The 227,262-nt window shown below is 54.6% G+C and overlaps 3 protein-coding genes and 1 long non-coding RNA gene across 5 annotated transcripts; 2 read left to right on the top strand and 2 right to left on the bottom strand.

Moving 5' to 3' along the window:
• Window positions 1–11,295: 11,295 nt before the first annotated feature.
• Window positions 11,296–18,747, top strand: LOC113881330. Its single transcript, XR_003508001.1, has 2 exons — window positions 11,296–11,878; window positions 18,137–18,747. It is a non-coding gene; the product is annotated as an uncharacterized LOC113881330 (long non-coding RNA).
• Window positions 18,748–31,623: 12,876 nt separating this feature from the next.
• On the bottom strand, window positions 31,624–34,681 carry TUBB2B (tubulin beta 2B class IIb). The gene is made up of 4 exons (XM_027524286.1): window positions 34,508–34,681; window positions 33,652–33,760; window positions 33,271–33,381; window positions 31,624–32,934 (listed from the first exon to the last, which is right to left on the bottom strand). Exons 1-4 carry the CDS (start codon window positions 34,562–34,564, stop codon window positions 31,874–31,876), a joined length of 1,338 nt encoding a protein of 445 aa, XP_027380087.1. The 5' UTR covers window positions 34,565–34,681; the 3' UTR covers window positions 31,624–31,873.
• A 23,057-nt stretch (window positions 34,682–57,738) lies between these two features.
• On the top strand, window positions 57,739–62,023 carry PSMG4 (proteasome assembly chaperone 4). The gene is made up of 3 exons (XM_027525310.1): window positions 57,739–57,988; window positions 59,165–59,240; window positions 61,845–62,023. The coding sequence occupies exons 1-3, from the start codon at window positions 57,815–57,817 to the stop codon at window positions 61,964–61,966; spliced, it is 372 nt and encodes a 123-aa protein (XP_027381111.1). The 5' UTR covers window positions 57,739–57,814; the 3' UTR covers window positions 61,967–62,023.
• Window positions 62,024–62,948: 925 nt separating this feature from the next.
• SLC22A23 (solute carrier family 22 member 23) lies at window positions 62,949–196,449 on the bottom strand. 2 transcript variants are annotated; one of them, XM_027525308.1, is made up of 11 exons: window positions 195,802–196,449; window positions 160,016–160,119; window positions 154,884–155,038; window positions 97,923–98,091; window positions 83,917–84,044; window positions 79,258–79,360; window positions 78,824–79,056; window positions 76,561–76,593; window positions 76,419–76,442; window positions 75,333–75,456; window positions 62,949–66,472 (listed from the first exon to the last, which is right to left on the bottom strand). In XM_027525308.1, exons 1-11 carry the CDS (start codon window positions 196,432–196,434, stop codon window positions 66,115–66,117), a joined length of 2,064 nt encoding a protein of 687 aa, XP_027381109.1. In that variant the 5' UTR covers window positions 196,435–196,449; the 3' UTR covers window positions 62,949–66,114. The 2 variants fall into 2 exon arrangements, with proteins under 2 accessions (XP_027381109.1, XP_027381110.1); XM_027525309.1 differs by lacking the exon at window positions 76,419–76,442.
• Window positions 196,450–227,262: the final 30,813 nt, after the last annotated feature.

Here is a 227,262-nt window from a genome sequence, read left to right as displayed (position 1 = left end):
TGTGTGTGTCTGGGGGGGCGGTGCATGTGCCTCCGGGGTGTTTTGTTGCCTCATCCCCCTGCCCTCCTTATGGAGGTGGGCGTCCTGCTCCAGGTCAGCAGCCACGTGTGGCCTCTGAGCCCAGGGAGTCTGCGTTGAGATGTGCTTTGATGTGAATGCTCATCCGGTTCCATAGACTCAGGAAATTAAAAGAATGGAAAAGATTCCATCACTAATTTTGTATATTGATTACTGATCAATATAATATCTTGGATATATTTTTGAAATTAATTTCACTTGTTTCTGTTTTTTAAATGACTGCTACACTCATAGTGACTACTGGAAAATTTTAAATTACCTACGTGGCTCACAGTGTATTTCTACAATTCTGGAGTAAACATTATTACCATCCCAAGTTAACAGCTTCAGAAAGGAGGCTCATAGCTTAGCAGCCACAAAGCTTGTAAGTGAAGGCATAGAGTTTCATTCTACAAAGAAAAAGGGCAGGGGGGTTTTAAAGGCTTGGCCAGGACGAGGTTAAGACCCAGCCTTCATTGTTCCTCGGGACTGTCCTGACCTGCGGGCCAGGGCAGCAGAGACCAGGGACAGCTGCTTTTCCTCTCCGGGGCCAGTTCCTCCAGCTTTAAAGTGATAATTACAGGTGCCCTGCAGCCAGCTTTGTGAGTAGGAAACGAGAGGCTCCATATGAAAGCGGGTCGAGTTTATGGAGCAAAAAGGCCGCTGTAAAACCCAAGGTGATGCTGTCGTTACAGATCTTAAGCCCATTTGCCGTGTTAATGGCAAAGTCATGGCTCTGTCACCCCTGATCCAGGAAGCCAGTCCTCAGGGTCCCGCCCTGCCCAGGCAGGTGCCTGGTGCCCCTCGGGGAGGGGCGTCTCCGGGGCGCCCACATTCAGCCCCCTGGCTGGCACTGCACCCACATGCTGAGGGCGTGGCCTCCACCTTCTCACGAGCGCTGCCCCAGCTTCCGTGCCCTGGGCTCTTCACAACCAGGGAGACCTTTCCAGAAGCTGTGCAGAGGATGGGCCTGCTCCCCGTAGCTTCTGCGATCGCTCGGTTCACAGAGGGTTTCTGGAGACGGCTGCCTCTCGGCCTTTGTTGTTTCATTCAAGGTGGGGGCTGGGAGCCAAGCAGATGAGACCTAGAAGGGCTGGTGCTGGGTAACAGGTGGGCATCTCCTGCGAGGGGTGGCCCACTCTCCTGCATCGTAGTCAGGCAGTTAAGCAGTCACCTGAGCGCTCAGGCCCCGTACGGAAACCTGGAAACTGGCCTCATTACACTGTGAAGATGAGAGAGGGTGTCTGGGAGCAGTGAGTGAGTGACAGCACTGGTTCCAGCAGGCCCAGGCCATGGGTGTCCCTGGCAGCAAAGGCTGTCTCCCCAGCACCCAGCGTGCCCCCGGCCCGCCTGTCCCAGCCCCACCCGTGTCTGAGCCGGGCAGTCAGAGACGCACCGGTGCAGAAAGGACGCCTGCCCGACCGCAGGTGACTCACCCGGGGACTCCGTGCCAGCTGGAGTCGGCCATGTGGACACGGCACCCAAGAGACTGCAGGAGGAAGTGGGGCCCGCCGAGCCTACCCCCCGCCGGGACGGGCTTTGACGAGGCCTCGGGAGAAAGTGGCTTCTCCCCACGTCTTCCTGTGTTGGAGAAGAAGGGCTCCTCTGGGCCTGGGCAGGGCGACGGGGGCGGGGAGCCAACCTCCTCCAGCCCCAAGTCGGTTCCTGTCTTGGGCTGATGTCACCGGTGTTCGAGCCGCCCTCACCCCTAAGGCCCTTCGGGTGACAAGACAAAACTCAGGCGGGAGAGGGAAGACGCGAATTCCCTGCGCTAGGCTGGGCGTGCGTCTTCCTAAAAGCTCTGCCTTCCCCTGCTGCTCCCGCCTCCCTGTGAGCCTTTCAGCGGACCTGCCCTCGTCCCTGGTCCTGTGAGGGCGGCCACTGCCCTTGGCGGGTGCATCAGTAAGGGACAGACGTGGTCCAGGGGAAATGTATGTCAAGCACCAGCTTCCTCTGTAGAAAAACGAGAACCCGAGAGCCATCAGCAGGAGAATGGTCTCAGTTATTCTGGAACAGTCGCTCTCACCCTCTTTGTGACCTCAGAGGAAGCCCAGGAGACCAGCTCCTCAATAACAGCCCGTCTGCTCCTTTACACACACACGTTCGGGTTTTTAATAAAAGTGTCTCTTCACGTGTACTCCAGTGTTCATCGCAGCACTGTTTATAATAGCCAGGACATGGAAGCAACCTAGATGTCCATCAGCAGATGAATGGATAAGAAAGCTGTGGTACATATACACAATGGAGTATTACTCAGCCATCAAAAAGAATACGTTTGAACCAGTTCTAATGAGATGGATGAAACTGGAACCTATTATACAGAGTGAAGTAAGCCAGAAGGAAAAACACCAATACAGTATACTAACGCATATATATGGAATTTAGAAAGATGGTAACAATAACCCTGTGTACGAGACAGCAAAAGAGACACTGATGTATAGAACAGTCTTATGGACTCTGGAAGAGGGAGAGGGTGGGAAGATTTGGGAGAATGGCATTGAAACATGTAAAATATCATGTATGAAACGAGACGCCAGTCCAGGTTCGATGCACGATACTGGATGCTTGGGGCTGGTGCACTGGGACGACCCAGAGGGATGGTGTGGGGAGGGAGGAGGGAGGAGGGTTCAGGATGGGGAGCACGTGTATACCTGTGGCGGATTCATTTTGATATTTGGCAAAACTAATACAATTATGTAAAGTTTAAAAAAAGAAAAGTGTCTCTTTATGAAGATGGAGGAATTTTGCCTAAAGCATTTGAAGTATGACTACCTGAAACATAAAGAGTCTGAACCCCAGTTTGAAGATAGTCAGCTCAACCGAAGTTTATAAATTTTTGAAGAATAATAATTTGGAGTAAATATATAATAATGTTTTTCAACTACTTTCTGGAATGTTTCATGTCCCAGTATGAATTATTTTTACTAGAATTGTCAATCTGGTCCTTTCTTAACTGAAAAAAATATATAGTATAATGTGTGTGTGTAATATGCATACACATTATATATGTTATTGTGGTAAGGATGTCTTTCATATACACATTTTCTGAGTATAAAATTTTAAAGTTTATAAAATACTAAACAGAAGTATGTCTTCCCACTGTCCTCTAGTTCTATTTTTGATGTTTGATGTTTTCCTTTTTCCCTCCTTTCATGGGTTATTTAGATATTTTTGTTCCTTTTCATCATGGTTTCAATCATTTTTGCCTTGGACATTAAGAATGAAAAATACTGTTATTTTTACACTATGACTTAAATGAGACATAGACCCCCAAATTATCAAATACATGTTATCTTCTCCCAACTGCTACCATCTTCCCTGTAACCTAGCATCCCTGGATCATACTAAGTTCTCTGAACAAACTCTGCTTCCCACGGCCAAGGCTATTCACGTGACCGGGCTGAATGTCCCCCCACTCAGCCCACCCCTACATTCCCTGAGGGGTTAACACCACAGGCCCGCACGGTTGGAGTGGGTGCGGATCCTGACTCCACCGCTTGCCAGCTGTGTGACCTAGGGCAAGGCACTTAACCTGTGTGTGCCTCAGCTGTACCATCTGTAAAGTGGGGTTAAGTGTTCTATCAGCTGCTGACATGTGCATTGCTGTTCGCTCTTCCCTGTAAATCGGGGCTCAGTGCTGGTGCCCCAGGTCCGTGATGCCCCCTCCTTCGTGCCTCGCAGTACACTGTCTCACCTCCATGCTGCCGTCCTGGCCCCTAGTCCACGAAGCTGCCCGCAGCCAGGAAGGGGCCGGTGGGAAGGGGAGTCGCAGAGCTCCTAAGTGAGCTGACGCCCGACTGAGAGTCTGGAGGTCAGCTGGGGTCCCAGCACCGTGCAGGACGGTTCTAAGCCTGAGCACCCTGAGAGCAGGGCACAGACTGGGCTGGAGGCTAGGACCCAAGAGAGCTGTTCCCACCGCTTCCCAGCTTCCTGGCCCCCTCACACCTGTCTTCTGAAGGCAGGATTTCTTGCGCCAAAATCTGAATGGCCAGAGACTTGGGGTGAGGCCAGCCTGCTGATGACCACCGGGCCAAGCAGGGCACGGAAAGGGTGCTGGTCACTTTCCTAGAAACTCCAGGGCTCAAGCTCTGCTGTTTCTCTTTTAGGGCAAGCATGGAAAGATTGCCGTCGATGTTCCCCTCCCCGAGGTGAGGAAGCCAGGAGTTCCTGTGGAGCCTAGGACTGTCTTCCGAGGACTGTCTTCCGAGGACTGTCTTCCGAGGACTGTCTTCCGAGGTCTGTCTTCCGAGGACTGTCTTCCGAGGTCTGTCTTCCGAGGACTGTCTTCCGAGGTCTGTCTTCCGAGGACTGTCTTCCAAGGACTGTCTTCTGAGGACTGTCTTCCGAGGACTGTCTTCTGCTGCAAGTGTGCAGGGCACAGGTGGAGCAAGGGGGCTGGCATCCAGCCAGCTGCCCGGTCCGCTTCCCCACCACCACCCTCTGCCCTCCAGGGGCTCCCTGGCTCGCCAGCGCCCCCTCCCCACTGCCAGGGGTCTCACCTGTGACAGAGGAACCCCCCTGCCATCCCCCCACGTGTGGTCTGCACAGCTTTCTCTAGAAGAGTCTTTGCAGTGGGAGCAACAACAACCTACCACCCAACTTGTAAAATCCACCAAGGAAGATGTGACTAAAACATGAAGCGCCTTTTTAACTATAAAAATCACACCAAGGTACATTTTAAAAGTGTTTACTGGGCCTTTGAGCATTCGAGTTATGGAAGAACACGACCTGGCCTCCTGATGCAGCGGGCAGCATGTCCATCTGTCTCACAACCTGAAGGTCTTAAGTCCTGGAAAAATCCAGGTCCCAGGGCCGCGTCAGCTGTGCAGCCAGGAGTCTGGAGAGAAACCCCAGATCGTCTCCTGTTCACGGTTCCTGTCTTTGCTGACTAAGTCCCAGACATACTTGATCTGATCGTGAAGGAATATTACTTCTTGTTTATAATCAGTTTTTATCTATGCCTGATTGTCATGTGCTAGAAAAACAGTAATGAGGATCATTTCCAACACAGGGTGGATTAATTTTGTTAAATTTATTATTCAATCATGCAAACTTTGCTGCAGACTCTTAGGCTGATGCTCTGTACCTTGCTGCCAGTGTTCTCTTGTTTTTCTTAATTAGAAGAAATATCTGTTAGTTTCACTCTTTCATCAGCAAGGCCACTCTAAGCGTAGCCCTTGCTGGTTTTCAGGACCTAAGAAAATGAGCGGTAGGGCTGACAAGGCCAAAATATGAAGAGAAACCTGCAATAGTGAAATTAACACGTGTAATTAAATTAAACCTACATCGATTAGCCAAACGTGGCTTAGCATTTAAGCATGACACAAATTACAATGAAGTAAACATTTTACAAGATAGAAATTTAAATATTTTTGATATGATGTGAGTGGTGCCTCCAGAAGTAGGAGTATTTTCTATCTACAAAACTCTTAAATTGGCTTCGCCCATCCCTCACAATCAGTATCACTGTCTGGATACAAAGAAATAATTTAAACTTTTTTGGTAAGGAGAAGGGAAAAGGAGGTTAGAGAATATGGAGACGGATAGGAAAGGGGTGGTCCGAGAAGGTTTAACAGAGCCGTGAATTCTGCAAGGGAGGGAGGCACACGTGTGCACTCGGCCACGGAGGAAACCAGAGGTCTTGGGCCAGTCCTTTCCCAGCGCTGGCCAGCAGGGGGCGGCTGGCCGAGGCCCACCTGGTTGCTGAGTGTTCGGACAGGAAGGCAGCCAGACACGTCTGCGTGTGGGGTGTCCACAGTCAGGCTTCTGTTAACTTATGGGAGGCGTGAATACCGTGCAGACTCTCAGGTGACCCTGAAGACTGGGTAGTTTTATAAGTCACGCGGCATTTGGGTCCCCCTGAGATGACGTCAAGGCTGTATATTGTCACCCTGCTTATTTAACTTCTATGCAGAGTACATCATGAGAAACGCTGGACTGGAGGAAGCACAAGCTGGAATCAAGATTGCCGGGAGAAATATCAATAACCTCAGATATGCAGATGACACCACCCTTATGACAGAAAGTGAAGAGGAACTAAAAAGCCTCTTGATGAAAGTGAAAGAGGAGAGTGACAAAGTTGGCTTAAAGCTCAACATTCAGAAAACTAAGATCATGGCATCTGGTCCCATCACTTCATGGGAAATAGATGGGGAAACAGTGGAAACAGTGTCAGACTTTATTTTTCTGGGCTCCAAAATCACTGCAGATGGTGACTGCAGCCATGAAATTAAAAGACGCTTACTCCTTGGAAGGAAAGTGATGACCAACCTAGATAGCATATTGAAAAGCAGAGACATTACTTTGCCAACAAAGTCCACCTAGTCAAGGCTATGGTTTTTCCTGTGGTCATGTATGGATGTGAGAGTTGGACTGTGAAGAAGGCTGAGTGCCGAAGAATTGATGCTTTTGAACTGTGGTGTTGGAGAAGACTCTTGAGCACCCCTTGGACTGCAAGGAGATCCAACCAGTCCATCCTAAAGGAGATCAGCCCTGGGATTTCTTTGGAAGGAATGATGCTAAAGCTGAAACTCCAGTACTTTGGCCACCTGATGCGAAGAGCTGACTCATTGGAAAAGACTCTGATACTGGGAGGGATTGGAGGCAGGAGGAGAAGAGGATGACAGAGGATGAGATGGTTGGATGGCATCACTGACTCGATGGACATGAGTTTGAGTGAGCTCTGGGAGTTGGTGACGAACAGGGAGGCCTGGCATGCTGCGATTCATGGGGTCACAAAGAGTCGGACATACTGAGTGACTGAACTGAACTGAACTGAGATGCCGGGACCAAGGTCAGAGGAATGAAGCGAGGCTGGGGTGCAGGCCGAGGCTGGCCCTGGTTGGGGGCACGGCAGCCCACAAGTCAGCTGCAGGTCCAGCGGAGACAGTGCTCGCTCGGGTCCAGACCTGCTGTCCAGCCTCACTGCCCGGCCAGGAGGACGGGCTGGGAAAGCAGGACCAGGAAGCTCAGCAGTGAGTGTGAGCCGGGCCTCCCCATGCAGGGCTGCTGCTGCTCCCAGCCCAGCCTTTCTTTGGGAGGCAGAAATGTCCATTCCAACTTCCTGCACTTGCAGACTTAAACCGCTGAGTCGGAGCCAGACGAGGGAAGTTGCAAGGGTGACTCAGCTTCCTTCTTCACTTTTCCCACCTGTTGGGACTCTTCCACCGACTTGAGTACACAGTCCCCAGCGCTCACGAAAGTCGGGGCCCAGGAGACATCTTAATACCAGTCAAGGGCGGCCTTACTCTGAGGAGCAAGTGGGTTAACTCCTCCAAGCAGGACCCCAGAGAGGCACCGACCCCTGTGGTCACAGGGGTCTGAAAATCCAACATACACAGTGAAAGGCGCCCATACGCTGGCCTGTCTTGGCCCCGTGCGGGACTCCTGACAGGCCACGGAGACTGTCCTGAACGGACTAAGGCCCAGAGAGACAAAGGCTTGCCCAAAGCCACGCAGCAGGTAAACAGAAAACCACATCCTCGGAGCACAGGTCCGGGTGTTGGAACCAGAGCATCCAGAGGCCACGTGTGCTCACTCCCCAGCTGCCCACTGGAGGCAGGCAGAACTCTAAGGCCCAGGGGTCGCCGGCCTGGACTGCACACACCTGTGCCCAGTTGTTCAATGGAGCACCAATGTCAGCGCAGCGTGAAGGGACTCCGCAGGTGTCGTGAAGGGCCCAGATCAGTTCCCCTTGAAATCAGGAGCTCACCTGACTTGAGGAAGGGCAGGCCTTCCCTAATCACGCGAGCCCCCCCAAGGGGGGAATTTTCTCCAGCTGGTGGCAGAAACCTCCGTGGAGACCTTCTGCAGGCTGCCATGCTGGGGGCCTGTGGCGGGGTCGGCAGGCACCTCGGAGCCCAGAACGGCCTCTGGCCAATAGGGAGCTCAGAGCCAGGACTTCGAGGAACCGCACAGATGACCTCCTGGGGGGCCGAGAGGGCCCTGAGCTGGGGATGGAGCGGCCGGGATGGTCAGCTGTGCACAGCCCTGGGCAGAGGGCCTGCCGTGCCCTGCTCGACGTCGTGAGCGTGTCACAGAGGCCACCTCTCTGGGCCAGGAGCAGCGTGTCACACACTCGGCCTCCCCTTGGGTCTGAGGTCAGTCCCCCGGGCCTGAGGTGAGGATTGTGTTAGTGTTTAATTATAATATGCTCTTTTAAAATATTTAGTTTATTTATTGAAGTGTCAGTGATTTACAGCATCACTTCAGGTGTATAGCGAGCTGTTTTCTGTAGCGGCTGCACCAATTTACATTCCCATCAGCCCGGTACAGGATTTCCCTTTTCTCCACAGCCTCTCCGGCATTTACTATTTGTAGACTTTTTGATGATGCCATTCTGACCGGTGAGAGGTGATACCTCTTGCATTTTTCTAGTAATTAATGATGTTAAGCATCTTTTCCTGTGCCTGTTGGCCATCTGTATACCTTCTTTGGAGAAATGTCTCTTTAGATTTTCTGCCCATTTTTTGATTGAGTTGTATTTTTTGCTGTTTGTTTTTTTGATGTTGAGCTATAAGAGAGATTATATATTTTGGAAATTAACCCCTTGTCAATTATATTATTTGCATATATTTTCTTCCAGTCTGTAGATTGTCTTTTCATTTTGTTTATGGGTTCCTTTGCTGTGAAAAAGCTTTTAAGCTTGATTAGGTCCTATTTGTCTGTTTTTGCTTTCATTTCTATTGCCTTGGGAGACCTAAGAAAATATTTCTACGATTTACATCAGAGAATGTTTTGCCTGTGTTCTCGTCTAGGAGTTTTATGGTGTTGTGTCTCACATTTGAGCCTTTAAGCCGTTTTGAGTTTACCTGGTGAGTGATGTGAGGGCTTGTGCTGACTTCATTGATTTACACAGTTGCCAAGCTTTCCCTGGAGAAGGCAATGGCACCCCACTCCAGTACTCTTGCCTGGAAAATCCCATGGACAGAGGAGCCTGGTGGGCTGCAGTCCATGGGGTCGCTAAGAGTCGGACATGAGTGAGCAACTTCACTTTCAGTTTTCACCTTCATGCATTGGAGAAGGCAATGGCAACCCACTCCAGTGTTCTTGCCTGGAGAATCCCAGGGACGGGGGAGCCTGGTGGGCTGCCGTCTGTGGGGTCGCACACAGTCAGACGTGACTGAAGCAGCTTAGCAGCAGCAGCCAAGCTTTCCCAGAACCACCTGCTGAAGAGACTGTCCTGACTCCGTCGTATATTCTTTCCTCTTTTGTTGGAGACTAACTGACTGTAGGAGACTGGATTTGTTTCTGGGCCTGCAACGAGGATTTGAGTGGAAGTTTGTTGGGGGCTGATCCCAGGCAGTGGGGCCTGAGCGGGGAAGGAAGGAAGCTGAGTTCCGCCCGGGGTCTGAGAGCCCCTCACCGGGGCTTCCCCCGCCCCGAGTCAGGCTAAGTGGCTCAGTCATGTCCAACTTTTGCGACCGCATGGACTATAGAGTCCATGGAATTCTCTAGGCCAGAATACTGGAGTGGGTAGCCTTTGCCTTCTTCAGGGGATCTTCCTGACCCAGGGATCGAACCCAGGTCTCCCACATTGCAGGTGGATTCTTTACCAGCTGAGCCACAAGGGAAGCCCAAGAATAGTGGAATGGGTAGCCCATCCCTTCTGCAGTGGATCTTCCCGGCCCAGAAATGGAACCAGGGACTCCTGCATTGCAGGCAGATTCTTTACCAACTGAGCTATCAGGGAGGCTGAGTCTGGGAAGCTGGGTTCTTAAGTCCCCAGCGTGTCCTTGGCTGGTCATCCTTCCAGAGGGGCGTGTGAGGGGGCCTGAGGGACGGTGTCAGCTGCAGGGATGCTCATTAGGACCCCCCGCCGGATGGCATGAGCGGCGGAGCCCGGGGTCCTGGTTCGGCCCCTGAGCTGGGCCCTGCTCCTCATGCTCGTCGGACCTTGCCATTTTCACGCTGCCCAGGAGTGCGCTTCACTAGACAAACACGTCCACGCTCTCCCTGGACCCAGGGCCCAGGACGCCGGGCCCTTTCCTGTTCGGGTGCGGGGGACCCTGGGCCGATGGCTCTGGTCGGGAGCTGTAACGAGCCTGTGCTCCGGCCGCGTCAGCCTCCTGGCGGCCGCCTCGCTCTGCTGCCTCACGTGAGGCTGTGTCTTTGTGGAGAGGCACCGCGTCCTCCCTGCCTCGCTGCTCCTGGAGCTGGGACTCCAGGGGACGGCGTTACACGACTGCCTGAGCCCGGACCTGCTCCTGCAGGAAGGGCCCCGTGCTCACCGCCAGTGTGCTCAGGCCTTTGTTCAGTACTTAAAACCCTTAAATCAGCTGAAGCAGGTGGAAGGCTAGAGGCGCCCGTGGTCAGAGGGCCGGCTCAGCTTCTGCTCACAACCTGCGCCTTTGGCCTCGCCTTCATGAAGGGCTTGCCTGTTGTCACGGATCCTCCGAAATGACCGGTGGCCTGTGAACTGCTGCTGGAAGCTTTCCTTCACTCTTTGTTCTGCCCTGCAGTGGGAGGGCTGCGGCAGCCTCTGCAGGCTGACCCTGGCCTTTGAGTTGTGTGGACAGGGGCCAGAGGGCTGACAGCCCATGGACCAGGTACAGTGAGGCCGGGACTCGAGGCCTCTGTGGACACACAGCCTCCCCCAGGCACTCAGCAGTGACCCCCATGGGGTCAGGAGGAAGGGGACCCACTGAGCCAGGGCCCACGCATCACCCCTACATACCAAACACGAAGTTGTCGGGCCTGAAGATCTGGCCGAAGGGTTCAGACCTGACGGAGTCCATGGTGCCCGGCTCCAGGTCCACCAGGATGGCCCGAGGCACATACTTGTTACCTGCGGGGACACAGCAGGACTCAGACCTGGCGCTCGCAGAGCAATCAGACAACGCCCTGCTCTCCACGCCTCTCTGGGCAGAGCTCATCCCAGAAAATTCCAGCAAGACGCAAAGAGCAGATTAGAGGAGGTTTCTGCTCTACAAAGGGAGGTGAGGGCCTGCCCGGTCATGACCCGAATGCAGGGAACTTCAGGGACTCTGAGGGTATTTCTGAGCAGCTGACTTTAAACGCATGCAGGGAACATTTCTTTGTCGTGTGTGTGTGTGTTCCTGCTACACTGGGGCTGCCAGAGAACGGAACACAGGAGAGGGGGCCGAGCACGAGGCAGTCCTCACCAGCAGCTTCGTTGTAGTACACGTTGATTCTCTCCAGCTGCAAGTCACTGTCTCCATGGTAACTGCCAGTGGGGTCGATGCCATGCTCATCGCTGATGACTTCCCAAAACTGGAGACAGAGAAAGAAGCACGTGATGGTCTGACATCCTAGGTGTCAGCACGATGGCCCTTCCCTCCTCTCCTGTCCTTGGAACAGTGGCAGTGTGGGCAGACAGGCAGGGAGCCGCAGACAGGCCCGCAGCTGCCACCCTGCTCCTCCAGCAGCGTCTGCGGAGCCATGTCAGGGAGACAGGCTGGGAAGCTGGGAGGGGCCCTGGAGGAAGAGGAGAGGGGCACAGCTGCGGTTGCTCGGGAGGCTGGGCCCCCAGGCAGGGCTGGGCGTCAGCATCTCAGCGGATGGACGGTCACCTCTGGGGGCAGCGGCCAGAGCTGGGACCACTCCAGGGAGCAAGGCAGGGAGAGCAAGCCAGTGTAAAATCAGCTGGCTGCGGCAGGAAAGTGTTCTCTGACGTTAGCAGCCCGGCAGCCTGAACCATCAAGGGTACAGTCTTCACCTGAGCACTTGTTTCAGCCTGCGGCCCGTGCAGGGAGCCGGCCGATGTTTGGTAAGACATGGGCAGCTGTGAAGACCTGGCCGTCACTCCTGCTGTTTCATACGGATCCAGTCTGTGGTCAGACGCTCCGAGGGACGAATTACGGTCAGTGTGAGGTTGACATGGGTTGATTGGTTTTCAGGGCTGGGTGGACTTCCAGTTTCTTGTTGGCCCTGTTGTCATCTGCTGAGCAAGTTCCTAAACCGATGCTGTTAGAGGGTCTTAGAGACTGGGGCTTTCACCAGAGGGGTGCTCAGGAATGTTATTTTAACAAATATTCTAGGTAAATTAGGGAGGAAAACACAGGAAGGGAGCTGTTGAGAAGACTCTGAGATATCGGGCCTGAGGCCTATTTCAAGGGCAGAGTCAGAAGGGCAGTGGCGATGCGATGATCTCTCAGTTTGCAGGAAGTGCTTCCGCGGTGGTGCAGACATGTATGAGAACGCCCACACGCTCGTTACTCCTGACCTCTGCTCCAGGGCCCCTGTGGTCAGCCGGGACCACGCCCAGTGCCGGCCAGCTGTGGAGGGCCGTTTGCTGAGTCCCTGGAGTCTCTGGTGATGACGTGAATGTCTGGTGAGATTGTCCTCTGTGCTGGTCGCGTCCTGAAGCAGAGTGTGTGGAAGGTGTGGGCTTCTGGCCCTCGGCTGAGTGGCTCCAGACACAGGTGTTCACCTGAGAGCCCCCAGAGCCCTTAGTCTCTCCCTTAAAATCATTTTATTTGGTGCTGCACCAGGTCTTAGCTGCAGCATGGGAACTCTTGGTCGTGGCCTGTGGGATTTGCTTCCCTGACTAGGGACCGAACCTGGGCCCCCTGCACTGGGAGCCTGCAGTCTTAGCCGCTGGACCACCAGACAAGTCCGCAGATCCCTTAGTCTCTTGTTCCAAAGCTTCTTAAGAACCTGGCAAAGAAGGAAGGTCGAAGCCTGTTCCTGCGGCCTGATTCTGCACGTCGGCTCGTAGCTGTAGTGTGCTTGAGTTCCATAAAGACGGCCACAGAGAGCTTTCCGGTCGTCTAGTGCCTGGGAACCGAAATCAGAGGTTAACAGTGTCCTGATGATAAAAGAAGGCCGTTTGGTTAAAGATTAGATAAGGGCCAGTAAATAAGACCGGGAGTGACAAGTCTGTTCCACGTGCAGGCCTGGTCTTCCCTGTGTTGGCCACACCCTGCCGAGGGGAACCCTTGTAGAACCAAGAGGTCGTATGGCCCAAACCTGGCCCCACGTCCCAGATCCTAGGCTGTCTGAGTTTCCTGCCCCAGCTGCTCCAGGCCCGCTTCCAGCCTCCCCCCCAGGGTCTCCCTGAGGGCAAGTGATTGAACTTAGTGCGAAAGGAGACCTGCAGCATGTGGTGAGGGTATGACGGGGTCGGGTGTGTGGGCAGGGCCATCCTCAAATGTGCCCAAGAGGCGCTCTGAGCGCAGGACTCTCAGGTGAGCGCCCGGGCCGGCCGTTCTCTGTGCCCGTCGTCACGCGTGGATGCATGTCCCGACCCCATGGGACGACCACAGAGACGGCGCCAGGTCCTTCTCCAGCTCGGCCCTTGGCCCTCTCCCCTTGGCTGATTTCAGTCTGCATCCTTTCCCTGTAAACAAACAGAACTGTGAGTGCAACAGCATTCAGCCAGTCCTGCAAGTCCTCCCAGTGAACCGTCCAGCCTAAGAACCGTCTTAGGGACCTCTGCCCTTGCAGTTGGTATCAGAAGTAAGACTAGTCCTGGAGACCATTGCCTCTGACCTCACGGTTGGCCCAGAGGCTTCACGGTTGGTGCCAGCAGTGGCATTTGCTCGAGTGCCCCGACTCACAGAAATGTAAGAGGAGGTGACCGGGTGCGGGTGATGAACCTGTGGTTCCTAGGGGGCCACAGGTCAGCTAGGGCGTGGAACTGGAGCCATGCTGCTGTTAGCTATTGGAGGTCAAAGTCACCAAGAATTTTGAAATGATGGCCCCAGCTCCCGAGGAGCCCGCTCCCTGGATGCCTAAGAAAATGCAGAGTAACAGGCGACTGTCTGTCCCTGGGCGGTCCCTGGGTGGTGGCTGTCTGTAATGAGTGAAGTGAAGGCAGCATGTTAGGATGGAGCTTGAACTGAGCCAAGCTTGCGTTCAGGCTGCCCTGAGCTGGCACAGGGATGCCACCGAGGGGGATAGTCAAGGCAAAGGCGCAGATAGCCAAGATCCATGAGGCTCCGGGGTAAGTCCAGTGGGGTTCAAATCTGGGAGCAGTTGTTAGTGGATAAATAAAGCAGACACCAATGGGATCAGAATGAAGGTCTTCCTGTGGCGCTCTCTGAAGTCGGGGGTCCTACGGGAGCCCCTGCCGGTCCCCCCACCTTGAGGGCCTTCAGTCTTCTGGAGGTGGACCAGTTCTGGAACATTTGAGGAGCCCCTGGGCCCTGCAGCTGCCTGGGTTTTGCTGCAGAAACTGCTCTATTGACCAGGAGAGCGGCCCGGTTTGCGGCTGGCATACTGCCTGGAGAGCAGCCACCCTTATTGAAGGAGGTAGAAAGCAGTCAGCTCAGTGGACTGGAATGCAAGCTATTTGCTTCTGTGTTTGGGCTTTCAATGACTCATAGGTTGTGGGCAATGGCCTGGCCCTGAGGTCAGGCAGACGGGCAGTGAAGACTGGGCTGTTAAAGGGGTGCCTGTATGGGGCACAGCCTTGTGGAAGCCGGTCTTGGGATCTGAGAGGTGCATTGACACGGGGCCCTTCTCTGCCACAAGAAGAACTCATTTTGGGATTGGGAGGGGCTGGAGTTGGCAAGTGGCCCTCCTTGGGGTGGCCTCCAGGGTCCATGGACTCAGTGGACGTGTGGGCACCACAGCCGCGCAGAGAAGGGCTGGCTCAAGACCTGTTTGTCTTGAGGACGGTGGTACAGTCTGCTCACAGAAGGACCGAGGGAGCAGGTGGCCGGGGTGGTAGCTGCAGGGAGAGCCGGTGTCAGGTGCCGCCAGTCTGACTTGGAGCACCAGCCGTCTCTAGCGGGGTTTGTGGCTGGGGCTCTGGGTCACGAGGCGCCAGGAGTGATCTCCCAGGAACCGGAGGCCCAAGGCCTGGGCGTCCAGAAGGAGCTGGCACTAGAGGCTGTGTGTGGGCGGCGGGTGGCCAGGCCACAGGAAGAACTTGGAGCGTCGTCTCCACTGGCAGCGCTGCGTGCATGCCGTCACACGTCGATGCGGGGGTCAGCGTGACTGTGTCCCCACGGGGAGAGGACGACTCAGTCCTCTATTGGGGCCTCCTGGACGCCTCCCTGAGCTGCTCCTCCCTTGCCTGATTTTAACCCACGCCCTTTCCCTGCAATAGACCATAAGCAGAGTATAACAGCTTGTAGTGAGTTCTCTGAGTCCTTCTGGTGAATTACTGAGACTGAGGGTGGATCAGGGACCCCCTCAAGCTTGTGCCGAATTAAGGCAGTCTTCTGTGTGGATCCAGAACCCCCAAACCTTGTAGTCCGCCCTCTTGAATTCAGGGGTAGGTCGGTAGGTAGGTCGCTCAGTTGTATCTGACTCTTTGCAATGCCATGGACTGTAGCCTACCAGGCTCCTCTGTCCACGGGATTTTCCAGGCAAGAATACTGAAATGGGTCGCCATTTCCTTCGCTAGGGGATCTTCCCGACCCAGGGATTAAACCTGTGTCTCTTGTCAAGAGGCGTCTCCTGCACTGCAGGTGGATTCTTTATCGCTGAGCCATGGGGGAAGCCTTATTCAGGGAACATGTTGAGCATTTACTCTGAAGCTGAAACCACCAGGCTTCTCCTCAGTTCTCGGAGTGGGGAGCAGGATGTGGGTGAGGATATTGTGGGGAATATGGTCATCTTGGGAAGAAAGCCCTAATAGAGTGATTATTTTGCCATCTTGTGCTATGTAAACCCCCAAAATTTGATTAAAACAAAGCATTTATTATTAAGCACAGATGCGAGGGCTGGGTGAGTGCATTTTGTCTAGGACCAGCCTCCCTGGGGCTCCATGTCCCGGGCAGCTTTCCCAGGGCCAGTGAAGGATTCACCATCCGTCTGGCCGCTGGCTTGAAGTCATCCATCAGGTTAGTCACACTCCTGCATGTGGCGGCCCAAGGTCCCCCGCGGTGGAGAGGGCAGGCCCCAGTGCACAGGCCCCTCTTCACGTTCATCACCTAAGCTGCTGCTCTATCAGACCTGCACCCAGTTATTCAGTGATGCCTGCTGAGTGGGCGTAGCAGGAGGATAAAATCCGCACTGAGCCCCCCATGTCCTCCAGCCAGCCAAGGCGCTTACACACACGCATGCACACACATGTGCGGTAGATCAGATCTCCCCTTCGGACACAAGGGAACCACTGCAGAGGGGGCAGGAAGACGGCCGAGAATCACACAGCACCAGCAAAAGAAATCAGCTGCTGCATCTCATGCCGCCTGCCTGCACGTTTCCTGGAGCTCCACATCCATGCTGTTTCCTAGGAAACCATCACACGGCCCACAGGGCTGTCTGCCTTAAAGAGGGGGGTGGTCCGTCCAGGGTCCACTCTTTCCCTCTTTTCCTGCATCAGCGACGCTGCGGCCCTTTGTCAGCGCGTTAATGTAGCGAAAACAGAATGCCCAGAGCTTGCCGCTGGGATTACATTTCCAGCGAGATGTTTGTGCTCACTGAAGGACCAGGTTCACTGAGCCTCTCGCCGGTCAGAGCAGTGAGTCCGTTTCTGTTTGTTCTCCCTTTCCCGCAGGCTCTGTCTTCACGGCAGGCTCCCTTCAAGGTGCTGCAGCCTGAGAACCCCTAATCCAGGAGCCTGTGCCCTTGACCCCAGGCCCTCTTCCCCACGGGCAGAGGCTCTGCAAAGCCCGTCCTACCCTGACCTTCTCGTGACTGCGACAGGGTCTGGGGCCAGCGAGCGCCTGTGCCATGGGGCCCGGCCAACCTGGGGCTCTGTCTTCGTCATCATCTGCCCCATGGTGGTCCCTGCGGGCGGCTGCGGGGACCTCAGGAGTCTGAGCCCTGCCCTGACCCCGAGGCAGGCTTGGGGAGGAGGGCTTGGGCGAGGGGCAGGAGCCAGAGCAGACCCTCCTCCCCACCTGCAGTGGTTTGATCTCGCTGCCTCCAGAGCATCTCCTGCGCTTTTCTGAGAAGCTGAAGTGCATTTGCTGTTACGAGCAGCTCTCTTCTGACATAAATATTAATGAAGGCAAGTTCCCGCACGTTGCTGCTGGGAGCCATTTTTCGTGGCAGCATCTTGTGCAGGAATGAGTCGGAATGCCTGGGTCCAGTCCCATGATGCTCGATTGACATCTTCTCCAGCCGTTGGAAACACCCACAGCTGCAGCTGGGCCCCGGGCGGGATGGGCAGGCGTCAGCCTGGCCCTGGGTGGTCCGCAGGCTCAGGGCCGTGGCCTCTGTGAGAAGGTGCCCGCATCAGGGGTCTGAGCTGCTGGGAGAAGGTGCCTGGCGCTTCTCTTGACGGTGTCCTCCCCAAGTCAGGCTTTTCATCCTGGACAGCAAGGGGCGGAGCAGGGGCAGGGCTCGGTGCCCGACAGCCAAACTGGCACCAGGTCCAGCTGGCGCACAACCCCTGGGTGATGCAGCGGGATGCTAGGGGGTCCTGTGCATTAACGACATGCTTCCTGGGTGTGGGAGCAGCTTTGCGGCCCGGGGAGAGGCTGTCTTTGTCCTCAGAAGCTGTGCTCTGACTCAGCGTTGTGACGTCCGTGGTCTACATTCAAATAATTCACCCAAAGCGCGCGCGCGCACACACACACGCGCGCGCACACACACACACACACACACACACACACAAGCCAAGGCTACACAGTGGGCAAAATGTTAATGGCTGTTGAAATTTGAGGACGACATGTTGGCTGCTATTCTTTCAACTTGTAGGTTTATAAATAAGTTACTTTAAGGACCAATGATTAGTTCTGGGGCTTCCCTGGTGGCTCAGTGATATAGAATCCGCTTGCAATTCGGGAGATGCCTTTTGCACAGGAGGCGTGGGTTCACTCCCTGGGTCGGGAAGATCCCCTGGAGAACAGAATGGCCACCCAGTCCAGTATTCTTGCCTGCAAAATCCCATGGACAGAGGAGCCTGGCGGGCTGCAATCCGTGGGGGAGCAATAGCGTTGGGCACGACAAGCAGCTAAAAAACAGTGAGACATGAAACAGATTCCTCGTAACGGGCCTAGAGTGACACCCTAGGAAGAGGGGTGGTTTCTTACTGTTTTGGTGACTTCCTCCTTATTAAGGAGGAAGAGTCCAGACAGGATGCACTCTGGTGAGAACTCTGCCTTCAAACCCAGCCGTGAGAAATGCAGCTCACAGAGCGGGCTGGGGAGTTCTATTTTTATCGTGGGCTTTCTTGTCCTTGCATTTTCAATGCTTAATTGTTTTCTTCTTTCAAAAGAGCGTTTGTATCCGCTGGCCGTCCTGCAGCAGGCAGAGTGGGGCGTGGTGTCTGGAGACAGCCCGAAAGTGGAGGGCGAGTCTCCCAGTCTTCCTGGAGTTCTGCTTGTATCGCCTCGAGGAAACAACTCCATCAACCGAACACACGCGGAACTGCCGCACAGCTGGCCACGTAACTCATGGAGCATTTTAAAAAGCAAGTATCCTCTGTTTTGATGCTCATGCAGAGATGAGTGCCTGGCTCAGAAGGGTAAATGCACGTGCATCTGCCTCTCCTCCTGGACTGTGAGGTTCGTAAGGGCAGCACCGTGTCTGTCTTATTAATATGTGAACCCCACTGCCCAGCACTGTAAATATTCACCGATAAATACACGAATCAAGAAGTGAAAACAGGAGAAAGAGATGTGATGATATCTGAATCTACAACAGCCAAGGATCATGCAAATCCGCAATGCCTTTGTTTACATGATTTATCATGTTTGTAGCAGACGGATGCCGTGCTCCAGGGCAGGAGCTTAGGGAATGACCCAGCACCATCGTATCTAAGTCTGTGTTATTGAGGAAGGATCAGACTCTCATTAAAAGAAAAAAGAGGAAGATGCTTTTGCTTTAGCATGGTGAGATTTGAGGCAGCCTTCTTTATCCCGTGTTCCATCTGGTTTTTAATATAAGTGACTTATAAACGCTGATGACCCCCGCAGGCGTGCAAACTGAAGCTGTTTAACAGAAAAGAGATAGAACATGGAGAACTACGAGCCTCGGCCTGTGTGGCATCTAGATCCTAAGATGTGCCGGTTGAGCACAGTCAGCCTGACGCCTAGGCCTTGGCTCCAGCAGCCGCTGATGGGATGAGGAGGGTGTGCACGTGAGAGCAGAATGCAGTGTCCATGTGAGCAGCACACACTCGTGGAAAGGCAGGAGGGTGTGCGTGTGAGAGCAGAGTGCAGTGTCCATGTGAGCAGCACACACTCGTGGAAAGGCAGGAGGGTGTGCGCGTGAGAGCAGAGTGCAGTGTCCATGTGAGCAGCACACACTCGTGGAAAGGCAGGAGGGTGTGCGCGTGAGAGCAGAATGCAGTGTCCGTGTGAGCAGCACACACTCATGGAAAGGCAGGAGGGTGTGTGCATGAGAGCAGAGTGCAGTGTCCGTGTGAGCAGCACACACTCTGGAAAGGCAGGAGGGTGTGTGCGTGAGAGCAGAGTGCAGTGTCCGTGTGAGCAGCACACACTCATGGAAAGGCAGGAGGGCCACTTGAACGAGAGGAGTTCCTTCCTCAGGTGGATCTGTTTAGTGCTGGACAAACTGAATCTCAGTTTCAGGGTAAAAACAGCGGCACCCGTGTCTGTGCCGAGGGCTCCTCCTCAGACCCTGCAGTGCTCTATTTTGTGAACGTTAATTGCACATCATTGAAAAGCACTGTGGTGGAGTCGAAAATAATGCTCCCAATAACATACAAATGATACTTATCCTCAGTGATAATTAGGAAATAGAAGTAAAATGATCACGATACATCCTTTTTCTTCAGGGTGGCAAAATTTTTGAATTTGTCCATTGTTAGAGAAGATGAATTTTTAGCACATAAATTTAAAATGTACATTTATTAAAAATTTTTAAATGTCCTAAGTTGTCTAAAAATCAACCTTAAATTCTATGTCAAGCGCCCCCTATTCTGTTGGCTGGAACAACCACCTCAACTTGGTGTGGGTTCATCTCTGTCAATTCAGAAGCCCATCTGTCAACTCGGGGTTTCACCCTCCCCTCTCCTCCCCGAGGCTGGTTCTAAGTTACAGGCGGTGGATGTGATACCAGAGCATCCGAAAGAGGGGCTCTCACCCCCTTTACCGTCATCCACCGGAGCTCACACCTCTCGATACCCGCACCCCCTGTCGTTTCCCAGGAGAGAGTTGGTGCTGACTCACCCTGCCTGGCCCCGTTGAGATGGTTCTCTGGGTGTGTGTGCTGTATGGGTCCCCTTGACTGGACCATGGCGGGCCCAGATGGTTGGTAGCTGTGGTTCCAGGAGGGTCTGTAGTGGTGATCCTGGGTGAGGTTGGCACTTGAATCAGCAAACCCAGTGAAGCAGGTTGCTTTTCCCAGTGTGCTGGGCATCCCCTGATGCATCGAGGCCTGAGTAGAACAGAAAGATGGAGGGAGAACCTGCTGTCTTTGCCCGACTGTTTGAGCTGGAGCCTCAGTCTTCCGCCCTCAGTCTGGGACTCGCACCACCCACTCTCCAGATTCTCAGGCCTCAGGGCTCAGACTGCAGCCACCTCAGCGGCTCCCCTGCTCCTGGAGCTTGCGGAGGAGGGTGGTGGGGCTTCCCCGGCTCCCAGTTCCTGGTGACCAATCTCCTTATTGGTTCTGTTTCTCTAGGATGTTTCTCTAGGATGCCCGCTAGCATACCTGCTGTCTATACAATGTCACTTTGGTTCCCCTGGCCCTCTCCCCGCTGACCGTGCCCCTCCCAGGACAGACACTGACGCTTCCTGAATCTCTCTTACAATGTTCTGGGGCCCAGCGAGGTTGCTGGGGCCTCTCAGGGGCTCTCAGGTCTGGACATGCGTCTGCTGTTTCTCCTCTCCTGCCAGCACATAAACTGGTGGAGGGAATGTGGCCAGTTCGCAACTTCCCAGGGCCCGAGACAGAAGCTGGTGTTGATTTCTGACTTGAGAAACCACCCGGGAGTCCATCAGCTAAGATGCTTTTGGCTGCAAGAAACAGAAGCTCCAGCTGAAGGTAGCTTTCCTATTCAGAGGCTTATTACCTTGTATAACAAGAATATGAGAGCCGCAGTTCTCCAAGTGTGGTCTAGTGAGCCCCGGGAGGTCCCTAAAACCCCTCCAGGGCACTTGCATGGTCAAAATCATTCATTCCAAGTGCAGGACAGACCAGCGGATTTTAATGTAATGGAGGAAAAGTCAGCAGTTACTTACAAGAAGTTTATTACAAAAAAGGTTCTGTAAATTTTTGACACAGTCACACTTGTTTAAGTCTTTTGCTGCTTCTGTGACAGCCTGGCAGAGCTGAGCGGCTGTGACAGAAACTGCACGGCCTGCAAAGGGGAAAACATTTACTGCCTGGCCCTCGGTGCTGTGCTACGTCATTCCAGTCGTGTCCGACTCTGCGACCCTGTGGACTGTAGCCCCCCAGGCTCCTCTGTCCATGGGGTTTCCCAGGCAAGAATACCAGAGTGGGTGGCCATTCCCACCTCAAGGGGATCCTCCCGACCCAAGAATCGAACCTGCATCTGTCGCCTGCATTGGCAGGCAGGTTCTTCCCACCAGTGCCACCTGGGAAGCCCATCTGGCGCTTTAATAGAGCATAAAACACTTTTGCAGATAATCTTAGATTCTACATCTGAAACAACCTTTGAAGAACTACCAATTATTAAGTTTTTGGTGTACTGTCAAAGAAAAATATCCCTAGTTATCTGAGCAGGAGGGTGTGAATGGAGGATTTCAAGAAAAGCGCTAGAAAATAAAATATTTTCCAAAATCCTTTTCCCATGGAAAGAACGGACTTTTCTTTTTTAAAAGCAATTTAATGGCAAAAGTGAAATGGTTACAAAGCTGCCAAATGAGAAAGGATCAGCTGTTCCAGACAGGAGATGAAGCAAGACAGAGCTTGCTTCAGAAGCCGCAGAGCATCTGAACTGCCTTTTCACCTCATCAGCCCGAAGCTGAGGGCTTCCAGGGAGAAGCGGATCTGAGGTCCCGAGCGGGCCCCGCTGTGTGTGGGGCGGGCTGCCTGCCCCATCCCCACCTCTGCCTGCCCGGCGTCCTTGTCCTGACAGCTGGGCTGGACAAGGATGATGCCCGGGCCCCTGGAGCATTTTTAGTCCTCAGCCGTCTCTAACCCGGGCAGGGCAGCCAGGGCGAAGGGCCTGGCAGCAGGGCACCTCCACGGGCATCTCCACAGGCAGGAGTCCCTGCCAACCTGGCTTAGCAAAAAGGCGTTGACGGCCAACGACGTTTTCCCACACTCGGCACCCAGCCTCTTTCCGTGGAGGCACTTAATGAGCATCTGTTCAGTCAGTGAAGAAAGGGAAGAAAAGCATTATTTTAAAAAAATTTTTATATTAAATAGAACTTTAAAAAAAAAAAGGCTGTACCAGGCAGCATGCAGGGTCTTAGTTCCTTGACGAGGGCTTGAACCGGTGTCCCCTGCATTGGGAGCACAGAGTCTTAACCACTGGATAGCCAAGGAAGCCCAGGAAAGCATCATTTCGGACAGGCTTCGTGGGCTGGCAGCGAAAACGGTAGACTACGGACCCTCCAGGCTGGGGGCTGTGGGAACGCCGCTCGGGCATTAGAGGCTCCGCGGCCCCTTGTTTCACCCTGTGTTCACGTCTGATGCCGCAAGGAAAACTTTTACCCCGGTCCCTCTGGAGCTAGACCTCAAGCCCACCGACATCGCCCCACATGCTTGCCCGTCCCAGGCCAGCGGCTCAGCAGCACATCCCTGGGCGCTGGCTAGAAAGGTCTGACTTCCAGCCCCACCTCTGACGGCCTGAGTCAGAGTCGGCCTTTCCCAAGGTCCCCGGGGCGGAGCAGGGTCTGGTCCCTGTGCTGGGTCATCAGGACGACCTGGGAGGGAAGCTAGCAGCCTGAGACCCCACTGCCTGGGGACAGACTTGCAGCCACATTAACCGGAATCTGCGGTTTTCTCTCCAGACCCCAGTCATTTCACAGGGTGCAGGCTCACACTTCGGGAGGGTGTCCAGAGGGTGTCCACAGCCCCCTCCTCAGTCTCCAAGGAGTTGCCAGCTCCTGCTTGCTGCCCTGGGCACCAGCCATGCCTCCTGAGAGGGGGACAGGGCTTCCCTTGAACAGTGCTGAGTTCAGGAGGTGACAGTTCTCACCCACTGGTAATGCTACCGGGTGCTGCAGAGCCCAGGCGTTCTTCCAGAACTGCGTCTGCAGGAGCCCTCGGGGCAGGTGTGAGGCCTGTGCCCACTTCAGGGGCAGCGGTGACAGTCCTGACTCCCAGCCCCTGTCTGCCCCTTCTCTGCTCGGCAGCCTCGCACTGTGCCTGCTGCGGGCGGGCTCCCACGGGGCCGATGTGGGGCTGACGCGGGGTGGGCCTCGCTCACACCATCTTCCTCTGGCCTCAGGGCTCCCTTCCGAGCCCCCGGATCTGCAGGGAGACGTCACAGATGGACCGAGGAGATGCTACTTGTCCCCAGGGATGCCCACACCTCCCACGTCTCTTTACAATCTCTAACGTAAGCTTTGCACAGCTGGATGACGGGTTCTACACAAGGAGACAGAAGTTCACTCTTACGAACAGAAGCGAGGCGCACACGCGGTGCTGCCCATGAGGCGGCTCTGGGTGGGGCCAGGCGGAGGGCAGCCTCTGCCCTCGCCCCGGGCCAGCACACAGCACCCACTGGCCTTTCAGGGGGGACGTCCAGACAAAGGGGCACGAAGCGAACTGCAGGCGGGAGGAGCGTCAGGAATGCAGACCGCACAGTGCAGCTTTTTCTGCAGAAGGACGGAAAACTACAGTGGGGTGTCTCCCCCGAAGAGAAGGAGCTAGAATCTGCAGCAAGCCCAGCTGTCCTGCCTCCTCCCAGAGACCTGTCAGGATTGCCAGCGGGGAGAGGAAAACAGATCAAGACAAAGGAGATCCAGCTGACGGGGATGGTGAGCGGCGCCCAGCTCCATGAAGGGGGCGCGCTAATTACACAGCCGCCTTTTCCTTAATAACAGCGTGCCTGTTTGAAGAGCTGTTGTTCAAACCAGACCATCATCCTCCTACAAGAACCCTGGTTCTCATTAATATGTGAATCACAGCAGACCTTCCGGTCTGAGGGGATGTGCATGTTGCTGTTCTGTGGAAGCTGGCCTGATTTCAAACCAGGGAGGCAGCGTGACTGTCTCCATAGCATCTGCCTTGGCTGTGTTAGCTTCTCTCCGCCCCGACTCCCAGCCCCACCCCGGCTTGGAAACTCCTTGAAGGCTGGGGTGTGTTCGCTCGTTTGCGTTCTCAGCACAGTGTCACGGATGGGGCAGGTGCCTGATGAATACTTTCTGACGTAATCGGAGAGTGAGCTTGAAGCATGAAGATTGAGACTTTAGAAGTGACTGGTTCCAGGACCCTTGGAAGGTAGTGGCGATGGGACCACAGCCCTGAGTCTCTGTCAATCATCTTCCTCTCTAGCCGCTCCCCCCGCCAAAAAACAGGCCAAGAAACTAACCCTGTCAAACTGAAAAGTCAAAACTCCCGCTCACGCACTTCCCTGGGGGTCCGGGGGTCAAGTCTCTGAGCTCCCACTGCAGGGCCATGGGTTCCATCCCTGGTCGGGGACTAAGATCCCACACACTACACCACGTGGCCAAAACAAACAGAGAAACCAAACCAAACTCCGTTTCGGAATCCATAATATGGAATAAGGACTGACAGCAGCAAAGGAACAAGAAGGCCAGGGTGAAAATGGGGTAGGGAGCTGGACTGAAGCAGACCTCAGCAAGTAAGCTGTTAAAAATTCACTTTGGGAGAGCAGCGTGGTGGGGAGCTATAGACGTGCAGCTCTGAGAACTACCCTGGCCTTTCTGTTACTCCTAAGACTACAGGAAAAGGCGTTTTGCTTTAAAAAGAGCAACAGGAGAAGATCATGATCAAATCCCATATAGAATTATCCATAAAAGTAAGAAGAACTACAGTAATGTCTCTGCAGATAATGGAAGTACGGCTAAAAGACAACAGATCCAAATGGGTGAAAACTGCAACCTAAAATTCCAAAATATCTGAAAAAATTAAAAAAAAAAAAACAAGCAAAATATAACAGACCTGAAAGAAAAATACATTAAAATTAGAAAAACTATAAAATGAGATTTTTTTTGAGGGGGGCGGGATTTGTAAATAGGTTGAAGGAGGAAACAGAACAGGCTCTATCTTGAAGCAGGACTCCGTCTTGGGCCGGACTGTGGACTTTGAGCTCTATGTCCAGTATCTATGGAAACGACATACCAACTGGAAAACCAGGCCCCCAGAAGGAAGAGCCCCAGGGCTCTCCATCGCCTAAAGGAACACCCTAATTATCTGTGTAACCGAATAGAATCATACATTCTATTATGCTTATTGGGGTATGACCACAGGCCTATTGATAATTGTCCACTGTTAACCACCTAGGCTTAAGGCACGTGAATCAGGGTTAACTTTGATTGGATCTTTCTTTCCCTTGGTTCAGACTAGTTTCAGGGAATTTGGAGAGGTGGGTTTGGGCACGTACACTTAGGGTATATAAGGTTTTCAAGGAAACTGGCCGGGGTCCTTGGCGAAGAGGAGACGCTGCCTTGGGCCCGCCGCTGTAATAAACTGCACCCTGCTGTCTGCACTGTCCTTCTGAGTGAGTTCGTTTCCCGGAACGCGTGGCTACTACGAGGTGAAAGAGGTAAGAAGAAAGGAAGAGCATAAATGAAGTCCAAACTAAAAGGAATACAAGAGCAAACACACAGGACAGGTACTTCTGAGATAATTAGCAAGTGGAAGGGCAAAAAAACCATTTTAATCGAAAGGAAATGAAGGGAGGAATTCTACTTCCAGCCAAGATGGGCCAATAAGAATTAGATTCACCCTCCTGAGTGAAACAAATAAAAAACTGAGTAAGATGCATGAAACAACGATTCTCAAGGTCCTGGCCACCAGGCGATGAGTGGCCGCCGCTGAGGAAAGGGAAAGGGAGGTAGCGTGTGATGCCCCAGCCAGCAGTTGGGAGGCAGTTTCCAGGCCGCAGTGGCAGCGGGGTGAGGGGGTGGAGCCCACACAGGGTTCGGGGGTCTCTGTGTCGGAGCAAGACATCAGGACTCGGAGGGCCCAAGTCAGGCTGAGGGAGGGACAGGGCAGACAACGGAAGAGGAAGGGGCTTCACAGAGCATCCTCTCGGGTCCTTGGCTGAACTACATGCCCAGACAAGGGCAGAAACTGCTGCTCAGCACAAAGTTATAAATCAACCACCCTGTGGTGAAAGTCGAGGAAAAGGACAGAAGCTACTGCTCGAGAACAGGAGCGGACTTCCCTGCTGGCTGGTGGTTAAAAGCCCGCCGGCCAGTGCAGGGGCCACGGCTTTGACCCCTGGTCTGGGAAGCTCCCACAGGCAGAGGGGCAGCTAAGCCCGTGCCCCACATCTGCTGAGCCTGAGCTCTGGAGCCCACGAGATACAACTGCTGAAGCCCACGTACCCAGAACCTACGCTGCAACAAGAGAAGCCACTGCGATGAGAAGCCCGCGATCCTCAACGGAGAGGAGCCCCACTGGCCACAACTAGAGAAAGCCCGTGCGCAGCGACGAAGACCCGGCACACCCAAAGTAAGCAAGTGGATAAATATTTTTTAAAAGAACGGAGGAAACTACTGGAAAGCAGGCGACCAAACAAGCCCCAGAGCTCACCCGGGCCTGGGGACCACCCGTGTTCCTGTTAGTTAGAACGAAAGCACTCCTCATGCACAGGCATGGCTGTGATGTGGACTCAGTCGTGTCCGACTCTCTGCAACCCCGTGGACTGTAGCCCGCCAGGCTGCTCTGTCCGTGGGATTCTCCAGGCAAGAGTACTGGAGTGGGTTGCCATGCCCTCCTCCAGGGGATCTTCCCAACCCAGGGATGGAACCCAGCTCTCCTGCATTGGCAGGTGGGTTCTTGACCTTACTGGGGTGAGATTATCCCTGGGTCAAAGACTAACTTTGGACTCACCCTAGTAAAGTCGAGAAGCACGTTTCCAAAGGTCCTTCTAGTTCCAAGTAATGTCACTGTGGGCCAGAACGAGGTCCTACGACATTTAAAGGACTGTAACAAAATGGGAAGTCAGCAACATAAAACTTGCAATGTCTGGCCAAAGATACAAAAAAGGGACTGCCCCGGTGGTCCAGTGGTGAGGACCTCATCTTCCAACGCAGGGCGTGCGGGCTCAATCCCTGGTGAGGGAGCTATAAAGATTTTTTTTAATGGTCCACATAAAAAAAAAAAACTTAAGAAAATAAGATACAAAGAAGTAGGAGAATATGATTCACAACCATTGTGATTGTTCAGTTGCTAAGTCATGTCCGACTCTTTGCGGCCCCATGGACTGCAGCACACCAGGCTTCCCTGTCCTTCACTGTCTCCCGGAGTTTGCTCAAATTCATGTCCTTGAAAAAGATCAATTATAGCCATAGACCTGGAAATGACAAAGAGGATGAAATGACAGACAAGGGTTGTCAAGTGGCTAGTACATGATCTATACATTCAAGAAATTAGAGGAAAGCATGACGTGAAAAGGAGAGAAGAGAAAATTTTCAGAAGACACAAACAGAGCTGCTAAAAAGTAAATACATTGCTATAACATCTGAGATGAAAAATACTTGTATGAGAATAACAGCAGCTTAGACACTGCAGAGGACAGTGAACTGAAGTTGGGGCAGTTAAAACCTGAGGCCCAGAGAAAAGACTGAAAAGTCAAGAAGTCTAAAATGCAAATAATGGAATCCCAGAATAAAATGGGGAGGATAGAAAAATAATTGAATAAATTATGGTGGAAATCTTTATGAATTTGATGAAACTATAAGTTCAAGGAACCCCAAGTAGAACAAAAAAAGAGGAAACCACCCCAAGGAACATCGGATTAAAACAGGAAAACAGTGATTATCTTGAGCAGATCATCTTAAAAGTAGTTGGACAGAAAAATAAAACATAGAGGGAGACGAAGCTGATAAGTACTGATGATGTCTCATACAGCATAAGTCAGGGAACCAGAGAATTATGTCTTTAAAGTGCTGACAGAAAACAAGTTGTCCACTGAGAATTCCATATCCAGAGAAAATACCTTTCAAAAATGAGGCAAAATACTTTTTTCAGCCAGACAAAAGCTGAGATATTTATGGCCAGCAGATCTGCGCTATAAGAAATGTTAAAGGAAGTTTTTCAGGCAGAAGGAAAAGTGATCCACCCCAAAAGAGGGAAGTAGCCTGAATTGGTAAACATTGTGCATAAATCTGGTTTTCTTAATCTCTTCAAATTGTAATTGTTTAAAGCCAAGGCTTGACTCTTCCTGTCTTAGCCTCTGAAGGCTGTCCCTTCTCAGCGGTACCCCAGGGTCTCAGCTGCACGTGTAGAGGTGGCCACCCCCCAGCTTCCCCGCCCCGATGGCTCTCCAGCCCACTACTGACTTGCTTCCCTGGCCTCTACCAGTGTCTTCCTGGGCAGGCGAGCAAGCCTTAGGAAAAGCGTGAACGGTAGTGGAGATGGGGAGCAAAAGCCTCTGAGAAATAAAGGAACGAGTGAGTCTGTTTTCCAGTGAACGTCTGAACGTTCAAGTGAATATCAAGCATTCATGTCTGATGAAAGCATGACCTTGTCAGAGAACTTCCCTTACACACTGAAAAGAAACGCAGATAGCAGTTGTCCAGTTCTGTTTTGCAGGACACGAGTCACAGCTAAAATGGGTGAGTGTAAAAGGATACTCGTCAACTTCCCACTCATTTTCACAAGAAGGACCCCCAGTGGAAAACTCTTGCAACCAGAATTGCATTAGGACTCGCATGTGGTGATTTAACCCGGAGATTCCGCACCTCCTGACCACGGCCCCAGCAGACAGAACGCTCCAGGCTGGCAGGCAGGGTGTGGACCCAGGGTAGCTTTGGGTTTTTCCTTGAAACCAGAATGCGTCTCTTTCTGGTCTTCACAATCCTCGTGTGGCCTTCTAACAATGGGACCTGAGAGGTGCCCCTCAGGTGGGGAAAAGATCAGAGTCCAAAATCTGATTTGCACAGAGTGTCCTGTGAATTGAGACAAAGTTCTCTGGCCCTCCATCTCCTTAGTTACAAGATGAGGAGATCTGACTAGCTGACCTCTTCAGGTTACTTTTAGTTCAAGTTCCTATCAGTGACGAAACGGGAGCTCGTCTCTGGTCATCTCTGGGGCCAATGCAGAGATGCAGGATATCTGCAGCATGCTGGGGTTCACGTTCCTTCTCAGACTCCTGGGGTGACTCTAGCCCCCCATCCCTAACCGCAGCTTCTGAATCCACATCATATCTCAGCGGGTCTTGTCATTCAGGTCCCACACCTGCCCAGAAGTGAATGTCCTCCTGGCGGAATCTCGGGGTCGGGGGGAGGGATGGAATAATTCCTTTGTGGAAATGGTGTTGGAAACACATACCATCCCCCCACTAACAAATCCCGTCACACAACGCTAAGGTGACAAAGGAACCAGCGGCTTCGGAAGGTGTCTGGTAACCCAGGCTACCAGGCGTGAGTCCGCGTGTCCCTACTTCCCAAGGCTTCTCCTGAGCAGCGTTTCAAGCCCCTTTATACTGCTGGGCTTTTACAGCTTCGCCCTGGAGCGTCAGCTTGACGCTCAGTCTGGCACCCCCGTTGTAATCATGCTGAAGTGAGCCCTCGCGGTGCCCACGCAGGTTTGCTGACAGGCTAGCAGCCCGCCTGCTGGGCGCCGCCTGTCCACTGCTTTCTCCCGAGTGGAAGGAGAAGCAGGGCTCTTCCAGCGTGCCGAGGGGCACCGGCAGGATCCCCCCCACCTCCGGAGCTCTGCATGCTGTGTCTGACCGGCTGCGGGAAGGCCTGGCCAAGGGCAGGCCTGGGCACCCTGGCAGCTGCCCAAGTGCTCCGGGCGCTTCGGTCCAACGTTCCCCTTCGGTGAGATTGGTAGAAGCTTTCCACCAGCTCAGCAGGAAAGGCACCTGCCAGTTCGCTGTTAAATGTAGAAAATGAAAGCAGAAGCCACCGGTTCCTCACCTGTTTGACAATCCTCAGCACAGGTCTGGGTTTTAGGATGTGTAATATCATAAAGTGAACGGCTGCTCATTTCCACTGGGGGTGCATCTGGTAAACGAACTTATTTCCACACTACTTAGAAAGACACTGCTCACACCTTTTCTTTGAAACTGTCTCCATGCTTCAGCCTCTTTTAATCTGTGAACCCTTTATCCACCCTCATCCTTCTCCTCATCCTCGTGCCCCTCCCCTTCCTCCTTTTTCTTTAAACACACACACACACACACACACACACAGAGGAGTAGAATCAAATAAATACAGGGTCAGATTTAAAGTAATATTTCCTCTAATTTTCAGTTTGTCTAAAAATTAGAAAAAATCATAAATCTAGTTTCCTTGGTGTTTTTTTTTTTCTTCCTGAAGTGGTATGTAAATGTTTTGCACATTCATTTATTACTTATTCTCCACTCCTCTTCCCAAAATATGAAACTATCTAGCCCAGCTTAATTGACTCTGCCTTAAGGCAGAGCACTGGCACCTTTCTGACAAAGTATAATTGATCCCATAGAACCATATAATCTTAACTGAAAAACCACATGTTAAAAACCCACAGCTTCTTTAGTGACGGAGGGAAAGTCTAGAGGCAGGCTTGGGTTCAAATTCCAAACCAGCATGGTAAGACCACAACAGACTGGACATTGCAGTGGCTTACCTATTTAAAGTAAAATTCTCCAATAATCCAGAATTTATAATTTCATATAAACTCAAAGGTAGTTAACATGTATAAACATAACTGCTGAAAGGAAAAGTTGCTTGAGAATTTTAGTGTATTAATGATGTATAAATCTATGGCTATTCCTAAGTACAGGGGATTCCATTAACTTAAAGTGTCACAGTATCATACACCCTTTGACACAAAATTCCACTTAGGGAAATTCACACAAAATTATTCACTAAGGCACTATAAGATAGAAGTATAAATAACCTGCATGTGTGGGAGTTGGTTAAATAAAATACAGCACAGCTATAGAATGGATACTATGCATCCGTTTAAAGGAGGCAGATATCTGTACTTTAAAGATACACTGTTTACTGAAAAAACAGGCAGAGAAGAGTATTAGTATCATAAGGTGTGAAGAAAGAAAACGGGGAATAATCTACATAGGTATGAAGACAGAATACCTCTGCAAGCAAGGACACAAGAAGCAGAACAATAGAATGCCTGCCCTCCGGGGGAGGGAAGCGCGCAAGAGGCAGGACTGAAGACAGGCGGACTTTCCACTCTGTGCTCGGAATGTTGTGCTGTGTGTGTACAGTAACAATTCCAAGTTTTTCTCTTTTTTTTTTTTTTGTAGGAAATAAAAGTAGAGTAGGATTTCTCCAAGAGAAGAGTCAGTGTGCTTTCAAGCAGGCATTTCTCAGCTAATAAACTATTTACTTAAAGGCATCTTAAGGGAATTCCCTGGCTGTCCAGTGGTTAGGACTCTGCACGTCCACTTCCACTTGGACAGGGTTCCACCCCTGCTGGGGGAATTCCCCACTAGCCCCACCTCGCAGCCAATAAAAGAAAAAGGGATCTTAAAAGTTGGATTCATTGCCCTTCCTAAATTGCTTGGTTTGATTTTATGCCTGTGGTTGGTTTGATTTTATCCTTCTGAAGCTGAAGAGTAAATTCATCTGAGCATTTACCCATCCCTTCGCTTGCTGAAGGAAGGACTCAGTAGAATGTGTTCTGAAAGTGACATTTAAATTGATAATAAAGAGGAGGAGACAGGAAAGAGGACACCGTTAGGACACAAACGTTTATGTGATTTTAGCCATTACAACAGTAGTTCAGAAAGATCTCAAACGTTACATGGATGTCATCAATATTACAAAAAGAAAAAAAAAGGGACAGGCAACAGTGAAGAGCACCAGAGAGCCCCAGCGCCCGCCGCCAGTGAGCCCAGGCGTGCTTGTCTCCTTCCGCGAGCCCCCCTCCCCGCGTCTCCTCCCGGCCTCCCTACCCGGCCTCCGCTCCGCCTCCAGCCGGCTCAGGCCTCGTCCTCGCCCTCCTCCTCCTCGAACTCGCCCTGCTCGTCGGCCGTGGCGTCCTGGTACTGCTGGTACTCGGACACCAGGTCGTTCATGTTGCTCTCGGCCTCGGTGAACTCCATCTCGTCCATGCCCTCGCCCGTGTACCAGTGCAGGAAGGCCTTGCGCCGGAACATGGCCGTGAACTGCTCCGAGATGCGCTTGAACAGCTCCTGGATGGCCGTGCTGTTGCCGATGAACGTGGCCGACATCTTCAGGCCGCGGGGCGGGATGTCGCACACGGCCGTCTTCACGTTGTTGGGGATCCACTCCACGAAGTAGCTGCTGTTCTTGTTCTGCACGTTGAGCATCTGCTCGTCCACCTCCTTCATGGACATGCGGCCCCGGAAGATGGCGGCCACGGTCAGGTAGCGGCCGTGGCGCGGGTCGCAGGCGGCCATCATGTTCTTGGAGTCGAACATCTGCTGGGTCAGCTCGGGCACCGTCAGCGCCCGGTACTGCTGGCTGCCCCGGCTGGTGAGCGGCGCGAAGCCGGGCATGAAGAAGTGCAGGCGCGGGAAGGGCACCATGTTCACGGCCAGCTTGCGCAGGTCGGCGTTGAGCTGGCCCGGGAAGCGCAGGCAGGTGGTGACCCCGCTCATGGTGGCCGACACCAGGTGGTTGAGGTCCCCGTAGGTGGGGGTGGTCAGTTTCAGGGTGCGGAAGCAGATGTCATACAGCGCTTCATTGTCGATGCAGTAGGTCTCGTCCGTGTTCTCCACCAGCTGGTGCACGGACAGGGTGGCGTTGTAGGGCTCCACCACCGTGTCGGACACCTTGGGCGAGGGCATGACGCTGAAGGTGTTCATGATGCGGTCGGGGTACTCCTCGCGGATCTTACTAATGAGAAGGGTCCCCATCCCAGACCCCGTGCCGCCCCCCAGCGAGTGGGTCAGCTGGAAGCCCTGCAGACAGTCACAGCTCTCGGACTCCTTCCTGACCACGTCCAGGACCGAGTCCACCAGCTCGGCGCCCTCTGTGTAGTGGCCCTTGGCCCAGTTGTTCCCGGCACCACTCTGGCCTGCCAGAGGGAGAGAGTCTTCATAAGTCACTGATGATTGCATTAAATTCTTTTTCACCTTAAACCCTTTAACAGAGCTCAGTGAGTCAGAGTTCAGATATGATTTCAGGTTATTAAAATGACCAAACATTAAAATATTTGGTCATGGACATAATTATAAATAAGGAAGGTTAGGGACCTGGCTATTAGAGGTTGAAAGACCTTTTGTTTTAGGTTATATATTAAGACAAAATGAGCACACAGCTCCATACTTTATCTAAGGTGGTCACACCCCTCCACCCTGAGCTGTCCACCATAAGTTTAGCTCCCAGGCCATCAGCCATGCCAGTCACTCACCAAACACGAAGTTGTCAGGCCTGAAGATCTGGCCGAAGGGTCCAGACCTGACGGAGTCCATGGTGCCCGGCTCCAGGTCCACCAGGATGGCCCGAGGCACATACTTGTTACCTGCGGGGACAGAGCAGGACTCAGACCTGCCCCTGGTACCAGCTTCCTTCCTTGCAGCGCTGCTTGTATCCCCAACAAAGGACACAAGACGGGATTCTAACAAGATTCTCAAAGGAGCACTCACACCCCCACCACCTCCGTTCCCTCCACCCTCCAAAAAAAAAAACCTCAGGGAAAGATAGGAATCCTACATCCGCTAAACCACCCTGCCCTGGGGCTACACTTCTGGGGTCAGTCCCTTGGGGAGGCGCGCGGGGTAAAGGCGATTACCGGTGGCCTCATTGTAGTACACATTGATTCTCTCCAGCTGCAAGTCACTGTCTCCGTGGTAACTGCCAGTGGGGTCGATGCCATGCTCATCACTGATGACTTCCCAAAACTGAGACACAGAAAAACCTGCGTTAGGCCACGCCCCACCGCCGAGAGGCCCGAGACACACAATGAAAAACTCGGTTCCGACAGCCCAGCGTCTCCGCAGCTTTAGGGCAGTCAGACCCGCACAGCGGCAGGGCTTGAATTTTGCAGGGTCACCGAGTAGAAACTGGGCGTTTCCTGGGCGAACAGCTGCTCGAGGCGGGAGGCGGGGGTCTCGGCGGGGAGGGGAGAGACTAGCAACTGGACGGCGGGCGCGTGGGGCGCCCAGCGGCGCGGGGGGGTGGGAAGGGGTCGAGGACCTGAGGGGCTGGAGGGGGGTGGTTAGATTCAAGGCACGTCCGGGGACCACGAGATGCTGGTCCTCCGCCCCTCCCCCCGCCACTCGACTAGAGTTCGAGCGAGTGAAACCGATTCTCCCGGAGTCCGGGCCCCGCCCGCAAAGTGGCGCACAGCCGCGGACACCCCGAGCGCGCTCCGGACCAGCGTGCGAGGTTTAGAGAAGAGAAGGGAGGGGCGGCCGGGGACCTAGGGGCCAGACGAGTCACAGCCTCAAGCTGCGGGGTTCCCCCCACTCCCGCCGAAAGTCGCCGCGGGCGCACGCCCGGCTCCGCAGTACAGAGCCGCGGGAAGGTCTGCACTTGGGGAGACGCAGGCCCGCTCAGGACGACGTTCGCGCCCGGAACCCCGAGGGGCGTCAGGCTGGGCCCCCGTCCCCACCCGACCCTCCCCCAACCCCGGGCGCCGCGCCCACCTTGGCGCCAATCTGGTTGCCGCACTGGCCCGCCTGGATGTGCACGATCTCGCGCATGGTGCCGGCTCGCTTCTTCTGGCCCGGGTCGGCGTCTGGTCGGTCTGTCGGCCCCCCTGCACACCCACTGCGGGGTCACCGGGAACGCGCTCGGGAACCAGCCGGCTGAGAGCGCCGGCCCCGCGGGTTCGGCCTTTTATAAGAGGAGGGTGGGGCGGCCCGCGCAGGCCGCGCCCCCAGCCCGAGCCCCCCAGTCCCCTTCGCGCTAGCGCTCTCCAGGCCCCGCTGACGTAATGCTCCGGGCCCCAGAGACCGTCCAGGGGGCTGGACCACGGGCCCGCGGCCAATCGGCAGAGGCTTGCGGGCCGGGCGCGGCCTGGGGGCTGCGCGGAGCCGGGTTGGGGGCGTGTGCATTGTCTAGGACCTGGGGCGGGGGGGGAGGGTGTGGAAAAGCTGGGCACCGAGAATTGGGGGTGGGTGAAGGAACCCATGGCGGGAGGGTGGAGACGCGAGGGTGACCAGCATGGCAGGCCGGGTGTGGGGGGAGAGCGGGCACCGGGTGTGTGGGGGTGGAAGGCTGGAACAGGTGGAGGGGGCGCCAGGTGCTCCGGAAAGGAGCGCTCTGTACTGGGGCGCCGGCCGGTGGTAGCGGCGGTGGCCTGGGTTTCGCTACCACCGCGGACTGCGGCTCCTCTCCCACCTTCGGCCAGAGCCCCCTGAGCCACCATCCCCGGGGAGACGGCTGCCCCTTTCCCCAATCCAACAGCGGTGCGGCGGCCGCCGAACCTCGGCCCCGGGAGGACGTCCTTGTGACAGCTTGTTGGGGCCGAAGGGCCGTGATCCTACACACTTAAGGCCCAAGGGCCCCAGGGTGCCCTCCGCCCTGCCCCCAGGATACGTGCGTCCCCTCTTTTGTCTCCGCCAAGGGCCGCTCGCTCCCTTTCTCTGTGGCTGCGGCATCCGGGGACCGGGCCACCTCGGGGCCTCCACCGCCCTGCCCGACCCTGTCCAAGAGTCCACAGCTCTCCGGCTGGTACCCAGGACCCCTCCTCCCGCGGCTTTTGTTCCTTGGGAGCCTGTGGGTTGGGTGTGGCTGGCTGGCCGCGCAGGGTGGACGGTCCAGCGATCAGAAGAGGGTGGGGTTCGGAGGCGGGGCTGCGGCAGAACAAAGACCTGGAAAACGTGTGGGCCACCTCCCACGACCGAGCGTTTGACAGTCACCCTGGGTTCCGTTCATCTTTTGTCCACTAAGGGGACGGGTCCCCAGACGCCCCCTGCCCCACCGCTGACATTCTCATCATCCACCAGGCGCCGGAAGCCGAGGCGGCCACGAGGTCCCCAATCTTGGTGCTGCCCATGCGGGCGAGGGGCCCGCCTGGAGACTGCAGCACGGGCGGGCGGGGGCCGCGCGCGACCCTGACGGTCCATGGCGCGAGTGCGCGGACGCGGCCCCGACACGCCTTCAAACCTACAATTTCTAGGGAGTCCAAGAAGGAGCAGATCTCTTTGTTACTTTTCGTGTGTGTGTGTGTGTGTGTGTGTGTGTGTGTGTAAGTGTAAGAGAGAGCGCGCTGGAACCTGGTCCCCGCAATTCCGTGGGCGAAGCTTCCTGTCCCCCACCCCGACCCTTGACGGGTCGTCTGCAAGGTGACGTGACCCCTTTTCATCCTCAGGCCAGAGGGGTCGAATGACCCAGGTTCCCCCTGCGGAGCGCAGCCCGCAGCTGTCGAGTGAGACCCGCCCCCCCGCCCCCCAAGTATCAGCAAGCTGTCATCGCCTCCCTTCCCGCTGCGGGCGGAAGGGGGGCTTTCAGCCCAATTCCAGCGCACAAAGAGAGACAGAGAGAACAAAAGCTAGGTGCCCCCAGACACCCCCAGCTCGGGATGGCGGTCCCCAGACGCGGCTGCCGGAGTCCGGGTGGGGAGGGGCCGGCCGAGGGGCAGAGCGGCAGAAGGTCGCCCACGTGCCCGCTTGCGGGGCTCCAAGGACCGAGTCCTGACCCCGAGTTAGCGCTAGTCCTCTCCTGCAGATGCAAAAGCGTCCAGGGAAAAGGATGCCCCAGGTCACGCCCCAAGTCAGAGTCGGCTCAGGCCCAGCCCTCAGGAAAGGGATCGTGTCCAGGCAGAAAGGGCTGTGGTGGACCCGGGGTGACGGCTCGGGCGGGACCGAACGGCGCGGGAAGGAGGCAAGCGAGGGCCACACCCGCGCAGCCAGAGCAGAAGCGCCGGCTCGGTTCCAGCCGGCCGGGGCAGAGCGCCCCCGCCCGCCGGGATCCGCCCCTGGCCCCGCGGCTGAGCCCGGTCGGCCCCTGTCTCACGGCCAGGTCTCCGCGGAGGGACCGGGGTGGACTCTCGTGTCCAAGAAGATATGGGGAAAACGCCCTTTCCCCGGGCTTTCTCTCAGGAACGGGGCTTAGGACGGGGTGAGGCTGGAACTCGTCCTTCGGAAAGCCCGATACCCTCGGGGACGCAGCATTTCAGGCCCCAGAACCGCTTTCCTCTCCTTCCGTTTGCCGGGCACCGTCTGGCGCCCCCGCCTCCACTGAGCTGCCAGCCTCGTTGGCCGCTCCACGCCCCCTCCTCAATTTGGAAGCATGATACTGCATATCTTAATTTTCACAAGGAGCTGGTTTTGCGTGGCAAGGGTGAGTCTTGAAGCCAGCCCGCCCTCCCCTGAAGTTTTCAGTTTGTCTGCCAACCCTTGTCACCTTTATTGGGGTAGTTGCCAGAGAAGAGGCTGGCGAGGGGCTTTCAAAGCAAAAAAAAAAAAAAAAAAAAAAATTCATCTCAGTTCCCTCTCCCAACATCACAGCATTTCTTTTTGCCTGTTTATTACACACAATTCCTCTCCATCTGGGTCACTGTGTATCAGACGTGAAGGTGTTAGAGCAATATATTTTACCGTCCTTTACATGCTATTAATTTAAATAATGCATTAACATTTCTAAATTGTCCCCTCCCTCGACCGTTGTAGAAATAACACTGTAAAATAAAATCCAACCTTTATTTTAGGCATAACATTCTGTGGCCGAGGCGAGTAAGATACCCCTTAAACTACTAAAATTCTATTTGCTCTCACACTTTTCAGAGTATTTTCAAGGACAAATTCTCAAGTGATTTTGCATTCATCTGTAACAGAGTCATTGTGTTAATTAACTGAAGAAGTCTGATTGGGAGGGGGCATTGCATAGCCGAATGAGTAGTGAATTGTTACAGCATTATTTTCTTAAACCAAGGTGTGTGCTTTTGCATAGACTGAAATTGCAAGGCTTAGAGCTTTCCGGTTTTCCCACTGCCTGCCTGCATTCACTACTTAACACCCAGCTCGCGGCGCGGGTAGCCTGACAGACGACTCTGCAGTCGAGATGCCCGCGGTTTCCTGGGCAACCGACACTTAGCCAATGAATGAAGAGGAATGGAAAGAAAGAGACTGCAAATCCATCATTATTTCCTTTTTCCACTCGTCTCAATGCGCTCCAGCTAGAAATATTGGAAAGCTACCAGCCCTAACATTTATGTAAAGGAGTCAATGGCCACAGAACCGGGACTAGGAAGGGGTCCAGCCATTCACTGTGACTGGGGGTGGGGGGCTCCTGGGACCCGCCAGGACGGGGCTTTCTCGGCTGTCACTGCCCCTGTGAATGGCCCCCTTTCCTCCCCTCATGGGAAGCCACCGCTCCCGCAGGGCTGCCCCAGGCCCTCTAATCAAAGGGCCGGGTGGGAGGCTCGGAGCCTCGTCTTCCGCGGCCGTGGGGCCCTGAGGGAGCAGTCGGCCCAGGTAACAAAGGATGGGACCGAGCCGGACGCTGCTGAGGCCGGGAGTGCGGGTGGGGGAGGGGCGGCGACCTCTCCTTTTGTTCCTCCGTCAAGCCGGCGGTTTCCCACGACCGGCCTCGGAACTGGGGTGAAAGTGGCCTCAGGCCAGCCTGAGAGCGCTGGGCTCTTCGCGCAGAGCGTTGCCTTCTTTGTCCTGCAGGTCGGCAGAGGGAGTCCACGCACTCCGGACCCCGCGCCCTTTTAGGCACGTCCCCTCCCCCACTCCGTCGGAGCCCCTAAGTAAGATTCGCCGGCTGGGGGAGGGCAGGCCAGAGGATGCGGACTCTGTGAATCCTTGGTGAAGCACAGCTCGTGACCGAGCCAGATTGTGCGGAAAAGGCAAGCAGAGGGTAGAAAAGACCCTTGAATGGGAGCCTTCCGGAATACTAAGACCGGCAGGTGCAATCCATGAAGTCACAAAGGTAGAAATAAATATATGAAATGAATGCTACACTCAGGAATGTATGGGGGTGCATTTTAAGCTTCAGGGCGGTCGCTGTAGTAGTGTGATATTAATGTGATTGCGCGGCTGCCCCCTCCCAGTAGAAACCGGTCCTCCAGCCACTGGGCACATGGAGATCCAGGCAGCTCACCACTTCTCTTCTAGATCTGCCCAGACCTTTGCCTGCCACTTAAATAAAATGAAAACCTGTGTATTCAGATAGACAGAGGCGCACAAGTCCACAGAGTGTCTGTGACTGTCTACCCTTTGCCTCTGGCATTTAGATGTCTGGTCACCATGAACCATTAACCTGGTCACTGATGTCTTCACTGCAGAAGCAGGTCACCCTCTGAGCAGGGACTCTTGGCTTGACCTGCCCAGCCTTCTTGTCACTGGCCACTGCACATTCAAGGTCCATTTTCAAGAAAATAATTCCTTAAGAGAACCTCGGGGAGAATTTCACTCTTCCCAAGTAATCTCTACAGAGACAATTTATCAAGACATTTGGTTTCTCACATATACTCAAAAGAACTGAAAGAATTTTGTAGAGATCTTTGCACACTCAGGTCCATAGCGGCATTATTCACAATAGCCCAACGTGGAAGCAACCTGAGTGTCCAGTGATAGACGGATGTATTAACACATCCATCCACATGTGTGGTCCACACACACGCACGGAGTACTATTCAGCCTTTAAAAGGAAGGATGTTTTGACACCAGCTGGAATGCGGACGAACCTTGAGGATACTGTGCTTGGTGAAATAAGCCCGTGGTGAGAAGACAAAAATTGTATGATCTAACATATACAAGGCACCGAGAGTAGTCAAGTTTGCTGAGGCAGAGAGGGTGAGGGGGCTGCCCAGGGCCTAGGGGAGGGGATGGGGAGCGAGTATTTATTGAGGACAGACTTTCAGTTTTGCAAGATGAAAAGAGGCCTGGAGAGGCCTGCGGTGGCGGCTGTACCACAGTGTGAATGTCTTAATGCCAACGAGATGCGATTGTAAAAACGATCGAGAGCGCAGATGTCATGCTTGTGTGCATTTTACCACAATTAAAAATAGTTTATTACTCTCTGTGAAATATGTAGAGGCATTTTTTTGTCTTGATGCTAATATGGTGCCCCAAGTTTCTCAGTGGTGGACAGATGGATGGATAGGTGACAGGCACAGAGACAGTAGACAGATATTTTAAATACGAATGTCAATTTCATCATCTATTGCGCCTTACTCTGCACCAAAGGTCAGAGGCATCTCAGCACTGATTGGCTGATGGCTCTCCTTGTTCTTACGTCTCCACCGATGCCCTGTGGTTCAGTCTCTGGTCCAAATTCTTAACACAGCACTAAGGCCTCTCCAACCCGGGAGGTCTACCTTCCCAGTGTTACCCGCCCCCTTCTGCCGCCACAGTGCGTCCCAGGAGACTTGAACCTGCCCACCCAGCTCCTTTTCAGGATGTGTTCTCCAGTCTCTGAGTGTCCGTCTGCTCCATTGACTGGATAAGCCTCTCCTCTTCTTTACTGGTGACATTTCCATGGTTCTTCCTGCTGCAATGCAACTGCCTGCGACCCTCCCCACCCCCACCCCAGCAGGTCACCTGGAACAATGAGTTGGTGAGGCTCTGCTCCCAGAGGCTTCTTCTCTGGTTAGCGTCGGGCTCACATTTATTACCTAAAAGCAGTGATCGTCCGGCTCGTTCATCGTACACCTCTACCCATTAAAAAAGAGTTGAGGATACACGCCCAGCATGTACTCAGTCGTTTCAGTCGTGTCCGACTCTTTGTGACGCTATGGACTGTAGCCCATCAGGCTCCTCTGTCTGTTGGGATTTCCCAGGCAAGAATACTGAAGTGGGTAGCCATTCCCTTCTCTAGGAAGTCTTCCTGACCCTTTTACGTCTCCTGCGTTGGCAGGCAGATTCTTTACCGCTAGCACCATCTGGGAAGCCCCACAACCCCAACATATTTATTATTTATTTATGCCCAAGGTATTTATCCATAAATTGTATACATTTATTTTTACAAGCCAGTATCTCGAGGTACCATATTATCCTGAGTGACATCAGAAGGTAGTCAACATTTCAAATACACTATTGTCTAACTTCTAATTTTATTTTGGCCAACATCAGACTTGGGCTACTCATGGTTTTCTTACCTGTCAATGGGCTTGACTAAGAGCCTGGTCCCACCACTTCATGGGAAATAGATGGGGAAACAGCGTCAGACTTTATTTTTCTGGGCTCCAAAATCACTGCAGATGGTGACTGCAGCCATGAAATTAAAAGACACTTACTCCTTGGAAGGAAAGTTATGACCAACCTAGATAGCATGTTCAAAAGCAGAGACATTACTTTGCCAACAAAGGTCCGTCTAGTCAAGGCTATGGTTTTTCCTGTGGTCATGTATGGATGTGAGAGTTAGACTGTGAAGAAGGCTGAGCGCCGAAGAATTGATGCTTTTGAACTGTGGTGTTGGAGAAGACTCTTGAGAGTCCCTTGGACTGCAAGGAGATCCAACCAGTCCATCCTAAAGGAGATCAGCCCTGGGATTTCTTTGGAAGGAATGATGCTGAAGCTGAAACTCCAGTACTTTGGCCACCTCATGTGAAGCGTTGACTCATTGGAAAAGACTCTGATGCTGGGAGGGATTGGGGGCAGGAGGAGAAGGGGACGACAGAGGATGAGATGGCTGGATGGCATCACTGACTCGATGGTCGTGAGTCTGAGCGAACTCCGGAGTTGGTGATGGACAGGGAGGCATGGCGTGCTGCGATTCATGGGGTCGCAAAGAATCAGACACGACTGAGCGACTGATCTGATCTGAAGAGCTTATGGAAGGAGTAGAGTCTAAGCTCTGCCATCTCCTTATTTTTCATGTGTTTGCATCGCTAATATCTTCACTTTGCAGTTTCTTTTCTGTAGTGTTTTAAGCCCAGCTGTGAGGATCAGTGGAGCAAAATCTAGATAACGTGGTGGCCAACCCACCAACCCTTCCTCCTCTCCAGGGAATGATTCACAACAGGTAGCCACAACGCACAGCATCCTGTGAGGCCCCAGCATCACTGGGAATATTAACTGTTTAAAACATCAACTATTATATTAATTTCTTAATTTTTATGGTAGGGCTTCCCCTGTGGCCCAGTGGTAAAGAATCCACCTGCAATGCAGGAGCCACAGGAGATGCAGGTTCGATCCTGGGGAAGGGCATGGCAACCCACTCGAGGATTCTTGTCTGGAGAATCCCATGGATGGAGGAGCTATAGGAAGTAAGTATAAATAGGAATTCTCACAGTTTCTTCCCACACTGCAATGGCTGCTTTGCCGGCCCCACCTCCAGACTAGATTTCTGCGTGAGGATGGGGTTCATTCCATTGAGGCCTCTGTTTCCTGCTGGTTTTTGACCCCTTGATGGCAGGAACCATGTCTTATTAGCCTTTATATCTCCCACATTGCTGGAAATTAAGTGCAGGCAAACAATAAATATTCCTCTAGTAAATAAAATATCTCAAATATACAGCAACCAGAGAACCGAGCTATTTCCAACACACGCAGAAGAAGCAGGTCAGAAACAGAAAGAGACCAGGTCATTTATAAAGGTGGAAAAAATCAGTTATCCAGACGTTTATAAGCAACAGTCAATGCTAGAACATGATAGAACAATTCCTATAAAATTTTTGAGGAAAATATGCCTTAATATTTGCATGCCCAGTTACATTTGCTTTTAATTTTAAAGGTAATAGGTATTATAAAAGAACTGAGGAAATGTAGCTTCTGCGAGTCATTTTGGAAAGAAAAAAAGAAAAAGCATCTCAGAGAATGTACAGCTAGATCTTGGAAAGGTTGGCTGTTTGACAGCACGTGACCTAAAGATAAGGGTCCCTCTGAACACAGCCCAGAGACAGACACAGAGTCCTTCAGCTGGTCCTTCGTGAAGGATGCTGGAAATGCTTTTCTAAGACACTGGCCAAGGACCTGAGGCTGCCAGATCGTCATCAAGTTCCCTGAAATTGGAATTATTACCTCCTTACAGGGAATTGGTTGTTTGCCAGTTTATTCTGGAAGCTTCTCTGCTACAAAGAGTAGAAGATTTCAAATGATGGAACAACAGATGCACAGACGTTTAAAAATGTCCCGTGAAAATATAAAATTCTCAACAAACCGTAAGATTTCAGGCAGAAGTCAAAGCAACAAAGGCAATGTTAGAAGTCAGGATGCAAAGTAAGAGTGCGCCTGAGGAGGTGAGGGGGCTTCAAGACACACTGCGGGGGCTTGAAGAGAGGAACCAGACTGCAGTAGAAAATCCGCTTCTTTCTTTGATGACGAAGGATAAATGCCATGGAAAGAAACAGGACAAGCTTCCGGGAAGCCAAAACTCTATGGAAATATCACGTGTTTTATAAGGAATTCTGTAAAAACCCACAGAGGCAGAAAGAAAAATTTTAAAAAGCTGTAATAAAACTAAATTAGTAAACAAAAGATGAGGTCTAAACTCCATCAGGCTTATGAGGAAGAAGACCAGATTTAAGAGGATCGTGGAGGAGTGATGGAGGAATTAGGAACGCTCTGAGCTCCGTGAACTAACAAAACTATGCAGAAACCCTTAGAAAGATGTTTGAGGTGCCTTGCTCACAGACAGAAGGAAATCGAAGGTTTGAATCACTGCATTTGCAGGTGGCGTGGAGGCCAGGCCCTGCAGCAACAGTATTTTAAAGAAAGCGGAGGAAGATGCAGGGTTCACAGACACAGGGCTGCTAAATCCTTTGTTTCCAACGTAAGCTGAGGGCTGAGAGGTCAGTTGGGCGTGACATTTACCCTAAAATTTCTGCTGGGCTTGCAGCACAAAGCGAGACCTGTGATGACCCCTCTCTTGAGATACAGGGTTCTGGAAAAGCAGCTGATCCACAATGCACATAAATAGGAAAAGAAACCCAGAAGCCTCCAGCTGCAGAGGAAGTGAAAGCTCGGGGGCAGAAGAAGGAAGATACCCTGAGTGCAGGATAGCAGCAGAGACGGCTCACAAAACCCCAGGCTGTCCCCTGGGGGCGCGTGACAGCTGGCCCGCTGTGCTCACCAGGGCAGAGGGTGATATATGCCAGGCTGGGACAGAAACCAAGGCAGCCAAACCCGCGGCTTCTCCATGCTGCTCTGCTCACACCACAGGACGCAGTACCCATGGCTCTGGGTTTCTCTTCTTTAGGGAAGAGATAGGCTCCAGTGATCTGTGGACAGGCCAGGGGGATAAATGAGGTTTCTGGGAAGAAATCTGCCTAGGCCGCAGGCTCCAGGAGCTGTCATCAGTAAATACAGAGACCTCATCCTTCCGGCAATGACGAACGTCCCGGGTGACGCTGGTCTGAGAACTCGGTCTTTAGGGAGGACGACCGAGGGTGCCCACAGGGCCTGCTTCGACACTACCTCGCAGAGGGTGGGCTCTGGGCCTCTTCACTCTCTCCCACCCCTCGCTCCCGCTGGGCTCCCCTCCAGGCCTGGGGGACACTGCCTCCTCCTAGCATGCTCACACGTGGTGGGATGCCCTGCAGAGAGCCCCTCTCCAGACTCCTAGGCCCTCTGCACTCTGCTCTGACCTCAGTGACCTCCCTGCTGTCCTCCGACCCCGGAGCGGGGGACTGTTTGCCGCCACCTTTTGCAAGATTCGGGAAGGTCTTCAGGCTCCAGAGCTGAGCCTTGGCGACCCCCGGGACGGCTCTCAGGCCTCCCCCTGACCCGGCTCCTGACAGTGAACGGGCCATTGGTTGGACTCCACTTCTTGTTCTCTTGTACTGACTCTTGTTTACCCAGGCTGAGCCCCAGACAGAGGAGACCCTACAGATGCAGCTGCCCACAGCATTACCTGCTTTATTTTGTTACTGTAATCTGAGTAAATTATTTTAAACATTAATGAAAATATGATGAAAATGACCTACCCTTAAAAAATATTTGTAAAGTTTAAAAAAGTTGTCAAGGTACTTTAAGATGGAAAAGGAAAAAACCTCGCTGTAATTTGAAGTGCAGGACTTCCCTGATGGCTCAGTGGTAAAGAATTTGCCTGCCAAGCAGGAGCCACGGGAGACTCGAGTTCGATCACTGGGTCAGCAAGATCCCCTGGAGGACGGCATGGCAAACCACTCCAGTATCCTTGCCTGGAGAATCCCATGGACAGAGGAGCCTGGCGGGCTACAGTCCATGGGGTCGCAAAGGGTCGGACATGACTGAGCAACTGAACAACGAATCTGAAGTGCAGCGAGGCGGTGTCCACCACCTGCCTCTGCATGGCAGTGATTCCCTTGGTCAGGAATCAGATGGTCCAGAACGGCCGCAGGGGCCTGACCTTTTGTCCTCGTCCCTGTCTTCATCCTGGACACTGAGGGAAATCGGGCGTGTGCCCGAGCGGGGCAGGCCTGCTGTCCTCATGATCAGAAGGACCCAGAGAGAGGGGGTCCTGTCACAGCGGAGGGCGAGGGTGAGGAAACAGAGCTCGCTTCCCAAAGCTTCCCTGGTGCTGGCCTTTCCCCGGGCCCCAGGCCCTCCCCAGGACAGCAGGTGGGCCCCGCGGGGGCCTCCTCGGGGCCCTTGGAAGTGTGATCTTCCAGCCAGCACAGCTCGCATCATCCTTCAGGGTGGTGTGAGAGCCCACCGAGTTCACCCAGCAAACGTCTGCTGTGTCGGGCGCTGTTCTAGGCCCAGAAAGACAAGTAAACGACCGGGCGGGACCCCCGCCTTCCTGGAGCTGAGCGGCAGCCCAGGCGCTCAGGTTAGTGAAGCCCCGTTCCTAGGGTCTTTGATGTTTTTTTCGTCCTCATCTCCTTCCCCTCATTGCTTTTGTTTAGCCCGTTCTTACGCTTCCCCAAACCTTTCTGTTCTCTGCTAAATCGAGCGTGTGGTCAGACAAGTAATTAAGGGCTGCAGAGGCCGGGGTGACGGTGAGTCTGGGCGGCTTGCGGACGAGGTGCCGTCAAGGTGAGTCACGGAGGTGCTCTCGGTCATGGCAAACCCACCCTCTCATCACTTACCTCCCTCCGTCTCTTCCTCTCACTCTCTCTGAATGTTTGCAGAGTACCTGGTGTGGGAAACAAGTGATTGATTCTGGGATTTCACTTAAAAAAAAAGCAAACCCTAACTTAAATACTGGTGTCTTTAGTAATTACAGGATCATCACAGAGGTGACCCCCCCTGCCCCCCGGCCAAAGGCAGAGAGAGGTGAGCCTATTTTCTGCGGTCTCTGTGAGGTCCTCTTTGCTCCAGACCAGCCACCCAGACTGAACTCTCTCTGGGCCCCCATGCGCCCACCTGGGAAGGGCGTCACGTGACCCTGTGCTCAGTGTCCACGAGGTGGGCGCCTCCAGGAGCCCACGCGGTGATGCGAGGGTCTAGGGAGAGGCCTGTTCGGAAAGCGTGTGCAGAGGGGCCGTGGGGCGGGGTGCTGGGGTACTGGGGTGCTGAGGGAGGGTAGTTGGGCCTGTGCGACCTGGAGGATTTTATTTTAGCCGCGAGAAGACAGTGACCGAACTGCACCGGCTGACCGTGGTCTCCGTACCTCTTTAGCAGCGATGCACGTTTCCAGAACCCACAGTACCCCGTGAGGCCGGGAGGTGAGCCCTGTTCTCTCTGCCCCAAGCCCCATCCGGCCGTGAAGATTCGAGATGAAAGAGGAGGAGCTGAAGGTGCTGTGGTTTTCCTGGTGCGTCTGTGCAGGAGGGCGGAGGCCCGCCGGGCGCTGGTCCCGAAGCCTCAGGTCCACCCTGCGGGACCAGTGGCATCTGGGCGGCTCTGGAGCACTCCCCGCCGCCCCAACGAACCCCAGGCTGGGGTTGCAGTGCTCTCACTGCTGTGGTTGGACTGGAAACCGGGCCCTGTGGCAGGGAAGGGCTGGGGTACAGGAGACGAGATGTGCAAGCCGATGAGTCAGGAACACAGACCGGTGGGGACGTCCTCTGAACCCAGAGTGAGGCCTTAAAGACACTTGCAAGGGGAGCCCAGGTCACCCAGACCAAGTGGGTGAGCAGAGAGCGAAGAACACCCCGTCTGAACTCAAACCGCGACCTAAACGGAGAAACGGAAGCGCAAGGACGCCTCCCTGGGTTGCGGCTGAGAGGACACGAGGACGTGCCAGCGGCTCCCCGCCTGCAGCGGGCACCCCAGTGGGCACCCCGGCAGGCAACCGGCATCCACACTGCTAGCTGAGAGCACACCAGGGTTCAGGGTCTGGTGCCAAGTGGGTGGGAAAAACCCAAGTGGCAGAGCTGGGCCCCAGAGTCTGCACTTCTGTGCTGCAACTGGAAGCAAAGTGCAAGGAGCGAGGAGGTCCAAGTGGGCGATGCACTGACTGCTTGCCTGGAATGCTGGCTCCTCACCTCAGCACAGCGCCCAGGGCCTGTGGGCAAGGAGCTCACCACTGAGCTTCAGCCTCTGCGGCCAGGCGGAGGTCCTGCCGCCTCCCCCGTGGGCCTGCTGCAGAGCCTGGCCGGGTGAGTGGCTGGCAGGGGCTGCACAATGCTTCTTCCAGGCCTGGAAGCCATGGCGGGCTTTTAGCCGCAGCTTCTAGAGAAGAGTGTCCAGAAAGGGGCGACTGACCCAGAGGGGCTCTTGGAAATGAAGTTGACCTGGAAGTTTACAGGAGAACTGTGAACCAGGACCTTTGAAAGATCAGTAACAAACAATTCAGGGTTTGTTCTGGGTTCTTGGAGAGTGTTCCCGCCCGGGTCCTTGGACTCTTGTTCTAGAAGTTGATAGGAGGCCAGACAGAAATCCAGGCATATCTCCACTGCGGGCTCGGCAGCGCAAGGGAGCCAAGACCAGCAGCAGGTGCCCTGGGTGTTCCCTGAGGAGGGTGGGCCGGCCCCTTAAATGGGGTGAGCGTGGGGCAGACTGGAGGGTGGCTTAGGTGGTCTGCCCCCCCACCCCCGGGGCGCTGTGCGCAGAGACCATGCACAGGACCCGCCTTTGCTCCGGCGCCTCGGAAGTGCCCTTTTTGCATCTTGCTGTTCATAACCTTCTCGGCTGGGCGTGCCTGCAGCTATTTTTAGTCCCGGCCCTTCAGTATCTTTGTATTTTGTTGCTCGAGGAGACGTCTGTCAGGTACAAGCACTGCTGCGGCCGGTCCCAGGGCCCAGACTGTCTTCAGGGCCTGACACAGTTTGCACAGCAGAGCGCGTGGAGGCTTCTTAGGGTGACGTGTGTGTGTGTTGGTTGCTGACCCATGTCTGACTCTTTGCGACCCCATGGGGTGCTGCCCGCCAGGCTCCTCCATCCATGTGATCTTCCAGGCAAGAATACTGGAGTGGGTTGCCGTTTCCTTCTCCAGGGGATCTTCCCGACCCAGGGATCAAACTCGGGTCTCCTGCATTGCAGGCAGACTCTTTACTGTCTGAGCTACCAGGGAAGCCTTCTTAGGGGTCTGGTTAAATACATCATATGAATGTAGTTGACTTTCCAAGCTAAGGCCACGTTTCTTTTTCTAAAAAAAAAAAAAAAAGGAAAAAATTATGGTAAAACACATACAGTTTCCCTTTTACCCATTCTGAAGTATAAGGCCTGTGGTATCACGTCCATTCACACTGTTTTGTAGCCATCGCACCATCCATCCATAGGACTCCTCATCTTGCAAATCTGAAACTCTGCCCCATTAGACACTAACTCCCGGTTCCTGTCCCCCGTGCCTGGCTTATCCCACTGAGCACAGTGTCCTCGGGTTCCTCATGTTGCAGCCTGTGGCAGAACTTCCTCCATTTTTAAGGCAGAGTCCCCACGCTGAGCAGGGTCCTAGACATTCAGATGAGGGTTTCTTATGGAGCCAGGTTGGCCGGGAGAATCCTGCGGACTGAGTCCTCCCCTTCCGTCTGCGTCAGTGCCTTCTCAGCTCATCTCTCTCCCCGTCTGTGTACCAGCCTCTGAACCTTCTCTGCCCTGTGTCCCCAGGTGTGTTCTCCAGGTGGACCCCAACTGCTCATCACCCCGCACGTTCCCCCACCCGTGCCCAGGCCTCCCATGGTCCATCTGACTCCTCTCATCCTCCTGCACGGCGCTGCGTCTTCCAGGAACTCCTCCTGAGGGCTCCATCTGTGCGCGACGCACCCACCCAACCCACTTTACTTCTAGCCCAGCCCTCACTGTGCTGCACTGTAGTTATTTGCTTTTCCATTCTTTTCGTTAAAAAGAGCTTTGTTTTAATTTTCTTTTGTTCCCCTGGTGCCTGGTACACAGTCGTCACTCAATAATTTGTAGGATAAACATATGCATGGTTAAGTGAAAAACTGCGAACTCACCTTCCATATAAACCAGGAACCATCATTAGGATCAATGGACTTAATTATTGCATTTTATGGACTGGGATAAAGACCTTTTTGGTGGAGATGTGATAAAGTTTGGGGCAAATAGGGAAGGGGCCGGTTCTGTTTAGATCTGGTTCTGTGCAGAGGCAGTGGAAAAGGTGCCGTGGAAGGCCTCCTGCTCTCTGAGTCTATAAATACCTGTATAGACACATAGACTCTTAGGCTATTCAAGGATCGATTCAGAAAGTGCTCAGATCAGAGGGGACGGCTTCACAACTCTCCTGGTGGGCCTTCCTGGGCCCCATGGTGGTCTCCATCTCCCGCCCCGGCGAGTAACCAGGTATCCGGCAGCACGGATGCACCTGCGCCCCGCACAGTGAGCAGGTCCATTCATCCGGCCGCGCTCCGGAAGCTGAGCCTCGGGTGTGGAGGGGTGCGGCCCTCCCTGCGCGCCGGGCTGGGCAGCCGGGGGCGGGGCGCGCGCTCAAGGGCATCTTTGTGCCCCCAGCACTCGGGGCGGGCCTGGAGCACAGATGGCCTCAGTAAATGTTTGCCGAATGAGCCCATGAAAGGGCGTTTTGTCGCTGGATCTTTTCATTTTTCCCTTGGCTTGCTCCCCGCTCTCCTTGAAATAACAGCTGCTTTCATGGGCCGGTCTTTCGTTCTTGGGCCGCTGGACTCGTCTTCAGGGCCGGCAAGAAAACACCAGGAAGGGACACGGCCAGCAGCCACGGTCTGGGCACAGCAGGTCTACGCTCTGGGAGGGGCTCGGGGGCCGAGCCAGGGAAGGGGCTGTGACGTTGTTGCAGACCCCCAGGGCTCTGAGCCGCCGGCCGCCTCCCCTCCCCTCCCTCCCCTCCCCCTCCCCTCCCCTCCCCTCCCCTCCCCTCCCCTCCCCTCCCCTCCCCCTCCCTCCCCTCCGTCCCCGTCCCCCTCCCCCGCCGGGCCTTGCAGACTGAGCTCTGCGTCACGTGACTCTTCCCCGGGAGCCGCACAGTGTGCGGGAGAAGCAGCTTTTGTTCTTCGTCCTCCTTGTCCGCTCCTGGGGGGTCCTCGGCTCCGAGGGCTGCCAGGATTCTCACGAAGCCTGGGGGGCCGCGCCCGGAGCCGGCCGGGCTTCGTCTCCTCCAGCCTCCACCGGCAGCTGTGTCTCCACTTCCTCCCGCATCTCCTCGTGTCAGCCACCCCACGGGCTCCCCAGCGCCTTCAGGGGGCCCCTCTCAACAGCGACACACCCACGACGGCCACATGTCCCCACCCCAAGGGGTCCACCCCATCCGTGAAGTGGGTGTGAGTTTGCTCATCTGAAAAGTGCTGAGTCACAAAACAATCCCATTGAGAGCAACCTAACTGAAAGGTTAAAAACTGGGATGGTGGGAAATTCTGAGGTCTGGGATGAGAGAAGAATAGAAGTCCCCCTGGCTTTGGTGACCCGGGCCAAGTCCCTGCCCACCTTCAGGGCCGTGGCAGGTGTCCAGCCGTGGAAGCCGACAGGGATGCAGTGTTGAACAGGCTCCCTGCCCCAGCCTATGCACTCCCCGAATTCCCGCTCCCTGGCTGGCATTAGCACCCCCTCCCTGGTGATGGGGGAAGAGGCCCCATTGTGTACGTAGAGGCCCAGCCCTGCCCGCAGTGACCAAGGGTCTTCGGGGTCCCTTGTCCCTCCTTGTTCATTTCCTTGTTTGAAAACTCGAGTCATAACAGCCAACTCATGGGATCCTTGTGAGGGTCTCCCCCAAGTGGCCAGGCACCTGCCCCCGTTGTTAATTATTGGCTGGTCCCTGCCTGGGGTGGAGAAGGCAATGGCATCCCACTCCAGTACTCTTGCCTAGAAAATCCCATGGACAGAGGAGCCTGGTAGGCTGTAGTCCATGGGGGCGCCAAGAGTTGGGCTCGACTGGGGGACTCTACTTTCACTTTTCACTTTCATGCATTGAAGGAAATGGCAACCCACTCCAGTGTTCTTGCCTGGAGAATCCCAGGGACAGGGGAAGCCTGGTGGGAGGCTGTCTGTGGGGTAGCACAGAGTCGGACACGACTGAAGCGACTTAGCAGCAGCAGCAGCGGCCCTGCCTGGGGGGTCAGACGCCATCCTCTAGCCCAGAGCTCAGTGAGTCCTAGAAGCTGCAGGGGTCAGCAGGGTGAGGACACCTGGCCATTGCCCTTGTTGGAACGTCCTTTCCTGCTTTGCTCTCTGAATCCTGGGCTTGTGTCCACCCCGCCCTGGGACTGTGGGAGGGCACCCATGTGGCTGCTCCCCTGGCCAGCCAGACTGGGGGAACCTTTTTATTCATCACTCATGGCTCGTCCCAGAGAAGGCAGTGGCACCCCACTCCAGTACTCTTGCCTGGAAAATCCCATGGACGGAGGAGCCTGGTAGGCTGCAGTCCATGGGGTCTCGAAGACTCGGACACGACTGAGCAACTTCCCTTTCACTTTTCTCTTTCATGCACTGGAGAAGGAAATGGCAACCCACTCCAGTGTTCTTGCCTGGAGAATCCCAGGGACGGGGAGCCTGGTGGGCTTCCATCTATGTCTATGGGGTTGCACAGAGTCAGACATGAATGAAGCGACTTAGCAGCAGCAGCAGCAGCAGCATGGTTCGTCCAGAGCCAGAGGCGAGGCCTGCTCCGTGCACCGGTGGAACTGGGGCTCCTGTTGGGCCCGGGGTGGAGGTGAAGTGAGGGGGACGGCTGGTCCGCAGCAGAGGCTGAGCGGATTAACCTCTGGGTGGGGTGGGGCTGTGTTGAAGTGTAATTGGTAAAGAAACTGAACGAACATTTTAAAAGCAGTTACAGAAAAATCTCACGGTAGATGGTTCTGTCTGTGGTAACAGTGCCGGCTCAGCCTGCTTCTGCCTACCTGAAGGCTGGTCTTCCTCTGGAGCACACCAGCAGGGTCATCTTGTTTTCCTTTCATGCCCGAGCCTGATGACGTCAGAACCTGGGCAGGGCTTTTCTTTTGTGCCAGTGCTAAGAACGCTCTGGGACTGTTGGAGCCAGCAAAAATATTTTGTCTGCATTCGTGGAGAGAGAGTGGGGGAGCTGGCCTGAGGAGGGGAGAGGTGGATGCGCTGGGAACGCTAGCCTTGGGGACTTCAAAGACTGAGGAGGGCTTCCCTGGTAGCTCAGATGGCAAAGAATCTACCTGCAATGCAGGAGACTTGGGTTCAGTCCCTGGGTTGGGAAGATTCCTGGATAAGGAAATAGCAACCCATTCCAGTATTCTTGCCTGGAGAATCCCATGGACAGAGGAGCCTGGAGGGTTACTGTCCATGGGGTTGTTCACAAAGAGTTGGGCACGACTGAGCAACTAACACACACACACACACACACACACACACACACACAAGGACTGATGGGAAATTAAAAAAAAATAGGACTAGTTTTGATAGCCCCAAGGAAGATGGGCATTTTAGTAGTCTTCCCTGAAAACAGACTCCTCACATTAGGTAATTTTGGTCGGAGAATCGAATCCTCTTATTTTAAAAATGAGGGAAGATGAGAGCTGCTTACAGGACTCACTCTGCTATTCTGAGAATAGGTACCGGCCAGGGGCTGAGATGAGGGTGGAGGCGTGCGGTGGGGGAAGTATTTAGGTTAGTATCTGCCTCCAGATGGAGGTGATGGGCGGAGCCAGCAGGGAGAGGCCTGAATGCCTAAGAATCAGGGGCCACCTTCTGAACTGGGAGACTGGAGGGACTGGCTTGCTGAGGGACCCCCGGGAAATGAGAGGTTTCTAGGCACATTCGATGGAAATGCTGGGTGGGCAGCGACCTTATAGGGTTGAAGCTCAGGAAGGAGGCTGCCTCCAGGGACACAAATTCGGGGGAGGTCAGTGTGGGCTGTGGAGTGGGGTCACCTGGCAGGGAGAGTGGCTTGGGGAGCAAGTGGGCCCTGGAGCTGGGGAGACTGGGACCACCATGACCCAGAACCTGGGGGGACCCTGAGAAGGGGCGGCAGGGAGGAGACATGCTGGAAGCCGCAGCAGCCGCGGCAGGGGAGAGGCTGTGTCAGGCTACGGCTCTCACAGCCGAGGTCTTGGGTGGTGTCGGTGGGACCCGCTCAGGCACGGGAAGGCAGCTGGATGGAGTGGGTTCAGGAAGGCAAGGGTGAGGAATGGCAGGCGTGTTGTGGGGCCGCTCAGAGTCAGTGGGGAGACAGGGATCTGTTTAAAGATGCATCTGCACACCAACAGGAGTAGTCTAGTAGGGAGGGGAGGGTCAAAGATGCAGGAGAGAGAGATACGACCTGCTGGGTGCTGCCCTGGCCGTGAGACGGGGCCCGTGTGTGAGGGAGTGGACTTAATCCCAGGATGGAAGTGGATGTAATGGCTCAGTTGGAGAAGGTTTTTCGGGTTGGGGTGGGGGGTGGGACAGATATGGGGCAGGGCGTGCATTATCGAATGCTCTTCGGTTTAGAAAATGACTCAAATGGTTTAACCATTTGGGCCACGCCTCCTGACCTCGGGCCCTGGAAAATCTGGACTGCGCTGGTTGTGGTCACTCTTAGAAAATCGTGCCGTTCTGCTGCGGTGGCAGAAAAGTGGTGCTCACCCAACACTCCACCTGCCCCCCATCCTGGAACCCCTCCACGCCCAGCCACAGGGACTATCTGGGCAAATGCGCTATAAGAGGGTGTGATGCATCACTTCTGGGTCGGAGCACTGAAAGGCTGGACCCAGACTGCAGCTGTGACCCGAGGTGGCACCTGGAGCCCAGTACCCCCACTCCCCCACCTCCTACCCGCCTTGTCCAAGCTAGAAATACATCATGAGCTAAAGACAAGAGTTGGTTCCGTCACAGCACTGCCGTTTCAGGGTTAAAACATTACCATCATGTAACCTGGTCTATTCCTAACCTGATACCACCCGACCAACCAGGGCATGTAGCAGAGCTTAGGTTTGACGTTGGATTAAAGGCCCAGGGATCCCATGAGAGACTCTGGTGGTGCTGCTGACATCCTGGATGTTCTTGTGACTCACTGACTGTGTGTGAACACGCCACACACATGGCTGGGGGCAGCTGCATCTCCAGGTGGGGCCCATCACGAACCTGAGAGGAAGCTGATAGGTGTCCTCCCCATGGGCGGTTCTCTTATCCATCGTCTAAAGCCTGTAGTTCTTGGTTCCTAGTGAAATTCAGACCGAGGCTCACAACCCAAACGGGTGGTAGAGAGAGGAGAGGGATGAGTCAAAACACCGCCCGTCCCCTCTTCAAGCTCACAGCTGGCAGCCGATCTCTCCTGAAGCCTCCTGCTGCTGGCTTTGCATCTGGGGGCCGCAGGCAGCCTGGGAAGCGGGAGCTGCTCTTTCACCTGAGTCTTCTAACATTGCCCAGTTTAGAGAAAAGACTGACCCTGAGTGAGGATAGAATCCAGGCCCTCCCTTCGCTCTGCAAAGCCAAGGCGGCTCTGCATGGGCCTGCCTCCTTCCCACCTGCCACCCCGCGGCCCCCTGTGGAATTACAGGCTCCTGCCTGTCCTGGAGTGGAAGGATCCTGTTACCCGTCTGCATGCTTATCTGATCTTCACAGGGTACTAGCCCTGGAAGGCGCCTTGGAGATGACCTAAGCCAGTCTTCTCATTTCCAGCTAAGGTAACAGAGGCCCAGGGCAGGGACACAGCACTAGTGAGAGCTGGGCCAGGCCAGGAGCCTGCAGCCCCGGGAAGTCCGTCTGTTCCTCTGGCTCCCTCACTCCCCCACTCACTCAGTCCACCTTCCCTGTGCCTCTGACACGCAGGGCCCTGCCGGCTACCTCCCCCAAGGTGAGGGGCCCTGGAGCTGCCCCGAGGAGCTTCCTGAGAAAGAAGGTGGGCAGGAAAAAGGCCATTGCGCCAATGATTGCTCTGTGCAAAGTAAAAAGGCACGCAAGGAGAGGCTCCCCACCGGGCAGAGTCGGGGCGAACCTCCGGACCGGGGGGTTTCTCCTGCAGGGAAGTCAGGGAGGGCAGGGGAGCACAGGGCAGGTGGTGGGGGTGGGGTCGGGCTTCCTTGTGGAGCTCAGTGTCTGCAGAGCATCACTCTGGAATGAAAACGGCCCCCGCAGTTGTTCTGCATTGGGCTGAAATGGCCTGGCCTTTCCGCAGCTGCTTCTGTCAGTCACTGGGTGTGGGCTGCCTGGGGAGGGGGTGCAGACCCTGAAGGAGTCCACAGTGGGAGGCTGTCCATTCTGGGCAGTTCCAGCAGCTGGGACAGCCAGTCCTCTTTTGAAGGGGGTCTGGGCAGCACATCTCAGAGGGCACCACAGTGTTTGCAGAACTGGCATGGTTGATGGGGTGGGTTTCTGAGGACATGCAGGAGGACAGGGTCAGAGCATAGGGGAAGAATCAACCTCGGACGCAGGGAGGGGGCATCTCTGCTTAATGAGGGGGAGAAGGAGGTGAGAATGAGGCCACCTGAAGGTATGGGTTTGAGTGCAGGGACAAGGCCTTGGGAAAATTGAGCCTGACAAGCTCGATTTTCTTTCTAAATGCAGAAGCTGGGTCATCTGCTGAACTTGGGCTTGGTGGGGTTAGGTCTTGAGGAGAAGCGTCCTTGAGGCAAATGAGAGGGTGCGATCCTGGGGGCCCGCAGGGCAGTGTGTTAAGGGGCAGCTGCTGATGGGGTGGCTAGAGGTTGTAAGCCTGCCTGCTGGGTCATGTGACTTCCCTGGTGGTTATCTGAGCCCAGTGGGAGGAACACAGAGGAGCACGATCCCACCTGTGCTGGGGCCAGACTGGGGAGGAGGCAAGGAACAGGGGGTTAGCTAGTTGCCTTAGGTTCACAGACAGCTCTTCAGGATTCTTTAGAGAGAGAAACTCTTGATTTGAAAATGGCGTTTGTCTTCTAAGGGGACAAGGCATTAAGAGGGTATTAGGAGTTAACGTGGGGGTGACGTCACCTGCTGTGGCAGTCCAGTTTATTGATTTATTTTTTCACGGATCACACTTTTGGTATTTTGTTGTGAAATCTTGGTCTGATTAAAGGTCACAGGCTTTCTCCTATGTCTTCTGCAAGTCTGACAGTTTTTGGGTTTCCCATTTATGTCTCTGAACCATTTTGACTTCACTTTGCTGCTGCTGCTGCTAAGTCGCTTCAGTCGTGTCCGACTCTGTGCGACCCGACAGATAGCAACCCACCAGGCTGCCCCGTCCCTGGGATTCTCCAGGCAAGAACACTGGAGTGGGTTGCCATTTCCTTCTCCAATGCATGAAAGTGAAAAGTGAAAGTGAAGTCACTCAGGCGTGTCCGACTTCACTTTGTGTATGATGTAAAGTATAAATTGAAGCTCATTAATAATTAAGGAAATGCAAATTAAAATTACATTGAGATACTCCTTAGGATGGCTAAATGAAACAGACTGGGAACGTACGGTGGTACAGTCACTGTGGAAACAGCCTGTCGGGTTCTTGAGAAGTTACACGTGGTGCAACCATTCTGCTCCAGGTCTTTAACTGCGAGAAATGAAAGCACATGTTCATACAGAGACTGACTTGTTCACATGTGTTTGCAGCAGCTTGACTGCAATATCCCCAAATTGAAAACTGCCCAAGTGGACACCACCGCATGAGGGCTATTTACACAGCGATATGCCCCGCCAGCGAACCCTGATCATCAACACGAAGGAAGGAGCGACTGACTCACGCAACAACCTGCGTGAATCTCAAAACAACTGTGAGGAGAGAAAAGCCAGACAAACAATTGTACACACCGTACGTTCCATTTACATAAAACTCTAGAAAATGCAAACTACTCTGTGACTGAGTGCGGCACAGTGTCTCGGGTGGGGGTCAGGAAGGGCTCCCAGGGCTTGGGGAAGCCTCTGGGGGTGATGGGCATGTATCCTCTTGATTGTGGTGATGATTTTATGAGTTACACGTGTTACAGCTTCAGTTTGTATACTTTGATCAGTGCAGTTACTGTAGTTTATTTAATAAAGCTGTTAATCTATTATAATATTGACCTGAAAATTATAAATTGAATCATTAGCAAACAGAGCAAACTTCTTAACAAAACTTACCTTCTTAACTGTCAGTTTAATTTAGACCTATTAGAGATTTAAAAGGCAGAACTGATAGCTCTGTCCTTAAACCCAAGTTAGTTCCAACAGAATCTGACAAGAATGGGCACTGTGTTCTTTTTACTACAAAGACTCTCTCTCAACACACTGCAGGGTCCCTGTGTCAACTCTGAGGGTCCCAGAGTGACTCAAGTCAAGCTCTCCAGCAGGGCTGACAGTGGCCCCCGTCCCCTTCTCTGAGGCAGACGGGGAGACTGAGTCTCGGGCTGAACCGTTAGCCGAGGCCCATGCTTGTACAGGGATCAGCTCTGGGGTCTCGGACTAAAGGCGCGCCAGCCCACGACCCTAACTCAGTCCACGCAGCTCTCCTTCTGAGAGCTCCTCCAACATCGCTGCCATTTTCATGGGCCTCCTGCAGTTACGGGGCTGCTGGCAGAAGGAGGGTTTTAGAAAGTGTAACCCAGCTCGCGGGACACAGGCGGCTGCGCTGAGCGCTCGTGGCACCTACTAAACAGCGGGGGATCACGCGTCTACACCCGAAAAGATGCTCCTGCGAGCCTACACTGCGCCCAATTGAGACGCCGGCCCGCCCCGCCCACTCCCGGCCCGCCCCGCCCACTCCCGGGCCCGCCCCGCCCACTCTCGGGCCCGCCCCGCCCACTCCCGGGCCCGCCCCTCAACTTCCCATCCAGGCCCCGCCTTCCCGGAAGGCCCCGCCCACTCGGCCTTTCGGCGCTTTCCTGCTCGCGTCTGGTGGCGGCGGGAGGACTGGCGCGGCCGGGCTCCGGGCTGATGGAGCGGCCGGCGGCTGCCGGGGGCGGGGACGTGTCCCTGCACAACTTCAGCGCGCGGCTTTGGGAGCAGCTCGTCCACTTCCACGTGATGCGGCTGACGGACTCGCTCTTCCTCTGGGTGGGGGCCACGCCGCACCTGCGCAACCTCGCCGTGGCCATGTGCACGCGCTACGTGAGTGCGGCGGGGGGCGGGGAGGGGGGGGATGGAGGAACGGGGGGGCCCCGGGGTCCCGGAGGGGGCGGGGCCGGGGTCGGACACGGGCTGCTCAGCCCACCGCGGGGCTCTGTCCCGCCGCACGGCTGGTTCCCGCCCCCCCCCCCCCACGTCTCTGGGTGGAGTGTCGGGGTCCCCGTGGGACCTCTACTGTCCGCTCTCACCCTCCCTGGGCCGGGGGTGGCGTGTCCCCCTGGTTTTCTGCCGGTTCCTCGCTGACCGCGTTTGCTTAGTCTCCCGCACGGATCTCTCTCCCGCCCTTTCCCTCCGCTGTCCCATCGAGGTGTAACTGGTGTCCCACTGGGTGCTCCAGACCCCAGGCCGCTCCTCCAGGGCCGTCCCTGGAGACGCAGGGACGCAGAATCCAGCCACTTCTCACCTCCTTCACCTGTCACCTGGGCCCCGCGCCGTCGCTGCCCTCCGAGGTTCCCTTTGCCTTCCGAGGTCCCGTTTGCCATCGTGTGTCAGAGCTGCTGTAACCCAAGGCCGCAGACCGGGGGGCTGAGAACAGCAGAGAGGGCGGAATTGAGGTGTCAGCGGGCTGCTTCCTCCGGTCTCTGGGCTTGCGGTGCTGCTCACACCTTGGGGCCCCTAGTCTGGCAGCCTCGTCACCCCAGTCCTGCTCCAGTGTCCCAGGCCGCCTCTGTGCATCTTAGTCTCTCCCTTTCTTCCGAAGACACCAGTCCTGTTAGAGGAAGAGTCCGCCTCCCCTTGCTTCCATCTTAACTACATCTGCAGAGACCCTGTTTACAAATAAAGTCACCTTCACAGGTGCTGGGGTCAGAACGCTAGGACCTGGACATTGCTCTTGCAGCACGTGGCTTAGTCTGGCACTGACAGCTTCAGCGTTGTCATCCCTCCACTCAGACCCCCAAGAGTTCAGAGCCTGTATGGACCCCAGGCCCCATCACGGCTGCGGTGTCCCCAGCCCTCTGACTTTGCACCCACTTGCCCCTCTGGGCTGCTCCAGCCCTTCACCGTCAGGCCTGTCTGCTGCTGGGAGAGGCTGCAGAACTGGGGCGACACAGGCCCACCGCAGGGGGAGGCTGGCCTGCGGCAGGAAGGGGGGCCCAGGTGATCCAGGAGGGCTGGACCTCGCAGAGGAACCAGTACCGCTCTCTCTTTTCCTTGCAGGACTCCATCCCCCTGTCCACCGCCCTCCTCGGGGACACGTCTGACACCATGTCCACCGGTCTCGCCCAGCGCTTAGGTAGGTTCCGCAGCTCAGCTGCCGGAGTGCTCAGGTGGGGACCTCGCTGTTCAGTGGAGCGGGGAGGTGAGTCAGCGTAGGAGGAAGGGTCTCCGTCTGGGAGGTGAACCCCCTGGTTGCTGCTGGAAGCCCAGGCCTTGCGCATGGGTCTCAGGAGGTGATACCAGCACCTCCAGGGGCCTGCTCCCCACCGGCTCTGATGCCCTTGGTTGCCTCCAAGCTGATGAGTGACAGGTGATTTTGCTCTTCGTCCTCGTGGGAGGCGAGGGTGAGTGACGCCCACGGTGCCCAGTGGCAGCAGCTCCAGGTAGCGTCCATGGCCTGCCCTTCATTGCACGTGATGCTGCTCAGAGCTCGAGGGGAGAGGGCCTGGTGAGGTTGGGGGCTCCAGCCTCCACTGCACCCTGAGCACACTTCCACAGATAACCTCGCTGGTCCAGGTGAGGATGCCCGTGCCCAGTGGTCCCCGGTGCCTGGGGACCTCGATGGGCAGAGCAGCCTCGCCCCCATCTGCCTGAGTGTCCCGGCCACGTGCGGAGCCTGGTGTCCTGGCCGGGGTGCGGCGATGGGGCCCCTGCCATGGTTTTGAGGCGCTGTGGTTGTGTTCACAGATCTGTCAGTCTGGTCCCTGGGGAGTGGGCATGTCTGTGGTGGTCGCTCTGGGACACCCCATAGTCACACGGAGCTCGGGCATGGCCGGCTTTCTAGGGGCGGGGTTGTCACGGCGCCCACAGGCCGCACCAGGCGGGGTGGAGACCACGGGGCCAGCGGCCGCGTCTCAGGAGCATCCACCACACTTGTGCTTTAGTCTGAAGGTATAGGAACCTGAGTAGTAAGTTATCTTGGTGACCTCTTAACAGGAAGCAATTTTGAGTCAACAGAAAACCAACAGGAGAAATAGGAAGGCTTCCTGTTTAGCCTTCATCTGGGTTCCCAGGTGCTGCCGTTCCTTCTCTGCCTTTGCCAGTTGCTAGTTTTTAGTGAAAATAGGTTGGAAGCCTGACGCCCTTTTGCTTCACTGTGTGTTTGCCTGCGTTTCCGGGTAACACCACCCGCCTCAGCAGGCAGACCCCCGTGTGCCAGGCCTGGGGGAGGAGGGCGGGAGCCTGCTGGTGTGTGGAGCTGGGACTGGGGGGTCCCCGAGTGTGGACAGAGTCCGGGAGAGGAGGCGGCGGGAGCGCGTTTGAGGAGACACAAATGAGCTGGCTCTTCAGTGAAGCGAGGCTGGCTCGCAGTGTCCTCAGGGTGAGGCCTGGAAGCAGTCTGTGAGCAAAACCTGGGGCTCTTTTAATTTTTTTTTTGCATTTTGTGCAAATGTTGGGGCTTTTTTAAATTAGCATTTTTCTTTCACGTGGTTTACATCAGTTTACAAACAGCGTGATCTGAAACTGAATACAGACATTCCCTGTAACTTAAGTCAGATGTGATGGGGGCTCCTACCTACTGATATCCACAAGCCTGGCAGCTGTTGGCCAGTGCCCAGCAGGGACAGGCATGCGTGGTGAGATGCCAGCCCACCGCCCAGCAGGGTCGGGCGCGCGTGGTGAGATGCCAGCGCCCCCCGGGGCGGGTGACGTGCCTGCTGAGGTCGCGGCCGGCCGGCCTGTGACGCCCTGCTCCGTCGTCCTCTGGAGCTGGGGTCAGGACCCCGCAGCGGAAGGTGTTATTAACCGTTGTTGGCCGTCTGGACAGTGCTGAAGAGACCGGTGTCCCGAGACTGTCTCATGTGGGAGAGATGAGTGACCTGGGGGCCCTGGGGGCTTCCCGTGGACGGGGACCCCTTGCTCCATGCAGCCCTGGAGGGCAGAGGGGCTGCTGGACGGACGATGCAGGTGGGCTTGGGTCTTGGCTCGTGAAGGGATGGGAGTCAGCGGCCCCTGGGGACAGGAACTTTCTGCCACTGAACGTGGAGCCGCTGTGATGGAAGGGCCCAGCTTCCCCCTCCGCCCACTGTTTGTCTCTGACGGTGGGACTCACCTGTCTCTGTGGCCTGCAGGGAGGAGCCCTTTGCCCCTGCCCCCTTGGGGTGCAACCGGGTGAGAAGGCTGGTACCGCCTGCTTAGTCCTCAGGACCTGGGGGTACAGCTGAGCTTGGTTTTCACGGTTGGAGCCGCTCCCACCTGCCCTGGGTGGTTCTGTAGAAAGGGGCTCAGACGTGTATTCAGCGTCCAGTTGAAAACCACACCCGTGTGTGTGCGCCTGCACATATGTTCATGTAGGAGTGTCATGGGAGGAGGGTGGTGGGGTTGGGGAGAGGGTGGTACTGGAGGACCTTAATATTTTAAATCTGTGGACATCATCTGTGGTTGAAGAAGCAGACCAACCAGCCAGCCCTATGTGTAGCGCAGGGGGTCGCAGACAGCGGGGTCTGTGAACAGACTTGGGGGTTCTCGGGGTGCACCTCACCGGGTCCTGGTGCCGTGGCTCAGAACTGCTCTTCCGGGTGAGGGGCGGCTCTGGCAACTGGTCTGTTTTGCAGCAGTTGTCTGTGATGTCGTCAGAATCAGAGCTTTCTTTGCTCTCGAAAAGCCTGCCTTTCCCAGTCCTTTCTCCACTGTGGGCAGGCGTGGGGTCACACGTGTCCCTGTGGTCTCTCTCTTCCAGCCAGGAAGACCAGCAAGCAAGTCTTCGTCAGCTATAACCTTCCAAACACCAGCAGCAGCTTCGAGTTGCTGGTAGAAAGCCGGATCAAGGAGGAAATGCAGGCCTTTCCGGAGAAGTTCTAGCCGGAGACTCGGGCACGGGACGCTTGAATAAACGGCCAGATCCGCTGCTGCAGCAGGTCCACGTGTCCTGTCTGTCTGTAAAGGGCCGGTCTCCTCCCTCCTGTCTCCAGGGTGGAGTCCCAGGGCTGCACCTGAGGGTCCTGGGAGGAGGGCTCCCGCAGGACGTGTGAGGATGGGGGGCCGCCGGGTCCCAGAGAGGGCGCGGGCCACGACTGTCAGGCCGTCCTGCCGGCTGCATCCCCAGGGTCTCGCTCCGCTGGGCCCTGTCCCCTCACCTGGTAGGTGGGAACCTTCTCACCGGGCTGGGTTATCACCAGAAATGCTCTGCAAACCCTGGGTGCCAGGGTCCCTAGGACCTGGGTCCCGGTTTACCTGCTTTGCTGAACAGATCCCAGCATCAGTCCCTCCCCGTGCTTCCGCCAGCCCGTCTTTCCTCCTGTCTGCTCTCTCCTCCACGGCCTGGGCCCCTCCTGCCCACGTCCCCTCCGGCCCGCGTCTTAATCCTCGGGCTCTCCTGCCGCTCGCGGTGGCATCTGTCTCTCTGGGACATGTGCTGCTCTCCGGAAGCCAGCGTTCCTGGGTCGGTGGTTCCTCACTTGGCTTCCAGTCGCGTCCCTGGGGAGTTTTTACAGCTTCCTCCCCGGACTCGGGAGGCCCCCGCTTTGTGGGGCTGGAGAGCGCCCCATGTGCTTCTCAGCACAGCCAAGGCCGGCACAGGACTCTGTGACGCTTGGGGTCCACGTGGGCCCCTTTTGTCCCGGGAGGCGGTGGTTCGGGACCCGGAGCACGTTTCACGTGGCAGGTGTCGTGTCGGGCCGTTGCCTGCAGCGGAGCTGGGACAGCCGGGATGAAAGGCCCTTCCAGGGACCGGGTCCTGGGCTAAGCCACTAACCTGCGAGCCCCGGCCGGTCACGGCTTGGAGGTACGGTGGGCACCTCTCTGGGCGGAGTAGGTAACAAAATCAGGGCTATGGAGAGGAGAGTTTGGTATAAATACTTTATTAAAGAAATATTGCTTTCTTGTTAAAAAAAAAACACTACATTAAAGAGAGCTCTGGGTGCTCAGTCTTCCCTGACAGTCACAGTGTGAGAATTGTTCCCTCTTTGGGAGGCTCCAGGCCCCGGGTGAGGTCAGCAGGACGTCCACACGAGAGGGGCGAGCTCGGAAACCTGCCGCCCCCTCCTCGGGGGTTTGAGGGTGGCACTCAGCATGCGGTGGGCGGTCACCCCGCCCCGCCTCCGCCCGCCCAGAGGACGAGGACCTGCCGGCCAGGAGCCCCCGTCCTGGGGCAGGGCGGGGGCTGGGGTCACACGGGCGCTGAGGCGGGGACTCAGGGAGACCTGAACCAACAGAGTTTATTCCCTGTAGCCGGTGGTCGTGAAACGCCCTGCCGGGGATCCCATCTGATGAGGTAGGGAAGACATTCCAGAGGAGGTTTGTTAATGGGGCAACGTCTTTATTTCTGTACATTTACACACATGTCCCCCGGGGTACAACAGCCGTGACGGCATGCAGGCAGCATGGAAGGCTGGGTCAGGGCTGGCGCAGCTCTGTGCTGCCAGCAGGCACTCCAGGGGTCCCGTCCACTCACGGGCCGCATGGGTCCCGCCCAGGAGCCTCTGGGTCGGGGCTGCAGGGCAGGGAGGGCCCCCCAGCAAGGCCGGTGTGCTGCGTCCCCCCGGCCTGGGGCTGCGTCTTGGCCAGGGTCCCCACGGTCTTGTGGCCCCTCGGCCCCCTTGTTTGGCTCTAGGAAGTGGTACCTGGGGCAGTACTTCCGCTGCAAGGCCTCATTCTTGCTGTTCGGTGGTCAAACCAGCTCACCAGCCCCTTCCCCCTAGTCGCAAGCTATTACACTCTTAGAAAATGAGACATTTAAACCCTTTTACTCTTTGTTTTGGGTGCTAAAATGCGGGATATTGGGTGAGTTGTTACTGGTTTCTGGAAAAGAACAGAAAGCAGAAGGGTCGCTTGTATGCCTGACTTGTTGGAAGGGGGGTCCCGGCTTCCTGGGGTCGGGATGGGGGTGTGCAGGGTGGCACTGGAGGCGGCGCTGGTCTCCCGAGCAGTGGGCATTCAGGTGCCTGAGCAGCATCTCCCTACTGAGTGCGGAGGACATGGGCCGGGGGTCCCCACGCGTGACCAGGGCCTGGCCAAGCAGGTAGGGCCCTGCTGCCTTGCCCACGCGGGCGGGGTCTCGGGGGCTCGGCCCGCGGGAGGCTTTTCTGCTTTGGCCCTGCTTCTCAGTTGTCGCTCATGGAGCCCTAGCCTGCGCTGCCACAGGCCTCTGCTGGGTGGTGCCACCCTCATGCCCGCAGAAGCCCAGCCTCAGCCAGCTGCTTCTCCAGTCCAGGAGCCAGGCCTGACCGTGACGGGACAGTGCTGACCCCATAGGACCGGCGTCTACTGCGGTCACCTAAGACAGTCTAGGAGTGGTGTTCGGGGACACCCTGTGGCTTCACGCATTCCCTAGAGCTCTACACCGCCAGCGGGAGGCCACGCAGGGCTTGGGGCCTGGGGTCACAGGTGCTGGGACACTTGGCGGGTGGGGTCCGGGGACCCTGCTTGCTGTCCCGACCCCCGCACTGCAGGCCTGTCCTGGACTGGGGGGCCCTGTGCCCAGCACGTGAGAAGGGCTGAGGCACCTCCCAGTTTGGCACTCGAGCTGCGCAGTAGACAGACAGGCCTGGAGGTGAAGGTGAGTGTGACCCGCCCGTGGAAACAGAGAACAGAAGTGACGAGAGACAGGAGGGCCAGGAGGGGCTGGAACGCAGGCCTGCGAGTTTGCTCGCTTCCCCACAAAGTTCTCCCGAGCCCTTGGCCCCTGCCAGGGTCGGCCAGCCTGTAGGGGCGCAGTGGGGGGCAGGGGGAAGACACAGGCCGGAGCATCAGGCGAGGAGCGTGGGGCTTGTGCCCACCTCTCCCCTGGCTGTGGGGGCTGCGCCACGGGGGGCTGAAAGTTGACTTGCTGCTTCACACAGACCCAGGACTGGAAGAACAGCCCACCGCAAAGATGTGCCCCAGAGCTGGGGGCTCGGCCTTCCAGAGGAGCCCAGGCTTCCCCCAGATGGATGCCAGCGCTGCGGCAAGACAGTGCCCGCCTGGCCTGCGAGGATAGCTGCTTGGCCTCCCCTGCGCCGCTTCTGAAACAGCCGCAGACGGGAGCCGAGGGCCTAATCTGGACGGGCAGGAGGCCGAGGTGAGGAACGCGACGCGCCCTAGCACAGCGGGATGGGGCCAGGGCGAGCTCCGGTGGGTTATTGCTTCTCTCGGTCGGCCTCGATGCCCTCCGAGGCTGTGGTCAGGCCCTGCCCGGGGCCGCTCCTGGCCGGGGGAAGCAGAGGGCACGGCCGGTCCCCCGCAGGCTCCCCGGGGCCTCCAGGCTGGTGATTTCCGTGCGGTGTTAGTTCAGGAAGGAGCGGGTATTCAAGTCGTGTTGCAGAAACGCTGACTTCGAGGCGAGGCGAGGTGGGGCTGGGCGGGGCGGGCGTGCCTTTCCTGCTGGAGCTGCACCGGGAGGAGGGCGATAGCAGTGACTCGTGGAGGTGAGGCGCTGGCTGCTGGGGAGCGGAGCGGGCACACCTGCGCTGGAAGACCTTGGCGACGCCACCACTCATCACGTACGACTTCCGGTGAGATGGTGATGCTTTTCCCCCGAAAGAGCTTCCGGATCAAGTATAAAAGGATGATCTCCAAGTAGAGACGAAGCTGGTTTTAATGATATTGTGAGCTGCTTTTCCTTAACACAGAGCAGAAGCTCTTCCCTTACAGAAAAGACCTTTACAAACCATCACAGAGACTTTAGCAAAACCCTAACCATTCACATCTCAGTCTGAGCAAAGTGCAGCCGTGGGAATGCGCGGGGGCGGGGGGGACCCCCGGGGAGCCGGGCTGCGCGGTCCCGGCGCGCGCGTGTCCTTCCCGAGGAGGGGGCTCCGTTTTGAGATCAGTGAAGGGAAGGGAATAAAGTGCTTCTTGTAAAAATGACCAAAATAAATACAAACATTTCATGGCAGAAAAGAAAGTCTCCGAAGGGTCGTCTGCTAGGTCTGCTCCCTCAGACGCGCACGCTCCTCGAGAGTTTCGCAGGGTTCCCCCCCACCCTAGGGTCCCCAGCCTCGGCGGAGCGCGTCTCCCATGGCCGTGCCCGGCTACATGGGCCGCCCGCCGTTGGCTGTGGCACCGTCGGGCAGCCCGTCGCCCGCGGCAGCTGCGTCGTGCAGCCCCGAGTAGTCCTTGAGCTCGGCGTGGGTGGGCAGCAGCGGCTGTTCCCCGCGCCGGGGCGGCAGGAGGGGCTGGCGCGTGTAGTGCTCGCCGTCCGGGATGCTTTCGGGCAGACTCTGGCCCCGGCTCTCGGGCAGCAGCAGGAGGCAGATGATGCAGATGAGCGTGCAGCAGGCGAAGATGACGTGGTGCAGGAAGTAGCCCTTCTGGTTGTGCAGCTCGATGATGGGTGCCGTCAGCATGCCGAAGCCCGCGCTGGCCAGCACCAGCCCCAGCCCGCCGCACCTGCAGGGCGCACGGGTCAGCGGGGCGGGCCGGGCTCCACCCCTGCCCTGTCCCGTCCCACGTCCACCCCCCGCCCCCCGCCCGCCCCATCAGCCCAGGCGGCTTCTCCGTTCACTTTCAAAGGTGACTCTATAATAAACACCAGCATAAGGGGGAAAACCAGCCTCACTTGCCGTACTTGGTATAGGGTGTCAGGAAGCCAAGTGTTACTATCTTATGCTGTTGTCCCGAGGCTTGCTCTTTGCTTAGAAGAGAGGAGGGTGGCCACGGATTAATGAAGGCATTAAAAACACATCAAGAGGAAAGCTGCCAAGACAGTGGAGCATAAAGACCCCACGCTCACCTCCTCTCACGGGCCCCCCAGAATCACAGCTGTCTGCGGAACCACCACTGATGAAAAGGGCCAGAAACTGCCAAACAGACCCACAGCTAAAGACGTAGAGCAGGAGCCACGACAAGGCGGGTGGGAGGACTGGACGCACAGTATAGTCTCACGACCCCCACTGGACCGCTGACCCACACGCTGGGAATATGTTCCAGAGGGTCTCCCGCAGAAGCGAGTTCTGAGCCCCAAGTCGGGCTCCCCAGCTTGGGCATCCTGCACCAAGAAGAAACACACCTCAACACAATAAAAGCTGCATATGACAAACCCAGGCTGCTGGGCGGTGCAGTGGGGAAGAACCTGCCTGCTACTGCGGGAGATGCAGGTTTGATCCCCTCCAGGGAAGATCCCCTGGAGGAGCAGATGGCAACCCACTCCAGTATTCTTGCCTGGGAAATCCCATGGACAGAGGAGCCTGGGGGACTACAGTCCATGGGGTCACAAAGAGTTGGACACGACTTAGTGACTGAGCAGGAGCATGATCACAGACCACAGCTAACATACTCGATGGGGAAAAGCTAAAAGCGTTTCCTCTGCGGTCAGGAACGAGAACAAGCTGCGCACTCTCGCCATTTTTATTCAGTGTAGTTTTGAATAAAAGTCCTAGCCACAGCAGTCAGAGAAGAATCCAAACTGGAAAGAAGTAAAACTGTCACTTTGCAGATGACATGATACTATATATAGAAAATCCCAAAGATGCCACCAGAAGACGAGCTCATCAGTGAATTCGGTAAAACTGCAAGATAAAAAATTAATAAACAAGTCTGTTGCATTTCTGTATGCTAACAAGAGACTCTCAGTGAGAGAAATTAAGAAAACAATCTCATTTGCCATCACATCAGAGAGAGTAAAATACTTAGAAATCAACCTACCTAAGGAGGTAAAAGACTCGTACTCTGAAAGCTATGATGCTGATGAAAGAAACAGAAGATGACAAAAACAAATGGAAATATACACTGTTTTTGGATTGGGAGAATTAATGTTCTTAAAATCACCACCACACAAGGCAATCTACAGATTCAGTGCAGTCCTTATCAGAATACCCATGACATTTTCCACAGAACTACAACAAATATTTTAGAAACTTACAGAAACACAGAAGACCTCTAATAGCCAAAACAACCTTGAGAAAGAACAGAGCTGGAGGAAGCAAGCTCCCTGACTCCAGACTACACTACAAAGCTACAGTAATCAGAGCAGCATGGTGCTGGCACAGAAACTGACCCATAGACCAACCGAGAACAGAAAGCCCAGAAATAAACCCACACCCTCATGGTCAGTCAGCCTGTGACAGAGGAGGCAAGAACGTGCAGTGGGGAAGAGACAGTCAAGGGTCCTCTTCCGGAAGGTCCGCAGCAGACACTGTGCTTTGTGAACACTGGGACGCTGTGCATCAGATCACCCTGGGCCTCAGCAGGAGGGCCACTGGCCGAGTGAACGCAGCAGAGCGAACATGACGACCCTGCAAAGAGTGGTGTGACTGAGCCACCCGAAGATGCATAGACGAGAACCGGAAATAACTGGTCCTCACGAGTCTGGTCGCTCCCGGAAGCCGCAGGGCGCGGCAGGGGCCGTGTGCGGCGCTGGGGATACAGTGCGCGTTTCTCAGGCTCTTGACACCAGTGAGCCGTCATTTTCTCCAAAACCACCTGGGTGACCTTCCCGTGTCTGAGTGGGTGGTGCTGAGGGAGGTGGGCACACAGCCCCCAAGGGAGTCCTGTCCTGGTCAAGGAGCTGGGCTCCCATCAGAGTCCAGGTGAACTTGTCATGGGAAGGTATTAGGTTACCGTGCATGCATGCTAAGTTGCTTCAGTCGACTCTTTGTGACCCCATGGATGTAGCCCACCAGGCTCCTCTCTCCATGGGATTCTCCAGGCCAGAATACTGGAGTGGGTAGACATTCCCTTCTCCATGGGATCTTCCCAAACCAGGGACTGAACCCAGGTCTCCCACATTGCAGGTGGATTCTCTATCACTTGAGCTACCACTGGCAGGTGGGCTCTTTACGGCTAGCGCCACCTGGGAGGTCTAGCAGATGGCATGTATTTGATTTACGTGGAACTGTGGACTCGTTCTTTAAAAGTGCCTCTGTGTCTACAAATGCATACGTTTAAATGCAACACACATATGCATGCATCTGTACTATGCAGTATGTCTTTACATATTTTTTTCCCACAAAAGCCATTTTCTGTTGATTTCCTATCAAGGATCCCTTGAAATTAGTAAGACTGGGAACAGCTGTGTCAGGATCTGGTATTCCATTTTTGGCTCTTGTGTTTCAGAAATCTCAGTTCAGAGAATGGGATGATTACCGTGGTCGGTTCTGAGGCTCTACCCAGCCCGGCGAATGTTTCTGCTTTTCTCCAGCTTGTCACGAGAGGGCAGCACCTGCCCATGTTTAAGCAGTAGATTTACAGGGACAGGAGGACCCAGGTTCATTATGCACTGGACATCTGTTTTACTAGTGATGATGTGATGGTGATGCGTTAGTCGCTCAGTCGTGTCTGACTCTGCGACCCCAAGGACTGTAGCCCACCAGGCTCCTCTGTCCATGGACGTCTCCAGGCAAGAATACTGGAGTGGGTAGCCTTTCCCTTCTCCAGGGGAATCTTCCCCACCCAGGGATCAAACCCAGGTCTCCTGCGTTGCAGGCAGATTCTTTTTTTTTTTTTAATTGTAATGCTTTATTACTGACGGTTATTTACATAGTGTTTAAGGCACAACAAAAAATAAATTACAATACAAAAGTTCTCTGTAAGTAGAAGACACTGAACAATGGGGCTGTATTAACCCTTGAGCATTTAATCAAGACAAAGAAACTACAAGTTTTGCTGGAAACAGCTTCCTTGAGTTTTTAACTACCTCTTTACTCTTTATCGGAGAAGGCGATGGCACCCCACTCCAGTACTCTTGTGCAGGCAGATTGTTTAGCATCTGAGCCAAAGGGCCCTTATTTTTTTGCTAGTAATAACACCAGATGTTCAAGCTGGTTTTCGAAAAGGCAGAGGAACCAGAAATCAAATTGCCAACATCCGCTGGATCATCGAAAAAGTAAGAGAGTTCCAGAAAAACATCTATTTCTGCTTTCTTGACTACGCCAAAGCCTTTGACTGTGTGGATCACAATAAACTGTGGACAATTCTGAAAGTGATGGGAATACCAGATCACCTGACCTGCCTCTTGAGAAATCTGTATGCAGGTCAGGAAGCAACAGTTAGAACTGGACATGGAACAACAGACTGATTCCAAATAGGAAAAGGAGTACGTCAAGGCTGTATATTGTCACCCTGCTTATTTAACTTCTATGTAGAGTACATCATGAGAAACGCTGGGCTGGAGGAAGCACAATCTGGAATCAAGATTGCCGGGAGAAATATCAATAACCTCAGATATGCAGATGACACCACCCTTATAGCACTGGATATAAGGAACTAAAAAGCCTCTTGGTGAAGGTGAAAGTGGAGAGTGAAAAAGTTGGCTTAAAGCTCAACATTCAGAAAACGAAGGTCATGGCATCTGGTCCCATCACCTCATGGGAAATAGATGGGAAAACAGTGGAAACAGTGTCAGAATTTATTTTCTGGGCTCCAAAATCACTGCAGATGGTGACTATAGCCATGAAATTAAAAGATGCTTACTCCTTGGAAGAAAAGTTATGACCAACCTAGACAGCATATTGAAAAGCAGAGACATTACTTTGCCAACAAAGGTCCATCTAGTCAAGGCTATGGTTTTTCCAGTGGTCATGTATGGATGTGAGAGTTGGACTGTGAAGAAAGCTGAGCGCCGAAGAATTGATGCTTTTGAACTGTGGTGTTGGAGAAGACTCTGGAGAGTCCCTTGGACTGCAAGGAGATCCAACCAGTCCATTCTGAAGGAGATCAGCCCTGGGATTTCTTTGGAAGGAATGATGCTAAAGCTGAAACTCCAGTACTTTGTCCACCTCATGCAAAGAGTTGACTCATTGGAAAAGACTCTGATGCTGGGAGGGATTGGGGGCAGGAGGAGAAGGGGATGACAGAGGATGAGATGGCTGGATGGCATCACTGACTCGATGGACGTGAGTCTGAGTGAACTCCGGGAGTTGGTGATGGACAGGGAGGCCTGGCATGCTGTGACTCATAGGGTTGCAAAGAGTCGGACACGACTGAGCGACTGAACTGAACTGAACTGAATAACCCCTACGTTACTCTAACGATAGAAAGGTAGGTGTGCAGGCAGATTTCTTAGAAGTAGCAAGCTTGAACTAAGTATCCTGGGATCTTTGGGGTGGGGGGGAGAGAATAAAGAAAAAGAAAAAACAAAGAATCTTCAAATTATCCTTTTAAAGCCATGAACCCGGCGTCTTGAACACAGAAAACAAAGCTCCTGTTTTTCGCTTCCTCCATTGTGTTACTTTTCACTGCCTTTCTGTGAAGTCAGAGATGAACAAGTATTTCTTCCAATCTCTGCATAAGTTTCACTGCCAGAAACACTCAGGCAGGAATCACTGATAACACCACGTTCCTGGCACGAGACCCTCCGAGTGCACTCTGTCCCCACCCGTCCCTGCAGATGGGGCCATCAGGAAGAGTCTCCGGGCAGAGGGCAGAGGTGAGCTCCGCCCACTTGCGGCAAAGGGCCCAAGTCTCGGGTCAGCCCCCAGGGGAGCCTGTGCCACACATTCACATATAATGTCAGCGGCCGCTCCGCGCGTCTCGTCCTGTGCAGGCCGTCTTTGCCCCTCCCTGGTGCCCACTCTTGAGGTGTGCCTGGAGCAGGGACGCGGCAGGTTGCATCCATCGGGGGTGCTGGCCCGGGAGGAGCCGGTCCGAGAGGAAGATGCTGGGGGAGGGTGGGGTGAGCTCAGACGGAGGCAGGGCGCAGCCAGGCCCCGGCGCCCCCAGAGCCTGTGAGGGGGTATAGGCAGGTGACGCTGCTCATCTCAGGTGAAGGAAACAAAAGCAAAAATAAACGGGACCTAATTAAACTGCCTGAAATTAAAGGTTTTGCACAGTAAAGGAAACCGTCAACAAAATGAAAAGCCAACCTACTGAATGGGAGACAGTATCTGCGAGTGGTACGACCGATACGGAGTCAACATCCAAAATTTACAATCAGCTGATACAACTGAACGCCAAAAACCAGAAGACCCCGATTGAAACGACGGCAGAAGTGAACATGCGTGTTTCCAAAGAAGTGCAGACGGCGACAGGCACAGGAAAAGGTGCTCCGCATCACCGGCCGTCAGGGAAAAGCAGATCGGAACCGCAGCGAGGCGCCGCTTCACACCCGTCAAAACGGCCACCATCGAAAAGAACACGACCCCCCCGTCGACAAGGACGTGGAGAAGAGAACCTTTGTGCACTGCTGGCGGGAACGTGAAGTGCTGCAGCCAGCACGGAGACCACGATGGAGGTTTCTCAGCAAACTAACCCTGGAACTGCAACATGATCCAGATTCCACTTCTGGGTCCAAGGAAAACCAGAAACACCAAGACCAGACATGCTCCTCAGTGTTCAGAGCCGCATTACTTACAGCAGCCAAAACATGGAAGCGCCCCAAGTGTCCACGGACAGATCAAGAAGACGCAGTACATACATGCGATGGAGTATCAGCCATGAAAAAGAACAACATGGAAGCGCCCCAAGTGTCCACGGACAGATCAAGAAGACACAGTACATACATGCGATGGAGTATCAGCCATGAAAAGTACATACATGCGATGGGATATCAGCCATGAAAAAGAACGAGACTGGCGTTTGCAGTGTGGATAGATTTGGAGGCTGTTGTGCCCAGTGAAACAAGTCAGAGAAAGACAAATACTGTGTGGCATCACTTACAGGTGGAATCTAAAGACAATGAACTGGGGAATATAACAGAAAGGAAACAGACTCACAGATACGGGAAAGACTAGTTAGAGGTTCCCAGTGGGGGAACCCCACTCCAGGACTTGTGCCTGGAGAATCCCATGGACGAAGGAGCCTGGTGGGCTGCGGTCCATGGGGTCGCTCAGAGTCGGACGGGACTGAGCGGCTTCGCTTTTGCTTTTCACTTTCGTGCACTGGAGAAGGCGATGGCAACCCACTCCAGTGTTCTTGCCTGGAGAATCCCAGGGACGGGGAGCCTGGTGGGCTGCCGTCTATGGGGTCGCACAGAGCCAGACACGACTGAGGCGACTTAGCAGCAGCAGTGCGGGGAGAGTGCGGAGGGGCATGATAGGGTGGGGGGTAAGAGGTACAAACCAGCCGGTGTAAAATAAGCACAAGGATGTATTGTATAGCACATGGAACAGAGCCAGTGCTTTATAATTTACTTTTAAATTAATATATATGGTAACCTTCAAACACTGAATGGCTGTGCAGTGCACCTGAAACTCGCGTTGTGTGTCGACTGTCCATAAAGAAAAGCCCCACAGCCAGGCCCTGGTGCGCGGGCAGCCAGGAAATGCTGGGAGCTGAAGCGGCTTGTCCCCGCCGCCGGCGCCTGCCTCCTCCTCGTGCAGTGTCAGGGTGCCTGCCCGCAGCTTGCAGGTGACACGGGGCCTGTCACACCAAAGCCACCGCCGCCTCTTCACCAGCCAGATGCCCTAGTCCTGCCGAAGCCCAAGGGGCGGGGGCCTGCGGCGCCCGAGAAGCCCCTCGAGCACACCTGTCACCCGCGGACGTGGCAGCCGGTGCCCAGGAGCCTTCTGTCTACCGCTCGATAGTCAGCCCCTGACCTTCGCTGCTCTGCTTGTTGAGAGGCTGTGTGTGTAACAGTGGTGAACAAAAGGCTAGTTCTCTACCAGCAAACATGAAGCCCACAGGGCCGAGCGGCCCCTCCCAGCTGCTCCGGGCTTCACCTGTGAGATGGGACTGGAAGCCCATTTCCTCCCAGCGGCTCACGAACTGCCCCCAAGGGGACACGCCAGGAAGGGCCAGGGCGCGAGGTGTCCCGCGGGAAGCGTCCTCACCGGGAGACCCCCCAACCCCACCTCCTTCCTCTGCAACTACAAACGCATCACCCAGGGTCAGGTGTCCTGTCGGGGTAGGCTGACCCCGAGAACGTTCGCTGAATTTCCGTCCCCCTGTTGGGGTAAGCTGACCCCGAGAACATTCGCTGAATTTCTGTCCCCAATAATCTTGCCAGGCCTGCCTCCGAGGAGAAGGATGACTGCGTTTCCTTCAGTTCAGCTTGTTCAGATCAGATCAGTCGCTCAGTCGTGTCCGACTCTTTTCGACCCCATGAATCGCAGCATGCCAGGCCTCCCTGTCCATCACCAACTCCCGCACAGCAGAACCTAACCGTGATGAGTGCGGCCTATCGACTGCCAGGGTGGAGGGTGGCCTGCCCGGGAGGGACAACCACACACGTCTGACCGCGCGTCCTGCCTCTGCAGGAGCCCTCCTACTGGGCACCTTCATGAAGGGGGGACGTTTAACCCGCAGAGAGACACAGAGGGCTGCTGTCTGCCTGGAATAAGCTCCTGGCATCGTATTCCAGGATGGGGCAACCTTCAGGCTTGGTGCGTGTGTGAGAACCCAAAAGGAGGAATCAGAGTGATGCCCACGGACCTGCCTGCCTCCACCCAGAGCCCAGGGGCAAGACAGTCCATCGCGGACAGCCTGCCTTGAATGGGCTTGGCTTCACGTGTCTCCCACGTGGGAGGGAGGCTGGCAGGGTGTCGCGTGCTGGCGGCCTGGGCTCTATCTCACGGCTGAATAACTGCCACGCTCACAATTACATTTAACAAAGTGCTCAGAAGGTTAATGACATTCACACACCAAGTTCAAGAGCTCGACCGAAAGTTACCCCTTCACTGAACCCAAGTGACACCCTTGACAGCAGGGCACCCTTCCGTGTCGCTATAACCTCAGCACCGAAGCCTGTGCACGCGCCCCCCCCCGCCCCCCAAGGAAAGGGCAGGTCTCCCCGCCTTTTCAGAAAACAGGCCGCCACTCGGTCTTTGCGTGCGGCCTCTGTCGGGCAGGCACATGGGGGTGGGGTGGTTCCCAACAAGTATTTGTCAGACAAATCAGTGACGTAACCGGCTGGGCTTTCTCTCTCTGAGGCCTTTCTTTGGACTGGAGACACCAGCTTCTCAGCCCGCAGAAAACCAAGGCCCTTTCTACTCTCCTGAGACCAGCTTTTCACTGAATCCTCCTAGGAGAGTGGGCAGCACTTGGTGGGGCTGAAGCCAGGTATATATCCAGGGACCCCGACACCCCTCCTTTACCAGGTCCTTTTGTGTGGCTTGTACCCCCAAAGCCCCGCTCCCTGTCCCTCCAACCACCTGGACGGGACCCAGGCTTCAGTTCTCCTCTGATTCGGGGATCCCTGGGGGTCAGGGTGGAACAGCAGTCCATCCCAAGTGGACGCCCAGTGCAGGCCGCACCTTGTCCAGAGACCCGGGCTAGAGCTGGTGGGTCATTCACCAGCTTTGCCAGGCAGCGCCCACCGCAACCCCAGTGTCCTTGGAAGACCCCCCTGCCTGCCCCGTGGGCGGCCCACACGCACCTGATGACCGTGGGGGTGATCTCCGCACAGAAGAACACGCTGAGGCTCCCCACTGCGTGGGAGGCGAACATGCCCACGATGGAGAAGGTGATGGAGAACTTGTCCTTGACTTTGTCGCTCATTCCTGGGGGAGAACCGGGGCGGTGAGGGGCTGGAGGGCGCGGGGGAGGGACAGGGGGGCGGGGCCTGATGGCGGTCTCCCCTCCTCCCCTCTGCCCGAGTGAGGTGTAGACCCAGGAGACGAGCAGCGAGTCCAGGCGTGGGAGGTCAGAGCCCTCCTGGCAGGTTCCCCCGAGGCCCCGGGGGTCTGGAGAGCGGGGCCCAGGCTGACTCTGCCGGAAGCTGAGCACCGGAGCGACCGGCATGGACGGAGGCTGGGGGGCTCCCTGGCCGGGGGCTGCACCCTCCTGTCCGGTCTTCAAGGTCAACCCCAGAGAACGGTATCAGCTACGGAGAGCCTGGCCAGCCTGGTCTCAGGCATGATGAAGACGAGAGACAGGAGCCCCAGGCTTGATTTATGGAAACAGAAACTCAGATAACCCTGAGAGAGGAACCGGGGGCCTGGACGGAACGCGCCGGACCGAGTCAGGCATCTTGGCCGTGGCTCGGGGTCTGACCTCACACGCAGGCGGCGTCAGGCGGGGGACGGCAGGCAAGCTGCTGGGGTCGGACGCGGGGTGCACCCCGTTCCCCATGAGGACGGTGAGGAGCCCCTGGGGCTCGGCTCGGTAGGCCGGGCTCGTGCGTGCACGCAGCCGTGTTGCACGCAGCCGTGGCTCATGCGTGCGCGCAGCCGTGCAGGGACAGCGGCCCGGCAGTCCCGCGGCCAGGGCGGCGGGCTCGCGGGGGTCACATGCGGGGTGGGCGGCTTCCCCTGGCGGCAGCCAGCCAGGCCTCCAGCGCTCCGGGGCTGCGTCCCCGAGGCCCTGCATCCCAGCAGGCATGGCTGGGCTGGGCCACGCTGCCGGCTACTGCCAGGGGAAGGGGCGAGGGCAGCGTACAAGCCGGGTGCAAACGGGAGGGGTGCAGCCAGGCTTTCTCGAGGCGGGAGGGACAGAGGACAAGTGTATGTGTGTGGTGTCCAACCTACGGCCAACTTCAGCTGCAACTCTTGGGGCGAAAGGGGAGGGGAGAGAGAGGAAAGGGAAACCACAGGTCCGTGAGTCGCTCTGAAAACGCCCTTCCGGTGCAATAAAAAGCGCAAAAGCCACGCGCGCCCGGGGCTCACCTGAGTCTGGATGCTGGCTGTATTTCCCGATCACTGGGCCGCAGAACCGCAGTGGAGGCGGATGAAGGCGGGCAGAGAGGGGAGAAAGAGAGCAGGTCAGGGCGGCCGTTACGACCTCGTATGTCCAGGGGCAGCGGGGCGGCCTCTCTGCCCGCCTGCCAGGCCCACGTGGGCAGCACGGTTGATACGGCCAGAGAGTGGGAGGGACACGGTGCGGACGTGGGCGAGGGCCCAGGACCTCCGAGTGGGCGTTCCACCAAACGGAGCGCCCCTGCTTAGCAGGGAGGTCTGGGGCCCCTCTGGCCCTGGGGCCTGAGGTGGGTGCGGCTCTGAGAGGAGGGGTCCAGGGGGTGACTCTCACTGTGTCCAAAGCTGCTCAGGTCCCTGCAGTCTGTGTTGGGGTACCAAGCTCAGGTTAGACCAGACGGCATCACTCGAAGCCCGGCTCAGGGACTGAGGGGGCGGCTGTGAGCCTGGGGTGCCCCTTGCCTGCATGCCCACCCAACCCAGGGGCGCCGAGGAAGGCTCTCCCAAGGGCAACTTGGGAGGCCCCAGCAGGGGACGGACCCCATGTGGCCACAGCTGAAAATAAGACCAGTCTCCCGGCAAGATGCTGAACGCACGCAGACTTGCCCAAGTCGGAAGACCGAGTCCAGCACTGCGTTGGACTGAGCCCAGAACTGCCCCGGAGTCCAACACCGGCTGTTCTAGAATCCAGTTTGCACAACAAGGCTGGGGAAGTCCTCAGTCTTTTCCTTCTCTTCCTTCTCTCCTGGACACGCGCTCCCGCCTGGATGTCACACAGCCCTGGGGCACCAGCAGGCGTCTGGCTTTCTCGGCGGCTCTGGCCCAACTCCGTCACCTCGGGAGGGAGGGGCGGCCATCAGAGGCATCTGGTCGCTGTGGTGCCAGAGTCCGTCGGGGGGACCGTCCTGGGTGGAGGGGGCTCGGGTGCCCGACTCTTGCCTCGCTCCGGGTGGTCAGACACCCTGGGCCTCGTCCCCGCGTGGGAGCGGCTTCAGTTCACCGGGAGCTGCACTGAGCTTGACTCTTAGAGCCGAATGGGCTACACAGATGGTCTAGCTTTTCTTTCCATTATTTTTAACATTTACTGAGAAGTTCTCTGGCCCCAAGAGCAGCTAATAAACTCGGGAACACAAACTGGAAAGCAGTATCCCAGGGCAAGGGCGTCCCCAAGTATTTATCTTTCCCTTGATTTCACACGAGAGAAAAGGCCTTTTTCCCTCCCAGGTGATGACGGGTCACAGAGGGACAGTGTGGCCACCAGGGGGTCATGTCCACCAGGACCGCAGAGGCCTGGGGTGCCCGGAGGCTCGGGGTCAGGGCAGGAGGAGGGGAGACCCCGGGAGGCTCGGGGTCAGGGCGGGAGGAGGGGAGGCCCCGGGAGGCTCGGGGTCAGGGCAGGAGGAGGGGAGACCCTGGGAGGCTTGGGGTCAGGGCAGGAGGAGGGGAGGGGAGACCCCGGGAGGCTCGGGGTCAGGGCAGGAGGAGGGGAGGGGAGACCCCGGGAGGCTCGGGGTCAGGGCGGGAGGAGGGGAGACCCCGGGAGGCTCGGGGTCAGGGCGGGAGGAGGGCAGACCCCGGGAAGCTCGGGGTCAGGGCAGGAGGAGGGGAAGGGAGACCCCGGGAGGCTCGGGGTCAGGCTGGGAGGAGGGAAGACCCTGGGAGGCTCGGGGTCAGGGTGGGAGGAGGGGAGACCCCAGGAGGCTCGGGGTCAGGGTGGGAGGAGGGGAGACCCCACACCTTTGGGACAGTGGGGACGTTCGGGATCAGGGCAGGAGGAGAAGAGACCCCATACTCTTGGGGCAGTGAGGAGGCTCGGGGTCAGGCTGGGAGGAGGAGAAACCGCGGGACACTCGGGGTCAGGGCTGGAGGAGGGGAGACCCCAGGAGGCTCGGGGTCAGGGTGGGAGGAGGGGAGACCCCAGGAGGCTCGGGGTCAGGGCGGGAGGAGGGGAGACCCCACACCTTTGGGACAGTGGGGACGTTCGGGGCCAGGGCAGGAGGAGAAGAGACCCCATACCCTTGGGGCAGTGAGGAGATTCGGGGTCAGGGCAGAAGAGACCCCACACCCCTGGGGCAGTGAGGAGGCTCGGAGTCAGGGCTGGAGAAGAGACCCCACACCCCTGGGGCAGTGGCCGCGCGTTCTAAGGGAAGCTCATCCGGCGGCCGCTCAATGCAGGGGTTCAGGGAGGACAGCGGGGCCCCTGGGCGCCCCACTGCCCCCGGCCCCGCCCACTCACGGTTGAGCAGCCCAAGCTGCAGGAGCGAGGCCAGGGCGGTGAGGATCATGAAGAGCAGTAGGCCGCCTCGGCGGCCCAGGACGCGCACGGCCAGGCACATGGCCAGGCAGGACGCCAGGGCGATGCCGGCCGCCGTGTAGTAGTCGGCGTAGAAGTCCTCGAGCAGCGGCACCTTCACCTCGTGGCCCATCATGCTGCGGGCGAAGCAGTGGTGGATCCCGAAGCCGGTCAGCCTGCGGGCACACGGCGCGTGGGCCGGGGGTCCCGGGGGCGGGGCCGCCGCGCAGGGGTGCTCCCGGTGCGCCCGCTTTCCCAGGCTGGGGCTCTGTGCCCACCAGCACTGCTCCCTCCAGACGCCGATTCGGAAGCTCAGCCAGGCTCCTCGGCCGCTCCGGGCGCCCCGCCCACCGCGCGCCCGCCCGGCCCGCACTCACGAGTTCACACACAGCACCACTATGTTCTTCCACAGGTTCCGCGTCCCCACCACCTTCACGATGCAGACCTTCCTGGGCCTCCGAGAGAGCTCCTTCTCCAGCTCTGCGGGGAAAGGCCCGTGAGCCACACTCGCCGAGCTGGCGGGCTCGGGCGGCTGGGGCATCGGGAGCAGAGTGGTTTCCGCGAAGGCGTGGAGGGCCTGGCTCTCGGGGAAGAACACTGACTCTGCAGGTGCAGCTGCACGGGGCTGCAGGGGAGCAGGCCTCTTCCAGAGCTGGCGGGATGCATGAAGCAGCCACCCAAGTGGGCTCTGTCTGCAGGGGCTGCTGGGGTGCTGAGGCTGTGCTTAGGCTCGGCAGGGGTTCTCCTCCTTGCGAAGTCGATTGGTCTGCATCTCCCTCTGCTCAGGGACTGGGAGACGCGCGCACTGCCCTGGTCCCCAGACCACCCCTGTGGGCACAACAAGCTGGGCAGGTACGGTGCCCGCATCTTAGAAAGAAAGTGACCAAATGGACAAGGAGATCCAACCAGTCCATCCTAAAGGAGATCAGTCCTGACTTCATTGGAAGAACTGATGCTGAAGCTGAAGCTCCAATACTTTGGCCACCTGACATGAAGAGCTGACTCACTGGAAAAGACCCTGATGCTGGGAAAGATGGAAGGTGGGAGGAGAAGGGGGATAGAGGACGAGGTGATTGGATGGCATCACTGACTCAATGGACATGAGTTTGAGCAAGCTCCGGGAGAGAGCGATGGACAGGGAGGCCTGGCGTGCTGTAGTCCATGGGGTCGCAAAGAGTCTGACACGACTGAGTGACTGAACAACCACAATGACGCCCTTTTCAGGGGCCAGAAAAGGAAAAGGAGACTTAAGCAAGCAAGACTGTGGAAGCTGGGGAAGTGAGTAAAGACTGAAAGTGCACCGACCAGAGGTGGCTGGGGGCCTGAGGAGTGGGCAGCCCTGGTGGGGTCCTGGGCAGCCCAGGTGGGGATGTCGGATCCAGGCTGTAGCTGGGCTGCCCGCAGCACAGCCGTGCGGTTTCCCAGCCGTGACGCGGTCAGGGGACGTTACAACGGGGAGACTGATGGGGAGGTTTCAGAATTCTGTCTCTGCAACTTTACCATAAACCTGGGGTGAATCCTAAACAACTGTACTAAAAATAAAGCCCGCCGTGGGGTGTGAAGGCCTGGGGAAGTGGGGTCGCCTCCGGAGGGGCCTGGGACTGGCAGCCCGCACAACACAGGGTCTTGGGGGTGTGTTCCCCTCCCGTACGACCCCGGGATGCCCTGCCTCCTCCCTGCCATCCCACGGGAGAGGGTCACCAACTCACTGGCGACAGCTGGGGGGACAAACAGGTTGCTTAACCACAAGGGCTTACGAGGTTTTCTCTTTTAAAAATGTTTGGGGACTTCCCTGGTTGCCCAGTGGTTAGGAATCTGCCTTCCAATGCAGGGGACGTGGGTTCGATCCCTGGTTGGGGAACCAAGAGCCCACAGGCTACAGGGCAATGAAGCCAGCGTCCCACAGCTGCTGAAACCCCCGCACTGCACGGGAAACCCAGAGCAGACAAAAAAGACAAAAGTCCAGATCAGCCTCACCAACTGGGGCCCGGAAGGGAGAAGGGAGACCTCTCCTACATCCGAGGGATACCAGCCCCCCTGTCTCCAGAACCTTCTTCCTTCTCACTGTTCAGGCCCAGAATGGAGGCCTGTACCCCAGCCGCAACAGCGGGCCATCCAGCCGTCCGGCCATAGATGCTCCTGAGGTCCTTCTGACCTTTATCGTCCCCTCTGCAGAAACAGGCTCATTAGGGTTACAGACACACTTTCCCCATGGTCAAAACACTAGAAGACTTTTAAAGAGCATGGAATGTGCTCCTAACACCTAACACTGATCCAACGATACAAGCATCCTGTTGTAAAACTGCTCGTGAACCTGCCGTCACGGCCGCATTTGCTCACCGTGGAAATCTTCCAGGAAGAAAAACTAAACGTCCATTAGTGCAGCGGCACAGATTTAAATTGTTTTGTACTGTGGCCCAAACTGAATTCCTGATTCTTCCTAGTATATGAAATAGAGGTTGCTAAGAAGCTGTAGCAATTGCAATTACAACCCGAGTTTTTTTTTTCCCTAAGCATTAAGCCCTGGAGCCCAAGTTGGCTGTGGTCTGCAGAGGTAGCTGCGTTATTCTGGGTGTAAACACATTGACCCGTCGGGGCTGCTGGTATCTTGCGCGTCCCCGGCCACTCACAGCAACGCAGAACTTCCCAGGTCTCCTCTGGTGAGGCCCTCGGGATGGACAGGGAGGCCATTCGGTCTCTCCAGAACTCTTGGGACTCCCTGAGGTGCTCACGTGGGGACAGGAGGAGTGACAAGGGGCACCGGGAGCAGACTCTGAGCGCCCGCGAGCCAGCGGGGAGACGCCTCCCCTCCCCCTGCGCCTCTTCCAACCTCTTGGAGCCAGAATCAAGGTTCCAAGAAGAAAGCTAAGTCGAGCCTCTGGGGCTCCAGGCCTCCCCTGCTCCGCCCGCGCCCCCCTCTGCCCTGCTCCCCGCGACAGGCCACCGGGGAGCCGGCCCTGGCCAGGCAGATGACAGCTGTCCTCACCTGGGGGCCGAGGGGCCTGACGGAACCCCAGCTCTCACCCTCTGGCTGAGGCTTCCTGCTCTGTGCCTCGGCTTCCCGTCTGATGAAGGGACGGGTTAATGACCAGACCGAAGCCGCCGTGGGGCTGCCTGGCCCCCAGGGTGCAGCGGTCTCCCTGGCCCCGGGCTTGGCTGACCCACACCGTCCCGGCTTCTCCCCGACCAGTGGAGGGACTCCTTCCTGGGCCTGGGGGACCCCCGCTGACCCCTGAGGCTGACCCCTGAGGCTGACCCTTGAGGTGGCCTCTCTGCCCGAGAGGCTCCAGTGGCCTGAGGACCCCGCAGGAGCAGGAAGCTTATGTGCAGGGTCAGAGGCGGGGTGCTGGGGGTAGGGAGTGGGCCTGACACGGGGACCTGCTCCTCATCCGGGGTCCAGGACAGACGGACAAGGCAGAGCGAGGCACATGGGGCCGGGTCTACACTCCATTACCGAGCAGAGCTCAGGCAAAGCCCCCTTGGCCTGATGCAGGGACCCTTGAACCTCAGAGCCTCACCCATCCAACCTGGGCCAGGCGCTTTGCTCGGCGTCAGGCTGCCCAGAGAGGGCCTGCTGCAGGGGGACAGCGGGCCGCCCTGACTGGCTCAGGAGGGAACGCCGGGAGTGGGGAGCCCTGCCCCAGCCCCAGCCTCTTGGGGCCCCTTTCCCAGAGGTAGAGGGGGATGATCTGATTGACAGAACAGGTTCTGAGGAGGGTCAAACGCCCAAAGCGCGGCTCAGCCCCGCCTGGCGGGGGTGGAGTCAGGGCGGGAGAGAGCCGGGAGGGGCCTGGATTAGATGCTGGGGAGGAGCGTCTACGCAGGCAGTGCAGGGGGCGGGCCTGGAGCTCGGACAACGCCGTCCCCTAGCTTTGCCCGGGTGCTGCCTCGGAGGGAGACCCAGGGGCAGGGACAGCCGCGTGCCCCGAGACCCCGGGCTGAACCCAGCACTACCCAAGTCCCCGGCAGGGAAGTGGGAGGAAGGCTGAGCACCGCCTTCCAAAAACAGGAGGGAAATGAATCTGTGCAAAGAGGATGCAGACAACAAGCTCCTCCCAGACGGGTTCTGACCCGGAAGCAGCAGACGAGGCGATGAAAGTGGGGAAACGCCAGAAACAAGGCACTTTGACCTAAGAGCGCTGACGTGCTAATGGACAGGCTTGGGCAAGACTGGGGACGAGGGCCGGACCATCCGCAAGGAGCAGACGCGGCCCGAGAGGTGCACGGTCCACGCGGTCCACCCAGCCCTCCCGCCCCGCCGCCCAGCCGGGCCTGCCCCTTGTCCCCCTCTCCTGCAGCAACACCGAAGCCACTGCCGCTGGGCTTCCAGGGCCCGCGTCCCAGCGCTACTGCTCATTAGCTGTGTGACCTCTTTGTGCCTCAGTCCCCTCACCTGCGAACGGGGACAGTTACAGCGCCCTGTACAGAGCTGCTGTGAAAGACTCGGCAGGCGCCAGTCACTTCTAGTGCTTACTGAACCCACGGTGTTCAGGGTTCCTTCCAAGATCTACTGGATCAGAGCTCGGGGTGCCGGGAGGGGGCCATGGGTCTGGTCCAGCTTGTGCTGACGTTCCTGATAAATTCTATGGATCTGAACTTTCCTGCTTCTTCCGACGCCCAGTCAATAGGTCCTGACTGATACAGACAATGGGGTATCTGCCTGAAGGTCCTTCTTGGGAGAGATGGCTCGAGGGCCAGGGCCACCCCCAGGCCAGCGTCCCTGGTCGTGACTGCTGGCACCACACCCTGTAGGCAGGCAGGGCTGAGTGTCAGGAGCCAGCTAAGCCCTCGAGCTTCCCCTGAGGAGCAGGGGCACGTGAGGTCATGCCTCCCTCCAGACTTGGACCTGATCACGTTCCTAGTCGAGCTGGGGACCGACCATCACAGGAAGTGAGACCCCTGGACGGGGCCACTGCCTGGCAGTGCCCTCACAGGCACCAGGGGCATGTTGTGGGATGACTCCCTGTTCTGGAGGGGTGGCTGGCGGGTCCCCCGTGCCTGGTGGGGCCTTGGGGGTGAAGGGAAGGCGTGCTCACCGGGCATGACGCCTTTGATGTCACTCTCGGGGTTCATGCGGTTCTTCTGCGTGAAGTGCAGGATCAGTTTCTTTGCCGACTCAAACTGGTGGGTGGCCATGAGCCACCTCAGGGACTCGGGGAAGATCCTGCAGAGAGACGGGGCACGAGTGAGGGTCTTTGCATCGCGTGGGGTGAGAAGACGCTCTGTCAGGGGCTGGGAGTGTCCAGGCAGGTCCGTCTGGGTTTCTGTCTGTGACTGTGGAGGCCAGTGGGGGCTCGGGATTCATGTAGTACCACCGGCCGAGAGAAGACTGTGGCCCTGGATGTTCCTAGTTTTCTTTAGAAAGTATAAAGTTGCAGGTTTTAAAAATACGGCAGAAAGGAGCAGTATCCTCCCAGCTGTGTCAAGAAACCCATGTAGACTGTTGAGCACAACCCTGCGTTTCTAAAGCCCGTTCCAGCAACTCACTGAGTGCTTTTGTGACAGTTTGTCTCAAAAGAGGGGCTTCCCTGGTGGCTCAGACGGTAAAGAATGCAGGAGCTTGGGTTCCATCCCTGGTCGGGAAGATCCCCTGGGGGAGGAAATGGCCACCCACTCCAGCATTCTTGCCTGGAAAATCCCATGGACAGATCTGTTTCAAAATACAAATGTTCATAGAATGATTTTAAGTTTTAAAAAATGCCCCCATTCTAGCAACCTGACGCCACTTTCCCGGGCCTCACCTGCAGAGCTATCTTCATCTTGCTGCTAGTGCCTGGGACTCCTCCCTGAGAGGATGGTTTCCAAGGGTTATTGGCAACAGACTCCTTGCTGGTTTGTGTTTAGGATGAAATGTGATGAGGATTCCCAGTGGGAGGAAAAAAAAACCACCCAAAGTCGTGTCTTATTATCAATGCATTTTGTAATTTTACACTTATAACGATATTTGCAAGTCGGCCGAAGAGAACAGCGCGCCTGTTTGGAGCCTGGTCAGCTTGCTTTTTCTGTAAAAGCCCAAAGAGTCAGTATTTTAGACTTTGCCTGCGGGCCCCGAGGTCTCTTCATAAACCACTCACTGCCACATGCCCAGGGGCGGGCTGTTCCCCCAGGACTTGCCTCTGAGGCTGGCGGCGCCCCTGGGTGGGAGACAGGGACGACAGCACAGCCCCTGCGTCCCCCGCTCCAGTGTCACCGTGTCCCCTGTCACTTGCAGGGTGTCCGGGAAGCGTGACGGATGCTGATAAGCAGTTATCTTTGCTGCTGCCCGGCACCTGCCCTGCCAGCTCTGGGGAGCCTCCAATTAAGAGTAAGCCAGAAGCCGGAAAAGCTGTCAGTGTCCAATTTTTATTTCAAAGTCACATCACTCATGATGTAACAGCTGTCACCCCCTTTCCTGTTTGAATAAAAATCAAATTTCTAAATGTTCATGATGTATTCTGCAGAAAGAGCTGACGTCAGCGGTACATTGGGTACACTGGGCTAATCTCTGAGTGTTAATCTGAGCTGGGAGATCTGGGTCGTCAACAGGAATCAGAGCTCCCCTCCCACGGAGCTGCAGGAGGACCCTCCCCAGGGAGGCATGGTCCAAGCCGGAAGCTGGGCTCAGGGAGCCCCATGTCTTTTCCCCTGGGAGCCCCTCAGAAAGCTGATAACACAGGTTTCAAACTGGAGGTACAGATCTTTTTTTTTTTTAAATAATAAAAGTTAATGTTTTACTGGCCTCTACTTTTTACAAATTAACTTTGAATAATGTATGTCAAGCAAAGAGAAACACTCAGAATCATATTATATAGACATTAACATCTTGCCATATTTTATCAGAGCTTTTCTTTGTAATGAAATAACCTAACACAAATGCTCACGCTTATAGTTCTCAACGCCCTCTCCCATCCATCTTTCTGATTTATTTGAGTTTAGTGCCACGTTCTCATTTCTTGAGAGAGACACACAGATCATTAACTTTAATTCTTCTTTTCTAATATGTGCATTTTGGACTTCAAAATTCTACCTACTGTTTTAGCTACACTTTACAGTTTTTGATAAGGAGTTCTTGCTGAGATTTGATTCTAAATATTTTGTGATTCTCTCAGGATTTTTCCTTACCTATAACAAACCTTGTATATATTTTACAAATGTAAATGTTACATATATATGTATATATAAACGTGTACATGTTACGTGTGTGTGTGTGTATATATATATATATATATATATATACATACATTTACAAACGCACAGGGTTTGAGAGGAGGGTAGTGGTAGAGTTGCAATCTTGTTTCATTGATTTTCAATTTTTTAAAATCATGTTGAGAAAACAGTCTGTGTTCCTGCAAGCTGGCACAACCAGAACCCTGGATCCAAGAGGAGAGATGGAGAGGAGAGGCAGGGCCCAGGGAGGGGGGCCCTGAGGTTATGGGGGAGCAGCGGCCCTCGGACCAGAATGAACCCAAGTAAAGAAACTGCTCTCCCAGGAGACCTGGGCACAGGTGACAGGCAGGCTCTGTTAGCCACACGACCCGTCTCCGGTGGCAGACAGAACTGCAAACCACCTCCCCACGACTGGGTCTACACTCACTAGGCACCCTGCCACACGTTTCCCACGAGTTTAAGCCTTTCAAACTCGTCATGTGGAAGTAACATTCTCCCTACTGCACAGACGGGAAGACTCAGGTGAACAAAGTTCAGGGGCATCGTCCAGCTTCCAGGGGGTTAAAGGCAGAGCTGGATCAGAGCCCAGGCACCCCGACCCAGGACCCGCGTCACGGCAAAGAAGCCCAGTCCGAGTGCGGGGACGTGCTCCGATGATGGGGGATGGGAGGCAGACACCGGTCCAGCGACGCCCCCTCGGGCCCTCCAGATGCCGCGGCGCCCCCCAGCCCCGGTGTTTCAATCTGCTGCGGTCATAAAGGACTCGCCGAGCTGTCGGCCTGTGAGAAAGCACAGGACGGCCACTGCAGCCTGGGTGATGTGCGGTGAGGCCACATTATGGGAACTTAATGAAATGTCTCCCAACAAGTACATAATGTAATAACACCATGGAAATTAAAAAGCCGGCCAGCAGCCCAGGGTCTGGCAGGAATGTAGCTGAGCCTCAGGAAAGGAAAGAGCATGGTGGGCGGCTGGAGCCCACGTCTGCTGTGGGACTCACGCGTAACAGCAACCGCCCCGGTATTCCTGCCTGGAGGATCCCACGGGCAGAGGAGCTTGGTGGCTACAGTCCATGGGGTCACAGATGAGTCAGACAGGACTGAGCCGCTGAAGAAGAAGCAAGTCAGACTTGTCCTCATGGTCTGTTCTGCATCCCCGTCACCTGAAATATCCCTCAGAAATTAAAACTTAATTCTGTGATCCTTTCATAATACTATGACGTTGACGCTCTGCAAAACTAACCCTATCCTTGAGTCGTTGTGCCGGTGATCCCGAGCACTCAGGGTGGGTGACGTGCCTGGTGGCAGACGTGCTCGCATGCTGGTGATGCGACGTCACCACACTCGCGGGATAAACGAGACCTGGACACGGTCAATCCGGGGGGAAACACGGAAACCAGTGGCGCCTTGCGGGGAGGGCCTTCGATCAAACCGGTGAGAGGGGAGCACGGGTGAGGACGGAGGAGCAGAGCCGTGAAAGGCTCTGAGGACGGAGTTTCCCTGAACGTGGCTGAGAAAAGGGTCGTAGACGGTTGTTCTAAGGGTGCTCTGATTTAAAGAGGTGATTCTAGCTCTGGAGTATTACCAAGCATCACACGTATAACATTCTGAAAAGGCTCTCAAAATGAAAAGAGAAAAAATCAAAAGACTAGAATTGAATGAAACACCAGTTGGAAGGATATTCTAAGTTTTTGAGTCAAAGCGCTTATAAAAATATACACTTCGCTCCAGTAGATAAGCTTTCACCTGAATTTTTTCTTTTAAACTTTCGTTCTGTTTGGTATTGAAAAAATTAGGTAAGGAGGCTCAGTTCAGGGTAGAGCAAATGGATATGAATTAACTCTCTGAAAAAAAAGTTAAGTTCATGATTTAAATTTAGTAAATTAGGGAGAAGGGACAAGTACAAAATTAAAGAAAATCTGGCTCAGGATGGTTAAACCCCAGTCTTCCTAAGGCAAATGAACCCTTCCTGTAAATTTCTGTGGAACAAGCAATTCTTTCATAATCAAATTGCATCCCACGAGCTGACAGTCACACAAATTTGGAACGCAACACCTTTACTGGTTTTCAACATGACACACACGTAAGCTCCAGAATTCTTCCTCTACAGCAAAACTGTGGGGGAGATTCATCAGCAGGCCCAGGCTCACAGACCAGTTTTGTGACCTTGGGCAAGTCCCCTCACCCCCAGGCCTCTGTTTCCCCATCTGTGGAATGGGGTGACGGTGTGTCGTGACACCAAGGCTTCCCTGGCTCCAACATTCTAATTCATTTCAAGAGGGCTTGTGGTGACTGTTGCCTCTTTCTGGAAGTTAAAAAAGGTGTTGCTCACGCAGTGCATGGAACAGATATTCCAATGCTGCTTTAGGTTCTGCCAGGATGGGTGGAGTCAGTCCCTAAGATGCCTTCGCAGCTGGGCTTTTAAAGGTTCGGCACCTCTGAATGGACCGCAGCGTGGAACAGCTGGGGTACATTTAAAATGTTCCTCAGTTCCCGCTCGAGACAGGGGTTACTTGGAATTCATCTAGACTCATTTCCTCCACTTCCTTGGACTCCCTTCTTTGGGCTCCGTTTACTAATTGATTCATGCGAAAGGTGATCAGGCCGCAGAAAGTGATAGACACGTGGGCATTCAAACGTAATACTGCAGGGGAATTAATTTAGCATTTTTGCCAATGATAAAAATAAAATGTGCTGAGAAATGATGTGAGAAGGTAAGTGGGCAGAAGGAGCAGAGCCTGTGTGTCCTTCTTTTTCTAACTGGAATTCCATCAGCTCCTCTGAACAAGCCGCCTGTTACAGGGAGCCTCGTGGACCCCGTGGGGAGCAGCCCCTCGCCCCCTGGCCTGTGGCTGCAATCTCGATCCCCTCGGGATGATCATCGAGGCCACAAACAGAACCCTGATGGCTCGCCGTGACTGCAGACCCAGCTCCGGGAGGCGGCCTGTTGTGTCACACCTCGGCCGATCCCAAAGGGACAGTCGCAAGGACTGGAGAGGCCTCCCATCTCCTGCCAGGACCCACCCTCATGTGGGGCTGTTGTGGGCTTTGCTGGAGGGCCTTCAGCGACCGAAGGAGGCTTGGACCCGGCCACTCGATCCATCCAGGGATTCTTGCCAGTTGCCAGCCGGGCAGGCACTTAGCAGCTGTCCCTGCACACCTGTCACCAGAAGGCCACTTCCCTAATATCTGCCGGCCGCCAACAGCTCCACCCTGCCACTGCCACAACACACATGCACACGTAACACACCACACAACACACACGTACCTGCACACAACACACACACACATGCAGCACACACATGCACACACACATTCACAGCACACACATGCACGCAGCACACACACACATGCACACACACGCAGCACACACGCATGCGGCACACGCACGCACACACACACTCACACAGCACACACATGCACGCAGCACACACATGCATGCACACACATGCAGCACACGCACGCACACATGCACGCACACACATGCAGCAACACACGCACACGCATGCAGCACACACATGCACGCACACACACGCACGCAGCGCACACACACATTCACGCAGCACACACACATGCACACACATGCAGCACACACACATGCACACACACGCACGCAGCACACACATTCACACAGCACACACATTCACGCAGCACACACACATGCACACACATGCAGCACACACACATGCACACACGCATGCACACACACACGCAGCACACGCATGCACACACACGCATGCACACGCACGCACACACATGCATGCACACACACATGCACACAGCACACGCACACACGCACACACACATGCACACAGCACACACACGCACACACACGCATGCACACACACACGCACGCACACACATGCATGCAGCACACACATGCACGCAGCACACACACGCACGCACACTGCCTGAGCTCGGCCTGGCCCCAGCCTCCGAGATTCCCAAGCTGGTCTTAAGCGACCCCTGGCTTTCCCATGGTGGGCAGGGTATCAGGGCGGAATACTGGAGCACAGGCCAGGCACTGGGCCATGGTGTGGCTCCGGGGTCAGCACCGCTGGCGTTTGGAATCGAGGCCAGACCCTGCGGTGGTGCCTCACTTCAGACTGGCAGCCTCTCTCCACATCTACTTGGAAACGTTTCAGTTGACTGCAGGGCTTCCTATTATTTTACATAATCTCTGCCTACTCAGAAGGCAAAAATGGGGCTGCCTCTAGCCTGAGGGCTCCTGAAAATTCCACCCATCAGCAAATCCCCCAAACCCCAATTTAGAGAGCATCCTGATCTGTTCATCGGGTGCTTATGACTGACACATGGCCACCACTCTCGTGTCCAACTGCCTTTGTCAGTGTTACCTAATCTTCCCCATCCAGATAATTTACAGACAATCGGGATTTCATGGGGCTTCCCTGGTGGCTCAGATGGTAAAGAATCTGCCTGCAATGTGGGAGACCTGGGTTCCATTCCTGGGTTGGGAAGATCCCCTGGAGAAAGGAACGGCTGCCCACTCCGGTATTCTGACCTGGAGAATTCCATGGACTGTATAGTCCACGGGGTCTCAAAGAGTCGGACACAGCTGAGTGACTTTCACATACATACACAGGATTTGATGGGTGTCCCAGGCGACACAGGGGAAAAGAATCCACCTGCTGATAATGCAGGAGATGCACGAGACGCGGTGGGGTCAATCCCTGGGCCAGGATGACTTCCTGGAGAAGGACATGGCAACCCACTCCAGTGTTCCTGCCTGGGAAACCCAATGAACAGAGGAGCCTGGGGGGCTACGGTCCACGGGGTCGAAAGAGTCGGACAGGACTGAGTGACTGAGCACACGCGGGATTTGACTAAAACATTTTTGGCTGTTTTTGTTGCCAGTTTCCTGAAACTCTCTTTAAATTAACTATCTGACAAGCTGTACAAATAATCACTGCAGTCGATCGAGCTCCCAGAGGCAACGTGTCTTTTATGACTCACTTCTTCCACTTTCCTGGGAGGAAAACGTTGTCCCGTGGGGCCCAGCCTCTGGTGAAGGTGTAACTGAGTCGGGTTTCCTTCCTGGGGTGCAGGGCGTCCTGAGGCCTTTGTTTTATGTCTGCATAGTGTTATTTTGACCCCGTTGTAAAAAACCTGCCTGCAGTGCAGCAGACCAGGGTTCCATCCCTGGGATGGGAAGATCCTCTGGAGAAGGGAATGGCAATCCACTCCAGTATTCTTGCCTGGAGAATCCCATGGACAGAGGCGCCTGGCGGGCTACAGTCCGTGGGGTCGTGGAGTCGGACACGGCCGAGAGACCAACACACACATTGAAATAAATTTCCTCTTGATGCAGGAAGGTGTTTTGTTCCCGTGGTGAGAGTGGGCAAGACAAACCAATGCTGGGATGCACATGTTCGGTCCTCATGCTGGCTCAGGAGTCACTGCGGGCCTTGACCTCGGCCGGTAGACCAGAGATGGGCCAATCTCTCTCTGCCTCAGTTTCTCCATCCAATCTCTCTCTGCCTCAGTTTCTCCATCTGCCCTGGAACCTCCTCCAGAGGGTCTGAGTCACAGAAAGTGCTGGGCAGCATCTGACTCCGAGCAGACCCTCAAGAAATGTTAAAAATCAGTATTATTCTGGTCAGAGAAGTTCCGGCGGTATTTAAAAGAGCCAAGTAATATTTAGGAGTGCTTATCTATTGGAATTGTTAATCATTTTTTTTCAGGATATTTATCTAACATGAGACCCTTCAAATGCTTTACAATTGCTTGTTTCTTGAAATTTTTAAAAATTAAGGTTGCTTGTAGCACACACCACGTGCCCGAGGGTTTTAAGTACTTCTCCTCCAGCGAGTGCCCAGGCCAGCCCACTTGGATGGCCGCGGTGTCAGGGTTCACCTTCCCTCTGAGGGATGGACAGACTGCTTGTTCTCCACTGTTCCCAGGGCTGCGAGAGCCTCCTCTCAGGCCTCCGTGTTCCCGCAGGGGTGACTCCCTCCTGCTCTCCTGGACGCGTCCCAGGTCTCCCTGAGTGCCGGCAGTGCTCGGTCGGTAATCCCGTACCTTCACACGTCTTGAACCTTCTCAAGGCAGCTCACGCCATGCGTCCAACAGGCGAGTCTTGGGGAGACCCCGTTCGATGCAGGGACTTGGCTGGGAGCCTGGGGGTCATGAAGGGAGACCACGCCCAGGTTCCCTGCGGGGTGAGGGACACATGGGTGCCAGGGCAGGTGGGCAGGGTGGGCCCTTGCCCTCCCAGCAGATGCCGCCACGGGCCACAGCTGGAGACTCCCAGACATGCCTGCGCCTGGGGATACGTTCTCACAGAGCAGATAAAATCGCTGGATTCGGTACCGAGGCTTCTGTGTCTTCTACCGGTTCCAGGAATGCCTGCAACGTCCGCCGTCTGAGAGGACCCACAGGGACCGCACTGGGCAGCAGGTCCTGCGTGGCATCTCACAGACCCCAAGGCTGGCACCTGCTCACGTCCGGCAGAACCAAGAACCCCTTCCTACAAGAAGGGTGTGCTGTCACAGCCGACACGTGTCTCCTTTCACACCTAGTCAGCATCTTTGTCGGACCAGGCCCCTCGTCCCGTAAGCAGACGGCTGGCTGTTCCTTCTCACGGGGCAGCCTGGCGCACAGCAGCCCCCTGGGACTCGAGCCGACAGCCTTCCTGGCGGGCTTCCTAAACCACCCTTGGACATTCGGACCCAAGCGGTCTGGGGTGGGCCCCGTGGTGGTGACAGTCCAGGCCACACTCTGAGAACCACTGACACTCGCAAACCAGCTTTTAATGGCTCTCCACACTTGTGAGTGTTTTTAGGGCAGCTTTTTGATGTCCTGGTTTCCCTGGCGAAAACCAGGGGTAATCCCACCAACCACCAGCTTGGACCTAATCCGAGAATATCAGGTTAACACAGCCTCGCAGACCGGAGCCTAGGACTGATCTCGGGAAAAGCGCTTCCTGAAAACTTGAAGACACGTTCAAGTCGCCAGACCTGATGGCGTGCCTGCCTCGCAGGAGGTACCCGAGGCTCCCCTCCCTGAAAAGCTGCTTCTCCACGAGGCGGGAGTGTGTGTGTGTGTGTGTGTGTGTGGACAGTGGGCCCAACACCTGGCAGATACTCCCTGAAGAAGCGTGGGTGCGCTGTCTCAGCAGAGGCCTCCCCGGGGACCTCGCTGAATTGCTGCGCTAGTGGTAAAGAATCCACTCGCCAATGCAGGAGATGCAAGAGACTCGGGTTCAATCCCTGGATTGGGAAGATCCCCTGGAGAAGGAAATGGCAGCCCACCCCAGTCTTCTTGCCTGGAGAATGCTGTGGACAGAGAGGCCTGGCGGGCTACAGTCCACGGGGTCGCAGAGAGTGGGACACGACTGAGCGACGGACACAAACAGCGCCCCCGGCGCACGCCGGGCCCGAGGCAGACGGACGTGCCCACGCTCCTGCTCACAAACCATCCCGGGGCTCGGCTCCCGCAGAGATGCTCCTCAGGGGGCGACAGCGAGCAGCGACATTCCGGGAGCGTGACAGAGCATGTGCACCGTCTCTGGGAACCCTTCCTCCTGGGTCTCCCCCGAGCCCTGCAGGCAGAGATGCCGCACAGCCAGCTTTCGCCAGCACCTCCTCGGTCCCGGGTCACTCTCCGCAGGGAAACCCCCCAGGCCAGCCAAGGCCACGTCTTCTGTGCACACCTTCCTGATCGTGTAGCCCGCACTCTCCCCAACGTGCTCAGTGAGCGCACACCTGGACCCCCGAATACAGCCGCTCTCTGGAGCACGCTCAGCCCCCAGACTCTGGTCACACGACCCGCACGCTCAAAGGCTGCAGCCTGGCCAGCCACATGCAGCCAGCTTCTGCCCAGCTCTCATCTGCCGGGACCACGTCTCCACGCAGAACCTGGTCCGATCTCCTCTTTCTGATCACTTAATCTCAGCAAGGCCCATTTCCTCAGACAGGCTACCCCGAGCTCCTCCTTCCCGTGGCTTTGTCCCATTTCTCCTCATGCTGCTTTTTGGAAAGCGCATCACTGGCTCGGGCCATGGCCCTCCTCACCCCCCAACAACCATGAGCACAGGCTGTACTCAGAGGCCCTCGTGCCTGGAACCGCATTCGGTGCAGGGAAGGGCGACCGGTTAGCACAGGAGGTGAATTCACTTCTCGGTCGGTGTGCTCTGTTTCACAGACTTCCCGAGACACAGACTCCCTGATGTGTACTGTCTGGCCTCGGTGATGGGTCCCCTTGGTGAGACTCTCCTTCCACGTGGGTCTTGGATCCAGCGATTCCCCGTGGGACTTTCATGTCTGACCCCGAGAGTCCAGTGAGCGTCCATGGTTTCTCCATCAGCTTCCAGCCATGGACAGCGATAGGAATTTGGAGGAACACTCCGGTCCGTGTATTGCAAATTTCCAGGTGCCAGCGTCTCAAGGGTGAATCCTCCCTGCCCAGGGCCCGGGGCAGTCAGCCAGGTATGGAGCTGAGTGAGGCCCTGCCAGCGTGGAGACCCTCCAGTCCTGTCATCACTGACGCTCCAAGGGCCGGCTTCCTCCTGGGGCCTCAGTTCTAAGTGCAGACAGGGCGTGAGACCTCAGCCCCGGGCGGGGGCTCACCCAGAGCCCTGGGCCCCTTTCTGGCTCAGATGCCCTGCGGCGGCCTCTGTGTCACTCCTGCTTGAATGCTGTCCCGGGCGCGGGCCCCGGTACCCTCTTTCCTGCCCTGGATCAACACTGTGTCCGTCATCAGTTGAAGCAGCCTCTTACCTAGGGTGTGTCTGGAAGCTCCCAGCCTCCATCTGGACCAGACCTTCATCTGCACTCGCCTCCGTGCGCCACACTCACCCCGAGTTCCGGGGACTCTGTATCGTGTGCTCTGCTTTTGTTGTTGTTCAGTCACTCAGTTGTGTCCGACTCTGCGACCCCATGGACTACAGCATGTCAGGCTTTCCTGTCCTTCACCATCTCCCGGAGTTTACTCAAACCCATGTCCACTGAGTCAGTGATGCCATCCAACCATCTCATCCTTTGTCGTCCCCGTCTCCTCCTGCCTTTAATCTGTCCCAGCATCAGGGTCTTTTCCAATGAGTTGGCTCTTCGCATCAGGTGGCCAGAGTTTTGGAGGTTCAGCTTCAGCATCAGTCCTTCCAATGAATATTCAGTGGATTTCCTTTAGGATGGACTCTGGTTTACGGCCTCTGTTCACACACCTGCTCCTCAGAGTTGCTCCAAAGCACCAGGCACGCTGCCAGGCACCCAGACCGCATATAAATACTGGTTCTTAAATTAGAGTGACTTTCAATATTTTTGTCACCAACAGTCGGGCGTGCTGGCTGGCTTCAGCTCCTGCCCTCCCGAGGCCAGTTCATGCTTCGGGAGTGAGGAAGCTCCTCCTGCAGCAGAGGGTGGAAGGGTGCTCATCAGGAGACAAAAAAGAGGGGGCACTTCAGTGGCCTTTAAAAGCCAGTGATGCCCCTGGAGCTTCGGAGGGCTGTGGGCAGGGCGGACCGCGGTTCCCTCGACTGGCCCCCCACGCCTGCAGGCCTGCACCCCTGGAAGGGGGTGTGCCAACAGCAACAGCAGCAGCTGCGATGTGCCAGCGCTGCTCAGGCCAGACGCGCGCCAGGTGCCTCGGGGGTCCCGACGTCGACGAGAGCAGCTGACTGGGGTGGAGCGGGTCCACCTCAAAGCTGGGGCGCCCAGGCGGGAACCACACGGCGTCCGTGTGTCCGGACGCCGCCCATCTGTCTGTCCACACACACTCCTCACTTATCAAAGCACCCTGGGTGCCCTTTTCACCATCAAGTTTTGTTTTTACATTTGTGTGTTTCAAAGAACATCTTTAGGTTTTATAATGTATTCACATAAACGAATTTTTTTTAACCTTGCCTGTCATTAAATCTTGATGTATTTTTAAAATTGAAAATAAAAAATAAGATAAATCCTCTAGCACTTGGCACGGGAGCTGGGCCCCCAGACCTGCTCTAGGAAACCCCTCCGGGCCACTTCTCCCCATCAGGAGCCCTCCTACCTGCGACAGGTGGGAGCAGAGCCTGGGCGGAGCCTCGGAGCCTGGCGCTGATGGAGACGCCGCTGCCTGTCCTCACAGGCGTCTGAGTCTCCGAGAGGCCGGGTGGATGCCCGGGCCTCCAGCCCCCCGGGGTGGCAGATAGCACCACTGCCCCTGGGAGCTGTGGAGGCAGGGAAGATTCCAATGGGGGTGGGGGGCGGGGTGTTCCTGACTGCAGGGTGGACGTGCGGGGCGGCGGGCTCCTCTCAGTGGTGGGGAGGTCAGGGATGAGGCACCGAGGCTGAGGGCAGTAGACAGCACAGCCCTTGGCTCGAGGGCCCGCGGGTGTCCTCAGTTTTGCCTTCTGTACAATGGGGCCATGAAATGCCCAGCCTGACCCACCTACTGTTTGTACAGGGCTTGCCATTTGTGTTGACACAAATGAGATGCGAGCAAGTGTTAAGTAAGGAAATGTCCTGGAATTCCAAGCCAAGTGAAGCCAACCCTGGGCGCAGCAAGAGAGTGACCAGGAAAGGCCTCCTTAGGTGAAAAAAGGAAGGGCTGCCCACTCCATCCTGCCTTGGGGAACGGTTTCTTTCTTCGCCTCTTACAGCCCTGCCGGAAAGAGCAGGACGTCCTGAGACACGCGGGCTCCTGCGGGAGCGGAGCCGTCCAGCCCTGGGCCGGCCGGGGAGGCTGGCCTTGGCCCGAGGGCGGCCTCCTGGAGGGTGGCCCTTACCTCATCTGGCCTCCTCCCCACTGCTGCCCGACTCTGCGGACACCCTGAGCGGGAACCCGGCTCTTGAGGAAGGCCACCTGAGTCCAGGCCACACGACCGCTCTGCCGGGGGCTCCACTGGCAGGTGAAGATGGGCCAGCCTACTGAGCTGAAAGTCGGCCGCTTTCTTCCCCTCTCTGGCGGCTTAGGAAAGGAGGCCCGATTAATACCTGTCTCGGCCACAGTGAACACTTAAAGCAAAGACACAACTGACTTCTGGCCAGAAACCGGTTTTCATTAGTAACTAAGTAACAGGAACACAGCAGAGCTGGTGGTGAAAACCTCTCTGGTGTCTCATACTCGGGGCTGGGGCGGGGGTGGAGTTTGGCACGTAAGTGGGATGGGAGGGAAGGAAAGAGAGAAAAAAGGCTTTTCCGGAACGGGTACAACGCTCATTTTCTGTGTAAACACTTCTATCGAAGGGCGGTGGTTTTTCAACTTTGGCTAAACATTAATCCCCTGAGGAGTTTAAAAGCCTCTAGTTGACAGGTCATACCCCCAGGCCAGTGTGTTCACTTGCTTTTTTCCCCTAAAATCAGCAAGCCAAACACTAAAAGTTACATGCGGTTCTAAAAGCCCTAGTGGACTCCTCCAGGACAAGGGGTGGTCAAACCCCTGCAAGACACCAGAGAGTAAATGTTCCGGACTTTGCCACATCGTCTTGGTCTTACCTGCTCAACTGTGACAGCATGGCATGAGAGCGGTCATGGATGACAGAGGTGGAAACACGTGAACATGGCCGTGTTCCAATAAAACTTTATTTACAGACACGGACAGTGGGCCGGAGTCTGCCCAACCCTCACCCAGAGGAGACGGGGAGGGGCTCTGCCAAACCTCTCCTGAACATCGTCAAACAGGTTTCCTCCTTCCAACATGGGACCCTGCCCTTCGGAAGCCCATTCGGGAAAGCTATGTCAGAATGTCCGGCATTGGGGGAGCCCAGCCAGATGATGGGGACAGAGGGGGCGCCCGGGGCCTGTCCTGCTCCTCCGTCTACATTCGTGTATGTTAGAATGTTTTGCAAGGTGAAACATTTAGAAGAGGAAGTTTTTTAAAAAAAGAGAGAAACTCCCTCATTAGGAGCCACGGGCTGAACCTGGGGGCAGTCTGGGGCCAAGGCGGGCGGGGTGGATACTCACGACCAGTACAGCAGCATGAGCAGGAAGGGGCAGATGATGAACGCCTGCAGCACCTGCCAGTCCCGGCACAGGGCGGCCAGCCCCGGCATGAGGAGCTGCCCCGCCGTGGCCACGAGGCTCGCCACCATCGTGATCATGAATCGCTTCCCCGGGGGGCACAGCTCTATTCCTGCAACACAGAAGGGACGAGAGAGCCGTGAGCGCCCAGCCCGCCTGTCCCCTTTCTGGCCGAGATGCTTGTTTTTCAACAGCTGGATGAGCTTGGGTCCCCAGCGTGAAGGGTCGCAGGGCAAGTCTCGGCAGAAGAACACAGGGACGGAGAGCGGCCAGGATAGGAGACGCTGCTTCGGACAAGACGGAGCGTGACTTCACTCGCAGCCCCCAGGCCCTCTGCTGCCCTTCCTCTGCCTCTGCCCTGCACCCTCCCCACCTCCGCTCAGGGCGCAGGAAGTCCTCCAAGCCCCCCCTTCACTGCCCCCCTGGACCCTGAGTTCCAGGCAACCTGCTCCCAGGTGAGCCCAAGTCAGATCAGCCACACCCAGCCTTTCTTCTGAACCAGACAGGAAGCAGACCATGAAGCAGACTGCATCTCCTAAGGGTAAAACTCACTGAAGCCCCCCGCTCCCCACCGCCCTTGGAACTCCACTGCCCCCCCGCCCCCCGCCCTGGGCTTCCCATGCAGCCCTCTCAGATGCCGGCTCTGCCAGCAGGGGCAGGTCTGATTCACCTTTGAAGCTCCAAAAACACAGTGTCTGCCTTCAATAAATGTCAAGGTCATCATAGTCCCTCCTGTTTACAAGAATCTATGCTCTTAATCTGACCTTGAGTAAAGCAGATGGTCCCCAAACCTTGAACTGTAGCATCCAAGGGACAGCCGGTGCCCACCCACTGCATGAACTCCTGTAATAAAGTCCCCAGTACTAGAACACGCAGCTGGGTTTCATACATGTTGCCCCTATAGAGCATGTAGTCTGTTTGCTATTCTTCGTCAACAATTTGCAGGATTTCCTAAAGTTTGCTTTTATTTTTTTTTTTAAAAAGTGTCGTTAAAATGAATTTTTAAAAAAGCAGAAGAAAGACCCTCAGGAGATACTCCTTCTCATGCCTGTGTCCCCAGATGGTGGGTCAGTGGCTACAGACCCCCCTGCCGGTTGTCCAGAGCTCAGAGCAGAGGTCAGAAGTAAAAACGTAGCAAGAAGGGAAGCAGATGAGGGGGGAACAGGAGAATCACATTCGGTCACAAGGATGGAATCGGCGCTAACAAGGATCAAGTGGTATGCCAGCCAACACCTCCACCAGCTCACACACAGAAGAAACCAGAGTCGTCAGAGTCTCTACCTCCGCCCTGCCACAAACAGGTCACCCTCACAGCTGTCCGTGGGTGAGAGAAACCTGGCCCTGCTGATAAAGATCCTTTGCCATTTAATGAAGAAAACAGGACCAAACAGCCCTCTCCTGACCGTTCACTGTGATGCCGTAACTTTCAGTGCCAGGGTCAGGTTCAGTAAAGGATTACTTCTTAGCATGGCTTGGGTATTCACCCCAGATCTGGCATTTCTGTGCTTAAAAATAAGAAAGAGATCAGGGTCTTTTAGAAAGGACTGACAGTAAGTGGCAAGTTCCAGTTTTCATGTACTAAGCAGGAGCAGAAGATGTGTTGCTATGGGAACCAGAACTCAGCATCAGCCAGGGCAAGTGTGATGCTCTGAGGCTCAGCACTGGCTCAGGCCAGATGAGAAAATTGAGCACCTGGCCACCCGGGGAACCTACAAACAGAGCCAGAGAGGTAACCACGGCTTCACGTCCTGGGGCCCTGCACACAGCTGGCAGTTTTCCCCTTCCCTGCCTGGCTCTTTAATTTCACCATGCAGTAAGCAAACATCTGCAGCTGCCGTGGTTCCCCCGGATCACTTGGGGACGTCTGGTCCCACATACCAATCTGCATCACTCACTGACACACCCAGGGTCACAGGTAACGACCCGAACCTGGGTCGAGGTTTGTGGATCACAAAGGCGCTTTGCCCCTCCACGTGTGTGAGTCCACAATCTGACTCCGCCCTCTCCCCTCGCTGCAGCCGGCTCCTCTATTAGGGTTACATTGCCAGGGTGTGTGCCTTCTAGAGGGTCTCTCTTTGCTCTCAGAGTGGCCCGAGGGTCTCTAACTCCTGGCTACCTGGGCCGGAAGCAGCAGCGCCACCTGGGAGCTCCTTAGAGACACAGAGCCTCGGGCTCCGCCCAGACCCGCAGGAGCACGTCTGCACTTTAACTAGATCCCCAGATGCCTCAGGGAGAGGCGATGGCTCACCGTTTCCCCCAAACCGTTAAGCATCACCCCCAGCGGGAGAAATGTTTTTGCCTCCCAGACACACATCGATGAGAGCTGAATAAGTAACATAATTTCCGGACCTCTCCAGGGCTGCTGTTTGCTACGAACGCTAGCAGAGGTTTTACTTTCTCCCAGGTAGCAAAACGTAGAGCATCCCAGCAGGTCCATGGTATTTTAACCTTCCTGCTGGGGCAGTGGAAAAACACAGCGATCTGATGTAAGGACACGCGGATGACACCTGCAGACAACGACCTTCTGCCTTGACTCACCAGGACTGCTTCCAAACTGCCTGAAAGTAACTCTGCTCTGAAGCGTGGCTGTAAAGATGTTTTTTAAAAAAGCAATTATCAAAGAACCGCAGGCACTTCAGGTTTGCCATTAATCACATGTTCCTTTTGGACGATGAGAAATCAGCTTTTCTGAGGTGAGGAGAGGAAGGCATTCTGCAGAGCGTGAGTCCCCGAGTCCCCGCAGCCAGTGGGGTTCCGGTGGACGGTTCTCCCGAGAGAGGCCGGGCCCAGGGCTGCATACGGGCGCTCCGGACCCTCATTCTCTCTTAAATATATTGTAAATAGACTTCCTGTGCACTTACTGCAGGAAGGCAGGGGGTCGACGTTTTCCTGAGATCACGCAGTGTTCCCGGCTTCTCTGGAATGAATCTTCGGGGTTTTTCCGGGCGGGGGTCGGCAGTAACGCAGGAGCGCGCCTGCGCAGGAGGAGGAGGCCGCGGGCGGGGCGGCAGGGGAGGCGGGGCCCATACAGCCCACGGCGGCGCGAAGTCGCCCGGCCTCTCCGTGCTACCCCCTCCTGGCCCACGAAGTCGGTGACATGTGTCAGCCGCACAGTGACGCACGTCTAGCTGCCGCACCAGGCTGTCGTCCCTGCAGACCGCAGGCTCAGACCGGGCACGGAACGAGAAGTCCGTCAAAGCACAGGGCACTGTGGAGCGCTCGGCCGCACCCACGGAGGGGCGAGCCGGCCAAGGGCCTGGTGCAGACGCGCGTCCTCCACCCTGCGCCCCGTCCTCCAGCCGCCTCTTACCAGCCCAGCAGCTCAGGAGCTGCTGGAGAGAAACCACCCAGAGGAGGAGGACGGCGGCCCAGGGAGCGGCCCCGGCCCCCTGCCTGGCCCCCAGCCTTGGGGTGCTGCTGCCCCTCTGGAGCTGGGCTCCTCCCCGCGCAAGGGGTGTCGCTCTCTGGCCGCTGCCCCCCGACACCTGCGGGCCCCTCTCCTCTCCCTTGCTTCCTGCCGCTCACCGTGCTGGCCCGGAAGGGGACACTCCACTCACTAATTACCATCCCGGCTGAGGACACGGGGCCCCCAGAGCCGCGAAAGACAGACTTGCCACATGTCATTGTGGAATTCCTTATTATAGCAGGAGCGTCCGAAATCGCCAGTCATGGGGACTCAAATAGCACTCGAGGGCGTAAGCGCAGAAGGCTGCGATTATCTTCCCTGTCCCCGGAAAACTTCCTTTTCCTCTCAATTTAGGACCTGCCAACCCAGTGGAATGGTTAAAACTGCCTCCATTTAGAGGAAAAGAAAATAAAAAATATAGAAACATCAATATTTCCTACAAATCGCGTTCCAGTGTCTGCCAGACGCGCTGACGCAGACGTTTAATGCTCAAATGCGGAAGAACCACACAGCTCACCCGCCAGGCCGCAGGATCTTCAGCGCTGGGCTGAGGCAGGCTCCCCGTCCCTGGGGCTGAATGCGTAGGCGGGCATTTTTCAGGTATTAAACTCACTCGATCTGCTCAACTCTCTGATGGAGGTACTGATTTTGTTCAGTTTTTCAGAAGGACATCTGGTTTGTCAATTTTATGGTGTCCAGCACAGTATCTTACAGACACTGTTGTTTAAAAGATAGGAATTAAGTAAATTATTTTTATCAAGCCACAAAATTGTTATAGTCAGTACACAATGATTTGTTCCTTAAATTCAATTAAGTGTTCACTATTTGGACTCTCATCAAATATTCAACGACAGACAATATGAAACTAAGTCATTTATAACATACATTCCTAGTGTAATATTTCAAATGAAGTTTATTTTTTAAAAAACTTTTTACTTTATATTGAGATCTAGTGTAAGTGGGCTTCCCAGCTGGTGCTAGTGGTAAAGAACCCTCCTGCCAACGCAGAAGATGTAAGAGATGTGGGTTTGATCCCCGGGTCAGGAAGATCCCCTGGAGAAGGAAATGGCAACCCTCTCCAGTATTCTTGCCTGGAGAATCCCATGGACAGAGGAGTCTGGAGGGCTACAGTTCATGGGGTCACAAAGAGTCATATTGTGACTCAGCATAAACTAGTGTAAGTGCTGTTTTTAATAATCGTTTTTCTATCCCTGGGTTGGGAAGATCTGCTGGAGAAGGGATAGGCTACCCACTCCAGTATTTTGGCCTGGAGAATTCCATGGACCGTATAGTCCATGGGGTCGCAAAGATAAGGCACGACTGAGTGACTTTCACTTTACACGAGGACCCTAAAGCCCAGGGTGATGAAGCGGCTTGTCCAGGATCACGTGGTAAAGAGGGAACAAAGCAGGAACTGAAGCCGTGTCCCTGCCCCTGTGTGTCCGCCCCTGCTCTGGGCCGCAGGGAGCCTCCAAGCAGAGCCCCTGGTGGCTCTGGCCTCTCAGTGGGACCTCCCAGGATCTCAGCTCCTGGGGCTGGGCCCACCTGAAGATGCCCACGGCCCTGGCCCAGAGCCTGGGAAGGAGCCGCCGGGGCTCGGGCGTCTGTCACGTGAGGACGGCAGGGCGGGCTCTTCCTGGAGGGCCCAGCGGGAATGCCTGCGCTCCCGCGTCTTAGAGTCCCGCGATGGAGCCTGTCAGGGTCACGGGGGCCGAGACGCGCCAGTCAACCCGCAGAAGCCGGTCTCGTGCGGGATCTCACGAGGCTCACAGAGCCACACGCTGATCACGTGCAGGAGACACCGCCGCAAAGCCGGCTGCGAGGCATGAGCCACAGAGCCCAGTGTCCTTCCCAGGTCGCGGGTTCTTTCCACCACCTTATGCTTCTTTGAATGAACATTATAATTACTCCAAAGGAGGGAGAAGGATTTAAGTGTTCTGCTCAGGGAACGCTTCTGTTTAAAACCAGTGGCTGCCGCTCAGCGTACACGCGTAAGCACTTCAGTGAACACCGTGCCACCAGTTCTTTAATAAGAGGAAAATAACCCAAGAAGAGAAGTGACCTGAAACAGCAAAACGGGCTCGAGTGCATTGAAATCCTGGCGTTTCGGGCCTGCTGAGTGTTTTCAAGCTGAGTGAAGAAGCAGAAACGGGATGGGTGATTTTCACATCCAGAACAGAGTTCAGGAACCACCACCCAGGCTTCCAGCTGCCGGTTCCAAAGTGATATCCTCAATGCTCACGCTGTTTCACACCATCCATTCCATGGGTCGAAGCCACACTTGTGGACCAATCGTGTTTCCATAATTAGACGAGACATCCAAGCAAACAGAGGCCCCAGAGGCGTCAGATTTGGCACCTCAGAGGAATGTGGCCGAAGAGAGGAGTCCTAAGTTAATGGGTCCAACCCTGCCCCACATCAGTGGCACACAGCTCCCCGGGAGGATCACCCAGCTTTTATTTCTCTTCATCAGCATTGTTGGCTTTGTTCCTTTATGAGCTTGACAAGCAATCAGGAAATTAGCGGGTTGGGTTTACGGTAAAGATATCTCAACCTGAGGTCAGAGTATCATTGCTGTATAATACCTGGTAACAATGAATGTCCTCTACTCTTTGGCAGATTTTTCCTAAATAGGGAAGAATTCTTAGCAAGGTAGTCTTTCTAAACAAGTTCTTCCTTTTTTATTTTTCTCTTCTTCTTACCTTCCCATTTCTCTTATGTCTACATTTTTAAAACAATTTTTTTATGTAGACCATGTTTAAAGTCTTCATTGAATTTATGTAATATATTTAATATCCAATATTGTGTTTCTAACACGTTCCCAGGTGATGCAGGCGCTGCTGGCTCAGGGACCACACTTGAAAACCCAGCGTTCTGAACACTGGAGGGAGAGGTTTACGCATCTCAACCCTGAGATTAAGTACAGTCTCCTTTGCAGCATTTTGCTGGGACAAATATCAACAACCTCAGATATGCAAATGATACCACTCTAATGGCAGAAAGGAAAGAGGAACTAAGGAGCCTCTGGTTAAGGGTGAAAGAGGAGAGTGAAAAAGCTGGCTTGAAACTCAGGATTCAAAAAACTAAGATCGTGGCATCCAGTCCCATCACTTCATGGCAAATACATGGGGAAAAAGTGAAAACAGATTTTCTTTTCTTGGACTCCAAAATCACTGCAGATGGTGATTGCAGCCACGAAATTAAAAGACACTTGCTTCTTGGAAAGAAAGCTATGACAAACCTGGAGAGCATACTAAAAAGCAGAGACATCACTGTGCTGACAAAAGTCTGTACAGTTATTTAAAGCTATGGTTTTTCTAGTCATCACGTACAGATGTGAGAGTTGGATCATAAAGAAGGCTGAGTGCCGAAGAACTGATGCTTTCAAATTGCGGTGCTAGAGAAGGCTCTTGAGAGTCCCTTGGACGGCAAGGAGATGCAACCAGTCCATCCTAAAGGAAATCAACACTGAATACCCATTGGAAGGACTGATGCTGAAGCTGAAGCTCCAATACTTTGGCCGCCTGTGTGAATAGCTGGCTCATTGGAAAAGGCCGTGATGCTGGGAAGGCGTGAAGGCAGGAGGAAAAGGGGGCAAGAGAGGATGCGATGGTTTGATGGCATCACTGACTCGATGGACATGAGTTTGCGCAAACTCCAGGAGATGGTGAAGGACAGGGAAGCCTGCTGTGCTACAGTCCATGGGGTTGCAAAGAGTTGGACACGACTTAGCGACTGAAGAACAACCAACAGCACCGCAGCCCGGGCGCACGGAAAATAACACAGACCAAGGCTGCACGCGGCTCACAGCACCAGGTGGCCCGCAGGCCTCGGGGAGACTGGGTGCTTCTTGTTCCCCTCGCCATGCATGTCATTTTTTTTTCCCACTGAAGAAAAGAGTTCTCCCAGTATCCCAAGGGCAAGGCAGGCAGAGGCATAAAAGACCTGGGGTTGCAAAGAAGTTCAACCGTCAGCCTATTTCAGATGAAAGGAAACTCAGAGAACACCCACCAGGGCGGGCGGAGCCAAATGCCAGGCAGGTAAGAAACGTGCAAAACTGGCCCGGTGTGAGGGTGGGCCTGTGGCAAATCGCAGCTTGCCCTCTCTGTTCAAAGGCCTTTAAATTCAATTAGGAAATAAATCCCTGTCTGGGTCACTGGCAACGCAGCTGGGCTGGGTCTGCCGCGTGCTGCCAGCCAGCTGGAGTCATTCACAGGGAAAGTCAGGTTGCAGAGACTGGGAGCAACCAGCCCGCTCCCGTCTGGCCCCTCTTCACATCCAGCACTGCATCCGGCACCGAGCAGATGCTCAGCAAACGCGGACATAAAACCACAAAAGGAAGGAGCCGCACGTTTCCACGGGAGCCCAGGACCTGGTACGCCAGGGCCTGCAGCGTCTGCTGAGCCCCTTCCCACGTGGGCAGGAGGGTCCTATAGACGCAAGGACCCCTGACCACAGAGGAGCTGGCAGCCTACTCGTCACGGCTGCCCCCTTGCCACCCCATGGCTCCCAGCGGGCATCGGCTACCCGAGGCAGCGCCTTCAGGAGCTGCAGCCAGGATGTGGAGGGCAGCGTTCACCACCAACCCAGGCCTGCCCTGCCAGCACGCCCACAGAGGGGCCGGAAGGCTCACGGGACAGACTGTCCAGTCACCCCAAGGTGCCAGGACGGCTGTGTGGCCCTCCTTCCCACCACAACTAAAATCCAAGTCAGCCTCCTGCCAACCAGGGTCCTGCCCCAGTTTTATAAAAATGAAGCCAGTGTTCCTTCCCCTGCCCTCCTCTCCCTGACGTGTGACCTGGCACCAGGTCCTGGGGAGATGCTGACCGTCCCTCACCAGGCGCACCGGCTTCCCAAGCCCCAGCCCCAGTCCTCTGGGGCCAAGCCTCAGCTTTTCCAGCTCAGGACCTTGGGGGACACCCGCCCCGAAGCTGGCCTCCGTCTGTAGGCCTGAGATTACACAGGCCTGTATCTGTGAGTCCGCCTGCTGGCCACTCCTTCCCAACGGGAACAGCGTTGTCCAGGACAGGTGGCGGTGGGGGGAACAAGCGAGGACACGGGTGGACTCTCCACCCTCCAGACCAGCCTGGTGGCCTGGAGCTGGGTACCCAACACGCTCATGCTACCGGTGTGAAGGCACAGGATGCGCTGGCCGGCCGGGTGACCGAGGCGGGCTCCCAGCGCCTTCCCCCGCGCCCGGCGCAGCACCTCCGACTAACAGCCACTCTGGGATGTGGCCCAACAGCCCTGGGGCGGCATGGGCCGCTCCCAAACGCCCCCTTAGTTCCAGGTAACCGCGAAACAAACCAACCTCTGGAAAAGCTCCTACCGCTTGTGAAAGTTGGGGACTTTTCAAAGAACGGCAACTTCTCAAGAGCAGAGAATTCTACCTGCAGCACGAGGAAGGGCCTTTCTAAGTGATCCATTGTTTAAAGGTGAGGAAGGTTTCCCAGGGCCCACGTGAAAAGAGAAAAGACGCCTCTCACAGCAGATGCAGGCCTCGTGGACACAGATGGGCCTCGGGGAAAGGACGGCCCCAGGATGGGAGGGTGGGTGAGGTCCCGGAGCCTGTCTGTGGGTTTGATGGGATCCACCTGGAAGGGACACATTTAGTATTTTTAAAGGCAGCGGGGAGGCACTGTAGATTCTTTGTAATTTTTTTAAGTTTAATAAAAGGTTTTGTTTCTCTTTTGGTGGCAGTGGGTCCTCGCTGCAGCCCGTGGGCTTTCTCCAGCGGCGGAGAGTGCGGGTCCCCTCTAGCTGCGGTGCGAGGGTTCTCGTGGAGTGTGAGCTCCAGGGCCCGCGGGCTTCAGCAGCCCCGGGCTAGGTGCTCCGCAGCGGGCGGGGTCTTCCCAGCTCAGAGATCGAACCCATCTCCCCTGCATTGCAAGGCGGATTCTTAACCACTGGACCACCAGGGGAGCCTGATTGTCAGCAATCCTACTTAACAGAGCAGCGTCTTCAGACCATGTTCCTTCTTCAGGGACAACAGTGAATGGCTGGGAGCCCCATCTTTCACGCTTTTTGTGAGCACAGGGCTTCTCATCTCTTTCTCTCTCTCACACACACACACACACACACCCGTTCTGACCATTTCATACCCTTCAAAACAGCCTGCTGTGCAGTCAGGGGTCATATGGTGCCCACGAGTTCCAGCTCTTTGTGAAGAGCGAGCCCCGTGTCCAGGCCCCAGGCAGGCCCACCCGTCCAAGGGCCTCTGTGAGCTGCAGTGGAAGGAGATTCCCAGTGAGCAGCCCTCCTCTCGGGCTGGGAGGACATGCCAGGTATAGGACAGAGACTGAAAGTTTGGGAAAGTTCTGCTATCGAGTTATAGCTTTTCCGTTAAACTTAAGATTTTCTTCCAAAAGCCTACTTTTTATACTGCAAGGAGATCCAGCCAGTCCATCCTAAAGGAAATCAGTTCTGAATATTCATTGGAAGCACTGATGCTGAAGCTCCAATACTTTGGCCACCTGATGTGAAGAACTGACTCACTGGAAAAGACCCTGATGCTGAGAAAGATTGAAGGTGGGAGAAGGGGACGACAGAGGAGAGACGGTTGGATGGCATTACCGACTCGATGGATGTGAGTTTGAGTAAGCTCCAGGAGACAGTGAAGGACAGGGAAGCCTGATGGACTATAGTCCATGGGTTTGCAGAGTCAGACATGCCTTAGTGACTGAACACCAACTGTTTATATGGGGCAAGAGGCTGTTTCAAGGTGAAGCTTTGAGGGCACGCTTGAAGCTCATTTTTAGTTAGACGACTGTCAGACCTCCCAGAAACATCTGCGGTTTATAGAGAATGTGGGGCTTATGCACCATCTTAACGTGAGGAAAGAGTGAGGAGTTCAAGGAATAGTAAGTAGGGAGAAACAAACGCCACAAGCATAGATGAAAGAAGCTACTGGGAAGTAAGGCCAGCTTTAGGAAAGTCTGTCTGTGCGGTTTCCCATCTCGGGCGACAGGAGCTATCCTTCCCGATGTGCCCCCTCCCCCCTCAAAGCTTCCCATAAAGGGGGATTTATGGAAGTTGAATTCTTTTAGAAAAGCCTCCTTTGGGGCAGTAAGGGGGGTGCAGATAACACATCTTCCCGCACCTGTCAACTCGCATGCGTCTTTGTCTCCCAGTAACCCTCTCGCCACCGTGGCAGCTCCTAGACCCTCCTGGGGCAGACGCAGTGGCCTGCATCGCCGCCTCTGTTCCCAACCACACGCCTCTCCTGCAAGTAAGAGCCCTTCCCACTTCACAGGGTGGCAAGAGGCAGGTGGCCAAGCACGCTTCCAGGGTTACAGCACCTAGAACTTGAGCCCAGACCTTTAGATTTTAAACAGCAGATGTGTCCTCTGAGAACAAAGCAAAGAACGCCGCCCTCCAAATGCAAACTCGGATCCCATTTAGACACACTGTCTTCCTGTCAATTGTCTCCTTCCAATAAGACTCACCCAATTTATCACCAGGGCCATTAACAAGACTAGCCCTTAAAAAGCTAAACATATCCACGAGGGCTCCCTCCTGTGTTTGCTGAGACATAATTAAACACTCAGCAACCAGCCAAATGTCTAAGGGCCCATCACTGGCTCCTGAGTTGTCCATCTGCTTCGAAACAGAAAGACACTGATTGATGACCTCAGGGACTGGGTGGAGTCTGGCCTAGAGAAGCGCTAATAATTGTCAAACAGCAGTGCCAGCCAGTGGGCAGCTCTCGCACGCCAGGAGGAAGGGCGCGTCTTATTTGTAAAAGGACAAGTGGAAGCCAGAAGGCTGCAGGAGGAGGAATCTGCATCCTACGCAGACACCGAGGATGTCACTTCCTTCAGGAAATCTTACACTTGGTTCACTAATTCCTAAGACTGTTAGGATTCTTGCTCAGGTATAGAATACAAATCGGGCTTCCCTGGTGGCTCAGATGGTAAAGAATCTGCCTGAAATGTAGGAGATTTAGGTTCGATCCCTGGATTGGGAAAATCCCCTGGAGAAGGCTATGGCAACCCACTCCAGTATTCTTGCCTAGAAAATCCCATGGACAGAGGAGCCTGGTGGGCTACAGTCCATGGGGCTGCAAAGAGTTGGACACGACTGAGCAACAAACTCTGAGGCTCTCTGAGAACACAAATTAGAGTGTTTGGCCCTGTCTCTGACAGCCCTGGAGGAATATTCTGGTTTATACAGCTTTTCCTTCCAGAACTGCACATGTCCAATAAGATGACCAACTAAGACTTTTAAGATTTAAGTAAAGTTAAATAAAATAAAAAACTCAGTTGTCAGAGTTGGGCTAGCCACATTTCACACGTTCTATTGGACAGCGCTGATCTAGAATCTGACGTCAGTGTCGAAATAAGGATATTTCAACATTCTCAAGAATGTGTAAGTAGGAAGGAGGGGAGGACAACTTAAGAGATGGTCATTAAATTGTGAAATATTTCAAGTATACAGTGAAAAGTATAAGAAGTAACAGAGGATACTCGTGTGCCCACACTTGGCTTGGTCAAATCTCTACGTTTACCATACTCCCCCACTTCCCTTCTTTGGTGAAGATAAGAAACTATGAGAGATTCACTGAGAGCCCCAGGGGACCCCGTCAACAAGCCCAGTGAAAGCCTTACTGAAAGTTCAAAGGAGGCCTGTGATGGTGCCTGGCAAGTGGTGAGCACCCTGGGTCCCGGACCAGATGCGTGGGTCCCTCATTCAGCGAGGCCGCCGCCTGGGCCCTGGCTCTGTGCACCTCTGCGTGCACGCGTGGACGTGGGCCCTGGCTCTGTGCACCTCTGCGTGCACGCATGGACGTGGGCCCTGGGGACAGGATGCTACATCCTGCCGTCCTGCCCTGAGTAACCCAGCCATCGCAGGGTGTCCACCCCATTCTGGACACTGAGCTGGGTGCTCCCCACGGCCGCGGTCACTCACTCAGAGCCCCAGAGGACTGCACAGGGACAATTTGGCTGAGACCTCTCATCTGTACACGGCCCAAGGGGAGCTCTGGCCAACCTCCCCAAGCCGTCCCCGGGGGCCAGGCCTGGACCAGGGATGCCTGTGAAATGCAGATTCCGCTCTGGGGAGGACGTGACCGAGCCCCCTTGCCTCCCCACCTCATTTCCGCCGCCAGCACCACCCTGGAAATGGAAGCTAATCTTCCATTATCTCTTCAGCAAAGTAAACATTTCTCCCTCTGGGTAAACAAGTCGGGCACCATATGAGCAGGAGAACAGAGGAGCCTGGAGGCAGGCCTTTCTCCTGGCAGCTCTGAGCAGGAGCGCCCCGCTCATGGGGCCGGGGGTGCCCCAAGGCCTTTGAGTCCGCAGACCCTGGCCCTCCACTGCCAGGAGGCACAGGGCTGCTCGGCAGGAACCTGACCTCTTTCCAGCCCTACGTCCCCTCCCCCGCCCCACCCCAGCGGTCCAGTCCAAGGCAGGAAACTAAGGGGCTGTCTCTCCCTTTGGTGACGGTCATGCCCGTCACCACCAACACCTCCTGGAGACACTTCAGCCCCACTGACTCGACCACCAGTACACACAGCCGAAGGCCCAGAGGAGCCCCGGGGCCCCTGGGGTCTCTGGAACCTTCTCCAGATTGCGGATCACCCCCAGGGCATCCCCGTGGGCCCTGAATCATTACAGCGCCAAAAATTCCTTCCTCCGCCTCCAGTTCCTCATGGCCTGGCAAACAGCCACACTTGGCATGACTTGTTTTTATCAGATTAAACTGTATCATCACTCTTCCCACGCAGGATTGCGTTTCTGTTGGCGAAGGACAGTGAATGCCCGACCAGCGCTTTGAATATCACCCAGTCTGGGGAGACAGCGGAGAGACGAAGACGGCTCCTTGGAGCTACGCAGAAATGAGCACAGCGCGAAGGCAGGATCACGCTCAGCGGGCAGCGCCCCAGACCACCTAGTGTTATAAGGACGAATATGTGCTCGCTACTCCTGTCTCTCAGGCTATGACCCAGGAGACAGATGTATGTATCCTGATTCCTGGGGTGCAGGGAAGAGGGGAACCACGCGCCCTGGTCCCCCTTGCTTCCGACCTCAGAGGTCCACCAATTCAGAGTCTTTGCATCTCCTGGGGTACACAAAGTCTGGGGGTGGGGGTGGGGAGGCCACGCTGATATAAAATTCTGTCCAAGAACTTGACAGCACCGGCCCAGCACACACGAAGTTCACGACATAGTCGTCGTTTAGTCGCTAAGTCGTGTCCGACTCTGTGATCTCACGGACTCTAACCTGCCAGGCTCCTCTCTCCATGGGATTCTCCAGGCAAGAACACTGGAGTGGGTTTCCACTTCCTTCTCCAGGGGTCTTTCTGAACCAGGATCAAACCCAAACCTCCTGCAGTGGCAGGTGGACTCTTTACCACCAAACCGCCTAGGAAGCCCTCATGACATAGTACTTAGGCCACATTACGTGTTTGCACTAAATTCTATGTTTTCCCTTTTAAAATGCCAAGAAGGAGTCCCCCAAATGGACTCAGTAACCCCCTAAAGTATTACAAACTGCAGTTTCAAGGGTAGGGCTCAGGGTAACTGCTTCAGGGAGGGTTCAGATCGCTTTAGAAGCACGTGTCCAGGGGCCTCTGAGAGCTGGGACCCTGGCCTGTCCAGCCCACTGCCTGCTTTTCTACCACCTGCCACCTGCTTGTATTCGGTCCATGAACTACACACGGTTTCTACATTTTCAAAGGGCTCCCAACAGTCACGGGAAGAATAAAGCTTCTCGTGAGAAATGTATGTGGAATTTGAATTTGCGTCAGCCAACAGCGTCCCGCAGGGCCACGCTTGCTCACTCCCAGCCTGGCTGAGTTATTCTCACACCAGGGCACAGACCAACGGCCTGCGGACTGGAAAGACAGAACTTCCGGTCCTTCACAGAAAAGCTTTGCTGAGGGCCGCGGAGCTCTGACAGGCGCAGACTGGACCACCTGGTCAATCAGGCAAGTGGGGTGCCAGAGTTAGGAGACATGTGCCTTTATGGTCCATGCAGCACGCAGGATCTTAGTTCCCCACCAGGGATCACACCCGCCCCCTGCAGTGGGCGCGAGGGGCCCTCACCCGTGGACTGCAGGGAAGTCCCAGAGTTAGGGTACTTCCGTTTCACTTTCGCTTGTAACAGAATGACCAGTAAGAGCACTTGAAGAGCGAGGTGATTTTTATTATGAGAACAGATTCCTTGGAGTTTCTTGGGTGCGGGGTCTGGGGAGGGCCCTCACCGTGGATTCCAAGGGCAGTGAGCTTGTCATCCAAGAGCGGTTTAATTTTTAATGCTCTTCTCTCATTGGGGCATTTAATTTGTGGTGGAAGAAAAGGATAGTGTTAAAAACCATCCCTTTCGGAACTTATAATTACGAGCCTGCGTTTTCTGCACGTGAGGGAACACCAGGCTGATTAGACCAAATTTCTCTTAACATTCAAGCCATTGGAATGGCTGCAAAGGCCCGCTGTGGCTGAGGCCGGGCGTGCAGAGCTGTGCAGAGGCCGGGCGTGCAGAGGCTGGGCGTGCAGAGATGTGCAGAGGCCGGGGGTGCAGAGATGTGCAGAGGCCGGGCGTGCAGAGGCCAGGCGTGCAGAGATGTGCAGAGGCCGGGCGCGCAGAGGCCGGGCGTGCAGGAAAGGGAGAGCGTGGGCTGGGGCGGCGCGGCTTCTGTGCGGCCCGCCCGGGAGAGGAGAGAAGGCGCCCACCGGCCCTGCTGCCTGTGGGCCTTGGTGCAGTGTCCTCTGGGGATGCGGAGACGCCTGGGGTCGGCCTCTGGGGTGGACCAAGGAGGGGGAAGGAACAGTGGGAGGGGAGGAACCCGGCCGTGGCTGAGTCGTCGGGGGGCTGGGGGCGGTGAGCCGCGCGCCGGGCTTTGTCTGAGGGTGTGTCCGCAGGCACACTCAGCCTGTGTGCACCGTCACAGGCCACCCCATAAGGGGCCCTCTGGTGCTCCCCTCCTGCCCCAACCCCCAGCAGCTCCAGCGCCCCCACCTCACCCCTCCTGGCTTTGGCCTCGGGCCGGGCTGGGGCCACTTAGACAGCTCGCAGCCCCTCTTGGCCCCCCAGCCGGCCCCGCCCCACAGTGCCCATGGTACCCGGACCTGGGGAGGCTACCCTTCTGTCATTTGGAACCAAAACGGCGGCCAAAGGACTCAGTGCTTCCTTGCAAAGTGGGCCAGAGACCCAGGCTCGAGGGACCTCGGTGGTCACGTCACACACACACTCCCCACCCCTGCCGGCACGGTCCAGAGCCAAGGGGCCAAGGCCCATCCACGCCCCACAGACGGCAGGGCCAGCAGGAGGGGAGGGAGGACACAGCTCGAGGCTCCGGCGCCCAGTGCCTGGCTGGCAGCACTCGACTCCGAACTCGAGTCACGGCAAAGGACAGCCTCCTGGCACTGGGCAGGGCTGTGGGCCTGTGGGCGACCAGGGGACAGGGCCCCCAGCCAGGTCTCGGGGACCGCGGAGAAGGGGGCTTTGGGATGGGCAGTGCAGAAGTCACACACGCACACCAGGCACACACCACACACACGCACGCACACCAGACACACACACGGGGAGGGAGCACCGGGCCTTGGCTGCAACAACCGTCACAACAGCAGGGCAAGAGAAGCCGCCCTGAGGGGCTGGTTTCCGAGGCGCTGACCTTTGCCTCTGTCTCAGGCTCGTTTTTCCACTTTTAATAAGAAACCTCTATTACACTCCCCCGAGTCCCGGAAAACAGAATTCCCTGGGTCCTTCCATCATATTCTCACATCAGGGGAAAACTTCCGAGGCTAAGCCACACGTTTTTCTGTGTCCTGAGAACGATTACTGTGCTTTGTTGTTCTTGCGTGGTCACTCAGTCGTGTCTGACTCTCAACACCCGCATGGACTGTGGCCCGCCAGGCTCCTCTGTCCATGGGGTTCTCCAGGCAAGAACACTGGAGTGGGTTGCCATTTCCTCCTCCAGGGGATCTTCCCGACCCAGGGATCGAACCCACGAGTCTCCTGAATTGCAGGTGGATTCTTTACCTCTGAGCCAGATTAGGACTTTACGACCCTTTAAAAGATCATAGAGTTAAACATCAGGAAAAAGGTTCAACTGAACACAGAAGACGAGAGTGGTGGGACTTTGGTCCTCAATCACCACAGCGGTCGCGCGCCTCCTTCCCGGGTGGGACGGGGCCGGGGAGGCTGTGCACTGTCTCTGTGACCGACGTCTGACTCGGGTGGGTCTCTGTCCTTCCCTCTCCTCCCCCGGGGACTTTCCCCAGGACCCCAGCCAACCCCGACCATGACACGGGCAGGGGCTCCGAGTCCCGGCCCTGGATTTTCTCCGTCTCTTACAGGCAGGCTGCTTTGCTTTTTTGAGGGAGCCGCTGGGGGAACCCCGTTCCTGGGCCGGGCTGACTAAGTTCTCCCTGTGTTCTCCAGGGTGACCGGTGGCGAAACCACCTTCCCACGAGGTGATCCTCCTGGGCAGCCGGCGTGGCTCGTGGGGTTTCCACGATCTCAGGCGTTTCCCCTTCGAGTCGGCGCGGCCAAGGTGAGCCGCGTGAGAGTCCAGGCCACAGACACACAGAGCGCTCAGCGGGCGGGAAGAACCGGACCCTGCCCTCAGGACCCTCCGTGGGAGGTTCAGCGGGAGATGCACGTTTGCCTGGAAACTGGTAAGTGAGGCCCTGAGCCCCGCGTTCTCCTGCCTTCAGGTGAGGGCGGGTCGGGGAGGGGAGAAGATCCCAGAGAGGCTGGGGGTCCCTCAGTCCTGCACCCCACCGCACCGGCCTGTGCCTCATCACGTGAGTCCCCCGTGTGGCCAGACTCCTCGGTCACCCCAAGACCCTGAACCGCAGTCCTCTCGCCCTCGGAGCCGGCGTCGGGCCGTCCCCCAGGAAGTGACGGATGGGCCGCTCGGCGGTGGAAGAAGGGAAACTCCGTCTCGGTCTCTCAGTAAGGTAAGGTAGGGTGAAGTCGCTCGGCCCTGTCCGACTCTTTGTGACCCCACAGACCGTAGCCCACCAGGCTCCTCCGTCCATGGGATTTTCCAGGCAAGAGTACTGGAGTGGGTTGCCATTTCCTCCTCCAGAGGATCTTCCCGACCCAGGGATCGAACCCAGGTCTCCTGCATTGTAGGCAGACGCCTTACCGTCTGAGCCCCCAGGGAAGTCCTTGGTAGACGACCCCTTACGAGTGTCGGTGGGAGACGAGGAGCGGGGGGGACAGGCCGCCCAGGTCTCAGTCCTCCGCACCGCCGCTGACTTCCCACCAGTCCATCGAGTCATCAGCGGACGTCTGCAGGGAGGGAGCCGCCCTGGCAAGTGGCCGTGCCGCTGAGCATCACGGCTCACCTCCGTTAGCACGCGTCCTCCCGTGGCAGGGAGCTGCGCCAACTCCCAGGAAGAGGGGCCCACGGGAGAGCAGTGATCTGAGGGTCAGAGGTTACAGCTCTAGTTCTGCCCCTAAAAGCGTCGCGTGTCTGGATGCCCCCTTATCCTTTCAAATGGGAAGCGGGAAAGCTTCTGAGTCGGCAAACGTGAGCCGACAAGACAGGAGAACAGCGCCCCCTGTAGGCCGCGCCAGCGTCCGCACCCTTGTCTGCGGTGCCCATCCTCCACCCGCCCTGCGCAGCCGCCGCCTCGCCAGTCAAAGCAAAAGGGGCCTCCCTCCAAACCCGACTAGCATCTCTGCACCTTTGTTGCTAAGTTGCCAAGTCACGTCAGTCGTGTCCGACTCTATGCGACCCCAGAGATGGCAGCCCAACAGGCTCCCCCGTCCCTGGGATTCTCCAGGCAAGAACACTGGAGTGGGTTGCCACTTCCTTCTCCAATGCATGAAAGTGAAAAGTGAAAGGGAAGTCGCTCAGTCATGTCCGACTCTTAGCGACCCCATGGACTGCAGCCTACCAGGCTCCTCCGTCCATGGGAGTTTCCAGGCAAGAGTACTGGAGTGGGTCGCCAGTGCCTTCTCCATCTCTGTACCTTTCCACTGTAGAAATAAAAGAGGATGAGCAGAGGCTCTGCTACCATCACTTTCCCACCTTCAGGCTGAAAATAAGAGTATCAGAGAAAAGAGATGAACTTACTGTGTCTGGTAAGAAGCCTTTGACCTTAAAAAAAAAATAAGAGGAAGCCCAGTTTCCTGCTCACTGATTCCTCGTGACCTATTCTCGGCAACATGACCATCTTTCCTTCTCACTGTTTGTACCTCGGAAAGAAAGGGGGCCAAGGGTAGGAAGAGCCCCAGCGAGGTTACACCTGTGATGTGAAAAACAGGGTGTGATCTGGGCCCTCACACCCCACATCCCTATCACCGCGCTCCCAGGCTGCAGGCTCAGTCTCCAGCTGCCCTGTCCACCATCCCGTGCCTTCCAAAATTCAATTTCAGCATGGAGGAAACAGAAGCAGGTCACTGTCTGTCTCCTCCACCACACCCGTTTGCTATTTCTCAAGTCAAGGCCCAAGTTCAGTCCTGAGCAAATGTAGCCGTCAAAGCTGACTCGGCTCTAGTTTGTCCCTTCCACCCTTGTCTATGTGGCGGCACGTCCCAAACACAGTGCTGAGTTTTCAAAAAGAAAAAAAGGAAGTTCAGGAGAGCAAATATATTTGCTGTTGTTTGGTCACTAAGGTTTGATCCCTGGATCAGGGGGAGGGCACAGCAACCCACTCCAGCGTTCTTGCCCGGAGAATCCCGTGGACAGAGGAGCCTGGTGGGCTACAGTCCAGGGGGGTCACAAAGAGTCGGATGCGACTGAAGCAACTGGGCACACAGCACAGTACCACGTGGTGTCCTAGAGACGGCTTAGGGACAAGGACAGATGGGCTGAGATGAAAGGAAATTCATGGGGTGACAGAGCAACGGGAGGTCCAGACAAGTGGGAAGGACGAAGCCCAGCGGCAGGAGGCCTAGGTGGTTCTTTTTAAAACAATTCTGCTGACGTGCAGTTGATCCTCAGCGTTGTGTTAGTTTCTGCTGTGCCACAGAGTGGCTCAGTTACACACACGTATATACTTTTCCATTCTGAAGGAGGTCAGCCCTGGGCTTTCTTTGGAAGGAATGATGCTAAAGCTGAAACTCCAGTACCTTGGCCACCTCATGCGAAGAGTTGACTCATTGGAAAAGACTCTGATGCTGGGAGGGATTGGGGGCAGGAGGAGAAGGGGACGACAGAGGATGAGATGGCTGGATGGCATCACTGACTCGATGGACGTGAGTCTGAGTGAACTCCGGGAGTTGGTGATGGACAGGGAGGCGTGGCGTGCTGCGATGCATGGGGTCACAGAGAGTCGGACATGGCTGAGCGACTGATTGATCTGATCTGACCTTTTTCCTATCCTGTCCATTCTGCTTTACCACAGGACCTTGCGCATAGTCCCCTGTGCTCTGCAGTGGGGCCTCGCTGTCTGTCCGTCCTGTATATACTACTTTGCACAATAATTCTTTGTCTCTGAGTCTGGGGGGGGGCGGTGCATAGCTGGGTGACGTCAGGAATGTTTTCTAGTGACCATGGATGAAAGAAATCGAAGTCCACATGCTCCTCTGAGCGGCTCCCCTGTGCCTGCCCGTTCTCAGGAGTTGGACCAGAGGCTCCTGGCACGTTTAGAAGGAAACGGTGAGCAAGCCAACAGCTGACGGCACTGAGCCCTAAAGTAGGGCATGAAATCCAGCTGACCCACAGCGGGGTCAAGGGTCATGCCCCTGTCTTGGAGACAGCAGCGGCCATCTCAGGAAGGGACACCTCCAAGGACTGACCTTGGCAACCTCTTACTTCCTCATCTGCTGCTGAAAATACAGCTGACGCTAAACTGAGCCGCCACGCTGCCCTCGGTTAGCATCTCCGTTTCACTGGGCAGATCTTAGCCAAGGGGAAGAGTGTTTATTTTAGAACCGAACCTGCTGGCCAGGACCCCATCCGCACAGGGTGTCTCTCCCTCAGTGTGGAGCTGGGTTGTAGCTGATGACTCTGTCCTCCGCTGGGCAGTGAGGACTGCTGGCCTGGACTGCCGGCTGTTGGAATCGGGCCCGTGATGTCAACAGAGGAGGACACACAGTTACACCCGGGCCCTTTGGAGCGTTTTTAGACTCATGACCTCGTAAGGCCTCAGTAAACCCTATAAATAAGGATATCAGGTGTCATGCCCATCTCTTAGATGAGAAACGACACCTTCAAAGGCTGGTTCATCGACACGGGGATACACCAGAAACCCAAGCTTATAGATCGCCCACTGTGGGCATCCCGGAGGCTCCTCTTTAAGCAGACAAGCCAGCCTGGAGGAGACGGTCACAGCAGCACGAAAAACCAGACACGAGGCAGGTCCGCACGAGATGCTAACACCTTATGCGGGCCCACACCACACTCCCCGGGTCTCAGAACCCCAGCGGCCGCAAAGGCCAAGGCAGTATTTATCATTGTTTTTGCCAAACAAACCCTCCCTTACCTCAAGAGCAAAGGTCGAAAGCACGGACTAACTCCCAGTGCAAACAACTGGTTGGAGAATGTGTCTCGGCCTCCGGAAAGCCTGTGCTAATGATCATCCAGACGACTTTCTCCGGTCAGGCAGGCGGGTGGCGCAGTGATTGCTTGGGGACCAACCCCCTAACCAAGCAGCAGGAGGAGGCCATGCCCACACAGGGGTGTGTGTCCCAGCTCCCCACACTCTGCATCAGCCAGAGCTTAACTGCCTCAAAAACCGAACCCCATGCATCGTGAGGTTTACCTCTCCAAGTATCAAGAAGGTGGAGGTGTTAGTCGCTTAGTTATGTCCGAGTCTTTGCGACCCCATGGCCTGTAGCCTGCCAGGCTCCTCTGTCCATGGGATGCTCCAGGCAAGAATACTGCAATGGGGTGCCACTCACTTCTCCAGGGGACTCTTCCCGACCCAGGGATGGAACCCAGGTCTCCTGCATTACAGGCGGATTCTTTACTGTCTGAGCCACCAGGGAATACCAAAGAGACATCTAAACGTGTATCACAAACAAAAATCCAGACTCGACCTTTCTGGTGGCCAGATTAAAAGCTCCTTGAGTTTAGGGGCTGAGTTCCTGTTCTAAGTCCCACGTCCAGCTTTTGACCCAGAGGAAACCCTGAGTAACGGTGAATCATGGAAAAGAGAAGGCTGGTCATGCGCCATGAACGCGTCCCGTCTGCTTATTCAGCAGGGGCTGTGCAGAGGCGCTCCGCTGGGGCAGGTGCCAGGGTCAGTGAGCGGCCTGCCGGCTTCAGGGGCCCACAGTCTGATGGAGGAGGCACGGGGCTCTGAGGTCAGACCTTTGGGAGGGGGAGGAGGGAGGCGACCCTGGGGAGGACTCTGCAGAGGAAGGGGTGTCTGAAACCATCCTCTGGGGGACAGGGAGGTGGGGCTGAAGGCAGGGCTCAGCTCGCCCAGGAAGAGCGGTCGAGAGCCCCCAGGAGGGTCTGCTTCATCACCACGGACAGCACCAGAAGGGGCCACGGGTCCTGAGGAGGGGCCACAGTGGGGAGGCAGGAGGGTGGGGGACACTGTGGGTTCACAGGCGCTTGGGCCACGTCCTGGGCAGCCTCTGCTTCTGCACCCCAGCGCCTCGGAACCAGGCCTCCACCGCCTGCCTGCATGCCTCCACAGTAGGTCTGCCCTCCCCCAGCCCCCACCCTCGTGGGTCTCAGTGATTTAATACAACGGGAAGACAGGGTGCGCCGAGAGGGAAAGTCTTACTCCTTCAGTGCCACAGAGATGGCAGACCAGACAGACAGCATCCAGAGCCACGATCATCTCAGCGGAGCAAAGCACGGGCGCCGGGAAGGGGAGGCGGGAAGGCGCCAACTGAGGCCCGGCTGACTCGGAGATGGGGCTGGAAGGCCCACCTCCCAGAGGCCTCACCAGCACCCGGCAGACACAGATGGTGCTGAGCCGGTGGGCAGGGGCTGGCCCTCGTCACCAAATGGCCTTCTCAGCCCCCACACAGAGACTTCACTCGAACAAGGACCCTGAGTGTGAGTTTAAAACAAAAGGGAAATCAAGGAAGATTTACAGACACCAATAGGCAGGTGTGTTTGATTCCACTCCTACGAGGCCCCTGGAGCCACCAAATTCACAAAGCCAGAGAGCACACGGGTAGTTCAGAGGCTGGAGACAAGGGGACAGGATGCTGTGCTTAACGGGATAGAGTTTCAATTTTGCAAGATGAAAAAGTTCTGGAAATGGATAGTGCGACAATGCAAACGTACGTAATGCTGCTGAATTACACACTTAAAAATAGTTAAAATGGTAATTTTACATCATGTGTCTTCTCCTACAACAGAAAATCAACAGAAAGTAGGCATAATTGCCTCTGAAGCCCTGACCTGCCCATGCCCACCTGCCCCACCCACCAGGGGCCTTAGGTCCCCTCTCCCGTTGGGAGATCAGATAAACTCGGTCACCATGACATGGAACTGACTCTGGAGCGTGTTGTGTTCCATCCTCAGGGCAAGGATCCTGTGTGGCTTAAAATAGAGACTCCCATCCTGACGGTCAGACGTCATGGACCTGCTCGGCAGCAGGGAGAGGTCACTTCAGGGCCTTCTCACCTCCTGAGGTCACCCCGGCATCTCCGTACGCACACCCATCCCCACGTTTCCACTTATTCCCGCATCCACTGCACCTATGCTCAGATGCCGCCCCAGTTCCCGAGGAGAGAGCTGAGGCCTTTGTGACAACGCCAGACAGAGGGGCAGACAACCCCAGGAGGCGCGTCCACCACAGGCTTCCCGGGGGAGGAGGGAGGGGGTGCCTTGGGCCAGGTGTGGGCGGACACAGCGGGCAGCTCAGAGGGAGCTCAGGTGGACAGCAGAGCAGCCCAGGGCTGGGGGACCCTCCGTCCAGGCCTCAGGAGCATCCTGCGTCCCACATTCCGCACAGTTTGCGGAAGGACGGGGGGCGGGAGGACACAGGAAGGGGCAGGATCTCAGCTGCAGGCTCCGCCCTGTGTGAGGCTGGCCATCCTGGTCTCCTGGCTGAGACGGGACCACCGCCGCTCGCTCCCCTGACCTGGCGCCGCGGGGACCCCCGCTTTACACCTCCCAGAGGACACAGGGGCCTGGGGCAGAGCCAGGGGATGGCTGGCCCCACGAGGCAGTGGCTACCTGCAGGCACAGCCCGAGGACAGGCTCAGACTCTCGGCCACAGGCCTGCTCTCGCTGGTGGCCAGGCGGCGCGGCTCTCCCTGCCCTGGGCTGTCTGGCGTCCCCACGTGCACCGAGGCAGGCGCAAACCCCCGACTCCCCGAGGGCCCCTCCCCAAGCCCCCTCCCCAAGTCCCTCCCCGAATCCCTCCCCCGGGTCCCCTCCCCAAGCTCCGCTGGGAGGGGACACCCGTGTGCACACAGGAGGCTCTCTCCAGCCCACACACAAACTGCAACAGGGGCTCATTGGAAATGAACGCCCGTGCCCTGATGGTGCCACTGACTGCCCGCTCCGGGTTTACGGCTCAGAACCCACCTCCTTTCCTGCACTTGACCTCTGAGTGGAGGGAAAGCAGGACGGGCTAATTCCGTTCATACACCTCGAAGTGCTCACCGGAGGACCAGACTCCAGGCTCCCGGGCTGGGGATGGCGCTCATTCATCCCCTTCTTTACAAGAGTGTGACGGTGCTTGGGACCTGAGCTGGCAAAGCCCTGCGGGGCGAGGTCACACCTGTCCCAGCCCTGCTCACACCTGGGCCGAGGTCACACTGAAGGGCATGGAGACTCGGCACAGGTTAGGGAGGGGTCAGGTGGTGGTCCCACCGCCGCATTTCAAGGTCAGCCTGTGCCGCTCATACGGGAAGGGGTGGCAGGGGAGGGAGTCACTCCAGGCCATGAAGTGCCCCCCACCCGCTGCCCCCGGGAGGAGGAGATGCCCACGCTGCTCCTGGGCCCATCGGGGGTGCCATGCAGGGAGCGGCAGGAGATGTGCGTGGCCAGCCTGCCGTCAGGGACACGTGGGCTGAGTCCGAGGTTGCTGAAGGGATCTGAGGCAGGGGAGTGACGTGATGGGCTTGGGCTGAGAGGGGTCACTGTGGAGTGGAGAGGAGTTGGAGGGGCACACGGGTGCACAGAGCCCCCGGGAGCAGCCAAACCCCTCGAGGGGGGACGAGAGGAAGGAGAGACTGAAGGGCGGGTGCCGCTGCAGCCGTGGAGGTAGGAGATGCCGTGTGCTCGATCCTTAGCGGGTTCGGGAAAACGGGGGACAAGACACGACAAACCCATCTCGGCCAGCGCTCTGAGACAGGGCCAGGGCCTCTGAAGCGCCGGCTTCTCCATCAAACCCATCTCGGCCAGCGCTCTGAGGAAGGGCCAGGGCCTCTGAAGCGCTGGCTGCTCCATCCGCCCAGGGGGCCTCTGCTGGGTGCACACTGGGCACCGGTTCCCCCGCGGAGGGTGCAGGATCAGGAGAAGCCGGCGTCGCGCTGGGGGGATGCTTCCCGCGAGGAATAAACAGGAAAGGACACAGGTGGGACCGACAACCATGGAAATGACCCACCAGGGATTTTACCAGAATAATCCCACTTGGAATACCCTTTTCTGTCACAATCCTGAGACAAGGTTGGGCCCTGTATTCATTTTCTTCCCCCTGAAAATTTTAAAGCATTAAAGCGTTAGCAGTCGGGTCTGTAAGGCCAGTGTCTGTATCCTGATTTCTTCTGGGGACATCAGCTAAGTGGTGGTAAACTTTTAACTCACACTGTCGGCGAGCGGCTGCTGCTGCTAAGTCGCTTTAGTCGTGTCCGACTCTGTGCGATCCCATAGACATGAGCCACCAGGCTCCCCTGTCCCTGGGGTTCTCCAGGCAAGAACACTGGAGTGGGTTGCCATTTCCTTCTCCAATGCATGGAAGTGAAAAGTGAAAGTGAAGTCGCTCAGTCATGTCAGACTCTTCGAGACCCCACGGACTGCAGCCTACCAGGCTCCTCCGCCCATGGGATTTTCCAGGCAAGAGTACTGGAGTGGGGTGCCATTGATGTCGGCGTGCGGGGGCCAGGTTAGTATGTGTAAACTGTCCAGTAGGGTTCCTGCCTCAACAAACAACTTATTTATTACTCTATCATCAGTGCCACCAGGAGGCCTCCCGGGGGAGGGAGTCGGAACCACTTACCCTCCTCCCGTTTGGACAAAAAGCATTAACGTTTTCTGGGAACAGGGCATTTGGGCCCAAACCCTAATCCTTGGTTCTCTCTGATGCAGTGCTTGCTAGACCCACGCCTTGTGAACACACTTCCTGCCCGGCTCCTCCTAGAACGCCTCCCACACAGTCCCATTGCTGACACCACAAGTCAGGCTCCTCTGGGACCCCCGCCCCCCACGCCCACCCAGAGCTGGGGAGTCGTCAGCTGGGACGCACAGGCGTGTCTGGGGGGAGCCGCAAATTTCCTGTAGTTTTACATAGGACTGCATGGGTGTAAAATAGGCATTTTCCAGCAGAAGAACCCGTGCTGCTGCTGCTGCTGCTGCTAAGTCACTTCAGTTGTGTCCAACTCTGTTCGACCCCATAGATGGCAGCCCACCAGGCTCCCCCGTCCCTGGGATTCTCCAGGCAAGAACACTGGAGTGGGTTGCCATTTTCTTCTCCAATGCATGAAAGTGAAAACTGAAAGTGAAGTCGCTCAGTCGTGTCCGACCCTCAGAGTTTTCGTCCAATTCTTGAAGGGGTCTCTGACCCAAAAAAAGACTCAGACGACTCGGAAGCACCAGTTTAAAAGGCGCCTTCATTTCTGTCAAATTGGCCATATTTCAGCATAAAGTGGGTCAGGGCGATCAGAAGCGGGAAGAAGTCAAGGATGGGCAATTCATCTGTAAGGTTTCAAGGAAATTAAAACAGATCCTGAGACGAGATACGACATGCGAAAGGCCTGTGATAGAATGGGGCAGGGGGCGAGTGACGGCCACGGAAGCGGGGTCAGGGTCAGGAAGGAGAAAGGGCCGTCGGAAGCCCCAAGTGCACGCACGGCCCTCCTGTCCGCCCCGAGGTGGGCGCTGCAGGCAGCTGGCTTAGCAGGCACACCGGTTCCTCTTTTTATTTAAACTACTGGAAAGCGTGTGTGCAGCACAGAAGTCCTGGCCACCCCCTACCCCCCGACAGCACCCCGGGCCAACCTGCTGACACGTCAGAACTGCTCGGAGAGACAGGCTGATTAAGATTCTGTGGTCTTTCCCAGAAATGCTCTATTTTTAACCCAATTCCGACTGTCACAAAGGGTGAGGTTTACGTTGCTTTTTGGTAAGAAAATACCTTTTCCTTTTTAATATTCCCATGAATAATTTAGCCTCGCTGACAGTTCTTCCAGTCTCCTTCAAGCGCTTCTTCTGAAGACAGATGGGGACATTCCGGGCAGAAGGGGCTGAAAGACCACGTGAATCTCTGCTTCTCACCCTACAGGGGCCCTAATTAAGAATAAAAGAGCCACCACAACAAAAAGACGAGAAGGACTGTAGTCTGAGAGCTTTGAACATCACCATCACCTCCTGGTAATTCTCCTGCAGCCCCGGGTTCAAAGCGATAGGTCTCCTTTATGAGCGCTTCCCGAAAGTTCACGCATAAATTGCTTATTAGAGATAATGGCGTAAACAAAGGAACCGTCTATGAAACAGAAGGAGACTCACAGACAGGGGACAGACATGTGGTGGCTCAGGGCAGAGGCGTGGGGGAGGGGAGGAGAGGGAGTCTGGGGTTAGCAGGGTTATATGTAATAATATGCAAGGATGGGTGAGCACAGGGTCCTACCGCACAGCACGGGGAGCTCTAGTCAAAATCCCGTGGTAAACCACGACGGAGCAGAACGTGAGAAAAAATGTGTATAACCGAGTCACTGTTCTACAGGAGAAATTAGCACAACGTAACTTCAACTGTACTTCAATTAAAAAAAGAAATAATGGCATGAACGTACGTTTAGGTTCTCGATTCAAGGCCACAATTTTTAGGGGCCCTGGCCCAGTCTACACAGAGCATTTTAACCCAAAGACTGCTGAAAGGCTTCCTATTTAAGATGTCTGTGTGCGGAAACAACACTGCTTTGATATCACACATGGTTTTTTAATATATTTTAAATGCAAATTTTTTCTTGTGAGAATTTCCATTACATACGGATACACCTCCAAATTCAAGAGGAAAAAGAAGAACTCACTCCATGGTAACCACTAATTATTGTTTGTTAACATCATAGCTTTGTTTCAGGAGGAAGAGACAAAGTGTAAGAAAGCAGGTCCAGCTGATGGGAGCGGCGTCTCGGTGTGGGCTCGTGTGCGCCACGGAACGGCACTGTACGGGATCCATGCTTCCACTTCTAAGGATGCCTTGGTTGGAAATTCTTTCCCCTAAACTTTTCCACTGATTTTTTCTACAAAACTAAAGGTGGTTAACCATATCCAGGGATGCAAGAAGTCTTTAAAATTAAGCTTTTGGGGAAGTGACTTACATGGAAATTATTTAGCAAGACGATTTAAATGCTTAAACACATGTGGAAGAATCCCGAGTGGGTCCTCGAGGAGCTCGGAGTCTCAGGCAGAGGCGGTGGGTGTGGATTCCCGTGGGCAGGGGGCCCGCTCTCGATTCTGCCTCCACGAAACTCTCTCTGCACAGGCGTGAAGCGTGGACTCTGCCCGGGACCCCGACTTGGGAGAAAGCCTCATCGGGATGGGCAGGCTGCCCAGGGCGCTGGTCAGCTGTGCTGCTCCAGACCCACGGCCCCTGCGGCCACGGGGTCCGAGGCCGTGGAGCTCCTTGCTCACTGGGCTGGGGGCCCACCTGCCCAAATGCCCACTCAAACTCCAGGTTGAGCAAGTTCCCCGTGACCTTGCTGGTGCCTCCATCTGCCTGCCTTGTACACATTTAATGGGGAGGGAACATCGATCCTGGTCATGTGTCAATAACTCGACTGACCTCTTGAAACCAGCAAGGCCTTCAAAGCAGGGCATCAGGGACCTGCGTCTCCGCACCCCCGGCCGAAGGGTCTCCTGCCTGCCGAGCCCCTGCCCTGCCCTGGGTCCTCCAGCCACATGGCAGGCCTTTCAAGGGCAGGCAGCACAGGTCAAGTGTTCGGCTTCCTTAAAACAGCTCTGATCTCAGGCTTTTTTTTTTTTTTTTTTTTTAATGAATTCCACAGCTCCTAGGAATGTGGTCTTGTTCTAAGGGAACCTGTTTATATTTTATTTACTCTTTAAGAGATGCTGTAACACAAATATGAACTGATTTGGAAAAGCGCCTTGGAGAGGCTCTGCAACTAGGGTCCTCTCCTCGATGAGCATTTTAATTTTGACGTTTGTCTGGCACCTGGGTTACCAGCAGGACTCGAGATCTACTGTTAAGACTCAGGAGTGATTTCAGAAATTTGAAGTAGCCATGCTGGCTGAATGACTGCCAAGCCTGGGAGACAAAAATGAACAAGATTCTCCTTCAGCGGACACAGATGGGTGGGCCAAGACCCAGGCCACGCGTCAGCAGCTTCTCCCATCAAAACCCAAAGGGTGAAGGTGTTGGTGCTTCGGGCTACGGGCTTTCTGTCGGGACCGACTGATGCTGGCCCCGCAGTGCAGAAGCCACCAGCCAGCACAGAACTGCAAGGGCAGGGCCGGCTCTAAAGAACTCTACTGACGGACACGGAAACTCCAATTTCTTACAGTTTTCACACATCACTAAATGCTCATCTTCCTCTGATGTGTCATGAATCGTAAAAGAGCATAAAAACCACTCACAGCTCAGTGACCACACGGCATAGGCAGCCGGCCGAGCGTGGCCGGGGGCCGTGGCCTGCAGACTCCTGAGTCTGCCCCTTCCTTGCTGGGTGCGGGTGAGCTGCCTGGACGGCCCGAGCTCCGCTTTCCTCATCTGTAAAACGAGGAGGCGAATCTTTGTCTCGTGGGTTCAAACAATGAGGCAGCTAAACGTAGAAAGCACTAGACAAACGCCAGCTGGTCTTCCTGGAAGGGTGGCCTCGCTGGTCGCAGCAGTAACAGCTAAGCTTCCCGAACACTTGCCTGCTGCCAGCAGTGTTGAGCGCTGCGTGCTTTTTATAGTATTTTATCTAACCTACGAGGCCATGGATTTTTTAAGATGCATCGTTAATGAATGGACCACCAAGACAGAGAAAGCCGCCAGTTAACCTCTGACATAGCATCGACCGTAAGATGCATCCAGATTTCACAAATGCTAAAATACGTGTTGTGGGGGGTGGTGCGGGGAGGACTGCACTTTAGAACCAATGAAAAACGGCGTCTCCTTGCAGTCCACGAGCATCCTAGGAGGTGGGTGCTCCTATCCCCACTTTACAGAAGGGGAAACTGAGGAGCGGCCCGAGCGTGCTCAGATGGCTGGGGTCGAGCGTGGGCAGCACAGTCCTGCGTCTGAGCTCAGACCCTCAGGCACGAACGCCTGGCGGAAGCTGAGACAGCTGGACCTCTGAGTAGGAAATGGCAAGGCCTGGGAGTCAGGCACAGAGGGGCCCTGTCCTCGGTCAGAGAGGACATACCCAAGCCGGCCAGTCGTGTCCCCCGGGCGCTTCCGGGCAGGGTGTGATTGCAGGAGGAAGTAACAGCAAACGCGAGTCTCAGATGCAGGATAAAAACGGCAGCTGTACCAGCATCTCACCTGCAGGGCCCCCGGATGGCCGCATGGGGAAGCCTGTCCAGCGCAGGGAGGTGAACCGAGATGCTGAGCGGACGTGACGTGACGTCCGGGGCCTGGGACTTCAGGATGCATCCCTTGGTGCCCCAGCCGACCACCACAGGCCTGGGGAACTACACTGTGTGGTCAGGGTGGTTCACGCCAAGCACCAGCCTGGAGTCTGGTCCGAGCCGGGCGGAGGAGGCTGGTATGACCAGCCCTGGTCAAATCCCCAGGTGCTGGGTCTCCGATGAGCTCCTGGTGGCACCCACGTGTGCCACACGCCCTCCCACATGTGGTCACAGCCTGTAGCTGAGGAATGAAGTCCCCCTCCGTGGGACTCCCCGGGGGTGGACGCTGAAGTCAAGCCTGGCCCTCTGCAGACTTTGCCCTGCGCTGAGTTTGCTGTTTCCTCTCCTGTGATAAATCACAGCCAGATTGGACGCCGACATGCTGAGTCCTGAGCACCTCAGTCCCGGGGTGGGCTGGGGGCTCCGACAGCCACGCCCAGCCGTTTTATTTCAGGGCACCGTCCTCAAGAGACAGCGCTGAGCCGGGTGCTGGATGGAGGCCCTGTCTGCGCTGGCCCTGGAGCAGAGGTCGCGAGAAGCCGGGGGAGGATCTCTGTCTCGCTCGGGGGCAGACTGCCCCGTCCACGCTCCGCTGGGAGAGGGGACCTCGTGATTTCTGTGCTTCGAGTGGAAGACAGATGGTGGTGGGAGACGGTGATGGTGGCCATGGAGGTGACAACAGCTCGTGCTTTCTGGGACCTGGTGGGCACTGTGGGCACTTCCTGCGTCAGCTCCCCCTCAGCCACCTTGGGAGGCGGGCGCCGTTGTTGGCTCCATCTTGTGATGAGGACGCGGATCACAAAATGGCTAAGCACTGCCTGCCGTCACACACTGGTTCGGGGACACATCCCTTGGCTTTAGAATCTGAGTTCTCACCACCATGCCCGACTGTCCCTCTCTGGACACAGACAGAAATCTGCACTGGTCTCAGTAGGCCTGATGCCACCCTCCCCTTGAGGAGACACAAGGCGGGTTACATCCCGGCCTCAGCAGGACGCGTGTGTGTGTGTCACCCTCTGGCGGTGTGGCAGTGTGGGCTCTGGATCCCTCTATGGCACCACACTTTGCACTAAACACTTAGAGCAGACAGATGGGAGGGAGTCAGCGTTCGGGACTCGGGAGGTCAGGACAGACAGAACTGTGATCCAGTCTCAGGGAGTGTGTGGACACGGGGGGATCTCAGAGATGAGTTCCCAGCAGTCAGAAGGGAAAGCGAGCAGCCCACGGGGAAGAGGTGGACCCGGCCATGACCGTGAGAAGCGGACAGGCCTGGGAGACAACCGGCTGAATAATGTGTCCACCTGAAAGCTTGAGTGTAACAGTGGAGTGCAGCCAGGGAGGACGTGACGGTTGCTAAGAGTTAGGGGGGCAGAGGGAGGCGTGGGCCAGAGCCTGGGGACAGGAGGCGCTGAGAAGGTGCTGATGGAGTCTCAGCTCCACGTGAACCCGTGCGACACGCAGGCGGAGGCTAGACCGAGGCGGGTTCCACGGCCGGTCTCCTGCTGAGACAAGTGAGACCCCGGCCGCCCTGACCTCTCTGAGCTGATGGTGGTGCTGATGGTCCCGGCCCTTCCCAATCTAACCTTTGAGGATCCTGATAGACTTGGGCTGGAACTGCTGGCAGCCGTGGGCTTAAGAACCACTTCTGAAGCGAGGACTGACGGCCTCCAGCACCTCCCTAGCAGCGGCGGGGTGTCCACGATGGCCCGAGAGCGAGCACGGAGGACTGCGGGAATGCCGGTGATACTGACGGGGTAAGGGAGTCAGGGCAGAAAGTCAAAGACCTTCATCGCTGCACCACAAAAACATGTTTAAAGGAAGAAACAATCTTAGCAGCGGCAAGAAGGGAGGCTCTCAATAACAATAAGCTACATGGAAAAAAGGAGGAAAAAATGAAAAACAAGCCCAAGAGAAGACAGGCTCGCTGGTGGCTGCTTCCTCCAGCCTGGCCACCAGTTTATTCACCAGCTCCGCAGCTTCAGACAAACCACCCCTGTCAAAACGCTGCTTGGACAGCTGCAGTAGAAGCCGATTAAGTCTCAGGATCGTTTCCCAGCACATTCTGGGTTTTGAAGGAGGACCAGCCACTGACCCTCGGGAAGCTAACTGCTTTTCAATTTTTGAGCATAGTCAGGCATCCGACGAAACCATTCATGTCCCAGACGGCTGTGCCCCCTAGTGAGCTTTCTGCCTGGGGACCTACGTGGGCCCATGGCAAGCGCCAAGGCCACGACCCTGGGCGGAGGGAGCGGTTCTGGGCAGAAGCTGCTCAGTCCTGGCGTGGAGGCTGCTTCCTGCTCTGTGCACAGTCCCTGTCTCCAGGGAGGGAGACTTCAGCCCCTGATGTGTGTGCTATATGCGTGCATGCTGAGTATTCAGGCAGTTCTGCAGCTGGCTCCTTCCAATCAATTATAATGCCTTGTACACGTACATGGGGCTTCCTAGGTGGCTCAGTGGTAAAGAACCTGCCAATGCAGGAGACTCAGGAGACTCGGGTTCTATCCCTGGGTCAGGAGGAGCCCCTGGAGGAGGAAATGGCAGCCCACTCCAGTGTTCTTGCTGGAGAATCCCATGGACAGAGGAGCCTGGTGGGCTACAGTCCACGGGGTCACAGAGGCGGACACGACTGAGTGAGTGAGCACGTGCGTATGCACTAGGCCACCACCGGCAAAGGCCGATTTCTGGTTTAATGGGGCAGGAAGAAGGGAGGCAGATGCAAACGTCTAGCAGCTGGCTCTATTCTCATTAAAATATTCCCCTTAGAGAAAACCACACGCCTCCTCTGTTCACTCGGGCTTGCCTTTTAAGTAGCTGATACACTAGGAATTTTAATAGTAGAAATAAATTCGTTTGGTGCCATGTGTATTTCTGTTTCCATTCTAGTGGGCGCTGGGAAGCCTCCTCTACGTTCCACCCCAGAATGTTTTACGGCCACAAACAATGCTCTGGAAAGCATGCTGCACTCGGGGTAATAAACGCCCTGCAGATTTTATTAAACAATCGTGCCAGTGAGCGCGAGCAGTAAACGCTAACGCTGGCTTCAGGGCACAAACGCCCATTGTGCCGTCATCTCGGAGGGAACCGCGAGGGAGAGGCTGGACCAGAGACGGGACTCCGGCCCCTCCTCCCCGTTGTCACTGATTTCACTGTCGGATTTGAGCAAGTCCCTTAACCACGGCTGTCCCAAGACCAAACCAGGCTACAAAGTGAACCCCTCTCTTCTCTCCCCTGAAGCCCATCTTTTAGGCCACGTTAGAGCCTCTCCCTCCGTGGTAAAGAACCCACCTGCCAAGCAGGAGACAAGGGTTCGATCCCTGGGTACTCACTCCAGTATTCTTACCTGGGAAATCCCAAGGACAGAGGAGCCTGGGGGACTACAGTCCACGGGGTTGCAAAGAGTCGGACACGACTCAGCGACTAAACAAGAGCCCCCAGCCCCACCACCTCCGTGCCCCTTCCCGTCTCTTGCAGCCCCATTCGATCACCCCGCGTCCTCTCACTACAGAACGTGCCCTCTTGACTCCTTGTCAGGAAACGTTCCGTTTCAGGCCCCCTCCCACAGGAAGGCCTCCTGTCTTGCTCAACATGCACACTGCTCTCTCGTGGATTGCCGGTGACTTCCAGCCACCCACACCCATCCCTCATTGATTCACGTGCATCACTAACGTCTCAGCGTCTGCTGATACAGCTCAGTGCAGGCAGGTGCGGGTCACCGTACACGCACAGCAAGGGGTCACGTGGACAACACTCGACAGGACACGCGTGCACCGTGGGGGCAGCAGGAGAGAGGACGCTGACCGGAAGGAGGTGGAAGCGAGGCTGGGTGGGGGCTTCAGAACAGATGCGCCCTCCCCACCAGAATTCCGTGGACTGCATGAGGTTGCAAAGAGTCAGACACGACTGAGCGACTTTCACTTCTTTACTTTTCCCCATCAAAAAGTCTCACAACCAAGAAGGTGGGAAGCTCCCGGAGAGAGAGGCCCCCCCAATGATAATCCATAACTTTGGGGCTTCCATGGTGGTTCAGATGGTGAAGAATCCATCTGCAGTGCACAAGACGCGGGTTCGATCCCTGGGTCAAGAAGATCCCCCGGAGAAGGAAATGGCAACCCACTCCACGGTTCCTGCCTGGGGAATCCCACGGACAGAGGAGCCTGGGGGCTACGGTCCACAGGGGTCGCAAAGAGTCAGAGACAACTATAAATATTAGAAGTTACCAGATGTTCCCTGAGAAAGTTCAGTGTCAAAGATGAGATTTATTTCTCACGCTGTGGGACGCTGTGTGAACGGAAGGACACCTCAGAGCAAATCCATGGCATCGCCGCTGCAGGGCCCGGGGGTGGGGGTGCACAGCGTCTCCACTTGGCTGGGAATTTCAGCTTATGTGACGCTAAAAACACACCTGTGGGGCCTGGAGTGCGGCCACCTTTCCTTTCCCTCGGGGCTACATTTCTCCCACTGACTCTACCTGCTGCACGTCACCCTGAACACAAGCTGAAAACCGACACCGCTGGAGCTTAAGGCAGAAACTACACGACTCAGACTGGAGACAGCGGCCGGGTGGGCTCAGGACCCGTGCCCTGCTCGCCCGATCCCCTCGGTGCCCGGCTGGGGGTTTCCTAGGAGTCCCGCAGCTCTGGTCACAAGGGATGATGAAAAAGGAACATTTGCCCAGAATCAGGGATCTCAGAACAGCATCGATTTAAATTTTTGGGGTGTCAGGGGAGAGAGACAGACAGAGAGAAGGGAACACCTACTTGTGAGCAAGAGAAAACATGAAGGACACGATGAGGGAGAAGAGGGAGGGGTGAAGAGAAGAGCAACCCCAAACTGACGACCACTGAGGACACTCAGCAGGAAGCAGGTCCAGGGCCGGAGCAGGGCCTGACGTGTGAACCACACGCAAAGTGAACAGGCCCACAGCTGGACCGGTGGCCCAGGCTCAGCGGGTAAGGCAGGTGCTGGAGACGCTTGGACTAACGTTTCAGGCGGGTGGGCACCTGTGTGCGTGCCTGGGGAGGATGCTGTTGGACACGACGCCCGTCCAGCTTGCCCTCCCAGAACGTCCAACATCCTGGGTGAGACGTGAGGGGAGGCTCTTCCAGTGAGTGAGTCCCAGCCACAGTGACGAGCACTCATGAGGACTCGAGGGAGAGGCCGGTCTGGCTGCATCAGTGGGGGGTGTTTCTGCACATCTGGGCTCCTAACAGCAGCCTGACCCAGGAAGCAACACTTCCTGACATCATCACGACCCCCGAACTCTCAGTAGAGTCATCATCACGTCCAAAGTCCTATGGAAGTGGACCCTACTTTTGCAACTTATTTATTCTTTATAAAACTCTATCCAAAGTCAACGCTAACTTTCTTTCCTGTTCGTCCTAGCTCAGTGACATTAAAAGATGGTGCAAGCAGGGGTCTGCACAGAGAGAAGCCCACACTGGCTTGTGTGTTGGTCGTGGGGCGACGTTATGCTGCGGGAACAAAACTCTGTAATTTCAGATGCTCAGAACACCAGAAGGTCCCTTCTCACTCACACCACAGGCCCCATGCGGGTTGGCTGGGTCTCCAATTATCACTGCCACTTGAGGGTCAGGCGGAGAGAGCGGTTATGTGTTACGGCCCCCCGGTCCCTCGCCAGTAATTCAATGCTCTGGCCCAGGAGGGACGTGTCACTTCTGTTCACAGCTCTTGGGTCAGGGCCAGACATGGGGACGTGCCCAAGGTCGAGGGAAATACTGGCCAAAGGCACCAGTGGCGTTCACACCTTGTTGCAGGGAGTTGATTGTTTCAAACACGCATCACACGTGAAGAGGCAGCCCCGACTTCCTGGAAGCCCTGTGTCCTGAGCGGTCTCTAGGCCCCCAGCCCCACTGCCCCCCGCAGAGCCCAGGCCTGTCCCAGAGACTGACTTGGGGCCCTACCGGGGTCGTCTCCGCCCGCCACGCAGCACAGCATCCCAGGAAGCGGTTTAGCACTGGACTTCGGCCCCCAGACCTCAGTGCAGGCTCAGCCCCTCCCACTTCACACCCTCTTCTTCCTCGGTGACTCTCACGAGGGCGGCTTCTGTCTATTCTGCCAAAGGTTGGGCATCCTTGAGGTGGGAGAGCAGACAGATGGACCGAAGGTTTCAGGACCACTGCCCAGCTCCTCGGCAGAGAGGAGCAGCCAATCCAAGGCACCTGCCCCGTGGCCATGAGCGGCAGCCCCTAGCCAGGCGGCCTGCGTCTCGGCCTCGGTCCCCCCACTCACTGTGGCGTTGGGGTGGCCCTTCCCCCCGGGCACTGTGGCATCAGCAAGAGGTGAGGGCGAGCCCCACAGCACTGCAGCCACTCGTCTTTCTCCTGTCCTCGTCTCCGGGCCTCCCTTTGGCCATACTTGTTTCAAATGACTCGGTTCCACAAAGAGCAAGTCGCCTCCCTCAGGGAACCTGGGAGCTAAGCATCGCCATAAACCAGAGAAAGACCAAGGCCGACCCAGCGTTCGCCTCCATCTACCCGAGTTTGCCCTGATACCGTGAGAAGCACACACAAGGGTCAGGAAAACAGCTCAGAAAGGTCGATTCCCCCACTCGTACCTGGAACTCTTCAAAGAAGCCGCTCTGCCCAATTCCATAAAACATCAGGCCACGTTTCCGCCCGCCCCCTGCCCCTAGCCCTCAAACACACTCTGAGTGCTTGACCCTCCGTTGTCTGCACAAATGGCCAGCCAGGCTCCCATCACCGGGGCTGGCAGGGAATCAGGTGCGCGATCCTGACCTAGATGTTCAAAACATGCGAGCTAGCAGGTATCCTCTACAAATCCTGCAGACACAGCGAAAGTGTAAAGAAGAGCAAGGGAAGGGGAAGGCAAAAGCCAGGCTCGCAGAGACTGAAGGAGGCGAGGGGACAGGAGGGCGGGGTGACACGGTGGCTGGTGTGGGGGGCGCACAGGGATGTCAAAGAACAGTTGGGTTCCTCCACTGTGCGTCGTGTTGGGATCCTTCATGTCTGACTTATTATACCTTTGTATCTATTCACTGTCTAACCAAACTGAAGTCTGAAAGCTGTCACTGTGACGAGTGAGGAGGCCCCCAGCTCAGATGGGCTGGGGGGGCGGTGGGGCCGGGAGAAAAACCACTGCAAGAAACAGCACACCTGTCATTTGAGGACCTGAGCAATTTTCACCCAGAAAAAACGCAGGGGGAGAGTGTTCCAGCAAAGAGCGCCGTGCAGAATCCAGGTGCCACAGAGGCAAAGTTTCCGAGGGCCTGAATGGGCAGGGGAGGGGGCAGTGGGAAAGCGGGGCCGGAAGGTTCCCCGTCCGCCCTGAGAGGCAGCGGGAGTCATTGAAAGACTGAAGCCATTGGGTAAACAGACACGGTCAGTCATTTTCCAAAAAGACTCTTCTGGGCAGCATGAGTTTATTCTGCTGTGCGGACGTGCCCCTCGGGGTCCTGCAGGCTTCAGAGCAATGCTGGTCCCTGTGTCCCTGACACGCATCAGCAGTTCCACCACCAAGGTGTCACGCCACAACCGCAAGGCCCCTTGTTCCCACAGCTGATGCGTTCTGACCATGGACTGTTACGAGCAGGAACACAAACATTTTGTGCAAACCAATTTTTTTTGCACACTGACTTACAGATCAGTGCACTGGGAGAGGTTACACTTACAAAGACATTCCAACGGTGAATCTTTGCAAAGCGGATGCTCCTTCTCTAAAACAATCTCTTACCACAAACCGACTTTACAATGAAAGGCTTTAATCCATCAGACCCATTTTAAACAAGCATTCCATCTAAATGCGCCTTTGTTCTTTGAAAGTATAGACAAGTGAAAACTATGAATGCTGTAAACATTTTAAAATCATATCAGTAGGAAAATCAGTTCAAAAGCACATTTCTCTAGAGGCAGGAAGAAACACGTGTATATGATAATAATTATTATTATTATATAAAAAGGTTAAAAAAAAACAGCACTGCCTCTGGTTTCATCATCACATCACCTAGTTCAAACTTGCAATTTGATTACTAAATAATGACTGTATTTTTTGCCTCCTGTTCATTCCATTTGAAAAAACAGTCAACATTAACTCTTATTCTGCTGTAGAAAGTTAGATCAGATCGTCTCCAAAGAACACAGTGACTTCAAAAGTCCTCAAAACTCTATGACCCAGCAACTCCTCCTCAGAGCATGTGCCTAAAGGAACTAGAAGCAGGGACTTGGACGGGCTGCTGTGCTCACCTGTCTACAGCAGCGCAGCCCACAACCGTCCAGAAGAGGAAGCCTCCCGAGTGACCACACCCACAGGGTGGAACACAACTCAGCCTCAAAAAGGATGGAATTCTGCCCCAGGTCACAGCGTGGATGAACCCTGGTCACAGCGTGGATGAACCCTGACAACGTTCCGCTCAGTGAACAAAGCCCCAAAAGACAAATCCTTGGTGATCCCACTTACATAAGGTCCCCAGAGTCATCGGATTCGTAGAGACAGGAGGGAGAATGTGGGTGTGAGGGTCTGGGAGGAGGGCATGGGCAGCTGTGGTTTACTGGGGACACTTTGAGTTCTGCAAAACGAAAAACATTCCAAGATGGACGGCGGTGATACCAATAACACGAGTAAACTTAACGCCACTGAGTCGCACTTCAACCTGTTTAAAAGGGCTGAAATGCTTTTACGATATGTACATGTGTGCGCTAAGTCGCTTCAGTCGTGTCCAACTGTTCGCAACCCCATGGACTGTAGCCCGCCAGGCTCCTCTGTCAGTAAGTTCTCCAGGCAAAGATATTGGCGTGGGTAGCCATTCCCTTCCCCAGGGATGGAACCCAGGCCTCTTACACCTGCTGTGTCGGCAGGAGCGTTCTTCACCACTAGGCCCACCTGGGAAGCCCTAACATTATGTGTATTTTACCCAATAAAACACAAAGGTCCCAAACCTAGACGTCTTAATCGAGCCGCACAGCTGGTGATTTGTATAGACGGACTCACCTTGTCCCTCCCTGAGGCCCCAGTGGCCCAGGGTCCTTAAAGGTCTCTGGGCTCCTCGGGGATGTCCTCTGAGGGCACAACACCGGCCGGAGATGAGGACATCCGCGTCCTCCCTGCCGGGAGCAAACACACCTACCTGCTGCTGGCCCCCAGACACCACCCCCGTCCTCACAGCAAACCAGCCTCAGAGAGTCCTCTGCCGCCAGGACGGAGAGGCGTCTGTCAGCTGCCTGTCGGCAGGGCAGATGCCGTCCCCGAGTGTCTCTCAGCTCACCTTCTCCAAGAACACCCGCAGAATGATCCACTAGGCTCTAAGATCCCTCGACAAGCGCCTCGGCTCTGAACTCAAGCGGGACGCCACCAAAGCAGACGCACTGCACTCGAAACAATGCGGCCCTCCATCTCCCCATTTAAACCCTCAGTCCCCGCTGGACACGAGAGGCGGTCTCAGAGGCTTCAAACTGCATCTTTACACACTCCTCCCAGGTCTTTAATTACCTGCAAATGCATTTATTACACGACCTGGCTCGCCATTAGCTAGAAACACACCAGTGATGCCGCCCCGGCTCGGAAAGCTCCCCCGGAGTTTAGAAACGGACCAGAGGGAAGACGAGAAGGGGGCAGGAAGGGATGCTTGGGGACGCTGCCCCGAGGGAGCCCTGCAGGAAGGCAGACAGGCCTCAGCGCTGGACAGGGAGGAAGAAGGGAAACTCGCTTGCTGTACAGAGATCACAGACGAAGCCCCAGCCGTGCGCTTGGGAAGGGGCACCGTCGTCCTTAACGAGTCCGCTGGTTTGTCAAGTCAGGGGACGGGCTCTGAATACAGCGGCCGCGAGAGGTTCCCGGTTCTTCTGAGACAGCCTTGTTCTTGGTGCCCGGAGGAGACTGGCACCACTGGCCACAGCCACTCTGCGGGCCCTGCTTCCTGGGGGCCAGGCCACGCCACGCTGGAGACAGCCTGGGGCCCACGGCCAACACTTTCATCTTGCAGATGGAAAAAGTGAGTCCTTACAATCCAGCAATCCCACATCTGAGTACACACCCCGAAGAACTGGAAGCAAGGTCTCACCCCTGCTCCCTTCATCAGCCAGGAGGTGGGTGCAACCCAAGTGTCCAGGGGCGGAAGGACAGATAAACTACACACGGCCTAGAAGCCACTGGAATACTACTCGGGCTTAAAACAGAAATCTGGACACATTTTACAACATGGGTGAACCTTGAAGACATGATACGTTAAATAAACCAGCACGAAAGGATAAATACGGCGTGATGCCACTGGCGTGAGGTCCCCAGAGGACTCAGATGCAGAACGTGGCTGTGGGGGCTGGCGAAGGGCAGGGGAGGCCAGTGTGTCATGGGGCACAGTTTCAGCGGGAGACGGATGGTGGTGACGGCTGCACAGCAAAGTGAATGCACTTAACACAGCACAGCCACTTAGAAAGCGTGACGACGGAAACTTCCTATCCGAGCTTTATGCCGCAGTTAAACAATGTTTCAAAGTGCACGCAGAGAATCCGTGCAGTAAGAGAAATAAGCTGGTGACTTCTGTGTGAGCAGCCAGGGAAGCCTCTCTGAGGAGGGACAGAAGGTGGAGGGTAAGATAAAGCCGAGACCGAGCTCTTGGGCATCTTTCATCCACTGCCCCAGATCGTCGGTCAGTTGTGGCAGCAGAGGGGTGGGCGATCGGTTCTGAATCTAGCCAATTCTCTCGGCATCCAGTCCGAATCTGTCTAATCCACGAGGCTTTCATGAGAAACCTCAGCTAACTGCCGCTACCATTCATGACCAGGTACGTGACACCATCACGTGCCCCTCCCCTCATCCTGCACGGATGAGAAATGGGCCAAGAGAGCTCCAGCCCTTCCGCTCCACACACACACTTCTACTCTGACAGTGCCGTGAATTCCTTCAGCCACTCAACTCATATTCAGACACCCTTCCTGTGCCAGGTACAGCCCTGGGTATCAGAGATACAGGGGGAAAGAAGGATGAGAGGTCCTGCTCCGTGGAGTTTACTCCAGAGCAGGGGGTGGTACTGATGGAGACGCAGATAAATCAGTATATCTCCAGGGAGTGGTGGATGCTGGGAAACAGGCAGACAGTCCTAAAGGAATAATTTGGGTGGTGGCCACCGATGTGATGTGAGCAGAATCACGGTGACAAGACGTGGCCCAGCCTGCAGAGGTCCAGGACGCAGCACTTCAGGCAGAGGGCAAGGCCAGTATGGATGACCTAAGGAAGCAGGAAGAGCCCAGCACACAGCGAATGGAAAGGTCGGTTTGGCTGGAAAACTGAGGTCAGCGGGAGGCAGGCCTCACAGGACCGCACAGGCCGTGATGAGGAACTCGGGCTGCGCCATGAAGCCACTGGAGGGCGAGGCAAAGACCGCGGGCCACTGCCCACACCCTCTGCCCCGGCTCCTGCGGGCCTGTGGACGTTCACGATGGAGCACTATTGCTCAGCACCACCCCCTCGCCCCCAGCAACCGGCTGGGGCCAGGACACTAAGGGGAGGCAAGATGAGGTGCCCTCAGCCTCCGAGAGGCGACCTTCATGGGGGAGCATCCCACCTCCTCACTCCCGCCGCTGTGCTGGCCGGAATGTGGATGCGACTCCAGAATTAGCAGACAAGGAGAGTCCGGGCCCCAGAGTCAGGAGACTGGCCACACCAGCCCTGGACGACTCCAGTGATGACAGACAGGAACGGCTACTTTGTTTAGACCCCTGTTGTCTGGGGATTCCCTACTTTCACAGTGAAGCTGCTGCTGACGAACCCCGAGGGTCTGAAGCGGATGGGTACAAGTTCTGGTTCAGGCCGTATAAATATTGCTCTGGTTGTAAGAGAAGAATCAGTTGCATGGCTTGACCAGGAAGATGGTTCAGGAAGTTGTTGCGGTTATTCGGGCAAGAAATGGAAAGGCTTTGCCTCAGGGGCTGCAGCCGGGCAGGAGATCTGCAGGCCTTGATGATCAAGAAGACAGGGACTCGGACCCGGCTGGAGCCCTGGTGCGGATGGTGGTTCTCGACAGGCCGGCAGGGTGAGCGGGTGAGGCCGTGAGGCTGGCGGGGTGATGAGGGCTCTGTTTCAGCCACACGACACCTGAAAGCCCTCCAAACTGAATACCCTCCAGGCCGCGGGGCGGAGGGGGTGGAACTCCGTAGGGAAGTACGAGCTGGTGAAATAACTCACCCCCAGATGATTTAACATCGCGTTTCCAGCAGCGTGGGCTTCCCAGGAGGCTCAGCGGTAAAGCACCCGCCTGCCAATGGCAGCCTGGGTCGGGAAGATGCCCTGGAGAAGGAAATGCTACCCACTCCAGTGTTCTTGCCTGGGAAATCCCATGGACAGAGCAGCCTGGCGGGCTACAGTTTATGGGGCCGCAAAAGAGTCGGACAGGACTGTGTGACTAAATGACGTGTTGTGTGGTTCCAGCAGCACAGACTTAATTCATTAAACTTCATTAGCGTTACAGCCACGCTGCCCTGCTCAACGGCCCTGCGGTGATGTCAAAGCCCCGGGCGGTGTAGACAGCCTACTCTCAGCACAGCTGAAGGTCTCTGCGACCACTCTGGTCTATGCCTCTTTCAGTTCAGTTCAGTCGCTCAGTCGTGTCGGACTCTTTGTGACCCCATGAATCGCAGCACGCCAGGCCTCCCAGTCCATCACCAACTCCCGGAGTTCACTGAGACTCACATCCATCGAGTCAGTGATGCCATCCAGCCATCTCATTCTCTGTCATCCCCTTGTCCTCCTGCCCCCAATCCCTCCCAGCATCAGAGTCTTTTCCAATGAGTCAACTCTTCGCATGATGTGGCCAAAGTACTACAGTTTCAGCTTTAGCATCATTCCTTGCAAAGAAATCCCAGGGCTGATCTCCTTCAGAATGGACTGGCTGGATCTCCTCGCAGTCCAAGGGACTCTCAAGAGTCTTCTCCAACACCACAGTTCAAAAGCATCAATTCTTCGGCACTCAGCCTTCTTCACAGTCCAACTCTCACATCCATACATGACCACAGGAAAAACCATAGCCTTGACTAGACGGACCTTTGTTGGCAAAGTAATGTCTCTGCTTTTCAATATGCTATCTAGCTTGGTCAAAACTCTTCTTCCAAGGGGTAAGCCTCTTTAGAGACCGTTTATTATGATGGATTTGCTTTGTCTCACAAACTAAGGTGTGAGAGAGATCGGGAGAGAAAATCATTTTTTAATTTTATTTCTTCCTCTGTAACGTGGACCCCAAACCACCAGCGTTCTCACGCCCTCGCCCCAACGCTTCAGGTTCATGTCTATACACTGCTCACAGCGATTCCCAATATTCACAGAGGGCAGAGGTCTGCATGACTGTTCAGAAGGTAACCAGCCTGAAGTCTCAACTGTCCTTTTACCTGGGGTTGCCTCCTCTGCCCTGAGAAAGGATGGGCGCCTAAGAGACTCTCTTGCATCAGCTGAAGGCAGACGCCTCCCGCGCCCTCGCCCCAGCCCCACACGGACACCGAGCAGCGGTGAAGCGACAGAAAAGCCAGCTATGCAAACGTTCGCTTCTACGGTCACAAGGCAGATGGGAAAAATGCCAGACCGGAGAGCCTGGGAAAGCACCAAAAGAGCAATCATCCCCTGAAGAGAATGTGAAATAAGACCCTACAGTGACCCCACAAAGAAGCAGAAAATAGACACCACCCCCCCAACAGACGCGCGGGTCAGAGACCAGCACCAGGGTGACGATCACAAAGGAAGAACAAGGTCTGGGCTCCGCGATACCCTCCGGGGCATCCTGCAAACCCCGCCTCCACTGGGGGGGCGTGCTCCATGGGCTCCGTGATACCCTCTAGGGCATCCTGCGAACCCCGCCTCCACTGGGGGGCGTGCTCCATGGCAGTTGTTGTTCAGTCGCTCAGTCGTATCCAACTTTTTTGAGACCCCACAGACTGTAGCCTGCCAGGCTCCTCTGTCAAGAATTCTCCAGGCAAGAATTCTGGAGTGGGTTGCCATGCCCTTCTCCAGGGGATCTTCCCAACCCAGGGATCGAACCCACATCTCCTGCATTGGCAGGCGGATTCTTTACCATTGAGCCACCTGGGAAGCAAGTGATTCAATTTCACCCTCTTAAAGGACAAGACCCGAGTACCCTGGAGCAAGCTGATATCCAACAGCTCCAGGCTGACAACCAAGTTCCAGCAACATCCCCGCCCTCCATGAGCCATGGAAACACCAGGACAGCCGCTGAAGGGTGATCTCAGAGGAGACCCTCTTGTCTGTGACAAAACCGCCAAGAGAAGGAAGGCTGGGGTAAACTTCATCCTTGAGAACCAGAGATCTGAACCACTCGTTCCCCACTGAACCCCTTCCAGGGACACCTTCTGTGATGGAAGACAGTTCGGTTCAAAGAGGTTAAAACCAGGGAGAACCAGAACAGCACAGTCACCATGGGATGGGAAGGCAGGACCCCCAGCACCGCCTCCCCGAAACACGGAATGGAGCAAATGCTTTTTCACAGAGGCGGCAATGGCCGTCCTCGGCCGGCAGAGCGAAGCCCGGACACCTCGCCCAGCACCCACGCCCCAGGGAGGCCCCAGCCCTTTGGGGGAACCTTCTCCTTCCCCCATGGAGACTCCCTGGGGAGTTACACCTGCTGGTCAGGCTCCTGGGTGAGAGGGAGGAACACTGTGGGAAGGCGCCCGGTCCTCGGCTGGATGAGGCCAGAGAGGAAGCGGACCCTGGAAAGGGAGGGGGGTCGAGGCAGGAGAAGCCAAGCCATCAACCTGGGGATGGGGGAGGGGGAGCTGAGGGTGGCGGGAAGGGGGCCAGGGAGAGGGCCCCAAAGTGGGGCTGGACTCTGGACTTTAGAACACGGTTCTTGAACTGGGGAGAGGCCTGCGGCCACCTGCGGACACGTTCCAAGCAATCTGCACAAAGCCATACGTTTTGTGTTCTCATGTCAGTGAAAAATCATCTACTGATACGTTAACATAAGTGTCACCCTGATTGTCTGGGTGAGCAGCCAGGAACCCAGAGTGGAGCTAGGACTTCAGGCCTACGTTTGTGTCTGAATTTACACTCACAAAGGCCAAAGGTCACCCCGACCTGCCGCACAGATGCAGGCTTAATAGTGCTTTGAACACAACAGCAGAAGAACGGAGTCTCCACACGTGTAGACAGCACTCCAGGGCGTGACCAGGCTGAAGCCGGCTATGGAAAGGCCACCAGAGCACCAGGGACTGTGGGTCTGGTAGGGTTGGAAGCGTAGGTGTTTGCTATTTGCACTGGATGCTCAGAGGCAAGAGGAGCTTAGTGCATCCTGGGTCCTGTGGGTGATGAGGGACCAGCTTGAGCCTAGTGCATCCTGGGTAATGTGAGTGGTCAGGGGAGCCTACAGCATCCTAGGTAAAGTGCTTAGGGACCAGCTGGAGCCTAGAGCATCCTGGGTAATGAGAGTGGTTAGGACCCAGCCTGAGCCTAGAGCATCCTGGGTAATGAGAGTGGTTAGGACCCAGCCTGAGCCTAGAGCATCCTGGGTAATGAGAGTGGTTACGACCCAGCCTGAGCCTAGAGCATCCTGGGTAATGAGAGTGGTTAGGACCCAGCCTGAGCCTAGAGCATCCTGGGTAATGAGAGTGGTTAGGACCCAGCCTGAGCCTAGAGCATCCTGGGTAATGAGAGTGGTTAGGACCCAGCCTGAGCCTAGAGCATCCTGGGTAATGAGAGTGGTTACGACCCAGCCTGAGCCTAGAGCATCCTGGGTAATGAGAGTGGTTAGGACCCAGCCTGAGCCTAGAGCATCCTGGGTAATGAGAGTGGTTAGGACCCAGCTGGAGCCTAGAGCATCCTGGGTAATGAGAGTGGTTAGGACCCAGCCTAAGCCTAGAGCATCCTGGGTAATGAGAGTGGTTAGGACCCAGCTGGAGCCTAGAGCATCCTGGGTAATTAGAGTGGTTAGGACCCAGCCTGAGCCTAGAGCATCCTGGGTAATGAGAGTGGTTAGGACCCAGCCTAAGCCTAGAGCATCCTGGGTAATTAGAGTGGTTAGGACCCAGCCCGAGCCTAGAGAATCCTGGGTAATGAGAGTGGTCAGGGGAGCCTACAGCATCCTAGGTAAAGTGCTTAGGACCCAGCTGGAGCCTAGAGCATCCTGGGTAATGAGAGTGGTTAGGACCCAGCCTGAGCCTAGAGCATCCTTGGTGATGCGAGTGGTTAGGACCCAGCCTGAGCCTAGAGCATCCTGGGTAATTAGAGTGGTTAGGACCCAGCTGGAGCCTAGAGCATCCTGGGTAATTAGAGTGGTTAGGACCCAGCTGGAGCCTAGAGCATCCTGGGTAATGAGAGTGGTTAGGACCCAGCCTGAGCCTAGAGCATCCTGGGTAATGAGAGTGGTTAGGACCCAGCCTAAGCCTAGAGCATCCTGGGTAATGAGAGTGGTTAGGACCCAGCCTAAGCCTAGAGCATCCTGGGTAATTAGAGTGGTTAGGACCCAGCTGGAGCCTAGAGCATCCTGGGTAATTAGAGTGGTTAGGACCCAGCCTAAGCCTAGAGCATTGTGGGTAATGAGAGTGGTTAGGACCCAGCCTGAGCCTAGAGCATCCTGAGTAATGAGAGTAGTTAGGACCCAGCCTGAGCCTAGAGCATCCTGAGTAATGAGAGTAGTTAGGACCCAGCCTGAGCCTAGAGCATCCTGAGTAATGAGAGTAGTTAGGACCCAGCCTGAGCCTAGAGCATCCTGAGTAATGAGAGTAGTTAGGACCCAGCCTGAGCCTAGAGCATCCTGGGTAATGAGAGTGGTTAGGACCCAGCCTGAGCCTAGAGCATTGTGGGTAATGAGAGTGGTTAGGACCCAGCCTGAGCCTAGAGCATTGTGGGTAATGAGAGTGGTTAGGACCCAGCCTGAGCCTAGAGCATCCTGGGTAATGAGAGTGGTTAGGACCCAGCCTGAGCCTAGAGCATCGTGGGTAACGAGAGTGGCTGGGGGCTGCGTAGAAACCAGAATCATGAGGAGGGGAGCCTGGGAAGGAGCCTAGGACAATGCACAGAGATTCTGTCCTCCGTGACCACGGGACAGGCCAGGCTCCTGTGGGTGTCAGAGAAGAAAGGTGGAGTTTTAGATGCACGTTTCAGGGGGGCTGCTCAGGCTGGGGCAGGGGAGAGCTCAGGCCAAGCTGAACGCTGCAGGCCGCTGCGGCGTCCGGATGAAGAAGGAGAGCCTGTGTGAAGGCCGTGGCCACGGGGAAGGACAGACTTTGAGGAGGTCGGACGGGTCCTGGGTGATTGAGAGCAGACGAGGGAGGGGGCAGGACCCAGCAACCAGCTGGGGCGCCTGGACCGGTTTTCCTCCACACAGTGGGGCGAGGGAGGCAGCCCAGGATTCCAACTCCAAACCCTACAGATTTTGAAGCCACTGGCCTCTCCCTACTCGGGCAGGGCTGCTGGGGGCGATGACAGACAGCTTCATGCTCAGATACAAGTGGGTGGTGCCTTAGGGGTACCCCAGGAGGTTGACTTAGCAGGCGATCGTCTGTCCAGAAGTTCAGGGACAGTCACAGGCTCCCGAAGAGCTGAGTGTGCCAAGAGCCCGAGTGACAGGAGAAGTAAGTGGGTGGAGGGAGGCAGGAAGCGGTAGCCTGAGAGACCAGTGGGAAGTCAGGACAGGCTGATAACCAGGGCGCCAAGAAAGGGCCAGTGAGAGTGGCCAGTAGTGCAGGCCGAGGATGGAGCAATGGTCGCCCAGTAGGTCAGAGGTAACTGGGGCAAAAGCAACTTCCATACAGTGATCAATGTGATCTAATTCGTTTCAAGCATAGCTTTTAATTCCTGTGTTCCCCAGAAAAATACCACCTTGTCTTCATGTCAAGTATTTTAGGAAAGAAATAACTTTTAGAAAAAAATTTGGTAAAAAGTATATAATATAAAATTTACCATCGCCACCATTTTTAAGTGTGTAAGTCAGGGGCTTAAGAGCATCCGCACTGTTGCGCAAGAAAATAACAATGGTAAATGCTCTTTATCATTGGACAGGAAAAACCAAGTCAGAACGCAAGAGGATAATGAGATTTTTTTCTTGAAGTCGCCTAAAACAGCACATTATCTTGGCTCAATCGCTGGGAATTCAGAACTGCAGTAGAGCTGGAGAGGCATCTGGGTCCTTCGAGGGATGTTACGCTTCTCACACTGAAGGCAGGGGGTGTGTGTCTGTGTGTGCACACGCCTGTGTGTCTGTGCGCGCGTGCGTGTGTGTGCACATGCCTGTGTGTATCTGTGTGCGCGCGTGTCTGTGTGCGTGTGCGCACGCGCACACGCCTGTGTCTGTACGCGCATGTGTGTGCACACGCCTGTGCATGTCTGTGTGTGTGTGTGTGTGCACGCCTGTGCGTGTCTGTGTGCGTGCGTATGTGCACACCTGTGCTGTCTGTGTGTGCACGCGTGTGTGTGTGCACACGCCTGTGTGTCTGTGCATGTGTGTGCACACACCTGTGCGTGTCTGTGTGTGCACACGTGTGCGCACATGCCTGTGTCTGTGTGCACGTGTGTGCACACGCCTGTGTGCGCGTGTGCACACACCTGTGTGTCTGTGTGCACGTGTGTGTGTGCACACATCTGTGTCTGTGCACGCGTGTGTGTGTGTGCACACGCCTTGCGTGTCTGTGTGTGCGTGTGTGGCGTGGTGCCGAGCAGTGCTTTGCTGTTAAGGAGTGGACAGGAGAGACTGAGGAGGGCGTGAGGACAGGTCTAACTGTGTAGCTGCTCTGTACTGCTGTTTTAGTCTCAGGTGTACAGCAGAGTGATTCAGTTATACATATTTTTTCCATTTTTTCCCACTCTAGGTTGTTACGAGATGCTGGCTCTAGCTCTCTGTGCTATACAGTAGGGCCTTGTTGTTTGTTTTATACACAGCAGAATGTATCTGTCGATCCCAGCCTCCTAGTCTATCTACCCCCCTTTCTTTTCTCCCTCTGGTACACACAGCTTGTTCCCTATGTCTGAGAATCTGTTTCCCTTTTGTAAATAAACTCCCTTGTATTATTTCTAGATCCCACATGGAGGTGATATCATGCTACCTGTCTCGTCCGACTGACTTCACTATGAGCAGGTCCGTCCATGTTGCCGCAAATGGCACGGCTTCATTCTTTTTAAGGCCGGGTAATGTTCCACTGTGCACACGCACTGCGTCTTCTGAAACCAGGCATCTGTCGATGGGCAGAAAGGCATGTTGCCTTTGCATGCTCGGCCCCTAACGGCGCACAGCAAGTACTCAAGTTCATCCTGGCCCCCCGGTACCCAGGAAGCCCTCAGACTCTTGCTGAGTGAGGAAGACAGCCGTCCTGTTTTCACAACACGCCCCAGGCGAAACCGAGACTCTCTGAAGCCCAGCTGCTCTGGCGGGACGCAGTCACACCGGAGCTGACAGCAAGCGTTCATGGCTCCTCACCCCGGGAGTCACATTTCTCTCTGGTCTCAGAGCCAGAGCTGTGTTTTATTTAATTTTGTTTTGGCCAATAAGAGTCTCGGCAAACCACTCACGACCTCACCTCCCACCAGATCCATTTGGATGTGGATGTCTTTGAAGGAGCCTGGTCTTCACCTGCTCCCGAGGTGACGTTTATTTCCTCTCTCTTCTGTTTCAAGAGTGGAAAACAGTCAGACTTGTGCCGCTCTCCCTTCTCCTCAGCCCAGCTTCCAGCCCCGTGTCCCTTCTCGTCTTTCCAGATGAGAAAAGCAACTCCCGTAGCGTCTAACGGGATCCCCAGACCAGACCTGTGAGCCCGCCTGGCAAGCATGCGGACAGGAGGGTGCGGAGAGCGAGGCAGGCTTCCCTAGAGGGTCGGGGATGCAGGGACGGCGCTGTGGCAGGAGAGCAGGGCCTGGCCCACGGGGGCCGGGAAGCTGGGACCGTTAAACCGGCCGCTCGCTCACCTCCTCCCACGTCGTCACCTTGGACGCCAGTCCCCACACGCGGCAGCCTCCGGATAGCAGTGACCCTGGCTGCCCATCTGGGCTGGTGGGGGGGACGCCGCTCGGAGCCCAGCACCCCTGGTTCCCTGTCCTCCCCGCCCCCGGGGGCTAGGACCCCCTCACCCTGGAGGAGGCTCCTGGTTGAGCCTAGAATTCCAAAGTGAGAAGGCAGCGGGGGTTTCCCCCTGGTTTTCTTGTTTTCTTATCTGCACCGTGGTATTCGGTGTCCACACCTGGAGTCCGTTGATTTTTGTTTTCTACTCATTTTCTCCACCGATGGTTCCAGAAGCGACTCCATAGTCCTGTGGTTCTACAGCACACACTGAACACCTGTGCCCTGACCTTAGCGAGATGGAGACAGAGGCGCAGAGATAAGGTGCTTTGTGGCAGGTGCAGCCGGTCCACCACGGGGCTCTCACTACACCTGGGCCTCCAGATTTCCAGATAGTCCTGCTTCCCTCTTGCTGGGTGAACACCTTGTTTCAAATGAAGCTCTCGGCCACCACCACCATCCCACCGCTAAAATCACTGTGTGTCTGGAAACGCCTAGTCCTTAACGACAGACAGGGTGTTAATATTAATATTATCCTCCACTGCTAAAAATGTTGGGGGGCTTCCCTGGAGGTTCTGTGGTATAGAATCCACCTGCAGTGCAGGAGACAAGGCTTCTATCCCTGGGCCAGGAAAATCCCCTGGAGAAGGGAATGGCTACCCTCTCCAGTATTCTTGTCTGGGAAATCCCATGGACAGGGGAACCTGGTGGGCTACAGTCCCCGGGGTCACAAGGAGTCGGACACGACTGAGCGATTAAGCACACACCCATGCTGGAAAAGGCATCCAGATACTGTAAGTTTAGAATGCTAGATAGCTAAATGTTTTCTCTTCTTTCCTGTCAGTTTTGAGACAGACTATCTTCACCAAGTTCAAAACACCCAAAGAAACACGCACTCTGAAGCCCACACACACACAGGCTGCCCTAACTTCCAGCAGAAGACGGGCACCGGCGCTGGGGCTCCGGGGAGGTGGCAGGCAGGCACGCGAGGCCAGAGGCAGGCACAGAGGCCTTGTCACCTTCCTCTTCTCTATCTGCTCTTCATTTGTCACGGTCTGTCTGCCAGGCTAGCAAAGTGTCTCCAGAGAAGCAAAGGACAGATGAGAACCGAAGTCCGTTCTGATTTCCCAACCGTATCATTTGGAACCTGCATCAAACAAAAACTCTTCTGAAATTAAAAAAAAATAATAATAATGCTTGCCAAAGGCTTTGGGTAAACTCTGACTCACTGCCTTGGCTGACAAAGCCTGTTGGCAGCTCCGGTCCCACCAGAAGTGCAGGGCTGGGGCTCCCAGGGCGGCTGCTGAGAAGGCGGGGCGGCTGAAGACGGGGGTAGGAGGGGGCGCAAACAGGCGATGGGTCACGGTGGCCGGAGAGCACGTTCTCTTGGGTGAAGAGAAACTGTCCCTTCACCCAAATGCGACGCACATGTTAACGTCCTAGCCCAGCTGAAGTCACTACGCCTGGCCCCACAGCCCAACTACGCCCGCCACCTGGAGACATGGTTCAGGGGATTGTTTTCTTATAAGCACGGCGGCTCTGACGCTCAAAAATCCTGGTGACTGAAATACATCCCAAGGAGTATTCAGAAAAGCATTCGATTACAGAAATACACACAGGACTTCCCTGGTGGATAAGAATCTGCCTGCCAATCTCTGCCAGTCCGAACAGCAGACACCAGTTCTACCCCTGGTTTGGGAAGATTCCACGCAGCACAGAGCAGCTAAAGCCCGTGGGCCACAACTCCTGAGTCCGTGCTCCTGGAGCCTGTGCTCCGCGGTGAGAGGAGCCACCGAAAGGAGGAGCGTGAGAGCTGCAACCGGGAGCGGTCCCTGCTCCCCCCAACCAGAGAAAGGCTTTGCAAAAGCAGTGAAGATCCGGCGCAGTCAAAAATAAATAAAAGAAAGAAACTGTATTTAAAAAAAAGATAAGGAACGCTGGAGCACCAAAGTCCCAGATTTGAACAAAAAAAGAAAGGCACACGACAGCAAGGAGGAGCATCTCCCAGCACACTGGAAACGACTCAGCCGGAGGCCAGACCCGTCCTCTCATGAGCCACATCACCCAGCCCAGAGCGGACTCAGGCTCTTCTGAGATTATTTACCAGTTAAGACTCGGCTTCTCGTTTTGCAAAGTAATCAGTGACTCAGTCACCTGTGAAATCTCTGGTCACTCCTTGATTATGTGTAAAATTCGTCCAATTATTTAAGCTGTCTGGGTTTGAGAAGGGTTATTATAATGAGAACATGAAGCTTTGAGAGAAATTTTCAAGGAAATGGCTCACTGCTGTTAGGCCAAAAAACAAAAACAAGGAGTGTTCATTCACCCACCGTCACTAAGGTGTGGTCTCTGCCATCAAGAAGCAGGCTTCATCACTTCCACTTGGGGCGGGGGAGGCTGCTCAAAGTGGGGACACGGAGACAGAGAGCAAACGAGGACAGATTCAGAAAACGTGTGAGAAAACCATTCCTCTCCCCAGGACTTAGGACGTGGAGCAAGTCAGCTCCAGGAGCTGTTTTCTCTCTGCGCTTCAACAAGGACACATCCTAGCAAAAGCTGTATCACCTTGTCTGTGAGGCGAATCATCCCTGGAAAAAGAAATCACACGGCAAGTCGTGGCTGGCCACGCTGAGGAGCACATGGGCAGGACTTGCATCTCTGGCGAGTCTTTATTTTCATAAACAGATAAGGAAACAGGATGCTCGCCTCTTTCCTTGGTCTGTGGTTCCCTGCCCCTGGCCTGGCTAGGTCAAGATTTTCTATTTTTTCTTCTTTGGTCAGAGCTAAGGAGATACAAGGAGGCCACCAGGGCAGCCCAGGTGGGTTAAATTACTTGGGTGTCTCGCGCAGCCTCAGAGGCGGCCGGACCCCGCCTGCAGCCACCTCTCGCAGTTCAGCATCGCTCCGTCTCTGGCTCCTGCCAACGGTCTTCCAGGTACAGGCTCCTGGGGAAGATGCCAACGCTCTCTGGTTTATGTCCTAATTACGCAACCCCGTTTCCCTTTGGTGAACTTAAGGAAACTACAGTTTAAAGGAGGGAGTCTTTGGCTGGAATGCACCATAGAAAAATTCCAAAGCAGAAAAAGCCTTAAGCAATCCTGCACAGGAAAGCAGTTTCCCACACCAGCAGCACATCTCAGAACAGGGCCCACCTTCACAATGAGCTCCACAAGCCTTGAGATCTGCCAAAACCATGGCTCTCCCCACTTACAATGCCAGGCACCTGCGAGATGGGAAAGAGAACCACATCCTGTCTCTTCTGAGAAAGTTCAGAGCTTTCCAGCAGACGCACGAAGTGAGACAGAAACCTGCCGGTGGGAGGGATAAAACGCCAGGGCTGTTTAAAATTTATCTCCCAAATCATCAACGCCTCTGGTGTGAAAGCTTCGGCAGAGAAATATTTTAACCCCGTGACCAGGTTCACTCAAGAAATTGCCTTGAGTGAAACAAATGGCCAAGCATTCGCCAAGCATGGGTGCCACGTGTGGACGAAGCAAGCACGCTGCTTAGAAGTTCAGAGTCGCCAGCCCCGAGGGCCGAGGGCTGGGGTCTGCAGCGCCCATCACCAGCCTCTGTTTCCTCCAAGACCGCCAGAGGGAGGGGCTGCCCCCGCCCAACGCACAGCACGCCCGGCCCGATGCTGTCCATTTAGAACTTTCTTTGCTTTTTTGAGCCTCTCAAACTTAGTTCTCCTGCCGTCTCTCAATCAACCCCTTGATTCACGCTGTTCGAATATCATCTCAGTGAACTCCAGAAAATCAATGACATTCTTCTTCTTTACGTTAATTTTGCTATATCACATATCATATCAACTTGAGAGCGGGTCACTAGGGCACGCTTGGAAATTCTCACCACGTGGTTATCCGCCGTGACTTCTGGTTTATAATTCCAAGCTAAGAAAATGTAACTCTTTATTTATGCCCTGTTTCATTTCAGAGAAAACATGACTGCTCACACAAGTCCATACAATAAAATAACACTGAACTTATGGCAAAATGAAAATGGGACAAAGGAAAAATGAAAGCAAAAAATTTCAAATAAAACTAGGAATGGGGCCAGCATTTAAAGCTCAGCTTGCCGAGCCCACACACATGCTAGATAAGATTCAAAGTTTTCCAAGCTCCCCAGCAGTCAGCAGAAAGAGAATCACTTATGGGTGGAAAACTACACCGGCCCGCTGGTCAGATCAGCCACCATCTGCTTCTGTAAATAAGGGCTTGCTGGGACACAGCCACACCCAATCATTTACATCTTATTTACTTCTTAGTGCTGGAGAAGACTCTGGAGAGTCCCTTGGACAGCAAGATGAAACCATTTGTCTATCCTAAAGGAAATCTTGGAGAAGGCAATGGCACCTCACTCCAGTACTCTTGCTTGGAAAATCCCATGGATGGAGGAGCCTGGTAGGCTGCGGTCCATGGGGTCGCTAAGAGTCGGACACAACTGAGCGACTTCACTTTGACTTTTCACTTTCATGCATTGGAGAAGGAAATGGCAACCCACTCCAGTGTTCTTGCCTGGAGAATCCCAGGGGCGGGGGAGCCTGGTGGGCTGATGTCTATGGCGTCGCACAGAGTCGGACACGACTGAAGTGACTTAGCTTAGCTTAGCTTAAAGGAAATCTACCCTGAATATTCATTGGAAGGACTGATGCTGAAGCTGAAGCTCCAATACTTTGGCCACTTGATGCGAAGAGCCAACTCATTGGAAAAGACCCTGATGCTGGGGAAGATTGAAGGCAGGAGGAGAAGGGGGCGACAGAGGATGAGATGGTTCGGTGGTATCACTGACTTAACGGACATGCGTTTGAGCAAGCTCTGGGAGATGGTGAAGGACAGGGAAGCCTGGCGTGCTGCAGTCCATGGGTCACAAAGAGTCAGACACGGCTTAGTGACTGAACAATGATAGGATATCACAGCAGAGCTGAGTACCTGCCCTGGAATAAAACATTTACCACCTGGCTCTTTAGAGAAGAAAGTCTGCCGACCCTGGGGTTACTTGGTTCTGCACCCGTCAGGTAACCACAGAGCTTTCCTGGGATAAGCATACTCCCTATATGGTTCTGAAGTATAGAGAACTTTCCACTGTCAAGAGCTCACCGTGTAATCTCTTGAAAAACATCCTTAGCTTCAATTTTCACAGTCACAGGCTTTACAGGGCCATCGGCGATTCTAAGTGAGGCTGAAAGGGTGTCATGGGGGTAGTTTTTCTCCAGGTCTGCTGAAGGCAGGGGAGTCTGCAGAGATGGCCAGTGCGGGTCCTCCCACTCCTGATGAGAGGCCGTCAGGGCTACTGGGTCGGGCTCCTCTTCCGCTGAGCCCCAAGGGTTCCCCCGAGCCCTCCCTGCGGTCGCTGACAGCAGTGGGCATGCAAGATAAACCTGATATGTCAGCTTTGCTTTAAGGCTCTTTTCTGTGAACGTCCTCTGCGCTGAGTTTGACAGGCACCGGGGTGGTGAGCTGGAGGCCGTTTCCCTGCTCAGTTCCCGAAGCCTGCTGTCCCATTCTGCCAGCCTGCAGAGCTGCCCCTAGAGCAGGGCCCTCGAGGAGGCACAGCACGGCGCCCGCCCGTGAGAACCGGAGCCCCGTGGGGATGGGGCCCTGGGGAGCAGACCCCACACGCCAGTACACACCCAGGGCCTGCGGGCCCGAGACGAGGGCTGGGGTCTCCTCCAGAAAGGGGGCCGCTCCTCTGTGCAGACCACGGGGGCAGGGAGGGAGGAGGGCCCAGGCAGCTCCTACGGAAGCGCTCAGGCTCAACACCCACCCCTGAGACCTCTGTTCAGAGAGACGAGCCCTCCACAGGGTCACCCTGACCCGCTGACCGGGGACACGTACATTTCTAAAAACCCCCCAGAGCAAGGCTTCCAGGATAAATGCAAATAACCTCGAAACGGCGATGTCTAAGAAACCACAACTCAAGTCAACGTCAGAAGAAGACAACAGAACAGCCCACTGCGGATTCCGGAGAACACATCTGTAGTCCTTTTCTTCTCTGTGACGATAAAACCATGCTGTGATCGACTATAGTTCTGTCCTCTACAACAGGGAACAAAATCCAGCTTATTTAACAGTGTCATTAAAGGGATCATCCACTAAACGAAGGTAGCCACACCTTAAGATAATCAGAGCTATCCTTATCGACCCCTCTAGAAATTGCTACTTAATCTCTGATCCTACACGTGTTGTCAAAGGGAAAGAAAAAGGAAATGTGTTATAAATAATCATATTATTCCTTACAGTTCTTTGCACACCATGATTAAAAAATATAAAACTGGAAAATAAACAGCCACGCCTAAAACCTTCCTTCTCCTTGTGGGTGTGCACCATGCGCTAGAAAACACCAACCACAGAGAAGCCAGACAGGCTTCCTTGACAGGGGAGTCCACACGGCGCCCACACGGCGGGTCAACAGAGGACAGTTTCTTCACCCTGAGAAGATTGCCACTCAACTCTCCCAACACCAGTGCTCAGGGTTCAAGTCCAGACCACTCAGGCCACACGGGAATGTGGGACACTTGGACCCTGCATGGCCTCAGCGAAAAACACAAAGAAAGAAAACTCTTAAGAAATCCATGAGAACACGGAGCCCACACCAAACGTGAGCCACTTGGTTTGCTCTCTGGAGCCAAGCGCGGGGACGCCTGGGTACATCTGGGTTTGGAGGAGCACGAGACGTCAACACGGAGGACCCCGGCCCCTGCGGTGGGCCAAGCCCCACTTCTCCAGGCACGATGCAACCCTCCATGGGCTCCAAGCTGGAGCTCAGGCTGGACGGCGGGTGAGACGCACAGCCCGGGAGCAGGGTCCTCGCCGCAGAAGACACCGTCCTCTGCGCTCCAGAGCTGCAGGATGCAGACGCCAGCCCGAACCTCGCACGCGCCGGCCACACGCTCCCTCACCTCCTCTAGGCCCCCCCGAAGGCCCCTACTTACGCAGCGCGTACAGGGTGAGGGTCACTCCCGCCAGGCAGAACCCTTCGAAGAACCTGAGTGTGCTGAACATGGTCACATTCACAGACAGCGCCACGGTCAGTCCGAAGATGAGGATGAAGATGATGGAGAAGAGCAGCACGGGCCGCCGGCCGAACCTGCACACGGACAGGGACGCGGTCAGTCATCGCCGGACAGGCCGGGGCCCAGGGGCCAGCAGGTGCTGGGTGGGGACCCCACGGAGTCTGCATCCCTCCTGGACCCTCGTGGGGATGCCCAGGGGCAGGGGGCCCTCAGGGTACGCACACCCACCCCTCGTCATGTAGATAAGGGAATACAGGTCAACAGCTGCTGTGCGACAGACGTGAGACGGGAACTGATTCCTGTTGGCCAGTCTACTCCTGAGTTTATGGGGGTAATTCAATAGAACCAACAGTAACTCCCCAAACTTCTACCTTGGCACCCCCAGCATAAAACGGCTTGGAGGCTGTGACCTTTGGAATTGGCTCCAGAGTCAACATAGACACAGGGTGAGCGGCTTCCAGCTGTTTCTCTGAGTTGTTGACTAGACTGGCCTCGACCTCGCCCGCGGCCTGGTGGAGCCAAGGGCTGAGCCGGCGGCGGGCTGGTTTCAGCTCCACGATGAGGAATGACCAGAAGGGAGCACAGACTGAACGGGGGTGGCCTGAGCTGTAAGGATGCACGTGGACCTGGAAGGGAGGTCCCCAGGGGCCCGTCCTCTGCACTGGGGAAAGGCCAGCGCACCCTGGGCGGGTGGTCACAGGGCTGGCCCAAGCGGGCTCGGGGAGCACCAGGGATGTGCTTCCAGGCGTGGCGGGGGGTGGAGGGGTGGCCCTCGGCCTGGGGCGGCCCTTGCTCGCCACCCCTCCCGGACCGAGCCTCACACACAAGGATGGGCGTGGCACAGCCAGCGTGGACTAGGAGAGCTCCCAGAGAGGCTGGACTCTATTTGCCAAGGGAACAGGGTCCACGCCTGGAACCCCCAACACCTGGACGTCCACCTGGAAGGGAAACGTCCAGAAGGGCAAACAGAAACAAGGAGCAGGTCTGGGGGTGCCTGTGGTTGGGGTGAGAACGGCCGAGACCAGGAGTGGGCAGAAGAGGGGAACGTTCTAAACGCAGTGTGTGCCAGTGGCCACAGGTATGGCTCTGCACAGACACCAGAACTCACTGACCTGTGCACTTAACACGCGTGAGCTGCATGGTGTGCAAACCACCCCTCGGTTTAAATGGTTTTAAAAAAGCAATGCGCGGTAGCGGCCGGCCTTGCCTGTGCAGGAGACGGATGTGATTTCCTCACACTCTGGGGGCGGGACCCCCAGGACACCATCTCACTCAGGACTCCTGAGGCCCGCCCATCACTCCGGGTTACAGAAATGGCCAGGGCTGTGAGCTCAATGCAACGGAAGTCGATTTTCTGGTCGAGATTTTAGCCGTTACTTCCCTTCACCTGTGCTGGGGTCACTTAGCCCTTACCAGGAACGACTACAGGAAGTTCTGTCCAAATCCAACTCGTCTACAGAAATGAACTTAAACACGGCTCGGCTGGCCTATTAAATGGAGGAAACCAGAGTCTAACTTATCCCTCTTTATTCCCCTTTGCTTCCCCGTCTGTTCTGCGCTGCAGTGTCAAGATCACTAACAGGACTACAGACCGTGCACCAAGCAGCCGTGGGTCTTCCTACGTCCGGCCTCCCAGACGCCCACCGGACACAGTCTGCTCCTCTGTCCTGACACTTTAGGGAAGACCCTGGATTTCTGCTTAACTTGTAGAAACAATTCTAAATCTTTCCCTCCAAAGTGGCTGCTAAAGTCATTAAGTGAAAATTCGTATCAGGAATGGGGGGCAAACATGGTCTTCAAAGTCAGAGCCCTGGCCCCAATCCCAGGCTCCCTGGGGACTGAGGTGCCGAGCAAGACCCGCTGGGTCCCGTGAGCCTCCGGCTCTCTTCAAGAAGGGCCATCGGGTGTACATATGTGCACGTGTTTAGAAGCCCCTGGGGTTCAAGTGGGCCCTGGCTCTCCCCAGAGCAGAGGTCTCCCACCAGATGACCAGTAGACTCGCACTCTCAAATCTGCGATGCAGAGGCATCATCGGTCAGCCAGGACCTGTGACAGGCAGAACATCAGCCTTGGGGGTGTCCCTGTCCTAACCCCCTGAGGCTGTGCCACCTCTCACGGCACAAGGGACTCTGCAGATGGCGTCAGAGTGAAGGGCCTCGAGGTGAGGCGGCTGTGCTGGGAGCCTCTCCTGGCCACATGGAACCAGGAGACAGTCCATGAGAAGGACCTGACCAGCCACGGTGGGCTCAGACTAGGAGTGGGGCCAGGAGCCAAGGAACAGGAGAGCCTCTGCTGCTGTTCAGTCGCCAAGTCGTGCCTGACCCCGGGGACTGTAGCCCGCGAGGCTCCTCTCTCCATGGGAGTCTCCAGGCAAGAATCCTGGAGTGGGTTCTTCCTGACCCAAGGATCGAACCTGTGCCTCTTGCATCTCCTGCATTGGCAGGCGGATTCTTCACCACTGAGCCACCTGGGAAGCGCGGGAGAGTCTCTGGAAGTTGGAAAAAAACTCCTTCGCCGTCAGTGGCCAAGCTCAGCCCAGGGCCAGAGGGACGGGGTCTGCAGGGCAGCCCATACACAGCCTCCCAGGACCGGTGGGATGAGAAAGGTGCAGAGTCCAGCAAGACCCAGCAAGAGAGGGAGCCAGGTCATCTGGCCAGAGCCCCTGACCCAGCTGGCCCCCAGCCTCCACCTAAACTAACACGTTACCTGCAGGACATGCTGTCCAGCCCAGACTGAACGTGTGTGCAAAACAGTCACCTTTAAAAAGCACAAACAAGAAGCCATGCAGCTGAAGTTTCAGGAGACATCGACTGGGGTCTTGGCATAACCTGCGGCCCGATCAGCTTCCCGACACGGCCGTGCAATGGTGCCAGCGGCTGTGAGACCCGGACTTCCCTCTCTACGTGTTTATCTCCTTTGAAGCAAGGCTCCGGCAGGGAGTAAAATGCTAACAATAAATCAGTCAAGGGTGGAAAATACCAAACCTTCAAACTGGAACTGAGGCCCACTCCGAATGTTCAGAAAGCCGCAGCGCAAGCTGCCTGCCCCGACCCTCTGGGCACCCCTGGCCCACTCCCCGCCACCCACAAACTTGGAGAAGTGGCTGCAGCTCAGACCCTGGCTGCTTGCCAAGGAAGACCCCACTCTCTCTCGTCTTGGTCCCCGGGGCCGGTGTGTGATCAGGGAGGCCGAACACCATCGATGGGAAAGGCATAAGAAACCACAAAACCACCTGTAAACAGCTTAAACCACTGTAGACCTCTTAGGCGAAGTCTGCATTTACTTTCCCTATTAAATCACTGAATCAGGACACCAAGACTTTAGTCAAGTCCGTGTTTTTAGGAAGAAGTGATGTGGTTATATTACTCTTATTTTCCCAACCTATTTCAGTGTAGGTTTCTGGGAAACAAAATTCCTTGTGGTTAAAACATTGGGATTGGAGGGTCTTTTAGGTCAGTATAGCTCACTCTGAAAACATTTAAAAGTTCAAGTATTTGGTTTGAAAAAAAAAAAAAAAACCAAAACCCTCGTTCTTTCCCAATCCTGTTCCTCCCCTCCCCCTCAAAAAGCTCACCACCAAACCCCATGTGAGGGCCTGTGTGGGTTTCCACAGGTCACTCCCAGCATCTCTGCTCCTGCCCCGGGGGTGATGTCCTTAAGAAGCACTTACAGATGATGACTCAGCAAATTCTGAACACACAGGCAATCGCACTTCATGTTAATGCAAGGAACACCCAGTTAGATGCCAGCTTTTGGGGAAGAACTTTTCAGACCTTGAAAGTGGTCTCTCTGGGCTCCCCCACCCGCCGCGGGCACCCCCATAGCGCCAGCCAGCCGTCTCAGCTGACCAGGACAGAGGGCACCCCGGGGCATAGCCTCGGCCTCAAGGAGCCTGCTCTGAATCACTGCCAGCTTTACTAAGTCTGGGATTCAAGATGCCCTTATTTGTAAATAAAGCCCCTTAAAGAGAAAGAATGTCAAGCAGGGAGGGGTCCCCACACCTCTCTTCTTCGGCAGCCCCCCGTTCCCCGCCAACCCCAGCAGCACAGGGCCACGGCCATGCTATTCGGGCGAGTCCCCACTGCTGACACAAGCCCCGTGACTCAGTCCACACCTGTGGAGTCTGGCTCTGGGGCCGCTAGGAGCTTAGTTTCAAATGCTGGTTCTTCAACCTAAGGGCATCCGGGGATGTTACTTAAACGTCTGTGCTTCTGTTTTTAACCCAGGAGATAAGGGTGAGGCCGGTTTTCCACTGGGAAACAGGGGAGCTGTGCGGAGGGGCCCTTTTAATCCACGGAGACACTCAGCACGGAGTCTGGCGACACAGGCGTCGGTGAGGGCGGGCTGTTAACGCCACCACTCCCACCGCGGCAACCTGCATCTCCATCCCACCACCATCTCGCTCCCCCGGAACCCTCACCTGGCCCCTCACCCGCCCAAGGAAAGCACATTTATTCTTGTCTCTGGTCCCCACCCCTCCGCCTGGCCTGCCCAGCCGCCACCCACAGCCGGCCACTTTTCAGAGCCCAGCTCCGTGTGGGCCTGCAGAAGCATCTCCTGGCCAAGCCACCTTACAAGGACGGTCCCTCTCTGAGGTCTGCCTGCGTCTGGCCAGGTCTCGAGGGTGAGGAGTGCGGCTGCCCTGTTCCTGTCTTTTGAAGCCCCTGGTCTGTCTATGCATGCTCAGGGCCCAGCCCTTAAAGCCTGAAGCCACATTCCCAGGCTCCTTCTAACCTCGCTCTCTCAGGAGGAGATGGGCGGCTGGCTGCAGGCTGGTTTTGCTAGATTCTAGCAGCCAGGGAATTGCAATGAATTTAAATTCTCACTTCAAAAGGGTCTGCTCTATGCACTGGCAGCTCTCTCTGTCTGAACTCTGCAGGGGGCGGCTGCCCCCATCAGCTCTGGCCCCAGTGCCAGGGCGGGGGGGGGGGGGGGGGAGGGGGGGGAGCCTCGGTCGGGTCGCCGCAAGCTCAGGCCGACCTCGCCTGGGGAGGCCGCAGAGGCTGCTGCGGCTCCGAGGGGTGTGGTGTGGCAGGCATGCGGGTACTTACCAGTCAGCAATGCATCCAGTTATCAGGTAGCCAAAGATCAATCCAACCAGTAGGGAGAACTTAGCGACATGGACCTTCCAGGCATTATCACACACAAGGTCCCACTAGAGAGGGGCAAACAGAAAACAGGTCAGAGAGAAACGCACAGAGAGTGGACCTTCCAGGCATTATCACACACAAGGTCCCACTAGAGAGGGGCAAACAGAAAACAGGTCAGAGAGAAACGCACAGAGAGGCCGGCGTCATCAATCACAGCGCGCCGATCACGCGCATCCCACACACCACTGGGCGTCTCTCAGTGGTTTGGACAAGCCAACGAGAAGTACCACCTGGCCACAGAAGGCAGTGTGATGCTTTTGTCTGGGGCAGAGGACAGAAGTCCGCAGGGTCTGGTGCCCTGATGCCATCTCGGGGCGGGGGGTTCCTCCCTCCATCCCGGTGGGGAGGCAAGGCCAGGCGTCCCCGGGCACCGACACAGCTAGCACACGCCCCGCAGTGGGAAGCCCCCACCAGCTTCTGCACAGCGTGTCACCACAGCACGAGCTCTGTGTTTCCAGCCCGAAAACCCCCCAAACTTCACAAGTCATCTTAATAGTTAAGACGGTTAGCGGTCAATACTGAACTATCCACATGAAGCAGTCTTACATTTTCCTTGTCAATGCCGCGCGTGTTTCCCCATATTCCAGGCTAAAGCCACCTGCTCCACTTGGAGAGAAAGCCAATCAGTTGGTGCACACAACCTTTAGACTAGTTTTACAACTAAGCTTTATTATTTAAAAAAAAAAAAAAACAGCCCTCCAATCTTTCCCTCCTGCTTTGGCAGAAGTGGGAGAGAGACGCACGTCTGCTCCCTCCGAGTGACGTGTGTCCACGTGGAGCACACATGGGCACCGGCCCTCAGTCCGCGGGCAGCTGATGGCTGGGTCCAAGGGGCAAAGCACCAGGGTCTCCGCATCAACGGGCTTCGGGAAGAGCCGCACCTCTGCACCAGCCTCCGTGGAGGAGGCACCACCGCCTGTGACACCGCCTGCTGGACTCCGGGGGACACACCGAGAGTGGGGCACCGCTGGTCGCACAAGTCGCATCACTAAAGACGCAGATTCATCACAGGCTTCTTTACAGGGTTGCCGTCCCCCTGTGTCTGCTCAGGTCCGCAGCAGCAGCGGCAGCAGCGTCACCTGGGAAGTCGCCGGAAATGCGCCTTCTCGGGCCCAGGCCAGACCCCACGGCAGGTTTTGGAGGAAGCGCAGCGAGGCGGTTTAACAAGCCATCCAGGTGACCGTGAGGCTTCCCCGGGGCGGCCGTGTCCCTGCCCATTCGAATTCGGTGAATGAGCTTCCCAGGCCGGGGCTCAAACAATCCACCCCCGGGCGCAGGGGGCGGGCAGAGGGTCCAGGGAACACACCCGGCAGGGCTGGCCGGTGCAGCCCACTCCAGCTCAGAAGACTGGAGGGGCAGCTAAGGCGGCTTCTGGAGGCCAGCCTGGAAAACCAACACTCACGTGTACCTGGCTTCTAGCAGCAAACGTATTCGTAACAACATACACCTTCCGCGGCGCACCCTGTGTCTAACCTGGGACACGCAGCCCGAAGTGCTGCTGTGAGTCACTGCATTAGAAGCAGAGGAGTGTCGACTCTTTGCCCCCATGGTTTCGACTCAGAGGCTGCTCCGTCTTCTCTCCTCTCTGCCCTCCCGTGAGTCACAGCCCCGGATGCGCCAGCGTGTGTGGAGTCTGTACCCCCCGCCCCGCTTTCTACCTTCTGAGGCTGCTCCTGCTATTTTCCCATCTCTCCTCATGGCCCACAGGGTAACCGATCCTCAGGGTACCAGCTGCATCGCCCCGCCCAGCTGCCCTGCGGGCCGAGGAGAGGCTGACAGCCCCTATGATCATCGCAGCCCACTGCCATGGCAGCTCCCCGCACCTCCGCCTGGCACACGCTTGGCAGGGGAAGGGCATGCCCTGTCCCAGGTGCTGCTGGGGGAGGGGGAGGGTGGGGGTGCCCACTCTGCCCTCAGTCTCCACCCAGACGTCCCACTGGGAGCTGATCTGAGGTCAAGTGATGCCCAAGGCACATTCTGCTTGTAGGAGCCAGCCAGGAGGCATCAGAGCACAAAAGCATTCGGAAAGGGGGTGGGGGCTGGGGGCTGCCAACACTGCTGTGCGCTCAGGCCTGCGAACCACAACTGGACCCGGCCCTGGGCAGCCACCACCCAATCTGGCTGCTACCTAAAGAGATGTCCAGGGCAACCTCTGTCAATTAGCAAGGCGGGAACAGAAGACTGACTGGCCGAGCAGACAGGACCGGGGGCGGGATCCAGGACAAGGTGGCGACCTGGCGCCCTAACCCCCTCAACCAGGCGCCAGGGCAGACAGCATCTCTGAGTCAGCAAGAAAACCGCCCCAGACAGCCCCACAAACTCCTCGAGATAAAGATCCCCTGCCTCGGGTCTATTGGACACCCCCAAGCCTGGAGTCCCCCCTGGAGGCACATTCCATATACCAGGCAGGTGGGACCGGGATCTTTTGTCTGACCTCCACGTCTGATGAGAATAAAGTACACTCAGATGGGCTACGATCTCTGGAAGGATTTCAGGAGTCTAAGGAAGCCCTGGAGATCACTTAGCTTCCAAGACTTGCCCCATTCCCAGTAAGATAAGGCTGGGCTTCCCTGGTGGCTCAGGGATAAAGACTTCGCCTGCCAGTGTGGCAGACACGGGTTCGATCCCTGGCCTGGGAAGTCCCCACGTGCCATGGCCCATGAGCCAGGAACCCATGAGCCATAATTACTGAGCTGGGGCGCTAGAGTCGGGAACCACAGTGCTGAGCCATGAGCCACAAATACTGAAGCCCCACGGGTCCTGGAGCCTGCGGTGTGCAAAAAGAGAGACCATTGCTCACCCCAGCTAGAGAGAGTCTGCATGTAGCAGTTAAGACCCAGCACAGCCAGAAATAAATACAAAAATAGACAAAATTATAAGAAAAAAAAAGATATAGCAATTAGTCATTTCGCTCAGCAAAGGCGTGTTCAAAAAGTCTAAACTGTGCAAAACCAGGACTCAGGGGTGTGGGTTTCGTCCCTTGAGGTCATCTGCTGTCACCTGCCTCTTCTCACGCCGCCCACACCAATCACCAGTCAGTCACCAATGCCCAAGGGCGCTCCGTGCCCAGCGCGCCAGCACCCGCCCCCACCCCGTCCGCTCCGCAGACAGCCTGCTTCACGGGGACCTGCCGGGGTCCACACGCCACCCTTCTGCTGTGGGTGCCCGCGGGGAGAGCTGGAAAACGCCGCTTCCGGACTGCTTACTGCTAAGCTTTCCCACGTGGCTGGGGTTCAGCTGGTGATCTGCCCCTCAAAATAACCTTCCGCGCGTACCCTGAAGCTGACTTCCGGGGTGACTGAATTAGGAAGAGAGTGAAGTGGGGGCATATGGGAGCACGCCCTCAGCTGCCCGCGAATTCTGAGTGCTGGCTTCATGACCCATCTCCCTGGGGAGGCGGGGACGGGGCCCGCACATCACCATCCCCCACCCCCGAACTCACACGGGGTCTCCACGCGTTAACCCTTCAGACCCACGCCCTGCCTCAACAAAGGCGGGAACAGTCCTCTAATTTAGCGCTTCATCACTCCATCAGCGAGTCTGCCAAGGCCGTGCTGTGTACAAGTCGTGGCCCGTTTTACAGTCTGACACTTGCTTTGTTTGCTGTTGTTCCAGGACCAGGGATGGTCCTCAGTTAGGGGGAGACCCAGAATGTGATCTCAATCTTAGTTGCCCGTGTTTTTTTTTTTTTTTTAAGGCAGTAGTTACAGAACATCTGGTGAACTGTTTACCTACCTATACATTTCAAGGATAAGCTAAAAGAAAGATAGTAACTGATAACTGATATTACTTTCTGAGGAATAATCTAATTGCTTGACTTGCCAGAGGGGAGGAATATTCACGGAGGAAACTAATGAAATTTCTAAAGAAGATGGAGAATAAATGGGACGGGAGGAAAAGAACCTTATTTTCAGCGGTAATGAATACTCTGATAAAGAGAAATGCAAACAAGAACATAAAGACGGACGGAAACAGATTACTTATCCAATTCTGAGGTAAAGAGGGGCTCCCTACGGATAAAAACTCAAGGAGGGAAAACTACCCAAGGAAAAGATGATGGATTTTATAAGTGGATCTGTCACTCCTGAGTTATTATTCATATTACTTATTTAAAATCTCCTCACATCAAAAATAACATAAGCAATATTATAAAGACTTAAATTTTAGGATACATTGGAAGGGGATAGGAGTCTGTCAGCCCCTGGAAAGGCCACTTTGGCACAGGGGTGATCATCTGGAGGCAAAGGAGGATCAGCAGATGCAGAAAGCAGCCTCCTCAGAGCCCCTTCACCCACTGAAAAGCAGAAACTCCGGAGGACCGGAGAGGGCCATAAACCCCGCCTCCGGGGAAGCCCGAGGCTGTGAAGACACAGCCGGTGCTGAGATGTGTCTGTAAACAACCTCAGGGACAGATTAGGAGTCTGGGACTGACAACTGGACACACTGCTATTTGTAAAGCAATCGACAAGGGCCTGCTGCACACCACAGGGGCGCTACTCGACGTTCTGAACAACCTCAACGGGAGAAGAATTTGAAAAGACCAGGTGTACGTGTGAAGGGAACTGAATCGCTTTGCGGTACACTAACACAACATTCTAAGTGAACTATGCTCCAATATAAAATAAAAACGTCGAAAAACCTCACGGAAACAACCCTCACCTTCCATTGCTGCTAAGTCACTTCAGTCATGTCCAACTCTGTGCGACTTCATAGACGGCAGCCCACTATGCTCCTCTGTCCCTGGGATTCTCCAGGCAAGAACACTGGAGTGGGTTGCTGTTTCCTTCTCCAGTGCATGCAAGAGAAAAGTGAAAGTGAAGTAGCTCAGTCGTGTCTGACTCTTAGCGACCCCATGGACTGCAGCCCAACAAGGCTCCTCCGTCCATGGGATTTTCCAGCCAAGAGTACTGGAGTGGGGTGCCATCACCTTCCATTAGTTCCCCCCATATATTTACTTCCCAAGTCTGCTGCCCCGAAAAGCCCGGACCCTTCTCCCCCTTTTCTGCAGGCCTGTTGTCCTTTGTTACGATGCTCCGTGAGCCCAGGCTCTGCCCTTCCTTCTGAGCGCTCCGTGTGCCCGGGTGCACTTGGCAGTGAACCCTGGTTCCCTCTTGTTCAGCCGCCTTCCCTCAGTCTAGCTGCCAGGGCCCCAGCCACAGAACCTAGGAGTGTGGAAGAAAGAGATTTCCTCCTACAATAGCCAAAGGGCTACTATCCTTTGGAGAAGGGAATGGCAATTCACTCCAACATGCTTGCCTGGAGAACTCCAAGGACAGGGAGCCAGGCAGGCTAAAAGTCCATGGGGTCACAGAGAGTCGGACACGACTGAGCAACTAACACTTACTATCCATAGTCAGTATTTCCGTAACAATATCGACTGATACTCTATGTTTCTGGTCAAGCATCCAGAAAATTAACAAAACATGAAACAAATGGTTAAAGGACACCTGGGAAACACTCCATTCCTCTAATGAAAATCAAAGCTCGGTACTTTATTAACTAAAAAACCTTTGTGTGTGTTTGTGTGCTATGTCAATTCAGTCGTGTCCGACTCTTTGTGACCCCACGGACTGTAGCCCACCAGGCTCCTCTGTCCATGGGATTCTCCAGGCAAGAATCCTGGAGTGGGTTGCCATTTCCTTCTCCAGGGCATCTTCCCGACCCAGAGATGCAGGAGAAGAAACAGACCTTGGGAAAAAGTTCCCAGAAAAGGAATTGCTGGGATAAAGAGTGGTCACGATTTCAAGTCACTGTGATGCGTGCTGCCAGACAGCCTTCCAGAAACTCAGTGCTTCACTTACATGCCCGGCAGACTGGATCCTCTGTTTCTTCTCCTGCATCTTTGGGAAACGTAAAAAAAACTTAAAAAAATATTAATGAAAGTATTGAGCTTTGATTTTAATTGGGCTTCCTTGGTAGCTCAGTGGTAAAGAATCTGCCTGCCAATGCAGGAGACATGGATTCGATCTCTGGGTCGCTGTCAGATGTCCCGGTACAATAATCCTCAGTGTCTGTCACTTGTGAGAAACCGGACCCTGCCTGACGTCCAGCAAGACTAAACAGCGTGGGCATGTTTGCGTCTGAAAGCAAGTGATCCAGAAAGATGCTCCTGACACAACGCTGAGAGGAAACCTCAGCATGAACGCCACGAATGCAGGAGGTGTCGGGGGAGAGCGAGCCGTCACTCAGTCATCTCTGACTCTTTGCGGCCCCATGGACTGTAGCCTTATTTTCGATTTTATACTTTTCTTGACTTCTCCAAAGTTTCTACAATTAATCTATAAACCTTATAACGAGAGAACAAATATAGGTAATGTTAGCTCCCACACATGGAGGTGGAAGTGATGGTGGTGAGGGTGAGACAAAAATCATTAAAAATAAAAAACAACCAAAACCTTTTCACCTTTTCAGGAATATGCATTTTAACACAATCTAAACACTCAGGCTGGTCAGGAAAGTGAGTGGAAACAGAGGAACCTGGAAGATCACTGTGACGTTAAACGTTGTTCTTTAGTTGCTCGGTCGTGTCCGACTCTTTTGGGACCCCATGGACCGTAGCCCACTATGCTCTTCTGTCCACGGGATTTCCCAGGCAAGAATACTGGAGTGGGTTGCCATTTCCTCCTCCAGGGGATCTTCCCGACCCAGGGATCGAACCCACGTCTCCTGCACTGGAAGGCAGATTCTTTACCACTGAGCCACCAGTAGAGGTGATATTAATTAATGCTCACCGACTAAAACCAAAAACATTTTTTAGGGAACTAAATGAAAAATTTCCCCCAAGTTTCATCTTCAGAGCTGGAGATCCCCATTAGAAACCACAAGGGCTTTAGCAGGCACGACACCCATGTGCTCTAGAACTGAGGAGTCAGTGGACATGAAAGGAAGCGTTTCTGCTCAGACTACAAAGGGGATAACAGTGCTGAAAATTTCAAAAGCTCAGATAAAACAGCATTCCTGACTGAGGTGCAGGGATTAGAGAGATGCAAGGTCAGCATCCTTCTGCAGCCTTTGTCCCCCTGAAGCGGCATTTCACTGGTCGCTTGTGAACCACCATTTCATACTCTGAGGATTCGCCCGGCTCTGCGTTTCTCAACCGGAGACAACAGAAGTGGCAAACACACACACACACTCACACTCACACACACACTCACACTCACCCTCCACCCTGGAAGGCTGGCCATGTAAGCTGGATCCATAAAGCACATTAGCTAAAATCAGCTGTTCAACGGTCTGTGTTTTTCAGTGGTTCTTTCTTCTCCTTTTTTTTTTAACCTAGTTGTATTTGGATTTTTCCCTAAAAGATTCTATCAAAATTCAAGAAATACTGCATGTTTTGAAAACCCCAAACTATTCTCTGCTTTTCGCCTCTAAGCTCATTCTGCAATTTTAGGAGATTGGCTACTGTCAACAGTAGCCAACAGAGCTGCCAATTAGGGCTGGCACTCTCAGAAGCTTCCTTAAATGACATAACGAACAATCTTGCCAGCTACTCCAGGAGGTTTTTCATTTTTTTTCTTCTTAGTTTTGCTTCTCTGTTTTTCATTCATTGCTGCTCACGTGGTTCCCCCCCTAACTTGGTGCCCCAAACTCAAACACGGCACACTAAGGGAAACATTTGAACCAAAAATCTATTTACTGCGAGCCTGCTGGTGCTGCAGGGAAGAGACCAGCAAGCCTGAGTTCCCCGCTCGTGTGTGTGTGTGTGTGTGTGTGCGCGCGCGCTGGGGGGCACGTGTGTGTGTGTGTGTGTGTGTGTGCTGGGGGGCACGGTTCCAAAACCACAGCATCGAAGCTGGTAAGCGCCTTCACCTCGTGCGGCCCACTGTGGACCAATGCAGTCATCTTAGCGTCATCGTAACCCTCTGCTCAGTGATCCATCCTGCTCTTTTTTTCTTCCACTGTTGACTCTAAAGCCTGCTGCCCTTTGCCTTCAAATGTTGCCATTAGGGGCCTTCCTGGTTCTGACTGAATTTGACCATTTTTTAAAGCTCTGGAAAAATAAAACCTCTTATTCATAGTACAGAGAACTATATTCAGTATCTTGTAATAAACTATAATGGAAAAGAACTTTGAAAAGAATACAATGATATAATGTATATAGAAAATATATATGTGTTTCACCTCCTTGGACAGCAAGGAGATCAAACCAGTCAATCCTAAGAGAGATCAACCCTGAATACTCATTGGAAGGACTGATGATGAAACTGAAACTCCAATACTTTGGCCACCTCATGCGAAGACTTGACTCACTGGAAAAGACACTGATGCTGGGGAAGATTGAGGGCAGGAGGAGAAGGGGACGACAGAGGATGAGATGGTTGGACGGCATCACCAACTCAATGGACATGAGAATAAACTCCGGGAATTGGTGATGGACAGGGAGGCCTGGCATGCTGCAGTCCCTGGGGTCGCAAAGAGTTGGACACAACTGAGAGCCTGAACTGAGCTGAGTATTTCCAATTTCTTTAAAAGAAAATAAAAGAACTTAAAAAGGAAACAGAAAATTATCTACCTAAACAGGCCCTGAGTAGCAGATGTAGGATCATCCCTGGGCAGTAACACTCAATTTTCCTTTACTTTTTCTGAAAGGAAGCAAGGGGATGTACAGTCTAAGCAGAGGTTATGTTAGTGAATGTTCTGATTAATCTGCCATCACGCCCTTGACGGCACTGGGGGATGCTGAATCTACATTCCGCAGGCAGCTGAGATGACAGATGAGCAACAACCTTCTATCAGCCAAAACCTCAGAGAGTCTCTCCAAACGCGGGAGTGCATATTTTATTACTTCCAAGAAATGAAATTGAGAGTACACACTATATATTCAAAAGAGCTACTGCAAAACCAGAAAAACAGGGAGGAAAAAAAGCCACCACTGAGAGTACTAAACCCACCGAGGTACTTGCGGCCTAAGTGAAATCAACACACCGGCTTCTAACACATAACTGATGCTAGTAACTGAAAGACTCCTAGATATTAAAAAGTTGTCTCATGTGTTACTAAAAGAGATCTCAGTATAATACAGTGCAGGAGCGAAAATGAAAGGAAAGAAAGAAAGTGAAAGTCGCTCAGTCATGTTCGACTCTTTTCAACCTCATAGACAGTCCATGGAATTCTCCAGGCCAGAATACTGGAGTGAGTAGCCTTTCCCTTCTCCAGCGGATCTTCCCAACCCAGGGATCGAACCCAGGTCTCCCGCATTGCAGGCAGATTCTTTACCAGCTGAGCCACCAGGGAAGCCCAAGAATACTGGAGTGGGTAGCCTATCCCTTCTCCAGTGGATCTTCCCGACCCAGGAATTGAACTGGGATCTCCTGCATTGCAGGCGGTTTCTTTACCAACTGAGCTATTAGGGAAGCGCCAGCAGGAGCAAAACTGGACTCTATCATTTAAAACAGCCTCCCTAGTTCTGGAAAGGAGCCAAATGCGGAGACGTCTGGACAGGAGGGTCAGAGAAGCTGTGGAATGAGAAGAATGTGATGACCCCGGCGACCAACCCTGGAAGAACTCAGAGGCAGAAGGAAGAGAACTTTTCACCTGTGAAGGTGCATGCCCAGCGCGGGCTGTGCCCTGACCCCTCTCTGCCTGTGAGGAGCCTCCGGGCCGAGCCGCCCTCACCTCTGTGCCCACGGCTGCCCCTGCCCGGCCAGGGCCCGGCCTCACCCCGGCTCCACCTGCTCCCCACACCCGTCCTCCCACATCCACGCACACCCGATCTTTTCTCAGTGCCTACTCAAAGCATAAAACTCGTTTCAACCACAGGCTTTAACAGGGACCATCATCTGTGTGTTGGAGAACGGCAGCCTTTCTGTGCTGCTGGCGGTTTTCCTTTGAACGGGCACATATTACCTTTGTAAGCACACAGTTAATTACAAGGAGTAAAAAATTAGAAAGACGCAATGAATACTCTTCTGTACATTTAACAAAGATAACTGAGCCACTCTCCTCTTCCTCATGCCCCAGTCTGTACTCCTATGGCAACCTGTACTTAGGGTAAACAGCCAGACCACTCATCAGAACGTATCACACTTGCCTGCTGTTTACAGATCTTTCCTTCCCCAGCTCAGGGGTTGGCAGACCACAGCCCACAGACCCAGCACGGCCCTGCCACCTGTTCTGCACGTAGTCTGCTGGGCGTCCAGCCGCATGCCTTGGTCCACGCCTGATTCTGCTTGTGCACAAGTGTGTGCGCAGAGCGGTGTGGTGGCAACACAGACCACACGGCCTGCCAAGCAGAGAATGTCTGATATTCAGCCCTGCACAGGGACAGTCTGCAGACCCCGGGACTGGACGGACAGTTCCTGGAAGAAAGGGACTGCATCTTCAGTCTCCAAGCTGATGTCCTCGGAGGGGCAGGATGGCAGCTGGAGCCGCCACCCAGAAGCGGACGTGTCTGCCTGTGTCCACCCCTCCTCCTCTCTGCAATTGTTCCTTCCAAGAAGATTCAAACAATGAACAAACAGCTTACGACGTCCGTGTAGGCAATATGGTTTTTAAGTGTCTGCCGCATTTTTCATTATCAGTCATTTTCCCCAAGGGAAAGAGAATTCTAATTTATTATAAAAACCCATAGAATATTGGGCATGAGAAGTTTACTTAAAACAACGAACATTTTTTTCTTAATAGAACAAATCTGTTATGTAAATTAAGCATCGTCTCAACGTTCGTTGAATACCTGCCATGGTTTAGGCGTCCTGTTGGCTGCTTTGACTAAGCATCTCATTCAGGTATGGGAACAGCCGTACAACTCAGGCTTTATGACCAGTGAGCCCACTTTACAGATGAGGAAACTGAGGATGAGGGGAAGCAACAAGAGCAAAGTCAGACGGTTTCTCACAAGGTTATAAATCCGCGTCTGATTGAAACTCATGCTCTTTCCCCAACCAGCACTCGAAGAGACAGCCCTCCTCCATGCAAACACAAACAATTCTCTGGTTTATACTACATTGTTAGAGGTTACAGCATCTGTCTTGCCAGGTATTCAGAAGACTTCAGATACATGGAAGGAAAGCATAACCACGGAAGCAGAACAAGCTTTGTTGTTACTTTATTGTTTTGATGAGTAAACAAAGATAGCTGGTAACGTCCCTGCAAATAGCAAGGATGTACTCAAGGGCAGTAATTAAAAATAATATCCCAGTGTCTTATTTTTCATAAAATTCTAGGACCAAAATGCTGGGAAAAGTCAAGGTCAACATCCTGATTTTGAAAACGAGAAACCTGAAACCCAGAGAGGTGAAGTGACTTATTCAAGTCACCTGTGGCTGGGCCAGGGCTCCTGGACTGCAGTCATCCCAGCTCAGGCTGCCGTGGAAGGTCGCACTTCCTGACAGGTGACCCCGAGGCAAACTGTCCGGGTCCGTCACTGCTGAGCAAGACAGCGACACGTGGTCCAACTCCTGACCTCAAGGTCACCTGTCTGCATCACCTTTACTGTGGTCCAAAGGGTTTTCAAAAGTTGACTCAGCATTCTAATCGGGACCAACTCGGGCTTCTTGTCAAACGGTCACTTTTTAAATAATAAATGAATCCGAACAGAGGAGAAGCTAAACCAGTTCTCTCCGTTTCAACATCAGTCTAACCATCTTGAAAGAACGTGAACGATACGAGGTGAAGTGGCGTCTTCAGATGAGGATGCTGTTTGCTTCGTCTGACTCAAATCAGAAACCGGGGCGACTGTGGATCTAAACGATGGCCTTTTCTAAGAGCACGGCCAACACCAACTCGCTAAACAAGCGACACAGAAGCCTCAGCTGCTGGACTCTCAGAAGTTCTAGGGCAACGTGCTTTGGGGAAGTTTACCAATCTGGCCTTTTGCTTTGCTGCACTTGGGCTGGGCCATAGTTTACCAGGGTCTCCGAGGAAGAGCACCATCAGATAAACGAGAGCCTGGAGGAGCCCAGGAGTTCGGAGACCGTCTTGGCGGCAGGCTGGGCGGGGAGCAGCTGGCACCTGGGTGAGGGTGCAGGTTCCCCGAGTTTCGGTTCTAGTCATGTGACCCGGGAGCGTTACCTCACCTCTCGGGGGCCTGGGTTGCAACATCTATGCTATAAAGGTCATAAAACTTGTAATATGGGTTTGTTATGAGTCAAAACTAATATAAAGCATGTGCCTGTGTAGTCACTGGGACAAGTGATTACCGCTTATTAATTCAGTCTGCCATTTCAGCAGCTCCTTTAAGGCTTATGTCTACCGGGAACACTTGCAGGAGAGCTAGTAAAGCTACTTTCAGAAAGGGTTTGGATACTGAGAGTCTGGGTCATTCACGGAGCCTTACCCTAACTGATCCCAGCGGAGGGGTGGTACCAGAAGAGACGAGGCAAGGCGGGCAGAGACGATGCCCCCAGGGCACAGCCGTGTCCGCCGCTGGGCAGGGTCTGCAGGGCAGCAGGCACTGGTCCCCACGGGGTCTGCACCCCTCACGCCCTTCCCCTGAGCTCAGACGCGATGCCCTTCGCTTCAGCAGCCGCAGACAGGACAGCGATCCGGCCTCATGAACCAGACACCCCACAAACAGGAATAAACACAGCGCCCCTCTGACCCCGAGGAGGAGATGGAGGCGCTTCTCAAAGGCTAACAGCACTGTTACACCCAAAAGGGTGCTTACATTCTCCCCCTTGAGCCAGCTATTAATATCTCCAAAACGCTGAGCCGAACTGGCAACGTGACGGCGGAGGTGACGGCGGTTTGTCTCCTGCCGCCCAGGGCTCAGCGGGACCCAGACGTGCAGATACAGAGGCAGGAGGGGCCCCGCCGTCCACATCCTGCGGGGCTGGGGGACCCCCGGGGGGAACGGCCTCCGCTGCCCTGAAGCCCCCACCCGCAGCGGGAGACGCGGCTGTCCCTGGGGGGCGTCGTCTCCGGCACTGGCTGTACGGACAGGACACGCGGCTGGAAGACACCCCTTCCTCGGGATCAGTGAGGGATCAAGTTAACAGACGATCCTCCAGGATCTTCCTTGAGTAAAACGCAAAAGCATCCTTAAGTCAACCGCAGAACAAGCTCCCCGAGGAATACCACCCACTGCTGAGAACCGGAGGGACAGACCCCCCACCGGACCCGGGGTGGCCTGGCCAGGTGTGTGAGGGAGATGCACAGCCAGCCAGAGCTGTGAGGCGGGGGCAGACACCCCTCAGGCCCGAGTGGCTGCAAGTGGCCAGGCTGGGCCTCAGGTGGCCTCCTTTGCAGGCCCCCAAGGCTGCATGGGTGCACTCACCTCCTCCCCCACCAGGCTGGCCAGAATAACACGGGCTTTATTTACTACTGAGGAATGGCCTGGGAACAGTGGACTCCTAAGAGGAGTCTTCTGCTGGGAATGCATTTGAAATTGCAGCACTTGGGAACCTTGGGAAACCCGGCCTCTTTCTTGTAATGGTATTGACTGCGTCAGGGTTGGGGCTTGGAGGGCATGGCCTTGCTAAGTAAGCCAGGGCACCTGAATTCCATCCTAGCCTTGCTGCTGCTGCTGCTAAGTCGCTTCAGTCGTGTCCAACTCTGTGAGACCCCATAGACAGCAGCCCACCAGGCTCCTCCATCCATGGGATTTTCCAGGCAAGAGTACTGGAGTGGGGTGCCATATCCTAGCCTTGGGCATGCTCTAAAAGCATGCAATTCACAGATGATCAAAAAAAAAAACCTTCCATCACCCACTGATTCAAGAGAGCAGATTTTGCAAAGTTTGCCACAGGGCCACCAAGGCGAGGCTCTGGGCACGCCATGCCCTCTGTCTAAGCCACAAAGGAAGCAGAAAAGTGTTCAGTTCAGTTCAGTCGCTCAGTCATGTCCATGCGACCCTATGGACCCTATGGACCCTATGGACCATAGCACGGCAGGCCTCCCCGTCCATCACCAGCTCCTGGAACTTACTCAAACTCATGTCCATTGAGTCGATGATGCCATCCAACCATCTCATCCTCTGTCGTCCCCTTCTCCTCCTGCTTTCAGTCTTTCCCAGCATCCGGGCCTTTTCCAATGACTCAGTTCTTCGCATCAGATGGCCAACGTATTGGAATTTCAGCTTCAGCATCAGTTCTTCCAGTGAATATTCAGGACTGATCTCCTTTAGGATGGACTGGTTGGATCTCCTTGCAGTCCAAGGGACTCTCAAGAGTCTTCTCCAACACCACAGTTCAAAAGCATCAATTCTTCGGCGCTCAGCTTTCTTTATAGTCCAACTCTCACATCCATACATGACCACTAGAAAAACCATAGCTTTGATTAGATAGACCTTTGTCAGCAAAGTAATGTCTCTTCTTTGGGATATGCTGTCCAGGTTGGTCATAGCTTTTCTTCCAAGGAGCAATGTCTTTTAATTTCATGGCTGCCGTCACCATCTGCAGTGATTTTGGAGCCCCCCAAAATAAAGTCTGTCACTGTTTCCACTGTTTCCCCATCCATTTGCCATGAACTGATGGGAAGAGAATGGCCCATAAATGAAACCCGCTGGACTGTGCTCCCCTGCAGGCCTGTGTCTTTAAGATGCATTCACTTCTAGCAGCAGCGGAGGCATTTTCTGACGGTGCTTGAGAGGGCACCCACAGGTGATGCAGAGAAGCTGGAGTCTGCCTGTAGGACTTCTCAGAGCCTTTACCAGACTGCACACCACAGATCCTGTGACTGCACCTCCCAAACCTGAGGCCTTGGAAACCCTCCACCCTACACTTCATAACAGACATTTTCCAAGCTGCACGATACGAGATGTTGCCGTGTACATTCTGTTTGCCTTATGACCTAATACACAATCACGATGCAAATTTTAACATGGCAGTTCTGGGATTTTGAGCCAAATTTTAACATGGCAGTTCTGGGATTTTGAGCCAAATTATAACATGGCAGTTCTGGGATTTTGAGCCAAATTTTAACATGGCAGTTCTGGGATTTTGAACCTGGGGTAAAACACTTCCATCACCCCTGCGCCTACATGAGGGAGGGGCCTGCTGCTCACATGTGTCAAAGGACAGCCAAAGGAAGCAGAGGAATGTTTTCGACATGTGATCAGAGAACATGAGAACAAGAACATGGTTCTGTGTCTCCGTAAAGACTATAAAGGCTAATTGGTGACGGATGAACAAACACCCATTACTCTTAGAAGAGACGCAGAAGGTCACCCGGGCAGAACGCAATCACCATGCACAGGTCAGCCTCCTCGAAAGGGCGGGAACCTGCACTGGACGTCACTGCCTCTTGCAGGAGGACACTGGGTCAGCCAAGTTCAGTGGCACCTATGGATTCCTAAGGAGTAGGTCCATCAACAGCAGAAGTGAACACAGGGGCACAGACAGGTATTTTATGTCTCTGTGCAAACCCAGGCGGCTCAGACGGCAAAGAATCTGCCTGCAATGCAGGAGACCCGGGTTCGATCCCTGGGTCGGGAAAATCCCCTGGAGAAGGGAATGGCAACCCACCCCAATATTTTGCCGGGGAAATCCCATGGATGGAGGGGCCTGGCAGGCTACAATCCGTGGGGTTGCAGAGAGCCGGACACGACTGTGCGAACTAACACTCTCACTTTGCGCAAAGCACAACAGCCCCAAAGCAGGAGCAACCAAGGGTCCATAAACCACGAATGGACATGTGAAATGTAGTCCACACACACAGTGGAATATTATTCAGCCCTGAAAAGGAAGGAGAGTCTGCCACAGGCGACACCAAGGACGACCCTTGGGGACACTACACTCGATGAAATAAGCCAGTCACAAAAGGACAAACACCGTGTGACTCCACTTAGACGAGGCTGTTAGAGTCAGATCCATGGAGAAAGAGAGTAGAAGCGTGGGTGCTGGGATGCGGGGAGTGGGAATGGGGAATGAGTGTTTAATGGGGACAGAGTCTCAGTTTAGGAAGACGAACACCTTCTAGAGATGATGGTGATGATGCTTGTACAATATCGTGAATGTACTTAATGCCAGTGAACTATGTGCCTAAAAATGGTTAACACAGTCACGTGTTACTTAATATATATTTTATCAGAATTTTTAAAAGTGAAATAAAACTGTGTTCCAGTTCTAACAAAGATGAACCTGAGATGACTGGCCAGCGTTCTGCTCGGCTCACACACCGAGGCTGCCCCTCCAAGAGCAGGCAGTGCGGGGCAGCCCCTTCCTGCCTGCAGAGTCTCAGTCTCATGGGTGAGAGTCTCAGGACAAGCGTCCCCACAGCCCAGGCCGCTCTGCACCGCACCTCCTATCCACAGGAGACAAGGAAGCCCCTCGTGAAGGCCCTGTCCGTCTCCCGGGCTGCACTCGAGCCAGGCTCCCAGCCCTTAGCTTCTGTGCTCATGCACACAGGAACCTCCATCTGTGTGCCTACCCTCGGGCAGTGCCCTGGTCCAGGCCTCTGCGTGTTCAGAGGGTGGCACAGTTTCAGGGTTTGATGGTGACGTGCCAGTCACGACTGCATGCCAGAGCCCAGGAAATAACAGGGCACAGCGCTGTCCCTGTGGTCAAGCCTCAGGCTGGAAACGGGCCGTGAATAAGAAATGAGATTCCTGTGAACTCCAGGTGCAGTCAGAGCCCCAAGGCCCTACGAGGCAGGACTTCCCCTCTGACCTCTTCCAAGCCTTGGCCGGCAGGGGGTCAGGAGGTGTGGGCCAGACACTGGGCTAGAGGTGAGGGTGGGGGGCAGGGGCAGCCCCCGGAGGACCTGGAGCCCCACGGTGCAGAGGGAAAACCCACCACAACCAACTTTTCAATGCAGTTCAAATGTCAGCTGAAATCAAACTTCAAGCTGCTCTAGTTAGAAACACCCTGATCCAGGCTGGCAGCCTTTCAGAGGGAGGGGACCAGACCCCCAGGCCTGCTATTCAGGGGACAGGGGAGGAGAGAAAGGGGAAGGTTGAGAGGGGGGTGGGCACACCCCAGCCTTTCTAGAGACACAGCGACCGGTGGGCATGGGGGTGCAGGCTACATACAGATCAGCCACCGAGGAGCAGGGTGAAGGACACCGATGGGCCCCAAGGAGAAGGATGAACCCTGTGTCGTGTGCCCCTTGCTGTGACACCTCTGAGCTGAGTTGCCCAGACGTTTTCTTAAGCTAAGAAGCAGGCTCCCTACGTGTGGCTGTGGCTCAGTTGGCTGCCACGGGTCACAAAAGCTCATTTGCCAGGGCCGATCTTAATTTTGTCCCAAGACCTTCCAGACGTCTGGTTCTAAAGGTGCCCAGCGGACAGCTGAGATCCTCCGGGGTCTGTATGAGATCCTCCAGGGTCTGTAGGATGCCTGAGAGCAGCGATCCTCCCAGCCCCGACAGGTCCTTGAGAAAAGGGCTCAGACGACACACAGGTCTCCGAGCTCACGCCCTGCGGACGGGGAGCTGCACGCGTCCCCACAGAGCCAGCGCACTGAGCGGAAAGGCGGTGAAGATCCGGAGACCACCCCTCGCCCCCTGCTCAGCACGGCGCCTGCGCACTGAGCGGCGCCTCTGCCAGACCACGTCTGGGTCTCACAACCACGCATGCGTGCGGCGAAGCCCACACTGTGAACAAGCCACGCGTAAAACCATGTTTCACAAGGTCTTTCAAATCATGGGGCTGATTTTACAAAACCTGGAGGAACCGAGCCCCCGGCTGCCGCACACACTGCCGTTCAGAGCACTGCCTTCCTGAGCGCAGGAGAGACGCTTTCCTCTCGGGCGCAGAAAAGTCACCACCTTCAGGATAAACTCAGCCTCTGCAGAGCACGGGGCCCCCCGTCCCTAAACTGGGGTCTCAGGACAAGCGTATCCCTGGTGCCTTCACCTGCTTCAACAGGAGTCCAGTTCACCAGGGAAGATGCGTGTGCACCGGCACAAACACGCTTCCCGAAGGCCCAGGGACTTGAAAACGGGACAACCCCAGGGAAAGCGCCACGGCTTCCGAACTTGGCAGGAGCCGTGTCTGCCTGCACTTCGCGGCTTCCTTTAGGGTCTGCAGTCGGAGGGGAGAGGTCGGGAGGACCGACCCCCTCCCCACACCCCAGCCCTGCTGGTAAACCCTCTTCTAACCCTTTCCTCACCCTGAAGGGAACAAGCTGGACCCTGCGAGCACGTCCATGGGAAGAGACTTCCCTGGTCTGGCCCTACACACGGGCCACCGCTCTGCCTTCAGCTGTGGCTGGTGGACGGTGGATGCCCCCTCCGTTTTTTTTGGTCTCCTGCTGCAAACTTAATACCAGAGCTGTCTGCCTGGACCAGGCTCACCCAGGTCTCCCTAAGCCAGGAGGGATGGGGGTCCCCAGGACAGTTCTCACGTGGCTGGAGAGCCTGCAGCCCAGAGTCCCCGGAGTGGGGTGGAAGACCGCAGCACACATGGTACCCGCCCCGTGGTCAAGGGACCAGCAGGTCCCCGTGGGGTTCCTCTGGCCACCTCAGCACCATCCCCGGCCCACTCATCGCCCGAGGGGTGCAGGGCAGCTGTGGGCCAGGATGCTCACCCGGGAAGCTCTAGGTAGATCCCTGCGTCCCAGAGCCTACAGGGTCTCCCCTACCGGCACCCCCTCACTCCTGCTTCCGACCCCCAGAAAGAAAAGAGAGAGGGAGGCTGACCCAGATGACAAGCAAGGCAAGACCTCCCACCGGCTGCTCTGATTCTGTCAATCAGCTTGGAAGCCTCAGAACTGAAAGGTAAGGAGGATCAGGAAGGGCGTACAAAGTTCTGAACTTCACATTCACGGAGCCTGCACGTAATGGCCGGAGACAGGGGACCCCAAGCGCGGCGCACGAGCGATGGAAGACGGGTTAGAGGCAGTGGGAGCAAGAGCGGCCATCGACGTGACGGGGACTTAGACGAGGCTCACGGGAGACGCCGGGCGAGCAGCGGACCCAGGGCCGCAGGTCAGTGCTGCGCTGCCCAAGGCGGACACGCCTGCTCGGGGTGGGGTGACGGAGCTGCGCACGTAGGGCGCGCTGCGGCTTAATTCAGGTTCAGAGGGAGCTTCCCTGGGGGCTCAGACGGTAAAAAGTCCGCCTGCAGTGCAGGAAACCCAGGTTCGATCCCCGGGCGGGGAAGATCCGTCACCCCAGCGCGAGGATAAGAATGTGCTCTCCTCTCCCCGAGAGCTCCCTGTCGTGGGCTGAGCTGTGTCCCCAACACGAGCTGGTGGCTCAGAACACGACCGGACGTGGAGAAGGGGCTTCACAGAGACGGTCAAGATCAAGTGACGTCAGCAGGGTGGTTCCCCATTCCGGGGGGCTGGTGTCCTTAGAAAAGGGGACAGGTGGACACAGAGACACAGGGGGCAGAGGGCGGGGTGAAGACACGCAGGGAAAGCTGCTGTCGGGAGGGTCACCGTGCCAACACAAGGATGGAATCTGTCCCCTCAAAATCCACCTGCAGAAGCTCTGCCCGCCAGCACTTCAGATGTGGCGGAATCTGGACATGAGGCTTTCAAGAGGTGACAGTGTTAGTCTCTGAGTCGTGTCCGACTCTTTGCGACCCCATGGACCCTCTGTCCGTGGGACTCTTCCAGCCAAGAATACTGGAGCGGGTTGCCATTTCCTTCTCCAGGGGATCTTCCTGACTCAGGGGTCAAACCCACGTCTCCTGCATTGGCAGGCAGATTCTTCACCGTCTGAGCCATCAAGAGGTGATTAAAGCCGTCAAGAGGAGGTCATCGGGGGTGTCCCACAGTGTCCTTACTGAGGAGGAAATCAGGACACAGACGCTCAGAGGAGAGACCTGTGAGGACGCAGGGAGGAGGCGGCCCCTACCAGTCAGGGAGAGAGGCCTCGGGAGAAACCACCCTGCTCGGCCTTTGACCCTGAGTCCAGCCTCGAGCCTGTGAGGGACTTGGTCCTGCTGCCTCAGCCCCAGCCTCTGGGGCTCCGATACGAGCACCCCAGCAGTGTCAGCCTCCTACACAGCATCAGGACGAACCTCTGCTGAGGAAGGCGGGGAAGAGAGGCATAAAAGACTGTGGACCCCAGAGACACCCTAAGTTCTTCTGCCTGTCTCAAAACTCAGTGTGACCCCTGGTTTTCTGCCCTTGGCAGCAAGTGGACAGCATCCCTACGGACACGCAAGGGCTCAGACCTTCACAGCTCTGGGTCTTCTCTCTCCCAGGATGAAACAAGAGCTTCCTCCCACTTCCTGCTGCCCCCCCAGGTGCCCCGCCCCGCACACCCCCACCTTCAGGCTCCCCCACCCACGCAGTTCCCATTCTCCTCTCCCGGCCCTCCCCGTCCTCGGGGCATGACTCACAGGCTCTCAGCATGGCGCTGAGCAAACGGAGCTGCCCAGCAAACACCGGACAGTCACACCCTCTGCACTTTGCCCCCGGGGTCCCCTCCCTGTGTGAATGGGAACCTGAGGGGGTTCATCTGCTGCCTCTGCCCTACCGGCTCAACCAGGTCACCAAGGAGGGGCGGCTGCAGACCATGGCCTCGAGCTGGCAAGGAAAATGCCTCTTGGAGACTGAAAACCTACTCTAGGTATCAGCCATGCCTGCAAAGTTGCTTCAATCATGTCCAACTCTTTGCAACCCCATGGACTGCAGCCTGCCAGGCTCCTCTGTCCATGGGATTCTCCAGGCAAGAATACTGGAGTGGGTTGCCACGCCCTCCTCCAGGGTATCTTCCCCACCCGGGGATCAAACCCACCTCTCTAGTGTCTCCTGCATTGGCAGCTGGTTCTTTCCCACCAGCCCCACCTGAGAGGCCCTCAGTATCATAAACGGTCTTTAAACCCTGGTCACCCCACCCTCCCGCCTGCTCAGGTCACGTCAGCGTCCCCTAAATTGCTACTGGACTGAGACCCATAACCAAGCCTCAAGGATTTCTTTCTTCAGTGGCCTTCCTGTAATCACTTCTCGGAGACTCGGGTCAAAACTCCAGTCAACGGAAGATTAGAGTTACAAATGGGGGGAAATAAGATGGCATGTGAGAGATTCATTAAGGAGAGAAACCACTGCTCATGCCTAAACCACAATTCAATCCAGACCTGTTATCCACAGACACACAAAACCCAAAAAAACTCAAAACAGCCTCATAACCTTGATAATATCCATTTTTGAAAAGCGGCTTCTTCTGGGACTTTCCAGAGAAAGCATTAAAAGTAAAACTTCTATCACGATGAAATAATATGAAACCCTACCCTGGAGCCTAGGAGTTGTGACAGTTCGCCCACCACGCGACAGCTCCAGAAGCTTCCGGACGCGCCGCTGTCTCTCTGTACTCTGTCTCCAGGTGACCGCGGACCGGGGCATCTTTGTTTCCTACTGGAAAGTTACGTACGTCTACGAGCGCGAAGACGCGCTCCAGCCCCAGAATGCTGCGCAAGGCCTCCACGCCCGCAGCGCCGGATAGTTCTTCCTATCAGGACGCTGAGCACAGACCCTCAGAAGGACAGCGAGCGGGACAAATGGACTGCACGGTGAGCGTCAAAGGAGGGAAAGATTTCACCGGCTGGCGAAGCCCGGGCTCCGAGCCTCCCCGAAGTGGGCAGTGGGCTCCAGTCAGTGGAGGGGCCCCATGCCAGCAGCTCTGGAGACCCTCCAAGGCTGACTCTCAGAGGCACACGTGTGGTGGGCGACGTCACACCTGGACCGCGGCAGGTTCACTGCCTGTGCTGGGGGTGGGGGGGAGGTCACCCTGATCGCGGCTCTGACGCCGTGAACGATTCTCACGCTCGGGACAGGGGGCCGGGGAGGGGGGCGGTCACCCCGATTTGCGGCTCTGACGCTGAACAGTGCTCCTGCTCGGGGCAGGGTTGGCGGGGTTAACCCTGATCGCGGCTCTGACGCCGGGAACGGTGCTCGTGCCCGGTTCCGGCCTCGAGCGCTCGCTCACAGTGGGGCAGCTCTCGTTTCCTGCCGCTGAAAACACTATCAAACCACCTCAATGGGAATTACAGAAAAGACTGGTCTGAATTAGGGCCATTTTGAAAATAAATACCTGTTACTTGCAAATAAATGTTTCCTTTACAAGTACTTAACCACTATTGTAAGCAGAGGTTTAAAGGGCCTGTTTAATCAGGGGCGGACTTGTTGGCAACACCTTTTACAGGTAAGCTGGGCCGGCTGGCGCTTCACAACGTGCTCCCAGGGCAGCTGCCGCAGACCGAGCCTCGCTCACGGCTCTCAGAGCCGCACGAGCCCCTCCACAGGGCTGAGGGCCATTCCCGGCCTCTCTGCAGCTCGGACCCGCGTTCCTGGGGAGCCACCTTCTCAGCTGGGCTGCTCCCGGGCATCTGTTGGGTGGGTGTCTACACCACACGGTGGACGTCTACACTAGCCTGGACCTGAGCCTGTGACGTCGGGACCAGATCACCCTTTGCTGAACCACACAGAGCAGCCCCCCAGGAGTCACTGGCACTCTGTCCTCCGATGTGACACCCACATGTCCCCTGGGAAGAACACACCACGTGGAGATACCCGAGGACCTGTACAACAACGGATGCCGGGGTCCACAGGCCTTCCCCAGAGCTCCCCAGGTGCGCCCCTGACCCTAGATCCAGAAAGACCAACTCTGTCCACACGGACCTTTCATTGGAAGAAAAGACTCTGATGAACAGGTCTGGAAAACACTGGCTTAAAGACAGGATGGGGCCCGGGGCCCAGGATGGGGCCCAGCGTGATGAGCCACTGGTTCAGATGCATCGCAGGGCTCGTCATGGTCCTCAGCAGCTCCTGGAAACTGGACATCGGGCCTGAGCTGACCTGCGGTTCCGTCCTCTGCATCCAAGAACTAAATCAGCTCACCCCCCACCCCCATGAGGACAGAGAATGATTCCACTTACATGAGGTGCTGAGTAATCAATTCACAGAGACAGAAAGTAGAGGGTGGGGCCCAGGGGCTGGGGGACAGGGAGCTGGTGTTTAATGGGGACAGAGGTTCAGTTTGGGAAGACGAGAAAGTTCTGGAGGGGGATGGAGGTGTGGTCACACAACACGGTGACTGGCCTCAGTGATGTCAAACTGTGCACTCACCAAGGGCTCAAATGGCCAACTTTATGTTATGAAGGCTTCACCACAGTTATGAAAAAAGTTTTAAAGTAGGACAAGGACTTTGTGTTTTCTGAAAACGCTCATGTATGTCCATTTGGGAATAGTGGGATGCCTCAGGAAGAAGCCACCAAGAGTGCCCAATTTGTAAAGCATCTTTTTTTTTTTTTAAGCACACAGTCACACTTTATTATATACACTTAATATTCCCTATTGACCAGATAATTTTTAATAGAGATGAAAAGAGGGAAACCGTGATCATTCATGATCCCCTCACACAGACATCACTCTGCAGACACTCTGATTCATCTCCCTGCTGATAAACACATACACCAATAATTGGGATCACGATACATACTTACAATCTTATAATCCTCCAAGTGGAGGATAATTGCTTTACATATTGTGCTGGTTTCTGCCACAGTCAGCATGAATCAGACACAGGTGTACATGTGTCCCCTCCCTCTTGCGCCTCCCCCACCTCCCAGCCCATCCCACCCCTCTAGGTTGTCATGGAGCACAGCGCGGGCTCTCCCTCTTACACGTGGTGTGTGTGTGTCTCCACGCCGCTCTCTCGATTCGTGCCAGCCTTTCCCTCCCCCAGGGTCCGCGGGTCTGTTCTCTGTGTCTGCTTCTCCACTGCTGCCCTGCAAATAGGTTCGTCCTTACCTTCTTTCTAGATTCCATATCCATGTGTTGATACACACAAGATTTGTCTTTCTGACTTATTCACTCTATATAATAAGCTCTAGGTTCACCCACCTCATTAGGACCGACTCAAATGCATCCTTTTTTATAGCTGAGTAATATTCCATTGTTTACACGTACCATAATTTCTGTATCTATTTATCCATCAACGGACATGTAGGTTGCTTCCATGTCCTAGCTATTGTAAAACGTGTTGCGACAAGCATGGCGGTACATGCCTCTCTTTCCATTATGGTTTTCTCAGGGTATATGCCCAGCAGTGGGATTGTTGGGTCATATGGCAGTTCCCTTTCTAGCTTTTTAAGGACTCTCCGTACTGTTCTCCATAGTGGCTGTATCAAGTTACATTCAGGGTTCCTTTGCTCCACATCCTCTCCAGCATTTACTGTTTGTAGATTTTTTAATGATGGTCATTCTGACGGGGGTGAAGTAATACCTCATTGTAGTTTTGATTTGCTTTCTCTAATAATGGTCAGTGCTTAGAGTCTTCCCTGTATTTGTTGGCCATCTGTCTGTCTTCTTTGGAGAAATGTCTGTTCAGGTCTTCTGCCCATGTTTGATTGGGTTGTTTGGTATAAAGCTGCTTGTATGTTCTGGAGATAATTCTTTGTCAGTTGTTTCATTTGCAGATATTTTCTCCCATTTTGAGGGTTATCTCTTAATCTTGTTGATTGTTTCCTTTGCTGCAAAAGCTTTTAAGTTCCATTTGTTTATTTGTTTTTATTTCCATTACTCTAAGAGGTGGGTCACAGAGGATCTTGCTATGATATATGTCAAAGAATGTACCTATGTTTTCCTCTAAGAGCTTTATAGTTTTGGGCCTTACATTTAAATCTTTAATCCAATTTGAGTTTATCTTTGTGTGTGGTGTTAGGAAGTGTTCTAGTTCCATTCTTTTACAAGTAGCTGTCCGGTTTACCCAGCACCACTTATTGAAGAGGCTGTCTTTTCTCCATTGTATACTCTTGCCTCCTTCGTTAATGGTAAGATGCCCACAGGCGCATGGGTTTATCTCTGGGCTTTCTATCTCGTTCCATAGGTCTGTATTTCTGTTTTTGTGCCAATACCATACTTTCTTAATAACTGTAGCTTTGCAGTATAGAGAGAAGTCAGGAAGGTTGATTCCTCCAGGTCCATTCTTCTTTTTCAAGATTGCTTTGGCTATTCGGGGTCCTGTGTGTTTCCATAGAAATTGTGAAATTTTTTGTTTTACTTCTGTGAAAAATACCATTGGTAGTTTGATACGGATTGCACTGAATCTATAGATTACTTGGGGTGGTACAGGCAAAGAAGGAACCTACCTCAGTATGATAAAGGCCACATACAGCAAACCCACAGCAAACATTATTCTCAGCGGTGAAAACTGAAAGCATTTCCTCCGAGATCGGGAATAAGACAAGGGTGCCCGCTCTTACCACTGTTACTCCACACAGCTCTGGAAGTCCGAGCCCCGGCGATCGGAAGGAAAAGCAGTAACAGGAATCCAGATAGGAAAAGAAGGAGGAAAACTCTGTTTGCAGATGACATGATACTATACACAGAAAACCCTAAAGACTCCACCAGAAAAGTAGTAGAACTAATCAATGACTATATCAAAGTCGCAGGATATAAAATTAACACACAGAAACCCCTTGCATTCCTATATACTAACAATAAAAAATCAGAGAAGTTAAGGAAACAATCCCATCCACCACTGTAACGAAAAGAGTAAAATACCTAGAGATAAACCTACCTAACGAGACAAAAGACGGTATATAGAAAACTACGAGACGCTGACGGAAGAAACCAAAGATCGCACAAACAGACGGAGACATACCGCGTCCTTGGATTGGAAGAGTCACTGTTGTGAAAATGACTATACTGCCCAAAGTAAAGCATCTTTTAAACACACAGAAAAAGCCGCTTTTAATCTAATCTGGGAGGAAACTGTCTGCAGCGCAAATTACGGGGCTGAGTGCATAACCATCCATAATTTAACATGACCCCTGGGAGGCTGGCAGCTGGCTCCCACCAGTATGGTCGCCATTGCACGTATTCTTTAAACGAGGCTAAGAAGTAAAATGTGACCGTCAGCCAGCAGGAATTAAGTTATACAAAGGCTGACCCTCTTCCCCACTTAAAAAAAAAAAGCTGACAAACACTTAACCAGCATTCCTCTGACTCGGCGTCCTCCCCACGGGCTCCTGTGACTCAGCGGAGGGTCCGCTGCCCAGATAAGGAAACTCTCACTTCTCTGAGGAGCCGGGCTTCCAGTGCAGGGAGCCTCCCGGCCCCTCGGAGCGCTGCAGGCCCCCTCCTAGCTGGACACTCAGGGCTCAACTGGTTAGGGCCGTGCCCCCAGACACAGGCCCCCCAAAAGTGAGTTATACTTTCACTGCAAGACAGCGAGAAAAAGACACAAACACAGAGAAGGAAGAGCAGAAGCAGGATGTGAAACTGGGAGGCGAGAGGCGGGACGGCAGGGGTCGCGTGCTGGGCTTCGCAGCGCTGACCGCTGGCTCTGGGAAAAGGGACGGGCGCGCGGCCCCCAGGGCCAGCCCAGGAGGGCCACATCTGGCTTCTGGCTCCGTGGTTGCCATCTTCGTCTTGGGAACCATACGAACAAGAGGCCCTGCGTTTTCATCTCGCAAGTTACATGGCTGGTGGTGAGTAGAAGAAAGGTTTGCAGAACCGCCCTGAGGGGCAGGGGTGGGCGCAGCACGTGGCCGCACGTTCCAGTGCCTGTCCCGGGCTTGCTCCGAGCCCCCTCTGACCTGGAGCTACCAGCTGCCTTTTCCAGGAAAAAAGCCTCAGGAAGCATGGTCCTGCCGATTCCACACCAAGCTTAAGGAGCCAGGTAATTTATATCCTGAGTCTCTGGGAAGAAGACGACTTTGTCTGAAGCATTTAATGGTGAAAGCATCAATATTCGTTTATTCTCCATTCATTGCCCAAAAGAGCCATCTCTAGTCTCTTTCACCCCAAGAAAGAACAGCCACTCTAGTCTCCTGTCACAAGGTCTGGAGGGGTCCCCCAACCTGGGTAACTGCACCCTGTGTTCCGAAACCTGCCTCCTCGGCCCTGAGTGGACATAAGAACTGCACCCAGGAAGCCGGTGTTGGACAGAGGCCCACGCTGGCCACTGCCTGACCCAAGACCAGGTGAGCGACATCCAGTCTTGGGGGGTGGAGGGGAGCCAGTTCCAGGAGAAGCTGACGTGGCTTCCGAAAGGCTGAAGGTGGTGGCAGGGCCCCTGAAACAGCCCCCTGCCCCACTTCCTGGTCTCAGATCCCGCCCTGGGTTTCCTCAGCCATTTCTGCATTTTTCCAACCAATTTCCTCTCTGTTTTGTTAATTAACGTCATTGGAGATTTGTTTCATTACTTGCAACCAGATGAGTCCTGAGACGAGAGGGTCTGTCAGCACTTCATGTGTGCAAGTGAGGACCCAAGAGCCCACTGGTGGTATTTTAGGACAGCAACGATTTGTCGTAGGGGAAACCCACTTCAACCAGCCCATAACCCTGCCCTCTTTCCCAGAAACACAGGCTTGTGAATGTCCAGGTCACTTGTCTGGGGGAGGTCAGCCCCTACATAGTGACAGCAGCGGGTAAACACTGAGAGAGGCAGAGATGGCAGGTCTGTGGACCACCAAGGTCAGGTCAAGGCCTCCCACAGACAGAACCAGGAGCGCCACTCCAGGCGGAGCCTGGCCTTTTCCCTGCTTCCACCTGCCCTGAAGTCATCTCCCCTGGTCTTGCTTGCGGTCAGGGCTCAGGTTACCCTCTGCCCCCGTTTAAAATTCCACTTTCTCTCCATCCGTTTCCACCCAGCACACCCAACTAGACTTCCAAACTCAGAACACCGTCTTCCATCAAAGGCCATGGACTCAGATTTCTGACCCAGGGCCTCAGTGGAGGCAAAGAAGCCTCCCCACTCTTCCACCCACCAGGCGGCCAGGAAGCTCCTCTGCTTTGTCAGATCCCTGGGCCCTGTGGCCAGAGACCTGCTCTATTTTCATATGAGAACCACAGATAACAACCAGCCCCTTCAGGGGTCTTTCAGGCAAGCCCCAGGGAGGTCCCTCTTGGCTGGCCCACTCCGGCCCCCTGGACCGGGGCAGCCAGACTGAAAGGAGCACCTGGCTCCCCATGTCATCATTTTCCGGGCGGAGGCGAGAGACGTGCTGGAACTGCCGCAGAATCAACTGCCCGTCCAGGTGTGGTCTATCAGCTCCTCCCCATCTAAGCATTTCTGACCTGACTCGTTCAGCCAGTCCTCACCCCACAGATGAGGAGGAAAGGAATCTGAGATTTCCAGGTGTCTCCCGGAGGGTGGGGGGCTTGCTCCCACTCTGTCCCATGGCAGCCTGGTGGGGCGGGCAGCCCTGAGCCCCCTCTACCTGTGAAGGTCCTACAGATGAACGCGTCGTAACCTCCCAGTCAAACCAGAGAGCAGCAGTCTCTTCACGACATGAGCTCAGGCGGGCTGACGTTCGTGGTGAGGACTCAGTGGGTGAAAGGTACCCCTCTAGTGGGCAGAAGGACAGACACACGGCCAGTGCTGGGGGCATTGCGTGCAGACCGGGCGGATCTAAAGGATGAACAGGGACCAGCGGGCTGACGGAGGAGGAAAGCGTTCCAGGAAACGGGCTCAGAAGGCAGAAGGAGCAAAGATCAGGGAAGCTGCCCGCCAGGTCTGCGCGGCCCGCTACAGGAAGCCACAGTAACAGCCCCCAGCCAACCCCATCCTCAGGCAGCAGCAGGACCCCACCTCGGATTGGCCGGTAAAGAAGAAGATAAAGGGCAGGCTCCCCCCATCAGCCCGGTTGCCTAGGTGGGGCCCCAGGCGGAGGCAGGCACACCCTCACAGGGAGCCGATGAGAGATTCTAACCCAGCGGCTCCAGCTCTGGACATGCCAGTGACCGCCCACCTCCTCCTCCCTGAACTGAACTTCAGACTTGTAGATAACACCACAGTCAGCCGTGCCCAGGACAGCCTTTCACCCATGCTCAGCGCCCAGCATGGGTGAAGCTGGTGGAATGAACCTCAAGCTAGCCGGTGGCTTACCGTTTCAGGGCCCTCAACCTTGGGGAAATTTACTTAGCAGCCTCCTGTTTGGAGCCAGAGGGCAAGAGAAAATGCTGGAACTCTCCAAGGCCAGAGCTTCTCCTGTCAACAGCGCTGGGCCTGGGTCAGGCCCACTTGTCCAAGGCCTGCTGTGGACCTGCTGGCCAGGGGGCTTCTCCACGGCTCTCCTTCAGGCCCCTCCTGGGGTCAGCAGCCTCCCTCTGGCAGGAAAAGCAGGCCCGGCTTCCCTGCAGCCCATCCGCGGGGCCCCAAGCAGGGTCGACCCCAGCCCCCATCTGACCCCACAGGCCCTCCCTGGGCGCCTGCCTTTCCAGCCCCTCTCTGGGCTGGCTGAGCTCATCTCGTGACTGTGAGTCACCCCAGCCTGTGCTCTGGGCCGCCCTGCAGACCCAGGCTCCCGCAGGCCCCAGGGCCCTTGCAGAAGCCATTCGCTCTCCAAGGGAAAGACCCACGCGCACTCACACCCGCCCTCTGCCTCTCAGCACCTCAGGCCTCAGTCTCAACACGAGGCCAGTCCGCCTGGCCCAGGTGCTCTGCTCTCGCTCTCTCACTTCTCTTTCTTTCTGTGCACTCAGCTCAGTTTGTAATTAAAAAGTCATGATGATTAGTTAAGGTGCACCTCGCTCGTTAGTCTATCAGCTCGGTGGGACCTGCGCTATTTCCGCCTGGCGCTGTATCCCCAACTCAAAGCACAACGCCTGGCCCAGGATCCGTACTCGTGTCTGCGGAAGGGAGGACGGGGGTGGGGGAGGTTAGGGAAAAAAAGAGAGGAATGGCCAGGGTCACACTCAGGGGCCTGCTGATTGCCTAACAATGGCTTCAAAGAAGAAAAATAAACCCAGGTGTGCAGTATTTGCAGATGTCCACGCGGCAAACACTCTCACCGCGGCCAGCTCCCAGCCACCAGCCCTGCATCCTGACCATGTGGTCCAGCCAGCTCCGAGCCAGGACGGACATTTGGTGTCCAACATGATTTTGTTGTTGTTCAGTCGCTCAGTCGTGTCTGACTCTTTGAACTCTCTGACCCCATGAACTGCAGCACGCCAGGCTTCCCTGTCCTTCATCATCTCCCGGAGTTTGCTCACATTCATGTCCATTGAGTCCATGATGCTACCCATCCCTCTCATCCTCTGTTCTTAAATGACATCAACTTTTGTTTTAAAATTAATTTATTTATTTTCATTGGAGGCTAATTACTTTGCAATACTGTGGTGGTTTTTTCCATACATCGACACGAATCAGCCATGGGTGTACGTGTGTCCCCCGTCCTGAACCCCCCTCCCAGCTCCCTCCCCACCCCATAAATGACATCAACTGTTGACTCAGTACTATCTGGGCCTGAAGGCCAAGATGAACTGAGACTTGATCCAGACTGAGAATATGAAGGAAAGGTGAGATCTGGGATGAACACCATCCCCCAAAAGATGGAAGAGCTGCTTAGTAACTGTGCAAGTCCAGTCTCTCCATCAGGGAGGCCCAGGCCAGATTCTACGCAGAGGAGCTTGTCACGAGCAAGTCAAAGCCTTCGAGAAAAGCTGCTATACCTGCTGACCTAACATTTGTTTCCCTTCCCCGTAATTTACCCTAACAGCTCAAAACAAGCAAATCTGACCCTACAACACCAAATCAAAAAAGTACTGAGACCATAAAAATATTAGAAGACAATTTTTTCCCCTAATATTCCAGGATTATAGAAGCCCTAAATCTAACACAAAACCCAGAAACCATAAAAAATTCATTTGACACTATGCAAACCAGAAGTCTGTGTGTGATGAAAACACCACAAACAAAATCAGAAGACAAACAGCACACTGTAGGGAAAAAACATTTACAAAACATCCCAAATACTGAATAAAGTAAATTCCTTTATGCGTAAGGTCCTTTTGTAAATCAGCAAGAAAATAACCCCCTCCCCACAAAGATATACACAAAAAGGATGTGAAGACGCAGTTCAAAGAAAAGGAAAGACAAAGGGCTTGAGAATTTTCAGAGATGTTTAACCTCCCCCCCTAAGAAGAGAATGCAAGTGACAAGAATGACCAAAGACAGTTTCTCATTTAGAACTGTGACAATGCCCCAGGGGTGGGCGGGGCTGGGGGTAGTGTGGGAACGGGCCTCCAGCTAATCAGTGGAAGTGTGAATTGGTAATAAGATCTCTGTGGAGAACACTTAGACAACATCTATCAAAATAAGAACGCGGCCTCCACTTCTAAGTTTCAGGTGTGCCGGAATTTCACTATATGTTGCATCATAACCAAAAGGCCCCTCCGGAAGGTGCCCTGATCCCTTGTTACACAGAAAAACAGTGAAGTGAGGAGGCTCCCGGTTCTGATGCACACGCTCCCCCCACACAGGCGGTCAAGAAGCGTGAAACAGTGCCTACGATATGTTAAGGTTTAGGAGAGAAGATAGATATAAATGAAAATAGAATATTTTTGGAAGGACACATAAGAAACTGTAACCATGGTTGCTTTTGAAGAGGGAACTTAGAGGCAGAGATGGTGAGAAATCTTGCTTTTATTCTTTGTGTTCTGTCCCATGTGGGTGCATTTTTTTTTTTTTTTATTACGGTCAATTTCTTAAAAAATAAAAAAAAAAAAAGACAGGCAAAGAGATGTTCACTGCTGTGCTGCATGTAGTAGGCAAGTGAAACAGAACCACACTAGGCTGACCCGAGGTGAGTTCTTTCTTAAACTAGTCCTATTGTGATGACATTGCAATTATGTTCCATCCCAGTTGTACAGAGCCCCTTTAAAGAACTTCTAGTCTTGAGCCGCAGAAAGAGAAGTCAAGTTACTTCCTGGGATATTTAAACAACTCTCAGGTTACACAGGAGAAATGCCAGCAACCTATGAGAATTCTTGGCAAATAGAAAAAAATATCAGAACACGAGATAAACAAACATCTTAAATTTCATGTACAGAAAGAGAGAGAAGCTTAGGAAGTGTTACTGACACTGATTTTAGGCACAATTCTAAGGGTTGTTCGAGGAAGTGGAGAGCATTAGAAACCAACAAGGGTTCACTCTGAACAATACAGGATTCATGCAAACTACGGAGAGGAGTGTTTTAAACTCAGCAGGGCTGTGTTAAGCAAGACAATCTTCCTACGTGGCTGGGGATAAAAGGAAGAGCAGTCAACAGCATGTGGACGTTGAGGACCAACTTCATGGTCCACTCAAGGCTGGTGAGCCGACTTAAAGCTCAAGACCACACAGTGTTAAGACTGGTCTTGGACGGCTCAACACTCTTAATCAAAAGCAATAACACGTGAAAATGCTTTGAAGACTTTAGAGGGCAGCTCAAAAGTGGCGTCACCCGCATTATTTTGAAGGCGCCGCAAATCCTGAAACACCAGGGACCAGGCAAAGAATAGAGATTTACAAAAACAGAAATGAAGTAGAAACAAAAAGAGATCCTAACAGGGGAGATCTAGCAACCCTAAACTAGCACGCATGTCACATGGGCACTGGCTTAGAAAAGCCCTGCCTGAACAGGATCCCATCGAGCTTTGGTGACCGCGGCCTCAAGGTGGACAGATGACGCGTCTACTGAAAGCCTTCACATGCTGACTATGAACTTCATGAGTGGAAGATTCTGATCAGGACAGATCAGGGTGTGTGCGCCTGCCAGCCGTGTCCTGAGCGGTCTGCTTAAGAGACACGCAGGCCGCGTGGAGCCGTCAGAAGGGCAAATTCTGTTCCTTATGGAAGGACTGAAGGAGCTGGAAATTTCCTAGCCAGGAAAGAACCCAGCCCTTGTACCCTCAGATCTATCTGAGCAGGTGTGATACGAAGGAAGAAGAATCGTTCAGTGGAGAATGCTGCACAAACAGGCATGAGACGATCCTTGTTGTCGCTGCCAAAAAGCACGTCTTTCTGTCGGAAGAGCAGCTGAGAAGTGGGCTGCTGGCTCGCGGGGCCCTCAGCGAGGGATGGCCCCGCTGGGGACGCCATCGGGTGGGGACGCAGGTCTGTCCACTCCAAGGCCCCTCCGAACTCTAACAGCCCAGAGCTCTTCCTGGCCTGGCAGGTTCATGGGTGCAGAGCTATCCTAGCCGGAATAACCCAGTGGTCCCCAGCCTTTTTCACACCGGGGACTGATTTTGTAGAAGACAATTTTCCACAGCCTGGGGGTGAGGGGGATGGTTTGGGGATGATTCAAGGGCATTGCATTCATTGGGCCCTTTATTACTAATCTAGTGCTGCTACTGATCTGAGAGGAGGTACTGGTCTGTGGCACAGAGGTGGGGAGCCCCTATAACAGAAAGGACAATATATGATATATATAGTAATGGTATATATCTAAACATATATTTAATATAATGTAATATATTCATTGGAAGGACTGATGCCGAAGCTCCAATACTTGGGCCACCTGATTCGAAGAGCCGATTCATTGGAACAGACCCTGATGCTGGGAAAGATTGCAGGCAGGAGGAGACGGGGACGACAGTGGATGAGGTGGTTGGATGGCATCACCAACTCGATGGACTTGAGTTTGAACAAGCTCCAGGAGATGGTGAAGGACAGGGAAGGCTGGGGTGCTGCAGTCCATGGGGTTGCAAAGAGTCGGATGTGACTGAGCAACTGACCAACAGCACCACTGTGTACAACAATAAAAGGAAGAACAAGGAGCCCCCTCCCCACCTAACACCCGGGGAGAGGACAGGGCCTCCGGGGCAGGGAGGGGCACACGCATGAGGGAAGCCGAATGACAGAAACCTTACACGGGGCTTCTTTGAGTGGGGAAGACCTTGGCACTCCGTTGGGGAGGAGGGCACCAGAGGGCACTCCTCAGACCCTGCACTTCCACCTGCTGAGAGGAGAAGCTGCCAAGTCTATCCTTGGGCAAGCCAAGCTGACAGGCCCCCGACCCCCGGCGTCGGCACCCACCCAGGATGCGCTCCGCCTCCATCCATCTGATCCAGGATCCAGGGGGCACGGCCCACAGAGGGGACGGCCGGCGTTAACACTGCCAGAATGTGCTTAAGACGCTCTTGAGAGCATCGGTTATGGAACGGAACACCGTGGAAGGACAGACCTTTATTTAGATCCTATTTGTGCATGAAAATCAATATGTCCTTTTTAGTCTTGGTCTTACAGGGAAATGCATCTCTCCCTACTGTCCTCAAGTCTGCATCTCCTGGACTGCCCTGTCAGCCGCACAGAACAGACACAATAGGCACCCCAAACCATGCTGCGCATACATGAGCCCCTTGATCGCTCGCCTGGAACACCTGTCCAGCTCTCCGAGGTGCCCGCAGAGCCTGCTTTCCAGGACGGTTCTAGTCGTCTCTTCCCACCATCCACAGCGCCGCTAGGCTACCGATTCTCTGTCCCACCGCCTAACTCCAAGTTGGCCTCCCCTGTCACACCGGGACAGGCCACCCTGTACAGGCATCTGCTTTGATCTCCGTTATTCCTTCCCTTCTGTAGAAAGAGGCTCAAAGTATTCGACAGTGTTGCAAACCCTTACTTTCACAGACATACAAACAGTGTTAAGATACTCAATGTTCTTCATTTTTCCTGCTGGTAAACAAAAGACAGATATTGACCTCTATGGATGGGAAACAGTCACAGAAACACCTTGGCAGAGGATAGGCTGACGGGGGGCGGGGGGCTCAAGGTGAACAAGCTAGAAGGCTCTCCCTATTAACAGGTAATCCAACAGTTCCCAGAGGCCAGATCACTTCTCACCAGGCTGGTACAAGCTGAAGACAATGGTTATGATGATGTAAGAGTTTCATCTTACACATCCATGAGGCACAATTGTTTACTAACACACGTTTCGGGAAAAGGGGGAATACAGGCCCACGGATTATTATAAACGATCAAATTTCAGTCTTGCATTTAAACAAAGCATTTCAAACTGCCCAGAACTGCATGGAAGTGGGAGAAAGGTCTACATTTACTTTGAAATGCAAATTAGTTGTTTAAGACACAGAAGGAACAAAATATCACAAGTTGTTTGACACACTGGCATATGACCTCTCTGACATGTTAAGAAATCCAGACAATATGTAGGTGTCTTGGGTGTTAATTTCCTAGTAGTGCCCATTCTCCGTCTTTGTGCAGGCGACGCATCTCTCGCAAACACTCCTGTTCCGTCTCCCAGGATGCAGGACCTCGGCTAGAGGGGACCCCTGGGCTGGAGCAAGTCCATGTTGAGCTGAGGCTGGCCAGGATCTGATCTCAAAGCTGGGACAAGAGGGCTGTTGTGTGAGAGCCCGGTTGTCCCCGAACAGCACAAACTCAGCACCCTTCCTATACTCCAGAGGTGTCTGCTTTCTCAGGAACACTGGGGGTGGCAAACTCCAACCGGAAATAAATACCCCAGCCTCTGGGGAGGACTGAACTTGGGGACAGGGAAAGGGAAATATCAAAAGCCTTTTGCTACTCTGGCCACCACTTGGGCTCTTCCCTCAGCTTTAGTCAGTTTTCAGAGCCAGCGGGGGATGGCTGCGGTCTGCCAGGAAGAACGCCTGGGCATAGGAGCGATTCTGCAGGGGCTGGTTCTCTGTGGGAGACTCGGGGCAGCGGGCCGGCAAAGGGCTGAGCCCGGGGCCTGGCTCCAGCGGGCAGACCTTGAGAGAGGCGCGTCCTTAGGGCCAGGGGCTCACAGATCAGCCTCTCGACCTCCGCGGGCCGTCCCTGCCCGGACGAAGTGACAGCTCCAGGGTGGGGGAGGGAAGCTCGCTCCCTCGCAGAGAGAGAGGCGCCCCTTGCGTGTGTGCCAGCGGGGACGCGAGTTTGGGTGCCCCTTGGAGTCGGGAGGCAGCGTCACCGCGGAGGGCTGCGGGAGTCCGGCCGCGCACCCGGGCCCGCACCTCTGTCTGGGGGACGCAAGGAGGGGGAGCCCACGGGAGGCCGTGGACACGCGGGCGCGCACCACCGCAGGACCCCGTCTGCAGAGCGCGCGGGGAAGCGCGCGGGGACCGCGGAGGGCACAGCGCTCGCTCGGGAGGGGGACGCGGGCCGGCGCGGTCGCTGCCCTTACCTTGCTGACCACGTTTTGCACCAGGCCTGTGCGGATGCCATAGTCCCACGCGTGGCAGTCGCAGTTGGAGGCGTTGTCCCCCTTGTCCGGGGGGGACGGGAGGGGCGGCGCCTCGCCCCCGTCCGCGCCGCTGCCGTTGCCGAGGGGGCCCGCTGTCCCCCAGGCGGCGGTGGGGAAGAGGGTGGTCGGGGGGCTGGTCCCGTTGGCCAGGTCGCCGCCGCCCCACCGGCCCGTGGCCGTGACCCCCGCCGACTCGGCGCCCTTGCCGGCCCCGCGGCACCAGAAGTTGGGCTGGTCCAGGAGGAAGGAGTCCGAGAACTGGCTGAAGCCGATGAACAGCGCGGGGATCCAGGTGAGCAGCACGAGGGTCTTCTGGTAGCCGCCGCCCAGGCCCCCGAGGAAGGGCAGCACCGACCCGTCGTAGTCCAGCAACAGGAGGCTCGGATGCGGGCCGCCGGCGGCGTGCGGCGCGGGCAGCGGCTGGATGTCACCGCCGCCGCCGGGGCCCGCGCGTCCCCCGAGGGGCGCCGAGGCCGCCGCGTCCCCGGGCGGCAGGGCGCCGTTCTCCTCGGCCGCGGGCGGCAGCCTCCCGGGCCCGCCGCCCGCCGCCTCGCGCCGCCGGTCTATCGCCATGGCCCGGGCCCGCGGCGCCCGCAGAGGCGCATAGAGCGCGGCGGAGGCTCCCGCGGGGCCCCGGCAGAGCGCGCGGGCCCGGCGCCGCCGCCGCCGCCGCCGCCGCCGAGCAGGGCCCGCCGCTCGCAGGGACGATCGGCCGCCGCGCGCGTCACTGCGCCCCCATGGCCGGCCACCCGCGCCCCGGCTGCGGCCCCGGCGGGCGCCGGGCGGAGGGCGGGCAGAGGCCGCGGCCCTCAGCCGCCGCCGCTCATCGGCTCAGCGGCCCGGGCGCCGGCGGCCGAGCCCGCCGCTCTCCGCGGCTCCGCGCGCGGCGCGCTCGAGGAGGAGGAGCGGCGCGGTGCCGGGGTCGGCCGGCGGAGCTCTGCGGGGCGCGGCGCGAGCGGTGCAGGCGGCTCGGCGATCCCCGCGCGCCCGGGATGTATTTATCCGACCCCGGCGCCTCCCGGAAGCCGCGAGCCCGGTGCCAGCCTGCCGCGCCGGCCGCGCTCCCCGGCTCGGCTCCCCGGCTTCCCCCCGCCTCCCGCGCCCCGGCCCGCCCCCTCTCCCCCCGCGCGGTGGAGGTAACGCGGCACCTGCTGCGCCCGCTCCTGCGCGCGAGCGCCCCCTCCGGCCCGCCGCCGCCGCCGCGGGAGGGGCGGGGACTCGGGCGCCCGGCCGCCGGCTCGAAGATCCCCGCCCGGCTCAGCTCGGCGCCCCGCAGGGCGAGGGGGCGGCGCGCGCCGCCGCGGGCGCGTGGGGTCCGGGGCTCCGAGGGGGCGGCGCGCGCCGGGCGGGTGATCGGGTGGTCCTCGGCTCGGCTCCGGCGGGCGCCGGCTGTCGGTGACCTCTATCCGTTTCCCAAGTGCCCGCCACCAGCTACCTGCACCCCACGCCCGGCCCCGAGCTCAAGGGTCGCCAGCGTTCGGGAGCAACCCCCCCCCTACCCGGCGCTGTTTCGAGGCGCCGACACGATAGGAGTGGGCGCGTTTGCCCATTTCAGGTCGTGGGTCTTCCGCAGCGTCAGGTCCCCCGAGACAGACCGCAGCACCCACTCCCGAGTCGCCATTTCTCGCCCTACTCCCAAAGGAATGCTGTCTAAACACGATGCCAGACGGATATATTGCCAACCTGGAGTTACATGTAAATATCAACACCGGATCGCGAAGGTGCAGGCGTCCCCCACCCTCTCCCCGAGGTGCACTCCGATCCCGGCGGAGCGCACGGGGCACCGCGGGCCGGCCTCCCCTCCCCTCCCGCGCTCCCGGGCCGCCGGTGTCGCCAGCGCGGTACACAGAACACCGCCCTGCGGCAAACGGCCGCATTCACACATTTCCTCCCGCACCCGGCTTGCCCAATGATACAGACCCTTGACTTGACATTCTGGGAAGTTTATTAATGAGGGTCTCAAATAGAGTAGTCAATTTCCACCCTTGTTTAGGGAAGAAAAAGTGGAAGAAATGCTTTTGCTTTCCAAAAGAAGCTGGGCTTACAGAATGTACTCTTGGATTTCCATTATTTGCTTACATTTTTAACCTGGGGTTCCTCTTTGTTACGGGCAATACGTACTTACTATATAAAATACTAGCACGCCCGCCCGGAGAGAGAGTGAGAATTCTTTAAAGGCTTCCAGGGGCCTTGGGGGCAGGGAGCTCGTGGAGTCTCCTGTGAGCCTGAGAAGGGGAGATTAGATAAGCAAGGGGCCCGCAGGAAATGCCAGACCTCGGAGAAATGGGTCTCAAACCCTGCACATATCTAAACACCAAGCACTTCGTTAGTGTTCAGTGTTTCAGTAAAGACTGAACCTGGCAGTGTTGGCTTTCAGATACACCCGGTCACTCAGTCCTCTTGGGACCCCCAAGAGGTAGGTTCTCAAGATGAAGCTGCAGGCTTAGGTGAGTACCAGGGCAGGCAGAGCCAAACGTCTAGCTTGGAACCAGATCTTCTGACTTTACACTCCGGGGTTTCCTTTATTTCAACAGACAGGGTAAACAACAAAACCTCAACAAAGCAAGCAGAAAGGAAATCCAAAAAAAAAAAAATCATAGGAAAGACTTTTAAAAGATATTTGTCAATATGCATGGGGTGGCAAAGAGTCAGACACGACTGAGCGACTGAACTGAACTGATTTTTAAGTGGGAGAATCCCTGGCCTTGGGGAGGAGTTTCATTGCCAACTGTTGTTAGCTCTTGTTTCAAAATGGTAGCAAAACCCCTCAAGTGGTACATTTCCAGAATTGGGGGACATACTTGAAATGGTACCCCTTAAAATTCAAGCTATATGGAGAGAGTAACATGGAAACTTACACTGCCATATATAGAATAGATAGCCAACCGGAATTTGCTGTTTGACTCAGGGAACTCAAACCCCGGCTCTATAACAACCTAGAGGGGAGGGCAAGGGAGGGGGTGGGAGTGAGATCCAACAGAGAGGGGACATACATGTGCCTGTGGCTGATTCATGTTGATGGTTGGCAGAAACCAACACAACTTTGTAAAGCAATTTTCAGGATGGGGAACACATGAGAAATAAAGGAATAAAAAATTAAAAAAAAAAAGAAAAATAAATTTAAAATTAAAAAAAAAAACTAAAAGGAAGTCACCTGAGATGTTTGGAATTAGCCAGCACCACACTGACCTGGTCGTTGTAATTAAGTTACCGATTAGATTAGGATTTTCCTAAATTCATCTTGGATCGACATGCCCCCCCCCGCCCCCCGCCAAATCGAGTCAAGAAGATTAAAAGTTAACAATTAAAGTCCTCTTTAATTTATTAAGACATATCACAAGTGACCTCACAGAGGGACCTAGAACAAAATGAGTCAGGAGAAAGAAGTGGAAGTGTTCGGGATCACTAGCTGGTACGGGGCAGCCTGTCAGACACCTGCGATCGCAATACTGAATTCTACTTTCCTGCGCCGTAGTTATCACTAAGGGCTAGTTTTCTCGTTTGCTTATTTATTTATTGCCGCCTGACTCTAGACAGTTCCTGTACTCGCTGTATTTCTGCTGCCTGGCACACCCAAGACAGGATGTATCGGTGAGTAAACGAGTGTGTCCCGTTGTCATCGGTTGGTGATGTCATCTGCTAGGATCCTCGTCTCTGTTTACTCTGATTCTTCAGTCACCCAGCAACCTTTTCATGTTTGTTGAATCTCTCAAATATAGTGCTCAGATCAGCCAGTAGGAGAATTCAAATGGTCCTGACAATTCTATGTCTTATGCTAAGTTATTGTGGTTAAGTCGGTTAGCTCCCAGTGTAAAGTTCTTCTGGGCAGTTAAAAGACGCTTGCTCCTTGGAAGAAAAGTTGTGACGAACCTAGATGGAGTATTAAAAAGCAGAGAGGTCACTTTGCCAAGAAAGGTCTGTATAGTCCAAGCTATGGTTTTTCCAGTTGTCATGTAGGGATGTGAGAGTTGGACCCTAAAGAAAGCTGAGCACTGAGGAATTGATGCTTTTGAACTGTGGTGTTGGAGAAGACTCTCAAGAGTCCCTTGGACTGCAAGGAGATTCAACCAGTCCATCCTAAAGGAAATCGGTCCTGAATATTCATTGGAAGGACTGATGCTGAAGCTGAAGCTCCAATAATTTGGCCACCTGATGCGGAGAGCCGACCCACTGGAAAAGGCCCAGATGTTGGGAAAGATTGAGGGCAGGAGGAGAAGGGGATGACAGAGGATGAGATGGTTGGATGGCATCACTGACTCAATGGACATGAGTTTGAGTAGCTCTGGGAGATAGTGAAGGACAGGGAAGCCCACGGGGTCACAAAGAGTTGGACACGACTTAGCAACGAGACAACAACAAACGGGTTTGCAGACGATGATTTGTGGGTTAAAAGCAGCTCACAGACCACACACTATGCTTCCAGAAAAATAACTACTAACTTAAAAATCAGGAGATTTTTTAAGCACATGGCAGAGGCCCTGGCCCTTGTGATGCTTTTTTCCTTGAAAGACAGTGAACAGACAGGAACTTATCTCCAGCTTATCTTGTTTCTGCTGGGCACACTGGAATGTGTGTGCACGTCACTTGTCTGGCCCCAGAGAACATCTGAGGTTGTAACCCTAAATTTATGTTAGTATCCTGAGCTCTCTGATCTCCATTTCTCTTCCTTTGAAAGCATGACAAAAATGTCTGTAATTTTATTAAAATTGAGAAAATAATGAGAAGAAATAAAAGACACAACGGAATCACCAATACACTTGAACAATTTTATTTCCTTGGAGATAGCAAGAGGAAAAAAAATATTTAGCTTACTTCTAAAGTTGATAAAAGTCTAATTTTAAATCCTCCAAAATTCTGGAAGAGTTAGTTTCAAGGAATTGGTATCAGGGTTAATAAACTTAAAATGTACAAAGCAATCATAGCACATGGATTTCACACTGTTTTCTTTTTTTTTTTGAACCTGTATGTTCATGCTTTTTATTTATACTTGAAATGCAGGTAGATATATTTTAAAACATCGTGTCCTTTTTTTTTTTTTTACTACAGTCTGATTTCTTTCTTTCAAATAGCTATTTGAAAGGTAGGTTGTCTTGATTTTTGGAGCATGGGAGAAAGTGATATGAAATTACTTCAAAGTCTACTGTGTACATTTGAACTTTATTTACATCATCCTTTGACTTTTGAAATGTTAACTTTTGACTAACAAGGAATTTGACATTTACAAAACCTATCATAAATGAAAGTGCAACAGCTACTTTTGTTCTGTGGAAGTAATAAAAATGTCACAAAATCTATCCTTTAAAAAACCTACAGGGAATATCTTGAGAAAAACTGGAGGAGTACATGCCAATTCATTGTTCCTGATCAAGGGAAGTGAAAAGAAGTAGCAAAGTGAATATAAGACTTCTATGAGAAAAGCAATTCAATTATAAATCTGATTGATAGGGCCCAATTAAAAGCTTGGTTAAAATTTAATTTTGAACTCTTATTGAGTTTAAAAACAATTAGTATAACAAATTGATCTAGAATTGGGGGCTGCTTTTGTTTGCTAAAACTCACAGATGTCACATTTGCCTTCCCGTGGTTAAGAAGTGTGTTATCACTTACATGTAGAAACTAATACATGATACAGATCAACATATCTACAAAGGAAAGAGACTCACAGCCTATAGAACAGACGGGTGGTTACCAAGGGGGTGGGCGGGCGTTAGGGGAGGGGAGGACTGGGACTCTGGGATGAGCAGGTGAAAACCATCATATATGGGATGAACAAACAGGGTCCGACTGGACCGGACAGGAAACTATACTCAATATCCCGTGATTAAATCACAATGGGAAATAATATGAAAAAGAATGTATATAACACATCACTTTGCTCTACAGCAGAAATTAACACAACATTTTAAATCAACTATCAGATCAGATCAGATCAGTCGCTCAGTCGTGTCCGACTCTTTGCGACCCCATGAATCGCAGCACGCCAGGCCTCTCTGTCCATCACCAACTCCCGGAGTTCACTCAGACTCATGTCCATTGAGTCAGTGATGCCATCCAGCCATCTCATCCTCTGTCGTCCCCTTCTCCTCCTGCCCTCAATCCCTCCCAGCATCAGAGTCTTTTCCAATGAGTCAACTCTTCGCATGAGGTGGCCAAAGTACTGGAGTTTCAGCTTCAGCATCATTCCTTCCAAAGAAATCCCAGGGCTGATCTCCTTCAGAATGGACTGGTTGGATCTCCTTGCAGTGCAAGGGACTCTCAAGAGTCTTCTCCAACACCACAGTTCAAAAGCATCAATTCTTCGGCGCTCAGCCTTCTTCACAGTCCAACTCTCACATCCATACATGACCACTGGAAAAACCATAGCCTTGACTAGATGAAACTTTGTTGGCAAAGCAATGTCTCTGCTTTTGAATATGCTATCTAGGTTGGTCATAACTTTCCTTCCAAGGAGTAAACGTCTTTTAATTTCACGGCTGCAGTCACCATCTTCAATAAAATTTAAAAGAAATAAATGGAATGTCAGAATGTTCCTTGTCATACACACAGCAGCAGTCCTATGTCAAAGAGACAAGCTCCTGATTTGAGCAACAAAATAAAGTCATGTTGGTTAATAACCCAAAGTATAAAAGAACTGTGGGCTTTCCAGATAGCACAGTGGTAACGAATCTGCCTGCTGAGGCAGGAGATGCAGGAGACGCAGGTTCTGTCCCTGGGTTGGGAAGATCCCCTGGAGGAGGAAATGGCAACCCGCTCCAGTACTATTGCCTGGGAAATCTCACTGACATAGGAACCAGGCAGGCTGAAGTCCATGGGGTCGAAAAAGAGCCAGACACGACTGAGTCCTGAGTATATCAAAGAACTATCCCCAGTTCCATGGTGATATAGAAAATGATTGAATGAAGCAAGAAAGAAACGGAGAAGAGAGAAACCTCTCCCGTGGAAGAACTGCAGACAGTACATGTAGGTACACGGCCCTCGAGAAGGTGGAGCGTAACTCGGCACTCGTCGAGTGTCGGCTGGCCACGGCGTTTCCTTCTGAAGAGCAAAGGTCATCACTTCAACAACAACAAGGACAGATCAGCCGGACAGCATGTAACCTTGACCTGGTGTGATGAGAAGGGCCCTTACCTCTGGACTCTTCCTCCCCCAAACCCAAAACCTGTGTAACCAGGAGGGAAATACAGATGCATGCTGGCTGAGGGATCCTACAAAATACCTGACCAGAACAGAAAACTGCCCGGCTCATCCAAAGCAAGGGAAGTGTGAGAGATGTCACAGCTCAGAGGAGCCAAGGAGAGGTGAGGATCAAGCATCATGTGACAACTGATGGGATCCTGGAAGAGAAGGACTTCCCGACCGAGCGAACTAGAGACTTTAGTGATTAAAAATGTATCAATATTGGCTCATTCGTTCTGACACATACACCATGCTAATGCAAGATGTTAACAGCAGGGGGTTAGGTGTAGGGTATATGGAAACTGTACCATCCTCGGAATTGTTTTCTATGTGTCAAAATATTCTAAAATTTAAAAAAAAATTCAGGCTTCAGCAATACGTGAACCGTGAACTTCCAGATGTTCAAGCTGGTTTTAGAAAAGGCAGAGGAATCAGAGAACAAATTGCCAACATCCGCTGGATCATCGAAAAAGCAAGAGAGTTCCAGAAAAACATCTATTTCTGCTTTATTGACTATGCCAAAGCCTTTGACTGTGTGGATCACAATAAACTGTGGAAAATTCTGAAAGAGATGGGGATACCAGACCACCTGACCTGCCTCTTGAGAAACCTATATGCAGGTCAGGAAGCAACAATTAGAACTGGACATGGAACAACAGACTGGTTCCAAATAGGAAAAGGTGTACGTCAAGGCTGTATATTGTCACCCTGCTTATTTAACTTATACAAAGAGTACATCTTGAGAAACGCTGGGCTGGAAGAAGCACAAGCTGGAGTCAAGATTGCCGGGAGAAATATCAATAACCTCAGATATGCAGATGACACCACCCTTATGGCAGAAAGTGAAGAGGAACTAAAAAGCCTCTTGATGAAAGTGAAAGAGGAGAGTGAAAAAGTTGGCTTAAAGCTCAACATTCAGAAAACGAAGATCATGGCATCTGGTCCCATCACTTCATGGGAAATAGATGGGGAAACAGTGGAAACAGTGTCAGACTTTATTTTTTGGGCTCCAAAATCACTGCAGATGGTGACTGCAGCCATGAAATTAAAAGACGCTTACTCCTTGGAAGGAAAGTTATGACCAACCTAGATAGCATACTCAAAAGCAGAGACATTACTTTGCCAACAAGGGTTCGTCTAGTCAAGGCTATGGTTTTTCCAGTGGTCATGTATGGATGTGAGAGTTGGACTGTGAAGATGGCTGAGCGCCGAAGAATTGATGCTTTTGAACTGTGGTGTTGGAGAAGACTCTTGAGAGTCCCTTGGACTGCAAGGAGATCCAATCAGTCCATTCTGAAGGAGATCAGTTGGATTTCTTTGGAAGGAATGATGCTGAAGCTGAAACTCCAGTACTTTGGCCACCTCATGTGAAGAGCTGACTCATTGGAAAAGACTCTGATGCTGGGAGGGATTGGGGGCAGGAGGAGAAGGGGACAACAGAGGATGAGATGGCTGGATGGCATCACCGACTCCATGGACGTGGGTTTGGGTGAACTCCAGGAGTTGGTGATGGACAGGGAGGCCTGGCGTGCTGCGATTCATGGGGTCACAAAGAGTTGGACACGACTGAGCGACTGAACTGAACTGAACGGATAGTTGATTTACAGTGTGTGATGATATTTTTAATCAAATAAAGATTTGGTTTTAGAACTCAAAGCTTATGGGTAGCAGAAATAAATAAAACCTTGAACAATAAATTTTATTGATTTGCTTTTGGCTGTGCTGCGTCTTCGCTGGCGCACGGACTTTGCTCTGGGTGTGGCGAGTGGGGGCCCCTCTTTGTCGCAAGGGCTTCTCACTGCAGCGGCCTCTCTTGCTGTGGAGCACAGGCACCGGCCTCAGTAGCTCCAGCATGTGGCTCAGGAGTTGCGGCTCCCGGGATCCAGGGCACAAACTCAACAGCTGGGGAGCACGGGCTTAGACGGGCTTAGTTGCTCCACGGCCTGTGGGATCTTCCCGACCAGGTATCAAACCCAGGTCCTCTGCATTGATGGGTGGATTCTTTACCACTGAGCAACCAGGGAAGCCCGAAAAATAAATTTTAATTAAAGCCTGTTCCAGGAACATTGTTTAAACTACTCCAAAATATCAAAGACCCCAGCAGCAGTAAATCTGCCTGCTGCGGTCCAGGCTGTGGTCCGTCCGAAAGGCTGGGGGGTGGGGCGTGAGCCTCAAGGCAGCCTGAGAGTCCAGCAGGCTGTGTTCAAATTCTGCCGTCTATTTGTTTACATTTCCATCTTGTACCGTGTTTTGGTCACCAACCCAGAAGTGTGCTTGTCCCAAGTTTTCCCTTCATTTCGGCAGAGTTTTTTCCCTCCTGCTTTGGTAACCTTCTCAAAGACTCCATTTCTTTAGAGTTAGCAGAGCCTTTGGGGAGGATGGGAACACATGTGTGGAGGAAGTAGCCACTGTTTGGTGGTGAGATGGAGTGGCTGTAGCCTCCAGGTTAATGGGCTTTGACAGAATCTTTTCATCAACCAGAAAATGCTGGGATATAAATCTAAGGGCGTTCGAGGAAAACTCCATTTTTCTAGTGTATATCTCTGAAGGCCAGAGCAGAGCCCTGGTTATATGTCTCAGTAGCCACGCTGCCCGGCACTCAGTAAATATTTTTGGAATGGATGACGACTGGGGCAGTAGGCAGGATTTTGCCAGAAAGAGAAGAGGGAACAGTAGAAGGAACAGCAGGCGGGAAGGCCCTGAGGTACAAGGAGAATCACTGTTCGTGAAAGTTTAGGAACCTCATGGCATTTCTACATGATGATTTAATTATGGCATGTAAAGAAGAACACTGTTGTGAAATAATAAGAAATATATTAGAGGAGGAAATGGCAATCCTCTCCAGTGTTCTTGCCAGGGAGATCCCATGGATGGAGGAGCCTGGTGGGCTGCAGTCCATGGGGTCCAAAGAGTCGGACACGACTGAGCGGCTAAACAACAACATCAACAAAAAACATGTACGTGAGTCTCCGTCGCTGGTTCCTGGCACAGAGCTCCTACATTGCTTGCGATTTCCAGGTGAGGAGAAGGCACTGGCAACCCACTCCAGTACTCTTGCCTGGAAAATCCCACGGACAGAGGAGCCTGGTAGGCTGCAGTCCATGGGGTCACTAAGAGTCAGACACGACTGAGCGACTTCCCTTTCACTTTTCACCTTCATGCATTGGAGAAGGAAATGGCAACCCACTCCAGTGTTCTTGCCTGGAGAGTCCCAGGGACGGGGAGCCTGGTGGGCTGCCGTCTATGGGGTCCCACAGAGTCGGACACGACTGAAGTGACTTAGCAGCACCAGCAGCAGGGGTGGGCCTTGCCCGGTGGTCCAGTGGTTGGGACTTTCTTTTCCAACACAGCGGGTGAGGGGTTGATCGCTGGTGGGCGATCTCACATGCTTTGTAGCCAAAAGACCAAAACATAAAGCAGAAATAATATTGTAACAAATTCAGCAAAGAGTTTAAAAATGATCCACATCCAAAAAGAAAAAAAATCTTACTACCAAGCAAGCAGAGAGCATCAGGAGCATCCCTGGTTCTAGTGATGTGAGGCTGGGTGGCTCCCGGAGGCAGGCGAGGGGCCAGAACACAAGCCAGCACGTCTCTCCCCAGATCTCCAGGCGGGGGACGGGGCTGGTAGTGCACTCTGTAATAAACGGGTAAAGGTGAGTAAACACTTCCACCACTTCTGTGAGCCCCTCTATCAAGTGAATCACACTCAAGAAAGGTCATTGCAACCTCTGCTCTGTGGCTGTTGGGTCAGAAGCACCGGTGATACTGGGTTTGTAACAAGAGTCTGCAGTGGGGGTGGGGAGGGCAGTCTTCTGGGACTGAGTCCTGATCCACGGGGTTTGAAGTAACTCCGGGCCAGCGGTATCAGAGCTGGATTAAATTTCAGGACACCATGCTGGCGGCCCAGAGACTTGCTGGTTGAGAGTCCTCCGCACGTGGTGACCAGAAGCGAAGTGTTTTCCATGAGCAGCAGAGGAGACCCATCCATAGGCCAGAAAGACACAGGGGCAGAGGGACGTGGGAAGGAGAAAGCGCACTCTTCAAAAGACTATGTTAAATATAAACATTAGGAGTTTTGAGAATTCTGGGGAATCCTCACTTTGGAAAATGACTTTATTGCCTGGAAAAGACCATGGACAGAGGAGCCTGGCAGGCTGCAGTCCATGGGGTTACATGACTGAGCATGTGTGCATGAGGGTGGAAGGTCACGGGTTGGTAGCAATAAACTGGTAGAACTAAAAAAAAAAAAATAAGAAAATGACTTTACACTCCAATAATCAATTTACAGTGACTTTATTGAGGTATATTTTATACATGCACGTTTTAAACTTAAACAAGGATGTACACACCTGCGAAGCCCTCGCCCCCATCAAGGTACAGACACGTCCGTCACCAGGAAAAGCTCAACGGTGCCTCTTTGCAGACGGTTCGCACCCTCCAAGCCACCCGGACAGTGAGTGGCCCGTTCCGTTCCTGTTCTCAGCGTGTAAGTGGAGCCAGACACCACAGTCCGGTGCCCGTCTGCCTTCGCTCAGCAGGACTCCCGTGAGAGGCCCGCATCTTTGCGCACATCCGTATCTCACTCCTTTGTGTCTGCTTCTGAGTGGGGCTCTGTTGCGTGACCGTGTTATCCATCCCCCTGCTCACCGGCCACTTGGGATAAGGCTGCTCTGGTCCCTCAGATATGTCCCACAGACGTCCTCTGTGTAGACACTCTCTTTCATTTCTCTCGGGTAACGATCTAGGAGCAGCATCATGAAAACTGTACATTTTGGGTCACCAACCCACAAAAACTGTCCCAACAGCCACTGTGTGAGCAGAGGCCCCTGGCCGGGTGGAGCGTCGTCCGAGCGGGCTCGGAACAGCTTGCGTTCTCAGGATATGCAGACAATGCCCGTATTCTTTGAGGACACAAGTGACCATGGGGAGATGGCACCGAACAAGCCGGCTGGTGGTCTGAGCTGACGTGAGTGATTGGCACGTCAGTATCTGGAGATGGACTTATTTTAGGCAGCATAGCGGGGTCTCATACTTGCTGATACAGCAAGACGTCAGCAGGAAGTTACCAATACCGAGAATATGTTAGTATTTTTTTCATACAGAAAGTGTAGACCTAAGGCAAACTGACTTATGCAAAAAAAAAAAAAGGGACTTCCCTAGCTTATGTAACCAGAGAGAGCAGGGGTGGGCCGACTTCTGACACGCTGTAGCCTTCCTCTCTCCCCAGAGCTGCTGTTTTCTCTGCCCTCATTCTCAGGCTCCCGTGGTGGGTCCCCTGCTCACCCACCCTGGCAGCTCCCACAGAAGGAAGCAGCTCTTCTCGAAAGTTCCCAACAGCGTCCCCCGCCGGTTTCCACAGCTCTCACGGTGGCTGGAGGGCCCCGTGCCCTTGTGAGCCTGTCAGCATGGCACCTGGGCTGTGATGCTGCGTGCTGGCCTGGTCACGTGCAGGGACGGGGCCCAAGGCTGGTCTGAACCACAAGCCTGGTGGGGCGGGAGGCGGGTAGCAGAGTCCCCCGGTACGGTTCCTGAAGCAGAAACGATGTCGTCCATTTCTGCGGTCGTTAGACACGTCGTGCAAACTGTATGTCGACGTCTCCCAGGGCCCTTCCTCTCAGAGAGAACGCAGATGAGACACGAGTGACAAGCTGTCAGGAGGGAATCCTCCGCTTTTCGGGATAACTCAACAAACGCACAAGAAGGACTTGCTGCCCACGAAACAGCAGTGACGCTCAGGTACTGAACTCCACGTTTCCCTGAAGCAGGGGTGGGAGGGCTGCTCACGAGCCCGTCACCCCGGGGTGAAGATTCAGGACCTTCCAGGCCTGCTGGCTGCAGGCCGGCTTTGCCCAGACCCCGAAGGGCACAAGCAGCTGTCGCTGTGGGGAGGCCAGGGCGGGGGGCTGGGAGATGGAGGCCAGCTCCACAGGGCGTTCAGCCCGTCAGCCCCCAGTGGAGACTTCTCAGAGCACTGGATTCCGGGAGGTCACGGACAGGCAGCAGGAGGCCCTGGAAGTCAGTGCGCCTTCACCTGGGACAGGGAGGCCCCTGCCCCCTCGCCGGCTTCCTCATTCCAGAGTCTGCTTCCAGGCACCACAGCCCAAGTCCAGGGGGAGAAGTAGTTCAAGCCCCCCAAACACTCAGCAGGATGTCGTCGAGGAGAGCAGAGCGTCTAGAGTCGGACCTCCTGATTTCTTCCGGCTCTGTGACCTTGAACTGGTCCCGTTACTCTGGAGCCTTATTGTCCTCTTGAGTTGTTGTTTGGTTGATAAGTCGTGTCCGACTCCTTGTGACCCCATGGCCTGCAGCCCACCAGGCTCCTCTGTCCGTGGGATGGAGTGGGTTGCCATTTCCTCCTCCAGGGGATCTTCCCAACCCACAGATTGCCTCCACTGGCAGGCAGATTCTTTACCACTGAGCCACCAGGGAAGCCCTTCCTCATCAGTAAAGTGGGAATAATCATCACACCTGCCTCAGTACCAACCGCCTGGCACACGGGGCGGCTGCGAGGAGCGTGAGATGGTGGGAGCTGGGGACTTGGGCGGGTGAACAGCTGTGCAATATCCAGGGTCGTTCAGGTGCCGTCAGAAGTGGTCGTCCCAGCCCCAGCCCTTCGAGAGACGCAGACTGAGCTTAAAGGATTCCTCGTCCCCACCAACCAGGGTCAGCTTCCAGCATCAGTCAAACAGACCAAAGAGGCTGGAATCCCCCGGACGTTCCACTCCGTTAGCTCTGCTAAGTGATTCCGCAGCCAGCCCTGATAGATGCAGAGCTGGACTTTGCTGTCTGTGGTCAGATTTCCTGGTAGCAGTCACTCTGGCCTTGACCTCTGTTCTTAATCCCGAATCCCCTGTGGCCCCTTTGCCCAGGGGCAGGCCAGACAGCCCTCTATCTTATCTACGGAGCTGAATCCACGTCAAGAGTGAAGGACCACCACACCCTGCCGTCCGGCGTCGCATCCGCCTGACCCAGTCGCACCTGGAGCAGTCCCGGGCAGGCTTCCCCAGCCCCGATTTGACACCCAGAGGATCTGACAGCTGAGCTGACCCCATCGCCCTCTGCCCGCCCTCTCCTGGTGCAAACACATCGCTCGGTGTCTCCGGCAGAACCAGGGATGGGCCATGCTCCCGACCGTCTCAAGAGCCATTCCGGCCCCCAGACCTGCCCGGTGCGTCGCTCCCTGAAGTGCCTGCACACCCGTGACGGCCACGGTGGAGGTGAGGAGGGCAGCTTTGGCGGCGCTGAGTCACCCGCCCGAAGGTGCGTGGTACCCGGCCCAGGACGCAGACGGACCTCGGCCGGGTCCCCTGCCAGGCTCAGGACACCAGCCCGCCCTGCAGCGCGGCTCTGCCCACCCCGTCCTCCCAGCAGAAGGTCGTGCTGGGGGCTCCTTCACCCCGAGAATGCCTCACTCCTGGAGCCCCTAGCTCTCTGCCCCAAGGCTGGAGACCTTGGGAAACCCAAGTGCTTCCCCACAGGGAAGCATGTACCTCCAGCTCCTGAGGCCAGCTCTGTGACCCCTGCCCTCCCGGGGACACCACTGAGCCCTTACGCTCTCTGGAGTGCTCTACCTGATCAGGAGACTCACCTCTGCCTCCCTTGGTCACTGAACAACACAGAGCCCCACACAGGGAAGGCTCCTTGGAAACCTGCCCGATTTGATTGCCCTTTGTGTTGGGCTCAGAACTGTTCTCCCACCAAGAAGGCTCTGGAGTCTAAAATTCTGTGTGGTCCCCTCTGTCTTCCTGTCGGACACGGTGCTACGGAGAAGCACAGGGGAACTTCAGCCCCTCCCCACCCCCGGAGGGACTGGCCGTCTTGGACTGGAGCCTGAACTGGTCTGAGTGGTCACGGGAGCCGGGATCGCCCTGGTGTGCAGGGGCGCTTTCTGCAGATGGATCCTAAAAGCGAGAATCTAGACTCCATTGTCTAGGATTCTATTTTACGTGTTGACCTTTTTTTTCACGTAGATCATTAAAGAAAAAAAAAAAAACTTTAATGCCTTGTATCAGATGAGACTTTTACATAGAGAAATAGACATTTTTATTTTATTTAAAAATTTTTTATTTTATTTTGGGGTATCAGTTCAGTTCAGTTGCTCAGTCGTGTCTGACTCTTTGCGACCCCATGAATCACACCACGCCAGGCCTCTCTGTCCATCACCAACTCCCAGAGTTCACTCAAACTCACGTCCATCGAGTTGGTGATGCCATCCAGCCATCTCATCCTCTGTCGTCCCCTTCTCCTCCTGCCCCCAATCTCTCCTAGCATCAGAGTCTTTTCCAATGAGTCAACTCTTCTCATCATGTGGCCAAAGTACTGGAGTTTCAGCTTCAGCATCAGTCCTTCCAATGAACACCCAGGACTGATCTCCTTTAGAATGGACTGGCTGGATCTCCTTGCAGTCCAAGGGACTCTCAAGAGTCTTCTCCAACACCACAGTTCAAAAACATCAATTCTTCAGCGCTCAGCTTTCTTCACAGTCCAACTCTCACATCCATACATGACCACTGGAAAAACCATAGCCTTGACTAGATGGACCTTTGTTGGCAAAGTAATGTCTCTGCTTTTCAGTATGCTATTTAGGTTGGTCATAACTTTTCTTCCAAGGAGTAAGCGCCTTTTAATTTCATGGCTGCAGTCACCATCTGCAGTGATTCTGGAGCCCCCAAAAATAAAGTCTGACACTGTTTCCACTGTTTCCCCATCTTCCCATGAAATGATGGAACCAGATGCCATGATCTTCGTTTTCTGAATGTTGAGCTTTAAGCCAACTTTTTCACTCTCCTCTTTCACTTTCATCAAGAGGCTTTTTAGTTCCTCTTCACTTTCTGCCATAAGGGTGGTGTCATCTGCATATCTGAGGTTATTGATATTTCTCCCTGCAATCCTGATTCCAGCTTGTGCTTCTTCCAGCCCAGCATTTCTCATGATGTACTCTGCATATAAGTTAAATAAGCAGGGTGACAATATACAGCCTTGACGTACTCCTTTTCCTATTTGGAACCAGTCTGTTGTTCCATGTCCAGTTCTAACAGTTGCTTCCTGACCTGCATACAGGTTTCTCAAGAGGCAGGTCAGGTGGTCTGGTATCCCCATCTCTTTCAGAATTTTCCGCTGTTTATTGTGATCCACACAGTCAAAGGCTTTGGCATAGTCAATAAAGCAGAAATAGATGTTTTTCTGGAACTCTCTTGCTTTTTCGATGATCCAGCAGATGTTGGCAATTTGTTCTCTGGTTCCTCTGCCTTTTCTAAAACCAGCTTGAACATCTGGAAGTTCATGGTTCATGTATTGCTGAAGCCTGCCTTGGAGAATTTTGAGCATTACTTTACTAGCGTGTGAGATGAGTGCAATTATGCAGTAGTCTGAGCATTCTTTGGCATTGCCTTTCTTTGGGATTGGAATGAAAACTGACCTTTTCCAGTTGTGCGGCCACTGCTGAGTTTTCCAAATTTGCTGGAATACTGAGTGCAGCACTTTCACAGCATCATCTTTCAGGATTTGAAATAGCTCAACTGGAATTCCATCACCTCCACTAGCTTTGTTCGTAGTGATGCTTTCTAAGGCCCACTTGACTTCACATTCCAGGATGTCTGGCTCTAGGTGAATGACCACACCATAGTGATTATCTTGGTCGTGAAGATCTTTTTTGTATAGTTCTGTGTATTCCTGCCACTTCTTCTTAATATCTTCTGCTTCTGTTAGGTCCATACCATTTCTGTCCTTTATCGAGCCCATCTTTGCATGAAATGTTCCCTTGGTATCTCTGATTTTCTTGAAGAGATCTCTAGTCTTTCCCATTCTGTTGTTTTCCTCTATCTCTTTGCATTGATCGCTAAGGAAGGCTTTCTTATCTCTTCTTGCTATTCTTTGGAACTCTGCATTCAGATGCTTGTATCTTTCCTTTTCTCCTTTGCTTTTTGCTTCTCTTCTTTTCACAGCTATTTGTAAGGCTTCCTCAGACAGCCATTTTGCTTTTTTGCATTTCTTTTCCATGGGGATGGTCTTGATCCCTGTCTCCTGTACAATGTCACGAACCTCTGGCCACAGTTCATCAGGCACTCTATCAGATCTAGCCCCTTAAATCTATTTCTCACTTTCACTGTATAATCATAAGGGATTTGATTTAGGTCATACCTGAATGGTTTAGTGGTTTTCCCTACTTTCTTCAATTTCAGTCTGAATTTGGCAATAAGGAGTTCATGATCTGAGCCACAGTCAGCTCCTGGTCTTGTTTTTGCTGACTGTATAGAGCTTCTCCATCTTTGGCTGCAAAGAATATAATCAATCTGATTTCGGTGTTGACCGTCTGGTGATGTCCATGTGTAGAGTCTTCTCTTGTGTTGTTGGAAGAGGGTGTTTGCTATCTAGGTTGGTCATAACTTTCCTTCCAAGCAGTAAGCGTCTTTTAATTTCATGGCTGCAATCACCATCTGCAGTGATTTTGGAGCCCAGAAAGTATAGTTGATTACTAATGCTGTGATAGTTTCAGGCGTACAGCAAAGTGATTCAGTTGTACATATACACGTATCTCTTCTTTTTCAAATTCTTTTCCCATGTAAGTTATTGCAGAATATTGAGCAGAGTTCCCTGTGCTGTACAGTAGGTCCTTGATGGTTATCCATTTTAAACGTAGTGGTAGTGTATACATGTCCCTCCCAAACTCCCAACCTACCTTCAACCCCATCCTTGCCTGCTGCTAACCGCGCGTTCGTTCTCTAAGCCCGTGAGTCTGTTTGTTTGGTAATTAAGTTCACTTGTATAATTTTTTTGGATCCCACGTGTAAGTGACACACATATTTGTCTTTCTGTGTCTGACTTTAGTTAGTATGATAATTTCCAGGTCCATTCATGTTGCTGCAAATACCATTATTTCATTTTTTTAATGGCTGAGTAATATTCATTGCAAATATGTTCTGCTGCTGCTGCCGCCAAGTCGCTTCAGTCATGTCCGACTCTGTGCGTTTTATCTATTCATCTGTCTGTGGATAGACTGTAAAGTGTACTTCTGTGAACACTGGGGTGCAAGTGTCTTTTTGAATTTGGTTTTCTCAGAGTACACGCCCAGTAGTGGGATTGCTGGGACCTATGGTAATTCTGTTTTCAGTTTTTTAAGGAACCTCCTGCTGTTCTCCACGGTGGCCACACCCATTTCCATTCCCACCAGGAGTGTAGGAGGCTCCCCTCTTCTCCACTCCCTCTCCAGCATTTCTTGTTTGTGGGCTTCTTAATGATGGCCGTTCTGACTGACGTGAGGTGATACCTCATTGTAGTTTTGATTTGCGTTTCTCCAAAAATTAGTGTTGTTGGGCATTTATTTTTCATGGGCCTCTTGGCCATCTGTATGTCTTCTTTACCTCTTTGGGTCTTCTGCCCATTTTTTGATTGTTTATTTTATTTTTGATATAGAGCTGCATGAGCTGTTTGGAAAATTTGGAAAATTTAACCCCTTGTAGGTCATACCCTAAACAAATATTTCTCCCATTCTATGGGTTGTCTTTTAGTTTTGTTTGTGGCTTCCTTTGCTGCACAAGAGCTTTTGATGGGTCAGGTCCCACTGAGAACGGGTATGTTTAAGTGATCGGAATATGAGCCCAGGAGCCCCTCCTCTTCCCAGAAGACAATGGACCTGTGAGGATGGCATTGCTATGGTTCAAAACTTTCAGCCTGCTTCCTGAAACTGCCTTTGGAGTTTGCAGCACATTCTTTGAATTTCCTCAGTTGCAAAAAAAATTTTTTAGACTCTTGACTCTCAGTGGCTAAAAGTCTGTTGAAACCAAGTTGAGTGATTCGACTGAGAAGCATGACCTGGGACTTGAAATGAGCTTGCGTATGGCTTAAGGAGGTGGGTTTCTTGTCCTGTGTGGCTCTGAGGGTCCTGAATTTCTTCTGCGGCCCAGGAGGCTGTGGGGAGAGGAGGCCTTACACCGGCGCCGGTAACAGTGAGTGACAGGCTGGGCTTCTGTTGGTTCCAAGCTCGCTCGAAAGAGCACCACGCTCCCTTCTGATCTCAGCTGAGCGTTCATTCCGCACATTTCCATTTAATGAGGGCGGAAACGTGTCCAGGCCCCGGGGCGCCCTGGAAAGAACGTCCGTCCTCCCCCTTCCCCCATTCCCCACCCCGCATCCTCCATGGAAAGACAGCTTCTCAGCTGCGCTTTCCGGCTGGTGAGATGAAAGGTTCCTCCGGAGTCTCTCTCCTCTGATTTTCAGTTTTCTCTCTTTCAAAGGAGAATGCACGTGCCGGGCGCCCGTCCGTTCCCACCCAATCAGATCTCCAGGTGTGAGGTCCCGCTGGTCCCTCCGTGGAGGGGATCCACACACATGGCCTTCATCAAGGCTGCAGGAGAGAGGCCCGCGGTGGCCCCAGGCTCACCCGGCCGGGCCGGGAGGGCAGACGGATCAGGTGGCGTCCATCCCTTCTCTGGGCGCCAGGCCCCGTGGGTCTGGAATCCATGTCGACTCCGTGGCGTCTACGCTGGCGCGGGGCTCGCCGTTTGAAGCTCTCTGTCGCCAAGAGAGGCTGTTTTGTTTTAAACCCAAGTGCAGGCTCACGAATTAAGGCCTCTCTCAGGAGTTTTGTGAACAGCCACCCGGCCCCGGCCCCCAGCAAGGACGGACTGTCTCTCCTGGGCCTGGAGGCCCGTCTGGGGCAAGCTGCTTAGTGTGTGTGCTCGGACGTCGTGGCTGGTTTTCTTCCAAGACAACAAAAAAATCAGTAACTTCTCCCTTTCCCGGGTGGCAAATGCCGTTTTTGATGGTAACACAAGAGGAAGCTAAGCGGACCCTCTCATTGTCTGACAGCCTCTCGCTTTCTGGGAGAGGAACCTGAGGGCCAGGGAAATCCAATCCTTCCTCCTAAAGGGAAGATTCCATCAGAGGCCAGCCCAGGGCGAGAGCTCAGGTCTGGAGCCCAGTTAACACACCCTGGATGCGGCTCCCCAGAAACCGTGTCTGTGGAGGACAACCAGGGTCAGCCATGCAAACAGTCCACGGGGCTCTTTCCCTCAGGTCATTCCAACCTCAGCTTTCTGGAAACAAATACGTTCTTTCTGAGTTACTCTCTTAAGCATGAAGCTCTCTGAAGATATGACTGTGTATCCTTCATCTTTTGAACCTCGTAGGGGCTCAATTTGGAGAAGGCAATGGCACCCCACTCCAGTACTCTTGCCTGGAAAATCCCATGGATGGAGGCGCCTGGTAGGCTGCAGTCCATGGGGTCGCTAGGGGTCTGACACGACTGAGCGACTTCACTTTCACTTTTCACTTTCCTGCATTGGAGAAGGAAATGGCAACCCACTCCAGTGTTCTTGCCTGGAGAATCCCAGGGATGTGGGAGCCTGTTGGGCTGCCGTCTCTGGGGTCGCACAGAGTCGGACACAACTGAATCGACTTAGCAGTAGCAGCAGTAGCAGGGGCTCAATAAATGGGGATGAAGGGATGAATAAAACCAGGCAAAGCATCACCTCCCAAATCCCCTTTGACACTTCTGATGGTGCCAATGAGTTTGGTTAACCAGCCATTAAGCAACTTTCACCATCTTTCCCTCTATTATTTTGAAGAAGTTGGCTTCTTTTAAAAACATCAATGCAATATTTAAAATAAATTAAAATCCAAAATAAAAATGCTACTCACCCAAAGTTTCACTTTATCTCCTGAACCTAATTAAATGAGGCCTCCCAAAGAAAGGTGATTCTTCTGGATGGCCAGCTTCTCTTATGAACTTTGCCCTCCTTGAGATTTCTAAGCCTTTTTCAAAATTTCTGAGTCTTTTTCAATCAACCTCTTGCTAAGCACTTAGTCCAGGAGAAGCTGACTTCTGTTTACGGGGAATCATTTTGCAAACACCGGAGACACTCATAAGGCAAGAAGAGCCTCCGAGGCTCAGCACTCACTCACAGCCTTGAGGCTCCATGGTTTCTATTGGTGCTTTTAGGGGTGTGTGGGCACATCGGGGGCCGTGGGTCTTAACGAAGGAGGAAGTTCCTCTTTCTTTCTGGCAACATAATTAAACTGCTGGACCAATGCAAAGTGAAAGAGCTTTGCAAAGTTAAAAGCAGTGCAAATACCCATCATACTTCTGGGTTGGCCAGAAAGTTTGTCCAGGTCTTCCCATGCAGTGCTATCATTCTTGTTGAATATCCTTCAATTATCACTGAATTACTGTTCACTATTATTCCACTAAACTATTAATGTTATTCTCGTGGGTGCAGTGACTGAATGCCAGGGGAGATGACTGCTAAAAGCCAGTGTTTCTCCTGAAGGGACTCTTGCTAAGAGGGGTAGGCACTGAGCTTATCTTTGGGGGGATGCACACTGCCCTGGCGTGGGCAGCCCTGAGATCCGGGCTCCCCACGTCACCAGGGCTTCCTGCGGATGGCTCCTCCCACCTCTCGGTTCCTCCAGGCGTTACTTGTTCTGCACGCATAGACCATGTGCTGGTTAGACGGTGCTCGTGAATAGAGGAAAATATTTCCACTGCTTTGCTGACTGCTTCCAAGGTCGTTTTCTGTCTTAAAGGAGAAAAAAAAAATCCACTTGATAAAATACCGTCTGGTCCCCAAGGCGGTGTCTGCCCAGTAAGTTGATTCCCGTGACTGCTTCCTGCCTCCTAGACCTATGAGGAGAACTGGTGGGATTAATGCACACTTGTTTAGTTGCCCGGTCCTGTCCGACTCTTTGCCACCCCATAGACTGTACCCTGCCGGGCTCCTCTGTCCATGGAATTCTCTAGGCCAGAATACAGTAGTGGGTAGCTGTTCCCTTCTCCAGGGGATCTTCCCAACCCAGAGGTCGAACCCAGGTCTCCAGCATTACCGGTGGATTCTTTGCCACTGAGCCACCAGGAAGTCCTATTGCAAACTTAAAACCCTTCAAAATGTCACATAATCAGCCAATGATGACAGGAATTTCCAAGGTGGTCACGGTTTCCAGCGTGTTGCTGGGGTTGTTTTTATAATAAGAGAGACGAGGTGGCTGCCCCGAGTGCCACGTGGGGAGAGTGTCCGCCGATGCGTCCAACGATGGTGGGAAACTCCAGGACAACGCCGGGTGAGGGTATACACGGCCCTGCCGACTTAGGCTGGAGGCTCTTTGCTTGGGGTCTGTGCCCCTGGAGTTACACACCAACTGTGTTCCTCTATCTGGGGGAGACGTTCTCATCTCTCCTAGGGCTTTTATATGGGGTCAAGTTGTCTTGAAAGTTGAAATTCCTGAATTTTTAAAGTTTATTTTTCCTTTGTTTTGGCTGAGCTGGGTCTTCATGGCTGTGCACGCTTTCCTCTGGTTGCAGTGAGTGGACCCACGCTCCTGCTGTGGTGCACGCTGCTCACTGCGGTGGCTTCTCTGGCTTCTCTGGCACAGCCTCCAGGGCTGTGGGCCTCAGTGGTGGCAGCGCGTGGACTCTGTAGTCATAGCTTCCAGGCTCTAAGCACAGGCTCCGTAGCTGTGGTCCACAGGCTCAGCTGCTCCGAGGCATGTGGTGTATTCCCAGTCAGGGATCAAACCTGTGTATCCTGTATTTGGCAGGCGGATTCTTTATGAAGTGGGGATGTTTTTTTAATGTCAATTCACTGACATGTGCCATCAACAATCCCACTTTGCTACAAAATTTTAAACATGCAGTTGTAAAAAATGTAGATAATTTTACAGTGAATTAATTTATTTTAGGTCTAGAACCATAAAAGACAGCGAGAAAGCCATCCCATGCATTAATGTGCTCCAGAACCAGGAACATCCCTTCCCCAGATGAAATTTCAGTGTGAGTGGTGGCCTGACAGGTATCTAAAAATGTGGATTCTTGTTTGAGCTTAAAGCATCCATTGACCCTCACGCCACGTGCCATGAGGTACTGTGTTAGGACAACCGCCCAGAGGCTGAAGGCCTGGATGGGGAGCTCACAGTCCAGGGGGCATCTGGCAATAACGCAGAATGCTTTGGGAAAAGCGGGTGCATGGCATTGGGGAACTCCTGACCCAGATAGGGGCTCAAAGAGATCTTAAAATATCCTTGAACTGCTTCCGCGCTTCAGGAGTTCGGGAGGTGATGCACAGGGTTGCTTCTCAGGAGGGAAGTGGCCAGTTTCACGTGTGTAGGAATCATCTGGGTCTCCTTAAAATGCAGATTCTGAATCTCCAGGGCGGGCTGGGTCTGAGAAGCCGCGTTTGTGAGAAGCTGCTGGCTGACCCCACTTTGAGTAGCTCAGGGTGGCAGGGTTCACAGCAGGGTACAGACAGCTGGAAGAGTCTCTCTCTCTCGGAAATGTTTTAAACCTTCAGAAAAGTACAGGCAATATTATAAGCCAGTACCACCTCAATTTTACAGACGTCAGCGTAATTTTTGTGAATTTTTTGAAGAGGCACCCTCCCTTCTCGCTTCTCCCTCATCCCCCAGCAGAACCTGCTTCTGCTCCTGGTGTCTTTATTTTCCATCCATGGTGACCACAAGAAACAAATATCAAAGCAGGGCCTGGGTTTAAAACAATCTGGACACGTTATAGCCCATCAAACCAGACTCATAGGGCATTGGAGAGTCATTTATCTGAAATGGGTCTCTGGAATGCACCAGGACATTGAAAATGGCTGTGAATTATGTTTACTTCGTGTTTTACACTAAAAAAAAATGGGAAGCATCACGGTTCCTGTTCGGGACAAGGCGTTTTTCTAATCCTCCAAGTCGCTGTGCAAACGTTGAATACAGCGTCTAATTCCAGCCTGTGGAAGAGCCACCTCTTTCTCACAAGCCAGCTAATGTATGCGTTTGCAGACACAGAGACCAAAATAAATCAAGGGGGCCTGCTTTGGTCCCCGCAGGGGATGAGATGCGGGAGGAAGGAACAAGAGCAGGATGACGCGGCTGGCACCTCCCACCCGGGGGGCTCGACCACATGCATCTCCCAGGGCTGCAAAGGACGCGCCACGCTCCGGCGGCACAGACTGAACAGGGCGCCTGGACCCCGAGGACTTCACTCTCCAGGGAGGGAAACAGAATTAATGTCACTGCGACGCGGGGAGGACTCAGTGCCGAAGAACGCGGGCCATGAGAGCACAGCGTGGGAGACTCGGGGGACGCAGGCATCCTGCTGGTCACTGGTTTAATTATTGTGGCCTCTGTCTTGGCTGAGCTGTGGCTGTCTCCTGTGCTGTTTGCTTTGCAATTCGGGGCACGACGCTGGAGGCCTGAGGTCTGCGGTGCTTCGTGCGTGCGGGCAGGAATTCACTCATCAAACACTCACTTGGGGGGTCCCTGCTCGTTTCTGCGGATGCTGAGGATTGACGGTGTGGTGGGGTTTGGTTTCATCATTAAACGGTCCTTACCACCTCCTGACATCTTGGCTGCGTATCTTTGGATAACAGATTTTCACACTGGAGGGGGAGGTCGCGTTACTCGGAGCTTAGAAAACTGAAAAACAAGAGCCTGGTGACCGTCTCTGGAACCCCTGGGGTCTGGGTTCAGCCTGGCCTGCCCCCCTGCCCTTGGTAGACACCATCACCTTCTCAGCCTGAGAGCGGATGCAGCTGAGACTCCTTTGGAGCCCAATATTTGCCATCATTGGTGGTGGCTCAGCAGGTAACAAATCCACCCGCAATGCAAGAGACACAGGGGATGGGGGTTCGCTCTCTGGGTCGGGAAGATTCCCTGGTGGAGAAAATGGCAACCCACCCCAGTATTCTTGCCTGGAGAATCCTGTGGACAGAGGAACCTGGTGGGTTGTAGTCCATGGGGTTTCAAAGAGTCAGACACGACCGAAGTGACTGAGCACACGTCTCTGTTCTAAAAGTGCCTGCCACCCCAGAAAAAGAACGTCACCCTCCCACACTTATAAGCAGGCGACAGGTCAGTGCTATGGCCAGGAAATCCTTAGGTGTGAGGACACCGAGAGGCCTGCACACTGGCAGCTGGTTTAACCCTTGGGAGGAGCCTGCGGAAAGGTCTTGTGCGCCCCTCCCCACCCCCACGACAATGCTGAGACCATCGTGGTGGGACGGCTTCCCCGGGAGGCAGGGTCAGGATGGGGGCAGGGTGGGGGCACTGAGACCCGTGCTCATGCCAGGAATCGCAGCTGCCCACACCGCGGGCCAGGGGCCACGCTGCCCGAATGGAGCGGGGGAACAAGCTTTGTGTGTTCGGGAAAGTGGTGCAAATGTGGGTGCTCATGTGGAAATGAGGCGCGTGTTACTGGAAACTGGAGGAAAGCAATCCTGGTCAAACAATAACTTGACTATGTTCTAGGGTTGAGTGGAAGGTGGAACTTGTGTGTGATGAACTTGGGTATTTAGCTGAGGCGATGTCTAAGCCAAGTTAGAAGGAACAGCTCGATTTGCTTAGTGTAAAATGAGAGAGGAGCAAGAGAAATTAAAAAGCAGGGCCTGGAACAACGATTTGCACACCTGTGCTCACAGCCACATTCTTCACAGTGGCTGAGAGGTGGAAGCAACTCAAGTGGCCGTTGATGGATGGTGGATAAACAGACGTGGTCCCTATACACAGTGAAGTGTGGTCCAGCCGATAGAGGAAGGAAATTCTGACATTGATGGATGGGGATAAACAGACGTGGTCCCTATACACAGTGAAGTGTGGTCCAGCCGACAGAGGAAGGAAATTCTCACACAGGCCACATCGTGGATGAACCTTGAGGACGTGATGCCCGGTGAAACAAGCCAGACGCAGAAGGACGAATGCTGCACGCGTCCACGTAGGCGAGGTTCCCCGAGCCATCCGGTTCACAGAAGCAGGAAGCAGCATGGGGCCCCTGGGCCGAGGGTCGGGAACGCGGAGTCAGGGTTTAATGGGGACAGAGCCTCGCTTTGGGAGATGGTTGCTGGGGACCGTCATACCTCCCTGTGGAGGCGCCTGTGAATGTGACGGTCTGCACCGGACCCGTAAATGGTTAAAATGGTAAATGTCGTGGTGTACATTTCACAGTGTTTTTTTATTTTTAATAATAAAAATATTTTTTAAAAAAAAGAGAAAAGAAAGAAGAAAGCTCTCCAGTGAATCCCATGCCCTGAACCTTTTATATCTCTCACCTCCTGGGGCCTGAAAGGCCCGCTCTTCACCATCTGCTTCCTGCCTGTCCCCACCTCCTGCCCGTCTTCCCCGGGATTGTCCTTCCTCTCCCGACCGCATCCTGCGACCCCAGGCCAGCCCACACCTCATGAGCCCCAGCTCCACTCTGTCGGCGTTGCTATGGCCTCTGCTCTGGGTTCTGTTCTGCTGCGACAGGCTGAGCTCTGAATCACCTGCCTCCCTCGGCAGCCGCCGCTGTTTGACCCCGTCTGTCGGTGGTCCCTGCACACAGCCCCCTGCCTGGGCCCTCAGCTGCTGCAGCTTCTGCTCCCCCAGTCACCCCACGCTCCGTGCCCCCTCCGCCTCCGCCCACAGCTGCCTCCCGCTGCTGCACCTTCAGCACCACTCACGCCTGGAAGCCCAGCGGCCGCGCTCAGCATCCCGGAGACTCCCCGGAGGCAGGAAGCGCGTCCCCGCGAGGCCCACTTTGTGCCGCTTTTGCCTTCGGCTCCCAGCAGGTGCTCCTCCGCCACCAATCGATTGATACGAATAGATTTCAACTCAGGCAGCTGAGCCGAGCAAACACCAGGTTGCTAATCAGTCTCCAAAATGTCAGCTGTGCTATTTTAAAGCTATTTAGGATGTGCAGTCCTGCGCGCGGTGTCTGCCAGAGGCAGAAAGGATCGAGGCCTCCGCGTTTGGGAGGAGGCGGCTCCCGGGTCACCTGAGGGCACGGCTGGGGGCCCCTGGCAACCGCGTGGGAAGGAGCCGAAGGGTGTGAGACAGAGGGGTGCCGCGCGGAGAGGTCTGCCACCTCCGAGAAGCGGCCTCCGCACGAGGGCAGCTTGGATCCTGCTCTCAGACCTCAGCGGTGCGGGGGTTGCCAGGGGCCGCCTGTCTCCAGGACGGAGGGAAGGTCAAGGTCAAAGATGCCCCGGCCTGCCACGGCCCCCTCACCCTCCCCAGCTCCTCCTTACTAAAGCTGCATCCGTCTGGGGGGATGAAGTCTGAAAAGGCACGGGCGTGCCCCTTGGTGGGGGGAGCCTCACTGGCCCATCCTCACCGCCCTGAAGCTCTTACATCACCAGTGCTTGGGCCCCTCTGTGCCAAGTGCTGGGGGAGAGCGAGGCCTTCAGACCAGGCTCCCAGCCCTCCCAGGGCTGATGCCATGTGTCACACCGGTGATGTCCCAGTGTGCAGGGCCTGGTCTAGACCCCGACCGGCCCTGATGCACAGGCAAGGGCTGGCGTGGGGGAGGGGCTAGCGTGGGGGAGGGCTCGCGTGGGGGAGGGGCTCGCGTGGGGGGAGGGGCTCGCGTGGGGGGAGGGGACCCCAGTCAGCAGACAGGGACAATCAAGGTGTGTGATGTGCTTTCCGGATAGCAAGGTGCTGAGGACCCGGGGTTCACCTGTTACACCTGAGCAGAGGGAAGAGAACCTCTTTAATTGGGGGCACCTGACCTGCCTCTTGAGAAACCTGTATGCAGGTCAGGAAGCAACAGTTAGAACTGGACATGGAACAACAGACTGGTTCCAAATAGGAAAAGGAGTACGTCAAGGCTGTATATTGTCACCCTGCTTATTTAACTTATACAAAGAGTACATCATGAGAAACGCTGGGCTGGAAGAAGCACAAGCTGGAATCAAGATTGCCAGGAGAAATATCAATAACCTCAGATATGCAGATGACACCACCCTTATGGCAGAAAGTGAAGAGGAACTCAAAAGCCTCTTGAAAGTGAAAGAGGAGAGTGCAAAAGTTGGCTTAAAGCTCAACATTCAGAAAACGAAGATCATGGCATTTGGTCCCATCACTTCATGGGAAATAGATGGGGAAACAGTGGAAACAGTGGCTGACTTTATTTTTTTGGGCTCCAAAATCACTGCAGATGGTGATTGCAGCCATGAAATTAAAAGACGCTTACTTCTTGGAAGGAAAGTTATGACCAACCTAGATAGCATATTGAAAAGCAGAGACATTACTTTGCCAACAAAGGTCCATCTAGTCAAGGCTATGGTTTTTCCAGTAGTCATGTATGGATGTAAGAGTTGGACGGTGAAGAAAGCTGAGCACCGAAGAATTGATGCTTTTGAACTGTGGTGTTGGAGAAGACTCTTGAGAGTCCTTTGGACTGCAAGGAGATCCAACCAGTCCATTCTGAAGGAGATCAGTCCTGGGTGTTCACTGGAAGGACTGATACTGAAGCTGAAACTCCAGTACTTTGGCCACCTCATGGGAAGAGTTGACTCATTGGGAAAGACCCTGATGCTGGGAAGGATTGGGGGCAGGAGGAGAAGGGGACGACAGAGGATGAGATGGTTGGATGGCATCACCAACTCAATGGACATGGGTTTGGGTGGACTCCAGGAGATGGTGATGGACAGGGAGGCCTGGTGTGCTGCGATTCATGGGGTCACAAAGAGTCGGACACGACTGAGCAACTGAACTGAACTGATGGCTTTTTCCAGTTCTTTATGATTTAAAAACAGCGCTCTTTGTAGAATCACGGGAAGGCTGGTCTCCGGTTTTGCAGGCTCCCAGGCGTCTTGCCCTCGGGGTCACACGGGAGCCAGCAGATCGCTTCCTTCCTGGACAGACCCGAGGGTTCTCAAGCACCTGCTCTTGGGAACGTCCTGCTGGGTGTGGACCCGGAGGACTGGGCCAGAAGGACGGCTCTAGATGCCCTTGTTCAGCAGAAGCCCTGATGACGAGCCCCCTGACGGCTCCAGGGGTCACCGGGGTGGGACGGGGTTCCCCTGGAGCAGTCCCCTGTCCTCGGTAAGGAACATCCCAGCCCACGGCCCCACCCACACACTTCCTGGTAAGATCTTACAGAGCCCCCAGGTGACCTCATTCTGTTGTTATTTAGAGAATGAAAGACATGTCTGTTCACAAATACTTTTCCACCATCGAAACTGATGGTTGAGATTCTCACAGTTGAGCCACTTTTTACACAAGCGCACCTGTTGGAATGTGGTTCCAGGAAACCCAGGGAAGGGTTCCCAAAGGCGGAAGTGGAGACACTCACCTGGGCCCTGAGGACCTTTCTCAAGCACCCTGGGGAGTTTTAACGGCTGGGTGGGTGGGGAACCGCTGCCTTGAGCTCCCGGGACTCAGGGAATCCCCGAGGATGGTCAGCGAGTCCCGCGGGGTCGCTCGCCTCTCCTGAGGGTCTGCTCACAGCCCAGTCTCCTCAGCCAGTTAGAGATCCGACCCACTCAGCCCCAAACCCAGACCCAAACCCAACTTGGATAGCTCAGTGAATGACACGGTCATTACTGAAGGTTCTGTTGGGGGTGGAGGAGAGGCTTGTGTTGCCCCCACAGAGGCAGCCGACTGGAATCTGTGAACCCCTCTCCCCTTTGGAAACTGCCAAGCCTCTTCTCAGTCTTCAACACCCACCTCATCCTCCTCTCGGCATCCCTCCCCCAGATCTGGCAGTTGGCACTGTCGTTCAGGAGCTAAGGAGTAAGTCTAACTCTGTTACCCCGTGGACTGCAGCACGCCAGACTTCCCTGTCTTTCACTATCTCCTGGAGCTTGCTCAAACTCATGTCCATCAAGTTGGTGATGCCATCCAACCATCTCATCCTCTGTCGTCCCCTTCTCCTCCTGCCTTCAATCTTTCCCAGCATCAGGGTCTTTTCCAACAAGTTGGTTCTTCGCATCAGGTGGCCAAAGAATTGGAGCTTCAACGTCAGCATCAGTCCTTCCAATGAATTCAGGGTTGATTTCCTTTAGGATTGACTGGTCGGACTTCCTTGCAGTCCAAGGGACTCTCAAGATTCTCCTCAGCACCACAGTTCTAAAGCGTCGGCTCTTTGGTGCTCAGCCTTCTTTATGATCCAGCTCTCACATCCAGTTTGTAGTCTGCTCCATCAAACAGCAGCTGGGGACAGCATTGTCCAGGGGTTGTGGCTGGAGACCCCTGGCCACGTCTGTGCTTGGACAGGTGGAATGGTGACCCACTGCCTGGAGGGAGCATGTTACCATGGGAACCGTGGGCATCTGGGGAGGGGGCGTGGGAGGCACCTGTTATAGATGCAGGCGTTGGTTGGGTAACTTGGGGGAGGTTCTAAGGAAGCTGGCGTGGGTCTAGATGGGAAACTGGATGCTGTCGGAAGGTGGGGGCACTTCCCCGACCAGGCATCCCAATAAATAAGGAGAGACTGAAGATAAAGTTGTAATTGGCAAAGTAGCAGTTACTCATTTTAGCCAAAAAGAAAGTTTTTTGTGGGTGTTACAGTGACCTTGTTTTTGTCTGCGCAGATGAAATTATAAAGTGGTCTTGCTTTGAGTCATCGTACCATGACGCTGGGGGCTGGTGTCCAGCGAGCAGCAGTCAGGCCAACCTCCCATGGCAGCAAGGGTTCTTAAAGGCATTTTTCAGTGGTGAGCCGGGGCACTGAATAAAGAATCTGCCTGTTAATGCAGAAGACACAGATTTGATCCCTGGGTCGGGAAGATCCCCTGGAGGACGAAATGACAACCCACTCCAGTATTCTTACCTGAAAAATCTCATGGACAGAGGAGTCTGGCGGGCTATAGCCCATAGGGTCGCAAAGAGTTGGACACGAATGAGCAACTAACTGTTTATGTTGAATTGGTTCATGGTGCTTTTCAGGTCTACTGTGTCCTTCTACTTTTCTATTTGTTCTGTTTTTAAGAATTTGATATTGAAACTCCAACTAAAACTCTTAATTTATCTACTTAAAAGAATAATTATAATATATAGTGGAACTATATGTAACCTTGTTCTGTATTTTCCAAGTCTCTTATACAGGTATTATTATACTTTCATAAATTGAAAAATAAAAAAGTAAAGATACCTATCATGTTGGACTAGGTCCTACCCCAGTGACCTCATTTAACCTCCTGGGTTGGCACTTCAACATGGGAATCTTCGGGTCAGAGGACACAGTTCAGCCCACGACAGGGGGTCAGGTCCTGGTGTGAAAGGCTGCTTCCATGCCCCAGAGGCTGTGGTAGAAACCTGTTGGCCTGGGGTTGCGGTCACTGCAGGGTGGGCAGGAGTCCCAGGGGCTGGTGCAGGCTGGGCCTCTGCAGGTGAGCAGGCTCTCCCAAGGGCCCAGGGCCGGGTGGAGGAGCTCAGAGGGGCAGTGGGCCGCCCCGCCCTCCTGGGCAGATTTGGGCAGAGACAGGCTGCCTTTCCTAGCAGGGGTGGGCGATCCTGGGGCTCATGTTGGGCAGAC

Source organism: Bos indicus x Bos taurus, chromosome 23, assembly GCF_003369695.1.
Source record: "Bos indicus x Bos taurus breed Angus x Brahman F1 hybrid chromosome 23, Bos_hybrid_MaternalHap_v2.0, whole genome shotgun sequence".
Taxonomy (NCBI): Eukaryota; Metazoa; Chordata; class Mammalia; order Artiodactyla; family Bovidae; genus Bos; species Bos indicus x Bos taurus.
This window is presented reverse-complemented; position numbering and strand designations above follow the sequence as displayed.

Bases quoted from the DNA above. Each gene is read 5' to 3' on its own strand.
- TUBB2B (XM_027524286.1), bottom strand. From the start codon at position 34,564: ATGCGCGAGATCGTGCACATCCAGGCGGGCCAGTGCGGCAACCAGATT. The intron at 33,761-34,507 runs GTGGGCGCGGCG...TCTGTGTCTCAG, and splicing joins GCAACCAGATTGGCGCCAAG to TTTTGGGAAGTCATCAGTGA. The intron at 32,935-33,270 runs GTGAGTGACTGG...TCCCTCTGGCAG, and splicing joins GCCTGACAACTTCGTGTTTG to GCCAGAGTGGTGCCGGGAAC.
- PSMG4 (XM_027525310.1), top strand. From the start codon at position 57,815: ATGGAGCGGCCGGCGGCTGCCGGGGGCGGGGACGTGTCCCTGCACAAC. The intron at 57,989-59,164 runs GTGAGTGCGGCG...TTTTCCTTGCAG, and splicing joins TGGCCATGTGCACGCGCTAC to GACTCCATCCCCCTGTCCAC. The intron at 59,241-61,844 runs GTAGGTTCCGCA...TCTCTCTTCCAG, and splicing joins CGGTCTCGCCCAGCGCTTAG to CCAGGAAGACCAGCAAGCAA.
- SLC22A23 (XM_027525308.1), bottom strand. From the start codon at position 196,434: ATGGCGATAGACCGGCGGCGCGAGGCGGCGGGCGGCGGGCCCGGGAGG. The intron at 155,039-160,015 runs GTAAGTACCCGC...GTCCGTGTGCAG, and splicing joins ACTGGATGCATTGCTGACTG to GTTCGGCCGGCGGCCCGTGC. The intron at 79,057-79,257 runs GTGAGTGCGGGC...GTGTGCCCGCAG, and splicing joins GTGGTGCTGTGTGTGAACTC to GCTGACCGGCTTCGGGATCC.